Genomic DNA, 288,358 nt, shown 5'->3' on the forward strand with positions numbered 1-288,358 from the left:
GTGACCTGAGTTACAACAAACTAGAGCTAAGCATAGCGGAGTTATGCCCCCTTTTCTTTGTACGGGTGTAACCTCTCTGTCGCCCTTTGACGTCATAGAGAAAAAGCAGTTTTCGTCATTTACGGCATACTATTTTTGGCATTGAATGTATGTCGTTATACATACGCATCTAACTCCATTTGATATATAGTTATGTCGTTCAGATATTAGGCAGTATTGTGTTGGCTCACAGTTTCCGTAAAGCTTCTAAATGAAAAAAATCGTCGCACAGCTGTAGTGTGTACGTATACCGCTGTAGTGTGTATGTATACAGCTGTAGTGTGTACATATACCGCTGTAGTGTGTATGTATACAACTGTAGTGTGTATGTATACAGCTGTAGTGTGTATGTATACAGCTGTGGTGTGTATGTATACAGCTGCAGTGTGTATGTATACCGCTGTAGTGTGCATGTATACAGCTGTAGTGTGTATGTATACAGCTGTAGTGTGCATGTATACAGCTGTAGTGTGTATGTATACCGCTGTAGTGTGCATGTATACAGCTGTAGTGTGCACGTATACCGCTGTAGTGTGTATGTATACCGCTGTAGTGTGTACGTATACCGCTGTAGTGTGCATGTATACCGCTGTAGTGTGTACGTATACCGCTGTAGTGTGCATGTAAACCGCTGTAGTGTGTATGTATACCGCTGTAGTGTGCATGTATACCGCTGTAGTGTGTATGTATACCGCTGTAGTGTGCATGTAAACCGCTGTAGTGTGCATGTATACAGCTGTAGTGTGCATGTATACAGCTGTGGTGTGTATGTATACAGCTGCAGTGTGTATGTATACAGCTGCAGTGTGTATGTATACAGCTGCAGTGTGTATGTATACAGCTGTAGTGTGTATGTATACAGCTGTAGTGTGTATGTATACAGCTGCAGTGTGTATGTATACAGCTGTAGTGTGCATGTATACAGCTGCAGTGTGTATGTATACAGCTGTAGTGTGCATGTATACAGCTGCAGTGTGCATGTATACAGCTGCAGTGTGTATGTATACAGCTGTAGTGTGCATGTATACAGCTGCAGTGTGCATATATACAGCTGTAGTGTGCATGTATACAGCTGTAGTATGCATGTATACAGCTGTAGTATGTATGTATACAGTTGTAGTATGTATGTATGTATACAGCTGTAGTGTGTATGTTTACCGCTGCAAGGTGTATGTATACAGCTGTAGTGTGTATGTATACAGCTGTAGTGTGTTTCATATCTACTGACATTCACATCGTTTCTCTGCGTGACGAGCGTTGGGTCGTTTCCAGAATATCCCATCACGTGATCTACAAAAGGTAAACAAACATCTCGCTCTTATTGCACCAGCTGATGCAAACCTATGAACATAGATATGGATCAGTTTGCAAGTCGCTTTCTCACAATCCGAGATACATGGGAAAGACATGGGATGTTTCTAGGGGCAGATTTGTTTACCCGTTCATCTCTCGCGTTGCTTCCTAAACATCATTATCATGTTTGATACATAAGACCCCGGGACACAAGCGAACGAAACATGTCAATGCCAAGCTGTTCGTCTTGTGTTGTTCGACGAGATCCCATCTGAGAAACCACTCGGAATGTGTTTTCACAAGGTATAAACATCTACAGGAGCCAACTATGTATTAAGACTCTTCGGAATCAGTCGCCCCTAAAACACTGCAGTCGGATCCACTCGGTTCTCTTCCTGTAAGTCTGTTGTATACCTTGTCGTCCTCGGTACAGCGGGTGACAAGCGGATCCCAAGACGTATATTAACCCCACAATCACGTGGTTTACTGTGTACACGATTAACAGCGTCTGACAGGTTGAATGTATTTCCAATATTGCCAAATATGATGACGGTAAAAAGTATTATATCAAATACCGTCATGTTGTGAGTGGATGACGTCGCTCGCACACGTCACGTGGAACACGGCGACATCACACACACACACGTCACGCATAGTGTCCTGCAACGACACACATCAAGAACATCTACTAAACGTCTGCCTTGCACAGTCGCCTGATCCAACCATAGATGGAACTGAAAGTCCATATCCAGATGCTTCTCTGGACAAACGGGGCGGTGGGTAGCCTTCTGGTTAAGCGTTCGCTCGTCACGCCGAAGACCCGGGTTCGATTCCCAACGTTGGTACAATGTGTGAAGCCCATTTCTGGTGTCCCACGTCTTGATATTGCTGGAATATTGCTAAAAGCGGCTTAAAACCATACTTACTCACTCTGGACAAACAAAAAACGTCTGCCCGGACTTTACGCAGTGTCAAATGATCTTCCGAAATGAATAGTTACAGGTTCTGCGCTTATTCAGAGAGTTATTGTACAACACAGAGAGTTATTGTACAACACAGAGAGTTATTGTACAACACAGAGAGTTATTGTACAACACAGAGTTATTGTACAACCCAGAGAGTTATTGTACAACCCAGAGAGTAATTGTACAACACAGAGAGTTATTGTACAACACAGAGAGTTATTGTACAACACAGAGAGTTATTGTACAACACAGAGAGTTATTGTACAACACATAGAGTTATTGTACAACACAGAGAGTTATTGTACAACCCAGAGAGTAATTGTACAACACAGAGAGTTATTGTACAACACAGAGAGTTATTGTACAACACAGAGAGTTATTGTACAACACAGAGAGTTATTGTACAACACAGAGAGTTATTGTACAACCCAGAGAGCTATTGTACAACCCAGAGAGTTATTGTACAACACAGAGAGTTATTGTACAACACAGAGAGTTATTGTACAACACAGAGAGTTATTGTACAACACAGAGTTATTGTACAACACAGAGAGTTATTATACAACCCAGAGAGTTATTGTACAACACAGAGAGTTATTGTACAACACAGAGAGTTATTGTACAACACAGAGAGTTATTGTACAACACAGAGAGTTACTGTACAACACAGAGAGTTGGTTTAATTCTCGGATGTGCTCCGTTAATACTCCGCGGCTAGTGTGACCAACACATTCCACATGAAGCCGTCTGTGTATATAGCGTCCATACCGCCACGAATCTATAGCACGGAGCTGTGGCAAGGTTCGTGATTTTAAATCTTCCATAAATAGGTATGTGCTGGAAACATCGATGGGGAGCGTTTATAAATTGAAGCATTCATAAAATATACAATACTAGTTCTACCTTATAAGGCAACAGACGGAAAGGTTACAACACGTATCGTTATGAACGTGCGTGGATATTTTCGTCAGTTGGTTTACGGAGGCCCACTGCATTCACTATTGTAGGTTTACTATAGTTCGACTGACCATAAAAAAAACCCAAATGACGACAAAAAGTATGTGTTTACGCTCATCTATATAGCACTATAAATATAGCAGACACTACACAGTGAATTGGCCCATCTATAGTACTATAAATATAGCAGACACTACACAGTGAATTGGCCCATCTATAGTTCTATAAATATAGCAGACACTACACAGTGAATTGGCCCATCTATAGTACTATAAATATAGCAGACACTACACAGTGAATTGGCCCATCTATAGTACTATAAATATAGCAGACACTACACAGTGAATTGGCCCATCTATAGTACTATAAATATAGCAGACACTACACAGTGAATTGGCCCATCTATAGTACTATAAATATAGCAGACACTACACAGTGAATTGGCCCATCTATAGTACTATAAATATAGCAGACACTACACAGTGAATTGGCCCATCTATAGTTCTATAAATATAGCAGACACTACACAGTGAATTGGCCCATCTATAGTACTATAAATATAGCAGACACTACACAGTGAATTGGCCCATCTATAGTACTATAAATATAGCAGACACTACACAGTGAATTGGCCCATCTATAGTACTATAAATATAGCAGACACTACACAGTGAATTGGCCCATCTATAGTACTATAAATATAGCAGACACTACACAGTGAATTGGCCCATCTATAGTTCTATAAATATAGCAGACACTACACAGTGAATTGGCCCATCTATAGTTCTATAAATATAGCAGACACTACACAGTGAATTGGCCCATCTATAGTACTATAAATATAGCAGACACTACACAGTGAATTGGCCCATCTATAGTACTATAAATATAGCAGACACTACACAGTGAATTGGCCCATCTATAGTACTATAAATATAGCAGACACTACACAGTGAATTGGCCCATCTATAGTACTATAAATATAGCAGACACTACACAGTGAATTGGCCCATCTATAGTTCTATAAATATAGCAGACACTACACAGTGAATTGGCCCATCTATAGTACTATAAATATAGCAGACACTACACAGTGAATTGGCCCATCTATAGTACTATAAATATAGCAGACACTACACAGTGAATTGGCCCATCTATAGTACTATAAATATAGCAGACACTACACAGTGAATTGGCCCATCTATAGTTCTATAAATATAGCAGACACTACACAGTGAATTGGCCCATCTATACTACTATAAATATAGCAGACACTACACAGTGAATTGGCCCATCTATAGTACTATAAATATAGCAGACACTACACAGTGAATTGGCCCATCTATAGTTCTATAAATATAGCAGACACTACACAGTGAATTGGCCCATCTATAGTACTATAAATATAGCAGACACTACACAGTGAATTGGCCCATCTATAGTACTATAAATATAGCAGACACTACACAGTGAATTGGCCCATCTATAGTACTATAAATATAGCAGACACTACACAGTGAATTGGCCCATCTATAGTACTATAAATATAGCAGACACTACACAGTGAATTGGCCCGCGTACCCGTCCCTGCCAGTGTGCGTACTTAGTTTAAACTCCACAAACACAGTGTGACCATCACATTTCAGCGAAAAAACTTCTGATTTATTTAAATATTTAAACATATATTCACATTCAGAGCTTTGTAGGAACTATTTCATGGAATTGTAAATGTTTGTATGGAAACATAGAGTCTTGTTGTATTTATTCAACTATAAATCGCGTGACATTAAAACACATTTTTTCTTTCTACGTTTTAGTACATACCCGTTGAGATAGATCCAGTAAGGACTAGTGTAGGTTTTACACAAATGAGCAACCCACAAATCTTTAATAGGTATTTGTTTCGAAGTCCATAAAGACACAGGATATATGTATTCCCATTTATGTACTCTTGAAATGCAACGTGGCGTGTAATATAATACAGTTAAAATCCATATTTATCTTCTGCGTCTCTGTGCATATCCTTTGAGCCCACATTCAACTGTTATGACAGGGAATAGCTGTTGTACATAAAACGTTTGGTCTCTGGCTTTACATGATAACATTAAAACTTTGGGATAAGACTACATGTTTTGCATTGTCATAAGTCTTGCGTAAGCGTATCACGTGTTTGTTAGATTGTTTTGTTTACCAGATACATAATAATGGCGTTGTCCGCATAGACAAACCTTCACCTTCAAATGAAATTGACCTTCACCTTTCAAAATTATTCCGATCGAGGCTGCATTTCTCAGCACAGTGTTCGAGGATTTCCCCTTTACGCATTATAATTTGGCAGTTTCTGCATTTACAATGATTATATGAAAGCAGTTGTTATCCTCTTTCGGGATAAGTGTACTGGGTGGTGGCCACAACCTACGGTTCGCCGTAGGAGTCACCAGACTCGAATATCAATGCAGGAAGTGTGATCGAACGGTGTCAGACGAGTCATCGATAGTACGGAAAGACAAAAGTATCGTCTGGGGAAAGATCGTACTACGCATATTATGGACGTATCTGACGAACTGGTTTGACAGTAGCCTATTCTCATAGGCTTCTGTGTACATTGTGTTTATTCTTTGGGATATAACCGTCCAAAACAGCCTCAAACCTCGCCTCATTACTTTTGTTTTGGTGGGTTTTTCTCGAGCAGAGGAAACAAAATGGCGGATGTAGATCCAGAAACCTTGTTAGAATGGCTACAGATGGGCCAAGGAGACGAGAGAGATATGCAGCTGATCGCACTCGAACAACTTTGTATGCTGCTTCTGATGTCGGATAATGTGGATAGATGTTTTGAAAGGTAAGAAGTATTTCTTTTTGTTTGGCACACAGATGTGCTTCCTTTCAGGGAGAGATCAGCTGGTATAGTTCACATCAGGTGAAAACATACGTGTACTCTAAAATTAGTTTTGCGTCATACTCCCAATCCTGCGAATATTATACATATGGCTCATAACATTATGATAAAACAAATAATACTTCTTTTATTTGAATAATTGTTTTGATTTCCATTACTTAGTATGCAAAGTATTTGTATGTAATAATCCATACACCTCCCTGTACCTGCTGTATGATGTCAACAACGTTGGTTCCTTGCAGTCTGTAAACATGGCAACTTTGGTCTGACAATTAATTAATATGTTGGATATTTAACTCAATAAGTAGTTTTATGTTTACTTACAACAAATAAGATAAGAAATTAGGGAGTTTACTTGAGGATTTCTGTCATGTTTAGTCTAGGGCTCTCACAGTCCTTGAATGTTGATAAACATCACGGAGATGGCCAAGGGAATCCTTGAATTCATTCTTAATGTTAAAAAATGGTTTACATATATCCCTTGTGTCTTATGTGAAAACTCTGGGCCTTCACTATATGCATTAGTGATATTGTGATTCACCAGTACATCATGTACATCGGTGCATTGTCGGCGAACTTTGCACGATATGATACCCGATACACTTACCGGTAATTTGGCATTCATTCACATTTAACCCCATATCAATTGTCCTTGTATATCTCGAATCAATGTCAATAAGCATGATAAGTAAGAACAAATGATTTTTTAAGACCTCATAGTTTCTTAGTCGCCTTTCGGATAAGAAACCGGCTCGATAACAAGATCGATCAGCTTTTCCTTGCTGCCCGTCAAAATGCAGTACATAAACTTGTTTGTTTCTTATTTCTTCTCATACAAAATAGTTGACTTGACTTTGTGTCATGTCATTGTGTATTAGTCAGTTGTCCTTCTTTACCTTTATGCGAGTCTACGGACTCTATTCTCAGTCTTATGATTGGATTTTCTGCACAAAATGTATATGCAGTGTCGAGATTTATTAGATACATATATTGTGGCTTCTGTATCAGGATTTGTGTCGTATTGTGCATGCAGATATGATTAGATATAACATTGTTCTGTCTGACAGACACTTACTCCCTTAGAGTTGTTTCCTCATTTGTATGTTATAGATTCATTAGAGTTGAAATCATATTATTAATTATGTAATATGATTATGTCATATAATTCTACCACTTTCAACTAATCTCAAGAAACTGTGAGGTTAGGCTTCGATAAATTGCCAAAGGCCCCGATTTTTATTACCTCACATGGGTACACCCATTTCTTGTATCCCCTGCCATGATATTGCTGGTTAATTGCATAAGAACACGCTCACATATTCACTCAAGATCAAGTGTGTTTAATGCTAAATAGTGATGGTATTGGCCCGAATTTCGTATCTCAATTTATTGCGATAATGTTTTATGTATTGCAATACATAGCACACTACATGGCATGCAGTCTTTCATGTGTTATTGGTTATGAACCTGAATTAAAAAAACTTTCCCTGCATATTTTTTACATCTTAGTATTTTGTTGGATGTAGCTATGGTAACAATGGATGAGGTAATAGACACATTATGTACAGGAAACTGGTTGCTTTTTTGATCAGAGGAAACAGTTGCTAAGTTCAAAATTTCAATTGACTTGTCTTAGTTGTCACTTACGTAAACTTTTCCAACAAGATGAAGATAGGCATGATTTTGAAAAACTCAACATACAAGCATTTTCCAAACATAATGTAATAAATGTTCATTATTATTTCATATACCGGTAACACCGAGTACCTCTATTGTTTAATCAATGTTATATCATGTAGATATATATATTACAGGTTACCCGCCGGGTAGAATCAGTCAAATGTCCAGTGATAAGTCTGTACCATGTGCACAAGGGAGGACCTATTTATGTCCTTATCGAGATTGTAGCACTTCGTTTACTGAACAGTTGTCATGAATATTGTGTTGTTAAAACTTTGTTTGCTTGGTGATAGATTGGTGTCTTCCTTTCCTGTACCAAAGTGCAAATTGCTGTGCTGTTTGTACATGTCACAGTTTTTTTGCAAGTCAATCATTCCATAGGTGCATTTGGTGGCTGGTGCTTGGTGAAAGTGTTGGAGAGTTTACACCCCCCCCCCCCCCCCCCCCAGCCTGCACCTCTGCTGTCCTAAGCCTGAGACTCCCAGTTGTTGCCCTCAGCATGCCCAACTCCCCGAGTATCTTTTTACACTATGTGTTCACTACGAGCCAATTGCTGCATCTAGCATGTATCAAAGAGCCAACAGACATTCCAGGTAGCTAGCCAGCCAGCATCCTCTGAAAATACAAAGAAACAAAAAAAGTGATCAAACAGTTGACACAGACAGACTTTTGTGGCTTTCATTCTAGACTGTTGTGACTGTACTCTGCATGGATACTTACAATACATGATTTGGGCAAAGTCTTTCTGTGAAGTATGTGCTTGCATTGTTGGTTGTCAATCTGTTTTTAATTCATTTTATCTGTGAAACTATTCATATGAATATCTGATGATAACACATCAACAGTGTATTGCCAGGGAATCATGTTCATGGGAGACACGATGCATCAGTCTGTTGTCATGACACTTACACCCCAAACAATTCCTAGTGCAATGTGAGGGATGCAGTCTATATCATGATTATGTGTACCCTGGTATCGTTTAGGCCACGAGGACTGTCAAGGACCCTAGATGTGATCTTTGTAATGGTTATGTAGACTCTGAGATGCAAGGACTTATTCCTTCCTTCAGTCAGTGCAGCATGTTGTATACCCTGTAGCATGCCTACAGCCTGCGTGTATTGAGTAGAATTGGACAGGTGTTGAACAAATGATCATGAAGTATCTGATGGTCACTTTGTTTGCCATCTCAGGTAAACATGAGGCTGTAGAGCAACACCTGACCCCAGCCTATCCCGCTCATAGTGGTACTCGTAGGTAGACCTGGCCAGTCCATAGCAAATACCATGGTTACGGTTTCTACCATAAACATGGTTCAGGTACTAAGGTTACGTTTCTACCATAAACATACTTCAGGTACCATGGTTACGGGTTCTACCATAAACACGCTTCACGTACCATGGTTACTACAGGTTCCACCATAAACATACTTCAGGTACCATGGTTACGGGTTCTACCATAAACACGCTTCACGTACCATGGTTACTACAGGTTCCACCATAAACATGCTTCAGGTACCATGGTTATGTTTTCTACCATAAACATGGTTCAGGTACTAAGGTTACGGGTTCTACCATAAACATGGTTCAGGTACCATGGTTACTACAGGTTCTATCATAAACATGCTTCAGGTACCATGGTTACTACAGGTTCCACCATAAACATGCTTCAGGTACCATGGTTACGGGCTCTACCATAAACACACTTCAGGTACCATGGTTACTACAGGTGCTATCATAAACATGCTTCAGGTACCATGGTTACTACAGGTTCTATCATAAACATGCTTCAGGTACCATGGTTACTACAGGTTCTACCATAAACACGCTTCAGGTACAATGGTTACTACAGGTGCTTTCATAAACATGCTTCAGGTACCATGGTTACTACAGGTTCTATCATAAACATGCTTCAGGTTCCATGGTTACTACAGGTTCTACCATAAACACGCTTCAGGTACCATGGTTACTACAGGTGCTATCATAAACATGCTTCAGGTACCATGGTTACTACAGGTTCTATCATAAACACGCTTCTGGTACCATGGTTACTACAGGTGCTATCATAAACATGCTTCAGGTACCATGGTTACTACAGGTTCTATCATAAACATGCTTCAGGTACCATGGTTACTACAGCTTCTATCATAAACATGCTTCAGGTACCATGGTTACTACAGGTTCTATCATAAACATGCTTCAGGTACCATGGTTACTACAGGTTCAACTATAAAATTCGGCTACCAGTGGAGTTTGTACAGACTCACAGAGTCATATCGTTTTTTATTTTGTATATAAGGGTCCAGAAAGGTGTAGAAATGGTGTAGTGAACTGTACTGTAAGCAGCGACTGAAACCAACAGTTTTAGTCCAGTAGTCCTCATAATAATCATGATAATAGCATATAGCAAAACCTTTGGAAGGGGCAGATTTCTACTACTAGTCCTTATGATACCTTAACTATCGGGCAGTTTGGCAAGGACTATAGGACAAGTGCCAATTTCTAATGCTGTGTAAGATTTGATAATTATTTGAATTATACAACCTTTATTTTTCTTGTCAAGAATTATTGTGCGTACCTTTGGAGGCGATATTGTTTCTGTCTGCATCCATTCCATATATTTGTGAAGCTTGTTTATTTGTGCGCATTGGACACTTGTGAGACGAGTAAAACCCTGAAACAATAAATTGTCTTGCTAATAACAGACCATGCAGGGAACATTATGAACACCTTGAATGTTTCTTTATTGTGGTACTTTGCAGTAACCATGGTGATGGTACCTGTGTATGTCAGATAGGTACAATTAACATCCAAAGGCTGTGGTATTCTTAGCTATGAATGTCAAGGGTTTTCATATTAACAAATAGTTAACAGTTAACAAATCTATTGCTGGTGATGAATAAATCTTGAGGGTATGCTCTTGTGGGGAGGTAGGGGGATGAAGGAAATTATTGTCATCACAGTTCTGGAACATTTTATTCACAAATAAACAATAAAACAACAAATACAGAATGAGCTGAATACCTGCTAGACACTACATAGAGTGGAGTCACCGGCTCAGACACCCCGGAGGTGAGTGTGGTCCCAGATCAGTTCCAGTCACATCATGTTCACGGTCGCTCCAATGTGTATACAAGCCGTTGTTTCAGTATAGAAGCAGTCTAAATACCAGACTGCCTGAATATCTATGTGAAGTACCGTATATCTATATCTAATATTGCAATTGCTAATTTAACATGTGTAGGTTAATGGATGGTGTTTAAGTACAACACGAGGAGGGGCCTCCTGTCTTGTAGCTGTTAACCAAATCATGATGCGCAGCCATGCTGATTCCGCATGTATACATGGTATGGTGTGGCTATGTACAATGTTCAGTTAATATTCAATAATGTTTCTATTGTCATCTTTTGCATATCTTTAATAAAAATGTTTCCATTGATTGAATAAGGTAATAGATGTCTTTTGGCTTAGATGGCATTCCTGGAATGCTAACAGTGTTCATCACTATCACTATCATGCATGTGGTGTCACCTCTGCAGCAGTGAGCCCCGACCGTCATCTAGCAGTGGGGCTGGCAGACCTTGATACAACCTCGAGTTGACCTTTGACAGTCCTGGTTATGTCATAGTGTCACAGGTGCTGGGAAATGGTGAGCTAGACAAGAATGTCATTAGTGGCCTTTAAAGGTTGAAGTCCGATCTATCCATCATCCTAGTCATGTCCACCTTGCCTAAGGTTTACATGGCTTTCTTCTAAGTTGGTAATTAATCACTTTGATCCCATCATGAAATAAATATTAGGTAATTACCATGATTACCTACTGCAGAGGACGAGCATATTGGCATGACTAGCAATACACCACCACTACTTTTACACCTGGGAGGGTCGGCGTCAGCAGCAATACACCACCACTACTGTTACACCTTAGATGGTCGGCATCATCAGTAATACACCACCGCCACTATTACACCTGGTAGGGTCGGCATCTTCAGTAATATACCACCGCCACTATTACACCTTAGATGGTCGGCATCATCAGGAATATACCACCGCCACTATTACACCTGGGAGAGTCAGCGTCATCAGTAATACACCACCGCCACCATTACACCTGGGAGGGTCGGCGTCAGCAGCAATACACCACCACTACTGTTACTCCTTAGATGGTCGGCATCATCAGTAATACACCACCGCCACTATTACACCTGGTAGGGTCTGCGTCATCAGTAATACACCACCGCCACTATTACACCTGGGAGGGTCGGCGTCATCAGTAATACACCACCGCCACTATTACACCTGGGAGGGTCAGCGGTAGCCTAGTGGTTAAAGCGTTCGCTCGTCACGCTGAAGACCCGGGTTCGATTCATGACATGGGTACAATGTGTGAAGCCCATTTCTGGTGTCCCCCCGCCGTGATATTTCTGGAATATTGCTAAAAGCGGGGTAAAACCATACTCACTCACTCACTCACTACACCTGGGAGTGTCGGCGTCATTAGCAATACACCAGGAGTTGACTTGTTCCAGGAGTTGACTAGTTCCAGTAGTTGACTTGTTCCAGTAGTTGACTTGTTCCAGTAGTTGACTTGTTGCAGTAGTTGACTTGTTCCAGTAGTTGACTTGTTGCAGTAGTTGACTTGTTCCAGTAGTTGACTTGTTCCAGGAGTTGACTTGTTCCAGTAGTTGACTTGTTGCAGTAGTTGACTTGTTCCAGGAGTTGACTTGTTGCAGTAGTTGACTTGTTCCAGTAGTTGACTTGTTCCAGTAGTTGACTTGTTGCAGTAGTTGACTTGTTGCAGTAGTTGACTTGTTCCAGGAGTTGACTTGTTCCAGGAGTTGACTTGTTCCAGTAGTTGACTTGTTCCAGGAGTTGACTATCAAGAAATCTGTTTTGATGTAGCCATCTTGACATTCCACCTGTTTATAACATCAACCGTTAGCCTGCCTGTCCGAGACTTGACTATTTACAAGCTGAAAAGGCTGTGGTGGTAAAACTGGAATATCGGTGATGGTGGCAATTCAATGTTTGCCAATTTATGTTACCATGGTTACAGTGCATTAATATATGTACATGATGTAACTACCGGGTAACAGCTCATTTAGAAGAAATCTGTATTCACTTTAAACAAGACCGATAAATAGGAACAGCTTTTAATGTTGTGTTTTATATTATTGCATTAAATGCTATCTCAAAATACCTCTGACTTTATCATGTTTATGAAAATATAAAACTAATGAAAAATTCAAATTTAGACAAGATAAGAAGTTTTCCCAATTTGCCTGTGAGGGGGACTCAGTTAAATCATCCTACATAAATCCCTAATGGCATTAAACAATAAGCTCACTCACACCCTCGGTCTATCTCTCAGATATTTTTTCAAAGAAGAAAACATTACGTTTCTTATCCTAAAGTTAAGCATGGTAAGGCACTATAGGTAGTTGCTTGTGTGTCTCCGTGGAAGTCTGTATGTACACTGCATTATAGCCGAGCCTTTGTGACAGGAGACATCTGTCGTTGAATGGCCATAAACTACAGTACTGGTCATAGCTCAATGCAAGTTCCAGAATAACAGAATGAACACATCTGTGTTGCACGTAATGGCAGCAGTTGCTTGAAAGTGCGTCATTGGTTGTTAATGTTGTGATGTGTTTGTTCAAGTAGGATACTACAATACATCTATACCTGTTTCGATATAGTATAATTGTTCATTATACTTGGAGATTTGCATCACGACAAAAATATCCTACCATTTGTGTCCTGAGCACCAAGTGAGTGAGTGAGTGAATGAGTGCATATTTGTGTATGCCACTATCACCAATATTCCAGTTTTACCCCCACAATTATTTCAGCTTGTAAATAATCAAGTCTCTGACAGGCAAGCCAGTGGTTGATATTATCAGCCCCATCCCATGGCATCTGGTCCTTATGTTATCAGCTCCAAAAACATGAACGACAGACCTGGATACAAGTTTAGATTTTATTTCTTTTTGGATATGCACAAACAATAAGTTTACAGAATATAGTTCACATGCAATCTTAAATATATACAAGTTTCAAAGTATATCTAGAAGATAACAAACAAAAACTATTCCTGTGTCATATTGTTGGATTGTGCAAGTTCGTGGGTTTACATTGAATAGGTTGTGACAGAGTTACCAAAATTTCATGAACTGTGTGTATTTACATTGTGAATATGATATATTTCTGTCGATGTAATATCAATTGGTTATTTCTTGTTTGATGTGTGGGAAATTTGGTATGAAATGTTTGATTTGAAAATGTTTTGCTTTGTTACAGTTATGATATGATTTGATGCATCATTTTGTTTTTGTTGATATCCTAATAAAATTAATATTTTGGTATTCAGAAATGAAAAAAGGATATTATTACAACTACTTATTATCTAGCCTCAGTGAAATATCATTAGTTATTCTTCTAGCAGACATACTTTAATACCAAAGGCCCGTAAACATCTGTATGCCTGACCTGTGGCACACTTGAAAGAAAGGACATTTCTGTCCCTGAGGCCGGCCGTGAAGTGGAGGTCAGTAACCTGGCTGCGGTCAGTGTTGGGTGACCACCAGGCCCGCACCTACTTTAAACACATATCTGCCACGCCTACATTCAACACATATCTGCCACGCCTACATTCAACACATATCTGCCACGCCTACATTCAACACATATCTGCCACGCCTACATTCAACAGTGTGGTCCCAGTGTGAGTTTGTTGTCATAGTTGAGGAGTGAGTTTGTTGTCATAGTTGAGGAGTGAGTTTGTTGTCATAGTTGAGGAGTGAGTTTGTTGTCATAGTTGAGGAGTGAGTTTGTTGTCATAGTTGAGGAGTGAGTTTGTTGTCATAGTTGAGGAGTGAGTTTGTTGTCATAGTTGAGGAGTGAGTTTGTTGTCATAGTTGAGTGAGTTTGTTGTCATAGTTGAGGTACCACTTACCCCTCAGGGTTGCATTTTGTCAACAGTCCTTGGCCTGTTGGTTTGTCTGATTCACTAACTTGCTGAACTATATGGGCAAGTGGTTTGCATGTCATGATTGGTGCTGGTCTGTTTGTTTGTTGTTTAATGCCACACTCAGCAATATTCCAGCTATGTGGCCGAGGTCTGTAAATAATCCACAATCCACAGCAGTAGAACATGTTAGAATGGCACTAGTCCTATAGTCCTTGCCAAACTGCCTAATAGTTAAGGTATCCCAAGGATTAGTAGAAATTGGCCATTATTAAGGGTTTTGCTATATGTTATCATCATAAGGACTAGTGGACTAGTTAGTCTCCTCTTACAACAAGCATGGTCGCCTGCTATGGCAAGTAAGGGTTGCTGAAGACCTATTCTACCCCGGATCTTCACTCACAGACAGACACCAACGTCCCGCACAACGGGTGGCCACATACACCTATGCTGTGTTCACATTAAGCATGAACGTCTACATGGTCTAGGGGTGCTTGTTATAACCCTAACATTGGATATTCGAGTTTAATGGAGTCCCTAGATTCAAAGAGAAGCACTAAGACTCAAGGACTGCAGCACACCCCTCAATGATATGATATTGGTACTGATGATATATTGACTTGATAGTTCTAGAGGAACATTGCTGAAGACTGTGATATTGGTACTGATAATATATTGACTTGATAGTTCTAGAGGAACATTGCTGAACACTATGATATTGGTACTGATGATATATATATACATCGCTACAGACACAAAGTCAAAGTGTTGTAGGAAACCTAGAAAAACAGTTAATTTTATTTTACTGTTCTATTATTGTTGACAGCCTGCAACCCAGCAGTGTTACCATGGTTACAGTTGCTGATTGTAGGACTGAAACCATCGGGTTCTTATACCCAGACCACAATTACTGTTTGTAGACCTGAAACCATCGGGTTCTTATACCCAGACCACAATTACAGTTTGTAGACCTGAAAAACCATGGGATTCTTATACCCAGACTGACCCTAACTCTTGTCAGTTGTATCCAACGGACATGGAAAAATGTACCAGACATTTTCAATTGTTCTCCAACATAGATGCAGTTATAAAAATAACTAACACATCCAACAAACTGTACCTAATACCTACTACCTTGTTTTAACAATAAATGTATTTAGCATCACAACAATATTTTCATAAGGCTTTAGAATAAAACAGTTCCAGCTTGACTGTATTTCACTGTCCTTGGTAGAGTTGACTGCTGGCTGTGATGAAAACCTCATATAGCTGCAACTTCGTGGGCATCAGCAGGTAACACCGTAAGGAAATCAATTTTTGTCAAACACGAGAAATTGAAATTGATTTTGGTTGTGTTGTTGTTATGTGAACTGGGTGAAGCCTGTCTGTTGTGGTGTGATGTGTGGGCAGGGAGCTGGCACCCTCTCTACCAGGTGTCCGTGCAGACCAACAGCCTCACACCACCCAGTGCCATAGTGCCTCCACAACACTGAGTCCAGGCTGCCATTGTTATTACCACTGATAACCTGTGGAGCAGTTACAATTATACAGACTTAATAATACTGCAAAGAAAACATTTTGTTGTTTGTCTGTTCAGTGGTTTGGTTTTCTCATTCAGGAATTGTAGGTTGTGTAGGAATTTTGTTTTGGTCTGACACATTTTTCTAAATTCTGAGGTATTGACAACAAAGGCATGGTGGTCAGTAGGACAGTAGCAGTACCATATTTTGAAGCAAAAGAATGTTATAAATGTCGTCAGATTGTGCTCATTAATATAAAGCAGACTAACTTACCTACCTCAAACTCCCAATGCCAGGCACCAGAAAAGAGAGAGAATTTAGAAATTGAGGTTACATTTCAACAAAGAACATGCAGTGTCCAGTCACTGGATCATGTTGATGCTTGATGATGCCTTGGTGTCCCTATGTTTGTGGAGCAACACGTAATCTGGTTGCCAGTCACCTGGAAGATTTAACTGATGGCTTCCAGAAATCTACAAGGAGTAAATCTGCATTGTGAGTTACCATGGTTATATATTTTGGGATTCGATTCCAGCGAGAGGGCATGATAATCGACTACAACATCTTCTGTGCAACTGTAGCTACTAGTCCGAAGATCAAGTCTTGTAAAAGTTTGGTAGACTCAGATGTTTTTGGCAAAGACAGTATTGACTCCCTAGCACTCCCTAGTACACCTTAGTACTCCCTAGAACACCTTAGTACTCCCTAGTACACCTAGTACTCCCTAGTACACCTAGTACACCTAGTACACCTTGTACTCCTTAGTACACCTAGTACACCTTAGTACTCCCTAGAACACCTTAGTACTCCCTAGTACACCTTAGTACTCCATAGCACTTCCTAAGTACACCTAGTACACATAGTACCCCCTAGTATACCTAGTACTCCCTAGTACACCTTGTACTCCCTAGTACACCTTGTACTCCCTAGTACACCTTGTACTCCTAAGTACACCTAGTACACCTAGTACACCTAGTACACCTTAGTATTCCCTAGTATTCCCTAGTACACCTAGTACACCTGGTACTCCCTAGTACTCCTTTGTACTCCCTAGTTCTCCCCAATACTCCTAGTACTCCCTAGTACCCCCTAGTACACCTAGTACTCCCTAGTACCCCCTAGTATACCTAGTACACCTAGTACACCTAGTACTCCCTAGTACACATATTACCCCCTAGTATACCTAGAATACCTAGTACACCTAGTACTCCCTAGTACACCTAGTACTCCCTAGTACCCCCTAGTACACCTAGTACCCCCTAGTACACCTAGTACACCTAGTACTCCCTAGTATACGTAGTACACCTAGTACTCCCTAGTACACCTAGTATACCTAGTACTCCCTAGTACCCCCTAGTACACTTAGTACTCCTTAGTACTCCTTAGTACCCCCTAGTACCCCCTAGTACCCCCTAATATATCTAGTACACCTAGTACACCCTAGTACACCTAGTACCCCCTAGTATACCTAGTACTAAGTACTCCCTAGTACACCTAGTACACCTAGTATACCCTAGTACACCTAGTACTCCTTAGTACTCCTTAGTACCTCCTAGTACCTCCTAGTATACCTAGTATACCTAGTACTCCCTAGTACTCCCTAGTACACCTAGTACTCCCTAGTACCCCCTAGTACACCTAGTACCCCCTAGTACACCTAGTACTCGTAGTACACCTAGTACCCCCTAGTACACCTAGTATCCCTAGTACTCCCTAGTACACCTAGTACCCCCTAGTACCCCCTAGTACACCTAGTACACCTAGTACTCCCTAGTACACCTAGTATACCTAGTACTCCCTAGTACCCCCTAGTACACTTAGTACTCCTTAGTACTCCTTAGTACCCCCTAGTACCCCCTAATATATCTAGTACACCTAGTACACCCTAGTACACCCTAGTACACCCTAGTACTCCCTAGTACTCCTAAGTACACCTAGTACTCCTTAGTACCCCCTAGTATACCTGGTACACCTAGTACTCCCTAGTACCCCCTAGTATACCTAGTACACATAGTACCCTCTCGTACCCCCTAGTATACATGGTATACCTAGTATACTTAGTATACTTAGTACACCTAGTGCTCCTTAGTACTCCCTAGTTCTCCCTCCTGAAGATATGGGTGGGAATTTGGCTTAGCCGACTGAGCTAATTGTAAGAGGCGACTAACAGGATTGGTTGGTCAGACTGGCTGACTTTGTTGATGCATGTTATCCTATCCTATTTGCATAGATCAATGCTCATGATGTCGATCACAGGGTTGTCTGGTCCAGACTCAATTATTTACAGATCATGGTCGTACAGCAGAAATATTGTTGAGTTCAGTGTTAAACAAGAAACAGACAAGACAAAGAAACAGACAGACAAAAGCACTAGTTCTCCTCTGCAGTATTCTGTGTTGTAGTTGCATGTCTCTGAGGATGTGAAATATACTTGCTGACAAAGCATGAACCCTTGAGAGATAGCACTGATCCTCCAAATAGCAGCACTGACAGCAACTGTCCTCAGGTCAGAGGACAAAAGAAGCATCTCTTTGTCTCCATTACCACGTGTGATAACTCCGCTGATGGCCAGATGGCTATTGACAGCTGGGGACAAATGTAAACAGGTCTCTCACCCCTTGAAATGTGTCACTGGCATCATGACTGTATCCAGCAAACACCTACCTCCTGTAGTGTAGTGTAGAGGATAAGCACATAAAACAGGGTTTATTGTGTGTGACCAGCAAAACAGTGAACATGGTGAAGCAGTAAACTTGTGACCCCTCCCCCCAGCTGTTTGTGACTTGTGGCCTAGATGTTTGTGTTCCTGACACTTGCTTATGATGGGAATGATTGTTGGCTCAGAAAGAAATACTTTTGTGAACAAAAAACATGGCCCAAAAAGTGATGGAGGATAGGTGGGTTGTTTTTTTAGGGGGGGGGGGGGGGGGCAGGAGACCATTAATTAGGGGGTGACCATAAATTAGGGTGTGGCCTCTCTAGAGCAGGGTTGTTGTGTCCTCTCGGGGCCTCTCTACATTGCAGCAGGGTTGTTGTGGCCTCTCTACATTGCAGCAGGGTTGTTGTGGCCTCGCTACGTTAGAGCGGGGTTGTTGTGGCCTCACTACGTTAGAGCGGGTTGTTGTGGCCTCTCTACATTAGAGCGGGGTTGTTGTGGCCTCTCTACATTAGAGCGGGGGTTGTAGGGACCTCTCCACAATAGAGCGGGGTTGTTGTGGCCTCTCTACATTAGAGCGGGGGTTGTAGGGGCCTCTCCACAATAGAGTGGGGTTGTTGTGGCCTCTCTACATTAGAGCGGGGTTGTTGTGGCCTCTCCACAATAGAGCGGGGTTGTTGTGGCCTCTCTACAGTAGAGCGGGATTGTTGTGGCCTCTCTACGTTAGAGCGGGGTTGTTGTGGCCTCTCTACATTAGAGCGGGGTTGTCGTGGCCTCTCCACAATAGAGCGGGGTTGTTGTGGCCTCTCTACATTAGAGCGGGGGTTGTAGGGGCCTCTCCACAATAGAGCGGGGTTGTCGGGGCCTCTCTACATTAGAGCGGGGGTTGTTGTGGCCTCTCTACATTAGAGCGGGGTTGTTGTGGCCTCTCTACATTAGAGCGGGGTTGTTGTGGCCTCTCTACGTTAGAGCGGGGTTGTTGTGGCCTCTCTACGTTAGAGCGGGGTTGTTGTGGCCTCGCTACGTTAGAGCGAGGTTGTTGTGGCCTCTCTACGTTAGAGCCGGGTTGTTGTGGCCTCTCTACATTGCAGCAGGGTTGTAGGGGCCTCTCTACGTTAGAGCGGGGGTTGTTGTGGCCTCTCCACATTAGAGCGGGGTTGTTGTGGCCTCTCGGGGCCTCTCTACATTGCAGCAGGGTTGTTGTGGCCTCTCTACATTGCAGCAGGGTTGTTGTGGCCTCGCTACGTTAGAGCGGGGTTGTTGTGGCCTCACTACGTTAGAGCGGGTTGTTGTGGCCTCTCTACATTAGAGCGGGGTTGTTGTGGCCTCTCTACATTAGAGCGGGGGTTGTAGGGGCCTCTCCACAATAGAGCGGGGTTGTTGTGGCCTCTCTACATTAGAGCGGGGGTTGTAGGGGCCTCTCCACAATAGAGTGGGGTTGTTGTGGCCTCTCTACATTAGAGCGGGGTTGTTGTGGCCTCTCCACAATAGAGCGGGGTTGTTGTGGCCTCTCTACAGTAGAGCGGGATTGTTGTGGCCTCTCTACGTTAGAGCGGGGTTGTTGTGGCCTCTCTACATTAGAGCGGGGTTGTCGTGGCCTCTCCACAATAGAGCGGGGTTGTTGTGGCCTCTCTACATTAGAGCGGGGGTTGTAGGGGCCTCTCCACAATAGAGCGGGGTTGTCGGGGCCTCTCTACATTAGAGCGGGGGTTGTTGTGGCCTCTCTACATTAGAGCGGGGTTGTTGTGGCCTCTCTACATTAGAGCGGGGTTGTTGTGGCCTCTCTACGTTAGAGCGGGGTTGTTGTGGCCTCTCTACGTTAGAGCGGGGTTGTTGTGGCCTCGCTACGTTAGAGCGAGGTTGTTGTGGCCTCTCTACGTTAGAGCCGGGTTGTTGTGGCCTCTCTACATTGCAGCAGGGTTGTAGGGGCCTCTCTACGTTAGAGCGGGGGTTGTTGTGGCCTCTCCACATTAGAGCGGGGTTGTTGTGGCCTCTCGGGGCCTCTCTACATTGCAGCAGGGTTGTTGTGGCCTCTCTACATTGCAGCAGGGTTGTTGTGGCCTCGCTACGTTAGAGCGGGGTTGTTGTGGCCTCACTACGTTAGAGCGGGTTGTTGTGGCCTCTCTACATTAGAGCGGGGTTGTTGTGGCCTCTCTACATTAGAGCGGGGGTTGTAGGGGCCTCTCCACAATAGAGCGGGGTTGTTGTGGCCTCTCTACATTAGAGCGGGGGTTGTAGGGGCCTCTCCACAATAGAGTGGGGTTGTTGTGGCCTCTCTACATTAGAGCGGGGTTGTTGTGGCCTCTCCACAATAGAGCGGATTGTTGTGGCCTCACTACAGTAGAGCGGGATTGTTGTGGCCTCTCTACGTTAGAGCGGGGTTGTTGTGGCCTCTCTACATTAGAGCGGGGTTGTCGTGGCCTCTCCACAATAGAGCGGGGTTGTTGTGGCCTCTCTACATTAGAGCGGGGGTTGTAGGGGCCTCTCCACAATAGAGCGGGGTTGTCGGGGCCTCTCTACATTAGAGCGGGGGTTGTTGTGGCCTCTCCACAATAGAGCGGATTGTTGTGGCCTCTCCACATTAGAGCGGGGTTGTTGTGGCCTCTCTACATTAGGGCAGGGTTGTTATGGCCTCTCTACATTGAAGCAGGGTTGTTGTGGCCTCTCTACGTTAGAGCGGGGACGTTGTGGCCTCGCTACATTAGAGGGGGGTTGTTGTGGCCTCTCTACATTAGAGCCGGGTTGTTGTGGCCTCTCTACATTAGAGCGGGGTTGTCGGGGCCTCTCTACATTAGAGCGGGGTTGTCGTGGCCTCTCCACATTAGAGCGGGGTTGTCGGGGCCTCTCTACATTAGAGCGGGGTTGTTGTGGCCTCTCTACATTAGAGCGGGGTTGTTGTGGCCTCTCTACATTAGAGCGGGGTTGTTGTGGCCTCTCTACATTAGAGCAGGGTTGTAGGGGCTTCTCTACATTAGAGCGGGGTTGTAGGGGCCTCTCCACATTAGAGCGGGGTTGTAGGGGCCTCTCTACATTAGAGCGGGGCTGTCGTAGCCTCTCCACATTGGAGCAGGGCTGTCGGGGCCTCTCTACAGTAGAGCGGGATTGTTGTGGCCTCTCTATGTTAGAGCGGGGTTGTTGTGGCCTCTCTACATTAGAACAGGGTTGTAGGGGCTTCTCTACATTAGAGCGGGGTTGTAGGGGCCTCTCCACATTAGAGCGAGGTTGTTGTGGCCTCTCTACGTTAGAGCGGGGTTGTTGTGGCCTCTCTACATTGCAGCAGGGTTGTAGGGGCCTCTCTACGTTAGAGCGGGGGTTGTTGTGGCCTCTCAACATTAGAGCGGGGTTGTTGTGGCCTCTCTACATTAGAGCGGGGGTTGTAGGGGCCTCTCCACAATAGAGTGGGGTTGTCGGGGCCTCTCTACATTAGAGCGGGGTTGTTGTGGCCTCTCCACAATAGAGCGGGGTTGTTGTGGCCTCTCTTCAGTAGAGCGGGATTGTTGTGGACTCTCTACGTTAGAGCGGGGTTGTTGTGGCCTCTCTACATTAGAGCGGGGTTGTCGTGGCCTCTCCACAATAGAGCGGGGTTGTTGTGGCCTCTCTACATTAGAGCGGGGGTTGTAGGGGCCTCTCCACAATAGAGCGGGGTTGTCGGGGCCTCTCTACATTAGAGCGGGGGTTGTTGTGGCCTCTCTACATTGCAGCAGGGTTGTAGGGGCCTCTCTACGTTAGAGCGGGGTTGTTGTGGCCTCTCCACATTAGAGCGGGGTTGTTGTGGCCTCTCTACATTAGAGCAGGGTTGTTATGGCCTCTCTACATTGAAGCAGGGTTGTTGTGGCCTCTCTACATTAGAGCGGGGTTGTTGTGGCCTCTCTACATCAGAGCCGGGTTGTTGTGGCCTCTCTACATTAGAGCAGGGTTGTCTGGGCCTCTCTACGTCAGAGCGGGGTTGTCGTGGCCTCTCCACATAAGAGCGGGGTTGTCGGGGCCTCTCTACATTAGAGCGGGGTTGTAGGGGCCTCTCTACATTAGAGCGGGGCTGTCGTAGCCTCTCCACATTGGAGCAGGGCTGTTGGGGCCTCTCTATAGTAGAGCGGGATTGTTGTGGCCTCTCTACGTTAGAGCGGGGTTGTTGTGGCCTCTCTACATTAGAGCAGGGTTGTAGGGGCTTCTCTACAGTAGAGCGGGGTAGTAGGAGCCTCTCCACATTAGAGCGGGGTTGTTGTGGCCTCTCTACATTAGAGCAGGGTTGTTATGGCCTCTCTACATTGCAGCAGGGTTGTTGTGGCCTCTCTACATTAGAGCGGGGTTGTTGTGGCCTCTCTACATTAGAGCCGGGTTGTTGTGGCCTCTCTACATTAGAGCAGGGTTGTCGGGGCCTCTCTACATTAGAGCGGGGTTGTCGTGGCCTCTCCACATTAGAGTGGGGTTTTCGGGGCCTCTCTACATTAGAGCGGGGTTGTTGTGGCCTCTCTACATTAGAGGGGGGTTGTTGTGGCCTCTCTACATTAGAGCGGGGTTGTTGTGGCCTCTCTACATTAGAGCAGGGTTGTAGGGGCTTCTCTACATTAGAGCGGGGTTGTAGGGGCCTCTCCACATTAGAGCCGGGTTGTAGGGGCCTCTCTACATTAGAGCGGGGCTGTCGTAGCCTCTCCACATTGGAGCAGGGCTGTCGGGGCCTCTCTACAGTAGAGCGGGATTGTTGTGGCCTCTCTACGTTAGAGCCGGGTTGTTGTGGCCTCTCTACATTAGAGCAGGGTTGTCGGGGCCTCTCTACATTAGAGCGGGGTTGTCGTGGCCTCTCCACATTAGAGCGGGGTTTTCGGGGCATCTCTACATTAGAGCGGGGTTGTTGTGGCCTCTCTACATTAGAGGGGGGTTGTTGTGGCCTCTCTACATTTGAGGGGGGTTGTTGTGGCCTCTCTACATTAGAGGGGGGTTGTTGTGGCCTCTCTACATTAGAGCGGGGTTGTTGTGGCCTCTCTACATTAGAGCAGGGTTGTAGGGGCTTCTCTACATTAGAGCGGGGTTGTAGGGGCCTCTCCACATTAGAGCGGGGTTGTAGGGGCCTCTCTACATTAGAGCGGGGCTGTCGTAGCCTCTCCACATTGGAGCAGGGCTGTCGGGGCCTCTCTACAGTAGAGCGGGGTTGTTGTGGCCTCTCTACATTAGAGCCGGGTTGTTGTGGCCTCTCTACATTAGAGCAGGGTTGTCGGGGCCTCTCTACATTAGAGCGGGGTTGTCGTGGCCTCTCCACATTAGAGCGGGGTTTTCGGGGCCTCTCTACATTAGAGCGGGGTTGTTGTGGCCTCTCTACATTAGAAGGGGGTTGTTGTGGCCTCTCTACATTAGAGCAGGGTTGTAGGGGCTTCTCTACATTAGAGCGGGGTTGTAGGGGCCTCTCTACATTAGAGCAGGGTTGTAGGGGCTTCTCTACATTAGAGCGGGGTTGTAGGGGCCTCTCCACATTAGAGCGGGGTTGTTGTGGCCTCTCTACATTAGAGCAGGGTTGTAGGGGCTTCTCTACATTAGAGCAGGGTTGTAGGGGCCTCTCCACATTAGAGCGGGGTTGTAGGGGCCTCTCTACATTAGAGTGGGGCTGTCGTAGCCTCTCCACATTGGAGCAGGGCTGTCGGGGCCTCTCTACAGTAGAGCGGGATTGTTGTGGCCTCTCTACGTTAGAGCGGGGTTGTTGTGGCCTCTCTACATTAGAGCAAGGTTGTAGGGGCTTCTCTACATTAGAGCGGGGTTGTAGGGGCCTCTCCACATTAGAGTGGGGTTGTTGTGGCCTCTCTTCATTAGAGCAGGGTTGTAGGGGCCTCTCCACATTAGAGCGGGATTGTTGTGGCCTCTCTACGTTAGAGCGGGGTTGTTGTGGCCTCTCTACATTAGAGCGGGGTTGTAGGGGCCTCTCCACATTAGAGCGGGGTTGTTGTGGCCTCGCTACATTAGAGGGGGGTTGTTGTGGCCTCTCTACATTAGAGCGGGGTTGTTGTGGCCTCTCTACATTGGAGCGGGGTTGTCGTGGCCTCTCTACGTTAGGGTGGTTGAGGCAGTGTGGCCTAGCTGTACACCATATATCAGGGCTATTATTAGAATCAGCCACTTGGCTGGTGTGACTTTCATGCTGTTGTTGCATGTAACTGGCTTGGGGTAATTGTTGATGAAATATACTCAGTGGTGTACCACATAAGTCCACCTGGATGGCTAGGTCATGATGACCTGGGCTGGGTCAATGACCATGTTAGTCTGATGTTTGTGACCTATTGTGGGATATGTAGTTGCTGATTTGAACAGTGATATTAGTTCTATTTGCTAAGTACTCATGTTGGTCTGTGTGTGTGGGAGGAAGGGGTTGTTATGATTGCGTCGTAGGTTGTGTCTCATTAAGGACACTGGTGCTGGAGTGGTTAAGGCCTGTACATACATTTGTTGGACTGTTGGAAACACAGTTGAGCATGCAGGTAGTTATATGAGACACCAGGTCAATCATTATCATCATGACATAAAGGTTGGTGTTTAGCTCAGGTGAGGCTCAGGCCAAACCATCACAATCATTTCACAGCCCATCTAAGGCATGCCACCAGTGATCTGTCTGTTGGCATTTGAGGGAGTTTGTCCTACAGTGTTCTCTGACTTTGTGAAGCTTCCCTGCTGATAATGACCTGGGCCAGTACAGTGGACCCAGCGTGACCAAGTGGTGTGTGTGCGCGTGGCGCTGTGAAGGTAATTAGCAGTGATGGGATGCCTGACTCAGACACATGTTTCCTGATCACTGCTCTCAGCAGTAGAGACAGCTGTACAGGCTTCTACTGGATCATCCCTGTCTCCTGGTACTCTGCTCCAGCAAAACTGATTTTGTTGAAAGAGTGACTCCAGGATTTCCAGTCTCCGTTTCATGTAGGCCGCAGTTTTCGTTGTCGTGGCTTGAAGGTTTCTTGTCAGGGATAGTACGGATTTTAGAAGGTGGGATCCTGTTGGGGATAGTTATCTTGAAGATACAAATGGAAACACTATTAATTTGTAAATAAAAGAAAATAGTATAACAATAATTCTTGCAATTACCCGATGTAGACTTTTCAACATGCATATCAATATTATCAATAGTATCTGTATAACTGATGTTTCCATGCTGAGGTTTCACATACATGAACACTGAAGTGAGTAAAGGGCAGAAGCACTAACTTTCGCTTACTAAAACTGCTGGTGCCATACCTGCTGGTGTCGTATCTACTTGTGTCATATCTACTGGTGTCATATCTACTGGTGTCGTATCTACTGGTGCCATATCAACTGGTGTCATATCTACTGGTGCCGTATCTACTGTTGTCATATCTACCGGTGCCGTATCTACTGGTGCTGTATCTTCTGGTGTCGTATCTACTGGTGCCGTATCTACTGGTGTCGTATCAACTGGTGTCGTATCTACTCGTGTCGTATCTACTTGTGTTGTATAATCTTCTGCTGTTATAACCCTCGTGGTGCCGTATCTACATGTGTCGTATCTACTGTTGTCGTATCTACTGGTGCCGTATCTACTGGTGCGGTATCTTCTGGTGTCATATCTACTGGTGCCGTATCTACTGTTGTCATATCTACCGGTGCCGTATCTACTGGTGCTGTATCTTCTGGTGTCGTATCTACTGGTGCCGTATCTACTGGTGTCGTATCAACTGGTGTCGTATCTACTCGTGTCGTATCTACTTGTGTTGTATAATCTTCTGCTGTTATAACCCTCGTGGTGCCGTATCTACATGTGTCGTATCTACTGTTGTCGTATCTACTGGTGCGGTATCTACTGGTGCGGTATCTTCTGGTGTCGTATCTACTGGTGCCGTATCTACTGATGTCGTATCTACTGGTGCCGTATCTACTGGTGCCGTATCAACTGGTGCCGTATCAACTGGTGTTGTATCTACTGATGTCGTATCTACTGGTGCCGTATCAACTGGTGCCGTATCTACTGGTGTCGTATCTATTTGTGTTGTATCTACTGGTGCCGTATCTACTGGTGCCGTATCAACTGGTGCCGTATCAACTGGTGCCGTATCTACTTGTGTTGTATAATCTACTGCTGTCATAACCCTCATGGTGTCGTATCTACAGGTGCCGTATCTACTGGTGCCGTATCTACTGGTGTCGTATCTATTTGTGTTGTATCTATTTGTGTTGTATCTACTTGTGTAGTTTAATCTACTGCTGTCATAACCCTCATGGTGTCGTATCTACTGGTGCCGTATCTACTGGTGCCGTATCTACTTGTGTTGTATAATCTACTGCTGTCATAACCCTCATGATGTCGTATCTACAGGTGCCGTATCTACTGGTGCCGTATCTACTGGTGTCGTATCTATTTGTGTTGTATCTATTTGTGTTGTATAATCTACTGCTGTCATAACCCTCATGGTGTCGTATCTACAGGTGCGGTATCTACTGGTGCCGTATCTACTGGTGTCGTATCTATTTGTGTTGTATCTATTTGTGTTGTATCTACTTGTGTAGTTTAATCTACTGCTGTCATAACCCTCATGGTGTTGTATCTACTGGTGCCGTATCTACTGGTGCCGTATCTACTTGTGTAGTATAATCTACTGCTGTCATAATCCTCATGGTGTCGTATCTACAGGTGCCGTATCTACTGGTGCCGTATCTACTGGTGTCGTATCTATTTGTGTTGTATCTATTTGTGTTGTATAATCTACTGCTGTCATAACCCTCATAGTGTCGTATCTACAGGTGCGGTATCTACTGGTGCCGTATCTACTTGTGTTGTATAATCTACTGCTGTCATAACCCTCATGGTGTCGTATCTACTGGTGCCGTATCTACTGGTGCCGTATCTACTTGTGTTGTATAATCTACTGCTGTCATAACCCTCATGGTGTCGTATCTACAGGTGCCGTATCTACTGGTGTCGTATCTATTTGTGTTGTATCTATTTGTGTTGTATAATCTACTGCTGTCATAACCCTCATGGTGTCGTATCTACTGGTGCCGTATCTACTGGTGTCGTATCTATTTGTGTTGTATCTACTGGTGCCGTATCTACTTGTGTAGTATAATCTACTGCTGTCATAACCCTCGTGGTGTCGTATCTACTGGTGCCGTATCTACTGGTGCCGTATCTACTTGTGTAGTATAATCTACTGCTGTCATAACCCTCATGGTGTCGTATCTACTGGTGCCGTATCTACTGGTGCCGTATCTACTTGTGTTGTATAATCTACTGCTGTCATAACCCTCATGGTGTCGTATCTACTGGTGCCGTATCTACTGGTGCCGTATCTACTTGTGTAGTATAATCTACTGCTGTCATAACCCTCATGGTGTCGTATCTACTGGTGCCGTATCTACTGGTGCCGTATCTACAGGTGCGGTATCTACTTGTGTAGTATAATCTACTGCTGTCATAACCCTCATGGTGTCGTATCTACAGGTGCGGTATCTACTGGTGCCGTATCTACTTGTGTAGTATAATCTACTGCTGTCATAACCCTCGTGGTGTTGTATCTACTGGTGCCGTATCTACTGGTGCCGTATCTACTTGTGTTGTATAATCTACTGCTGTCATAACCCTCATGGTGTCGTATCTACTGGTGCCGTATCTACTTGTGTTGTATAATCTACTGCTGTCATAACCCTCATGGTGCCGTATCTACTGGTGCCGTATCTACTGGTGCCGTTTCTACTTGTGTAGTATAATCTACTGCTGTCATAACCCTCATGGTGTCGTATCTACTGGTGCCGTATCTACTGGTGCCGTATCTACTTGTGTTGTATAATCTACTGCTGTCATAACCCTCATGGTGTCGTATCTACTGGTGCCGTATCTACTGGTGCCGTATCTACTTGTGTAGTATAATCTACTGCTGTCATAACCCTCGTGGTGTCGTATCTACTGGTGCCGTATCTACTGGTGCCGTATCTACTTGTGTAGTATAATCTACTGCTGTCATAACCCTCATGGTGTCGTATCTACTGGTGCCGTATCTACTGGTGCCGTATCTACTTGTGTAGTATAATCTACTGCTGTCATAACCCTCATGGTGTCGTATCTACTGGTGCCGTATCTACTGGTGCCGTATCTACTTGTGTTGTATAATCTACTGCTGTCATAACCCTTGTGGTGTCGTATCTACTGGTGCCGTATCTACTGGTGCCGTATCTACTTGTGTAGTATAATCTACTGCTGTCATAACCCTCATGGTGTCGTATCTACTGGTGCCGTATCTACTGGTGCCGTATCTACTGGTGCCGTATCTACTGGTGTCGTATCTATTTGTGTTGTATCTATTTGTGTTGTATCTATTTGTGTTGTATCTACTTGTGTTGTATAATCTACTGCTGTCATAACCCTCGTGGTGTCGTATCTACTGGTGCCGTATCAACTGGTGCCGTATCAACTGGTGCCGTATCTACTGGTGCCGTATCTACTGTTGCCATATCTACTGGTGCCGTATCTACTGGTGCCATATCTACTAGTGCCTTATCTACTGGTGCCGTATGTACTGGTGCCATATCTACTGGTGCTATATCTACTGGTGTCTATCTACTAGTGCCATATTTACTGGTACCGTATGCACTACTCTGTATCTGCAGAGCCCAAGACTGCTGGTTCTCAGCCACCTGCTATTGATTGCATTGATTCCCTCCTGTATGTACTGGTGTTAGTTGACACAAATAGATATACATGATTAACATCATCCATTATGTACAGTCTGACGTGGTGGACTTGGCATCCAGTATCATCAGCTGAAGGTGCAAGGATGGAGCTGTTTATTGGCCCGGTATTCCAACCGGAATCAGATCTCTTGCTAAGAATACTGATTTCACACTTTCTTCCTGCATGCTCCTCAACAAAAGCTTCTTCAGGTGCCCTGTGTTCCATGCCAACTCCTTGGTGCCCTGTGTTCCATGCCAACTCCTTGGTGCCCTGTGTTCCATGCCAACTCCTTGGTGCCCTGTGCTCCATGCCAGTTTCTTGGTGCCCTGTGCTCCATTCCAGTTTCTTCAGGTACCCTGTGTTCCATGCCAACTCCTTGGTGCCCTGTGTTCCATGCCAATTTCTTGGTGCCCTGTGCCCCATGCCAGTTTCTTGGTGCCCTGTGCTCCATGCAAGTTTCTTGGTGCCCTGTGCTCCTTGCCAGTTTCTTGGTGCCCTGTGCTCCTTGCCAGTTTCTTGGTGCCCTGTTCTCCATGCCAGTTTCTTGGTGCCCTGTGCTCTATGCCAATTTCTTGGTGCCCTGTGCTCCATGCAAGTTTCTTGGTGCCCTGTGCTCCATGCCAGTTTCTTGGTGCCCTGTGCTCCATGCCAATTTCTTGGTGCCCTGTGCTCCATGCCAGTTTCTTGGTGCGCTGTGCTCCTTGCCAGTTTCTTGGTGCCCTGTGCTCCATGCCAGTTTCTTGGTGCCCTGTGCTCCTTGCCAGTTTCTTGGTGCCATGTGTTCCATGCCAACTCCTTGGTGCCCTGTGCTCCATGCCAATTTCTTGGTGCCCTGTGCTCCATGCCAATTTCTTGGTGCCCTGTGCTCCATGCCAATTTTTTGGTGCCCTGTGCTCCATGCCAGTTTCTTGGTGCCCTGTGCTCCATGCCAGTTTCTTGGTGCCCTGTGCTCCATGCCCACACGCAAACTGTACATAACAAAGCCAGTGTGGGATATTATAGCAGTAAATACTAACATACAATCTATACTTAACAAGCTCCGGAGTGTGGAACATTCCAACAGTATTTTCACCCCGTTGATCAGAATGTACTTGTATGAACTGTAGGTGGCCAGCACAGGACAATGGCTGTAGTCGGACACACTGTATGAACTGTAGGTGGCCGGCACAGGACAATGGCTGTAGTCGGACACTCTGTATGAACTGTTGGTGTTCCACTGACACAGTTACTGATACAAATCACCTGCGAGGGATCTCGTGTCCCAGCAGTACTTCCTCATTGTGTGTTGGAACCAGGTCTGTCTTTGTCTCACCCCACCAGGTGGTCACCCGACCCCCACATGGACTGCTGAATGATGTGTGCGGAGTAAACTGTTCCCATTTACGTAGCCCGTGTCAAAGGTCAATGTGCTGTGTCAATGTGCTGTGTCAATGTGTTATGGAATATTAAGATGTTGTACTGTGTGTACCTGGTGATGCTTAGATGCTGTGTCTTTGAAATAAAAGATGAACATACCCTTACCATGTCTCATGTCATAGCCATACCACACGTCATGTCATACCTATACCAAACGTCATGTCATACCCATACCACGTCATGTCATACCTATACCACATGTCATGTCATACCTATACCACATGTCATGTCACACCTATACCACATGTCATGTCATATCCATACCACACATCATGTCATACCTATACCACATGTCATGTCATACCTATACCACACGTCATGTCATATCCATACCACATGTCATGTCATACCTATACCACATGTCATGTCATACCTATACCACATGTCATGTCATACCTATACCACATGTCATGTCACACCTATACCACATGTCATGTCATATCTAAACCACACATCAAGTCATACCTATACCACACGTCATGTCATACCCATACCACATGTCATGTCATACCTATACCTCATGTCATGTCATACGTATACCACACATCATGTCATACCTATACCACATATCATGTCATACCTATACCACATGTCATATCATACCTATACCACACGTCATGTCATATCCATACCACATGTCATGTCATACCTATACCACATGTCATGTCATACCTATACCACATGTCATGTCACACCTATACCACATGGCATGTCATACCTATACCACATGTCATACCTATACCACACTTCATGTCATGTTTAATTCCCATACCAAACATCATGTCATACCTATACCACATGTCATATCCATACCACACGTCATGTCATACCTATACCACATGTCATACCCATACCACACGTCATGTCATACCCGTACCACACGTCATGTCATACCCATACCACACGTCATGTCATGTCATATCCATACCACACGTCATGTCATACCTATACCACACGTCATGTCATACCCATACCACAGGTTATGTCATACCCATACCACACGTCATGTCATACCCATACCACAGGTCATGTCATACCTATACCACATGTCATGTCATACCCATACCACAGGTCATGTCATACCTATACCACATGTCATGTCATATCCATACCACACATCATGTCATACCCAAACCACACACCATGTCATATCCATACCATACGTCATCTCATACCCATACCACATGTCATGTCATGTCATGTCATGTTATTCCCATACCACACGTCATGTCATACCTATACCACACGTCATGTCATACCCAGGCCATATGTCATGCTCAAATTTAAAGATGAACATGTGGTTTTAGATTTGCAGGTTTGTTTTGAGTTCAATTCAATTCCTGGAAAATCTCTATCGAACCGATGATCTTAGCCCAGTTATAAGATTTTTTTATTGAAGTTGTTCTGATAAATATTGATATTTATCTTGATATTTTTTAAATGTGTCATCCATTCATGACATCAGATGTTTATGTATTTTTTAATTAAAAAAAATGTTTTCAAGAAAGCTATTCTTTCGCAGTGAAAAATAAAAAAAAATGTCTTTGATCCAAACTCATTTAACATGATGATGTTCAACAAGTCAGATTGCCGTCATGTTACCGAGGCAAGGGAGTTAACTGACTCTAAACGTCCAGTTTCCACCTTTGCTGAACTAGGCTGGAATTATTATAACGAGTCCATGCATATTCCAATCAAAATTTGTCGATTGCAGGATTTGCAAAGCATGTCTACCGTCAACTAAACATCAACATATATTTTCCAAATATTTTCATGTTTTTAATCAAGTCACTCGCGTAATTTGATGCACTTTGTGAAGTAAGATCTGTGTTTTTACAATATAGATCTTGATTATTGTTCAGACCGTCTTCACTGGGCGCCACCAATTTGTTTGAAGCAAATGCAAGTCATATGAGAGGTGAAATCTGATTGGTCAATAGGAGGGACATAGAAGGGGCATAACTTGTAATAGCCACTGGTGGCGTTACAATAGAACCCAGGAATTCCAGCCTAGTTCGGCAAGGGTGGAAACTGGATTTTTACCTGTTTACAGTCAGTAAGCTCCCTTGCATAGGGAAGATGGATTGCAGCACACACACACACACATTCATTTTACAATGCCAATTGGAGAACAATATCATGAGCATGGATGCTGTTGATGAGACGAGACTGTCAACTTGCTGTATATTGTCATTCCTCAAGATATCCTCAGACACTATTAGGTTAATATCTATCTTTTATTCCTCCACTGGACGTCGCATCAGGGTCTGTTCATTATACAAAGGGGATCATTCATAAACGTTTTTTCCTTGCCCCATTGTGCACTGGAATCTAATTGTGTCTCTCTGACCCAGCCTCTAGTGTTCCAGATTGTGTTGACCCAGTGCCTGTGGGAAGTCCAGGTATATTAGAGAAGATAGATAGGGTAATATGATGTATATTGTCGGACTATACTGTACCTTCAGCTTGGAAGTCCAGGTTTGTTAGAGAAGATAGATAGGGTAATATGATGTATATTGTCGGACTATACTGTACCTTCAGCTCGGTAGTCCAGGTTTATTAGAGAAGATAGATAGGGTAATTATGATGTATATTGTTGGACTATACTGTACCTTCAGCTCGGTAGTCTAGGTTTGTTAGAGAAGATAGATAGGGTAATATGATGTATATTGTCAGACAATACTGTACCTTCAGCTTGGAAGTCCAGGTTTATTAGAGAAGATAGATTGGGTAATATGATGTATATTGTCAGACAATACTGTACCTTCAGCTTGGAAGTCCAGGTTTATTAGAGAAGATAGATAGGGTAATATAATGTATTTTGTCGGACTATACTGTACCTTCAGCTCGGAAGTCCAGGTTTGTTAGAGAAGATAGATAGGGTAATATGATGTATATTGTCGGACAATACTGTACCTTCAGCTTGGAAGTCCAGGTTTGTTAGAGAAGACAGATAGGGTAATGTGATGTATATTGTTGGACAATACTGTACCTTCAGCAAGGAAGTCCAGGTATATTAGAGAAGACAGATAGGGTAATATGATGTATATTGTCGGACTATACTGTACCTTCAGCTCGGAAGTCCAGGTTTATTGGAGAAGACAGATAGGGTAATATAATGTATATTGTCGGACTATACTGTACCTTCAGCTCGGAAGTCCAGGTTTGTTAGAGAAGATAGATAGGGTAATATGATGTATATTGTCAGACAATACTGTACCTTCAGCTTGGAAGTCCAGGTTTATTAGAGAAGATAGATAGGGTAATATGATGTATATTGTCAGACAATACTGTACCTTCAGCTTGGAAGTCCAGGTTTGTTAGAGAAGATAGATAGGGTAATATGATGTATATTGTCGGACTATAGTGTACCTTCAGCTCGGTAGTCCAGGTTTGTTAGAGAAGACAGATAGGGTAATGTGATGTATATTGTTGGACTATACTGTACCTTCAGCAAGGAAGTCCAGGTATATTAGAGAAGATAGATAGGGTAATATGATGTATATTGTCAGACTATACTGTACCTTCAGCTCGGAAGTCCAGGTTTGTTAGAGAAGATAGATAGGGTAATATGATGTATATTGTCGGACTATACTGTACCTTCAGCTTGGAAGTCCAGGTTTGTTAGAGAAGATAGATAGGGTAATATGATGTATATTGTCGGACTATACTGTACCTTCAGCTTGGAAGTCCAGGTTTGTTAGAGAAGATAGATAGGGTAATATGATGTATATTGTCAGACAATACTGTACCTTCAGCTCGGAAATCTAGGTTTATTAGAGAAGATAGATAGGGTAATATGATATATATTGTCGGACAATACTGTACCTTCAGCTCGTACCAGGTTTTCACTGGAAATTATACAGATTATAGTTGTAACATTTCTTGACGAGGAAGTTTCCCATTAAATTTTTACATTCATCTTGATTGAGTTTCCTGGTGATGAATCATCTTCCGTGTCATGGCAGACATGGAGGAACTTTGTGTGAAGTGTTTGTTTGCTCAGCATAAGCTTTACTCAGACAAGCACTTTTGAAATATATTTTACTTTTCTTCAGATAATCATGATAATATTGTTGTTGCACTTCCTTATGTTTTTGTTACATGTTTGTTTCAAATCCTTATCAGCCAGCATTTATAAACAATGTTAATAATAAACAGTGTTCTAAATAAATACAAAGTTAATGGGTCCTTATCACAGCCACCATGTTAAACGTTCCAAATGGTTTGTTAAACGCCGCACTCAGCAATATTCTAGCTATATGACGGCGGCCTGTAAATAATTGAGTCTGGACCAGACAATCCAGTGATTGACAGGTGGTCATTATTACAGAAGGGGCAGAGTAATTACCAGCACGTTGAGGTGGAGCTGGAGAGACTGCTTGTATCACGGGATTAGTGCCACAGTTCTGTACACAGTTCACTCGCCAGAGGGATTTCAACACATACGTTCCTTTAGTAAGGATTCTGCCCACATGTTTCCAATTGTTGATTGCCTGAATGTGTGTTATGATGGGTATCTCCGGATGTGGTGTGTTATGATGGGTATCCCCTGATGTGTGGTGTGTTATGATGGGTATCCCCTGATGTGGTGTGTTATGATGGGTATCAGTGGATGTGATGTGTTATGATGGGTATCCCCTGATGTGGTGTGTTATGATGGGTATCAGTGGATGTGGTGTGTTATGATGGGTATCCCCTGATGTGATGTGTTAAGATGGGTATCAGTGGATGTGATGTGTTATGATGGGTATCCCCTGATGTGATGTGTTATGATGGGTATCCCCTGATGTGGTGTGTTATGATGGGTATCAGTGGATGTGGTGTGTTATGATGGGTATCAGTGGATGTGGTGTGTTATGATGGGTATCAGTGGATGTAGTGTAATGATGGGTATCCCCGGATGTGATGTGTTATGATGGGTATCTCCGGATGTGGTGTGTTATGATGGGTATCCCCTGATGTGGTGTGTTATGATGGGTATCAGTGGATGTGATGTGTTATGATGGGTATCCCCGGATGTGGTGTGTTATGATGGGTATCTCCTGATGTGGTGTGTTATGATGGGTATCCCCTGATGTGATGTGTTTTGATGGGTATCAGTGGATGTGATGTGTTATGATGGGTTTCCCCTGATGTGGTGTGTTATGATGGGTATCAGTGGATGTGGTGTGTTATGATGGGTATCAGTGGATGTGATGTGTTATGATGGGTATCTCCGGATGTGGTGTGTTATGATGGGTATCCCCTGATGTGATGTGTTATGATGGGTATCAGTGGATGTGGTGTGTTATGATGGGTATCCCCTGATGTGGTGTGTTATGATGGGTATCAGTGGATGTGGTGTGTTATGATGGGTATCAGTGGATGTGGTGTGTTATGATGGGTATCTCCGGATGTGGTGTGTTATGATGGGTATCTCCGGATGTGGTGTGTTATGATGGGTATCCCCTGATGTGGTGTGTTATGATGGGTATCAGTGGATGTGGTGTGTTATGATGGGTATCAGTGGATGTGGTGTGTTATGATGGGTATCAGTGGATGTGGTGTGTTATGATGGGTATCAGTGGATGTGGTGTGTTATGATGGGTATCCCCTGATGTGATGTGTTATGATGGGTATCAGTGGATGTGATGTGTTATGATGGGTATCTCCGGATGTGGTGTGTTATGATGGGTATCAGTGGATGTGGTGTGTTATGATGGGTATCAGTGGATGTGGTGTGTTATGATGGGTATCCCCTGATGTGATGTGTTATGATGGGTATCAGTGGATGTGATGTGTTATGATGGGTATCTCCGGATGTGGTGTGTTATGATGGGTATCAGTGGATGTGGTGTGTTATGATGGGTATCAGTGGATGTGGTGTGTTATGATGGGTATCAGTGGATGTGGTGTGTTATGATGGGTATCCCCTGATGTGATGTGTTATGATGGGTATCAGTGGATGTGGTGTGTTATGATGGGTATCCCCTGATGTGGTGTGTTATGATGGGTATCCCCTGATGTGGTGTGTTATGATGGGTATCAGTGGATGTGGTGTGTTATGATGGGTATCAGTGGATGTGGTGTGTTATGATGGGTATCAGCGGATGTGGTGTGTTATGATGGGTATCCCCTGATGTGGTGTCTTATGATGGGTATCAGTGGATGTGGTGTGTTATGATGGGTATCTCCAGATGTGGTGTGTTATGATGGGTATCTCCGGATGTGGTGTGTTATGATGGGTATCAGTGGATGTGGTGTGTTATGATGGGTATCAGCGGATGTGGTGTGTTATGATGGGTATCAGTGGAAGTGGTGTGTTATGATGGGTATCAGTGGATGTGGTGTGTTATGATGGGTATCAGCGGATGTGGTGTGTTATGATGGGTTTCCCCTGATGTGGTGTGTTATGATGGGTATCCCCTGATGTGATGTGTTATGATGGGTATCTCCTGATGTGGTGTGTTATGATGGGTATCAGTGGATGTGGTGTGTTATGATGGGTATCAGTGGATGTGGATTGTTATGATGGGTATCTCCTGATGTGGTGTGTTATGATGGGTATCAGTGGATGTGGTGTGTTATGATGGGTATCAGTGGATGTGGTGTGTTATGATGGGTATCAGTGGATGTGGTGTGTTATGATGGGTATCCCCTGATGTGGTGTGTTATGATGGGTATCAGCGGATGTGGTGTGTTATGATGGGTATCAGTGGATGTGGTGTGTTATGATGGGTATCCCCTGATGTGGTGTGTTATGATGGGTATCAGTGGATGTGGTGTGTTATGATGGGTATCAGTGGATGTGATGTGTTATGATGGGTATCCCCTGATGTGGTGTGTTATGATGGGTATCTCCGGATGTGGTGTGTTATGATGGGTATCAGTGGATGTGGTGTGTTATGATGGGTATCAGTGGATGTGGTGTGTTATAATGGGTATCAGTGGATGTGGTGTGTTATGATGGGTATCAGCGGATGTGGTGTGTTATGATGGGTATCAGTGGATGTGGTGTGTTATGATGGGTATCTCCAGATGTGGTGTTTTATGATGGGTATCTCCGGATGTGGTGTGTTATGATGGGTATCAGTGGATGTGGTGTGTTATGATGGGTATCTCCGGATGTGGTGTGTTATGATGGGTATCAGTGGAAGTGGTGTGTTATGATGGGTATCAGTGGATGTGGTGTGTTATGATGGGTATCAGCGGATGTGGTGTGTTATGATGGGTATCCCCTGATGTGGTGTGTTATGATGGGTATCCCCTGATGTGATGTGTTATGATGGGTATCTCCTGATGTGTGTTATGATGGGTATCAGTGGATGTGATGTGTTATGATGGGTATCTCCTGATGTGGTATGTTATGATGGGTATCAGTGGATGTGGTGTGTTATGATGGGTATCAGTGGATGTGGTGTGTTATGATGGGTATCAGTGGATGTGGTGTGTTATGATGGGTATCCCCTGATGTGGTGTGTTATGATGGGTATCAGTGGATGTGGTGTGTTATGATGGGTATCAGTGGATGTGGTGTGTTATGATGGGTATCCCCTGATGTGGTGTGTTATGATGGGTATCAGTGGATGTGGTGTGTAATGATGGGTATCAGTGGATGTGGTGTGTTATGATGGGTATCAGTGGATGTGGTGTGTTATGATGGGTATCTCTGGATGTGGTGTGTTATGATGGGTATCTCCGGATGTGGTGTGTTATGATGGGTATCCCCTGATGTGGTGTGTTATGATGGGTATCAGTGGATGTGGTGTGTTATGATGGGTATCAGTGGATGTTGTGTGTTATGATGGGTATCTCCGGATGTGGTGTGTTATGATGGGTATCAGTGGATGTGGTGTGTTATGATGGGTATCAGTGGATGTGGTGTGTTATGATGGGTATCAGTGGATGTGATGTGTTATGATGGGTATCAGTGGATGTGGTGTGTTATGATGGGTATCAGTGGATGTGGTGTGTTATGATGGGTATCTCCGGATGTGGTGTGTTATGATGGGTATCTCCGGATGTGGTGTGTTATGATGGGTATCCCCTGATGTGATGTGTTATGATGGGTATCAGTTGATGTGGTGTGTTATGATGGGTATCTCAGGATGTGGTGTGTTATGATGGGTATCAGTGGATGTGGTGTGTTATGATGGGTATCCCCCGATGTGGTGTGTTATGATGGGTATCAGCGGATGTGGTGTGTTATGATGGGTATCAGTGGATGTGGTGTGTTATGATGGGTATCCCCTGATGTGGTGTGTTATGATGGGTATCAGTGGATGTGGTGTGTTATGATGGGTATCAGTGGATGTGGTGTGTTATGATGGGTATCTCTGGATGTGGTGTGTTATGATGGGTATCAGTGGATGTGGTGTGTTATGATGGGTATCAGTGGATGTGGTGTGTTATGATGGGTATCAGTGGATGTGGTGTGTTATGATGGGTATCAGTGGAAATGGTGTGTTATGATGGGTATCAGTGGATGTGGTGTGTTATGATGGGTATCAGTGGATGTGGTGTGTTATGATGGGTATCAGTGGATGTGGTGTGTTATGATGGGTATCAGTGGATATGGTGTGTTATGATGGGTATCAGTGGATATGGTGTGTTATGATGGGTATCTCCGGATGTGGTGTAGGAACATGGCGTATCCCTCACGGTGCTGCTGCTGCAGTCCTACTGACAGAGGAGTTTGTCAGCTTTGGTCAATCCAGTCCTTGTGAAGTCAATTGTCAAGTATACTGTAGCGTATATGAGCTCTGATTTCACTGAAGTGTCCCGTACACATCTACAGGTGTAGTAGACACCTTTGGTCATATCCAACTAGTCCGCAACTCATTGGTGGTTTATAAAAAGTTGACTAGATTTTCTGAGAAACCAGCAGACTATTAGCCTCGACTCTCCCTAGTCTATGACCTTCCAGCGATAGAAAGTAACAGTTTTAGTCCACTAGTCCTTATAATGATAACATATGGCAAACCCCTTAAAAAAGGTAAATTTCTTCTAGTCCTTATGATACCTTGACTATTGGGCACACATGCTATAGGACTATTGCCAATTTTCTAACACTGCCTACATGTATTGGACTCGCCTCTTTCACTGTGAGAAGTATTGCCCCCATAGAACAAGCAGTGGCTCATTCAAATTTTGAGCTACACTTGAAGTGTGTCCTTACTGACATGATCTGACCTACACTTGAAATGTGTCCTTACTGACATGATCTGACCTACACTTGAAATGTGTCCTTACTGACATGATCTGACCTACACTTGAAATGTGTCCTTACTGACATGATCTGACCTACACTTGAAGTGTGTCCTTACTGACATGATCTGACCTACACTTGAAATGTGTCCTTACTGACATGATCTGACCTACACTTGAAGTGTGTCCTTACTGACATGATCTGAGCTACACTTGAAGTGTGTCCTTACTGACATGATCTGACCTACACTTGAAGGGTGTCCTTACTGACATGATCTGACCTACACTTGAAATGTGTCCTTACTGACATGATCTGACCTACACTTGAAATGTGTCCTTACTGACATGATCTGACCTACACTTGAAGTGTGTCCTTACTGACATGATCTGAGCTACACTTGAAGTGTGTCCTTACTGACATGATCTGACCTACACTTGAAATGTGTCCTTACTGACATGATCTGACCTACACTTGAAATGTGTCCTTACTGACATGATCTGAGCTACACTTGAAGTGTGTCCTTACTGACATGATCTGAGCTACACTTGAAATGTGTCCTTACTGACATGATCTGACCTACACTTGAAATGTGTCCTTACTGACATGATCTGAGCTACACTTGAAGTGTGTCCTTACTGACATGATCTGAGCTACACTTGAAGTGTGTCCTTACTGACATGATCTGACCTACACTTGAAATGTGTCCTTACTGACATGATCTGACCTACACTTGAAGTGTGTCCTTACTGACATGATCTGAGCTACACCTGAAGTATGTCTATACTGACATGATTAGTGGTGTAACGATACGGCGATACAGTATTGTATCCCGATGCACAGCCCACGATACGATGCATCGATTTGGAAAGCATGTATCGCGATACATACGATATTTTCATAACACAGTTATACCTACCGTATTTTCTTGAGTATAGTGCGCACTTTTTAAAAAAAAAACAACACAGCTGTGTAGAAGGGGTTGCGCATTATACACGAATTAATGAGTGTGTGAAGCGATCGGAAGATCGCACAACTCACCGTTATTAACAGCAACCACGGTCAGATTACCGCTATTGACGCCTTGAAAGGAATTTTAGTTGACAGAGAATGGATACATATATCATAAATGCCATACTTTGATTCGTTAAAAGCGAGATTTGTTTTTGTTGGACGATTCTATGTCAACACGTAATTCTCGCGATCACGCGATCACGTGCACGGGAGCCTTGACGGTGACTGGTCAGACTGGTTCCATGTAAAAAATAATACCCGGCAATAGCGATCAGCTGCTTCACTTAGGGTTATTATTATTTTAAATATGTTTAGTAAAAGCTGCATCTAAATTAACAATATATTGGAATATATTATTCCTGATCAAAAAATAGTTTCAGATACAACATGTACAGCTGATCCTTGCATTAAAATACTGTAAAGTTATATCATTGGGTGTCTACCGAATCACTGGTAGATTCCAAGAAAACGTGTGTACAGCTGATTGCTGTGTCCGGCTAATTTTACGAGAAAATACACAAGGTAATCTTAATCCCTGGATATAAAACAATGCCTAGCTGAACAAAAAATACAATTTAAACGGTAAATCAACATGTCTGGTGATTTTTTATCTCAAACTTCGAATTTGTACTGACGAAGTTTCTCATCACCCGTTCGTTTGCCGGACTTCGCTGAAGGGGTACGGTGTAATTTTTTTTTTGCGCATAATATTCAAATTTCTTTTTTTTCAAAATATTGAACCCGCTAGAGGGGCGTGCGCATTATACATCGGTGCGCACTATACTCAAGAAAATGGATGAAATACATGGGGGGATACAGCTTTTTTGAAAAGGGGGGTGCACAATTAAGATCTATTTATTGTCTTTGGTGGTAATTTATACAGAAATAAAGATTTTTTTCGAAATAAAAAAAGGGTGGGGGGGGGGGGGGGGGGGTGCGCCCATGAAATACTTTAACAGTTTCAAAGCCATTTTGTTGTTTCAGTAAAACATACTGTATTGCTAACGATTTGCTATAACAGTAAATAAACACCTTATATCTTCTTCAACTGTATTTGTCACATCTTTTAGATAGCAGAAAGACATCAACTTGGCTTAGCTTGTACCAGTAAACACTGTATCGCGATACGTATTGTATCGCGACCCCTGTATCGGGATACGTATCGTATCGCGACCCTCCCGTATCGTTACACCTCTAGACATGATCTGTGCTTTTCTTTGCCTCTGTTTCCCAATCTTGCCGTACGTCTGACCCGTGTGTTGTCTTCCAGCTGCCCTCCACGCACCTTCCTACCAGCTCTGTGCCGCATCTTCCTGGACGAGTGTGCCCCAGACAACGTGCTGGAAGTGACGGCCCGTGCCATCACCTACTACCTGGACGTCTCCGCTGAGTGCACTCGCAGAATCGTGGCTGTAGATGGCGCCATCAAGGCTCTGTGCAACCGGCTGGTTGTCGCCGAGATGTCCTCCCGCACCAGCAAAGACCTGGCCGAGCAGTGTATCAAAGTACGTAGACTCTGCCTTCCTTCCACATGTGACAGATCACAACCATAATCATATAGCAGTGTATCAAAGTACGTAGACTCTGCCTTCCTTCCACATGTGACAGATCTCAACCATATTCATATAGCAGTGTATCAAAGTACGTAGACTCTGCCTTCCTTCCACGTGTGACAGATGACAACCATATTCATATAGCAGTGTATCAAAGTACGTAGACTCTGCCTTCCTTCCACATGTGACAGATCACAACCATAATCATATAGCAGTGTATCAAAGTACGTAGACTCTGCCTTCCTTCCACATGTGACAGATCTCAACCATATTCATATAGCAGTGTATCAAAGTACGTAGACTCTGCCTTCCTTCCACATGTGACAGATCACAACCATAATCATATAGCAGTGTATCAAAGTACGTAGACTCTGCCTTCCTTCCACATGTGACAGATCTCAACCATATTCATATAGCAGTGTATCAAAGTACGTAGACTCTGCCTTCCTTCCACGTGTGACAGATGACAACCATATTCATATAGCAGTGTATCAAAGTACGTAGACTCTGCCTTCCTTCCACATGTGACAGATCACAACCATAATCATATAGCAGTGTATCAAAGTACGTAGACTCTGCCTTCCTTCCACGTGTGACAGATCACAACCATATTCATATAGCAGTGTATCAAAGTACGTAGACTCTGCCTTCCTTCCACATGTGACAGATCTCAACCATATTCATATAGCAGTGTATCAAAGTACGTAGACTCTGCCTTCCTTCCACATGTGACAGATCACAACCATATTCATATAGCAGTGTATCAAAGTACGTAGACTCTGCCTTCCTTCCACGTGTGACAGATCACAACCATATTCACATAGCAGTGTATCAAAGTACGTAGACTCTGCCTTCCTTCCACATGTGACAGATCACAACCATATTCATATAGCAGTGTATCAAAGTACGTAGACTCTGCCTTCCTTCCACGTGTGACAGATCACAACCATATTCACATAGCAGTGTATCAAAGTACGTAGACTCTGCCTTCCTTCCACATGTGACAGATCACAACCATATTCATATAGCAGTGTATCAAAGTACGTAGACTCTGCCTTCCTTCCACATGTGACAGATCACAACCATATTCATATAGCAGTGTATCAAAGTACGTAGACTCTGCCTTCCTTCCACATGTGACAGATCACAACCATATTCATATAGCAGTGTATCAAAGTACGTAGACTCTGCCTTCCTTCCACATGTGACAGATCACAACCATATTCATATAGCAGTGTATCAAAGTACGTAGACTCTGCCTTCCTTCCACGCGTGACAGATCTCAACCAATATTCCTCACAACATGACCGTGTCTAAATTCATCTAGTTTTAGAATTACAGTCCTTGACAGTAATGCCTACATTTGAACCAGATGTTGTTTAGATATAGTAAGGATGTTGTTTGGTGATAGTAAGGATGTTGTTTGGTGATAGTAAGGATGTTGTTTGGTGATAGTAAGGATGTTGTTTGGAGCCAGTAAGGATGTTGTTTAGATATAGTAAGGATGTTGTTTAGATATAGTAAGGATGTTGTTTGGAGACAGTAAGGATGTTGTTTGGTGATAGTAAGGATGTTGTTTAGAGACAGTAAGGATGTTGTTTGGTGAAAGTAAGGGTGTTGTTTGGAGATAGTAAGGATGTTGTTTGGAGACAGTAAGGGTGTTGTTTGGAGATAGTAAGGATGTTGTTTGGAGACAGTAAGGATGTTGTTTGGTGATAGTAAGGATGTTGTTTAGAGATAGTAAGGGTGTTGTTTGGAGATAGTAAGGATGCTGTTTGGAGACAGTAAGGATGTTGTTTGGAGCCAGTAAGGATGTTGTTTAGAGACAGTAAGGATGTTGTTTAGAGGCAGTAAGGATGTTGTTTGGAGCCAGTAAGGATGTTGTTTAAAGACAGTAAGGATGTTGTTTGGAGACAGTAAGGATGTTGTTTGGAGCCAGTAAGGATGTTGTTTGGTGAAAGTAAGGGTGTTGTTTGGAGCCGTAAGGATGTTGTTTAGAGACAGTAAGGATGTTTTTTAGAGACAGTAAGGATGTTGTTTGGAGCCAGTAAGGATGTTTTTTAGAGACCGTAAGGATGTTGTTCTTCAGGTCAAGGGGATCATAATAAGGTCAGAGTGACCCCCAAAGACTATATATATTTTCAAATATTTTTACAAATTCCAGTGCAAATTTGCCTAAGATTTAACAGCAGGGTTTAATTTCATGTGGGTCTTGTGAACTTTTGTTCACATTTTATTTAACGATATGGTAACAGTGATTTTACTGGGAATATATGGCAAGGACATTCTCTTCATGATTTTATCACTTCTTTTGGGAGGAAATTGTTCCACATCATTGCAAATTTTGATTGAACTTTTAGGAATTTTTTGTGACTGAGTCCAAGAATTTGATCCAATCTGAAACCTAGGATGATGACATTTAACTTTTATACTTAATTAATGAGATGTTGTTTACTTGTGTGTGCAGGTCCTGGAGTTGATCTGTACTCGAGAGTCGGGTGCGGTGTTCGAGTCTGGCGGGCTGAACTGTGTCCTGACCTTCATCCGTGAGCATGGCTCCCAGGTACACAAGGACACCCTCCACTCCGCCATGTCCGTCGTGTCCCGGCTGTGTGGCAAGATGGAGCCGCAGGACACCTCGCAGGAGACGTGTGTGGAGTCTCTGTCTACCCTGCTGGAGCACGACGACCAATACGTGAGTAGCCTCCCCTTACATCTGTACATCCAAGCTCCTCAGAGATATTCCATTTGCGGAGCTCTCTATATACGATCGCTGCCACCAGTCAAAACTCCAAATTGTGACAGGTGACCACTGTACATCACACAGTGAGTAGTCTCCCCTTACATCTGTACGTTACAAAGTGAACGATACATGAGTAGTCTCCCCTTACACCTGTATGTCTCAAAGTGACCAATACGTGAATAATCTCCCCTTACATGTGTACATCATATGGTGAACAATACATGAGTATTCTCCTCTTCCAGTTATATATCATACATGATGAACCATACGTGAGTAGTCTCCCCTTACATGTGTACATCATATGGTGAACAATACATGAGTATTCTCCTCTTCCAGTTATATATCATACATGATGAACCATGCGTGAGTAGTCTCCCCTTACATGTGTACATCATATGGTGAACAATATATGAGTATTCTCCTCTTCCAGTTATATATCATACATGATGAACCATACGTGAGTAGTCTCCCCATCATCATGTGTGTTTATCAAGTGATGTGAGATTGTCACTCTTGCTTGACAACGGTAAAAGGATCTATACTGAAACATCACATCATAATAGAATAAAGAAGTTGTCATCCATAAAATATATTGTCTTAACTGACGTGAGGTTGTGTTTTACAGGTTGCTGATGGAGCGCTTCGCTGCTTTGCCTCACTGGCTGACAGATTCACCCGACGTGGAATTGACCCTGCCCCCCTGGCCAAGCATGGTCTGATCCAGGAGCTCCTGCAACGCCTGCACCGCGTGGGGGAGGCGGGGCACAACGTCTCCCTCACCAGTACCCCGGGGACGGCTAACATGGCCGCCGAGTCCAAGTCCAGTCCCAGCATGTCAACTGTCATCAGTCTCCTGTCTACACTGTGTCGAGGATCTCCTGTCATCACCCACGACCTGCTGCGCTCAGAGTTGCCGGAAGCAGTGGAGAGTGGACTAAGAGGGGATGAGAGGTGAGCAGGGTGTCGACAGAGGGAGTAGAACAGAGATCAGGATGTCGGGGAGGGACTAGCGAGGGTGTGAAGGTGTCAGGAGGAGTAGAGAGGAGATCAGGGTGTCGGAGGGAATAGGGAGAAGAGGAGGTGTCGGGGAGGGACTATCAAGGGTGTGAAGGTGTCAGGAGGAGTAGAGAGGCGATCAGGGTGTCGGAGGGAATAGGGAGAAGAGGAGGTGTGAGGGAGGGACCAGCGTGGGTGTGAAGGTGTCAGGAGGAGTAGAGAGGAGATCAGGGTGTCGGAGGGAATAGGGAGAAGAGGAGGTGTCGGGGAGGGACTATCAAGGGTGTGAAGGTGTCAGGAGGAGTAGAGAGGCGATCAGGGTGTCGGAGGGAATAGGGAGAAGAGGAGGTGTCGGGGAGGGACTATCAAGGGTGTGAAGGTGTCAGGAGGAGTAGAGAGGCGATCAGGGTGTCGGAGGGAATAGGGAGAAGAGGAGGTGTCGGGGAGGGACTATCAAGGGTGTGAAGGTGTCAGGAGGAGTAGAGAGGCGATCAGGGTGTCGGAGGGAATAGGGAGAAGAGGAGGTGTTGGGGAGGGACTATCAAGGGTGTGAAGGTGTCAGGAGGAGTAGAGAGGCGATCAGGGTGTCGGAGGGAATAGGGAGAAGAGGAGGTGTCGGGGAGGGACTACCAAGGGTGTGAAGGTGTCAGGAGGAGTAAGGAGGAGATCAGGGCGTCGGTGGTGGAATTCGGGGTGCTGCCTTGGAGTACTTCACCTGGACAATTTAACATGTAGATGGGGCGTTGTGTAGACTGACTGTGGTTTGCCTCTCAAACGTCATCAGATGCATGTCGCGGTACCTGAACCCTGAACAACCTGGCAACTACAGGACGCATGGTGGGGTGGTCCTGGAGACATTAATCTTCTAATTATGTCCCCTGCTGACAGCCATTAGTCTGGTGTAGGCCGGACACTGGCTCATTAATTGCACAAAGTTATTTATAGCTTACAGTGGAAAGGAATTTGGAAACAAAATCATGACAAGGAAACCTTTTGGTGGATCAGTGAATGGTAATAATAATAATAATAATAATAATAATAATAATAATAATAATAATAATAATATTGCGCCTTAATTCCACACAACTCAGGGGCAATCTCAAAGTGCTACATTATCCTTATCCCGGTCAGTGTATCAGTGCCCTTGATATTCTTGCTGAGCACCCAAACTGCCCGCGAGGCACTGGAAGGTTAGAAGTCACATGACCATCTCATCCTACTGGGTACCCTTTCACTGCTGGGTAAACGGAGGCCTATTTCCAACAAACTCACTTACCCAAGGCGACAACACATTTACTACATGCGTGGGGCTACCAATATGTTAATGTAGTCGGTGGCTTCAGTCCAAGTTCAAGCCTGAAGCTGAGGTGATAACTAGGTGGACTAATTCAAGCCTGTTTTCGGAGTAAAGGCCGGCAGTGCAGGTGTATCGGGCCGGCAGTGCAGGTGTATCGGGCCGGCAGTGCAGGTGTATCGGGTTGGCAGTTCAGGTGTATCTGGCCGGCAGTGCAGGTGTATCAAGACTGCAGGCGACCTTCCACCGACCCCAAGGAAACCATAGCTTGTGTGTCACTGGGCGTGCCATCTTATGAATGATTAATGTTCCTAATCTGCCCTTACTTTCTCTGCTATTGATTTAATTACATGCTGTCAGTGATCAATAACATTAGTCTCAGTGTTTGTATACATTTACTACATCGGGGGTGGATTGGAGGCAACTCTGGTGAACCAAATGATGAGAACTTCGTGAAACTCTTTAAGTCTAACATAAGAAAAGGTTAAGCAGGTATTACAGGAGGATCAACTTGGTATCTGTTTCATGTAGAGAGAGATGTCCTATTGTCTTGGTAACCATGGTAACAGAACTTTGGGTACACCTTATTTATGTGAAACTGCATTTATATACATTGCAGGGTCTGACGCTTTCCCCTTAGCCCAAAGCTTGTAGATCTTAGACGAGTAAAAGCAAATGAAATGGTAGGGGTTGGGTAGGGTGACATGGGGTCACGGGGGGCCACGGGGGGCCACGGGCACTCACAGGTTTGCCATAATTATGATCTGCAGTAACTTGACATGTATTAACCCTGGGCGGATCCAGAGGGGGAGGGGGGGGTCCAGGGAGTCGGGAACTGACCGGAAAACCAAATATAGAATGTTGTAGGCAGTAACATTATCTGAGAGAGGATTTTCATATTTTGGACCCCTCCCTTTTAAAAATGCTGGATCTGCCCTTGCTAACTCAGGTCATTCAATGGATGTGTTACCAGTGAAGTAAGTTAATATTTTGTTGCTATGCAGCAAATATAAATAATACTAGGTATCTAAAATTTGAAAGTACTTCTCTGTTCCATGTTGGATGCGTTGTGTTGCAGATGCTGCCTGGACACGATGAGGCTGGTGGACCTGCTGCTGGTGCTGCTGTTCGAGGGGAGGAAGGCGCTGCCCAAGACGGGCGTGTGTAGCATCACAAGTCGCCTGCCGGGGCTGAGGCGCACAGACAGTGCCGGAGAGAGGTCACACCGCCAGCTCATTGACTGTATACGAAGCAAGGACACTGACGCTCTCATAGACGCGATAGATAATGGTAAGATGTACCGAGAGCTCTGTCACTGGTAAATCAAGTCTCAGCTGTAAACCCTTTTTGAAATGTTCAGACTCTTGAACCAGGAACATGATCAGTTTGTGTCAAATGATTGCTGGTTGGTAAGTGTGTCCAAAGGAAACCAAGATCCAGTTTTGGTGGCTGTTCATCATCATCATCATCATCATCATCATCATCATCATCATAGAAATTAGATACCACAAATAAAAGTTGCATGTACATGATGAAGTAGCATTCACTCACTCACTGTGGAAGATTTCTCCTTGACAGGATTAAACTATCAGATATTCACTGCCAGAAGGTACTAAGGGAGGTAATAAGTGTTCACTTTGGTAATAGGATTGGTTCAAGAAGCATGGCAGTGATCCAGTGGAGGTATGATTCCGTGTCACTGACCTCTGTGTTTCCATCTCCAGGTTTTGAAGTCAACTTCATGGATGACGTGGGACAGACTCTCCTCAACTGGGCCTCTGCATTCGGAACCCAAGAAATGGTGGGTGTCTTGTAGGGCTGCAACGAATACACTGAGGCGAATATGATTCATATCACGGATATAGGGTTACAAATACGAATATTAATTCACGAAATACAATAACAAAACAGTAGCTGAAGTATTACTTGTTATATTCAGTGAAACATTAACCACATAATTATTTGACATCATTTATTATACATTTATATACCGCACTTACCCAGGTAGTATCTGCTCAAATGTGACAATGACCAATGACCACCATACTGTCAAGTTAAATATTATAAGAGTTGTCTTTGAAGAAATCTATGCATATAACATGTTCTTATGGATATTTTTAGGTACAGGGTATGTAAATTGCATATTCATAAATAGACCCGTGAAGATACGGGGTAGAATAGGTCTTCAGCAACCCATGCTTGCCGTAAATCGTGACTATGCTTGTCGTAAGAGGCAACTAACGGGATTGGTTGATCAGGCTCGCTGACTTGGTTGATGCATGTCATCGATCTGAATTGCGTGGATCGATGCTCATGATGTCAATCACTGGATTGTCTGGTCCAGACTTGATTATTTACAGACCGCCGTCATATAGCTGGAATATTGCTGAGTCCGGCGTTAAACAACAAACCAACCAACCAATCAAATATTCATAAATATTCGATTTCAGTTACCCCAAATAACGAATTCAATTCATGAAGGGATACGGTTTGATTCACCGAATACACGAGTGAATTGTAACAGCCCTAGTGTCTTGCACAATGTGTTACTGACATAGGCCATGCATCGTACTGCAATATCCCTTATACATCTAGACCTAGCTCCCCTTTCTCTGTGTTGACTGCTTGTGTTTCTGTTCAGGTGGAGTTCCTGTGTGAACGAGGAGCCGATGTCAACCGAGGCCTACGCTCCTCCTCTCTCCATTATGCAGCCTGTTTTGGCAGACCACAGATTGTCAAAGTAAGATCACCATTTGATTACTTCAGGCTGGGTTGGGTGTCCCAGTGTTGGTTGTCAGTGGCAACTAGGTAGATCGTCCACCAGTCGATAGCATGCTGAGGTGTGTTCAATGGGGACCTGGGGTAGACTGTGTCTCCAGCACCCCATTGCTAGTTTCAGTAGTAGCACATAATACAAATCACTGGATTGTCTGGTCCAGACTTCATTATTTACAGGCCACCGTCATGTAGCTGATATGTTTCTGAGTGAGGCGTTAAACAACAACAAACTCTCATGCATACAATGTCCCACTTGTCCTGTAGACGCTGTTGCGGTATGGAGCCAATCCCGACCTGCGTGATGAAGACAGCAAGACCCCGCTGGACAAGGCTCGTGAGAGGGGGGACGAGGGTCACAGGGAGGTCATCCAGATCCTGCAGTCGCCAGGTGAGTCGGTCAGCAGCCACATCTTGGTTGTACTTCTGGGTGTACTCCCGGCTGTACTCCCGGCTGTACTCCCGGCTGTACTCCCGGCTGTGGTCTGGGATGTACTTCTGGGTGTACTCCGGGCTGTGGTCTAGGTTGTACTTCTGGGTGTACTCCTGGCTGTGGTCTGGGATGTACTTCTGGGTGTACTCCGGGCTGTGGTCTAGGTTGTACTTCTGGGTGTACTCCCGGCTGTGGTCTGGGGTGTACTTCTGGGTGTACTCCCGGTAGTGGTCTGGAGTGTACTTCTGGGTGTAATCCCGGCTGTGGTCTAGGATGTACTTCTGGGTGTACTCCCGGCTGTGGTCTAGGATGTACTTCTGGGTGTACTCCTGGCTGTGGTCTGGGATGTTCTTCTGGGTGTACTCCCGGCTGTGGTCTAGGATGTACTTCTGGGTGTACTCCGGGCTGTGGTCTAGGTTGTACTTCTGGGTGTACTCCTGGCTGTGGTCTGGGATGTACTTCTGGGTGTACTCCCGGCTGTGGTCTAGGTTGTACTTCTGGGTGTACTCCCGGCTGTGGTCTGGGGTGTACTTCTGGGTGTACTCCCGGTAGTGGTCTGGAGTGTACTTCTGGGTGTAATCCCGGCTGTGGTCTAGGATGTACTTCTGGGTGTACTCCCGGCTGTGGTCTAGGATGTTCTTCTGGGTGTACTCCTGGCTGTGGTCTGGGATGTTCTTCTGGTTGTACTCCCGGCTGTGGTCTAGGATGTACTTCTGGTTGTACTCCTGGCTGTAGTCTGGGATGTTCTTCTGGGTGTAATCCCGGCTGTGGTCTGGGGTGTACTTCTGGGTGTACTCCCGGTAGTGGTCTGGAGTGTACTTCTGGTTGTACTCCTGGCTGTGGTCTGGGATGTACTTCTGGGTGTACTCCTGGCTGTGGTCTGGGATGTTCTTCTGGGTGTACTCCCGGCTGTGGTCTAGGATGTACTTCTGGTTGTACTCCTGGCTGTAGTCTGGGATGTTCTTCTGGGTGTAATCCCGGCTGTGGTCTGGGGTGTACTTCTGGGTGTACTCCCGGTAGTGGTCTGGAGTGTACTTCTGGGTGTACTCCCGGCTGTGGTCTAGGATGTACTTCTGGGTGTACTCCTGGCTGTGGTCTGGGATGTTCTTCTGGGTGTACTCCCGGCTGTGGTCTGGGGTGTACTCCCGGCTGTGGTCTAGGATGTACTTCTGGTTGTACTCCTGGCTGTAGTCTGGGATGTTCTTCTGGGTGTAATCCCGGCTGTGGTCTGGGGTGTACTTCTGGGTGTACTCCCGGTAGGTGTCTGGAGTGTACTTCTGGGTGTACTCCCGGCTGTGGTCTAGGATGTACTTCTGGGTGTACTCCTGGCTGTGGTCTGGGATGTTCTTCTGGGTGTACTCCCGGCTGTGGTCTGGGATGTACTTCTGGTTGTACTCCTGGCTGTAGTCTGGGATGTTCTTCTGGGTGTAATCCCGGCTGTGGTCTGGGGTGTACTCCCGGCTGTGGTCTGGGATGTACTTCTGGTTGTACTCCTGGTTGTACTCCTGGCTGTGGTCTGGGATGTACTTCTGGTTGTACTCCTGGCTGTAGTCTGGGATGTTCTTCTGGGTGTAATCCCGGCTGTGGTCTGGGGTGTACTTCTGGGTGTACTCCCGGTAGTGGTGTGGAGTGTACTTCTGGATGTAATCCCGGCTGTGGTCTAGGATGTACTTCTGGGTGTACTCCCGGCTGTGGTCTAGGATGTACTTCTGGGTGTACTCCTGGCTGTGGTCTGGGATGTTCTTCTGGGTGTACTCCCGGCTGTGGTCTAGGATGTACTTCTGGGTGTACTCCCGGCTGTGGTCTAGGATGTACTTCTGGGTGTACTCCCGGCTGTGGTCTGGGATGTTCTTCTGGGTGTACTCCCGGCTGTGGTCTAGGATGTACTTCTGGTTGTACTCCTGGCTGTAGTCTGGGATGTTCTTCTGGGTGTAATCCCGGCTGTGGTCTGGGGTGTACTTCTGGGTGTACTCCCGGTAGTGGTCTGGAGTGTACTTCTGGTTGTACTCCCGGCTGTGGTCTAGGATGTACTTCTGGGTGTACTCCTGGCTGTGGTCTGGGATGTTCTTCTGGGTGTACTCCCGGCTGTGGTCTGGGATGTACTTCTGGGTGTACATCCGGCTGTGGTCTAGAATGTACTTCTGGGTGTACTCCCGGCTGTGGTCTGGGGTGTACTTCTGGTCGTGGTCTGGGGTGTACTTCTTGGTGTACTCCCGGCTGTGGTCTGGGATGTACTTCTGGTTGTGGTCTGGGGTGTACTTCTGGGTGTACTCCCGGCTGTGGTCTGGGATGTACTTCTGGGTGTGGTCTGGGGTGTACTTCTGGGTGTACTCCCGGCTGTGGTCTGGGGTGTACTGCTGGGTGTACTCCCAGCTGTGGTCTGGGGTGTACTTCTGGGTGTACTCCCGGCTGTGGTCTAGAATGTACTTCTGGGTGTACTCCCGGCTTTGGTCTGGGGTGTACTCCACGGTCGTGGTCTGGGGTGTACTTCTGGGTGTACTCCCGGCTGTGGTCTTGGATGTACTTCTGGGTGTATTCCAGGGTGTACTTCTGGGTGTAGTGAATAAGGTAAACCTGATAATCAGTGAGCTCAGTGTCTGCCATCATGACATCCTGTGTTGTGCTGTGTCTGACAGGTGAGTGGATGGTGCCCGTGAACCGAGAAGGCGCGCAGGCCACAACAGAAGGAGAGAAGGAGAAGAAGGAAGAGAACAGTGAATCGGAGCGAGTCGACTCGGCCGAGCCCAAGGGCGATCCTGAGGTGGCGCCACTATATGTGCAACGACTGCTACCTGTCTTCACACAAGTGTTCCACAGCTCCATGCTAGCCTCAGTCAGGTACGTGGGGGACACTCGTCTATAGCTATATGTGGGGGACACTCGTCCACAGCTTTGTGTCAGGTAGGGGGGACACTCGTCTATAGCTATATGTCAGGTAGGGGGGACACTCTTCCATAGCTATATGTCAGGTACGTCGGGGACACTCGTCCACAGCTATATGTCAGGTACGTGGGGGACACTCTTCCATAGCTATATGTCAGGTACGTGGGGGACACTCATCCACAGCTATATGTCAGGTAGGGGGGGACACTCATCCATAGCTATATGTCAGGTAGGGGGACACTCATCCACAGCTATATGTCAGGTACGTAGGGGACACTCGTCCACAGCTATATGTCAGGTAGGGGGGGACACTCATCCATAGCTATATGTCAGGTAGGGGGGACACTCGCCACAGCTATATGTCAGGTAGGGGGGACACTCGTCCACAGCTATATGTCAGGTAGGGGGGACACTCGCCACAGCTATGTGTCATGTAGGGGGGACACTCGCCACAGCTATATGTCAGGTAGGGGGGACACTCGTCCACAGCTATGTGTCAGGTACGTGGGGGACACTCTTCCACAGCTATATGTCAGGTAGGGGGACACTTGCCATAGCTATATGTCAGGTACGTGGGGGACACTCTTCCATAGCTATATGTCAGGTAGGGGGGACACTTGCCACAGCTATATGTCAGGTACGTGGGGGACACTCTTCCATAGCTATATGTCAGGTAGGGGGGACACTTGCCACAGCTATGTGTCAGGTAAGTGGGGGACACTCTTCCACAGCTATGTGTCAGGTAGGGGGACACTCATCCACAGCTATATGTCAGGTAGGGGGGACACTCGTCCACAGCTATATGTCAGGTAGGGGGGACACTCGTCCACAGCTATATGTCAGGTACGTGGGGGACACTCGTCCACAGCTATATGTCAGGTAGGGGGGGACACTCTTCCACAGCTATATGTCAGGTACGTGGGGGACACTCGTCCACAGCTATATGTCAGGTAGGGGGGGACACTCTTCCACAGCTATATGTCAGGTAGGGGGGACACCATTCCACAGCTATATGTCAGGTACGTGGGAAACACTCGTCCACAGCTATATGTCAGGTACGTGGGAAACACTCGTCCACAGGTATATGTCAGGTACGTGGGGGACACTCTTCCATAGCTATATGTCAGGTAGGGGGGACACTCTTCCACAGCTATATGTCAGGTAGGGGGGACACTATTCCACAGCTATATGTCAGGTAGGGGGGACACTCTTCCACAGCTATATGTCAGGTAGGGGGAACACTCGTCCATAGCTATGTGTCAGGTAGGGGGGACACTCTTCCACAGCTATATGTCAGGTAGGGGGAGATATTATTTAACAGTTACATACTGGTCTCAGGCAGGTGGGGGACTTCAATTCTCTGATCATGTCAGGTAGCGCACATGCCATTTGTTCAGGTAGTAATGAAGTGTAACAATGTGTTTGTTGCAGGAAAGCCAGCTTGTCTCTGATCCGCAAGATGCTGCACTATATGGGGGCCCCCTTGCTGGACGAGATGTGTGGGCCGGAGTTCACCTCCCCCAACTTTGCTTCATCGCTCACTGAAGTCCTGGCCACCGTCCTCGACACAGAGGTAAGTCCTGACCCCATCAGCAAGAGAGAAACTGTTTCTAGTTGACAGTAAATATGGTTGACAGGGAGATAAAATGACTGCAAATATGTATTCTCATGATCTAAAATGGTTAAATTCATTGAGGATTATTTGTAACTCTGCCCCAGACTGAACCCCTGCCCCCAGACGTATCTCTGCCACCACACTGTAACTGCACCCAAGACTGTCTCCCCCCCCACTCCCGTCTGTATCAACCCAGAGTGTAAACCCCACTCCCCAAACACTGTGTCCCCTCCCCCAGACTCTAAAACCCCCTCGCCTCCCCAAGACTGTTTCCCTCCAAACTGTATCCTCGCCCCCAGACTATATACCTACACCCAGACTTTTTCCTCTCTCCAAAACTGTGTCCCCTCCCCCTCCCCCAGATTGTATCCCCACCCAAGACTGTATTCCTGCCCCCAGACTTTATCCTCTCCTCCAAACTGTGTATCCTCCCCCTCCCCCAGATTGTATCCCATCCCCCAGACTGTATCCCCACCCAAGACTGTATTCCTGCCCCCAGACTTTATCCTCTCCTCCAAACTGTGTATCCTCCCCCTCCCCCAGATTGTATCCCATCCCCCAGACTGTATCCCCACCCAAGACTGTATTCCTGCCCCCAGACTTTATCCTCTCCTCCAAACTGTGTATCCTCCCCCTCCCCCAGATTGTATCCCATCCCCCAGACTGTATCCCCACCCAAGACTGTATTCCTGCCCCCAGACTTTATCCTCTCCCCCAAACTGTGTATCCTCCCCCTCCCCGAGATTGTATTCCCTCTCCCAGATTGTATTCCCACCCCCAGATTGTATCCCTACCCCCAGATTGTATCCCTACCCCCAGCCAGTATCCCTGCACCGTTTCACTCCCTCTACATCTGTGTCCAGGACGATGACGATGGTCACTACACAGTGCTGCAGATCACACAAGACCTCATGCAGAAGGGACAGAGCACCTTCCTGGAACACTTCGCTCGCCTCGGACTGTTTGGCCGTGTCCTGGGACTGGCCGGTCCAGCGCCGGAGGAAGATGAGACTGTAGTGAAAGCCAAGGATGAGAAGGTAGGGTACATGCAGTGAATCATCAGGTTTTGAAGATAAAGATAATGATTTTAGAAGGTTTTGTAATTCACAGGATTTAGCCGCTAAAAGTTCCAAAGATTACGGTACTGTAAGTCGCCTGCATGAACATTGTTCCCCGATGTGTGTTTCACAACCACAGTGTACATTCAAATTGACCAAAGTGACTTTGAAGTGGGCTCATTTTGATATATTAGGGGAGAGACAGTGTTGATGTTGATGTGGATGTGTTGTGTGTCTATGTGTCTGTGATGTATTGTGTTGATGTGTTGTGTGTCTGAGTGTTGATGTGTTGTGCATGTTGTGTATCTGTGTTGATGCTGTGTGTTTTTGCCTTCAGTTCTGCATCAAAGAGGAGGAAGAGGCCGTGGTGGAGGATGCCCGGGAGATCGTGCAGGGGAAGCCCTACCATTGGCGGGACTGGTGCATTGTGCGCGGCCGCGACTGCCTCTACCTGTGGAGTGACGCTGCCGCCCTGGAACTCTCCAACGGCAGTAACGGCTGGTTCCGCTTCATCCTGGACAGCAAACTGGCCACCATGTACTCCAGTGGCAGCCCAGAGGGGGGCTCCGATAGCTCAGGTGAGGGTGGGGCACGGTGGTGTCCATTTGTCCTTCTTTCGTTAAATGTTATCAGATTTTAATAACTGCAGTGTTCGAGTTAGGCATCTTTAAAACAGGTCTTGTTGTGCCCTAGGTGGAGTATATTGTTACTATGGTAACTGATGGAATATGAATTGAAGTGTCTAAAATACATCGTTCATGTGTACAGAGAACCGCGGGGAGTTCCTAGAGAAGCTGCAGCGAGCTCGCAGTCAGATCAAGGCGGGCACCCCCAGCCAGCCTATCATGACCCACCAGTGCGCCACCCGGCTGGTGGTCGGGAACTGGGCACTCACATGCAAGAAGGAGGGCGAGGTCCAGATCCACAACTCAGACGGCCAACAGGTAGGTGGCCACAAGGGGGCGCTGTGTGCTGTGGAGACAGTAGATAGTACCACTAGGGGAAGGGAGCTTTCAATGTGCTGTGGAGACAGTGGGTAGGGGACGATGGTCAGAATTACTAAATGTACCACTAGGGGAAGGGAGCTTTCAATGTGCTGTGGAGACAGTAGATAGGGGACAATGGTCAGAATTACTAAATGTACCACTAGGGGAAGGGAGCTTTCAATGTGCTGTGGAGACAGTAGGTAGGGGACGATGATCAGAAGTACTAAATGTACCACTAGGGTAAGGGAGCTATCAATGTGCAGTGGAGACAGTAGATAGGGGACAATGGTCAGAATTACTAAATGTACCTCTAGGGGAAGGGAGCTTTCAATGTGCTGTGGAGACAGTAGATAGGGGACAATGGTCAGAATTACTAAATGTACCACTAGGGTAAGGGAGCTATCAATGTGCAGTGGAGACAGTAGATAGGGGACAATGGTCAGAATTACTAAATGTACATCTAGGGGAAGGGAGCTTTCAATGTGCTGTGGAGACAGTAGGTAGGGGACGATGGTCAGAATTACTAAATGTACCACTAGGGGAAGGGAGCTTTCAATGTGCTGTGGAGACAGTAGGTAGGGGACGATGGTCAGAATTACTAAATGTACCACTAGGGGAAGGGAGCTTTCAATGTGCTGTGGAGACAGTAGGTAGGGATGATGGTCAGAATTACTAAATGTACCACTAGGGGAAGGGAGCTATCAATGTGCTGTGGAGACAGTAGGTAGGGGACGATGGTCAGAATTACTAAATGTACCACTAGGGGAAGGGAGCTATCAATGTGCTGTGGAGACAGTAGGTAGGGATGATGGTCAGAATTACTAAATGTACCACTAGGGGAAGGGAGCTATCAATGTGCTGTGGAGACGGTGGGTAGGGGACGATGGTCAGAATTACTAAATGTACCACTAGGGTAAGGGAGCTATCAATGTGCTGTGGAGACAGTAGGTGAGCTGAGTTGAACCATTCGTTGTGGCATGTACGGATTGAGCTGCTGACAATGAAGGTTGATTTCCAAATATTGTTCATTATGTACTGATGTTGGTTAGTTTCTGTTGTGTTTGTGTAACAATTTTGATTCAATTTGTTGAAATCAGTTTGACATACATTTAATTATGAACAATCTGTTTGGAAATTGTCATGTATGTATATACCGCTGTCTTGGTCCGATTCTTGTTTCTGGAATGTGCTCGTATCAAAAATCTTTTTTTTTTTCAGGCCACAATATTACGAGAAGATCTTCCTGGGTTCATCTTTGAGTCAAATCGCGGCACCAAACATTCATTCACTGCGGAGACGTCACTCGGACCCGAGTTTGCCGTGGGCTGGGGAGGCAAGAAGAGCAAGAAACTAAGATCAAAAGTAGACGCCATTAGGTCGAAGGTGGGCGACATTTGAAGAAGTCTTGTAACATCCTATATCACCTCCTTGAAGTCAAAGCCTCTTTGCATGTTGAGAAAATATTATCACATTAAGATGTTTACAACAATTTGTTTCTTTAACCCTTCTTGCATCATGGGAGGAGTTCAGATGCACTACTTTGCCCCACCTATCGAGGTGGGGTGTTTAACCCCTGGGGTCAATTTTAAAGAACATGTTTATATGACAAATTGACCCCTCAGGGTACATTTTGCCCCGGAGGTATATGTGTGCTTGTAAACCAGGCTTACTGATTTCAATGAAAACAATGATAATCCCTTAGAATGTGTCTTCCTCTGCCCACTAGGTGAAGAGTTTAGCTCGAGAGTTGTATGAAGATTACTTCAAGGCTGCGGAGGCCACACCGAGGGGCGTTGTTGCCAAGCTGTGCGGGATCGTTCAACAGTTGGAATCTTCCTGTGCAAAACAGATCAGTCAGATCAAGGTAAGGGAGATAACCCACTCACATTCTGGAGTCCATAGATGCCATCATTATAGGTTATATGTATTACAAGTATACAGTTTAATTACATTAAGTAATACGTTACCACTGTTATACCGAGGCTGTTGTCTCCCACAACTGCTGCTATAGCGAAATCTACCACAGAGATCTCAATTACCTCATGCAGCACGTGCGTAGCCACCTAGCTGCCATGTGACACCCTTCACTCTTGTCTCCTTCGTCTGCTTAGCAAGACGTGTTTTCTCCTGCTGAAGCGTTCCTTGAAGATTTGGTGATATTTATTATCGTTTATTCTCTAATAAACTGTGCTTTTATGGGGCGTTGCGGTAGCTACGCTTGGTTATAATTTTCCCGCCAAACGGAAAATTTTTCCCGCCCTTTTTTCTATATACTTGCGGGGTTCGCGTATGCACGTTGTGTTTTACGTTTCCCCTGTTCTTGTATGTTTTGGGGGTTAACATAACTTATTTCTTTAGTAAAAGTTATATGTGTATGTTATATGTTCACATTGCTCGTTTATTTTCTTGTGAAAATGTTCGTTTGTGAATCATTGCGGTGCGTGCGTTGTAACCATGTTTTGTTCTTTGTTTCTAGAAAACAATCAATGTCTGACATGGATATGTCCCCTGTCTCCACCCCCTCTACCCCTGCTCCTCGGAGTTGTGGGGTGTGCAGAAAGTTTTTGTCGTCCCGGGATCCCCACGATCGTTGCCCGCGGTGCAGGGTTCCTTGCGAGGAAACCCGGTGCACCCTGTGCGAAGGTCTGGGACCTGCGGAGTTTGAGCGGTACCGGCTGTGCGCGCAGTCCGTTTCCACCCCTGTGGTGGCCGGTTCGTCCGGTCGGGGCCCCCGTGCGGGCACCTCCTTGTCGGCTGCGGCGGATCCCCTTGCGGCCCTCGGGCTGTCTGGGGCTTCCGTCGCCGCATTGTTGTCGCAAATTGTGGACTCCAAGCTGACGGCCTTATCGCAAGATAGGCCGCTGGCTGTTCCGTCCCCGGCCTCTTCGGTGGCCGCGGGTTCGGACGCGGGGTCCACCGGTACGGCGCCGGCTGCCGTGGTTACCGGTCCTTCCCCCGAACCGTTGCTTCCGCTATCGGTTAAGGACCGCGTGGCCATGGTGTATGACCTTTTCGAGGACATGCCAAAGCCCCTGCCGATACCGCGGGGTATCCACGGTTCCGTGGGTTCCTCCGAGGTATACGACGAGTCGTCCGACAAGGCTTTCCCGGCATCAACCTTGCTGCGCGGGATTAAGCCGTCTTTGGAGAAAGCCTTCACGGCTGCCTCCGGTCGGGGTCTCCCGTTACCTCCCCCGTCGTGGAGAAAAGGGTCTTTCCCAGTTCATGACCTTGCCTTTCCCGAGGCTGGTCCTTCTGCGGAAGCCCATGTGGAGCGTTTGGGGGTCCGTGCCCCACCGGTTGCCACGGTACCGCAAGGTACCCTGCAACAGCTGGACACCCTCGCTCGACACTCCATGCTGGCTATGTCTCACGGAGACACATATCTGGCTGCGGCGGCCAGTCTGGTCGAAGGTTCTCCCACGGACCGTGACCAGCGCATTTACAACTGCTTGCTCGGTTTGAATGCTTCCCTGGAGTACGTTGCCGGGGCTTCGGCCTTTGTTTCCGGCACGTGCCATTTTCTTCGGCGCCAGTCGTATCTGGTTGCTTCAGGGTTGGACGCTGCCAATCAGGAGGTGCTCCTTTCGCAGCCTTGGTCTGCTCGGACCCTGTTTAATAACAAGATCCCTGGGGTTCTGAAGGAACAACAGGCCGCTGTGTCTGCCGAGGCCTCTCGGCACACACTGGATCTTGTGGGGTCCTTGCATAGGCGCCTGGGTGCCGCTCCGAAGCGGAGCGCGCCCCAGGTTGCTGCGTCCGGCAGGCCTAAGGGGTCGGGTCCTTCTTCCTCCGGGAAGAAGCCCCGCTCTGAGGGCTCCGGTAAGGGTTCTCAGCAGCCCTTTCGCGGGAAGAAGGGGAACTGGGGGAAGCCCAAGTCGTCTAAGGACGGCAAGGGCCCCTCCAGGTGACTCTCAGTGGAGGGGTTCGTATGCCGACAGCGCCAACTTCGGTTGGCCCGTAGGCGAACCCGAGTCACACGGCCCTGGACAGTTGCGCCTGCCGCAGCCCGTCCGGCCCCCCTCTCTTTCCCCAGTGGGAGCCAGACTCCAGACTTACTGGGAGAATTGGGAACAAGTGTTCGACGACCCGTGGGTGGTCAACACGATTCGGTACGGCTATCGGCTCGATCTCAAAGCGAATCCGCCGCTCACCGTTGCCCCGTCGGCAGGTTTCTATTCGGAAACCGATCTTCCCTTCCTCGCCGATGCCATCGGCAGGTTGGTGGAGAAGAGGGCAGCTCTACCAGAAATAACACCGGGGTTTTACTCCAGGATATTTCTCGTTCCCAAGAAGGACAGTGCCGAACTCAGAATGATTCACAACTTGAAATCGTTCAACGAGTTCTACCTGCGCAAGCCGCCCAAGTTCAGAATGTTGAGCTTGACGGACCTGAAAGCACTGATCATGCCGGCCGACTGGCTAGCTTCGATCGACCTGAAGGATGCTTATCTGCATGTTCCGATTCACTCGGATCATCACAGGTATCTCAGGTTTGTCTTTCAAGGCAGGCACTACGAGTGGGTTGTACTCCCATTCGGTCTTTCGTCCGCTCCCTGGCTGTTCACCCGGTTAACCACCCCCATAGTGGGGTTCCTCCACCGGAGGGGTGTCCGGTACTTCGCGTACCTGGACGACTCGCTAGTAGCAAATCGAATGTCGGACACCCTGTCACGCCATCTCGTTTTCGCACGTCGGCTCTTGGAGCAATTGGGGTGGATTGTCAATCTCCCCAAGAGCGAGTTAACCCCTTCTCAGAACTTGCAGTTCATCGGAGGTCGGTTCAACACGGTGTCCCATCGCCTATTTGTCCCCCCAGACCGGTGGCACAAAATTCAGGCGATGATTGCCAAAGTCTTAGCGGTGCAACAGACTGTTCACTTTTGGGAACAGCTGTTAGGGCTACTTGTATCAGCCCAGGACTGCACCGTACGGGGTCGTCTCCAACTCCGCCCGCTGCAACGGTTTTTAATCCAGTTGTTAGCAACGGAGGTGAACAGTGCGACCGTCGCCCTCCCGGATCGGCTCCGACCGCATCTGGAGTGGTGGACGGTCCCTTACAATGTCTTATCAGGAGTCTCTATGCGGCCCTACCGGGCCACGTTGAACCTGTATACAGACGCCTCTCTAGTGGGCTGGGGCGCCCATCTAGAGGGGGAGGTGAGCTCGGGGCTGTGGTGCGTAGACGAACTAGGTCTTCACATCAATTGTCTCGAGTTCAAGGCAGTGATCAACGCAGTCAATCACTGGAAGCATCGTCTCGTCGACGCCCGGCTCATGCTGGCGACCGACAACACGACGGTAGTGTCCTATGTGAACAAACTGGGGGGAACCCACAGTCACTCGCTGCTCGATCTCACGTTCGAGTTTTACGCTCTGGTGGACAGTGTCCCGTGCCAGATACGCGCCCGTCACATCCCAGGTGTGCGGAACGTACTGGCCGATGCTCTATCGAGGCCTCGGGATCCGAGCCCCACAGAGTGGATGCTGAACCCAGTAGTGTTTCAGTGGCTGTGCGAACGTTTGGGTCGTCCGATGGTCGACCTGTTCGCAACGCGGTTCAACAATCAACTCCCGTTGTTTGTATCACCAGTCCCGGACCCGAGGGCCATCGATCACGATGCTCTCGCGTTAGACTGGACGGGCTTGGACGCTTATGCTTACCTGCCGACAGCGTTGATACCACACATTCTAAGCCGGCTTCGAGGAGTTCGCTGTCGAATGTTACTGATCGCGCCCATGTGGCCGAACAGATCGTGGTACCCCGACTTGCTGGCCCAGGTCACGCAGTCGCCACTCCCACTGCCTGTGAGACCGGATCTCTTGATCCACCCTCACACCCGTCAGCTTCATCCAAACGCAGGGCAGTTCAATCTGCACGCGTGGATGTTGTCACCGAGCGTCTGAGGAGTAAAGGTTTTTCTCGCCGGGGCGTCTCGGGCATACGTTAGTATGCATCGTGATTCTACCCAGAAGGTGTATAATGCACGTTGGGTTATTTTCACGAAGTGGTGTTGTAAACATCACATTCATTCGCCAGATAAGGTATCTGTGCAGGATATTGCTCGTTTCATGTCTCACTTGCGAGAGACCCGGAAACTCTCCGGGGGTTCCATTGCCAACTATGTCTCGTCCGTTGCTACGGTACGGGATGTTGCTATGGGTACCAGTCTCTCCAAAGAGCCGGTGATACGGGGTATTATCAAGGGTTTCAAACAGCACGATCTTAAGAAGGGCCGCCTTCGGGCACCGGCCTGGGATCTTTCCCTAGTGTTGCAATCACTTACGGAAGCTCCGTATGAACCCTTGCATAGTGCTTCGTTCCGGCATGTGACTTGGAAAACAGCATTTCTCCTCTCCTTTGCCACGGTGGCACGTGTATCCGAAATTCATGCACTCGATGTCGCCAAGGTACGATTCGATAGGGGTGACGAAGGAGCGGTCCGCCTGGGCCTGCTCATGGGCTTCGTCGCCAAGAATCAGAGAGTCGGGCAAGCGGAGAGAGAATTCACTGTAAGATCACTCAAAGAAATCTTACATCCTGCTGATACTGAGGACAGAGCGCTGTGTCCGGTTAGGGCCCTTAAGTATTATCTTAAGGCTTCGAATGAACGCAGACAAGGGCGTGACCGTCTGTTCATATCGTGTAACCCTAATCGCACGGTTGACATAACTCGCAACTCGATTGCGTTGTGGCTTCGTTCTGTCATCAATCTGGCGTACCGGTCTCGGGGGTTACCGGTAGCGGGGTCAAACCCGCACGAGATCAGGGCGCTAGCGGCAACATTTGCCCTACACTCGAATATCTCTGTTCACAGAATATTACGAGGTTGTTACTGGCGTTCTGACTCGGTTTTTGCCAATCATTACCTCAGAAAGGTTTCTGATGAAGACGTGGAGGGGGTGCACCGTCTTGGGCCGCTGATCGCGGCACAAGCGGTCATCTAGGGGGTGTGTCCAGCGCAATTGCAAACTCCGCAGTCGTCAGTCCTTGCACGGTGGTCAATCTGGGTCGTCTCCAATGTTCCCACGCCGTGGGTACAGGAGTGGGGGTCCTGCAAACCAGCGCACTCACACCACAGGTGAGGCGGCTTTTTGTGTGTTTTGTCCTTATTTGTATTTTGACAATTATGCATTTAATTGTCTGTCGTGTATTCCAACCTTGTGATACATGCTTACGAATACTGGAATTAGGTCACGCGCCTAATGCATACTTTCAGTAGGCTTGCTCTGGGATATACGGTCTGAAGGAAATTAATTTCCCTCTTTTCGACTGTTTAACCTGATCTAAGATTTAGCTCACGCGGATACAGTGTTCTCATCCGCTGCGGCGATGAAATACCTATCCAGTGGGGCCGTTTGGAGTCACCAATCGTTTTGGCAATGACGATTGAGCCTTACGGTATGCGCATGACAGTGCTTTGGTATTCCTATAGGGTAACGCCTAGCTAGGTGCATGCGCATCGAGTGCTTCCGCCTTGGTGTTTACTTCCGCTGGTCGGAAGGAACGCTAGCAGTCAGGATTCGGGTTGTAGGTGCTCCCCACTGCCTACTGTGGTAGTCAGCCTCGGTATAACAGTGGTAACGTATTACTTAATGTAATTTGTAGAATTTTCCTATTCGGAATATTCTATAAGTAATACGTTACCACTGGGCTGCTGCCCGCCCGTCCGTCCCCCGAGCACTTGCTCTCGCAGGAGACAAGAGTGAAGGGTGTCACATGGCAGCTAGGTGGCTACGCACGTGCTGCATGAGGTAATTGAGATCTCTGTGGTAGATTTCGCTATAGCAGCAGTTGTGGGAGACAACAGCCTCGGTATAACAGTGGTAACGTATTACTTATAGAATATTCCGAATAGGAAAATTCTACAAAATGTTAAGTATGCAAATCCACATCTCATGAATATGGATTACTCAGTAACCTTCGGTCAAGAAAACCCTTTGGGTAGGCTTAAGTTTGTTTGAACTTCAATAAAACTACAAATTATTTTTACAATTTTGATCACAAAGATGTTGCAAGACATAGCCAGAACCAAGAAGGAGGTTTTCCGTTTCACGTCGGCATATTGTGCCAGCTTCTACATGCCAGCTTCTACATGCCAGCTTCTACATGCCAGCTTCTACATGCCAGTCACAAACGTAACTATGTGGGTTCCCATCCCAGATTCGGCAGCCTTCTGATCGCTGTATGTCATCCCATCCGGGGGATGCACCATGGTGATGACATCTAGGGTCTGCAGCACTTCCGACTCCGCCCTGTTTTAAGTGGAACTGAATCACTGTTGTTACCTAACTCTGTTCATTATGATTGTTGTGTTTGTGCAGTGTACAAATGGAGACGTGACGTGGCGGCAGGAGATGCGCAGTGCGCTGGAGGAGTTGGTGTCGCTGCTGAAGGATGAGCACACCATCTCCTCCTTCGAACTTTACAGTAGCGGCCTCGTCCAGACCATGCTCAACGTCCTCAACAACGTAAGTACTGACATCTGTAGACCTCATTGTGGCATGTAGCATGACTTGGAGTTGTGTACAGGCGACACGTCCACTCTACAACCTGAACCACTATTCTGACAGCCCATATTAAATGGGTAAACATACTAGACCAGATGTTGATGTGAAGTGCTAGCTGTACCTCCCTCCCTCCTTCTCTTCCTTCGTTACACGGCCGCCTCCATGGTCTTGTGGTAGAGCGTCTGCCTGGAGAGCGGAAGGTCCGGGGTTTGATCCCCGGCCGCGTCATACCAAAAGAGGTTAAAAGATGGTACTTGTTGTTACCCTGTCTGGCGCTCGGCATAAAGGGGCTAAAACAAGGACTGGTCGGCTCGGAGTCAGTATACTGTGTCTGAGTGGGGTATTCATGTTAAACTGCGGCATGGTATCTCAGTGAGCTAGCACTATAAATCAGCATCAGTCCGGACTAGTACAAGCAGCCACGCAAACACGTGCATGCACGTCGCTATATAAGTGCAATAATCTTGGACGCGACGTTAAACCCAATTTCACCTTACCTCACCTCACCTCACCTCCTTCCTTACACTAACACAGTCATCAGTAAACAGATGTACAATCTGTGCACCTGGTTACTGTGTGTTTGTTTTCTACTTCTCAGAACATAGAAGATATTCAAACCAAGGAGAGCAAGAAGAGGACTAAAGATAGAATAAACATCTTCAAGACCGTCTTTCACGAAAAGGAGAGGTAGGCAACCCTGAAGTTTTTTCTGAGTCAAATTAATTGTACTTGTACAAGTTGTTTTTTTGAAGAGAACTGTGTAATGAGTGTGCTTCACCATGCCTGTGAATGTTAATACATGTGATTGATGGGGAATTTCTTTGTTTCAAGACTGACTGAGGACGGGTAAGACTTGTCTCACTCTCTCCCTGCTGTCTTCTCCTTGTATGGCAGTAGGACATTTCAGTATTGATACTTCCTGTACTGTTCCGTTATTTCATCTCCTTTAGTTTGATGCTTGCATTCCAGTATTCAGTACTGCGCATGTTGTCAGATTCTGTACCATTTCTCCACATCTTCTGTCGTGTCTGGAATATCTTATGTTTGTGTCAATACATCTTCTCTCTTGCTTGCTTCTATATAAAGAAAACATTTATGACTGATACATTACACAACTAGTATAGAAGTTAGTTATAGTTATAAGTAGACCATTGCCCATATAGTTCATCCAGATCGGATCGGACATTTTAGTTCAACTGCAAGATGTAGACTTCAGAATGGTCAAACATGTGATCAGGGTCCTTGTTGACTGGAGCTCTCTGCGGAGTAGTGATACAACTGTGGCAGGAGAACTGTCATTCTACTCACTGACTGCATGTTGCCAGTGTATTGATATCACACACACACACACACACACACACACACACACACACACACACACACACACACACACACACACACACACACACACACACACACACACACACACACACACAGCATATAATGTGTGGGGATAGAGTCATCATGTTGTCTGTCTGTCAAACATCCGTCTGTATTTTGTTTCCACAGCGTAATTTAAACATTTTTAATCAAAACTTAGTACATGTATTAACCAGGGGCTGAAGTGGTGCCTTTTGTGGGAGATGGGGGGATTTGTCATCTTCTGATGACTCTTGTTGGCAATAGTTCCCTTTTTGTTGTGTCCAAGAGTCCATGACGAGGTGACGTCACAAATCTGTTGTTTATGTGTTTATCCAGTGTCGCTCCAGCAATCCAGTTGACGAGGAAACTCATCTCAGCACTGGAGTCCATCGAGAAGCTGCCGGTGTTTACATACGACCTGCCAGGGTCTGGGTACGGACTGCAGGTAAGACAAGGTGCCCACCCACTGTGGGAGCTTGTTAGTGTAGAGTGAGAGAGCCTAGAGACGGTGCTTGGTAGAGTGAGGGAGCCTAGAGACAGTGCTTGGTAGAGTGAGGGAGCCTAGAGACAGTGCTTGGTAGAGTGAGAGAGCCTAGAGACGGTGCTTGGTAGAGTGAGGGAGCCTAGAGACAGTGCTTGGTAGAGTAAGGGAGCCTAGCCTAAAGACAGTGCTTGGTAGAGTGAGGGAGCCTAGAGACAGTGCTTGGTAGAGTGAGGGAGCCTAGAGACAGTGCTTGGTAGAGTAAGGGAGCCTAGCCTAAAGACAGTGCTTGGTAGAGTGAGGGAGCCTAGAGACAGTGCTTGGTAGAGTAGTGGAGCCTAGAGACAGTGCTTGGTAGAGTGATGGAACCTAAAGACAGTGCTTGGTAGAGTGATGGAGCCTAGAGACAGTGCTTGGTAGAGTGAGGGAGCCTAGAGACAGTGCTGGGTAGAGTGAGGGAGCCTAGCCTAAAGACAGTGCTTGGTAGAGTGATGGAGCTTAAAGACAGTGCTTGGTAGAGTGAGGGAGCCTAAAGACAGTGCTTGGTAGAGTGATGGAGCTTAAAGACAGTGCTTGGTAGAGTGAGGGAGCCTAGAGACAGTGCTTGGTAGAGTGAGGGAGCCTAGAGATAGTGCTTGGTAGAGTGAGGGAACCTAGAGACAGTGCTTGGTAGAGTGAGGGAGCCTAGAGACAGTGCTTGGTAGAGTGAGGGAGCCTAGAGACAGTGCTTGGTAGAGTGAGGGAGCCTAGAGACAGTGCTTGGTAGAGTGAGGGAGCCTAGAGACAGTGCTTGGTAGAGTGAGGGAGCCTAGAGACGGTGCTTGGTAGAGTGAGGGAGCCTAGAGACAGTGCTTGGTAGAGTGAGGGAGCCTAGAGACAGTGCTTGGTAGAGTGAGGGAGCCTAGAGACAGTGCTTGGTAGAGTGAGGGAGCCTAGAGACAGTGCTTGGTAGAGTGAGGGAGCCTAGAGACGGTGCTTGGTAGAGTGAGGGAGCCTAAAGACAGTGCTTGGTAGAGTGAGGGAGCCTAGAGACAGTGCTTGGTAGAGTGAGGGAGCCTAAAGACAGTGCTTGGTAGAGTGAGGGAGCCTAAAGACAGTGCTTGGTAGAGTGAGGGAGCCTAAAGACAGTGCTTGGTAGAGTGAGGGAGCCTAGAGACGGTGCTTGGTAGAGTGAGGGAGCCTAAAGACAGTGCTTGGTAGAGTGAGGGAGCCTAAAGACAGTGCTTGGTAGAGTGAGGGAGCCTAGAGACAGTGCTTGGTAGAGTGAGGGAGCCTAGAGACAGTGCTTGGTAGAGTGAGGGAGCCTAGAGACGGTGCTTGGTAGAGTGAGGGAGCCTAAAGACAGTGCTTGGTAGAGTGAGGGAGCCTAAAGACAGTGCTTGGTAGAGTGAGGGAGCCTAAAGACAGTGCTTGGTAGAGTGAGGGAGCCTAAAGACAGTGCTTGGTAGAGTGAGGGAGCCTAAAGACAGTGCTTGGTAGAGTGAGGGAGCCTAAAGACAGTGCTTGGTAGAGTGAGGGAGCCTAGAGACAGTGCTTGGTAGAGTGAGGGAGCCTAAAGACAGTGCTTGGTAGAGTGAGGGAGCCTAAAGACAGTGCTTGGTAGAGTGAGGGAGCCTAAAGACAGTGCTTGGTAGAGTGAGGGAGCCTAAAGACAGTGCTTGGTAGAGTGAGGGAGCCTAAAGACAGTGCTTGGTAGAGTGAGGGAGCCTAGCCTAAAGACAGTGCTTGGTTGATACTGGAGTATACACATGACTACCATATATTGATGTGTGGTCGGTGCTTTGTGTTGCTCTTGCTATCAAATGATTGGAAATAATGTACACGCTGACAGACCTCAGTCTGGATTTTCGTTCCTTTGAAATACTGTTTGTATCCTTGAATAATCTCAAAAGTGTTGACCACTGGTCCAGACAGATAGGATTTGTGAAACAGTTGTAAGATGTCGTGGTTGCAGGTGTCTTACACTGCTGTTTTCTGTAGATATTAACAAGGAGGCTGAGGTTCAGGCTGGAGAGGTCAACAGGGGAGACTACTCTGATAGACAGAACCGGCCGCAGTCTGAAGATGGAGCCACTGACCACGGTGTCAGACCTGGAGAGATACCTGCTGAAAATGGTGAGCATCAGTCTGTCCAGGTGACAAAGAAATTTAAATATAAATTGTCTGTGATTTTATATCAAACACAAAATGCTCTATGTATCACCCTGAAAGAAATAATGATGTGTTAGCTAGCTGTCTGTTGTATTGTGTACAGGTTGCTAAGCAATGGAATGACTGTTGTATTGTGTACAGGTTGCTAAGCAATGGAATGCCCGACTGTTGTACTGTATACAGGTTGCTAAGCAATGGAATGACTGACTGTTGTACTGTGTACAGGTAGCTAAGCAATGGAATGACTGTTGAATTGTGTACAGGTTGCTAAGCAATGGAATGCCTGACTGTTGTATTGTGTACAGGTTGCTAAGCAATGGAATGACTGACTGTTGTACTGTGTACAGGTTGCTAAGCAAAGGAATGACTGACCGGTGTATTGTGAACAGGTTGCTAAGCAATGGAATGACTGACTTGTATTGTGTACAGGTTGCTAAGCAATGGAATGACTGACTTGTATTGTGTACAGGTTGCTAAGCAATGGTACGACTACGAGCGGGTGACCTTCAACTTTGTGAAGAAGTTGAAGGAGAATGACTGCCCCATTACGTTCGTCCACCAGCATGACTTTGATGAACACGGCCTCCTCTACTGGGTCGGCACCAACGCAAGGTAGGGAACACATGGTATCTTCAGACTAACAGTAAACACGTCATTAAACAGCCAGGTGTAAGGCACCAACGCAAGGTAGGGAACACATGGTATCTTCAGACTAACAGTAAACACGTCATTATACAGCCAGGTGTAAGGCACCAACGCAAGGTAGGGAACACATGGTATCTTCAGACTAACAGTAAACACGTCATTATACAGCCAGGTGTAAGACACCAACGCAAGGTAGGGAACACATGGTATCTTCAGACTAACAGTAAACGCATCATTATACAGCCAGGTGTAAGGCACCAACGCAAGGTAGGGAACACATGGTATCTTCAGACTAACAGTAAACACGTCATTATACAGCCAGGTGTAAGGCACCAACGCAAGGTAGGGAACACATGGTATCTTCAGACTAACAGTAAACACGTCATTATACAGCCAGGTGTAAGGCACCAACGCAAGGTAGGGAACACATGGTATCTTCAGACTAACAGTAAACACGTCATTATACAGCCAGGTGTAAGACACCAACGCAAGGTAGGGAACACATGGTATCTTCAGACTAACAGTAAACACGTCATTATACAGCCAGGTGTAAGGCACCAACGCAAGGTAGGGAACACATGGTATCTTCAGACTAACAGTAAACACGTCATTAAACAGCCAGGTGTAAGGCACCAACGCAAGGTAGGGAACACATGGTATCTTCAGACTAACAGTAAACGCATCATTATACAGCCAGGTGTAAGGCACCAACGCAAGGTAGGGAACACATGGTATCTTCAGACTAACAGTAAACACGTCATTATACAGCCAGGTGTAAGGCACCAACGCAAGGTAGGGAACACATGGTATCTTCAGACTAACAGTAAACACGTCATTATACAGCCAGGTGTAAGGCACCAACGCAAGGTAGGGAACACATGGTATCTTCAGACTAACAGTAAACACGTCATTAAACAGCCAGGTGTAAGGCACCAACGCAAGGTAGGGAACATATGGTATCTTCAGACAAACAGTAAACACGTCATTATACAGCCAGGTGTAAGACACCAACGCAAGGTAGGGAACACATGGTATCTTCAGACTAACAGTAAACACGTCATTAAACAGCCAGGTGTAAGGCACCAACGCAAGGTAGGGAACACATGGTATCTTCAGACTAACAGTAAACGCATCATTATACAGCCAGGTGTAAGGCACCAACGCAAGGTAGGGAACACATGGTATCTTCAGACTAACAGTAAACACGTCATTATACAGCCAGGTGTAAGGCACCAACGCAAGGTAGGGAACACATGGTATCTTCAGACTAACAGTAAACACGTCATTATACAGCCAGGTGTAAGGCACCAACGCAAGGTAGGGAACATATGGTATCTTCAGACTAACAGTAAACACGTCATTATACAGCCAGGTGTAAGGCACCAACGCAAGGTAGGGAACACATGGTATCTTCAGACTAACAGTAAACACATCATTATACAGCCAGGTGTAAGGCACCAACGCAAGGTAGGGAACACATGGTATCTTCAGACTAACAGTAAACACGTCATTAAACAGCCAGGTGTAAGGCACCAACGCAAGGTAGGGAACACATGGTTTCTTCAGACTAACAGTAAACACATCATTATACAGCCAGGTGTAAGGCACCAACGCAAGGTAGGGAACACATGGTATCTTCAGACTAACAGTAAACACGTCATTATACAGCCAGGTGTAAGGCACCAACGCAAGGTAGGGAACACATGGTATCTTCAGACAAACAGTAAACACGTCATTATACAGCCAGGTGTAAGGCACCAACGCAAGGTAGGGAACATATGGTATCTTCAGACTAACAGTAAACACGTCATTATACAGCCAGGTGTAAGGCACCAACGCAAGGTAGGGAACACATGGTATCTTCAGACTAACAGTAAACACGTCATTATACAGCCAGGTGTAAGGCACCAACGCAAGGTAGGGAACACATGGTATCTTCAGACTAACAGTAAACACGTCATTATACAGCCAGGTGTAAGGCACCAACGCAAGGTAGGGAACATATGGTATCTTCAGACTAACAGTAAACACGTCATTATACAGCCAGGTGTAAGGCACCAACGCAAGGTAGGGAACACATGGTATCTTCAGATTAACAGTAAACACGTCATTATACAGCCAGGTGTAAGGCACCAACGCAAGGTAGGGAACACATGGTATCTTCAGACAAACAGTAAACACGTCATTATACAGCCAGGTGTAAGGCACCAACGCAAGGTAGGGAACACATGGTATCTTCAGACTAACAGTAAACACGTCGTTATACAGCCAGGTGTAAGGCACGAACGCAAGGTAGGGAACATATGGTATCTTCAGACTAACAGTAAACACGTCATTATACAGCCAGGTGTAAGGCACCAACGCAAGGTAGGGAACACATGGTATCTTCAGACAAACAGTAAACACGTTGTTATACAGCCAGGTGTAAGGCACCAACGCAAGGTAGGGAACACATGGTATCTTCAGACTAACAGTAAACACGTCATTATACAGCCAGGTGTAAGACACCAACGCAAGGTAGGGAACACATGGTATCTTCAGACTAACAGTAAACACGTCATTATACAGCCAGGTGTAAGGCACCAACGCAAGGTAGGGAACACATGGTATCTTCAGACTAACAGTAAACACGTCATTATACAGCCAGGTGTAAGGCACCAACGCAAGGTAGGGAACACATGGTATCTTCAGACTAACAGTAAACACGTCATTATACAGCCAGGTGTAAGGCACCAACGCAAGGTTGGGAACACATGGTATCTTCAGACTAACAGTAAACACGTCATTAAACAGCCAGGTGTAAGGCACCAACGCAAGGTAGGGAACACATGGTTTCTTCAGACTAACAGTAAACACATCATTATACAGCCAGGTGTAAGGCACCAACGCAAGGTAGGGAACACATGGTATCTTCAGACTAACAGTAAACACGTCATTATACAGCCAGGTGTAAGGCACCAACGCAAGGTAGGGAACACATGGTATCTTCAGACAAACAGTAAACACGTCATTATACAGCCAGGTGTAAGGCACCAACGCAAGGTAGGGAACACATGGTATCTTCAGACAAACAGTAAACACGTCATTATACAGCCAGGTGTAAATATATTCACAGAGGCTTAGCTTCCATGTTTACTTGAGGCAGACGGTTCCCAGAAATGTATCAACATTTAACATTTAATGTTCTCTGAGGATGAGAACTGTCCCCTGAATATAAAAAGTAGGTACATGAATGTTTTTTCCCATGAGACCATCATACCAAGGATGTATTTTAGGATAGATGGTTACTGAAGACATGCATTTATCACCTTACAAGTAGAATTGATGACCCAAAGTTGAGCATTAATCTCTGCTGCCAGGTAAAGTGGCCAATCTCAAACTAAAGTAACTCTGAAAGTTGATTTACAATTAGCAGATGCAAATGTTTTGTATTGGTGGAACATTTAGTAGTAACACTTTTGTGATAAATGTTGACACTTGTATCAGCCAGAACACTCTCTATGATAAAACTATAAGATCGTCAGTCCTGTACTTTCAACACGATGCCCGTAGCTCTAAGGTCACTATGTGGAACAGGGCCTAGCTCTGCTTGTTTAATAATTGGACCAATCGGAATCTTTGTTTGTTCCAGAACTGCCTACGAGTGGGTGAACCCTGCTCAGTATGGCCTGGTGGTCGTCACGTCGTCCGAGGGCCGCAATCTGCCGTACGGCAAACTGGAGGACATACTGTGTAGGGACAGTGCTGCCCTAAACTGCCACACCAATGATGACAAGTATGTATATACACACCCCACCAACGATGACACTGATCATACATAGAGTACTGGGTGATCATACGTAAAGTACTGGGTGATCATACATAAAGTACTGGGTGATCACACATAGAGTACTGGGTGATCATACATAAAGTACTGGGTGATCATACATAGAGTACTGGGTGATCATACATAAAGTACTGGGTGATCACACATAGAGTACTGGTCGATCATACATAAAGTACTGGGTGATCATACATAAAGTACTGGGTGATCATACATAGAGTGCTTGGTGATCATACATAAAGTACTGGGTGATCATACATAAAGTATTGGGTGATCATACATAAAGTACTGGGTGATCATACATAAAGTACTGGGTGATCACACATAAAGTACTGGGTGATCATACATAAAGTACTGGGTGATCATACATAAAGTACTGGGTGATCATACATAAAGTATTGGGTGATCATACATAAAGTACTGGGTGATCATACATAAAGTACTGGGTGATCACACATAAAGTACTGGGTGATCATACATAAAGTACTGGGTGATCATACATAAAGTACTGGGTGATCATACATAAAGTACTGGGTGATCATACATAGAGTACTGGGTGATCATACATAAAGTACTGGGTGATCATACATAAAGTACTGGGTGATCATACATAAAGTACTGGGTGATCATACGTAGAGTACTGGGTGATCATACATAGAGTACTGGGTGATCGTACATAAAGTACTGGGTGATCATGCATTAAGTTCTGGGTGATCATACATAAAGTACTGGGTGATCATACATTTAGTTCTGGGTGATCATACATAAAGTACTGTGTGTTCACAAGGACATCTATGATCCATGGTTTTGTCAGCCCTCACACTCATGGGTTTCACCACAGTGCTGTACACATCTTTGACCTGCATCACTCCAGGCTCTCCCCCCAACATTAGGCTGACACATTGATGTAACTGAAGTACTGTAGTGGCGTGATGCCCAGTTTTCACCCACCCACACATTACACGTCTACATTGCTGCTGAATGGTACTTGCAGGAAAGCGTGGTTCGCCATCGACCTGGGCGTGTGGATCATCCCAACATGCTACACGCTCCGCCACGCCAGGGGATACGGAAAGTAAGTATTCTCGCACTGACGTTTGTTGTTCTTTCTGTAACACTCTTACATTTTCTATTGTTAATTTACAATCCTCCCCAAACCTGAACTTGTACTCTGACATCATAGTCAATGAATGTTACTTTCAGTGTATGGGCTGTCATAAGCTGAGCATAGCAGACTAAAAAGAAATGACCCAGATTGTGTCCAGATTGTTGCTAGTGTGAGGGTGATATTCAGGTGGTGCTGCTGTCTGCTGTGTCTTCGTCTTTAGTGGAGACGATGCTCTGGTTCAGTGAGAATGTGAACAGTTAAATAAAGTCAAATGGCAAGCATTTGTTGTCATTGAATATTCTTGCCAAGTAACAGTGTTGAAGGGAGTTGGTCTGACCATGATATCATTAACTTTACAGATCGGCACTGCGCAACTGGAACTACCAGATGTCGAAGGATGGAATCACCTGGCAGACACTCTACCACCACACCGACGACTGCTCGCTCAACGAACCAGGGTCAGTACACAAGTTGAAGATAATCATTGTGGAATGAAGGCATTGTATCAGAGAAGCATGTCTAGAGCTTTAGACCGATGTTAAAACCATGGGGACCCGTGTAACCTCTAACCCTCTTTCAGATAACAGCCCAGTATTACTCAGAAATGAAGTTGTTCAAGGCCCCTTGTAACGTTGACATTGTTCACTTGTCGATCTTGCCCCCTGGTGATTCTGTGAGTGAAAGGTGAAAAGTTCCACAGTGATGAAAAAGCATTGCAGTGTTATACACAAGCAACCATTTTGATGTTTTGGCCATTATGTATGGAGGGCTGTATGTGGCCTATATGATGTATGGAGGGCTGTATGTGGCCTGTATGATGTATGGAGGGCTGTATGTGGCCTGTATGATGTATGGAGGGCTGTATGTGGCCTGTATGATGTATGGAGGGCTGTATGTGGCCTGTATGATGTATGGAGGGCTGTATGTGGCCTGTATGATGTATGGAGGGATGTATGTGGCCTGTATGATGTATGGAGGGCTGTATGTGGCCTGTATGATGTATGGAGGGCTGTATGTGGCCTGTATGATGTATGGAGGGCTGTATGTGGCCTGTATGATGTATGGAGGACTGTATGTGGCCTGTATGATGTATGGAGGGCTGTATGTGGCCTGTATGATGTATGGAGGGATGTATGTGGCCTGTATGATGTATGGAGGGTTGTATGTGGCCTGTATGATGTATGGAGGGCTGTATGATGTATGGAGGACTGTATGTGGCCTGTATGATGTATGGAGGGCTGTATGTGGCCTGTATGATGTATGGAGGGCTGTATGATGTATGGAGGGCTGTATGTGGCCTGTATGATGTATGGAGGACTGTATGTGGCCTGTATGATGTATGGAGGGCTGTATGTGGCCTGTATGATGTATGGAGGGCTGTATGATGTATGGAGGGCTGTATGTGGCCTGTATGATGTATGGAGGACTGTATGTGGCCTGTATGATGTATGGAGGACTGTATGTGGCCTGTATGATGTATGGAGGGGTGTATGTAGCCTGTATGATGAATGGAGGGCTGTATGTGGCCTGTATGATGTTTGGAGGGCTGTATGATGTATGGAGGGATGTATGTGGCCTGTGTCAACCTCTTGGTGGTGTCATTCAGACGATGGTGTTTCAGCCTGACGGTGGTGTCAATCTGACGGTGAAGTTGGCGAGTTTGTTTCTATAGAAATGTTCCCCATCTGTGCAGGTCGACAGCGTCGTGGCCGGTGGAGGCTCCCAAGGATGAGAAGCAGGGCTGGCGTCACGTGCGTCTACACCAGACCGGGAAGAACGCTAGTGGCCAGACTCACTACCTCTCCCTGTCAGGCTTTGAGATCTACGGGACTGTCACCGGTGTCTGTGATGATATAGGTAGGTGTCTGTGATGATATAGGTAGGTGTCTGTGATGATATAGGTAGGTGTCTGTGATGATATAGGTAGGTGTCTACACAGCTCTATCAAAATAGTATTGGTTCATAACCTCCCAGTTTTGACAAGATCCTTAAGGTTGTGTTAGTAGAAAAGTACAGACTTGCACACATTAACTCATATTTGGTTGTGAGGGATAAGATTTCATAAAATGTTTCCTTTTCTCCCAGAGAATTCCTGGTTGTACTTGTTTGGTGTAAGGTGCTGTCAGTACCCCGAACACCATATTCTGAGGCAAGGGAGTTAACTGATTTTAAAAGTCCAGTTTCCACCCTTGCCGAACTAGGCTGGAATTCCTGGGCTCGATCTCCTATGGACAAATTAGATTCCACCTCTTGTATCACTTTCATTTGTTTCAAACAAAATGGTGGCGCCTAGTCAAGATGATCTGATCGATAATCAAGATCTGTATTGTGATAAAACTCTTAAGTCCGGCCAAACTGTAACTCCATAATACCAGCCTAGTTTGGCATGGGTGGAAACTGGACTTTTATAGTCAGTTAAGTCTCTTGCTTTGGGAAGATGCCCGGACTGGAATACCAGTGTTCCACTGGGGGTCCTTGTCACAACACTTCTTTGTCTAAATGCCCAACTCCTCAATATTCCAGCTGTTCGATGGCGGTAATAAGATCATGAGCATCGATCTACACCAACAAGGTCGGAGAGTCAGTCACCTCTTATGACAAAGATGACCATTTCTAACCAAGATTTTCCAAAGGGAGATAACCCTTTTGTATAAGGTTATACATTCAGGGGATCCCTAGACACAAATACTAGTGGAACAAACTTCAAGCATTCCAGGACCCAGCTTGATGCCGGACACTGAAGAATATTCACCTGTCACAGTACTATACATGTTTCAGGTACATCCGTGAAGATCCGGGGTAGAATAGGTCTTCAGCAACCCTTGCTTGCCATAAAAGGTGACTATGCGTGTCGTAAGAGGTGACTAACGGTAATGAATGGTCAGGCTCGCTGACTTGGTTGATACATGTGATCATATCCCAATTGCATGGATCAATGCTCATGTCAGTCACTGGATTGTCTGGTCCAGACTCGATTATTTACAGCCCACCTTCATATAGTTGGTATATTGCTGAGTGTGGTGTTAAACAACAAACAAATTAAACAAACAAAACATGTTTCAGGCAAGGCAGCCCGCGAAGCCGAGGCAAACCTGCGACGGCAGCGGCGGATCCTGCGGACCCACGTGCTGAAGCAGATGATGCCGGGTGCGAGGGTGGTGCGAGGGATGGACTGGAAGTGGCGGGACCAGGACGGCAGTCCCCCGGGGGAGGGGCTCGTCACGGGGGAGCTACATAATGGTGAGGAGCCTGACAGTCGGTTCACCCCACTGCCTGTCTGTCTCACTGTCAGACCCTGGTCTCATCTACGGAACAATGCTTGGGTGGTTGTCATGGTGTTGTTCATCTTAAGTGATGGACCAGGGTGGGGGTGCTACTGCTGATGGCTTGTAGTCTCACTGTCGGACCCTGGTCTCATCTACTGAACAATGCCTGGGTGGTCGTCGTGGTGTTGTTCATCTTAAGTGATGGACCAGGGTGGGGGTGCTACTGCTGATGGCTTGTAGTTTGAGGCGTCCCAGTTGGCTGCACCAGGACATTCCTGAGACTGGTGTCACTGTTGACATTCCTCCCACACCAAGCAGTCATTCTGGGAGTTGACATAAACACTGTTGAAAGCTACCTTAATCCAACTCACTCACTCCTCTGAACATCTGCTCAGGCAGACATTGTGTGTAGGGGGTGTCCCTATGTGGAAGTAGGTGGTGATGTGTGTGTAGGCGGTGTCACCGGCGTGGAAGTTGGTGGTGATTGAGGTGTAGGACGTGTCACTGGTATGGAAATTGGTGGTGATGTAGAACGTGTCCCTGTTGTTGAAGTTGGTGCTGATGTAGATGGTGATGTCACTGGTATGGAAGTTGGTGTAGATGTAGGAGGTGTCACCGTTGTAGAAGTTGGTGTAGATGTAGGAGGTGTCACCGTTGTAGAAGTTGGTGTATATGTAGGAGGTGTCACTGTTGTAGAAGTTGGTGTAGATGTAGGAGGTGTCACCGTTGTGGAAGATGGTGGTGATGTAGGAGGTGTCACCGTTGTGGAAGATGGGGGAGATGTAGGAGGTGTCACCGTTGTAGAAGTTGGTGTAGATGTAGGAGGTGTCACTGTTGTGGAAGTTGGTGTAGATGTAGGAGGTGTCACCGTTGTAGAAGTTGGTGTATATGTAGGAGGTGTCACTGTTATAGAAGTTGGTGTAGATGTAGGAGGTGTCACTGTTGTGGAAGTTGGTGTAGATGTAGGAGGTGTCACCGTTGTGGAAGATGGTGGTGATGTAGGAGGTGTCACCGTTGTGGAAGATGGGGGAGATGTAGGAGGTGTCACCGTTGTAGAAGTTGGTGTAGATGTAGGAGGTGTCACCGTTGTGGAAGTTGGTGTATATGTAGGAGGTGTCACCGTTGTAGAAGTTGGTGTAGATGTAGGAGGTGTCACTGTTGTGGAAGTTGGTGTAGATGTAGGAGGTGTCACCGTTGTAGAAGTTGGTGTATATGTAGGAGGTGTCACTGTTGTGGAAGTTGGTGTAGATGTAGGAGGTGTCACCGTTGTGGAAGATGGTGGTTATGTAGGAGGTGTCACGGTTGTGGAAGATGGTGGTTATGTAGGAGGTGTCACTGTTGTAGAAGTTGGTGTAGATGTAGGAGGTGTCACTGTTGTGGAAGTTGGTGTAGATGTAGGAGGTGTCACTGTTATAGAAGTTGGTGTAGATGTAGGAGGTGTCACTGGTATGGAAGTTGGTGTAGATGTAGGAGGTGTCACCGTTGTAGAAGTTGGGGGAGATGTAGGAGGTGTCACCGTTGTAGAAGTTGGTGTAGATGTAGGAGGTGTCACTGTTGTGGAAGTTGGTGTAGATGTAGGAGGTGTCACCGTTGTGGAAGATGGTGGTTATGTAGGAGGTGTCACGGTTGTGGAAGATGGTGGTGATGTAGGAGGTGTCACTGTTGTAGAAGTTGGTGTAGATGTAGGAGGTGTCACTGTTGTGGAAGTTGGTGTAGATGTAGGAGGTGTCACCGTTGTAGAAGTTGGTGTAGATGTAGGAGGTGTCACCGTTGTAGAAGTTGGTGTAGATGTAGGAGGTGTCACCGTTGTAGAAGTTGGTGTAGATGTAGGAGGTGTCACTGTTGTGGAAGATGGTGGTGATGTAGGAGGTGTCACTGTTGTAGAAGTTGGTATAGATGTAGGAGGTGTCACCGTTGTAGAAGTTGGTGTAGATGTAGGAGGTGTCACTGTTGTGGAAGTTGGTGTAGATGTAGGAGGTGTCACCGTTGTAGAAGTTGGTGTAGATGTAGGAGGTGTCACCGTTGTAGAAGTTGGTGTAGATGTAGGAGGTGTCACCGTTGTAGAAGTTGGTGTAGATGTAGGAGGTGTCACCGTTGTGGAAGATGGTGGTTATGTAGGAGGTGTCACGGTTGTGGAAGATGGTGGTTATGTAGGAGGTGTCACTGTTGTGGAAGTTGGTGTAGATGTAGGAGGTGTCACCGTTGTGGAAGATTGTGGTGATGTAGGAGGTGTCACTGTTGTAGAAGTTGGTGTAGATGTAGGAGGTGTCACTGTTGTGGAAGTTGGTGTAGATGTAGGAGGTGTCACCGTTGTAGAAGTTGGTGTAGATGTAGGAGGTGTCACCGTTGTGGAAGATGGTGGTGATGTAGGAGGTGTCACGGTTGTGGAAGTTGGTGGTGATGTAGATGATGTTGTCTGCTGCAGGCTGGGTGGATGTTACATGGGATGCTGGTGGCTCCAACTCCTACAGGATGGGAGCCGAGGGGAAATTTGACCTTGCCCTTGCTCCATCACATGACCCCGACAAGTTGCGGTTCACCAAGACAGAGCAGACTGCGACAGGCATGGCCAAGAACAGAACAGTTGGATCATCCGTGTCTGACAAGGTGAAGGTGAGGTCAACACTTCATGGCTACAGGTTCACCGGTTATGTCCTAGGCTTGATCTGCTTCTATCAAGGAGATCTGCATCTAATAATCTGTTACACTTGCTTGAAAGAACTGGTAGAAATATCTGAGGACCTTCAATATAGTCTATCTGACCATCAATATTGACCTAGGATAACAATCTGAAGCTGATCTTAAGGGTTCTTTCAACACCCACTTTTTGTCAAAATATGATAAATATTATTAGTAAACAATTATGTTCTGACAGGCAGTATTTTTGTGACATATGATGTAAAGGTGAGTGTGTTGTTTTGTGATAATGTCCTATTGTAGCCCCGCTGGTCTTATTCCCAGGTGAGTGTGCTGACCAGCAGGAAGAGTAGCTCGACCCCGAGTCTGAGCGAGGTGTCAGAGGCGAAGGCGTCCGTGGCCAGCACAGAGCAGGCGTCCTCTGCGGAGAATCTGACGGCCAGTATGAAGGCTGTGAGGGAGGTGAGGGCCCTTCACTACATCCAATAGAGAAGTTGCCATTGTGTAGCTAAGACATTCACTACTTGTTAGGCATTGTTAAGTTGTGAGATAGTAATGATTTATATTTTCCTAGTATTGCTAGTATTAAGAATGGGCAATAGTGTGACATTCGAAGGTAGGAGATATTTGAGTGTTGCAGGGATACAACTTGAACTAAAACATTTACCAGCTCTTATTGTGATAACATGTACCAACCCGCATTATGATTCTACTATTCCCTTGGATCCTTTAGTACAAGACACTCAGGGTTGTTGTCCTTGTTGTCCTTGCAGGCCGCTGAGAATGTTGCTGAGAGTATGGTGAATCGAGCCAGCTCGGATGCTATCGTCATGGTGACAGTGGACCAGGCCGATGAGTCCTCTGATAGAACTCTGACAAATGACCCCGTGGTGGTGGTGCACCGAGGCAGCGAGGACATGGCGGGCAGCAGCGAGTGTGGTTTGATGGACACGGCGTGCGAGATGGACGTGGCCCAGGAGCCGGTGCGGGGCGCCGTGGGTGGAGTGAAGGAGGTCCACCACCTTTCCAACGCCAACCGGGAAAAGCAGGCGAAGAACGAGGCGGCCAAGAAGGCGGACTCCCAGACACGCAGCTCCCCGACCAACCTGATGAGCGTCAGCGTCCCCAATCTCCCCACCAGCATGGAGCAGACTGCCAGCCTCCTCGACACTTTTGCTGCCGCAGCGCGCCGCAATCTCTCTGGAGGCAGCGGCAGCAACATCGTCCGCAATGCCAACGCTAGTAGTCTGGTCCGACTTGCACTGTCCAACTCTCCCAGTAAGTGAAGCTCTTATGTTGTAGGTGCTGCTGCACTAAATGAGAAAATCATTATCTCTTCTGTTTCATCTGGAATTCCCTGGATGTTCCAAAGAGTGCATTAGCTCAAGTCCATTAGCACATAGTTTACAAGCATTCTGTTTGATAACTATAGGGGTAATCTTAGTTTTGAAACGTAATGCTTTTATACTGTTTTTTTTCAAGTCATGAAACATAACATATATAGTTTTTCTATCACAATGTGAAAATAACACAATTAAAGAGGTAACATGATTTAAGCAAACAGGAAGTGCAATTTGTTTAGGTGGGAGCAAAAGTTTATGCTTTGGCTCCTAGATTCTTGTTGAATTCCTAATTACACTTTGTTTGTCCATTCTGTGACCAGCTGGGACTTATTGCTGGAAACAGTGTAAAACCTCACTCACTCACTCACTCACTCACTCTACCTTCTGCTGTTGTACGCTGTGAGATCAGGAGAATGTATCTGTCCTATCACTCTGCTGTTGACCTAGGCAATCTCCTCAGTGCGGCCCAGAGCTACCCCAGCCTCACGTCCTCTGCGGGTCAGACGTCCAACACACTGACCACCACCCAGACCATGGCCAATGTGACGTCACTGAGCCAGGCCCTCACACGCAGCCTCACGTCCACCTCCAGCGAGAGTGACAACGAGTTCCTGGACAGTTGCCGGGCAACCACGCTCCTGGCAGAACTGGAGGACGATGAAGAGCTGCCGGAACCGGACGATGACGACGATGAGAATGAGGACGAGAATGAAGATGACGAGGACTATGATGATGTCCTGGTATGTCCAGCGAACCGCTCCACTTCTGCTCCTCCTCCTCCTCCTCATAATAAGGTCACACTAAATTGAGTACTTGTTTATTGGAATAATGAATAATTTGAATGATATTGGGCAGACTGATTATGTCAACATTATTTCTTGAGGAGGAAATCTGAAATCTGAACTCCAGTACCTCAATATGCCTTTGAAGATTTTGAGACTTTAATGTCCCCAGTGAGGTGAAATGAGGTTGAATGTTGTGTTTAAAATTATTGCACTTATATTGTGACGTGCTTATGGGTGTGGCTGTGGCTGTGGCTGTGGCTGTATTTCGATGCTTGTACTAATCTGGCCTAATGTTGGTTTTATTGTGTTTACCCACTGAGATACCATGCCGCAGTTTAATGTGTATATCCACTTAGAAACCACAGTCATATAGCTGGAATATTGCTTAGTACAGTGTTAAACAACAAAAATGTGTGATGTGGGTCACTGAGTCACACATGTGAGGTGTGTCACTGAGTCACACATGTGAGGTGTGTCACTGGGCTACACGTGTGAGGTGTGTCACTGGGCTACACGTGTGAGGTGTGTCATTGGGTCACACGTGTGAGGTGTGTAACTGGGTCACACGTGTGAGGTGTGTCACTGGGCCACATGTGAGGTGTGTCACTGGGCCACACGTGTGAGGTGTGTCCCTGAGTCACATGTGTGAGGTGTGTCACATGTGAGGTGTGTCACGGGGTCACACGTGTGAGGTGTGTCACATGTGAGGTGTCACTGGGTCACACGTGTGAGGTGTGTCACATGTGAGGTGTGTCAGTGGGTCACACGTGTGAGGTGTGTCACATGTGAGGTGTCACTGGGTCACACGTGTGAGGTGTGTCACATGTGAGGTGTCACTGGGTCACACGTGTGAGGTGTGTCACTGGGCCTCACGTGTGAGGTGTGTCAGTTGGGCCACACATGTGAGGTGTGTCAGTTGGGCCATACTTGTGAGGTGTGTCACTGGGTCACACATGTGAGGTGTGTCACTGGGTAACACGTGTGAGGTGTGTCACTGGGTTACACGTGTGAGGTGTGTCACTGAGTCACGTGTGAGGTGTGTCACTGGGCCACACGTGTGAGGTGTGTCACTAGGCCACACGTGTGAGGTGTCACTGAGTCACGTGTGAGGTGTGTCACTGGGTCACACGTGTGAGGTGTGTCACTGGGTTACACGTGTGAGGTGTGTCACTGGGTAACACGTGTGAGGTGTGTCACTGGGTAACACGTGTGAGGTGTGTTGTTTCAGGAGGAAGATGAGCTGGACACCCGTGATAGACGGACTTGGGATGATGAGTTTGTTCTCAAGCGTCAGTTCTCCGCTCTGATTCCGGCATTTGATCCCCGCCCAGGGCGGACCAACGTCAACCAAACTCAGGACTTTGAGATCCCTGCTCCAGGTGAGTTGCATCATGGGATACCCTGTGTTTCCGCTGAGTGCAGTCGCCCTCCAGCCCACAGTCCAGTATCAGGGGAAAACAGCACAGGCCCTCTTGTCCTCAATATCAGGGGTAGACTACAAAGGCCCTATAATCCTCAATATCAGGGGTAGACTACAAAGGCCCTATAGCCCTCAGTCAGTTACAATAGATAGACAACACAGACCCTGTATATAACACTGAGGTCTGTTGTTCTTGCTACAAGACTTTTCAGGCTATTCAACTTGCCAAGTAAATTATGCATCCGTATCAGGTCCATGCATGTCAGGTAATGATTTGACAATGACCTGTAATAGCATGGGACATGCTCTTGTATGTGCAGGTGTAGCTGATGATGTTGTTGTGCCTGCAGGTGTATCTGATGATGTTGTTGTGCCTGCAGGTGCTGCAGATAACGGAGCTGGGGAACAGAGGGAGATGGTGGCTCAGCCCCGACTAGTGCTGGCTCTCCGAGCGCCGTGTCTGCCTGGGGTAAGTGTGGAAAGGAGGACTGTAGGACTGTAGGACCTGTCACCTGGCACCGCTCATGTTACTCCCATGACGCGGCTGTTTGGTCCCTTAAACCTTTGTATTATAAACATTTCCTTCAGACTCTCACTTGTCTTCAGTTCTGCATGTCCTCCCAGTTCTATCTGCATCTCTGTCAAGCTGCTAGTGGTGTCCTCCCAGTTCTATCTGCATCTCTGTCAAGCTGCTAGTGGTGTCCTCCCAGTTCTATCTGCATCTCTGTCAAGCTGCTAGTGGTGTCCTCCCAGTTCTATCTCCATCTCTGTCAAGCTGCTAGTGGTGTCCTGAGTTCTATCAGCATCTCTGTTAAGCTGCTAGTCGTGTCCTGAGTTCTACTCCCATCCTTGTCAAGCTGCTAGTGGTGCCCTGAGTTCTATTCCCATCTCTGTCAAGCTGCTAATGGTGTCCTGAGTTCTATCCCCATCTCTGTCAAGCTGCCAGTCGTGTCCTGAGTTCTATTCCCATCTCTGTCAAGCTGCTAATGGTGTCCTGAGTTCTATCAGCATCTATGTCAAGCTGCAAGTGGTGTCCTGAGTTCTATCCCCATCTCTGCCAAGCTGCTAATGGTGTCCTGAATTCTGTCCCCATCTCTGCCAAGCTGCTAATGGTGTCCTGAATTCTGTCGGCATCTCTGTCAAGCTGCTAGTCGTGTCCTGATTTCTATCCCCATCTCTGTCAAGCTGCTAGTCGTGTCCTGAGTTCTATTCCCATCTCTGTCAAGCTGCTAGTCGTGTCCTGAGTTCTATTCCCATCTCTGTCAAGCTGCTTATGGTGTCCTGAGTTCTATCCCCATCTCTGTCAAGCTGCTTATGGTGTCCTGAGTTCTATCCCCATCTCTGTCAAGCTGCTAATGGTGTCCTGAGTTCTATCCCCATCTCTGTCAAGCTGCTTATGGTGTCCTGAGTTCTATCCCCATCTCTGTCAAGCTGCAAGTGGTGTCCTGAGTTCTATTCCCATCTCTGTCAAGCTGCTTATGGTGTCCTGAATTCTGTCGGCATCTCTGTCAAGCTGCTAGTTGTGTCCTGAGTTCTATCCCCATCTCTGCCAAGCTGCTAATGGTGTCCTGAATTCTGTCGGCATCTCTGTCAAGCTGCTAGTCGTGTCCTGAGTTCTATCCCCATCTCTGTCAAGCTGCTTATGGTGTCCTGAATTCTGTCGGCATCTCTGTCAAGCTGCTAGTCGTGTCCTGAGTTCTATCCCCATCTCTGTCAAGCTGCTTATGGTGTCCTGAGTTCTATCCCCATCTCTGTCAAGCTGTAAGTGGTGTCCTGAGTTCTACTCCCATCCTTGTCAAGCTGCTAGTTGTGTCCTGAGTTCTATTCCCATCTCTGTCAAGCTGTAAGTGGTGTCCTGAGTTCTACTCCCATCCTTGTCAAGCTGCTAGTTGTGTCCTGAGTTCTATTCCCATCTCTGTCAAGCTGTAAGTGGTGTCCTGAGTTTTACTCCCATCCTTGTCAAGCTGCTAGTTGTGTCCTGAGTTCTATTCCCATCTCTGTCAAGCTGTAAGTGGTGTCCTGAGTTCTACTCCCATCCTTGTCAAGCTGCTAGTTGTGTCCTGAGTTCTATTCCCATCTCTGTCAAGCTGTAAGTGGTGTCCTGAGTTCTACTCCCATCCTTGTCAAGCTGCTAGTTGTGTCCTGAGTTCTATCCCCATCTCTGTCAAGCTGTAAGTGGTGTCCTGAGTTCTACTCCCATCCTTGTCAAGCTGCTAGTTGGGTCCTGAGTTCTATTCCCATCTCTGTCAAGCTGCTAGTGCTGTCCTGATTTCTATCCCCATCTCTGTCAAGCTGCTAGTGCTGTCCTGAGTTCTAGTCCCATCCTTGTCAAGCTGCAAGTGGTGTCCTGAGTTCTATCCCCATCTCTGTCAAGCTCCGAGTGGTGTCCTGGGTTAACCCATGTTTTCAAGACATCGAACTTAAGGGTAAAGTTAAATGTCAACAGTTGTGGGAGAGATAATGATTATTCTACCATGAATGTGGAATTTACTCGATTCTGATTGGTCAATCAGAGGCTATTAAATCACAATAAACCCTCTCTGATTGAAACAGCTGGTTTGACAACCGCATCACTGCGGAAGCTAATATTGATAGAATAGTACTATTTTCAGTCACTGTTGGTAGGCATATTTAAATAATTATAGCTACAGTTACAGATTACAAAATGCACAGATGCGGTTACTACAATATTCAAAGGATGTGTGGCAATACATTTCATGCAGAAAACACGATAGAAATCTTCAAAGGGAATGTATTTACGTTTTGGAGACAACGGAGGGCTTGGAATTTTGGCGCTTTTCTATTTAGGACTGTGACGTCATATCTTTTGCATCACAATGAGCAATATGATGGTGACGTGTGATGTAGACCAAAAGCCTTGCAAAGCTTGCTTTGTTTTCTTTAGGGATGCCCACCTCATGGTAGCTAACCAAGTTGATGTGCTTCTATGCTTTCAGTGCCTGTCATATGTTCGAGTAAAGTATTACGGTGTAAACAAACTGCTTGAGTATATACAGCACCATATTTTGTTCGGTTATTCCGTAATTCAGATAGATAACCCACTCAAAACACTGGACTCAACCCATGCCGCTTCACTCAGTATATTTGCTAAGACCAAAGAGTTCAGTTTTATTTAGTCATGGTAGAATGGAGATAAACATACTGTGTTTTCAATGTAGAGCTAGGGTTACCTGTAGATTTAACCGCGCTAAATTTAACATTTGAAACCTCATGCTGCACTGTTTATCTCCTAATTATTGTAATCTTCAGTGATTTATTTAAGTTGGATATAGGAATGGGTGCCGTCCGTCCGTCCTTCCGTCCGTCACATTTCGTTTCCGGAGCAGATCTTGAAAACCGTACCATATTTCTTCACCAAACTTGGCACATAGATAGGTCTAGTGGTGAACTGGTGCCTTTTGATAGTTTGGGATTTTAAAAAAAAATCATTTTTCGAGTTTCCATGGCAACGACTTTGACTTTCCATGGCAACGACTTAGACCGAAAATGGCGGTAGTCCTCCTTTCCGGAGCAGATCTTGAAAACCGTACAATATTTCTTCACCAAACTTGGCACATAATGTCATCTCGCAGTATTGAATACATTTCCTTTCTTGTTGGTAAGTTCTGCATTGCTTTCGTGTATGTTCCTCCAAAAGTGTCATAGACACAGTTGTTGCATTCACTGACTAACTTCATGCAGAAACACAACTCATTACAAATACAACAGTGTAACTGCATCTTTAACCTACTCAACTGTATAAACACTGCCTCCTATCCTGTATATATTCTTGTCAGCCATACTCTGTACTTCACTTGCTTGATGACGGTGTTAGAACCTACACCGAAACCATCGATCCTAATTGTAATAAAGAAGTTGTTCGTCCATATGTCTCATCCTTACTCATTACAAATACAGTTACATATTCTATCATAAACTGCAGATGGCAAAACAACACCAGTAATAATTTTTTTTAGTGCTGCAATTAGGCCATTTACAAAAAGGCCCAGTGAACATAGTTTACAGGAGCAAATGCATTGCACACAACCGGACATGTCATATTGGCGGGGGATATGAGTATTTCTTGCTTGTTGTATCAATGTTGACGTTGGCTTCCTAAATGAATGTATCAATGTTGACGTTGGCTTCCTAAATGAATGTATCAATGTTGACGTTGGCTTCCTAAATGAATGTATCAATGTTGACGTTGGCTTCCTAAATGAATGTATCAATGTTGACGTTGGCTTCCCAGATGAATGACGAGGAGTTCCTGCTGGCGGATGCTGGATCGTGCGTCTTCAAGTACGTACAACACCTCCTGACACTCGGCTCCCACGCCGGACGCAACGAGCGGCTGAAGAGGATCTGGGAACCCACATACACGTACGTCACCACCCTGCATGATAGAAGCACATACACGTACGTCACCACCCTGCATGATAGAAGCACATACACGTACGTCACCACCCTGCATGATAGAAGCACATACACGTACGTCACCACCCTGCATGATAGAACCACATACACGTACGTCACCACACTGCATGATAGAAGCACATACACGTACGTCACCACCCTGCATGATAGAAGCACATACACGTACGTCACCACCCTGCATGATAGAAGCACATACACGTACGTCACCACACTGCATGATAGAAGCACATACACGTACGTCACCACACTGCATGATAGAAGCACATACACGTACGTCACCACCCTGCATGATAGAAGCACATACACGTACGTCACCACCCTGCAAGATAGAAGCACATACACGTACGTCACCACCCTGCATGATAGAAGCACATACACGTACGTCACCACCCTGCATGATAGAAGCACATACACGTACGTCACCACCCTGCAAGATAGAAGCACATACACGTACGTCACCACCCTGCATGATAGAAGCACATACACGTACGTCACCACCCTGCATGATAGAAGCACAAACACGTACGTCACCACACTGCATGATAGAAGCACATACACGTACGTCACCACACTGCATGATAGAAGCACAAACACGTACGTCACCACACTGCATGATAGAAGCACATACACGTACGTCACCACACTGCATGATAGAAGCACATACACGTACGTCACCACACTGCATGATAGAAGCACATACACGTACGTCACCACCCTGCATGATAGAAGCACATACACGTACGTCACCACCCTGCATGATAGAAGCACATACACGTACGTCACCACCCTGCATGATAGAAGCACATACACGTACGTCACCACCCTGCATGATAGAAGCACATACACGTACGTCACCACCCTGCATGATAGAAGCACATACACGTACGTCACCACCCTGCATGATAGAAGCACATACACGTACGTCACCACCCTGCATGATAGAAGCACATACACGTACGTCACCACACTGCATGATAGAAGCACATACACGTACGTCACCACACTGCATGATAGAAGCTTCTTACAGGGTTAGAACTGTCCCCAGCAACCTAGGCTTGGCGTAACTGGAGCATGTGCTGTGACTTGCTTAATACCATGTCAGTAGGCTCAGACAGCCTGGATTTATAACAGCTTGTCTGCAGACTTAGAGCTGTCAAATAGGTACATTATTGCTGAAGGTGGTGATTAACAACAAACAAACAACCCAAAGCATCTGTCAGGGTATACACCTAACTTTCTGCACAGCATGTGAGAAACTTGATTCCGTGCAGGGATTAGTACCATTGTAAATAGGGTGATCTGCATCATTGTAAACTGATTTGGTTCCTGCCCCCTCTGACCCTGCAACACTTTGTCCCTACAGGATCATCTACAAGGAGTTGAAGGAGGAGGAGGAGAAGGACTCGGACAAGGGCAGCAAGGTGAGCAGGTGCTGGTGTGTCCCTGTCTTGTTACATAGGCTACACATCCTGGAAAGTAACACCACCAACATGTCACACACAGACTGCTGATATCTTGCTGGGTTTTTGTCCGACCTACTTTGTACAATTTTTTAACTTATCCTGCATTACAACCTTAGTGCAAGTTAGACGTAGTAATGTAGGATACTGATTTTGCAGATACTGCCGATTTTACTAAATGTTTTTACTTATCGTGCATAACTACGTCTAAAGTGCATTAAGGTAGTAATGCAAGGTAAGTATTCAAATGTGAAAATATTTAGATTTTACTAATTTTTTCAACAAGGGCCTTTATTTGAGTCAGAAGATTTGATTATTATAAAAAAATGTTTTATTACATCCAACACAAAGTTATTAATGTGAAGAAACACTAAAAACAATTACTTGTTTGTTGTGCCCTGCTTTTTCCCACTCCTAACATGCAGGCCGGCCGGCCCTTGTTTCAGACGTCCTCCCCGGTGGACAAGTTCGGGGTTCTGCGGCAGAGTCTGCTTGACTGGGACCTGCCTCGCGCCGGCGACATCACCAGCTGCACCGTCGACCACGTCCTCAACCTGCTGCAGCGGATGTTTGCCATCACCATGGAGCAGGCCACGCCCAGTAAGAGGAATGGTAAGTCCACGTAGTCTGTATCACCATGGAGCAGGCCACGCCCAGTAAGAGGAATGGTAAGTCCACGTAGTCTGTATCACCATGGAGTGGGCCACGCCCAGTAAGAGGAATGGTAAGTCCACGTAGTCTGTATCACCATGGAGCCAGCCACGCCCATGAAACAGAATCCGATGTTGTATCTGACATATATGTTGGAAACAGAATGGTGTATATACTGAGTGTTACTTTTGTTCTCACAGACAACAGCGAGGTTCAGTTAAACATTCCAGCTGATGAGTTCATCAGCAAGAAGATCACTAACAAGGTTGTGCAACAAATTCAGGTGAGTGTTGGTATCTTTTAAATCCCCAGAAGTCAAGTGTAATGATTAAATTGCATAGATCAATGATCATGATGTCGATCAATGGATTGTCTGGTCCAGACTCGATTATTTACAGACTGCCGTCATTTAGCTGGAATATTGCTAAATGTGGCATTAAACTAGAAACAAACAAACAAACAAAATTTGATAGATTACAAGTAAAGTGTCTGTGTGACCACCCAGCATTCAGCTGCATTTGTCTGTGTACAGGATCCCCTGGTGCTAGCAAGTCATGCGTTGCCGGAGTGGTGTGAGCATCTCACACGCTGGTGCCCCATGCTGTTCCCCTTCGAGACGCGGCAGCTGTACTTCACCTGTACAGCATTCGGCACCTCCAGGTAACTTCACTTAGTGTGTTCAGTAGATCTCCACTACACATAGTTCAAGAAGGGTTCATGTGTGGAGAGACTAGGCTGTGTCTGGCACTCATCCTGCTCATCATCTGCTCCAGCGTTTACTCAGTAAGTTCATGATGTCCACGTGACCCAGGGGGCTGAGATAGAACACATCCTCAGCACCCAATGCTGTCATTAGAGCTGACTCAGGTGGAGGGGGTCAGACTCCATGACTTGGCTGCTTCCACGTCATCAGGCCCTGATCTTTTCTTATGTTCTAAGTCACTGGTTGAGATGTAATTATTGACAGATCAGCACGATGACGCCGTAATAAAACTGACTCACCTACTCCTTGTCAACTTGTTGTTTTCCAGAGCCATCGTGTGGCTGCAGAACAAGCGTGACGCCAGTATAGAGCGGAACCGTGGCCCTCTGCCCCGCCGAGACGACGGCCATGAGTTCCGTGTGGGGAGGTTGAAGCATGAGAGGATCAAGGTTCCGCGTGGGGCGCAGCTCCTGGAGTGGGCGATGCAGGTCATGAAACACCACGGCCAGAGGAAGGCCGTGCTCGAGGTAGGAAAACACCACTCCATACATTCATCTACTGTGTAAGGATCCCAGACAATCAATGACTAAACGATAAATCACTTTCAATTTTTTAATCTGGCTCTCAATCGCTGAAGCAACACATAAGAACACTTCTTTTGGTAGAACAGGTCTCCATTTGCTGGTTTAACAGCATACACGACACGACACGACACGACACGACACGACACGACACGACATGGGGTGGTCTGGCTCAGTTATCTGGTTCATGACATGCGATTGTTTCGGCGTAGACCACTGCTCATACTTTCACTTATGGGTTTACATGCTCCGGCGATTCAGACTGTGGAATGTAACAATTCCCTCACTGGTTGACATGCTCCGGTGACCGGCTCTCACTGGTTCATATGCTCCGGTGACTGGCTCTCACTGGTTGATATACTCCGGTAAAAGATGGTACTTGTTGTAACCCTCTCTGGTGCTCGGCATTAAGGGACTAAAACAAGGACTGGTCGGCTCTGAGTCAGTATACTGTGTCTGAATGGGGTATTCATGTTAAGTGTGGCATGGTATCTCGGTGACCTAGCACTATAAATTGGCATCAGTCCGGATGAGTACAGCCAGCCACACACACACACGTGTGCAATAAGTGCAATAATCCCAATTTCACCTCACCTCACTGGTTGACATGCTCCTGTGATCGGCTCTCACTGGCTGACATGCTCCGGTGACCGGCTCTCACTGGCTGACATGCTCCGGTGACCGGCTCTCACTGGCTGACATGCTCCGGTGACCGGCTGACATGCTCCGGTGACCGGCTCTCACTGGCTGACTTGCTCCGGTGACCGGCTCTCACTGGCTGACATGTTCCGGTGACCGGCTCTCACTGGTTGACATGCTCCGGTGATCGGCTCTCACTGGCTGACATGCTCCGGTGATCGGCTCTCACTGGCTGACATGCTCCGGTGACCGGCTCTCACTGGCTGACATGCTCCGGTGACCGGCTCTCACTGGCTGACATGCTCTCACCATTGAATGCTGCAACCCTGCCGGCTGTCTTGTGTACATAGCCTTTGATGACGAGCACCTTGTCTTTGATTGCCATGACCACACATAGCCGGTCTTGCCTTTTAGGACACCCTGATGTGTTAGATTTCTGTCTTGTGTTACTATGTTTGCATTATGGAGCAGGACAGATCTGAGGATGACACTGACTGTTTCAGATTGAGTTTGAGGGAGAAGAAGGCACTGGTCTTGGACCGACGCTAGAGTTCTATGCTCTAGTTGCCGCGGAGATGCAGAGGAAGTCCCTGGGCCTGTGGCTGAGTGATGATGATATCGTGGATACTTCAGAACGAGAGGTAGGACTCGCTCATCTGGGTTATCTTGATGATGATATTGTGGATACTTCAGAACGAGAGGTAGGACTCGCTCATCTGGGTTATCTTGATGATGATATTGTGGATACTTCAGAACGAGAGGTAGGACTCGCTCATCTGGGTTATCTTGATGATGATATTGTGGATACTTCAGAACGAGAGGTAGGACTCCCTCATCTGGGTTGTCTTGATGATGATATCGTGGATACTTCAGTACGATTGGTAGGACTCCCTCACCTGGGTTGTCTTGATGATGATATTGTTGATACTTCAGAATGAGAGGTAGGACTCCCTCATCTGGGTTGGTTGTCTTGATGATGATATTGTGGATACTTCAGAATGAGAGATAGGACTCCCTCATCTGGGTTGTCTTGATGATGACATTGTGGATACTTCAGAACGAGAGATAGGACTCCCTCATCTGGGTTGTCTTGATGATGATATTGTGGATACTTCAGAACGAGAGGTAGGACTCCCTCATCTGGGTTGTTTTGATGATGATATTGTGGATACTTCAGAACGAGAGGTAGGACTCCCTCATCTGGGTTGTCTTGATGATGATATTGTGGATACTTCAGAACGAGAGATAGGACTCCCTCATCTGGGTTGTCTTGATGATGATATTGTGGATACTTCAGAACGAGAGATAGGACTCCCTCATCTGGGTTGTCTTGATGATGATATTGTGGATACTTCAGAACGAGAGGTAGGACTCCCTCATCTGGGTTGTCTTGATGATGATATTGTGGATACTTCAGAACGAGAGGTAGGACTCCCTCATCTGGGTTGTCTTGATGATGATATTGTGGATACTTCAGAATGAGAAGTAGGACTCCCTCATCTGGATTGTTGTCTGAAAGTTGGGTTAACGTGTGGGGGCATTTCTCTGTCTCATCACATTCCATCAATAAGAAATCTCTATAAGAACTATGGAAAAGATACAGTCTCCATTGACTGACTGTTTCATTGGATTCATAAATGTGTGACATGTTGTAGCCTCCCCGATAATAATGCTGGCAGGTGTTTTGATTTACTGCTAAATTAGAAAATGTCATCATTGCATCCCAGTTATTTTACACTGAACATATATGTACAGTGAAATAATCTTATGGATAAAACAATGACTAATGAGGTTCCTGTTCTCTGAAGCTGATTTGTGACATTGCTGGTTTGGGGTTTAGATTCATGTTGTTAAATCTCGTAATATTTCTTCTCCTGTCAGGTTGATATTGGTCATGGCGTACGTCCTCCTGGGTATTACGTGCAGAGAATCGGGGGACTGTTCCCTGCGGCACTGCCTCAAGACAGTGCAGACATGGATCGAGTGGAGAGAATCTTCTTCTTCCTGGGCACCCTCCTAGCCAAGTGTCTGCAGGACAACCGCCTCATCGACCTGCCCCTTTCCCGCCCCTTCCTCAAGCTGATGTGTATGGGTGAGGTGGGCCACAACATTGCCCAGCAGTACCACGACCTCTCCCAGAAGGGCTACGGCAATATGCTGGAGTCCTGGCACAGCGAGAGCAGCGACATGATCACCAGCATCGAGGAGATCGAGAAGGAGATGAAGATGGACCAGCCCAAGTCTCGCCACAATCTCCTCACGCCCTGGTTTGCTGGCATCCTGACGGAGGAGGACTTCGAGATCGTCAACCCACACAGGGCGGCCTTCCTGAGGCAGCTGCGTGACCTGTCGGCCAAGAAGCAGAGGATCCTGAAAGACAAGTCGCTGTCGGAGGACCAGAAGAACATCCTCTTGGAGGAACTGGCCCTGCCGAACCCCGCCGACCCTTGCATGGCAGTCAGACTGGAGGATCTAGGGTAGGTGGATCACTGGGGTCGGTGGGCCGAGGGCTGGTGGGTCTGATATAGGTGGATCCCAAGAGTAAGTGGACCACAAGAGTAGGCTGGTGGGTCTGATATAGGTGGATCCCAAGAGTAAGTGGACCACGAGAGTAGGCTGGTGGGTCTGATATAGGTGGATCCCAAGAGTAAGTGGACCACGAGAGTAGTGGATCCCAAGAGTAAGTGGACCACGAGAGTAGGCTGGTGGGTCTGATATAGGTGGATCCCAAGAGTAAGTGGACCACAAGAGTAGGCTGGTGGGTCTGATATAGGTGGATCCCAAGAGTAAGTGGACCACGAGAGTAGGCTGGTGGGTCTGATATAGGTGGATCCCAAGAGTAAGTGGACCACAAGAGTAGGCTGGTGGGTCTGATATAGGTGGATCCCAAGAGTAAGTGGACCACAAGAGTAGGTTGGTGCGGCTGATTTTGGTGGATCCCAAGAGTAAGTGGACCACAAGAGTAGGTTGGTGCGGCTGATTTTGGTGGATCCCAAGAGTAAGTGGACCACAAGAGAAGGCTGGGTGGTCTAGGTGGTGAATCTGTGATGGTAGATGGGATGTTTGGTGAAGATAGCGGTGAATCAGTCAGTCGTTTTGTTTCTAAATTGAGTCTCACCTTCAGTCAACCACAATCTTCATGTCTGTTGCAGCTTGACCTTCCAGTTCAACCCGTCCTCTAAAGTCTATGGCTACACCTCGTACGATCTCAAGCACAATGGAGAAAATGAGGTAAGTTTGTTATGCGTACACAGAATAGCTCCTGACTCCACAGCAATAGTTTGAGAAGAAACAGTTGGCATTCAGATGATGTGCATCATATGTTGACTTGTGACGTCTGAACTTGCACTCTTCCCACAGGACGTGTCACTGGACAACATTGAGGAGTATATCGAGCTGGTCACAGACTTCTGCTTCAACAACGGCATCAGGAGGCAGATGGATGCATTCAGAGGTAGGGCCATTGATAGGGAACAGTCATCTCTCACACAAGTCAAGTGATGCTTTCATCACATTTCTTCATATATAAGTGGGTGGACTAGACATTTCTATGCTGCAATTTGCAGTACAGAGTTGCGTCCCCTGGCATGCCAGCAGCCAAAGGTTGTGGGTTTGACTCACGGTTCAACTCATGCTTTCTTGTGATTGGGATTCTAGGTTTGTCAGCGCCATGCCTGCGCTTGTGTCTTTCACCAAAGTGGTAAATGTCAAAGACCTGCATCAGTTCAGGCTATCCTCCCCACATAAGCTGATTCCCCATTACTGACGCACTGTAGGAAGCAGTATACCAAACTCACTCACTCACTCATTAACTGAATCTGGAGATAGGGAAGGAGTATTATTCTAGACTGCAAGCAGGCTGTGTGAGGTCTGCTCAGAGAAGCCTTGTGAAAGCCCCACTGTGTGTGTGTGTGTGTGTGTTTCAGCTGGGTTTAACCTGGTGTTCCCCATGTAGAAGCCTTTGTGACAGCCCCACTGTGTGTGTGTTTCAGCTGGGTTTAACCTGGTGTTCCCCATGTAGAAGCTGTGTGACAGCCCCACTGTGTGTGTGTTTCAGCTGGGTTTAACCTGGTGTTCCCCATGTAGAAGCCGTGTGACAGCCCCACTGTGTGTGTGTGTTTCAGCTGGGTTTAACCGGGTGTTCCCCATGTAGAAGCCGTGTGACAGCCCTACTGTGTGTGTGTTTCAGCTGGGTTTAACCGGGTGTTCCCCATGTAGAAGCCGTGTGACAGCCCTACTGTGTGTGTGTTTCAGCTGGGTTTAACCTGGTGTTCCCCATGTAGAAGCCGTGTGACAGCCCTACTGTGTGTGTGTTTCAGCTGGGTTTAACCGGGTGTTCCCCATGTAGAAGCCGTGTGACAGCCCCACTGTGTGTGTGTTTCAGCTGGGTTTAACCTGGTGTTTCCCATGTAGAAGCTGTCTGACAGCCCCACTGTGTGTGTGTTTCAGCTGGGTTTAACCTGGTGTTTCCCATGTAGAAGCCGTGTGACAGCCCCACTGTGTGTGTGTGTTTCAGCTGGGTTTAACCGGGTGTTCCCCATGTAGAAGCCGTGTGACAGCCCCGCTGCGTGTGTGTTTCAGCTGGGTTTAACCGGGTTTAACCGGGTTTAACCGGGTGTTCCCCATGAAGAAGCTGTCTGACAGCCCCACTGTGTGTGTGTGTGTTTCAGCTGGGTTTAACCTGGTGTTCCCCATGTAGAAGCCGTGTGACAGCCCTACTGTGTGTGTGTTTCAGCTGGGTTTAACCGGGTTTAACCGGGTTTAACCGGGTGTTCCCCATGAAGAAGCTGTCTGACAGCCCCACTGTGTGTGTGTGTGTTTCAGCTGGGTTTAACCTGGTGTTCCCCATGTAGAAGCCGTGTGACAGCCCCACTGTGTGTGTGTTTCAGCTGGGTTTAACCTGGTGTTCCCCATGGAGAAGCTGCACTCCTTCAGCCCCACGGAGCTCGGAAGTCTGCTGTGTGGCGACCAGGCCCCCTGCTGGACCAGGGAGGACATCATCACATACACAGAGCCCAAGCTGGGCTACACCCGGGAGAGGTGAGTCATATACACCGAGCCCAAGCTGGGCTACACCCGGGAGAGGTGAGTCATATACACCCGGTAGTCACATACACCCGGGAGAGGTGAGTCATATACACGCGGTAGTCACATACACCCGGGAGAGGTGAGTCTCTTACACCCGGGAGTCACATACACCTGGGAGAGGTGAGTCACATACACAGAGCCCAAGCTGGGCTACACCCGGGAGAGGTGAGTCATATACACGCGGTAGTCACATACACCCGGGAGAGGTGAGTCTCATACACCCGGGAGTCACATACACCTGGGAGAGGTTAGTCTCATACACCCGGGAGTCACATACACCCGGGAGAGGTGAGTCTCATACACCTGGGAGAGGTGAGTCACATATTCCGAGCCCAAGCTGGACTACACCCGGGAAAGGTGAGTCTCATACACCCGGGAGTCACATACACCCGGGAGAGGTGAGTCTCATACACCCGGGAGTCAAATACACCCGGGAGAGGTGAGTCTCATACACCCGAGAGTCACATACACCCGGGAGAGGTGAGTCTCATACACCTTGGAGAGGTGAGTCACATACACCGAGCCCAAGCTGGACTACACCCGGGAAAGGTGAGTCTCATACACCCGGGAGTCACATACACCCGGGAGAGGTGAGTCTCATACACCCGGGAGTCACATACACCCGGGAGAGGTGAGTCTCATACACCTGGGAGAGGTGAGTCACATACACCGAGCCCAAGCTGGACTAAACCCGGGAAAGGTGAGTCTCATACACCCGGGAGTCACATACACCCGGGAGAGGTGAGTCACATACACCCGGGAGTCACATACCCCCGGGAGAGGTGAGTCACATACCCCCGGGAGAGGTGAGTCACATACACCCGGGAGTCACAGACACCCGGAAGAGGTGAGTCACATACACCCGGGAGAGGTGAGTCTCATACACCCGGGAGTCACATACACCCGGGAGAGGTGAGTCTCATATACCCGGGAGTCACATACACCCGGGAGAGGTGAGTCTCATACACCTTGGAGAGGTGAGTCACATACACCGAGCCCAAGCTGGACTACACCCGGGAAAGGTGAGTCTCATACACCCGGGAGTCACATACACCCGGGAGAGGTGAGTCTCATACACCCGGGAGTCAAATACACCCGGGAGAGGTGAGTCTCATACACCCGAGAGTCACATACACCCGGGAGAGGTGAGTCTCATACACCTTGGAGAGGTGAGTCACATACACAGAGCCCAAGCTGGACTACACCCGGGAAAGGTGAGTCTCATACACCCGGGAGAGGTGAGTCTCATACACCCGGGAGTCACATACACCCGGGAGAGGTGAGTCTCATACACCTGGGAGAGGTGAGTCACATACACCGAGCCCAAGCTGGACTACACCTGGGAAAGGTGAGTCTCATACACCCGGGAGTCACATACACCTGGGAGAGGTGAGTCACATACACCCGGGAGTCACATACCCCCGGGAGAGGTGAGTCACATACCCCCGGGAGAGGTGAGTCACATACACCCGAGAGTCACAGACACCCGGGAGAGGTGAGTCACATACACCCGGGAGAGGTGAGTCTCATACACCCGGGAGTCACATACACCCGGGAGAGGTGAGTCTCATACACCCGGGAGTCACATACACCCGGGAGAGGTGAGTCTCATACACCTTGGAGAGGTGAGTCACATACACCGAGCCCAAGCTGGACTACACCCGGGAAAGGTGAGTCTCATACACCCGGGAGTCACATACACCCGGGAGAGGTGAGTCTCATACACCCGGGAGTCACATACACCCGGGAGAGGTGAGTCTCATACACCTGGGAGAGGTGAGTCACATACACCGAGCCCAAGCTGGACTACACCCGGGAAAGGTGAGTCTCATACACCCGGGAGTCACATACACCCGGGAGAGGTGAGTCACATACACCCGGGAGTCACATACACCCGGGAGAGGTGAGTCACATACACCCGGGAGTCACAGACACCCGGGAGAGGTGAGTCACATACACCGAGCCCAAGCTTGGCTACACACGGGAGAGGTGAATCACATCTACCTGGGTAAATGAATCTTTTGGTTTAATAGATTTTCCAGCTCCAAAACACTTGGCTTGATGACAGTAAAAGATTTCAAATGACATTTCTCTCTCATGCTCTCCCATCCTCTCCTATGCTCTCCCATCCTCTTCTATGCTCTCCTATCCTGCTGTATGCTCTTCCATCCTCTCCTATGCTCTCCCATCCTCTTCTATGCTCTCCCATCCTCTTCTATGCTCTCCCATCCTCTTCTATGCTCTCCCATCCTCTCCTATGCTCTTCAATCCTCTCCTATGCTCTCCCATCCTCTTCTATGCTCTCCGATCTTCTTCTTTGCTCACACATGTTCTCCTATGCTCTCCCATGTTCTCCTATGCTCTCACATGTTCTCCTATGCTCTCACATGTTCTCCTATGCTCTTCCATCCTCTCCTATGCTCTCCCATCCTCTCCTATGCTCTCACATGTTCTCCTATGCTCTCCCATGTTCTCCTATGCTCTCCTATGCTCTCCCATGTTCTCCTATGCTCTCACATGTTCTCCTATGCTCTTCCATCCTCTCCTATGCTCTCCCATCCTCTCCTTTGCTCTCACATGTTCTCCTATGCTCTCACATGTTCTTCTATGCTCTCCCATGTTCTCCTATGCTCTCCCATCCTCTCCTATGCTCTCCCATGTTCTCCCATGTTCTCCTATGCTCTCCCATCCTCTCCTTTGCTCTCCCTTCCTCTTCTATGCTCTCCCATCCTGCTGATGCTCTTCCATCCTCTCCTATGCTCTCCCATCCTCTTCTATGCTCTCCCATCCTCTTCTATGCTCTCCCATCTTCTTCTTTGCTCTCCCACCCTCTCCTATGCTCTCACATGTTCTCCTATGCTCTCCCATCCTCTTCTATGCTCTCCCATCTTCTTCTTTGCTCTCCCATCCTCTCCTATGCTCTCACATGTTCTCCAATGCTCTCACATGTTCTCTATGCTCTCCCATCCTCTCCTATGCTCTCACATGTTCTCCTATGCTCTCCCATGTTCTCCTATGCTCTCACATGTTCTCCCATCCTCTCCCATGTTCTCCTATGCTCTCCCATCCTCTCCTATGCTCTCCCATCCTGCTGTATGCTCTTCCATCCTCTCCTATGCTCTCCCATCCTCTTCTATGCTCTCCTGTGCTCTCACATGTTCTCCTATGCTCTCACATGTTCTCCTATGCTCTCACATGTTCTCCTATGCTCTTCCATCCTCTCCTATGCTCTCCCATCCTCTCCTATGCTCTCACATGTTCTCCTATGCTATCATATGTTCTCCTATGCTCTCCCATGTTCTCCTATGCTCTCCCATCCTCTCCTTTGCTCTCCCATGTTCTCCTATGCTCTCCCATGTTCTCCTATGCTCTCCCATCCTCTCCTTTGCTCTCCCATCCTCTTCTATGCTCTCCCATCCTGCTGTATGTTCTTCTATCCTCTCCTATGCTCTCCCATCCTCTTCTATGCTCTCCCATCCTCTTCTATGCTCTCCCATCTTCTTCTTTGCTCTCCCATCCTCTCCTATGCTCTCACATGTTCTCCTATGCTCTCCCATCCTCTTCTATGCTCTCCCATCTTCTTCTTTGCTCTCCCATCCTCTCCTATGCTCTCACATGTTCTCCAATGCTCTCACATGTTCTCCTATGCTCTCCCATCCTCTCCTATGCTCTCACATGTTCTCCTATGCTCTCCCATCTTCTCCCATCCTCTCCTATGCTCTCCCATCCTCTCCTATGCTCTCTCATCCTCTTCTATACTTCTTGCTACATCCTCAAGTCAGTACCAGTTATTCACTCGCAACTGGACAGAATTCATCAATATTTTCACAAAGCTTCTGAAAAGTAACGCTGCCTTGTTTTTGCTTCCAGTCCGGGCTTCCAGAGGTTGGTCATCGTCCTGCTTGGCCTAACAGCGGATGAACGTAAAGCGTTCCTTCAGTTCACCACCGGTTGCTCCTCACTGCCACCAGGTGGCCTCGCTAACCTCCATCCTCGACTGACGGTTGTGCGCAAGGTGGACGGCAATGACAGCAGCTACCCCTCTGTGAACACCTGTGTCCACTACCTGAAGCTCCCCGAGTACTCCTCGGAGTGCATCCTACGAGAAAGACTGTTGGATGCCACCAAGGAGAAAGGCTTCCACTTAAACTAGACATGGATCTCATGGTACTCCTGCACCAGGTTCACAGCAAGATGGCTCCCATCTACACACCTGCCAACTCAGACGTGGATTCAGTGACCATAATATCGGACACATGGAATGTTGAAAAATGTTCTCACCTTTGTGCCGAGAAGGACGAGTCACAATTAAATGGAAATCATGTTATATATTTGCCCCTGCATTTATGAAGAGTTGATCCACGGGGCATTACTGTGTTCAGCCATGATGTGGGCTTTCATGCCAGTCACCATGGACCGGAACCATCTGTCGTCGTACGGTTCCTTCAGGCTGTCAGAGAACCAACAGTTTATTTAAGTCATGTTTCTTCAAGCAAAGCTGTGTCTGGAGTCAGTTGACCTTAGTCATGTTCTCACAGCTGCTGGTATTCTGGCCAACTGAAACAGCTCCACACATGGCTTCTAGTACTTTGTGCAATGACAAGTGTTACATATTCTGCAAGGATTGATATAAATGTACAAACTAGGGTGGGACTACCTCCTCACACAGCATGTAAGACAGTGCTGTGCCAGCTCCCCCTGGCTGTCGTGAGTCAGGGGGATACGCTGTAGCAGGTTTGAGAAGGTATGGCCTCCGTAAATAAACCTACACACCTAACTACATCAGGTGAGTCCTCTTGGCTGTGATGGGGACACATGTATGACACATGTATGTATGACACTGTGTGCCACATGGACCCTGTATATAGTGTACATTTAGAAAGCCTCCCTCCCAGGGTGGAGGGAGGTGTAGACGTCCTAGACAAGTGATGCTTCCATCACTCCCGTGTCAACATAATGTGCCCCTATTTAATTTAATCATATCAGTGCCGTCGATGATTGTGTTTGAAGTTTTCTATGTTTTTTACCAGCTGTTGCAGCTGTCTATTTATTTCTGTGTGTTTCTCCTGCTTGGAACCTACTCTCTGGGGACTGGGGCAATACTGTGGTGACCGATGTCAGCTACACCCACAACACAACAGCAGCGATTCTACACGGGACGAGTGCAGAGCAATGCTTACACCACACTATCATTGCGCTTCTGTTCAGAAATAATCAATAGTTTGGCCAATCAGAGTATATCCATTTCACATGATCTTTTTAGGAAAGGCATTTTTATTCCATATCCTTTTTATCATCCAATGATATTGATGATTCTCATTATAGGGATTTATTTTGTTTGTCAGATTATCAAATTTGATGAGTAAGAGTGTGTGTGGTGTGTGAGTGTGTGTAGTTTGGACCACTGCTGTTTATCTTCTGTTCATTTTCTTGTTTTTCTGTAGTTTCTCATCAGTATTTATATTCCTAGCTAGCTGCAAGTAGCATGGTTTGGGAGAGATGTAGTGAGAAATAGTCATAAGAAAAAGATGTGCCAAATAATCCAACTGGAAACTTGTACTACTATCGTAACATTACTGCATATATAAAACAGCATCTTGCATGGAGACGATATGTTAAATACTGCTTTAAACATGGTAGGCAAATTAAGCACAAAAATAACCATGTAAAAAGTTTGTTTTTAGAGCAAGATCTGAGCCTTTTCCTCCTGTTATTATTCTACATTGAGATCCGAGCTTGTGTGTACGAGTAGTGTCTACAGTATGTTGTTGATTCACTATCATTCAAGCCTTTCAAAGCATTTAATGATCTCCCCAACATGGCTACATTAACCTAGCAGATAAGAGTGTTATGCTGGGACAGTATTAGAGGGAAAGTAATTCACTCCACTGGTCATGCAGAACTACCTGGGACCCACTGAGGTGCTTGCTACCACCTGTGTTGTGGAGCAGTAGAAGACGGAGTTGTGTGTGACATGAGGCAGGACCAACCCCCTGTGTTGTGGAGCAGTAGAAGACAGAGTTCTGTGTGACATGAGGCAGGACCAACCCCCTGTGTTTTGGAGCAGTAGAAGACAGAGTTCTGTGTGACATGAGGCAGGACCAACCCCCTGTGTTGTGGAGCAGTAGAAGACGGAGTTCTGTGTGACATGAGGCAGGACCAACCCCCTGTGTTGTGGAGCAGTAGAAGACGGAGTTCTGTGTGACATGAGGCAGGACCAACCCCCTGTCTGTGTGTGAGCATTGCACAGCCTCCACACAATTGTCATGCTGGTCCGTACTTACCTGTAGAAACACCTGGATACCACATCCTCATCTCCTGTTGTACCTCAACAGACATGGCAGAACACGTCTTCACCCCCTAGCGGTGCGTTACCTCGGCATCTCTCACCCTGGCTCGACCGCCCACGGTGTAATGTGCGATGCCAGTTGTGTTAAACTGAAAGGGTTGGAATTTTTGTGTGTCTTCTACACAAGATCCAGATCTATTGCAAGTTGTCACATTCTGTGTCATTCCTATGTTATTTATGGCAGTATTAGCTTTGAGTTCTGTCCTGTAGATGGAGCAGTTACTCCCTCCCGGGATGAGTGATGTGGTCACCACAGACTTGGTTACCACTGCCCTGTTCAAGAGCAGTCAGACAAACGTGAGGTGCTTTAATGCTCTATGCATTGTCTGTGTGATACTAGATACTAATATTTATCTTGGATGTGGACTGTGGTTGTCCCGGTCATCAAAGGCCTCTGACTCGGTGTAGTGTGTCCGACTGACTCGCTGCCAGTTGTGAGTCATACTGACTAGCTGTCAGTTGTGTGTCCTACTGACTCGCTGCCAGTTGTGTGTCCGACTGACTCGCTGCCAGTTGTGTGTCATACTGACTCGCTGTCAGTTGTGTGTCATACTGACTCGCTGCCAGTTGTGTGTCATACTGACTAGCTGCCAGTTGTGTGTCATACTGACTCACTGCCAGTTGTGTGTCCTACTGACTCGCTGCCAGTTGTGTGTCCTACTGACTCGCTGCCAGTTGTGTGTCCTACTGACTCACTGCCAGTTGTGTGTCCTACTGACTCGCTGCCAGTTGTGTGTCATACTGACTCGCTGCCAGTTGTGTGTCATACTGACTTGCTGCCAGTTGTGTGTCATGCTGACTCGCTGCCAGTTGTGTGTCATACTGACTCGCTGTCAGTTGTGTGTCATACTGACCAGGGTGGAACCTAATGATGCCGACCTCAACCTGGCTTTCTGATATTCAGTTTTATCTCAAGCAGAGAGAATCACACTTGGGTGTTTTCTTGTATGCTAGAATGACCCCAGGGTGTTGGCTCCTTCCTGCACAGAGTTGAGACAGATATTTAAGTAGGACATGCCTAGGTCACAGATATTTGTGTAGAGCGTGAGTGAATCACCAATATATGTGTCAAGTGTCTGTGGATCACAGATATTTGTGTAGAGTGTCTGTGAATCACAGATATATATGTATAGAGAACATCTGATGATCACAGATATTTATGTAGAGGATCCGTGGATCATGGTTATTTATGTAGAGCGTCTGTGGGTCACGGATATGTTTGTACAAACTCCACCATATGTAAATGAGCATCTGTATACTGTGAGTGATTCTGAGAGAATATGTGATGTCTGCTTGGGTATTAAAGGATTAAAATACAAATTTAAATCCAACTTTGGTGTTTTGTTCTTATTGTCCTGCTTATTGCTTTTGAGAGGAGAGCACGTCATGATGGCAGTATGTAGCACAACCTGCAGACCAGCCTCCCTCGTTTAACTGGAATCACCCAACATGGACCTGATGAACCAGGATGTCCCTTGTATTCTGTAGCAGACCTGATGAACCAGGATGTCCCTTGTATTCTGTAGCAGACCTGATGGACCAGGATGTCCCTTGTATTCTGTAGCAGACCTGATGGACCAGGATGTCCCTTGTATTCTGTAGCAGACCTGATGGACCAGGATGTCCCTTGTATTCTGTAGCAGACCTGATGAACCAGGATGTCCCTTGTATTCTGCAGCAGACTTGATGGAAGAGGTGGAGTAGAATGTCTCTGTACGGATAATATCCTTGTTAAACTATGGCATGGTGGGGAAGAGCACTACAAAACCAGCATTAATCTGGACTCACTCACTCACTCACGCATGCACAGTTAATAGCCTAGTCATAACCTACAAAATCAGACTGGTTTGATGGTTTACACATTGTTTTTATTTCATGATGTTACATACAAACAAGACTCCATAATAAATAACTCTGTATATATACAGTCATTCACAGAGACACTGACACTTAGGAGGGGGATAACATCAATACACATAGTCAATAAAAACAGTTCATAATACTGAAACGGTAAACATAAACAGAGTGGAGACAAACTGATCCTCGAGATCCTTATGGCAGTCATGTTGGCGCTGCTCTTACAGTGGTAACTTCAGTAGAATGTATGGTGCAATGACAGAAATTCTATAAACGTAATACAGTTACGAGTTGAGTTTGTGTGGTCAAGAGAAGAGAAGGCTGCTCAGCCGAAGGCTGGGTTCCCTCCATGAGGCGGAGAGATACAGTACCAAGGTCTCGCACACACGGATCCTGTCTACAGACATGGATCTTGTCTTGACCTGGTCCTGTACCAAGGTCTCGCACACACGGATCCTGTCTACAGACATGGATCTTGTCTTGACCTGGTCCTGTACCAAGGTGTCGCACACACGGATGCTGTGTACAGACATGGATCTTGTCTTGACCTGGTCCTGTACCAAGGTCTCGCACACACGGATCCTGTGTACAGACATGGATCTTGTCTTCACCTGGTACTGTACCAAGGTCTCGCACACACGGATCCTGTCTACAGACATAGATCTTGTCTTGACCTGATCCTGTACCAAGGTCTCGCACACACGGATCCTGTCTACAGACATAGATCTTGTCTTGACCTGATCCTGTACCCAGATCTCACACACAGATCCTGTGTACATGGATCCTGTCAGGATCAACTTGGAAGACTTTATAAACAGTTAAGAATAAGTTTCATAATTTCTGGAAGAATGGTGAATATGTAAATTGTACAAAACAAATGTGGAAGACTTTCATATTAAAAAATATTGTAAATTTAGATGCAATGACACAAGATTGTACAACAGACACCTGTGCTGACTAGACATGAAAAAGTCTGAAAGATACAGAGTCTGAATCAGCTTCAGGAATGGCTGAATCGACGGTGAGGATGTGTACAGGCTTCGGATACTGCATCAACCGAAAAAAACTTTCTTACCCACTTCAAATCTGGGAACCAAATATTTCAGGATTTCTTGCTTACAACGCTGTACAGTGGCAATATATAATATATGTAATTATAGACCTGCAGATATATAGGTTATGATTAGCCTCTCCCTGTACACCTGTATACACAGGTACATCGTTAGCCTCTCCCTGTACACCTGTATACACAGGTACATCGTTAGCCTCTCCCTGTATACATAGGTACATCGTTAGCCTCTCCCTGTACACCTGTATACACAGGTACATCGTTAGCCTCTCCCTGTATACATAGGTACATCGTTAGCCTCTCCCTGTAAACCTGTATACACAGGTACATCGTTAGCCTCTCCCTGTACACCTGTATACATAGGTACATCGTTAGCCTCTCTGTACACCTGTATACACAGGTACATCGTTAGCCTCTCCCTGTATACATAGGTACATCGTTAGCCTCTCCCTGTACACCTGTATACACAGGTACATCGTTAGCCTCTCCCTGTATACATAGGTACATCGTTAGCCTCTCCCTGTACACCTGTATACACAGGTACATCGTTAGCCTCTCCCTGTACACCTGTATACACAGGTACATCGTTAGCCTCTTCCTGTATACATAGGTACATCGTTAGCCTCTCCCTGTACACCTGTATACACAGGTACATCGTTAGCCTCTCCCTGTATACATAGGTACATCGTTAGCCTCTCCCTGTAAACCTGTATACACAGGTACATCGTTAGCCTCTCCCTGTACACCTGTATACATAGGTACATCGTTAGCCTCTCTGTACACCTGTATACACAGGTACATCGTTAGCCTCTCCCTGTATACATAGGTACATTGTTAGCCTCTCCCTGTACACCTGTATACACAGGTACATCGTTAGCCTCTCCCTGTACACCTGTATACATAGGTACATCGTTAGCCTCTCTATACACCTGTATACACAGGTACATCGTTAGCCTCTCCCTGTATACATAGGTACATCGTTAGCCTCTCCCTGTACACCTGTATACACAGGTACATCGTTAGCCTCTCCCTGTATACATAGGTACATCGTTAGCCTCTCCCTGTAAACCTGTATACACAGGTACATCGTTAGCCTCTCCCTGTACACCTGTATACATAGGTACATCGTTAGCCTCTCTGTACACCTGTATACACAGGTACATCGTTAGCCTCTCCCTGTATACATAGGTACATCGTTAGCCTCTCCCTGTACACCTGTATACATAGGTACATCGTTGGCCTCTCCCTGTAAACCTCCATACACAGGTACATCGTTAGCCTCTCCCTGTATACCTCCATACACAGGTACATCGTTAGCCTCTCCCTGTACACCTGTATACACAGGTACATCGTTAGCCTCTCCCTGTATACATAGGTACATCGTTAGCCTCTCCCTGTAAACCTGTATACATAGGTACATCGTTAGCCTCTCCCTGTACACCTGTATACATAGGTACATCGTTAGCCTCTCCCTGTAAACCTGTATACATAGGTACATCGTTAGCCTCTCCCTGTAAACCTGTATACACAGGTACATCGTTAGCCTCTCCCTGTACACCTGTATACATAGGTACATCGTTAGCCTCTCCCTGTAAACCTGTATACACAGGTACATCGTTAGCCTCTCCCTGTACACCTGTATACATAGGTACATCGTTAGCCTCTCCCTGTACACCTGTATACATAGGTACATCGTTAGCCTCTCCCTGTACACCTGTATACATAGGTACATCGTTAGCCTCTCCCTGTACACCTGTATACATAGGTACATCGTTAGCCTCTCCCTGTATACCTCCATACATAGGCACATCGTTAGCCTCTCCCTGTACACCTGTATACACAGGTACATCATTAGCCTCTCTGTACACCTGAATACACAGGTACATCGTTAGCCTGTACACCTGTGTAATGCCGCACAAGATCTCCACACAGCTCAATATCAAACCGCTCAGTTCAGTGTTTGCATCAAGTTCTCCTAATACTTCATTTGTTTGTTGGATGCCTTCCTATCACTGAAAAACATCCGAGGTTTCTTTTTTTTCTTCTTTGGTGAGCGTCCTTCCTTTAGACTGTCATTACCATCATACGCTGGGTTAACATACCCGACCTCATACACCCGTCCAGTGGGACGGATGGGCTCGCTACTCTCACTCCTGCCAACTCCCTTACCGTCTTTGAGAGGGTCACGTGACCCCCCCTGCGGGCTGAGGTCACCATAAGGGAACATGTCTTGGTATGGCACAACATTTGGCAGCACGAAGCTGGAGTAGTCCTGGTCCGGAGACAGATCGGGGCTGGAAGTCACATCCAACTTGTCGTGCTCTGATGTAATATCTGGTTCACTAATCACATCCACCTTCATGCCTTCGTCTGAGTCTAGATGTGTCTCATGTTCACCGCACTCGACGATATCAACCACCTTCCCGGTGCTGATGACTGTCACAGAGTAGCTCTCCACCTTGTGGGCGTGGTCAGGGGGCGTGGTGGTGCCTTGGCCGTTCTTGTAGCTGTGGTATCGCAGACTGTCCACGGTGTACTTGTTCCTACAGACAAACACACACAGTGGGATTAGATTACAATAATTGACATATCAGATCAGGCCAGCACAGGGTTTTCTTCATTAACATAATGTTGTGGTTTAAAGGTAAAAATGTAAAACTTAAATAAAACAAGGTTGATTTCCTGAAAAAAGAACACTTGAAAAAAATACGTAAAAAAAAACATGCTCAAAATAAACATATTCTCAATCAAATTTTTTCAGTTAAAGAAGGCTGCAGACGGTGGAGGAGGAGGCGTGGGCCATAGAACGAAAGAAATTGTTCTTGACCGACTTGACTATTTTAATCATTCAAGGCGACCATACATCATCCTTCATTACTAACTGTCCGGGGCGGTCGGGTAGCCTAGTGGTTAAAGCGTTCACTCACTCACTCACTCACTCACTCAATAACTGTCAAAGAACAGAAGGTGGAGGGAGAGATGGCACAAGTACGTCGTTGTAACTGGTTGTAACTGGATGTAACTGTCACCCGTTGCCTGGCACTGGTGCTACCTCTCTCCCTTGAGCGTCCAGGCCCACCCCGATCTGGAACGTCCGGCTGAGTGCTTCTTCTAGGACAGGTTCATTACCTTACGATGGTGGAAGTACAAGACTGCACTAAACACCTGGTGCTTGAGGGAGGAGGCCCCGTGGGGATTCCAGGCAAGAATACTGATCCCAGCTACCTGACTGTCATAAGAGGAGGCTAAACAGATTGGGTGGTCAGGCTTGGTGATTTTGTTGATAGCATGTCATTGTATCCCAATCGCGTGGATTGATGTTCATGATGTCAATCACTCGGTTGTCTGGTCCAGACTTGATTATTTACAAACCACCATCATACAGCTGTAATATTTAGAGTGCGGCTTTAAACAACAAACAAACAAATCTTACACAGTATTCAGATATAGTATTGCATTCTGTTAGAATACGACCTCTGTCGATTCTGGGGTAGAATAGTACTCCAGCAATCAATGCTTGTCGTAAGAGTCGACTAACAGGATCAGGTGGTCAGGCTCGCTGACTTGGTTGATGCTTCTCACTGTATGCCATTTGCATGGATCGATGCTCATGATGTCAATCACTGGATTGTCTGGTCCAGACCCGATTATTTACAAGCCACCATCATATAGCTGGAATATTGCTGAGTGCTGTGTTAAACAACAAACACATGAGGGAGAAGACCATGGAGGCATGTAGCAAGAAGTGGGCGGGGCTCACTGATAACCCCGACTTCATATTTTTTCAGAAACTACACAAATCAAAATCAAACTTTGCACTTCACCTCTCCTACTAGTATAGAAAGTGTTCCTTACATTTGAAAAGAAGAAATGAATTGGTTCTCAAGTTATCATGGTTATAGGTCACACAAATGTTTACGCATGGAAGGAAGGGCGGCTGGACAAATGGACAGAAGTCCTTGGTATTCCTATATACCCCTACCCTTTCAGATCACAGGTATCATACCTCCTGGACTACACTGAAGCATGTACTACCTGTATCACCCTGACTGAAGGATGTACTACCTGTATCACCCTGACTAAAGCATGTACTATCTGTATCACCCTGACTAAAGCATGTACTACCTGTATCACCCTGACTGAAGGATGTACTACCTGTATCACCCTGACTAAAGCATGTACTATCTGTATCACCCTGACTGAAGGATGTACTACCTGTATCACCCTGACTAAAGCATGTACTATCTGTATCACCCTGACTAAAGCATGTACTACCTGTATCACCCTGACTAAAGCATGTACTATCTGTATCACCCTGACTAAAGCATGTACTACCTGTATCACCCTGACTAAAGCATGAACTACCTGTATCACCCTGACTGAAGGATGTACTACCTGTATCACCCTGACTAAAGCATGTACTATCTGTATCACCCTGACTAAAGCATGTACTACCTGTATCACCCTGACTAAAGGATGTACTACCTGTATCACCCTGACTAAAGGATGTACTACCTGTATCACCCTGACTAAAGGATGTTGTACGTGTATCACCCTGACTAAAGCATGTACTACCTGTATCACCCTGACTAAAGCATGTTGTACCTGTATCACCCTGACTAAAGGATGTACTACCTGTATCACCCTGACTAAAGCATGTACTATCTGTATCACCCTGACTAAAGCATGTACTACCTGTATCACCCTGACTAAAGGATGTACTACCTGTATCACCCTGACTAAAGGATGTACTACCTGTATCACCCTGACTAAAGGATGTTGTACGTGTATCACCCTGACTAAAGCATGTACTACCTGTATCACCCTGACTAAAGCATGTTGTACCTGTATCACCCTGACTAAAGGATGTACTACCTGTATCACCCTGACTAAAGCATGTTGTACCTGTATCACCCTGACTAAAGGATGTACTACCTGTATCACCCTGACTAAAGCATGTAGTACCTGTATCACCCTGACTAAAGCATGTTGTACCTGTATCACCCTGACTAAAGGATGTACTACCTGTATCACCCTGACTGAAGTATGTAGTACCCGTATCACCCTGACTAAAGCATGTTGTACCCGTATCACCCTGACTAAAGCATGTACTACCTGTATCACCCTGACTAAAGCATGTACTACCCGTATCACCCTGACTAAAGCATGTACTACCTGTATCTCCCTGACTAAAGGATGTAGTACCTGTATCACCCTGACTAAAGGATGTACTACCTGTATCACCCTGACTAAAGCATGTTGTACCTGTATCACCCTGACTAAAGGATGTACTACCTGTATCACCCTGACTGAAGCATGTAGTACCTGTATCACCCTGACTAAAGCATGTACTACCTGTATCACCCTGACTAAAGCATGTTGTACCTGTATCACCCTGACTAAAGGATGTACTACCTGTATCACCCTGACTAAAGCATGTTGTACCTGTATCACCCTGACTAAAGCATGTTGTACCTGTATCACCCTGACTAAAGGATGTACTACCTGTATCACCCTGACTGAAGTATGTAGTACCCGTATCACCCTGACTAAAGCATGTACTACCTGTATCACCCTGACTAAAGCATGTACTACCCGTATCACCCTGACTAAAGCATGTACTACCCGTATCACCCTGACTAAAGGATGTACTACCCGTATCACCCTGACTAAAGCATGTACTACCTGTATCACCCTGACTAAAGCATGTTGTACCTGTATCACCCTGACTAAAGCATGTTGTACCTGTATCACCCTGACTAAAGCATGTTGTACCTGTATCACCCTGACCAAAGCATGTTGTACCTGTATCACCCTGACTAAAGCATGTACTACCTGTATCACCCTGACTAAAGCATGTAGTACCTGTATCACCCTGACTAAAGCATGTAGTACCTGTATCACCCTGACTAAAGCATGTAGTACCTGTATCACCCTGACTAAAGGATGTACTACCTGTATCACCCTGACTAAAGGATGTACTACCTGTATCACCCTGAGTAAAGCATGTTGTACCTGTATCACCCTGACTAAAGGATGTACTACCTGTATCACCCTGACTAAAGGATGTACTACCTGTATCACCCTGAGTAAAGCATGTAGTACCTGTATCACCCTGACTGAAGTATGTAGTACCTGTATCACCCTGACTGAAGCATGTACTACCTGTATCACCCTGACTAAAGGATGTACTACCTGTATCACCCTGACTAAAGCATGTTGTACCTGTATCACCCTGACTAAAGCATGTTGTACCTGTATCACCCTGACTAAAGGATGTACTACCTGTATCACCCTGACTAAAGGATGTTGTACCTGTATCACCCTGACTAAAGCATGTTGTACCTGTATCACCCTGACTAAAGCATGTTGTACCTGTATCACCCTGACTAAAGCATGTTGTACCTGTATCACCCTGACTAAAGGATGTACTACCTGTATCACCCTGACTAAAGGATGTAGTACCTGTATCACCCTGACTAAAGGATGTACTACCTGTATCACCCTGACTAAAGCATGTACTACCTGTATCACCCTGACTAAAGCATGTACTACCCGTATCACCCTGACTAAAGCATGTACTACCCGTATCACCCTGACTAAAGGATGTACTACCCGTATCACCCTGACTAAAGCATGTACTACCTGTATCACCCTGACTAAAGCATGTTGTACCTGTATCACCCTGACTAAAGCATGTTGTACCTGTATCACCCTGACTAAAGCATGTTGTACCTGTATCACCCTGACTAAAGCATGTACTACCTGTATCACCCTGACTAAAGGATGTAGTACCTGTATCACCCTGACTAAAGGATGTAGTACCTGTATCACCCTGACTAAAGCATGTACTACCTGTATCACCCTGACTAAAGGATGTACTACCTGTATCACCCTGACTAAAGCATGTAGTACCTGTATCACCCTGACTAAAGGATGTACTACCTGTATCACCCTGACTAAAGGATGTACTACCTGTATCACCCTGACTAAAGCATGTACTACCTGTATCACCCTGACTAAAGGATGTACTACCTGTATCACCCTGACTAAAGCATGTACTACCTGTATCACCCTGACTAAAGGATGTACTACCTGTATCACCCTGACTAAAGCATGTAGTACCTGTATCACCCTGACTAAAGCATGTTGTACCTGTATCACCCTGACTAAAGCATGTAGTACCTGTATCTCCCTGACTAAAGCATGTACTACCTGTATCTCCCTGACTAAAGCATGTACTACCTGTATCACCCTGACTAAAGGATGTACTACTTGTATCACCCTGACTAAAGCATGTAGTACCTGTATCACCCTGACTAAAGGATGTACTACCTGTATCACCCTGACTAAAGCATGTAGTACCTGTATCTCCCTGACTAAAGCATGTACTACCTGTATCACCCTGACTAAAGGATGTACTACCTGTATCACCCTGACTAAAGCATGTTGTACCTGTATCACCCTGACTAAAGCATGTACTACCTGTATCACCCTGACTAAAGGATGTACTACCTGTATCACCCTGACTAAAGGTACTACCATGTACTACCATGTACTACCATGTACTACCTGTATTTCCGGTGCCAGAGGTAGGCGATGATGGTCCCAATGATCAAGATGGCAGATGCTGAGAATGCGATGCCGGGGGCGATCCAGGTGGTGGGAGACATTGGCGGAGATTCTGGGAACAAGATGGGTGGTTTGTTAATCCTGGTTTAGTTAAGAACTTTCTTCCTTCATGTAACTCAATCTCAAGCCGCAGGTTCTATCTTATCTTTTAACAAACCTGCAGGTTGTATCTAATGTTTCAACAAACCTGCGGCTTGTATCTAATGTTTCAACAAACCTGCAGGTTGTATCTAATGTTTCAACAAACCTGCGGCTGGTATCTAATGTTTCAAAAAATCCTGCAGGTTGTATCTAATGTTTCAACAAACCTGCAGGTTGTATCTAATGTTTCAACAAACCTGTGGCTTGTATCTTATCTTTTAACAAACCTGCGGCTTGTATCTAATGTTTCAACAAACCTGTAGGTTGTATCTAATGTTTCAACAAATCTGTGGCTTGTATCTTATCTTTTAACAAACCTGCGGCTTGTATCTAATGTTTCAACAAACCTGCGGCTTGTATCTAATGTTACAACAAACCTTGCACATTATATCTAATTTTTCATCACAAGTTTCTTTTTATTCTGATATTTAGCTTTGTGCCAAAAACAAACCTGCGGCTTGTATCTAATGTTTCAACAAACCTGCGGCTGGTATCTAATGTTATAACAAACCAGCAGGTTGTATCTAATGTTTCAACAAACCTGCGGCTTGTATCTAATGTTTCAACAAACCTGCAGGTTGTATCTAATGTTTCAACAAACCTGCGGCTTGTATCTAATGTTTCAACAAACCTGCGGCTTGTATCTAATGTTTCAACAAACCTGCGGCTTGTATCTAATGTTTCAACAAACCTGCAGGTTGTATCTAATGTTTCAACAAACCTGCGGCTTGTATCTAATGTTTCAACAAACCTGCAGGTTGTATCTAATGTTTCAACAAACCTGCAGGTTGTATCTAATGTTTCAACAAACCTGTAGGTTGTATCTAATGTTTCAACAAACCTGCAGATTGTATCTAATGTTTCAACAAACCTGCGGCTTGTATCTAATGTTTCAACAAACCTGCAGGTTGTATCTAATGTTTCAACAAACCTGTGGGTTATATCTAATGTTTCAACAAACCTGCAGGTTGTATCTAATGTTTCAACAAACCTGCGGCTTGTATCTAATGTTTCAACAAACCTGCGGCTTGTATCTAATGTTTCAACAAACCTGCAGATTGTATCTAATGTTTCAACAAACCTGCGGCTTGTATCTAATGTTTCAACAAACCTGCAGGTTGTATCTAATGTTTCAACAAACCTGTAGGTTGTATCTAATGTTTCAACAAACCTGCAGATTGTATCTAATGTTTCAACAAACCTGCGGGTTGTATCTAATGTTTCAACAAACCTGCAGGTTGTATCTAATGTTTCAACAAACCTGTAGGTGGTATCTAATGTTTCAACAAACCTGCGGCTTGTATCTAATGTTTCAACAAACCTGTGGGTTGTATCTAATGTTTCAACAAACCTGTGGGTTGTATCTAATGTTTCAACAAACCTGCAGGTTGTATCTAATGTTTCAACAAACCTGCAGGTTGTATCTAATGTTTCAACAAACCTGCGGCTTGTATCTAATGTTTCAACAAACCTGCAGGTTGTATCTAATGTTTCAACAAACCTGCGGCTGGTATCTAATGTTTCAAAAAAACCTGCAGGTTGTATCTAATGTTTCAACAAACCTGCAGGTTGTATCTAATGTTTCAACAAACCTGTGGCTTGTATCTTATCTTTTAACAAACCTGCGGCTTGTATCTAATGTTTCAACAAACCTGTAGGTTGTATCTAATGTTTCAACAAATCTGTGGCTTGTATCTTATCTTTTAACAAACCTGCGGCTTGTATTTAATGTTTCAACAAACCTGCGGCTTGTATCTAATGTTACAACAAACCTTGCACATTATATCTAATTTTTCATCACAAGTTTCTTTTTATTCTGATATTTAGCTTTGTGCCATCATGTGCCCAGACCTGTGGATTCATCTGGTGGGAGAGACATCAGAGTGGGGCACATCATGCTGTGGATATTATCACCACCACAGGTGCCAAGCAGGCATGGAGACAATTTCCTATCTTCAGGGAGAATTTCCACCGCTGCCCCTATCAGCAGCTTCAGCCTGTGAAGATGAAAGACCAGGAACATTCACCAGGAACATTCACCAGGAACATTCACCAGCATCACAGCTGCAAACTCCTGGGAATAACGTGCACCTGTCAGGAGGACAGTCTGGGTCAGAACAACGACAGCACATGTTGTCTGATGATGATACCGTGTGGGTTAGACTTGGTCTCTGGTGGTCAGGCTCCCGATGTGCTTCCCGACCCCAATAGCGGTATACTGAACAACATTCACTAGCGAACTCACTCTCTCTGATAGAAAGAAATACTTTCTTTGTTTCCTTGTTGTTTAACGCCACACTCAGGAATGTTCCAGCTAATGACAGTGGTCTGTAAAGAATTAAGTCTGGAGCAGCCAATCCAGTGATTGACGTCATGAGCATCGATCTAAGCATTTTGGTTACTTGCATCAAACAAGTTACCGAGCTTGATCACCCGACCTCGTTAGTCGCCTTTTACAACAAGCATAGTCACCTCTTATGACAAGCATAGTCACCTCTTATGACAAGCATAGTCACCTCTCATGACAAGCATGGTCACCTCTTATGACAAGCATGGGTTGCTGAAGACCAATTCTAACCCAAATATTCAGATGTCAACAGGAATACTGGAAAATGTTGTCTTTCTTTGGTATGTTGTCATTTTTGTATTAAATGTTCATTCACAGGAATTGTAGTTCATTCAGTTCAATGTTGGGGTAAAATCCTCAACAAAATCAGAGCAGGAACAAAAACATGTAAAAAGTGAAAGATACAAGAAAATAAATGAAGTCTGTTTTGGCCTTGGTGATGAGGGCACCACATGCAGTATCAGCTGCTCCCAGCAGGCAGCGGCTGCAACAGCACTCAACATCAACACGGGGAGACGCTGAAGACCAAACCAACTTCAGGCAAATCATCATAAAATAAATCTTGGGTAATAGCATCCTCTTTACAGCAGAAACAAGAACCTAGTCTTTATTACCCCATGGCTCATCAACAAGTGTAGGTTCCGCCTTCAATCCAACTTTTACATAAACCATTTACGCACTTACTTTGTAAAACTGGAAAACTGACACTTTATGATAATCATGCAGATTACAAACACAAACTTTCTCTGTTTTTCATTAAAAATAATGTAGCTGCCTTATCAAACACATATTTTATTCTAAAACTAATTACATCTTCAGTATCGGGTGGTACCAGTGTAAATGCTGAATTTAACTCTTATTTTATGACATGATTCTTTATCTCCAAACTGCACAGTTGTCAAAAAAGCATCCTATGCGATCCCTACGGCAGTGACACAATATATGAAGCTAAATCACCCATCAGACATATTTGACATCCCGAGCAGCAGAGTTGTTATGTGTTTCCTGCATTCCTCAATTATCTTGTCCAACTACCATCATAAACACATTGCTATCAAATTCTGAACAGATGGGACTTATGTGTCTGTGTATATTCCCCTGACAATCAAGATATTCTAACCAGCTTCACAAGTGATGTGACGACTCCAGCAAAGGGACACCGAGCCCAGCGCCGGGAGATAACGACAATATCATCCTGTGTGATTCTGTCACGGGGCCTTTAATCACATCAGCTGGATGAGAGATACCACCTTTATATTCCATTAGAGAATATTTGAATAATTCGGAGGTCTGCTACAGATCCTCGAGGATGTTACCTTCAATTTTAGTGTTGCCTTCTGATCACAAGACATGGATTCCCCCGAGTGCCACCGATTACACGGAGAACAGGGCCATGGCTAGAGTAGCATTCACTTAAGGTTTTCGTTATTCTTATAGTGTCTTTGGATATTTAAAAGTAAGGAGCCCTGAGCATCTCTTGAATTTTGGAGACAAAACAAATCCCAAACCAGACACAATTTATGGATAACAACTTCTTTATTTACTGTAAAGGCACCATTTCGGTATAGATCCTACCATTGTCAATCTAGCTTGACAATGGTATAATTAGGATCTATACCAAAACGTTGCCTCTACAGTAAATAAAGACGTTGTTGTCCATAAATTGTGTCTACTTTGTCATCCGTCAACTTTTAAGTAATGTCTATCAAACAATTTAAACAAATCCCCCCTGAATCTCCATCTTCAGTAAATACAAGACAATTCATCTTGATATCTTAACAAGGACACAATTCATGCATACTGACCCAGTGCCGAGCCTTGCACCAGGGACACTTCCTCCCAATGAATACTACATGTAAAGTTACACCTCTCTGATACACAGAAGAAAGACTGGATATTTCTCAAACATTTATAGTCAATACTTGTATCTATATGTTTTCATAATGGCAATGATTTTAATAAAATTAACATGAAAAACATGTGCCAATGTTGTACTTAGTGACGGGTTCAGTCAATGTTGTACTTAGTGACACGTTCAGCCAATGTTGTACTTAGTGACAGGTTCAGTCAATGTTGTACTTTGTGACACGTTCAGTCAATGTTGTACTTAGTGACAGGTTCAGCCAATGTTGTACTTAGTGACAGGTTCAGTCAATGTTGTACTTAGTGACACGTTCAGCCAATGTTGTACTTAGTGACAGGTTCAGCCAATGTTGTACTTTGTGACACGTTCAGTCAATGTTGTACTTAGTGACAGGTTCAGTCAATGTTGTACTTAGTGACAGGTTCAGCCAATGTTGTACTGGTACATAGTTACCTTGACACATCCACACATTAGTGTTGTGTACATAGTTGCCATGACACATCCATACAGTAGTGTTGTGTACATAGTTACCTTGACACATCCACACATTAGTGTTGTGTACATAGTTGCCATGACACATCCATACAGTAGTGTTGTGTACATAGTTGCCATGACACATTAGTGTTGTGTACATTGTTGCCATGACACATCCATACAGTAGTGTTGTGTACATAGTTGCCATGACACATCCATACAGTAGTGTTGTGTACATAGTTGCCATGACACATCCATACAGTAGTGTTGTGTACATTGTTGCCATGACACATCCATACAGTAGTGTTGTGTACATAGTTGCCATGACACATCCATACAGTAGTGTTGTGTACATTGTTGCCATGACACATCCATACAGTAGTGTTGTGTACATTGTTGCCATGACACATCCATACAGTAGTGTTGTGTACATAGTTGCCATGACACATCCATACAGTAGTGTTGTGTACATAGTTGCCATGACACATCCATACAGTAGTGTTGTGTACATAGTTGCCATGACACATTAGTGTTGTGTACATTGTTGCCATGACACATCCATACAGTAGTGTTGTGTACATTGTTGCCATGACACAGGAGTGTTGTGTACATAGTTGCCATGACACATCCATACAGTAGTGTTGTGTACATTGTTGCCATGACACAGGAGTGTTGTGTACATTGTTGCCATGACACATCCATACAGTAGTGTTGTGTACATAGTTGCCATGACACATCCATACAGTAGTGTTGTGTACATTGTTGCCATGACACATTAGCGTTGTGTACATAGTTGCCATGACACATCCACACATGTAGAAAGTGTATAACGTGATTATTGTAGTGCCGCAACTCCCCATGTACAAAGTGTATAACGTGATTATTGTAGTGCCGCAACTTCCCATGTACAAAGTGTATAACGTGATTATTGTAGTGCCACAACTCCCCATGTACAAAGTGTATAACGTGATTATTGTAGTGCCACAACTCCCCATGTACAAAGTGTAGAACGTGATTATTGTAGTGCCACAACTCCCCATGTACAAAGTGTATAACGTGATTATTGTAGTGCCACAACTCCCCATGTACAAAGTGTATAACGTGATTATTGTAGTGCCGCAACTCTCCATGTACAAAGTGTATAATGTGATTATTGTAGTGCCGCAACTCCCCATGTACAAAGTGTATAACGTGATTATTGTAGTGCCGCAACTCCCCTTGTACAAAGTGTATAACGTGATTATTGTAGTGCCACAACCCTCCATGTACAAAGTGTATAACGTGATTATTGTAGTGCCACAACCCTCCATGTACAAAGTGTATAACGTGATTATTGTAGTGCCACAACCCTCCATGTACAAAGTGTATAACGTGATTATTGTAGTGCCACAACCTTCATGTACAAAGTGTATAACGTGGTTATTGTAGTGCCACAACCCTCCATGTACAAAGTGTATAACGTGATTATTGTAGTGCCACAACCCTCCATGTACAAAGTGTATAACGTGATTATTGTAGTGCCACAACCCTCCATGTACAAAGTGTATAACGTGATTATTGTAGTGCCGCAACTCCCCATGTACAAAGTGTATAACGTGATTATTGTAGTGCCGCAACTCCCCATGTAGAAAGTGTATAACGTGATTATTGTAGTGCTGCAACTCCCCATGTACAAAGTGTATAATGTGATTATTGTAGTGCTGCAATCCCCATGTACAAAGTGTATAATGTGATTATTGAAGTGCCACAACTCCCCATCTAAAAAGCGTATAAAATGATTATTGTAGTGCCACAACTCCCCATCTAAAAAGCGTATAACATGATTATTGTAGTGCCACAACTCCCCATCTAAAAAGCGTATAACATGATTATTGTAGTGCCTCAACTCCCCATCTAAAAAGCGTATAACATGATTATTGTAGTGCCACAACTCCCCATCTAAAAAGCGTATAACATGATTATTGTAGTGCTACAACTCCCCATCTAAAAAGCGTATAACATGATTATTGTAGTGCCTCAACTCCCCATCTAAAAAGTGTATAACATGATTATTGTAGTGCCACAACTCCCCATCTAAAAAGCGTATAACATGATTATTGTAGTGCCACAACTCCCCATCTAAAAAGCGTATAACATGATTATTGTAGTGCCACAACTCCCCATCTAAAAAGCGTATAACATGATTATTGTAGTGCCTCAACTCCCCATCTAAAAAGTGTATAACATGATTATTGTAGTGCCACAACTCCCAATCTAAAAAGCGTATAACATGATTATTGTAGTGCCTCAACTCCCCATCTAAAAAGTGTATAACATGATTATTGTAGTGCCTCAACTCCCCATCTAAAAAGTGTATAACATGATTATTGTAGTGCCTCAACTCCCCATCTAAAAAGCGTATAACATGATTATTGTAGTGCCACAACTCCCCATCTAAAAAGCGTATAACATGATTATTGTAGTGCCTCAACTCCCCATCTAAAAAGTGTGTAACGTGATTATTGTAGTGCCACAACTCCCCATCTAAAAAGTGTGTAACGTGATTATTGTAGTGCCACAACTCCCCATCTAAAAAGCGTATAACATGATTATTGTAGTGCCTCAACTCCCCATCTAAAAAGTGTATAACATGATTATTGTAGTGCCTCAACTCCCCATCTAAAAAGTGTATAACATGATTATTGTAGTGCCTCAACTCCCCATCTAAAAAGTGTATAACGTGATTATTGTAGTGCTGCAACTCCCCATCTAAAAAGTGTATAACATGATTATTGTAGTGCCTCAACTCCCCATCTAAAAAGCGTATAACATGATTATTGTAGTGCCACAACTCCCCATCTAAAAAGTGTATAACATGATTATTGTAGTGCCACAACTCCCCATCTAAAAAGCGTATAACATGATTATTGTAGTGCCACAACTCCCCATCTAAAAAGTGTATAACGTGATTATTGTAGTGCCACAACTCCCCATCTAAAAAGCGTATAACATGATTATTGTAGTGCCACAACTCCCCATCTAAAAAGCGTATAACATGATTATTGTAGTGCTGCAACTCCCCATCTAAAAAGCGTATAACATGATTATTGTAGTGCCTCAACTCCCCATCTAAAAAGCGTATAACGTGATTATTGTAGTGCCACAACTCCCCATCTAAAAAGCGTATAACATGATTATTGTAGTGCTGCAACTCCCCATCTAAAAAGCGTATAACATGATTATTGTAGTGCCTCAACTCCCCATCTAAAAAGTGTATAACATGATTATTGTAGTGCCTCAACTCCCCATCTAAAAAGTGTATAACATGATTATTGTAGTGCCTCAACTCCCCATCTAAAAAGTGTATAACATGATTATTGTAGTGCCACAACTCCCCATCTAAAAAGTGTGTAACGTGATTATTGTAGTGCCACAACTCCCCATCTAAAAAGCGTATAACATGATTATTGTAGTGCCTCAACTCCCCATCTAAAAAGCGTATAACATGATTATTGTAGTGCCTCAACTCCCCATCTAAAAAGCGTATAACATGATTATTGTAGTGCCTCAACTCCCCATCTAAAAAGCGTATAACATGATTATTGTAGTGCCTCAACTCCCCATCTAAAAAGTGTATAACGTGATTATTGTAGTGCTGCAACTCCCCATCTAAAAAGCGTATAACATGATTATTGTAGTGCCTCAACTCCCCATCTAAAAAGCGTATAACATGATTATTGTAGTGCCTCAACTCCCCATCTAAAAAGCGTATAACATGATTATTGTAGTGCCTCAACTCCCCATCTAAAAAGCGTATAACATGATTATTGTAGTGCCTCAACTCCCCATCTAAAAAGCGTATAACATGATTATTGTAGTGCCTCAACTCCCCATCTAAAAAGCGTATAACATGATTATTGTAGTGCCTCAACTCCCCATCTAAAAAGTGTATAACGTGATTATTGTAGTGCTGCAACTCCCCATCTAAAAAGCGTATAACATGATTATTGTAGTGCCTCAACTCCCCATCTAAAAAGCGTATAACATGATTATTGTAGTGCCTCAACTCCCCATCTAAAAAGCGTATAACATGATTATTGTAGTGCCTCAACTCCCCATCTAAAAAGCGTATAACATGATTATTGTAGTGCCTCAACTCCCCATCTAAAAAGTGTATAACGTGATTATTGTAGTGCTGCAACTCCCCATCTAAAAAGCGTATAACATGATTATTGTAGTGCCTCAACTCCCCATCTAAAAAGCGTATAACATGATTATTGTAGTGCCACAACTCCCCATCTAAAAAGCGTATAACATGATTATTGTAGTGCCACAACTCCCCATCTAAAAAGTGTATAACGTGATTATTGTAGTGCTGCAACTCCCCATCTAAAAAGCGTATAACATGATTATTGTAGTGCCTCAACTCCCCATCTAAAAAGCGTATAACATGATTATTGTAGTGCCTCAACTCCCCATCTAAAAAGCATATAACATGATTATTGTAGTGCCACAACTCCCCATCTAAAAAAACTCCCCATCTAAAAAGCGTATAACGTGATTATTGTAGTGCTGCAAGTCCCCATCTAAAAAGCGTATAACATGATTATTGTAGTGCCTCAACTCCCCATCTAAAAAGCGTATAACATGATTATTGTAGTGCCTCAACTCCCCATCTAAAAAGCGTATAACATGATTATTGTAGTGCCTCAACTCCCCATCTAAAAAGCGTATAACGTGATTATTGTAGTGCTGCAAGTCCCCATCTAAAAAGCGTATAACATGATTATTGTAGTGCCTCAACTCCCCATCTAAAAAGCGTATAACATGATTATTGTAGTGCCTCAACTCCCCATCTAAAAAGCGTATAACATGATTATTGTAGTGCCTCAACTCCCCATCTAAAAAGTGTATAACGTGATTATTGTAGTGCTGCAACTCCCCATCTAAAAAGCGTATAACGTGATTATTGTAGCGGATGAAGCCACGGCCAGGTCTGCTGCTTCCAGCCATCTCAGATCCTGTCCATGAGGCAGCATAAAGCACCTGCTACACACAATCAGACTGCCCTCCCCAGAGCTGCTACATCGGAATCTATTTTATTCTGTAATTACCATAGAAACGTAATTCTGTGATCATGCTGAAAAAACAGTTGTGCTATTAGGGAACTTCAATTAAATCATTCCAGTTTGCTAATTGAAATTCATTTCCAAATTTGAGCCTTTGGGAAATCAAGATTAGGATTCAACTTAATTCCAATTTGAGCCAGTGGGTCGGGTCGCACATTATTCGCCGACATCAAAAGTCATTGGGTTCAATCCCGCAGGTTCAGGGAGGCAATTAGCTTGTGGCGATTATTTCTCAATAACTATCGTGGGCCTGCATTCAGAGGGATTGACTAGGAAATTAAAGGCTGCCCACTTCAAGTGACTCAACGGGGGCCCCATGAAGAAATGGTCATTGTGGTCAAGACGATGTTGTCGATGTTGTCTCTTCTGCAGTGACAATCTTCTCCATGACAGGCCTGATGCTTAAAAATGTCACATCATGAAATTCCAGATAAAACTGTCCTCAAGAGGCCTCCAGGGGGCGCTTTTCACATTTTCCTGAATTCTTGTGTAAATATCTGTGAATACTGATTCTACAAATAGAAAATATGTAAATATTATCCCCCTGTGATTCCTGGCCAATGGATTATTCAATGTTTTATTATATCGGAATCATCTCACGGGGGAAGCTGCCGGAAGGTTGAAGAGGAATTCAAATAATCTCGTCACAGAAACTTTTCATTCAACATCAATAGAATTGCAATGATGGAGTTAAAAGAAGCAGATAGAGTTGGGTTCAGTTTGGTTTCCTACTGATACCGTCGTCCAGTTGAACGTTGAAACCATAATCAAAGTAGACTCAGTTTGTGGACAAGAACCATAAATAGTGTCTACATTGTCATCCGTCTACTTCTGAGCCAATCAAACAACTGAAGCCATAAAGCTGACATACCGTATGTGACCTGATAAGCACCCTGCTGTAATAAGCCCCAACGGTGATATTTGCTAATATATTGGCTAGTGAACAAATCCAATTAGCACCCCTTCCGATTGATCAATGTACACAAGACTTATTTATTCGTGTATAATAAACACTCCTGTGTTATATGCACCCTTAACAATGGGCAATTAGATTCTGGAAAAATATATCTGTCGTATATAAAAACTTCAGGCTGTCAGCGTCTTTCAACTGTTTTTTCACCAAAATAATAATCTAATAAGAGCCCCCTAGTTCTAATTTTGAGAATGCCCTGGGCGCTTATTACGTCAAATACGGTAATTCTTTTAGTTCAGTCTGAACAATTACTTGGCTGTATTCTTGGGGACCTAATTTTTTCATTGTGAACATTAACTTGAATCAATTACAACGAAGCGTTATGTTCAGGTCCCTAACTACAGTGACACTTGCCACATGGGAACATGGTGTGACTACGTACACAAGAGGTGAGCATCTAGAGTTGTTATATGTTGACACTTGCCACATGGGAACATGGTGTGACTACGTACACAAGAGGTGAGCATCTAGAGTTGTTATATGTTGACACTTGCCACATGGGAACATGGTGTGACTACGTACACAAGAGGTGAGCATCTAGAGTTAAAACTAATGTTATCACATATGACATAAGCACTTAGCTGTAGCATTGGTGCTCAACTGTAGCAACAGCACTTAAGGTTAGCACTGGTGCTTAATGCACAAGCATTGGGTACTGGGGACCTGTCTGTCCTGTACTCCACATGGAGAGACAAGCATAGTGTCCTGGACTCCACATGGAGAGACAAGCATAGTGTCCTGGACTCCACATGGAGAGACAAGCATAGGGTCCTGGACTCCACATGGAGAGACAAGCATAGTGTCCTGGACTCCACATGGAGAGACAAGCATAGTGTCCTGGACTCCACATGGAGAGACAAGCATAGGGTCCTGGACTCCACATGGAGAGACAATCATAGGGACCTGGACTCCACATGGAGAGACAAGCATAGTGTCCTGGACTCCACATGGAGAGACAAGCATAGTGTCCTGGACTCCACATGGAGAGACAAGCATAGTGTCCTGGACTCCACATGGAGAGACAAGCATAGGGTCCTGGACTCCACATGGAGAGACAAGCATAGTGTCCTGGACTCCACATGGAGAGACAAGCATAGGGTCCTGGACTCCACATGGAGAGACAAGCATAGGGTCCTGGACTCCACATGGAGAGACAAGCATAGGGTCCTGGACTCCACATGGAGAGACAAGCATAGTGTCCTGGACTCCACATGGAGAGACAAGCATAGTGTCCTGGACTCCACATGGAGAGACAAGCATAGGGTCCTGGACTCCACATGGAGAGACAAGCATAGGGTCCTGGACTCCACATGGAAGACAAGCATTGGGTCCTGGACTCCACATGGAGAAACAAGCATAGGGTTCTGGACTCCACATGGAGAGACAAGCATAGGGTCCTGGACTCCACATGGAGAGACAAGCATAGGGTCCTGGACTCCACATGGAGAGACAAGCATAGGGACCTGGACTCCACATGGAGAGACAAGCATAGGGTCCTGGACTCCACATGGAGAGACAAGCACTGGGTCCTGGACTCCACATTGAGAGACAAGCATTGGGTCCTGGACTCCACATGGAGAGACAAGCATAGCGACCTGGACTCCACATGGAGAGACAAGCATAGGGTCCTGGACTCCACATGGAGAGACAAGCATTGGGTCCTGGACTCCACATGGAGAGACAAGCAAAGGGTCCTGGATTCCACATGTAGAGACAAGCATAGGGTCCTGGACTCCACATTGAGAGACAAGCATAGGGTCCTGGACTCAACATGGAGAGACAAGCATAGGGTCCTGGACTCCACATGGAGAGACAAGCATTGGGTCCTGGACTCCACATGGAGAGACAAGCATAGGGTCCTGGACTCCACATGGAGAGACAAGCATAGGGTCCTGGACTCCACACGGAGAGACAAGCATTGGGTCCTGGACTCCACATGGAGAGACAAGCATAGGGTCCTGGACTCCACATGGAGAGACAAGCATAGGGTCCTGGACTCCACATGGAGAGACAATCATAGGGACCTGGACTCCACACTGAGAGACAAGCATAGGGTCCTGGACTCCACATGGAGAGACAAGCATAGGGTCCTGGACTCCACATGGAGAGACAAGCATAGGGACCTGGACTCCACATTGAGAGACAAGCATAGTGTCCTGGACTCCACATGGAGAGACTGGCATAGGGTCCTGGACTCCACATGGAGAGACTGGCATAGGGACCTGGACTCCACATGGAGAGACAAGCATAGGGTCCTGGACTCCACATGGATAGACAAGCATAGGGACCTGGACTCCACATTGAGAGACAAGCATTGGGTCCTGGACTCCACACGGAGAAATTGGAATCGGGTACTGGGGATCAATAGTGTCTTGGAATCCTCTAAGGGAATTCTGGGTGGATTTAATAGAAAGAATGGTGAGAAATGAGATTTGTTGGTGGGTGGGTGTGCTGGGGGGATGTGAGTATATGTGGTCAGAAGTGGTGGTGGTGGTGGGGGGGGGGGGGGGGGGGCTGGCTGATTTTGTTACCCTAGTGATCTATTACCTCAGCACACATTAGTACATTAGTAGAACACATGATGGCATCAGAAGAGCCCTGTGCAGTGGAGTGGAGTGGAAGAAACATGTGTCCGAATCTTTTAACCTAAAAGCTGGAACAGCAGCAACCCGAACAAGACAACACGACGGCTGAATGACTCAGCTCCAGCTCTGTCGTATACAAGAAGAACGCTATTGACCAGCTCCAGCACTGTCGTATACAAGCAGAAGGCTATTGACCAGCTCCAGCACTGTCGTATACAAGCAGAACGCTATGGACCAGCTCCAGCTCTGTCGTATACAAGCAGATCGCTATTGACCAGCTCCAGCTCTGTCGTATACAAGCAGAACGCTATTGACCAGCTCCACCTCTGTCGTATACAAGCAGAACGCTATTGACCAGCTCCACCTCTGTCGTATACAAGCAGAACGCTATTGACCAGCTCCAGCACTGTCGTATACAAGCAGAACGCTATTGACCAGCTCCAGCACTGTCGTTTACAAGCAGAATGCTATTGACCAGCTCCAGCACTGTCGTGTACAAGCAGAACGCTATTGACCAGCTCCAGCACTGTCGTATACAAGCAGAACGCTATGGACCAGCTCCAGCACTGTCGTGTACAAGCAGAACGCTATTGACCAGCTCCAGCACTGTCGTATACAAGCAGAACGCTATTGACCAGCTCCAGCTCTGTCGTATACAAGCAGAACGCTATGGACCAGCTCCAGCACTGTCGTATACAAGCAGAACGCTATGGACCAGCTCCAGCACTGTCGTGTACAAGCAGAACGCTATTGACCAGCTCCAGCTCTGTTGTATACAAGCAGAATGCTATGGACCAGCTCCAGCACTGTCTTGTACAAGCAGAACGCTATTGACCAGCTCCAGCTCTGTCGTATACAAGCAGAACGCTATTGACCAGCTCAAGCACTGTCGTGTACAAGCAGAACGCTATGGACCAGCTCCAGCACTGTCCTATACAAGCAGAACGCTATTGACCAGCTCAAGCACTGTCGTGTACAAGCAGAACGCTATGGACCAGCTCCAGCTCTGTCGTATACAAGCAGAAAGCTATGGACCAGCTCCAGCTCTGTCGTATACAAGCAGAACGCTATTGACCAGGCCTGGCTGGCACGTGGATCACCGCCCCATCTCAAACACCAGCAGTGATCAAAGCTCAAATTGCCCCTAAAGCAATGGGTTTCTCCTGCTCACAAACACATTAAAGGGGCCGGTGCAACGTCAACAGTTGTTAGCATTAGCGTCCACTATTACCCCCGGAACACACAAACAGCGACATTGTTGACAGTACACACTGGCAGTGTGGGTGCAGAATCCAACACTGTGTGTGCTATGATAACGCTGTGTGCTATGATAACGCTCTAGGAAGCAGTGTTGAAATAGCACTGCCCTTATCTCCTCTATGCACAAACCTTCCTCCGATACGCTGAGCTAATCCTTGGGATGACTGTGTACCTCAAGAATGTGAAAAAATGCTTAAGATAAGCTTTTTATGTTGTTTGCATGAAAAGCTAAAATTTCACAGATTTGCTATTAGATGAAGTAATTTATCTGGCAAAGTTTGTAACTATGTAAACTATTCAGATTTGAAAACTATCATATCTTTAACCATTACATTTTTGGTCTCAATTTGTATATGACACATCAGGAATAATTAGAACAAATCTAGGATCTCCCAGCCAGGCTGAACTCAGTATAGACGCCTGCTGCAGATTGAGGGAGAGGGGGAAGGGGGGGGGGGGGGAGGAGGGTTGTGTCAGGATAGTTGGAGTAGTAAGACAGGAGTCATCAGAAGATGACAAATCCCCCGGACCCTACAAATTAGAAAGAACAAATTATCTGCCTGTTAGGTCCACTTGATGAGGAATTTCTATCTGATCTGTCTGTCAGTATACTAGAGTCACAGTTATTGACTTTGTATTTCTATGTCAGGTACACACCAACATGAACAGTCAAAGTCAAACTTGTTGCCAGGGAAACGGAAAAATATAAATTCTGACAATCCCTAAATAGCAAAAGTCACCAGATGACAAACTGGTCATATGTGTGCATAGTTTCAAGGAAGAATACCTATTTGTTTTAAAGATGTGGTCAAAGTCAAACTTCTTGCCATGGAAACAGGAATTTTTTTTATCTAAATTCCTAAATAGCAAAAGGCATCACTTCAACCCCTGAATAATACATGTTCCAAGTTTGATTCAAAACTTCTGAACAGTTTTTTAGTGCTGCTCCAGAAACGACACCTACCTCCATTTCAGCAAAGTCTAACTTGTGTCCATGGATACATGGAAAAATGAAATTTTGAAACATTCCTATTCCTTTATAAAAAAATTACAAAATAGCAAAAGGCACCACTTCAGCATGTGACTGATAGATTTGCCAAGTTTTGATCAAATACACAGAATGGTTCAAATACACACCACATTGTCTGAGCTGCATCAATTACTTTAGGTCAGGGTAAATGTGTTATCTGTTGTTCAGCATCTTCTCATCACATGTACATTGTCAAGTTGCTTTCTTGTAACAGTCACATGTCAACGGTCTCCCAATCAACACATGTCAAACAACGGTCTCCCAATCAACACTTGTCAAACAACAGTCTCCCAAACAACACATGTCAAACAACGGTCTCCCAATCAACACGTCAAACAACAGTCTACCCATCAACACATGTCAAACAACGGTCTCCAAATCAACACATGTCAAACAACGGTCTACCCATCAACACTTGTCAACCAACGGTCTCCCAATCAACACTTGTCAAACAACAGTCTCCCAAACAACACATGTCAAGCAATGGTCTCCCAATCAACACTTGTCAAACAACAGTCTCCCAATCAACACATGTCACACAACGGTCTCCCAATCAACACTTGTCAAACAACAGTCTCCCAAACAACACATGTCAAACAACGGTCTCCCAAACAACACATGTCAAACAAAGGTCTCTCAAACAACACTTGTCAAACAACAGTCTCCCAAACAACACATGTCAAACAAAGGTCTCCCAAACAACACATGTCAAACAACGGTCTCCCAATCAACACTTGTCAAACAACAGTCTCCAAAACAACACATGTCAAACAAAGGTCTCCCAAACAACACATGTCAAACAACGGTCTCCAAATCAACACATGTCAAACAACGGTCTCCAAATCAACACTTGTCAACCAACGGTCTCCCAATCAACACTTGTCAAACAACAGTCTCCCAAACAACACATGTCAAGCAATGGTCTCCCAATCAACACATGTCACACAACGGTCTCCCAATCAACACTTGTCAAACAACAGTCTCCCAATCAACACATGTCAAACAACGGTCTCCCAATCAACACAACACATGTCAAACAACGGTCTGCCAAACAACACATGTTAAACAACAGTTTCCCAAACAACACCGGGGATACCAATATTTTACACACGTCTTGCAGGTGGATGCACATAACTACGGTTATAATGAACTACAATCAGTGAGTGGTCCCTTATAGTTAACTGTATGTTGTATGTTTCTTTGGACCTTGACCTTGCCACCATCATTAAACCGTGAAGCTCCAGTGTCTGTCTCATTGTCATGAAGAACACAGAAGGTCTCAGTGTCTGTTTCATTGTCATGAAGAACACAGAAGGTCCCAGTGTCTGTCTCATCGTCATGAAGAACACAGAAGGTCTCAGTGTCTGTCTCATTGTCATGAAGAACACAGAAGGTCCCAGTGTCTGTTTCATCGTCATGAAGAACACAGAAGGTCTCAGTGTCTGTCTCATTGTCATGAAGAACACAGAAGGTCCAAGTGTCTGTTTTATCGTCATAAAGAGCACAGAAGGTCCAAGTGTCTGTTTCATCGTCATGAAGAACAAAGAAGGTCTCAGTGTCTGTCTCATTGTCATGAAGAACACAGAATGTCCCAGTGTCTGTTTCATTGTCATGAAGAACACAGAAGGTCCCAGTGTCTGTCTCATTGTCATGAAGAACACAGAATGTCCCAGTGTCTGTTTCATTGTCATGAAGAGCACAGAAGGTCCAAGTGTCTGTTTCATCGTCATGAAGAACACAGAAGGTCTCAGTGTCTGTCTCATTGTCATGAAGAACACAGAAGGTCTCAGTGTCTGTCTCATTGTCATGAAGAACACAGAAGGTCCAAGTGTCTGTTTCATCGTCAAGAAGAACACAGAAGGTCTCAGTGTCTGTCTCATTGTCATGAAGAGCACAGAAGGTCCAAGTGTCTGTTTCATCGTCATGAAGAACACAGAATGTCCCAGTGTCTGTTTCATTGTCATGAAGAACACAGAAGGTCCCAGTGTCCGTCTCATTGTCATGAAGAACACAGAAGGTCCCAGTGTCTGTTTCATCGTCATGCAGAACACAGAAAGTCCCAGTGTCTGTCTCATTGTCATGAAGAACACAGAAGGTCCCAGTGTGTCTTATTGTCATGAAGAACACAGAAGGTCCCAGTGTCTGTCTCATTGTCATGAAGAACACAGAAGGTCCCAGTGTTTCTTGTAATGGTACAGCTGATGTCACAGAGAGAACAGAAATATGCGGCAATGTTTAACCGTGTAAGATTAATTCATTAGGAGGTCTGTAACCATCTGGTTGTAACTGCAGCAGGGACAGCCCCACAGGACTGCCTCCTCACAACCACAAGCCCACTTAGCAACAAATCAAATAAACAACATAGAGGCCCACGGCCCACAAATACAATCCACAGCATCAAAGTTGATAAATTGAGGAAATCAAATTTCTGTAATTGCCGCTGCCTGTGGATGACAGCTTTACAAGACTGGGAGACGTGACCTCTGGGACGGAGACTTGACCTCTGGGGCGCCTCTGATTCAAGTAGCAGGGTTGAGGTCAGCAGGGGGCCAGTAGCTGTAATCATGGGGGATCGGACCCATGCTGTCATTACACATCCATGTTCATCTGTCTGCCTGCCTGTCTGTCTGTCTGTCTGTCTGTTCGAATCCTCACATGGGTGTGTGTAGTCCATCCTTGGTGTCCTCCGATGCAACGTCTGATGCAGCACACCACGCATCCACCTTCACATCCTCCTGGTGCCGTTCTATACAACAATGCGCATCCACCGTGTAATCTCAGTCTTGTTTAGAATATTATATCTTGCTGAAAGTTCATAAGATGAAAACTAATCTATATACATTCTGACCAATCAAAACATATTCTGACCAATCTAAACATATTCTGAATAATCGAAACAGATCCTTACTAATCTAAACATTTTCTGGCCAATGTAAACATATCTTGACTACACATGACCCATCCTTCAGTCGACTGCCCTCTTCTTCAAACTCACAAAGGCGAATGTGAGAATGTGCAACTAGCCATCTCACAACGATTGAATTGCTGTGGTAGTCATATGCTTAATGAAATAATTCATGAAATATGACTAATATTTAGCAATCCTTAGACAATGTGATTTCATTCTAGCCTCTACAATTTCTTCTCCAAATAACACAATTATTGTTCCATTCAACAAGATAACAGAATAACATCAACTATTTAACCCAATTATCTCGTTACTGTCCACTGGAGAATCTGACCTCATCTTGAAGGCTGCACTTTGAATGAGGTCCTAATTAGTAAACCAATACGAGTCCCGAACTAGGGCTGTGTTCAAACACCGACTGAGTCGTGACGAGGAGGCGAATCTGTGGATCTATGTGAAGAGTCCGGTAATAACATTGTCCGATGGAACCAATGAGGCAGGAATCTGGAGTGGCAGTCATTCCTCGGTGTCCAGGGCTGACCAGGTCACAGCCACGTCACCCTCACCAACACTGACCCCCAGGAAATTGAAGTGACATGAGATGTGGATACGCACAAGTTGTGCTCAATTAACAAAAGACAGAGATTTCCGGCAATGTCTTGTGGTGCTGCTGAGAAACACCCTAGTTGAACTTCTTAGGAAAAGACAATCCTGTTGTCAAAGATGTTTGGTTGAATCAGATGCTGTTACTTGATGAATGTAAAGATCAGATTCTAAACATCCTTCTTAAAGAGTGATATGGTATCTCTTTTGATTGAGGAGATGTCAAGATGTTAATTAATTACAGTTTAAAATTTCTTTACTTCATTAAATCTTAATGACGTGTGATGATCAGCTTCCTCTACAACAGACGCTGGGATCAAAGGACAAATCTCCCCTTGATCGCCATCAGCAAATAATTTAAACCAGCAGAGAAACCATCCTTCATCCATGGCAAGAACCTTAAAGAAGAAAATCCAGTCAACTTTCCATAATCAATTTAACAAATGAAAACTAACAACTGGAATAGAAATGGCAGTTTTCTGTTGTCTCTCCTACATCATATTTTTGTTATAATAATAATAACAATAACAATAATAATAATAATAACAACAACAACAACAACAATTTTACTACCGTCTTCACCCTGCTTGTGGTTTTGACACAGAGGTCCATCAATGGTACGCCCCGTAATATGTAGAGGGCGTCATGGAAAATGATAAATACAAAATCCTTTGGAATAGGTCCATATACAGCCTCAGACGTATCCAGGCCAACAAACCTGATCTTGTCCTTTTTGATAAATCCAATGAAATCAATTATATCATTGAATTTTCTGTCTCTTTTGACAGTAATGTGACTGACAAGATTGAGGAAAAACATGGCAAATATGCAGACCTCGCTTTCGAAATGGTACGCTTACATCCCAAGTACCAAGTTGTCTGACTCCCCATTGTTCTCGGTGCCTTAGGTTTGGTACCTCCCAATCTGTAGACTGACATTGGGAGAGTACCCAGGTTTGCTACCAGTACTACCAGGAATACAGCCCTTCTGACAATCTGGGTAATGCAGAAGGTTGCAATGTTGAGGAGTCTTCACATTCTCTGAGAAGTTCTGGGTGGGTTTGACTAGACAGCCCTTCGTGGGAGAAGTCCCATTCGTTTTCAGGACTGCGTGTAGAGAGGGCAAGGGTCCTGAGCTGATGATGAGCCTAACCAGCCTGACTGTGCCAGGATCACCCAAACCCTCTTTGCTGCATTTTTTAATTTTAATCTGTTAATAATAATAATAACAACAACAACAACAACACAAACAACAACAACAACAACAACAACACTTTGTGTCAGTGCGCTTAGCTTTGATAGTATTTGTTAAGAAGGTGGGTTTTGAGGTTGACTTTAAGAGCAGGGACTGCAGGAGATAATGTGAAATTATCTGGAAGAGAGTTCCACAGAATCGCTGCAGAATGGGAGAACATTCTTTCACCAAATGTGGATGTTCTGATTTTCGGAAAAGATCTGTTGTTGAGATCAGAGAGTTCTCTGTGGTAGACGAGGAGTTCAGAGAGGTATTTCGGGGCAATGTTGCAAATTGCAGAACAAAGCATCAATTTCTTAACCCTCACTTGAATACTAGTATTAATAACATCTGAAAACTACACTGGGGCCATGAGAACATTTCTGATTGCTTTGGGGTGAGCGTCTTGTAATTCCCTGTACCGATCGATTGAAAGTTGTACGAAACAATTACACACGCAGAGATCTGCACTCTTTCATAGAACACAATTCCCTTTGCTCAAAAGAAACAGGGAAATTTCATATCAATCTTGATCCACTGAAACAAGTGTGGGATTGTGACATCATTGATCCCGCCCCCAGCCCCCAACCCACGCAGTCCCCCATGAGCCTGACACTTCTCAAGTCACATCATGTGACTTCCTGCTCCCCCCTCAATCACACACAGAAACCACATCAATCTGAGCCGGAGGACATCAAGTCAGGGTCTTACGAGGACACCTAATCATGTCCAAGACACAGGTGATTTAGATGGGCTTATACATCTTCTTCAAATTTCAGATTGTGGTCTGCAATCGAGATCTGCAATCGTGGCGAGAGGGAAACTAGTCCTCCTGTTTTTTCTCAAGGAGTCCCTCCTGCACTGTAATGAATACTTATCAAGTCTACAGATGCAACATGGGAATGTCTTTGGGTCAAGAGATGTTGTGCAGACATTCTACAAGCCCTCATGCCCCCCCCCCCCCCCCACACACACACACAGTCTATCTCAACATGAGCGGCACAAGAGGCTGCTACTGATGGAGTAATATCAGGATGACATGATGACAGGCAGATGTCCGCTAAGTCAGCATATTGGAATTTATCCAGGTCCTACTGAGGTTTGTTTGTTGTTTAACGTCACATTCTGCCACCAAGTCAGCATACTGGAGTGAGTGAGTGAGGTTTTACGCCACTTTTAGCAATATTCCAGCAATATCACGGTAAAGAAATTGTCTTCACACATTGTTCACCCATGTGGGTGATCGAACCCGTGTCTTCGGCGTGACAAGCAAACGCTTTAACCACGAGGCTACCCCTGGCCGCCCCTTCCAGCGTACTGGAAAACCATCCAGGTTATAGTGAGGCAGCAACATAGACTGCCTTGTGTGAGCACTGGCTCCCAACAGATGTTCTCCAGGTCAGTCTGTAGGTTGACTGAAGTATTTTCACAGTCAGTCTTACGACGTACGATGCAACAAGCTGTAAGTGCTCAGGTCAGTGACAATTACTTCAATTTCCCATCAACACAAAATCATTAACTTTTCGTCAAAGGAAAGATCGATTGCAGTATGATCGACACTCGTCTACAGAATGAATACTTTCATGAAACATGATATAAATCCAGTGTCTTTAGATTCCTTCAAATGCAGAGGGGTGCTTCATGCCAGTTCTAAATTTTGACACCATATTAACTTATTTTCCCACTTGTTGCGATGTCCTCTGTTCAAAATGAGCTGTATCAATTTGTGGAAGAGGATGAGGAAACAACACGGCAGAAAGTAACACAGACCTCAGTCCTGCTATCATCACACCAGGGCATTTAACTCTGGAACGCTACATCTCTATAGGCCTCTAAAGGCAGCGGTGTCCATGTAGTCATATATATGCCTACATATTGTGATCTACAGTTCACACTTCATCTCTATAGGCCTGAAGACATGCCAGCATGGGGTGTCTAGACCTGTTACATGTTCCAAGACCAGGTGAGCTAGGCCTGAAGACATGCAAGCATGGGGTGTCTAGACCTGTGTACATGCTACCAGACCAGGTGAGCTACAATTCACACTTCATCTCTATAGGCCTGAAGACATGCAAGCATGGGGTGTCTAGACCTGTGTACATGCTACCAGACCAGGTGAGCTACAATTCACACTTCATCTCTATAGGCCTGAAGACATGCAAGCATGGGGTGTCTAGACCTGTGTACATGCTCCCAGACCAGGTGAGCTACAGTTCACACTTCATCTCTATAGGCCTCTAGAGGTAGCGGTGTCCGTGTAGACATATATATGGCTACATATTGTACTCCACATTCACTGATGAGAGAACCATAGTCACTTGATTGGATTGAATGGAATGGAAAATAGATTTTCAGGCAAGAGCTTCCATCTTCCAAGGGAAAAGAAACTTATCTATCGACTGTGTGCCACTCAGCAACTCAATTGTAACTTAAACAAGAAAAATGTTACATACTATCGACTTGTGAACTTGAGTTAATATTGCCATCATCTATCTAACTTGAGACCAACTGGCGCTGCACGGCCAATACTTAGTTGCTCCCCTCCACTGAGCAGACCTGGCAGCTTTCTGTGTAATCAATACACAAGGAAGTTGTGTAGTAAGTTAAGCCAGCACAAACATTGCCGAACAATTAAAGCGGTGGAATATCAAGGCACAGTTGTCACATCTGTAGGTAGACAGTGTCAGGTCTGTAGGTAGACAGTGTCAGGTCTGTAGGTGGACAGTGTCAGGTCTGTAGGTAGACAGTGTCAGGTCTGTAGGTAGACAGTGTCAGGTCTGTAGGTAGACAGTGCCAGGTCTGTAGGTAGACAGTGTCAGGTCTGTAGGTAGACAGTGTCAGGTCTGTAGGTGGACAGTGTCAGGTCTGTAGGTAGACAGTGTCAGGTCTGTAGGTGGACAGTGTCAGGTCTGTAGGTAGACAGTGTCAGGTCTGTAGGTAGACAGTGTCAGGTCAGTAGGTAGACAGTGTCAGGTCTGTAGGTAGACAGTGTCAGGTCAGTTTGTAGACAGTGTCAGGTCTGTAGGTAGACAGTGTCAGGTCTGTAGGTAGACAGTGTCAGGTCTGTAGGTGGACAGTGTCAGGTCTGTAGGTAGACAGTGTCAGGTCAGTAGGTAGACAGTGTCAGGTCTGTAGGTAGACAGTGTCAGGTCTGTAGGTAGACAGTGTCAGGTCTGTAGGTAGACAGTGTCAGGTCAGTTTGTAGACAGTGTCAGGTCTGTAGGTAGACAGTGTCAGGTCTGTAGGTGGACAGTGTCAGGTCTGTAGGTAGACAGTGTCAGGTCTGTAGGTAGACAGTGTCAGGTCTGTAGGTAGACAGTGTCAGGTCTGTAGGTAGACAGTGTCAGGTCAGTTTGTAGACAGTGTCAGGTCTGTAGGTAGACAGTGACAGGTCAGTAGGTAGACAGTATCAGGGCAGTAGGTAGACAGTGTCAGGTCTGTAGGTAGACAGTGTCAGGTCTGTAGGTAGACAGTGTCAGGTCAGTAGGTTGACAGTGTCAGGTCAGTAGGTAGACAGTGTCAGGTCTGTAGGTTGACAGTGTCAGGTCTGTAGGTAGACAGTGCCAGGTCTGTAGGTAGACAGTGTCAGGTCGGTAGGTAGACAGTGTCAGGTCAGTAGGTAGACAGTGTCAGGTCTGTAGGTTGACAGTGTCAGGTCTGTAGGTAGACAGTGTCAGGTCTGTAGGTAGACATCGTGATGACATCTTCTGTAGCTAAGGACAAGTTCGTGCTGAGGTGGAGGCACAGGACATTTGTCCTTCATGAACTGACAAAAAAACAGTTTCATAATTTCTAAAATATTTATAACATAAATTATAAATTATAACATAATAAGAAAAAGTAATTAAAAAACCATTTTATAAGAGGACATTTGGGTACAAGTGGCAAGATGAATGCAACCCGGAATCCAACAGGACACAGTGATGCTGAATGAAGATCATCGTAATCAGCAGTCGCGAGCTGATGGACCGTCACGGTTCAACTCGAGACATGCTTGGATGCTGACAACCCCTATTACAACAAACAACAAAACCTGGTTCCTCCTGCATGTGAATAACCACTGAGGACTGGCCCACCAGCTGCAGCCCACAAAGAAGGGAATCAGCTCGGAATCAGACAGCAAGACTATCCCATCTATTTAGTACACCTCCTTTGTTGTCAGTGGTATTAGTCGCCTAAATCACAAAAGTGTTTTCATTAAATGTTTCTCTAAATGAAGGCTTGATCCCAGCTGAGTGAGACTTTACCCCTCCTGCCTGCCCCTGTACCCCTCCTGCTTGCCCCTGTACCCCTACTGCCTGCCCCTGTACCCCTACTGCCTGCCCCTGTACCCCTCCTGCCTGCCCCTGTACCCCTACTGCCTGCCCCTGTACCCCTCCTGCCTGCCCCTGTACCCCTCCTGCTTGCCCCTGTACCCCTACTGCCTGCCCCTGTACCCCTACTGCCTGCCCCTGTACCCCTCCTGCCTGCCCCTGTACCCCTACTGCCTGCCCCTGTACCCCTCCTGCCTGCCCCTGTACCCCTCCTGCCTGCCCCTGTACCCCTCTTGCCTGCCCCTGTACCCCTCCTGCCTGCCCCTGTACCCCTCTTGCCTGCCCCTGTACCCCTCCTGCCTGCCCCTGTACCCCTCTTGCCTGCCCCTGTACCCCTACTGCCTGCCCCTGTACCCCTCCTGCCTGCCCCTGTACCCCTCCTGCCTGCCCCTGTACGGAGAATTAAGCATGGTGGACAGGAAATGATCACTCATAAAACAGTTCTTCACACACAACTTCCCTCCCGGCACAATAGGAAATTATTATTTGTTTTGGAATTGAATTTATTGATTTGTACGAATCCAAGAAAAACTCACTTTACCATGAGAAGATCTGAGAATGGGGTCACGATATCAAAGGTGTTTGAAGCAGATCAGGTTATTTTTTACTAATAAGCCACAGGCTTTGAAGTTTTTAATAAGCAGACTTTGTGACTTTTAGAAAGGCTTTTTTTAAATTAGCTGTAATGAACAAATACAGGCATCCAGCAAGTGTTGAGCCAGAAAACATGGTGCAGCTAGTTTGTTGTCAGGGAACCTGGAAACTCCTTTAATCTTGAGAAGGACCAGACAAGAAATATCCCAGTAACAAGACGATGATAAATAGTCAAGTCGAGGCCTCCTCACACCATGGTGGATTCTGGGATACATGCATTCTGTGTTACTGAGTCGACCATCCATCCATCTGACACAGCTCACTCTTTATCTGCAGCTCGTGGTGTGTCTTCAGTCACATGTTGGTGTAACCAGGGGGAAGAAGGTACCGTATTCACTGTAATAAGCACCCAGGCTTAGACAACTATTAAAGTGGACTGCTGAGTAAACCTCGCGTAAGAGGCGACTAACGGGATTGGGTGGTCAGGCTCACTGACTCGGTTGGTGCATGTCATCGATCCAAATTGCGTGGATCGATGCTCATGATATCAATCACTGGATTGTCTGGTCCAGACTCGATTATTCACAGACCGCCGTCATATAGTTGGAATATTGCTGAGTGTGGCGTGAAACAGCAAACCAACCAACCAACCATCATGACCATGCTGATGAACACCCTAAACACAAACTATAAACACAGCATTAGCGCACATTGATAAATCTGAACACTTCTGATAATAGCTACTGACTACAGGCAGTTATATATTCCTTCTATTTCAGTAAATCAAATTTATTACTCGCCTGTGAAGAGATCACCCATTTAATAACATCCAGCTGTACTACATGTTGTGTAATAAACATCCAGCTGTACTACATGTTGTGTAATAAACATCCAGCTGTACTACATGTTGTGTAATAAACATACTGCTGTACTACATGTTGTGTAATAAACATCCAGCTGTACTACATGGTGTGTAATAAACATACTGCTGTACCACATGTTGTGTAATAAACATACAGCTGTACTACATGTTGTGTAATAAACATACTGCTGTACCACATGTTGTGTAATAAACATCCAGCTGTACTACATGTTGTGTAATAAACATCCAGCTGTACTACATGTTGTGTAATAAACATACAGCTGTACTACATGTTGTGTAATAAACATACTGCTGTACCACATGTTGTGTAATAAACATCCAGCTGTACTACATGTTGTGTAATAAACATCCAGCTGTACTACATGTTGTGAAATAAACATACAGCTATACCACATGTTGTGTAATAAACATACATCTGTACTACATGTTGTGTAATAAACATACTGCTGTACTACATGTTGTGTAATAAACATCCAGCTGTACTACATGTTGTGTAATAAACATACTGCTGTACTACATGTTGTGTAATAAACATCCAGCTGTACTACATGTTGTGTAATAAAAATCCAGCTGTACTACATGTTGTGTAATAAACATCCAGCTGTACTACATGTTGTGTAATAAACATCCAGCTGTACTACATGTTGTGTAATAAACATCCAGCTGTACTACATGTTGTGTAATAAACATACTGCTGTACCACATGTTGTGTAATAAACATCCAGCTGTACTACATGCTGTGTAATAAACATCCAGCTGTACTACATGGTGTGTAATAAACATACAGCTGTACTACATGTTGTGTAATAAACATACTGCTGTACCACATGTTGTGTAATAAACATCCAGCTGTACTACATGTTGTGTAATAAACATCCAGCTGTACTACATGTTGTGTAATAAACATCCAGCTGTACTACATGTTGTGTAATAAACATCCAGCTGTACTACATGTTGTGTAATAAACATACAGCTGTACTACAAGTTGTGTAATAAACATACAGCTGTACTACATGTTGTGTAATAAACATACTGCTGTACTACATGTTGTGTAATAAACATCCAGCTGTACTACATGTTGTGTAATAAACATCCAGCTGTACTACATGGTGTGTAATAAACATCCAGCTGTACTACATGTTGTGTAATAAACATACAGCTGTACTACAAGTTGTGTAATAAACATACAGCTGTACTACATGTTGTGTAATAAACATACTGCTGTACTACATGTTGTGTAATAAACATACAGCTATACTACATGTTGTGTGATACCAAAATGCATGCTTATGTACTGCAGGAACAAGTTTCCCTAACAAATATTGAAAACTCCCAACATCCCTGGGCTTTTTTAATGACATTGTGTGTAGAGATGATAGATCACTGAGAGGAGCTTAAGCACACTTGATGACCCCTGAGGAACCCTGTTGCTTTGCTGACGTCACAGGGTGGATCTTGCAAACAGTCCACAAATCATGTGACGTGATTGTAAACTTTGTGGTGCAGGGCCCCGTTCTACAAGGCAACTGTAGCCCAACGACAGTCGTCAGTCTATGTTAAAGTATGGGAGTTCTGATTAGTGCTGTCACAGCTTTGTCGAACAGACCCCTGAATTCTCAAGGTGGGCTGTTGTATGGTATTTAATTATCAAGTATCAACTTTGGACGTGTTTGAAGTATTATTCTGTTAAACCAAAGACTTGAATATATAGGTCTGTTGTTACACTCAATTGGAGTAAGCTGTTGATCGCGTAGATGTCTGTCTATTCACACATGACAGTAAAATTATAAGCGACAAGTAAGTAATATATACTCACTCCCGTGTAATACCAATTTTATGTACCTCGTGAACAGTTCTGGTATATGACGAGCGAGTATACAAGGACAGCCTCAGTCTGCCAATTTTCAGGAAAAGATGTTTTCAGAGCCAAATATGTATTTTGAAACCATGTTTGAAACAAAGTCAAGATGTGAAATTTTACAAAAAAAGGAATATGTGTTGAATACCACAACAAACATCAAACTTGACATTTTGTACAAAGAGTTTAGTCAGAGTAGGTGGGAATGAGATACTTTTTATTCCCCGTTAAGTAAACAACAAGTCAAAAATATCATGTCGGACATTTTAATTAAACTAAAGACAGAAACACAAACCTTCCTTGCCACACTGACCAAATCGCCCCAAAATGAAATGTTTCTATATATTCATCGAAAGTAAATAATTGACCACTTTCTGTTATAAAGTGGATAATGGAAGTTAATTCTAATATTAGCAAATGCAATCTCCTGACTGGAGCTCTGAGGACGTCTTCGTCCCACAACGAATAAATGTCAACTTCCACATGTTACCCCGTTCAACGTAGTGGTCCGTCACATCAGCATGACAAGCACGAGATTTACCAAAAAAAAGAACATGCGCAACGGGTGTGTTTGGGCGAGCACTTCCATATCAATCGAGTGTATTTGGACGAGCTATACCAACCCAACCAAGAACAACTGTTTCCTTCTGTTCAGTAGGTGTTAATGTCCCGTTAAATCTCACACTATAAATTTATTCCAGGAATAAATGCATATCCTAATTGTGCCATCCACTGAAGGAGTCACGTACATGTTACAGGAGGTATATTAAAGACTGTACATAACAGGTCAAAGTGGACCATTATTCAAAGACTTACATTTTCTAGTGGATCTTTCTTTACATTTTTACAGTGTATTCAAAAGGAGGCACTTATCCAGCTCAAAGTGTATTTCATGTTAATGATTCTTCAATATTCATAATAAAAAAAATTACAGGCAATTTTTAGTTTCTGAATACCTGTTCTCTTCTAATATAAAAACCTTCATAAATACACACTGCGGAAACCACCAGTCAGAACAAATAGGAAGATGGATGTGACATAAGCTAATCTAAAGAAACAGCGCCAACTTCATCTTCCTACCATTATGTAAGCGTGTCTCAAAGTGAATTTCTTCAAGCAAGTGTCAAGACAGATTTCTCTACACACAATGCATGCATTTGGAGCTGTTTGAAGAAAGAGCATCAAATCAATTTTTGCAACATTTAAGATGGTGAATCTGTGATGGGAAGAGAGAAGTATCAGCACATTCCTCTCCGACGACCCCGAGATGCTAATCTGTGTTAATCAGGGAGACGGAAGGTGGGCAAAGCGCTTATTAAGGACTTCACTCCCGAGACAGAATAGATGCAATGCAATTTGTTTTGGGGTTTATAAATCTCCTGAGAACATGTGTAAGTCTTCAACAGACAAGTAAGACACATCAAGTGTGAAGACAAAATGGCCTGGAGATGAGGAACTGGAGTAGCGAGTGTCCACAACAAGCAGGATGGAGCCCCTGGCAGTCCGTGTCTGCTTGTCTGGTCGCTCTAGGTGATCACAGACTGACTCACACCTCACTCACACCACACTCACAGACTGACTCATGCCTCACTCACAGACAGACTCACACCTCACTCACAGACAGACTCACACCTCACTCACAGACTGACTCACACCATACTCACAGACTGAATCACACCTCACTGAGTGATCACAGACTGACTCACGCCTCACTCACAGACTGACTCACACCTCACTGAGTGATCACAGACTGACTCACGCCTCACTCACAGACTGACTCACATCTCACTCACAGACTGACTCACACCTCACTGAGTGATCACAGACTGACTCACGCCTTACTCACGGACTGACTCACACCTCACTCACAGACTGAATCACACCTCACTCACAGACTGAATCACACCTCACTGGGTGGTCACAGACTGACTCACACCTCACTCACAGGCTGACTCACACCTCACTCACAGACTGACTCATGCCTCACTCACAGACTGACTCACACCTCACTCGGTGGTCAAAGATTGACTCACACCTCACTGGGCGGTCACAAACTGACTCACACCTCACTCACAGCTCACCGGGTGATCAAAGACTGACTCACACCTCACTGGGTGGTCATGGACTGACTCACACCTCACTCACAGGCTGACTCACACCTCACTCACAGACTGACTCACACCTCACTCACAGACTGACTCACGCCTCACTCACAGACCGACTCACACCTCACTGGGTGATCAAAGACTGACTCACACCTCACTGGGTGGCCACCGACTGACTCACATCTCACTCACAGACTGACTCACACCTCACTGAGTGATCACAGACTGACTCACGCCTCACTCACGGACTGACTCACATCTCACTCACAGACTGACTCACACCTCACTGAGTGATCACAGACTGACTCACACCTCACTCACAGACTGACTCACACCTCACTCACGCCTCACTGGGTGGCCACCGACTGACTCACATCTCACTCACAGACTGACTCACACCTCACTGAGTGATCACAGACTGACTCACGCCTCACTCACGGACTGACTCACATCTCACTCACAGACTGACTCACACCTCACTGAGTGATCACAGACTGACTCACGCCTTACTCACAGACTGACTCACACCTCACTCACAGGCTGACTCACACCTCACTCACAGACTGACTCATGCCTCACTCATAGACCGACTCACACCTCACTGGGTGATCAAAGACTGACTCACACCTCACTGGGTGGCCACCGACTGACTCACATCTCACTCACAGACTGACTCACACCTCACTGAGTGATCACAGACTGACTCACGCCTCACTCACGGACTGACTCACATCTCACTCACAGACTGACTCACACCTCACTGAGTGATCACAGACTGACTCACACCTCACTCACAGACTGACTCACACCTCACTCACGCCTCACTGGGTGGCCACCGACTGACTCACATCTCACTCACAGACTGACTCACACCTCACTGAGTGATCACAGACTGACTCACGCCTCACTCACGGACTGACTCACATCTCACTCACAGACTGACTCACACCTCACTGAGTGATCACAGACTGACTCACGCCTTACTCACAGACTGACTCACACCTCACTCACAGGCTGACTCACACCTCACTCACAGACTGACTCATGCCTCACTCACAGACTGACTCACACCTCACTGGTTGGTCAAAGATTGACTCACACCTCACTGGGCGGTCACAGACTGACTCACACCTCACTCACAGACTGACTCACACCTCACTGGGTGGTCAAAGACTGACTCACACCTCACTGGGTGGTCATAGACTGACTCACACCTCACTCACAGGCTGACTCACACCTCACTCACAGACTGACTCACACCTCACTCAGAGACTGACTCACGCCTCACTCACAGACAGACTCACACCTCACTGGGTGGTCATAGACTGACTCACACCTCACTCACAGGCTGACTCACACCTCACTCACAGACTGACTCACACCTCACTCACAGACTGACTCATGCCTCACTCACAGACAGACTCACACCTCACTGGGTGGTCATAGACTGACTCACACCTCACTCACAGGCTGACTCACACCTCACTCAGAGACTGACTCACACCTCACTCACAGGCTGACTCACACCTCACTGGGTAGCCACAGACTGACTCACACCTCACTCACAGGCTGACTCACACCTCGATGGGAGGCCACAGACTGACTCACACCTCACTCACAGACTGACTCACACCTCACTCACAGACAGACTCACGCCTCACTGGGTGGCCACAGACTGACTCACATCTCACTCACAGACTGACTAACACCTCACTGAGTGATCACAGACTGACTCACGCCTCACTCACGGACTGACTCACATCTCACTCACAGACTGACTCACACCTCACTGAGTGATCACAGACTGACTCACGCCTTACTCACGGACTGACTCACACCTCACTCACAGACTGAATCACACCTCACTCACAGACTGACTCACACCTCACTGGGTGGTCACAGACTGACTCACACCTCACTCATGGACTGACTCACACCTCACTCACAGACTGACTCACACCTCACTGGGTGGTCACAGACTGACTCACACCTCTCTCACGGACTGACTCACACCCCACTCACAGACTGACTCACACCTCACTGGGTGGTCACAGGCTGACTCACACCTCACTGGGTGGTCACAGACTGACTCACACCTCACTCACAGACTGGGGCGGTCGGGTAGCCTAGTGGTTAAAGCGTTCGCTCGTCACGCCGAAGACCCGGGTTCGAATCCCGACATGGGTACAATGTGTGAAGCCCATTTCTGGTGTCCCCCGCCGTGATATTGCTGGAATATTGCTAAAAGCGGCGTAAAACCATACTCACTCACTCACTCACTCACTCACAGACTGACTCACACCTCACTGGGTGGTCACAGGCTGACTCACACCTCACTGGGTGGTCACAGACTGACTCACACCTTACTGGGTCAGCTACTAGTGGGTTTCAAGTCAAAGAGTTCACAATTCTTCCAATATCGATCTACTCAAGAGTTTTTCATGTCTGACATTTGTTCTCCGACTGAGCAGGAAGAAAGAAGCATGGTACTTCAAATCTTAATTTCATTCCATCTCTGTGAACTTTGGACGGGCAGATCCATGAACCATGTGATAACACATTCAGCCGCCAGGTTTCTTCACTTCAAGAGGAACATCAACGTTATCATGATACATCTCCAATAGGAGGATTCAAATGTAATGGACTGTTTGCCTGGTCGAGATATTGATGGCAGGAGTCTATCATTGGAACTCAAATCCACTTAAGGAAGCATTCTGTCCTCTCTACATACAGGAAGCAGTCTGTCCTCTCTACATACAGGAAGCATTCTGTCCTCTCTACATACAGGAAGCGTTCTGTCCTCTCTACATACAGGAAACAATCTGTCCCCTCTACATACAGGAAGCATTCTGTCCTCTCTACATACAGGAAGCGTTCTGTCCTCTCTACATACAGGAAGCAATCTGTCCCCTCTACATACAGGAAGCAGTCTGTCCTCTCTACATACAGGAAGCATTCTGTCCTCTCTACAAAAAGGAAGCATTCTGTCCTCTCTACATACAGGAAGCGTTCTGTCCTCTCTACATACAGGAAGCAATCTGTCCTCTCTACATACAGGAAGCGTTCTGTCCTCTCTACATACAGGAAGCGTTCTGTCCTCTCTACATACAGGAAGCAATCTGTCCCCTCTACATACAGGAAGCAGTCTGTCCTCTCTACATACAGGAAGCATTCTGTCCTCTCTACAAAAAGGAAGCATTCTGTCCTCTCTACATACAGGAAGCGTTCTGTCCTCTCTACATACAGGAAGCAATCTGTCCTCTCTACATACAGGAAGCGTTCTGTCCTCTCTACATACAGGAAGCAGTCTGTCTTCTCTACATACAGGAAGCAGTCTGTCCTCTCTACATACAGGAAGCATTCTGTCCTCTCTACATACAGGAAGCATTCTGTCCTCTCTACATACAGGAAGCAGTCTGTCCTCTCTACATACAGGAAGCAATCTGTCCCCTCTACATACAGGAAGCATTCTGTCCTCTCTACATACAGGAAGCAGTCTGTCCTCTCTACATACAGGAAGCGTTCTGTCCTCTCTACATACAGGAAGCAATCTGTCCTCTCTACATACAGGAAGCAGTCTTTCCTCTCTACATACAGGAAGCAGTCTGTCCTCTCTACATACAGGAAGCAGTCTGTCCTCTCTACATACAGGAAGCGTTCTGTCCTCTCTACATACAGGAAGCGTTCTGTCCTCTCTACATACAGGAAGCAGTCTGTCCTCTCTACATACAGGAAACTTTCTGTCCTCTCTACATACAGGAAGTGTTCTGTCCTCTCTACATACAGGAAGAGTTCTGTCCTCTCTACATACAAGAAGCAGTCTGTCCTCTCACATACAGGAAGCAGTCTGTCCTCTCTACATACAGGAAGCAGTCTATGCTCTCTATATCCTCTCTACATACAGGAAGCGTTCTGTCCCCTCTACATACAGGAAGCAGTCTGTCCTCTCTATATACAGGAAGCGTTCTGTCCTCTCTACATACAGGAAGCAGTCTGTCCTCTCTACATACAGGAAGCATTCTGTCCTCTCTACATACAGGAAGCGTTCTGTCCTCTCTACATACAGGAAGCGTTCTGTCTTCTCTCCATACAGGAAGCAGTCTGTCCTCTCTAGATACAGGAAGCGTTCTGTCCTCTCTACATACAGGAAGCAGTCTGTCTTCTCTACATACAGGAAGCCTTCTGTCCTCTCTACATATTGGGGGTCACCTGAACCCATGGATGGAAGGTTGGCTGTGTGTATTGGGGGTCACCTGAACTCCTGGATGGAAGGTTGGCTGTGTGTATTGGGGGTCACCTGAACCCCTGGATGGAAGGTTGGCTGTGTGTATTGGGGGTCCCTGGAACCCCTGGATGGAAGGTTGGCTGTGTGTATTGGGGGTCACCTGAACCCCTGGATGGAAGGTTGGCTGTGTGTATTGGGGGTCCCTGGAACCCATGGATGGAAGGTTGGCTGTGTGTATTGGGGGTCCCCTGATCCCATGGATGGAAGGTTGGCTGTGTGTATTGGGGGTCCCCTGAACCCCTGGATGGAAGGTTGGCTGTGTCTATATAAGAGTGACAAGAGGGCAGTTTGCGGCCTGTGTCTTATCTACTTGTCAAGTGCTGATGTGGCACTCAGTTGTAAACACAAAATCCGTGAAAGCTTCCTACACTACTCTGGATTAAAAAAACGGAGACATACCTGTTTGACAACAATCGACCGTGACAATATTCCTGACATTCAAGAGAGCACTGACATTAATTCTAGGAACAGTTACTTATTGGTGAGGCCACTTATTTGACCTTTGACCTTTGTATTGCCCAAGTTTATTGTAAATCTAAAACTGTGTTTCAATACGATTGATTAGTAGGTTGGTTGGTTGGCTGGTTGGTTGGTTGGCTGGCTGGTTGGCTGACTGGTTGGTTGGCTGGTTGGCTGGTTGGTTGGCTGGTTGGTTGATTGATCTTGTCTGCTCCTTCACTGATTTCATAATTTATTTCTGTGCAGACCAATATTCTGAATTAACCTCTGTGTTCAGAAATCATTTTGTGACAGTCATCACACCAGAAGCAGTGGAGTTATGGATGTATGGGCACAGGAAGTATGACTTCGTGTGTGTGTTGTGTGTGTGTGTGTGTGTTGTGTGTGTGTGTGTGTGTGTGTGTGTGTGTTGTGTGTGTGTGTGTGTGTTAGGTTGTGTTGTGTTGTGTGTGTGTTAGGTTGTGTTGTGTTGTGTGTGTGTGTGTGTTAGGTTGTGTTGTGTGTGTGTGTGTGTGTTAGGTTGTGTTGTGTGTGTGTGTTAGGTTGTGTTGTGTGTGTGTGTGTGTGTTAGGTTGTGTTGTGTGTGTGTGTGTGTGTGTGTGTTAGGTTGTGTGTGTGTGTGTGTGTGTGTGTGTGTGTGTGTGTGTGTGTGTTAGGTTGTGTGTGTGTGTGTGTGTGTTAGGTTGTGTTGTGTTGTGTTGTGTGTGTGTGTGTTAGGTTGTGTTGTGTGTGTGTGTGTGTGTGTTAGGTTGTGTTGTGTGTGTGTGTTAGGTTGTGTGTGTGTGTTAGGTTGTGTGTGTGTGTGTTAGGTTGTGTGTGTGTGTGTGTGTGTGTGTGTGTGTGTGTTAGGTTGTGTTGTGTTGTGTGTGTGTGTGTGTGTGTGTGTGTGTTAGGTTGTGTTGTGTTGTGTGTTGTATGTTGTGTGTGTGTGTGTGTGTGTGTGTGTGTTAGGTTGTGTGTGTGTGTGAGGTTGTGTTGTGTGTGTGTGTGTTGTGTGTTGTATGTGTGTGTGTGTGTGTGTGTGTGTGTGTGTGTGTGTGTGTGTGTGTGTGTGTGTGTGTGTGTGTGTGTGTGTGTGTGTGTGTGTGCACTAGTCCGGATCGATGCCGATTTATAGTGCTAGCCCACTGAGATACCATGCCGCAGTTTAACATGAATACCCCACTCAGACACAGTATACTGACTCCGAGGTGATCAGTCCTCCAGGCAGGGTAACAACAAGTACCATCCTGTTCTCTGGGCGGATGCTCTACCACTAGACGAATGGAGGCGGTCAGTCGTGTGTTATATAATCCTGGGTCGAAGTCTCCTGTCACCAGTGGACACTGCCCCCATGTTGGCAGCCTCTCTCTAACTACCAACACAAGGGTCATCGGGGGATCTGTCCCTGGCGCTGTTCAAACTTACAGGAAGTAGCTTTGTGTTCAGGAAACAGATTGAATGACCGATGTAATGTCATTTGTTTTCAAGAAAAATGAAAATTGACTATTGTTATCACATACCAGCAAACTACTTCTATACCTCAGTAAATAGGGAAAGAATATAAAACTCACCGAAGCCAAATCGGAGTGATCCTCTCCCATGAATACAAATATCTGGAAAAAATAAACAAACATCAGTTTGTACACATTCAATGCTTCGATGATTCAATGATTCAATGAAAACATTGGAATAACCATATGAACATACATCACTAAAGGGACCAGCCCCACCCTCCAAACCTCCCCCCACCCTCCAAACCTCCCCCCACCCTCCAAAACTCCCCCTCTACCCTCCAAAACTCACCCCACCCTCCAAAACTCCCCCTCTACCCTCCAAAACTCACCCCACCCTCCAAAACTCCCCCTACCCTCCAAAACTCCCCCTCTACCCTCCAAAACCCCCCCTACCCTCCAAAACTAACCCCACCCTCCAAAACTCCCCCCACCCATCCAAAACTCCCCCTCTACCCTCCAAAACTCACCCCACCCTCCAAAACTCACCCCACACTCCAAAATTCACCAGACTGCCTCATGGACCATCAATACATCCCCCCTCTACTCCCCCCCTCCAGTGAGTCCAGTCATGGGGAGGAAGCAGCTAGAGTAATCACCAGACTGCCTCATGGACCATCAATACATCCCCCTCTACTGCCCCCCTCCAGTGAGTCCAGTCATGGGGAGAAAGCAGCTAGAGTAATCACCAGACTGCCTCATGGGCCATCAATACATCCACCTCTAGCATTCTCAGCACTATCTCATTTACAAAATACTCATCATGCAAATATATCACCAAGAAGTAATTCACTAAATGACATTACCAGACAACTGATCACTAAATTATTCAAATAGAATCACTTGCAGTTAATAACAACTCCTTGTATAAAACACAGTGAACTAAACGAATACAACAACATACAAAGACCTACACACACAAACCATCTGGGAAAGATTAACATACTCACACCATAAACCCACCCTAAACTCTCTATGACAATCTACCCACACCATAAACCCTCAATGACAATCTACCCACACCCTAAACCCACCATAAACTCTCTATGACAATCTACCCACACCCTAAACTCTCTATAACAATCTACCCACACCCTAAACCCACCATAAACTCTCTATGACAATCTACTCACACCCTAAACCCACCATAAACTCTCTATGACAATCTACCCACACCCTAAACTCTCTATAACAATCTACCCACACCCTAAACCCACCATAAACCCTCCATGACAATCTACCCACACCATAAACTCTCTATGACAATCTACCCATACCATTAACCCTCCATGACAATCTACCCACACCATAAACCCTCCATGACAATCTACCCACACCATAAACCCTCCATGACAATCTACCCACACCCTAAACCCACCATAAACTCTCCATGACAATCTACCCACACCATAAACCCTCCATAAACTCTCTATGACAATCTACCCACACCCTAAACCCACCATAAACTCTCTATGACAATCTACCCACACCCTAAACCCACCATAAACTCTCTATGACAATCTACCCATACCATTAACCCTCCATGACAATCTACCCACACCATAAACCCTCCATGACAATCTACCCACACCATAAACCCTCCATGACAATCTACCCACACCCTAAACCCACCATAAACTCTCTATGACAATCTACCCACACCATAAACCCTCCATAAACTCTCTACGACAATCTACCTACACCCTAAACCCACCATAAACTCTCTATGACAATCTACCCACACCCTAAACCCACCATAAACTCTCTATGACAATCTACCCACACCCTAAACCCACCATAAACTCTCTATGACAATCTACCCATACCATTAACCCTCCATGACAATCTACCCACACCATAAACCCTCCATGACAATCTACCCACACCCTAAACCCACCATAAACTCTCTATGACAATCTACCCACACCATAAACCCTCCATGACAATCTACCCACACCATAAACCCTCCATGACAATCTACCCACACCATAAACCCTCCATGACAATCTACCCACACCATAAACCCTCCATGACAATCTACCCACACCATAAACCCTCCATGACAATCTACCCACACCATAACCCTCCATGACAATCTACCCACACCATAAACCCTCCATGACAATCTACCCACACCATAAACCCTCCATGACAATCTACTCACACCATAAACCCTCCATGACAATCTACCCATACCATAAACTCTCTATGACAATCTACCCACACCATAAACCCTCCATGACAATCTACTCACACCATAACCCTCCATGACAATCTACCCACACCATAAACCCTCCATGACAATCTACCCACACCATAAACCCTCCATGACAATCTACCCACACCATAAACCCTCCATGACAATCTACCCACACCATAAACCCTCCATGACAATCTACCCACACCATAAACCCTCCATGACAATCTACCCACACCATAAACCCTCCATGACAATCTACCCAAACCATAAACTCTCTATAACAATCTACCCACACCATAAACCCTCCATGACAATCTACCCACACCATAAACTCTCTATAACAATCTACCCACACCGTAAACCCTCCATGACAATCTACCCACACCATAAACTCTCTATGACAATCTACCCACACCATAAACCCTCCATGACAATCTACTCACACCATAAACCCTCCATGATAATCTACCCACACCATAAACCCTCCATGACAATCTACCCACACCATAAACCCTCCATGACAATCTACTCACACCATAACCCTCCATGACAATCTACCCACACCATAAACCCTCCATGACAATCTACCCACACCATAAACCCTCCATGACAATCTACCCACACCATAAACCCTCCATGACAATCTACCCACACCATAAACCCTCCATGACAATCTACCCACACCATAAACCCTCCATGACAATCTACCCAAACCATAAACTCTCTATAACAATCTACCCACACCATAAACCCTCCATGACAATCTACCCAAACCATAAACTCTCTATAACAATCTACCCACACCGTAAACCCTCCATGACAATCTACCCACACCATAAACTCTCTATGACAATCTACCCACACCATAAACCCTCCATGACAATCTACCCACACCATAAACTCACCATGACAATCTACACACACCATAAACCCTCCATGACAATCTACCCACACCATAAACCCTCTATGACAATCTACCCATACCATAAACCCTCCATGATAATCTACACACACCATAAACCCTCCATGACAATCTACCCACACCATAAACCCTCTATGACAATCTACCCATACCATAAACTCACCATGACAATCTACACACACCATAAACTCACCATGACAATCTACACACACCATAAACCCTCCATGACAATCTACCCACACCATAAACCCTCCATGATAATCTACACACACCATAAACCCTCCATGACAATCTACCCACACCATAAACTCACCATGACAATCTACACACACCATAAACCCTCTATAACAATCTACCCACACCATAAACCCTCCATGACAATCTACACACACCATAAACCCTCCATGACAATCTACACACACCATAAACCCTCCATGACAATCTACCCACACCATAAACTCTCCATGACAATCTACCCACACCATAAACTCACAATGACAATCTACCCACACCATAAACTCACCATGACAATCTACCCACACCATAAACCCTCCATGACAATCTACACACACCATAAACCCTCCATGACAATCTACACACACCATAAACCCTCCATGACAATCTACACACACCATAAACCCTCCATGACAATCTACACACACCATAAACCCTCCATGACAATCTACACACACCATAAACTCACCATGACAATCTACACACACCATAAACTCACCATGACAATCTACTCACACCATAAACCCTCCATGACAATCTACCCATACCATAAACTCTCTATGACAATCTACCCACACCATAAACCCTCCATGACAATCTACCCACACCATAAACTCTCTATGACAATCTACCCACACCATAAACCCTCCATGACAATCTACCCACACCATAAACTCTCTATGACAATCTACTCACACCATAAACCCTCCATGACAATCTACCCACACCATAAACTCTCTATGACAATCTACCCACACCATAAACCCTCCATGATAATCTACCCACACCATAAACCCTCCATGACAATCTACCCACACCATAAACCCTCCATGACAATCTACACACACCATAAACCCTCCATGACAATCTACTCACACCATAAACCCTCCATGACAATCTACCCATACCATAAACTCTCCATGACAATCTACCCACACCATAACCCTCCATGACAATCTACCCACACCATAAACTCTCCATGACAATCTACCCACACCATAAACCCTCTATGACAATTGACCTATGTTCATGCTGGTATTTCTGAGACCTAGGGTGATACTTGCACACATCAACAGCAGTGTGAGGTTACTGCTGATCTTCCCACATCATTGCTTGATGCTCTCTGAAGAGATACCTCTCCCTATCTTCGCTGACTTAATCACTTTTAGATGTGGGCATCTGTCTACACTAGAGTGTTTGTGCATCTGTAGCATTCATCACTGTCTTGGGGAGGGGTATTTCTTGTATTGAAGTGTGTAGGTGGTGGAGATGGTGGTGGTGGCAGGGGGTGTGTGTCACTAGACAGTGTTGTCGTGTGTAGGTGGTGGTGGTGGTGGTGGCAGGGGGTGTGTGTCACTAGACAGTGTTGTAGTGTGTAGGTGGTGGCGATGGTGGGGGTGGCAGGGGGTGTGTGTCACTAGACAGTGTTGTAGTGTGTAGGTGGTGGTGGTGGCAGGGGGTGTGTGTCACTAGACAGTGTTGTAGTGTGTAGGTGGTGGCGATGGTGGTGGTGGTGGCAGGGGGTGTGTGTCACTAGACAGTCTTGTAGTGTGTAGGTGGTGGAGATGGTGGTGGTGGCAGGGGGTGTGTGTCACTAGACAGTGTTGTAGTGTGAAGGTGGTGGAGATGGTGGTGGTGGCAGGGGGTGTGTGTCACTAGACAGTGTTGTAGTGTGTAGGTGGTGGAGATGGTGGTGGTGGCAGGGGGTGTGTGTCACTAGACAGTGTTGTAGTGTGTAGGTGGTGGCGATGGTGGTGGTGGCAGGGGGTGTGTGTCACTAGACAGTGTTGTAGTGTGTAGGTGGTGGAGATGGTGGTGGTGGTGGCAGGGGGTGTGTGTCACTAGACAGTGTTGTAGTGTGTAGGTGGTGGAGATGGTGGTGGTGGCAGGGGGTGTGTGTCACTAGACAGTGTTGTAGTTAGTAGGTGGTGGAGATGGTGGTGGTGGCAGGGGGTGTGTGTCACTAGACAGTGTTGTAGTGTGTAGGTGGTGGCGATGGTGGTGGTGGCAGGGGGTGTGTGTCACTAGACAGTGTTGTAGTGTGTAGGTGGTGGCGATGGTGGGGGTGGCAGGGGGTGTGTGTCACTAGACAGTGTTGTAGTGTGTAGGTGGTGGCGATGGTGGGGGTGGCAGGGGGTGTGTGTCACTAGACAGTGTTGTAGTGTGTAGGTGGTGGCGATGGTGGTGGTGGCAGGGGGTGTGTGTCACTAGACAGTGTTGTAGTGTGTAGGTGGTGGCGATGGTGGGGGTGGCAGGGGGTGTGTGTCACTAGACAGTGTTGTAGTGTGTAGGTGGTGGCGATGGTGGGGGTGGCAGGGGGTGTGTGTCACTAGACAGTGTTGTAGTGTGTAGGTGGTGGCGATGGTGGTGGTGGCAGGGGGTGTGTGTCACTAGACAGTGTTGTAGTGTGTAGGTGGTGGCGATGGTGGGGGTGGCAGGGGGTGTGTGTCACTAGACAGTGTTGTAGTGTGTAGGTGGTGGCGATGGTGGGGGTGGCAGGGGGTGTGTGTCACTAGACAGTGTTGTAGTGTGTAGGTGGTGGCGATGGTGGTGGTGGCAGGGGGTGTGTGTCACTAGACAGTGTTGTAGTGTGTAGGTGGTGGAGATGGTGGTGGTGGTGGCAGGGGGTGTGTGTCACTAGACAGTGTTGTAGTGTGTAGGTGGTGGAGATGGTGGTGGTGGCAGGGGGTGTGTGTCACTAGACAGTGTTGTAGTGTGTAGGTGGTGGAGATGGTGGTGGTGGCAGGGGGTGTGTGTCACTAGACAGTGTTGTAGTGTGTAGGTGGTGGCGATGGTGGTGGTGGCAGGGGGTGTGTGTCACTAGACAGTGTTGTAGTGTGTAGGTGGTGGCGATGGTGGGGGTGGCAGGGGGTGTGTGTCACTAGACAGTGTTGTAGTGTGTAGGTGGTGGCGATGGTGGGGGTGGCAGGGGGTGTGTGTCACTAGACAGTGTTGTAGTGTGTAGGTGGTGGAGATGGTGGTGGTGGCAGGGGGTGTGTGTCACTAGACAGTGTTGTAGTGTGTAGGTGGTGGAGATGGTGGTGGTGGCAGGGGGTGTGTGTCACTAGACAGTGTTGTAGTGTGTAGGTGGTGGCGATGGTGGTGGTGGCAGGGGGTGTGTGTCACTAGACAGTGTTGTAGTGTGTAGGTGGTGGAGATGGTGGTGGTGGTGGCAGGGGGTGTGTGTCACTAGACAGTGTTGTAGTGTGTAGGTGGTGGAGATGGTGGTGGTGGTGGCAGGGGGTGTGTGTCACTAGACAGTGTTGTAGTGTGTAGGTGGTGGCGATGGTGGGGGTGGCAGGGGGTGTGTGTCACTAGACAGTGTTGTAGTGTGTAGGTGGTGGCGATGGTGGTGGTGGCAGGGGGTGTGTGTCACTAGACAGTGTTGTAGTGTGTAGGTGGTGGAGATGGTGGTGGTGGTGGCAGGGGGTGTGTGTCACTAGACAGTGTTGTAGTGTGTAGGTGGTGGAGATGGTGGTGGTGGCAGGGGGTGTGTGTCACTAGACAGTGTTGTAGTGTGTAGGTGGTGGAGATGGTGGTGGTGGCAGGGGGTGTGTGTCACTAGACAGTGTTGTAGTGTGTAGGTGGTGGCGATGGTGGTGGTGGCAGGGGGTGTGTGTCACTAGACAGTGTTGTAGTGTGTAGGTGGTGGCGATGGTGGGGGTGGCAGGGGGTGTGTGTCACTAGACAGTGTTGTAGTGTGTAGGTGGTGGCGATGGTGGGGGTGGCAGGGGGTGTGTGTCACTAGACAGTGTTGTAGTGTGTAGGTGGTGGAGATGGTGGTGGTGGCAGGGGGTGTGTGTCACTAGACAGTGTTGTAGTGTGTAGGTGGTGGAGATGGTGGTGGTGGCAGGGGGTGTGTGTCACTAGACAGTGTTGTAGTGTGTAGGTGGTGGCGATGGTGGTGGTGGCAGGGGGTGTGTGTCACTAGACAGTGTTGTAGTGTGTAGGTGGTGGAGATGGTGGTGGTGGTGGCAGGGGGTGTGTGTCACTAGACAGTGTTGTAGTGTGTAGGTGGTGGAGATGGTGGTGGTGGTGGCAGGGGGTGTGTGTCACTAGACAGTGTTGTCGTGTGTAGAACATTGCCTGGGGGAGGGGTATTTCTTGTATTGAAGTGTGTAGGTGGTGGTGGTGGTGGTGGTGGTGGTGTGTGTCACTAGACAGTGTTGTCGTGTGTAGAACATTGCCTGGGGGAGGGGTATGTCTTGTATTGAAGTGTGTAGGTGGTGGTGGTGGTGTCACTAGACAGTGTTGTCGTGTGTAGAACATTGCCTTGGGGAGGGGTATTTCTTGTATTGAAGTGTGTAGGTGGTGGTGGTGGTGGTGGTGGTGGTGTCACTAGACAGTGTTGTAGTGTGTAGAACATTGCCTGGGGGAGGGGTATTTCTTGTATTGAAGTGTGTAGGTGTGTGTGTGTGTGTGTGTCACTAGACAGTGTTGTAGTGTGTAGAACATTGCCTGGGGGAGGGGGAACCAACAATATATTGGTGTCTGATCCCAGACTACGTAGGTGTCTGATCCCAGACTTGTCATCATGATGCTGGTGTGATTTCAGAGGTTTTCAGGAATCCTATTTTAACACGAGTCTTTGACCCTTGGTGATTTCCTTAGATGTAGATAAAGAGACAGTGGAAGGATATTGTGACATATTCCTGTTGGGTCAGAGACTTGCTCATACTGTTCTCTTGAAGTTGGACAACTTACATTTATGAAAACCAGATATCACCATCCCCCGCCATAGGCACATTAGAACTGGGTTTGTTCATTTATATATCATGGATGTTTATGATATCTACATAAAAAAGAGTCCTATAAAGCCTCAAGAAGAGACAGGCACTCGGGTCACATTATGTCATCAGAAAAAAATGATTAAATGTGAAATTAAAACACACAAAAGGCTCCTTCTCTGGAAAAATCATTTTCAAACTCAGTCTTGATACAAGCTCATCTACAAGCTTGCTAAGTTTCTGGCATGTAACTTGAGTAGTTTCTGAGAAAACTTGTCCCCATTGAAGACACTATGCAGTGAGTAAAATAACATACATCAAAGCCGTAACTGTGTGAAAAAATAATTTACAGCACCAATTTTCTAACTCAGTCTTCACAAGTATCTCTTAGATGAACACACCAACTTTCAATCATATAACTTCAGTAGTTTCTGAGAAAACTTGTGCCCATCTCACCTATCCACCTACCCAATCTCACCTACCCAATCTCACCTACCGAAATGCCTACCCAATCTCACCTACCCAATCTCACCTACACATCTCACCTACCAAACTGCCTACCCAATGTCACCTACCCAATCTCACCTACACATCTCACCTACCCAATCTCACCTACCCATCTCACCTACCCAATGTCACCTACCCAATCTCACCTACACATCTCACCTACCCAATCTCACCTACACAATCTCACCTACCCAACTGCCTACCCAATCTCACCTACCCAACTGCCTACCCAATCTCACCTACACAATCTCACCTACCCAATCTCACCTACACATCTCACCTACCCAATCTCACCTACCCAACTGCCTACCCAATCTCACCTACCCAATCTCACCTGCCCAATCTCACCTACCCAATCTCACCTACACATCTCACCTACACAATCTCACCTACACAATTTCACCTACCCAATCTCACCTACACAATCTCACCTACACAATCTCACCTACCCAACTGCCTACCCAATCTCAACTACACATCTCACCTACACAATCTCACCTACACATCTCACCTACACAATCTCACCTACACAATCTCATCTACCCAACTGCCTACCCAATCTCACCTACACATCTCACCTACACAATCTCACCTACACAATCTCACCTACCCAACTGCCTACACAATCTCACCTACACATCTCACCTACACAATCTCACCTACACATCTCACCTACACAATCTCACCTACACAATCTCACCTACACAATCTCACCTACCCAACTGCCTACCCAATCTCACCTACACATCTCACCTACACAATCTCACTTACACAATCTCACCTACACATCTCACCTACACAATCTCACCTACCCAACTGCCTACACAATCTCACCTACACATCTCACCTACACAATCTCACCTACACATCTCACCTACACAATCTCACCTACACAATCTCACCTACCCAACTGCCTACCTACTTCCCAATTTCATACAAACAGCTGGCATTGCCAAACTTTTAAGGGTGTGCGGTATTACCTGTACACCGGTACATTGTGGTGCAAATCTTCAGTAATACGTACTGCGATATGTTTGTAAATGAAGCAATATATTGGGGCAAATATAGATAAGTATATTTATGTGTTCCTAATTGCTATGGAGATGGAAAATAGTATCTTTCTAAGACAACTTGCCTCTGACGATCTTTTTATCAATTCAGATTTATTTCTTGTTTTGTTTCTATTCTTTAATCTCTTTATTGTACATTCATTCGAAAGGACAAATAGTGAGGGACACTGACAGATGGTATCTGACATTAATAAAGGGTATAACGCTGATTAACTCATGAATGAATGAGTGAGTGAGTTGGGTTTAACGCCGCTTTTAACATTATTCTCAGGTTAGAGTATGGCAATATATTGCAATACATATCGCAATACAGGTTAGAGTATGGCAATATATTACAATACATATCGCAATACAGGTTAGAGTATGGCAATATATTACAATATAAAATCCGGGACAATACATGGCCCTACCAACTTTCCCCCAGGTGCTGAAGCTCACCTTCATATGTTCGCCAGCTGGAGCAGTCTCGCTTGTACGTCTCCACCTCCGTCTGGTTCAGCCACCCCGGGAAGGGCGGCGGCTTCAGCGTCACACACAGACGCTCCACGGGGTGGAGCTGAGGGCGACATGAGGCGGAGCTGGTGCCGGGGCCACACACCCCTCCCGCTACATCCCCCATGTCGACACGGCGCCGTCGCTACCCAGATCTAGGGGACATCCACCACCTGAAGATGAGGAAGAACTGTCAGAGAACTCGCGATCGAGGTCAAACACTGAGTGAGTGGGTGGGTTGGTGGGTGGGTGAGTGAGTGGGTTGGTAAGTGAGTGAGTTGGTGAGTGAGTGGGTTGGTGAGAGAGTGAGTGAGTGAGTGAGTGATAGAGTGAGTGAGTGAGAGTGATAGAGTGGGTGAGTGAGTGAGTGAGTGAGAGTGATAGAGTGAGTGAATGAGTGATAGAGTAAATGAGTGATAGAGTGAGTGTGGGAGTAAGTGAGTGTGCAAGTGAGTGAGTGATTGAGTGATTTGTTGGATCATTTCACTTAATAATTCACTGAAAAATATCAGCAAAGCACCAATATTTCCACACAACAAAATTATCCTTAACAAGTTACAATGGAGCAATTGGTACACCCCTTCATTTTAACATCAGAGTTTTCAAACCAATCCTGGATTCATGATAACATTCGTTGTAAATGTGACATTCATGTTAAACCGAGAGCACATGAAGCTATCTGTTGTCGACATTAATGTAAGCCGTATCACCTAACACTTTATTGTTGACATTTATTACTCACAATTCTACTGATTCAGTGTTAGAAAAAAAGATTTACCAGTAATTTTCAATGTCACTATGATAATAAAATACACACCCCAAGACCAAGCACAACCATCTTTAATACATTCATCTATAAAATCAATAGCTGAGAATTCATGAGAGTTTAGGTCCTTTCTTCCTTCACCCCCTGCTTCGACCAACCCTCCCTCACAGTCTACACCACCCCCTGCTTCCACCAACCCTCCCTCACAGTCTACACCACCCCCTGCTTCCACCAACCCTCCCTCACAGTCTACACCACCCCCTGCTTCCACCAACCCTCCCTCACAGTCTACACCACCCCCTGCTTCCACCAACCCTCCCTCAGTCTACACCACCCCCTGCTTCCACCAACCCTCCCTCACAGTCTACACCACCCCCTGCTTCCACCAACCCTCCCTCCCAGTCTACACCACCCACGCTACACCAATGTTGTGGTCACACAGATTACAACGCTCAGATGCAAACCCAACACACTGCCAGGAGTTTTTGTGTTGGAGTGTTCCTAAATCCCTTCCTCACAGTCTACACCACGCCCGCTACACCACTGCCAGGAGTTTGTGTGTTGATGTGTTCCTACACTAAACTGGTTCCACTGTTGGTATGCGACGCAATCTTAGTGTTTTTAGTCACCCGCCGACAGCCCAACTGTCAGCTGTACCTGTGTACCATCCGGGCTTTATTAATTATGAATGACAAAAAAACAAGGAGACATGCAACCACCTTGAGTCTGCTTAAGGAACTGGCAACATGCATAGACTTGCACAAGTCTCTTAGGCAATGATTATTTGTTTAAATAATACTTTCTAGATTATATAAATAATAAGAACAAGTGGTCCCCACAACAGACTTGTGTCCTTGTACTGTCCACTTATCTAGACTTGCCCACTGTAAGGGTAGAAATACTATACGCCCAGGGACTTATCATTCAATACAGCCTTGGAGCAAGGCTAGAATAGGCAGCCGGCAGTGGTTAATGCTGGACATGGCAGCCCTAACCCCTGCTGTGAGCCGACAGATGGGAGCAGCCAGTGTTGGGGTGGGTGGGCGGTGGGGGGGAGAGAGACAAGCTGGCCGGCTATCTTTGTCTTCTTCATGGTATTTTTATCTTTAGTGGATAGGCTATCAAACACACCTGTCACACAAATATTTCTATGTGAAATTAGCAAATTTTGCCGGAATTTATTTAGTGTCATATTTGTTACTATACATAATTAAAATATCTCTATACATGTATATAATATATATCATATCCCAGTCAAGTTACCAATAAAATTGTTCTCAACCCCTCCTAGAACCAATAATGTTATACAATTGTGAAGTTTTGGGTGTAAGTTTGGCAATGTTAAAACATTGAAACACTTCTCCAGAGAGACTACAGCTTCAGTTTTGGTAAATCATTACTAGGAGTAGGCAAGAAAACAGAGACCTGGGGCTGTCTGGCAGAACGTGGTATACAATCCTACATAGATAACTCAACAAATGTCAGTCTTAAACATACTTTGGAAGCAAATATCAATATTTCAAGTCAAAATGTTGCCTTGGTTAATAAATTCTATAAAATACAACAAACTTTTGAAACTGTGAAACTTGCGGTGTCGTAGAAGACGAGCAACACTATGCAATGTCCTGAATAAAATATAGTCAAGAAAGAGAATGACTTCTACAAATAATGCTCAATCATAAACAAGAATTTGGTACACTGCCCATAAAAGAACAATTCTTGATAATTTTTACCATCAGTCATCCAGAAACAATTGCTAAGATCTTATTTTCAATTTCAAATACATCCCTTGTATTTCCAACATTACCCTAGTTTTGATCAACCCTCACATCATGTCCTCATATCATACTATTATACTTGCTTCAAAAGGAAATTGTTTTATCATATCTCATGTATATGCAGAATGTACCTGTTTGCTTTGTACTTCCTGTCCATATATTTGTAGTTTGTAGAATATTGCCACTGTTTCTGATGGAATGGTAGGCAATAAATATCTTATCTTATCTCAGTGCATAATGACACCAAGAAAGTATGAGAATACTTGAATATTAAGAAGAGAAGGCATGCTTTCACGCTTATTTCTACAAACCTCCTTCAAATCATACCATGTTTTATTATGGAAAGCACAAATCGAAAAAATATGTACAGAAAATAAATCTGCACTGCTGCTTAATAGCCATGCCCTTCTTCTGAACAAACAAATGGAACATCTTCACAGACGGGAGTCCCCGATGAAATCCATGTGTGGTGAAGGAATCACTGCAACGTGCACGTCTTTACCCCCCACACCAAGGGGCGCCACCATAACCACAGCCTGCCAACAACACAGCCAGGGACACAGCTACAGGAAGAATGACACTGTTGTCCCACTGACCAGACCTGACACTCCCCACCAACTCAACTCCACTGCCACAATCTGGGTGGTAGACAGAGAGCTCTTCTCCCAGCCTGTCCCACATAGAGAGCTTTTCTCCCAGCCTCTCCAAGACAGAGCTCTTCTCAGTCTTTCCTGGATAGAGAGCTCTTCTCACAGCCTGTCCCAGATAAAGAGCTCTTCTCACAGACTTGCGAGAGAGAGAGAGAGAGCTCTTGCCCCAGCCTGTCCAAGGCAGAGAGCTCTTCTCACACCAGATAGAGAGCTCTTCTCCCAGCCTGTTCACGACAGAGCTCTTCTCCCAGCCTGTCCCAGACAGAGAGCTCTTCTCACAGTCTCTCCCAGACAGAGCTCATCTCACAGCCTGTTCAAGATACTGTCAGCTTGGGATGAGAGGAGAGGGGAATGTAAGGAGAGACACTGTCAGCTTGGGATGAGAGAGGAGAGGGGAATGTAAGGAGAGACACTGTCAGCTTGGGATGAGAGAGGAGAGGGGTAATATAAGGAGAGACACTGTCAGCTTGGGATGAGAGGAGAGAGGAGAAATATAAGGAGAGACACTGTCAGCTTGGGATGAGAGAGGAGAGGGGGAATATAAGGATAGACACTGTCAGCTTGGGATGAGAGAGGAGAGGGGAATATAAGGAGAGACACTGTCAGCTTGGGATGAGAGAGGAGAGGGGAATATAGGGAGAGACACTGTCAGCTTGGGATGAGAGAGGAGAGGGGAATGTAAGGAGAGACACTGTCAGCTTGGGATGAGAGAGGAGAGGGGTAATATAAGGAGAGACACTGTCAGCTTGGGATGAGAGGAGAGGAGAAATATAAGGAGAGACACTGTCAGCTTGGGATGAGAGAAGAGAGGAGAAATATAAGGAGAGACACTGTCAGCTTGGGATGAGAGAGGAGAGGGGAATATAAGGAGAGACACTGTCAGCTTGGGATGAGAGAGGAGAGGGGAATATAAGGAGAGACACTGTCAGCTTGGGATGAGAGAGGAGAGGAGAAATATAAGGAGAGACACTGTCAGCTTGGGATGAGAGGAGAGAGGAGAAATATAAGGAGAGACACTGTCAGCTTGGGATGAGAGAGGAGACGGGAATATAAGGAGAGACACTGTCAGCTTGGGATGAGAGAGGAGAGGAGAAATATAAGGAGAGACACTGTCAGCTTGGGATGAGGGAGGAGACAGGAAATATAAGGAGAGACACTGTCAGCTTGGGATGAGAGAGGAGAGGGGAATATAAGGAGAGACACTGTCAGCTTGGGATGAGAGAGGAGAGGACAAATATAAGGAGAGACACTGTCAGCTTGGGATGAGAGAGGAGACGGGAATATAAGGAGAGACACTGTCAGCTTGGGATGAGAGAGGAGAGGAGAAATATAAGGAGAGACACTGTCAGCTTGGGATGAGAGAGGAGACAGGAAATATAAGGAGAGACACTGTCAGCTTGGGATGAGAGAGGAGACGGGAATATAAGGAGAGACACTGTCAGCTTGGGATGAGAGAGGAGAGGAGAAATATAAGGAGAGACATTGTCAGCTTGGGATGAGAGAGGAGACAGGAAATATAAGGAGAGACACTGTCAGCTTGGGATGAGAGAGGAGACGGGAATATAAGGAGAGACACTGTCAGCTTGGGATGAGAGAGGAGAGGAGAAATATAAGGAGAGACATTGTCAGCTTGGGATGAGAGAGGAGACAGGAAATATAAGGAGAGGCACTGTCAGCTTGGGATGAGAGAGGAGAGGAGAAAGATGAGAGAGTATGGGGGGTATTTGGGAACACAAGGAGAGTATCAGTCTGAGGGCGGCGGCATCCACAGCATACCGCTCCATGTGATGGATGAGATTCACTGTCAATAAACCGCAATTCCCTGCGGAAACTCTTTTCATAGAAGACATAAAAAGAAGCTGTTTATTTCTTTTTTTCCTGTAGTTGGAATTGGCCAAATTACTGTGATAATATCGGAACACGCAGTTATCTTCTTGTAGCAAAAGAAAGATTTGCTTCTGTTGCAGCAGAAACCAGCAGCAAGTGCCGCTCCTGCTTCTGGGAGCTGGTGAAGGAGACCTGACACTGTACTGCACTTGTAAAACAGTATCCACAGGAAATCAATGGTTTGACAAAATTGATATTTTGAAAGTTATCTGTACAGATTTTAATTCTGGCTACACAAGCTTCACATAGCTCACACAGACATCTCAGCCCTCATCAGTGTCAACCTTATAAGTCAAAAAAATATATACAACATTAAAATATCAGTGATATAGTTGGACTAGCATCTTAAAGTAATTACAGTTTCGTGATTCAAAACATACATATGTCATGGCTACAGGGTAATTAGACTTCAGAATTAACTGTTCCTTCAGACAATGAGTTGTCTCAAATCAGTCGCTACAACAGGGTCATACGTATACTGTCATGTAGACTAGTAGGAGTAAATAACTTTGATGAAATGTCACAACTTCCTTTGTCAAAGCCTGTGTCACTAGAACGCCAGCCACAGGGATCCCAGATCAATCTGTTCCCTGAATCCGACAGTGAGATCTCATCACATCCACTTTGAAGGAATTCAAATGAATCACAGTTTTGTTCCCAAATAAATTTGGAAGTTCGTCTTCCTGAGTAGCATACTCCATCTTTGTTTCTTCTGCATCTGTGATTCTCATTAAACCCACATAGGCATGTTTTACTTGATAAAACAGATTTGGTTACAAAATAATCTCCCCTCATGATGGAGTTGTGCCATTATTGATTCCATTTGAATTATTTTTTACTTAGTTTTATCTTAAATCCTGCTTTTGCTCAACATAGACTACAACTTTTTGACAGTTTCATTTCACCTAACTGTTCTTATATGATAAACATTTTTAAATTCCAGCTGTTTCAAAGGGAGCGAGTTTAACAAATCTAATCAACATGATTAAGTAAGTCTGTGAAGGAATAAAATACAAAATTTACAGATCACATCAAGTACTCTGTACAAGAATATACGATGCAATTCTGATAACATTTTTGTCTTAAACAAGAGTACTGTTCCCCGACCTATGGGACCGGCCTGGGCGGACAGAGAGCCACTTCAGCAGCAACCTTTGTCTACCCTGTGTCTCATACCGACCGTTTGTTTTCCTTTCTTAATAAAACTCCCTACATGCATTGTTCATTGTATTTATCTAAACACAGCAATGACTTATTGGGTTCATCTGATGAATCTTTGTACAAATACATATCATAAAATAAACATTTGTCTAATTTTACAACCTCACAAAGTTGATAAAGTCAAAACCATGTTGACATGTCCTGGGGGACCTCGCTGCAATGCAAGGCAGGTCAACACTGGGGTGTGGGGTACAGAAAGAGGGGTATCATTGTGTCCTGGGGGACCTCACTGCAATGCAAGGCAGGGCAACACTGGGGTGTGGGGTACAGAAAGAGGGGTTTGATTGTGTCCTGGGGGACCTCGCTTCAATGCAAGGCAGGGCAACACTGGGGTGTGGGGTACAGAAAGAGGGGTTTGATTGTGTCCTGGGGGACCTCGCTGCAATGCAAGGCAGGGCAACACTGGGGTGTGGGGTACAGAAAGAGGGGTTTGATTGTGTCCTGGGGACACAATGTACCACAGACCAGGGAAGAATGCTCACAGAGAAGCTCAAGTAGATGTTCCAGACTTTTGTTGAGACCATGAGCCTCCGTGTGCTGACAGACCATGAGTCACCGCGTGCTGACGGACCATGAGTCTCCGCGTGCTGACAGACCATGAGTCACCGTGTGCTGACAGACCATGAGTCTCCGTGTGCTGACAGACCATGAGTCTCCGTGTGCTGACAGACCATGAGTCTCCGTGTGCTGACGGACCATGAGTCACGGCGTACTGACAGACCATGAGTCTCCAAGTGCTGACAGACCATGAGTCACCGTGTGCTATCAGACCATGAGTCACCACGTGCTGACAGACCATGAGTCTCCGTGTGCTGACGGACCATGAGTCACCACGTGCTGACGGACCATGAGTCACCGTGTGCTGACAGACCATGAGTCACCACGTGCTGACAGACCATGAGTCTCCGTGTGCTGACGGACCATGAGTCTCCGTGTGCTGACAGACCATGAGTCTCCGTGTGCTGATGGACCGTGAGTCTCCGCGTGTTGACAGACCATGAGTCTCTGTGTGCTGACGGACCATGAGTCTCCGTGTGCTGACAGACCATGAGTCTCCGTGTGCTGACGGACCATGAGTCTCCGTGTGCTGACAGACCATGAGTCTCCGTGTGCTGACAGACCAAGTTAGCGGATCCTGCACGGTCGAGTGTTTCCGATTGACGAAGCCAGTCACAGGTAAGGGCAGCAAGAAAATACTGGACATTAATCAATTTTGTTCCCTTTCATACTGGTCTGTTTATTACCAGTCATCATGCTGCTGACAAGTCACGAAGCCTGGGCGGACGTTCTTCCATATTGAGATAAAGTGCCTAGACAACAAGATCAGTAAAATTACCAATATTGGTTACCATGACGTCAAAATCAAATGATATCACTAATGGCTCTGCTACTGAAGCTGTTAGCAGTACTTTTTACACTTAGACACTGCTTATTACTGTCTACAAACTGCAAAAGTTGGAAGATTGATGTTGGATGATAAATAAAATCTCACCCTCGTGTCTTTTGATATCAAATATATCCATATTCGTTGATAAAAGTGGAAAAAATCCTCAGCAAGCCTAGGTGTCTTTCCACTTTTATCAACTCTTGTTGTTATATTTGATATCAGAAGACACGAGGCTGAGATTCTCTACATACGACACTATTTGAAGGTCAATTTATCAAACAAAGAAAATCAGGAAAAAAGCTATGTCCTAATCAGTATACATTCATTCTGCATCTTGGCATAATCATAACATTACAGAGTGTGCCTGAGAGAGTTCTTCATCAGCAACACTGTCACACAATCCTCTTCTGTTAACACCCATCTCACTTCCCCTATCTAGGGGTCACGGGTCGCCAGGCCCAGGCGTCTGAGATGCCGCGATTCGTTGTGCAGAGTTGCATCCCTTGGGCATGCCAGAAACCTATGATTGTGGGTTCGAATCAAAGTGGTAAACATCTAAGACCTGCATCACTTCGTGCTTTCCTCCCTGATTAAGCTGACAAAATATAACTGGAATGCTGTTAAAAGCTGGGTTAAACCCAACTCACTCACTCACTCACTCACTGAGTTCCCCTATCTATGACCTGTCTGCAATCTCTTATCCCCATTCGGTCCATCATCTGCCTATTGAGTGTTAATTAAATACAATAATTCTTTCCGTGCAACTAATGAGAGAGTTACTGTGTGTGAGTGTGAGGATGACACCCGCCTCCCAGCAGCCTCATCGCCCTGTGATGCTGTACAACATAATTGTGAGATACTAGTCCTCCTGGTCCTCCACAGCGTGATTCATCAGCCAAATTAACAGATTCTGTCATTAAATACCAAACCTCTCAGAAACCTGGCAGCCCGTGAAACTGTACTGCCACGTCCATCTGACCATGATGGAAATGCCATAAAAATCAAGAAAAACCAATAAACAGGGACCAGAAACTGGCAAGTCCCATAAACTCTAATTTGTATTCATTGAAAATCATAAAATGTTCAACTGGTTATTTTGGTTGAGCAATCTGGGATGGCAAGCCACACTGGAGAGATGGGATGCTGTTTCTCGGTCTGATGCAGAGTAACCGACCTTTCATGCTTCACAATGGGGAAAGTAAAGTTTTATCAATATTATAGGCAATTTTGTTTTTGACATGTGACATAATTCTCGTTGAAGCATCTCCGAAAATGAATTCATCGGAGCCAGACTGGACATCAGCTGCTCTGTCTAGAGGTCCCAGGGCTTAGCAGAACACTGGGCACGAGGTCCCAGGGCTTAGCGAGATCACTGGGCACGAGGTCCCAGGGCTTAGCAAGATCACTGGGCACGAGGTCACTGGGCACAAGGTCACTGGGCAGGAGATCACTTGGCACGAGGTCACTTGGCACAAGGTCACTGGGCAGGAGATCACTGGGCACGAGGTCACTGGGCACGAGATCACTGGGTACGAGATCACTGGGCACGAGGTCACTGGGCACAAGGTCACTGGGCACAAGGTCACTGGGCACGAGATCACAAGGCACGAGGTCACTGGGCACGAGATCACTGGGCACAAGGTCACTGGGCAGGAGATCACTGGGGACGAGGTCACTTGGCACGAGGTCACTGGGGACGAGATCACAAGGCACGAGGTCACTGGGCACAAGGTCACTGGGCAGGAGATCACTGGGCACGAGGTCACTTGGCACGAGGTCACTGGGCAGGAGATCACTAGGCACGAGGTCACTGGGCACGAGGTCAATGGGCAGGAGATCACTGGGCACGAGGTCATTGGACACGAGGTCACTGGGCAGGAGATCACAAGGCATGAGGTCACTGGGCACCTCCAGAACCCTGAGGGGGCAGGTTCCAAATATTCGCAAGCGAATAAAAGCGACAAAACTCTTTCCATGCCCAACAGCAAAGTCGACTGTATGATTCGACTACAGCATGAGCATGTGTTTATTTGGAAACGTCCTCAACTTGAGTGTCATAAAAGTTTTTGAAAGCTTTACTGAGGCTTTGAATGCCATAGTGCCATCAGGTCATGAGATCACCGAGCATGTACCAGGAGACAGGGTTTGGTTACAGTCTACAGTACCGATATAGAGCCATCTAGTCATGAGATCACCCAGTTACAGTCTACAGAACCGATATAGAGCCATCTAGTCATGAGATCACCCAGCATGTACCAGGAGACAGAGTTTAGTTACAGACTACAGTACAGATATAGAACCATCTGGTCATGAGATCACCGAGCATGTACCAGGAGACAGAGTTTAGTTACAGTCTACAGTACCGATATAGAGCCATCTAGTCATGAGATCACCGAGCATGTACCAGGAGACAGAGTTTAGTTACAGTCTACAGTACCGATATAGAGCCATCTAGTCATGAGATCACCCAGCATGTACCAGGAGACAGGGTTTAGTTACAGTCTACAGTACCGATATAGAGCCATCTAGTCATGAGATCCCCGAGCATGTACCAGGAGAGAACGTTTAGTTACAGTCTACAGTACCTCCAATATATATTCTCACCATCCATCAGCCCCAGCATGCTGTGCACAAAATAATACAACTGGCCATCCCTGACTCCACCCAAGCTGATGTAGTTTTCTCTCATTGTTAGACAGCCATAAGAGTAAGACAGAATTGTTGTGGACACTTCCACACAGACAGCAGGTGCCCCCTTAGATGACTGGCGCTGTGATTGTCACGTCACAGGAGGCCGATCTCCCTCATGCAGCAATTACAGGCTATTATTGATCTGGCTGAAGTAGCCGTGTGTTGAAATTAGGACACATTCTGCCCCTAGTGATTAATCTGCTATTAGTATCAGACACTTTCCCAACGCAAATCTTCATGCAACCATCCAGAAGTGTCACATTTATTCCAATTATGACACGGACACTTTGTTGAGATTTGGATCAAATCTGTGACATTCTTTCTCCTAACCCAATGCCTAAGGGTTGACATAATCGTGCAGGATAGAGCCAATTACTACCTGGATGCAATGGTGGCAGAATGTTACAGAAGTTCTTTGACCCAGGACACATAGGAGCCCAACAAACAGTTTTAGGATTTCTGGCATTTTCTTTTAAACGAAAACCAATCAAATATGTTGGTAAGATTAGTCTATATAAGGTCAACATTTTGTCATGTTTCTCATCTGGCAGAAGAAATATAGGATTTAAACTGTCGCAGTCAGTGTCAAGTAAACAATTAAGTCTATTTGCCCGACAAAAACATCAGCTTGCAGATGGAAGGATGGCCACCATCAATGTCCTGATACATTCACACATTGTACACACCCAAGTACAATGACACACAAACATTGTACACAGACTCACACATTGTACACACACACATTGTACACACACACACACATTGCACACACACACACACACACACACACTGAACACACAAACATTGTACACACACACACACATTGCACACACACACACACACACACACTGAACACACAAACATTGTACACAGACTCACACATTGTACACACACACACACACATTGCACACACACACACACACACATTGCACACACACACACACACACACTGAACACACACAGTGTACACACACACATTGCACACACACATTGCACACACACACACATTATACACACACACACACACACTGAACACACACACAGTGTACACACACACACACTGAACACACACAGTGTACACACCCAAGAACAATGACACACACACACATTGTACACAGACTCACACATTGTACACACTCACACATTGTACACACACACACACACACACACACACTTGCACACACACAGTGTACACACCCAAGAACAATGACACACACACATTGTACAGACTCAAACATTGTACACACAGACTCACACATTGTACACACTCACACATTGTACACCCCCCAAAAATGACACACACATTGTACACAGACTCACACATTGTAAACACACACATTGTACACACTCACACATTGTACTCACACATTGTACACACACTCACACATTGTAAACACATACATTGTACACAGCCAAGTACAATGACACACAAACATTGTACAGACTCACACATTGTACACACTCACTCATTGTACACACACACACACACTGTACACAAACACTGAACACACACACAGTGTACACACCCAAGAACAATGACACACACACACATTGTACACAGACTCAAACATTGTACACACTCACACATTGTACACACTCACACATTGTACACACACACACATTATACACACTCACATTGTACACACTCACACATTATACACTCATACATTGTACACACTCACACATTGTACACACTCACACATTATACACACTCACACATTGTACACACTCATACATTGTACACACACTCACACATTGTACACACTCACACATTGTACACACCCAGGTACCCAGTGTCTGCAGGACTAAAGCAGATATATGATGCTATGTCACAGACGGATGCCCAGCCCAAGCAAGCTAATAATAGTGTTGTCATGAATTGTTGTCATTTCAAAATTTCATTTTCCTCTTTCTTTAAATAGGAAAACCTTTTCACACACCATCGTTACTCATCGGTACTCATTAGCTAAATATGATAATGAGGCTAAGCTTTGCTTGAAGGAACGTCCCGGAATGTTGTTTTTGTAATATGTCAATATTTAGAAAGTTTGAGGTGCAATAGACACATGATAGAGGGAGCACATGACTGTATGACTGTATCCTCTGGCAAATGTCTGTTCAAACACCAGCTACAAACATGGCCACGACCGGCTTGAGAGGAGGATCACGGAGGATGGCACAGAGTAGAATCAATAACAGAAAAGAAACAACACTTTAAATATATTCTGACGTTGTTTTAAATATTTCCACACAAGGACCTGGACTGCAGCATGTCGGAGGCCATCAGAGGAACATGACCAGTGCCTGTGTAGAGTGGTGGCCTGTGTAGAGTGGTGGACTGTGTAGAGTGGTGGACTGTGTAGAGTGGTGGTGGTGGACTGTGTAGAGTGGTGGACTGTGAAGAGTGGTGGACTGTGTAGAGTGGTGGTGGTGGACTGTGTAGAGTGGTGGATTGTGTAGAGTGGTGGCCTGTGTAGAGCGGTGGACTGTGTAGAGTGGTGGACTGTGAAGAGTGGTGGACTGTGTAGAGTGGTGGACTGTGTAGAGTGGTGGACTGTGTAGAGTGGTGGTGGTGGACTGTGTAGAGTGGTGGACTGTGTAGAGTGGTGGTGGACTGTGTAGAGTGGTGGACTGTGTAGAGTGGTGGACTGTGTAGAGTGGTGGCCTGTGTAGAGTGGTGGACTGTGTAGAGTGGTGGACTGTGTAGAGCGGTGGACTGTGTAGAGTGGTGGCCTGTGTAGAGTGGTGGACTGTGTAGAGTGGTGGCCTGTGTAGATTGGTGGACTGTGTAGAGTGGTGGACTGTGTAGAGTGGTGGACTGTGTAGAGTAGTGGACTGTGTAGATTGGTGGTGGTGGACTGTGTAGAGTGGTGGACTGTGTAGATTGGTGGTGGTGGACTGTGTAGAGTGGTGGACTGTGTAGATTGGTGGACTGTGTAGAGTGGTGGTGGTGGACTGTGTAGAGTGGTGGACTGTGTAGATTGGTGGTGGTGGACTGAGTAGAGTGGTGGACTGTGTAGAGTGGTGGACTGTGTAGAGTGGTGGTGGTGGACTGTGTAGAGTGGTGGCCTGTGTAGAGTGGTGGACTGTGTAGAGTGGTGGACTGTGTAGAGCGGTGGACTGTGTAGATTGGTGGTGGTGGACTGTGTAGAGTGGTGGACTGTGTAGAGTGGTGGTGGACTGTGTAGAGTGGTGGACTGTGTAGAGTGGTGGACTGTGTAGAGTGGTGGTGGTGGACTGTGTAGAGTGGTGGACTGTGTAGAGTGGTGGACTGTGTAGAGTGGTGGACTGTGTTTAGTGGTGGACTGTGTAGAGTGGTGGCCTGTGTAGAGTGGTGGACTGTGTAGAGTGGTGGACTGTGTAGAGTGGTGGACTGTGTAGAGTGGTGTAGAGTGGTGGACTGTGTAGAGTGGTGGACTGTGTAGAGTGGTGGACTGTGTAGAGTGGTGGTGGTGGACTGTGTAGAGTGGTGGACTGTGTAGAGTGGTGGACTGTGTAGAGTGGTGGCCTGTGTAGAGTGGTGGACTGTGTAGAGTGGTGGCCTGTGTAGATTGGTGGACTGTGTAGAGTGGTGGACTGTGGGGAGTGGTTGACTGTGTAGAGTGGTGGACTGTGTAGATTGGTGGTGGTGGTCTGTGTAGAGTGGTGGACTGTGTAGATTGGTGGACTGTGTAGAGTGGTGGACTGTGTAGATTGGTGGTGGTGGACTGAGTAGAGCGGTGGACTGTGTAGAGTGGTGGACTGTGTAGAGTTGTGGACTGTGTAGAGTGGTGGACTGTGTAGAGTGGTGGACTGTGTAGAGTGGTGTAGAGTGGTGGACTGTGTAGAGTGGTGGCCTGTGTAGAGGGGTGCACTGTGTAGAGTGGTGGACTGTGTAGAGTGGTGGACTGTGTAGAGTGGTGTAGAGTGGTGGACTGTGTAGATTGGTGGTGGTGGACTGAGTAGAGTGGTGGACTGTGTAGAGTGGTGGACTGTGTAGAGTGGTGGTGGTGGACTGTGTAGAGTGGTGGCCTGTGTAGAGTGGTGGACTGTGTAGAGTGGTGGACTGTGTAGAGTGGTGGACTGTGTAGATTGGTGGACTGTGTAGAGCGGTGGACTGTGTAGATTGGTGGTGGTGGACTGTGTAGAGTGGTGGACTGTGTAGAGTGGTGGTGGACTGTGTAGAGTGGTGGACTGTGTAGAGTGGTGGACTGTGTAGATTGGTGGTGGTGGTCTGTGTAGAGTGGTGGCCTGTGTAGAGTGGTGGACTGTGTAGAGTGGTGGACTGTGTAGAGTGGTGGACTGTGTAGAGTGGTGTAGAGTGGTGGACTGTGTAGAGTGGTGGACTGTGTAGAGTGATGGACTGTGTAGAGTGGTGGTGGTGGACTGTGTAGAGTGGTGGACTGTGTAGAGTGGTGGACTGTGTAGAGTGGTGGCCTGTGTAGAGTGGTGGACTGTGTAGAGTGGTGGCCTGTGTAGATTGGTGGACTGTGTAGAGTGGTGGACTGTGGGGAGTGGTTGACTGTGTAGAGTGGTGGACTGTGTAGATTGGTGGTGGTGGTCTGTGTAGAGTGGTGGACTGTGTAGATTGGTGGACTGTGTAGAGTGGTGGCCTGTGTAGAGTGGTGTAGAGTTGTGGACTGTGTAGAGTGGTGGACTGTGTAGATTGGTGGTGGTGGACTGAGTAGAGCGGTGGACTGTGTAGAGTGGTGGACTGTGTAGAGTGGTGGACTGTGTAGAGTGGTGGACTGTGTAGAGTGGTGGACTGTGTAGAGTGGTGTAGAGTGGTGGACTGTGTAGAGTGGTGGCCTGTGTAGAGTGGTGCACTGTGTAGAGTGGTGGACTGTGTAGAGTGGTGGACTGTGTAGAGTGGTGGAGAGTGGTGGACTGTGTAGAGTGGTGGACTGTGTAGAGTGGTGGACTGTGTAGATTGGTGGTGGTGGACTGTGTAGAGTGGTGGACTGTGTAGATTGGTGGTGGTGGACTGAGTAGAGTGGTGAACTGTGTAGAGCGGTGGACTGTGTAGAGTGGTGGACTGTGTAGAGTGGTGGACTGTGTAGAGTGGTGGACTGTGTAGAGTGGTGGACTATGTAGAGTGGTGGTCTGTGTAGAGTGGTGTAGAGTGGTGGCCTGTGTAGAGTGGTGGACTGTGTAGAGTGGTGGACTGTGTAGAGTGGTGGACTGTGTAGAGCGGTGTAGAGTGGTGGACTGTGTAGAGTGGTGGACTGTGTAGAGTGGTGGCCTGTGTAGATTGGTGGACTGTGTAGAGTGGTGGACTGTGTAGAGTGGTGGCCTGTGTAGAGTGGTGGACTGTGTAGAGTGGTGGACTGTGTAGAGCGGTGGACTGTGTAGAGTGGTGGCCTGTGTAGAGTGGTGGACTGTGTAGAGTGGTGGCCTGTGTAGATTGGTGGACTGTGTAGAGTGGTGGACTGTGTAGAGTGGTGGACTGTGTAGAGTGGTGGACTGTGTAGATTGGTGGTGGTGGACTGTGTAGAGTGGTGGACTGTGTAGATTGGTGGTGGTGGACTGTGTAGAGTGGTGGACTGTGTAGATTGGTGGACTGTGTAGAGTGGTGGTGGTGGACTGTGTAGAGTGGTGGACTGTGTAGATTGGTGGTGGTGAACTGAGTAGAGTGGTGGACTGTGTAGAGTGGTGGACTGTGTAGAGTGGTGGCCTGTGTAGAGTGGTGGACTGTGTAGAGTGGTGGACTGTGTAGAGTGGTGGACTGTGTAGATTGGTGGACTGTGTAGAGCGGTGGACTGTGTAGATTGGTGGTGGTGGACTGTGTAGAGTGGTGGACTGTGTAGAGTGGTGGTGGACTGTGTAGAGTGGTGGACTGTGTAGAGTGGTGGACTGTGTAGAGTGGTGGTGGTGGACTGTGTAGAGCGGTGGACTGTGTAGAGTGGTGGACTGTGTAGAGTGGTGGACTGTGTTTAGTGGTGGACTGTGTAGAGTGGTGGCCTGTGTAGAGTGGTGGACTGTGTAGAGTGGTGGACTGTGTAGAGTGGTGGACTGTGTAGAGTGGTGTAGAGTGGTGGACTGTGTAGAGTGGTGGACTGTGTAGAGTGGTGGACTGTGTAGAGTGGTGGTGGTGGACTGTGTAGAGTGGTGGACTGTGTAGAGTGGTGGACTGTGTAGAGTGGTGGCCTGTGTAGAGTGGTGGACTGTGTAGAGTGGTGGCCTGTGTAGATTGGTGGACTGTGTAGAGTGGTGGACTGTGGGGAGTGGTTGACTGTGTAGAGTGGTGGACTGTGTAGATTGGTGGTGGTTGTCTGTGTAGAGTGGTGGACTGTGTAGATTGGTGGACTGTGTAGAGTGGTGGACTGTGTAGATTGGTGGTGGTGGACTGAGTAGAGCGGTGGACTGTGTAGAGTGGTGGACTGTGTAGAGTTGTGGACTGTGTAGAGTGGTGGACTGTGTAGAGTGGTGGACTGTGTAGAGTGGTGTAGAGTGGTGGACTGTGTAGAGTGGTGGCCTGTGTAGAGGGGTGCACTGTGTAGAGTGGTGGACTGTGTAGAGTGGTGGACTGTGTAGAGTGGTGTAGAGTGGTGGACTGTGTAGATTGGTGGTGGTGGACTGAGTAGAGTGGTGGACTGTGTAGAGTGGTGGACTGTGTAGAGTGGTGGTGGTGGACTGTGTAGAGTGGTGGCCTGTGTAGAGTGGTGGACTGTGTAGAGTGGTGGACTGTGTAGATTGGTGGACTGTGTAGAGCGGTGGACTGTGTAGATTGGTGGTGGTGGACTGTGTAGAGTGGTGGACTGTGTAGAGTGGTGGTGGACTGTGTAGAGTGGTGGACTGTGTAGAGTGGTGGACTGTGTAGATTGGTGGTGGTGGTCTGTGTAGAGTGGTGGCCTGTGTAGAGTGGTGGACTGTGTAGAGTGGTGGACTGTGTAGAGTGGTGGACTGTGTAGAGTGGTGTAGAGTGGTGGACTGTGTAGAGTGGTGGACTGTGTAGAGTGATGGACTGTGTAGAGTGGTGGTGGTGGACTGTGTAGAGTGGTGGACTGTGTAGAGTGGTGGACTGTGTAGAGTGGTGGCCTGTGTAGAGTGGTGGACTGTGTAGAGTGGTGGCCTGTGTAGATTGGTGGACTGTGTAGAGTGGTGGACTGTGGGGAGTGGTTGACTGTGTAGAGTGGTGGACTGTGTAGATTGGTGGTGGTGGTCTGTGTAGAGTGGTGGACTGTGTAGATTGGTGGACTGTGTAGAGTGGTGGCCTGTGTAGAGTGGTGTAGAGTTGTGGACTGTGTAGAGTGGTGGACTGTGTAGATTGGTGGTGGTGGACTGAGTAGAGCGGTGGACTGTGTAGAGTGGTGGACTGTGTAGAGTGGTGGACTGTGTAGAGTGGTGGACTGTGTAGAGTGGTGGACTGTGTAGAGTGGTGTAGAGTGGTGGACTGTGTAGAGTGGTGGCCTGTGTAGAGTGGTGCACTGTGTAGAGTGGTGGACTGTGTAGAGTGGTGGACTGTGTAGAGTGGTGGAGAGTGGTGGACTGTGTAGAGTGGTGGACTGTGTAGAGTGGTGGACTGTGTAGATTGGTGGTGGTGGACTGTGTAGAGTGGTGGACTGTGTAGATTGGTGGTGGTGGACTGAGTAGAGTGGTGAACTGTGTAGAGCGGTGGACTGTGTAGAGTGGTGGACTGTGTAGAGTGGTGGACTGTGTAGAGTGGTGGACTGTGTAGAGTGGTGGACTATGTAGAGTGGTGGTCTGTGTAGAGTGGTGTAGAGTGGTGGCCTGTGTAGAGTGGTGGACTGTGTAGAGTGGTGGACTGTGTAGAGTGGTGGACTGTGTAGAGCGGTGTAGAGTGGTGGACTGTGTAGAGTGGTGGACTGTGTAGAGTGGTGGCCTGTGTAGATTGGTGGACTGTGTAGAGTGGTGGACTGTGTAGAGTGGTGGCCTGTGTAGAGTGGTGGACTGTGTAGAGTGGTGGACTGTGTAGAGCGGTGGACTGTGTAGAGTGGTGGCCTGTGTAGAGTGGTGGACTGTGTAGAGTGGTGGCCTGTGTAGATTGGTGGACTGTGTAGAGTGGTGGACTGTGTAGAGTGGTGGACTGTGTAGAGTGGTGGACTGTGTAGATTGGTGGTGGTGGACTGTGTAGAGTGGTGGACTGTGTAGATTGGTGGTGGTGGACTGTGTAGAGTGGTGGACTGTGTAGATTGGTGGACTGTGTAGAGTGGTGGTGGTGGACTGTGTAGAGTGGTGGACTGTGTAGATTGGTGGTGGTGAACTGAGTAGAGTGGTGGACTGTGTAGAGTGGTGGACTGTGTAGAGTGGTGGTGGTGGACTGTGTAGAGTGGTGGCCTGTGTAGAGTGGTGGACTGTGTAGAGTGGTGGACTGTGTAGAGTGGTGGACTGTGTAGATTGGTGGACTGTGTAGAGCGGTGGACTGTGTAGATTGGTGGTGGTGGACTGTGTAGAGTGGTGGACTGTGTAGAGTGGTGGTGGACTGTGTAGAGTGGTGGACTGTGTAGAGTGGTGGACTGTGTAGAGTGGTGGTGGTGGACTGTGTAGAGTGGTGGACTGTGTAGAGTGGTGGACTGTGTAGAGTGGTGGACTGTGTTTAGTGGTGGACTGTGTAGAGTGGTGGCCTGTGTAGAGTGGTGGACTGTGTAGAGTGGTGGACTGTGTAGAGTGGTGGACTGTGTAGAGTGGTGTAGAGTGGTGGACTGTGTAGAGTGGTGGACTGTGTAGAGTGGTGGACTGTGTAGAGTGGTGGTGGTGGACTGTGTAGAGTGGTGGACTGTGTAGAGTGGTGGACTGTGTAGAGTGGTGGCCTGTGTAGAGTGGTGGACTGTGTAGAGTGGTGGCCTGTGTAGATTGGTGGACTGTGTAGAGTGGTGGACTGTGGGGAGTGGTTGACTGTGTAGAGTGGTGGACTGTGTAGATTGGTGGTGGTGGTCTGTGTAGAGTGGTGGACTGTGTAGATTGGTGGACTGTGTAGAGTGGTGGACTGTGTAGATTGGTGGTGGTGGACTGAGTAGAGCGGTGGACTGTGTAGAGTGGTGGACTGTGTAGAGTTGTGGACTGTGTAGAGTGGTGGACTGTGTAGAGTGGTGGACTGTGTAGAGTGGTGTAGAGTGGTGGACTGTGTAGAGTGGTGGCCTGTGTAGAGTGGTGCACTGTGTAGAGTGGTGGACTGTGTAGAGTGGTGGACTGTGTAGAGTGGTGTAGAGTGGTGGACTGTGTAGATTGGTGGTGGTGGACTGAGTAGAGTGGTGGACTGTGTAGAGTGGTGGACTGTGTAGAGTGGTGGTGGTGGACTGTGTAGAGTGGTGGCCTGTGTAGAGTGGTGGACTGTGTAGAGTGGTGGACTGTGTAGAGTGGTGGACTGTGTAGATTGGTGGACTGTGTAGAGCGGTGGACTGTGTAGATTGGTGGTGGTGGACTGTGTAGAGTGGTGGACTGTGTAGAGTGGTGGTGGACTGTGTAGAGTGGTGGACTGTGTAGAGTGGTGGTGGTGGACTGTGTAGAGTGGTGGACTGTGTAGAGTGGTGGACTGTGTTTAGTGGTGGACTGTGTAGAGTGGTGGCCTGTGTAGAGTGGTGGACTGTGTAGAGTGGTGGACTGTGTAGAGTGGTGGACTGTGTAGAGTGGTGTAGAGTGGTGGACTGTGTAGAGTGGTGGACTGTGTAGAGTGATGGACTGTGTAGAGTGGTGGTGGTGGACTGTGTAGAGTGGTGGACTGTGTAGAGTGGTGGACTGTGTAGAGTGGTGGCCTGTGTAGAGTGGTGGACTGTGTAGAGTGGTGGCCTGTGTAGATTGGTGGACTGTGTAGAGTGGTGGACTGTGGGGAGTGGTTGACTGTGTAGAGTGGTGGACTGTGTAGATTGGTGGTGGTGGTCTGTGTAGAGTGGTGGACTGTGTAGATTGGTTGACTGTGTAGAGTGGTGGCCTGTGTAGAGTGGTGTAGAGTAGTGGACTGTGTAGAGTGGTGTAGAGTGGTGGACTGTGTAGAGTGGTGGACTGTGTAGATTGGTGGTGGTGGACTGAGTAGAGCGGTGGACTGTGTAGAGTGGTGGACTGTGTAGAGTGGTGGACTGTGTAGAGTGGTGGACTGTGTAGAGTGGTGGACTGTGTAGAGTGGTGTAGAGTGGTGGACTGTGTAGAGTGGTGGCCTGTGTAGAGTGGTGCACTGTGTAGAGTGGTGGACTGTGTAGAGTGGTGGACTGTGTAGAGTGGTGGAGAGTGGTGGACTGTGTAGAGTGGTGGACTGTGTAGAGTGGTGGACTGTGTAGATTGGTGGTGGTGGACTGTGTAGAGTGGTGGACTGTGTAGATTGGTGGTGGTGGACTGAGTAGAGTGGTGAACTGTGTAGAGCGGTGGACTGTGTAGAGTGGTGGACTGTGTAGAGTGGTGGACTGTGTAGAGTGGTGGACTGTGTAGAGTGGTGGACTATGTAGAGTGGTGGTCTGTGTAGAGTGGTGTAGAGTGGTGGACTGTGTAGAGTGGTGGACTGTGTAGAGTGGTGGACTGTGTAGAGTGGTGGACTGTGTAGAGTGGTGGACTGTGTAGAGCGGTGTAGAGTGGTGGACTGTGTAGAGTGGTGGACTGTGTAGATTGGTGGTGGTGGACTGTGTAGAGTGGTGGACTGTGTAGAGCGGTGGTGGTGGACTGTGTAGAGTGGTGGACTGTGTAGAGTGGTGGACTGTGTAGAGTGGTGGACTGTGTAGAGCGGTGGACTGTGTAGAGCGGTGGACTGTGTAGAGTGGTGGACTGTGTAGAGTGGTGGTGGTGGACTGTGTAGAGTGGTGGACTGTGAAGAGTGGTGGACTGTGTAGAGTGGTGGTGGACTGTGTAGAGTGGTGGACTGTGTAGAGTGGTGGACTGTGTAGAGTGGTGGCCTGTGTAGAGTGGTGGACTGTGTAGAGTGGCTGACTGTGTAGAGTGGTGGACTCTGTAGAGTGGTGGACTGTGTAGAGCGGTGGACTGTGTAGAGTGGTGGCCTGTGTAGAGTGGTGGACTGTGTAGAGTGGTGGCCTGTGTAGAGCGGTGGTGGTGGACTGTGTAGAGTGGTGGACTGTGTAGAGCGGTGGACTGTGTAGAGTGGTGGACTGTGGTGGACTGTGTAGAGTGGTGGACTGTATTAGTGGTGGCCTGTGTAGAGTGTTGGAATGTGTAGAGTGTTGGACTGTGTAGAGTGGTGGACTGTGTAGAGGGGTGGACTGTGTAGAGTGGTGGACTGTGTAGAGTGGTGGACTGTGTAGAGCGGTGGACTGTGTAGAGTGGTGGACTGTGTAGAGTGGTGGACTGTGTAGAGTAGTGGACTGTGTAGAGTGGTGGACTGTGTAGAGCGGTGGTGGTGGACTGTGTAGAGTGGTGGACTGTGTAGAGTGGTGGTGGTGGACTGTGTAGAGTGGTGGACTGTGTAGAGTGGTGGACTGTGTAGAGTGGTGGTGGTGGACTGTGTAGAGTGGTGGACTGTGTAGAGTGGTGGAGGTGGACTGTGTAGAGTGGTGGTGGTGGACTGTGTAGAGTGGTGGCCTGTGTAGAGTGGTGGCCTGTGTAGAGTGGTGGCCTGTGTAGAGTGGTGGTGGTGGACTGTGTAGAGTGGTGGACTGTGTAGAGTGGTGGACTGTGTAGAGTGGTGGACTGTGTAGAGTGGTGGTGGTGGACTGTGTAGAGTGGTGGACTGTGTAGAGTGGTGGCCAGTGTAGAGTGGTGGCCTGTGTAGAGTGGTGGACTGTGTAGAGTGGTGGACTGTGTAGAGTGGTGGCCTGTGTAGAGTGGTGGCCTGTGTAGAGTGGTGGCCTGTGTAGAGTGGTGGACTGTGTAGAGTGGTGGCCTGTGTAGAGTGGTGGTGGTGGACTGTGTAGAGTGGTGGCCTGTGTAGAGTGGTGGCCTGTGTAGAGTGGTGGCCTGTGTAGAGTGGTGGACTGTGTAGAGTGGTGGCCTGTGTAGAGTGGTGGTGGTGGACTGTGTAGAGTGGTGGCCTGTGTAGAGTGGTGGCCTGTGTAGAGTGGTGGCCTGTGTAGAGTGGTGGACTGTGTAGAGTGGTGGACTGTGTAGAGTGGTGGACTGTGCTGGGTCTTGGTGTTCAGGAAGGATCTTATTCAACAAGAAATATTTCTCCCACCATATAACCTATACATAACCTATACATAACCTATATATAATCAAACATATCAAATAACAATGACAATTATCACTCAAGTCAGGGGAGTATGGACTAAAATGTGCAACATCTGAATCCACTGACCACACAAACCCTGTAACCCCTGAAAGCAACTTGTTGGGGAGCTTGAGAACAAGTTTAGCTTCTTCCTACTTTGGAAAAGGTGTTATCATCTGAAGGGAGTGCTATGTCAGCGGGTGTGACCCTTGAAGACCTGTGCCATAAAAGGCGACTATGGAGTCGTAGGAGTTGACAAACAGGATCAGGTGGCCAGGCTCGCTGACTTGGTTGATGTATGTCATCGAATTCCAATAATGTGGATCGATGTTCATGATGTGAATCACTGGATTGTCTGGTCCAGACTCGATTATTTACAGACTGCTGTCATATAGCTGTAATATTGCTATTACTGTGTTAAACAACAAACAAACATATCAAAGTGTGTACTATACCAAAGGGTGTATTATGTCAAAGAGTGTTCAATCTCATTAAAATCAAATCTTAGTTCTCCCTATCGCTAAACAAAGTTGGGGTCACGTCAGAACGACCTTCCATCTGACCAATCAGAGCGTCGCTTACCAGATCATGAAAGTGACTGTCGGAATGTGATTTCTAATCATGCATCCTTGAAAACATTAACATGGGGTATTCAGAACGATAGTTACAGGTTTAAAGACTGAATCGATACAATCTAGGCCATCTATTAGCAATTCCAGAATGTTCTTTTGTACAGGTTTCAAATTTGTAATCGAGAATTTGTCCAAATATGTTGCGTGTTGAAATTAGTGCCGTTAAGCACGAGAAAGCTGCCTTCTGATTGGTCATTCCATTGGTCGGTCTGTTGTGACCCTTAATGGGATGTCCTCAGATCTTTGTTTAGCGGCAGCGAGAGCTTAGATCTGATTTTAATGAGATTGTTGTACAAAAGGCCACCGGCTCATATACAAGAAAGTTATGCATGTAGATACAATCACATGGGATATAAGAGTGTTTGAAATGAAAGAAATTGCCAGGTTATCATCAGGACCCACTGAAGCTGCCGTCCCTGACTAAACGCCCTCATTTAAAAAACTGCACAAATGACAACTGTGACAAATACGTAGACACATAAATTTACTGCAGGCCATAAAGACCCCTACAAATTTGAAACTACGGTCTCAACACGAGATTATACTGGGACAGGCCTACAATTTGCATAAATTTAAAGAAAGTCAACGCCCTGGCCTGTTTGTAAACCCCACTTGACCATACTTTCTTTATAAAAAGTAATAATACAAAAACAGATAAATTTACATACTCACTTCTTACAGTACAGAGTATAGTATAGACAATGTACATACTCACTTCTAACAGTACAGAGTATAGTATAGACAATGTACATACTCACTTCTTACAGTACGGAGAACGTGGTATAGACAATGTACATACAGAGAACGTGGTATAGACAATGTACATACGGAGAACGTGGTATAGACAATGTACATACTCACTTCTAACAGTACAGAGAACGTGGTATAGACAATGTACATACAGAGAACGTGGTATAGACAATGTACATACGGAGCACGTGGTATAGACAATGTACATACGGAGAACGTGGTATAGACAATGTACATACTCACTTCTAACAGTACGGAGAACGTGGTATAGACAATGTACATACTAACTTCTAACAGTACGGAGAACGTGGTATAGACAATGTACATACGGAGAACGTGGTATAGACAATGTACATACTCACTTCTAACAGTACGGAGAACGTGGTATAGACAATGTACATACGGAGAACGTGGTATAGACAATGTACATACGGAGAACGTGGTATAGACAATGTACATACAGAGAACGTGGTATAGACAATGTACATACGGAGCACGTGGTATAGACAATGTACATACGGAGAACGTGGTATAGACAATGTACATACTCACTTCTAACAGTACGGAGAACGTGGTATAGACAATGTACATACGGAGAACGTGGTATAGACAATGTACATACTCACTTCTAACAGTACAGAGAACGTGGTATAGACAATGTACATACAGAGAACGTGGTATAGACAATGTACATACGGAGCACGTGGTATAGACAATGTACATACGGAGAACGTGGTATAGACAATGTACATACAGAGAACGTGGTATAGACAATGTACATACAGAGAACGTGGTATAGACAATGTACATACGGAGCACGTGGTATAGACAATGTACATACAGAGAACGTGGTATAGACAATGTACATACGGAGCACGTGGTATAGACAATGTACATACGGAGAACGTGGTATAGACAATGTACATACTCACTTCTAACAGTACGGAGAACGTGGTATAGACAATGTACATACAGAGAACGTGGTATAGACAATGTACATACTCACTTCTAACAGTACGGAGAACGTGGTATAGACAATGTACATACTAACTTCTAACAGTACGGAGAACGTGGTATAGACAATGTACATACGGAGAACGTGGTATAGACAATGTACATACTCACTTCTAACAGTACGGAGAACGTGGTATAGACAATGTACATACGGAGAACGTGGTATAGACAATGTACATACGGAGAACGTGGTATAGACAATGTACATACAGAGAACGTGGTATAGACAATGTACATACGGAGCACGTGGTATAGACAATGTACATACGGAGAACGTGGTATAGACAATGTACATACTCACTTCTAACAGTACGGAGAACGTGGTATAGACAATGTACATACGGAGAACGTGGTATAGACAATGTACATACTCACTTCTAACAGTACAGAGAACGTGGTATAGACAATGTACATACAGAGAACGTGGTATAGACAATGTACATACGGAGCACGTGGTATAGACAATGTACATACGGAGAACGTGGTATAGACAATGTACATACTCACTTCTAACAGTACGGAGAACGTGGTATAGACAATGTACATACTAACTTCTAACAGTACGGAGAACGTGGTATAGACAATGTACATACGGAGAACGTGGTATAGACAATGTACATACTAACTTCTAACAGTACGGAGAATGTGGTATATACAATGTACATACGGAGAACGTGGTATAGACAATGTACATACTCACTTCTAACAGTACGGAGAACGTGGTATAGACAATGTACATACTAACTTCTAACAGTACGGAGAACGTGGTATAGACAATGTACATACGGAGAACGTGGTATAGACAATGTACATACTCACTTCTAACAGTACAGAGAACGTGGTATAGACAATGTACATACAGAGAACGTGGTATAGACAATGTAGATACTCACTTCTAACAGTACGGAGAACGTGGTATAGACAATGTACATACGGAGAACGTGGTATAGACAATGTACATACTCACTTCTAACAGTACGGAGAACGTGGTATAGACAATGTACATACAGAGAACGTGGTATAGACAATGTACATACGGAGAACGTGGTATAGTCAATGTACATACGGAGAACGTGGTATAGACAATGTACATACAGAGAACGTAGTATGGACAATGTACATACGGAGAACGTGGTATAGACAATGTACATACGGAGAACGTGGTATAGACAATGTACATACGGAGCACGTGGTATAGACAATGTACATACTCACTTCTAACAGTACGGAGAACGTGGTATAGACAATGTACATACGGAGAACGTGGTATAGACAATGTACATACTCACTTCTAACAGTATAGAGAACGTGGTATAGACAATGTACATACAGAGAACGTGGTATAGACAATGTACATACGGAGCACGTGGTATAGACAATGTACATACGGAGAACGTGGTATAGACAATGTACATACTCACTTCTAACAGTACGGAGAACGTGCTATAGACAATGTACATACTCACTTCTAACAGTACAGAGAACGTGGTATAGACAATGTACATACAGAGAACGTGGTATAGACAATGTACATACTCACTTCTAACAGTACGGAGAACGTGGTATAGACAATGTACATACGGAGAACGTGGTATAGACAATGTACATACTCACTTCTAACAGTATAGAGAACGTGGTATAGACAATGTACATACAGAGAACGTGGTATAGACAATGTACATACGGAGCACGTGGTATAGACAATGTACATACGGAGAACGTGGTATAGACAATGTACATACTCACTTCTAACAGTACGGAGAACGTGCTATAGACAATGTACATACTAACTTCTAACAGTACAGAGAACGTGGTATAGACAATGTACATACGGAGAACGTGGTATAGTCAATGTACATACGGAGAACGTGGTATAGACAATGTACATACGGAGAACGTGGTATAGACAATGTACATACTCACTTCTAACAGTACGGAGAACGTGGTATAGACAATGTACATACTCACTTCTAACAGTACGGAGAACGTGGTATAGACAATGTACATACGGAGAACGTGGTATAGACAATGTACATACTCACTTCTAACAGTACAGAGAACGTGGTATAGACAATGTACATACAGAGAACGTGGTATAGACAATGTACATACGGAGCACGTGGTATAGACAATGTACATACGGAGAACGTGGTATAGACAATGTACATACGGAGCACGTGGTATAGTCAATGTACATACGGAGAACGTGGTATAGACAATGTACATACTCACTTCTAACAGTACGGAGAACGTGGTATAGACAATGTACATACTCACTTCTAACAGTACGGAGAACGTGGTATAGACAATGTACATACGGAGAACGTGGTATAGACAATGTACATACTAACTTCTAACAGTACGGAGAACGTGGTATAGACAATGTACATACGGAGAACGTGGTATAGACAATGTACATACTCACTTCTAACAGTACAGAGAACGTGGTATAGACAATGTACATACGGAGAACGTGGTATAGACAATGTACATACTCACTTCTAACAGTACAGAGAACGTGGTATAGAGAATGTACATACAGAGAACGTGGTATAGACAATGTACATACTCACTTCTAACAGTACGGAGAACGTGGTATAGACAATGTACATACAGAGAACGTGGTATAGACAATGTACATACAGAGAACGTGGTATAGACAATGTACATACTCACTTCTAACAGTACAGAGAACGTGGTATAGACAATGTACATACAGAGAACGTGGTATAGACAATGTACATACGGAGAACGTGGTATAGACAATGTACATACTCACATCTAACAGTACAGAGAACGTGGTATAGACAATGTACATACAGAGAACGTGGTATAGACAATGTACATACTCACTTCTAACAGTACAGAGAACGTGGTATAGACAATGTACATACGGAGAACGTGGTATAGACAATGTACATACTCACTTCTAACAGTATAGAGAACGTGGTATAGACAATGTACATACGGAGAACGTGGTATAGACAATGTACATACAGAGAACGTGGTATAGACAATGTACATACGGAGAACGTGGTATAGACAATGTACATACTCACATCTAACAGTACAGAGAACGTGGTATAGACAATGTACATACAGAGAACGTGGTATAGACAATGTACATACTCACTTCTAACAGTACGGAGAACGTGGTATAGACAATGTACATACTCACTTCTAATTGTACGGAGAACATGGTATAGACAATGTACATACGGAGAACGTGGTATATCGAAGCCAAGACTCCCAAACCAGAGCAACAACATAACCATATGCAATCCGAGGTAATTATTCTAAATGTTGGGTACAATTAGCAAACACTGCCACATAATTGGCCTAATGAGACTAAATACTCGTCCATTAGAAACATGAAGAGCTCTGTTATTGTTGAACAGCTGACTGATGAGACAATGCATGTTTTCATCGACTAAAATGTATATCAATCAATCTTCAATTAAATCAATCTTCAATTTTTCATGTCAACTATTATGTAGGATTCCGCCAAGACGCTATCTCATACAACAATGATAACGTTAGCAGATGCCAAGTCACTTTACCATGTTTACAATCATTGCAGATAGGATTTTTTGGAAACACATGTCAGTGAATTATTAGAACAAACACTAAAGTTACAATATCATTGTTTCAGAAACAAGGTTTATCACAATGTTCCCACTCACTTTTGTCAAGTCCCAAGCAGGAATTCAACTCAAGTTACTTAGCCAGGAGCGAGGCCGTGTGTACACCTGACGCAGGAACGAGGAAGCAGCTTTACTTTCTGTTTGCCATGTGACAGCCCTACTGGGCCACAATACCAGCCGTTAATGCAAACATACGCTAAAAACAATTCCACCAACTTGCAGAACATGGAAATATTTAGAATCCTTTTAAAGCAAGCTTGACTCAATGCGGGCCAAATCTGGGACACATTTAACTTGGCCTGGGCTTTGATTGTGGCCAATATCTAAAAGTCATGTGCTAGGTAGAAATGTTATGCATTATGAGGAAATGGGAAAGAGGTTGAGAGGTTGGTGAAGTTCATGACACAGCTTGTCGTGTGGTGAGGATTGATGTCTGGGCCATGTGTAGAGTGGAACTAGTACTGTGGCCCACCTGGTCGTCCCAGGGTCTGAGTCGTGCCTGTCTGCATCTACCACAGGCAGGAATTGACCAGGAATGTCTGCCAGTCAGGAACCGTTCCTTGTGCTGGCATCGGTCGACATACACTTCTAACAGAGTATCCCAATGCATCTACCATGGATCAAGATGTAGGAATAGTCCGGTCCCAAAATACAAAATAGTTCTGACCTGAAATGTGGTTTTCAGTGTGAGGGGTTGAGTATTGAGCAAGAACAGCCGACAACTATATTTGATTTCCAATCAAAATGTCTTGAACAAATTTGGTCTCTTCAGAGCTTTTGGCCAACTAGTCCTAATAATGATAACATATAGCAAAACCCTTAAAATGGGCAAATGTCTACTCGTCAGTATGATTCGTTAACTTTAAGTAAGTTGGGCAAGGACTTTTGGACTAGTGCTGATTTCCAACTTTGCTCTGGTGGACGAAGTTTTGAAAAGACTTGATGTTAATAATTATAAAATAAAAGATGGCTACCTGGTGGCCTGATTGAAATTCTAATTTTGATTCCTTGAACTAACCTGACACCCTCAAAGTAAATTAAATCCACACAAAATTTCAGCTGAATCTACCATACGATTTTGGCGAAGAAGCTGAATGATTGCAAAGTTGCAAAAGAAAAATTTACATGGCCTTCTCACGTGTCCAGCAGGTGAGCTAAATATAATTCTGAGGCTTCAGAAATGGACTGATCAATGAAAAGGACGGAGCGACCTTTCTAAGTAGTGAGTGAGTGAGTGAGTGAGCATGGTTTTACGCCACTTTGGGCAATATTCCAGCAATATCACGGCTGCCTCTCTAAGTGACTGTTATGTACGCTAGAGCTGAGTATCTTCATACATTTATTTATTGTTGTCTCAAAACCTTTAACAAGAAAACCACAAGAAAAAAACAGTTTTAAATCAAGGGAAGATTATTAAATGTAACAGTTTGTCCGTACCTGCTCAGCTACTACATCGTGTGTTCTGCCTAGCTTATAGATTGCACTATGCTACTTCTGCTATTATGGTGAGTTCCTATCCTATACATAGAGTATTGCCATCTCACAAACTGACGACTTAAGTACTGTGCGTAGATATCGTAGGTATCCGTGAATCGTGACAGCCCTAAGGTACACCCAGTCTGAAGCCGAATTGTCTTGGCACACCTACATTTCCCTATTTGAGCTGTATTTCCCAAAATGCATAACCTGTATATATCACGAAATCCATAGAACATAGTATAATTATGTTATTCATGTTACTTGTCAGTATTTACATAAAGTTTATAAACACGGAACTGCACTCTTAAATGATGAGTGATATTTATAGTTCAATGAAACATAATGTCTCAATGTTAAACAACTGTTGGCAACATTTGAAACATGTACCACACTTTCTTGCATATGATTGTACATCTGCCTTTATATTAGCGTAAGTGCAGTACATGTTAATAAAATCAAGCATGTATTATGGGCCTTTGGCCTTTATACTGTAATAAAGAATCTGAATCTGAGTATTAGGGATAAGCATGTGTAGATCGAATTTGGGGAATATTGGTTTTTGTCACTTTGCAGACGACAAATTGATAATAGCATTTCTTATTCATTTTGATTAATAAAAAATTTGAGTGTGATACCCGAGATACAAAAAAACTGTAATTTGCATAACTACAGTGATGCCCGTGATCACGTGCTATTAACACGATGGCGATAACTGTTACAGTAAGTCCACAGGATAGTTCTATTTCCACTGTTTTTATTCCCTATCGTAGCGTTATAACAGAAATCAATTGAATCTTATTCCACAGACAGAAATAAGACCACAGATCAAAGTTTCACTAAAATTAAAGTTATTGGTACATTCAACTTGAATATGTCAGAAAAAACATGACAAAAATGGCAATAACTGGTCAGTGACCAGTACATGATGTTGGTAAGAATTGTTGGACTAAAATGTCAGGAATAAACACAACCAATAAACACTACCAATAAACACAACCAGTGAAGTGTCAGGAAATCCATGCTTGGTGGATCAGATAACTTCCATGAACGTGAAACTAATATTTTATAATAACAAATTGGTACAAGAAGCTCGTCTGCAAGATATTATAGAATATTAGTTATATATCCTGTGGAAAACTATATTAGTAACTTTGTGTCTATCATATTCAATCAATCAAACATTCATGGTCATTGTATAAAACATTTCTACGGCTCTCGTCACCATACAACACATCAGATATACTTGTCGTAACTACCAAGAACACAATCACTGTGACTGCCAAGAAAACATTGTTTCAATGTTTACCCTAAACACCATTGTTAGCTGTTCTGTCATGTTTGGCGACGATTCTATCACGTCAAAAGAACCACACACAAGAAAAAGTCACATGTAACTGTGGGTGTTGGATGTAGACTTATGGTGTATTGTATTAAACCACGGATCTCGATGGGACCGTGATTATACTGATCACAATAGCACAGCTTCCCTCACGAGGCAACACTCCGCGGGGAGAGTCTTACTGACTGACAGCGCGTGCCATGTCTCTTTCTCATCGCTTTCCAGGGGATGCTAAATCAGAAAATTATCCAGAGCATTCAAGTAGTCGCTATTACGAAGACCAACACGGAATCCAACTCACCTTTCATTGAATCCCTCAGTCATAACACTTTGTTCAGTAACTCGCGTTTCCTTCTAATGTTCGTGAACCTCTCCCACTGTCAACACCATCCACGCGCTGACCCCGGTGAAGGTCAAGGTCGCGTTAGGAATCGACCGGTGCGGCTGTATCTTTGAGACGAATACTTTGGTTTTTATCGCACTGAGCCCGAAACATTGAGAAGCGGGAGTGTGTAGTTTTTGATCATATTCATATAACTTGTTAAATCATCACAATAATCATACTTTTACACTTAAGACACTGGCTATAACTATTTACAAACTGAACAATTTGGAAGAATTATTTTTGCATGGCAAATGGAATTTCACGCTCGTGTCTTCTAATATCAATTATGTCAACACTAGTCGATAAAAGTTTGAACGAGTCAGCAAATGTCGGAGTTACTCACTCGTGTTTTTATTTGATATTTTAAGACACTAAGGTGAGAGACTATGTCTGGAGCGACAGATTTTATTGCTGTTTCAATGCAATGTGAAGATAAAATTGACAGATAAATAGTTTTTTTTAAGTTAACAACTCCAGATCACATTGGATTGGTGTTTTTCATGAATGTACTTGCAGCAGGCTGGGGATGTTTTCTCCAGCAACCCATGCTTGTCGTACAGGAGGCGACTAACTGGTTCGGGTGGTCAGGCTCGCTGACTTGGTTTATTCATGTCATCGTATCCCAGTTGCGTGGATCTTTGCTCATGTCAATCACTGGATTGTCTGGTCCTGACTATATTATTTACTGACCGCCGTCATATAGCTGTAATATTGTTGAGTGCGGCGTTAAAAAACAAACAAACAAATATTGCACAGTATTCAGATATGGTATTGCATTCTGTTAGAATAGAAATAATCTTCGCAGAAATGTGGTGAGGTATTTGCGATAATGAATGAATTAGTTAGGCCACGTGTTTCTATATTTTACGGATCCACCGACTGTCATTTTTTAAATGTTTGTTTTCTTCAGAATTTGCTCTTTTCACATATCAAGCTGATAGCATATTGCACCCCAAAATTATTTTCTAAACAAGGACCCGCTAAAGTGGGCAAATATTAAACATGGGGGTCAACATTAAGTTTGTTGTTGTTGACATTGATAGGATGCATAGATGCACAACAGTGTTCCCGCGTGATTCGTCAGGTCAGCATTGCTTAAATCAACAGTTGTGCTGCAGGCTCTCCTCCTAATTTAAACCATTTTAATTTTTTTTATACCAGCCGACCTGTAATGGAGAAAATATAGAAAAAAACGGAATTGCTTTCCCCCACCTACCGACAGGTATTTTCCTGTAAAAAAATCCGTAAGGCAAATAAAAAAGTGTGGCCTTAAATGTCCCGCTACATTTACAGTCAGAATACCCAACACAAACTTGAAAGGTTTCGTAAAAAGTTAGGGTGCGTCCTGCATGGATGACAGCTGCCCCACACAATGTGTGGAGTCATCGGGCTGTCGATTCCTACCTGGATTGAAACCATGTGACCAAAACTCAATAATGATGTTTATCGCTAAGAAAATTGATATTTCTTGAAAAGCGCACTTTGCAATTTTGTCATTACTGCAAGGAACACTCCTTATCGGCGGAATGGCTTGTTTCGCTATATATAGGAATTAGGACACATACAACTATCTTCGTTCATGAAAAATCGCGACATGTCGTGATTCTCTTTCAAGTGTCATGGACTATAACGCGTGTCATACGTCAATAGACTTTCAATATATTTTTATATTTTAGTTTGTTTCCAAATGGAATAAAAAGAAAAATGTGAAGTTTCCAAATATAGTTTTATGCGACTCGCCGTCGACTCGGAGTTTATGTCACGCCGATATTTCCCTTGAGGGGATTGGTACTGGGAAAGATTTTACTGCTGCTTCTGCAGATAATTGCAGATCGTGAATGAGTGAAGTAGGTAGGCGCCATCGTGTCAACATCTCGTAAATACACTCAAAAGACAACAGACAACGCGTATCTTACACAGTGTGTAACGACGTGGATGTCTTGTAAATACACTCAAAAGACAACAGACAACGCGTATCTTACACAGTGTGTAACGACGTGGATGTCTTGTAAATACACTCAAAAGACAACAGACAACGCGTATCTTACACAGTGTGTAACGACGTGGATGTCTTGTAAATACACTCAAAAGACAACAGACAACGCGTATCTTACACAGTGTGTAACGACGTGGATGTCTTGTAAATACACTCAAAAGACAACAGACAACGCGTATCTCACACAGTGTGTAACGACGTGGATGTCTTGTAAATACACTCAAAAGACAACAGACAACGCGTATCTCACACAGTGTGTAACGACGTGGATGTCTTGTAAATACACTCAAAAGACAACAGACAACGCGTATCTCACACAGTGTGTAACGACGTGGATGTCTTGTAAATACACTCAAAAGACAGCAGACAACGCGTATCTTACACAGTGTGTAACGACGTGGATGTCTTGTAAATACACTCAAAAGACAACACAGTGTGTAACGACGTGGATGTCTTGTAAATACACTCAAAAGACAACAGACAACGCGTATCTTACACAGTGTGTAACGACGTGGATGTCTTGTGAATACACTCAAAAGACAACAGACAACGCGTATCTCACACAGTGTGTAACGACGTGGATGTCTTGTAAATACACTCAAAAGACAGCAGACAACGCGTATCTTACACAGTGTGTAACGACGTGGATGTCTTGTAAATACACTCAAAAGACAACAGACAACGCGTATCTCACACAGTGTGTAACGACGTGGATGTCTTGTAAATACACTCAAAAGACAGCAGACAACGCGTATCTCACACAGTGTGTAACGACGTGGATGTCTTGTAAATACACTCAAAAGACAACAGACAACGCGTATCTCACACAGTGTGTAACGACGTGGATGTCTTGTAAATACACTCAAAAGACAACAGACAACGCGTATCTCACACAGTGTGTAACGACGTGGATGTCTTGTAAATACACTCAAAAGACAACAGACAACGCGTATCTCACACTGTGTGTAACGACGTGGATGTCTTGTAAATACACTCAAAAGACAACAGACAACGCGTATCTGACACAGTGTGTAACGACGTGGATGTCTTGTAAATACACTCAAAAGACAGCAGACAACGCGTATCTTACACAGTGTGTAACGACGTGGATGTCTTGTAAATACACTCAAAAGACAACACAGTGTGTAACGACGTGGATGTCTTGTAAATACACTCAAAAGACAACAGACAACGCGTATCTTACACAGTGTGTAACGACGTGGATGTCTTGTGAATACACTCAAAAGACAACAGACAACGCGTATCTCACACAGTGTGTAACGACGTGGATGTCTTGTAAATACACTCAAAAGACAGCAGACAACGCGTATCTTACACAGTGTGTAACGACGTGGATGTCTTGTAAATACACTCAAAAGACAACAGACAACGCGTATCTCACACAGTGTGTAACGACGTGGATGTCTTGTAAATACACTCAAAAGACAGCAGACAACGCGTATCTCACACAGTGTGTAACGACGTGGATGTCTTGTAAATACACTCAAAAGACAACAGACAACGCGTATCTCACACAGTGTGTAACGACGTGGATGTCTTGTAAATACACTCAAAAGACAACAGACAACGCGTATCTCACACAGTGTGTAACGACGTGGATGTCTTGTAAATACACTCAAAAGACAACAGACAACGCGTATCTCACACTGTGTGTAACGACGTGGATGTCTTGTAAATACACTCAAAAGACAACAGACAACGCGTATCTCACACAGTGTGTAACGACGTGGATGTCTTGTAAATACACTCAAAAGACAACAGACAACGCGTATCTCACACAGTGTGTAACGACGTGGATGTCTTGTAAATACACTCAAAAGACAACAGACAACGCGTATCTCACACAGTGTGTAACGACGTGGATGTCTTGTAAATACACTCAAAAGACAACAGACAACGCGTATCTCACACAGTGTGTAACGACGTGGATGTCTTGTAAATACACTCAAAAGACAACAGACAACGCGTATCTGACACAGTGTGTAACGACGTGGATGTCTTGTAAATACACTCAAAAGACAACAGACAACGCGTATCTCACACAGTGTGTAACGACGTGGATGTCTTGTAAATACACTCAAAAGACAACAGACAACGCGTATCTCACACAGTGTGTAACGACGTGGATGTCTTGTAAATACACTCAAAAGACAACAGACAACGCGTATCTGACACAGTGTGTAACGACGTGGATGTCTTGTAAATACACTCAAAAGACAACAGACAACGCGTATCTCACACAGTGTGTAACGACGTGGATGTCTTGTAAATACACTCAAAAGACAACAGACAACGCGTATCTCACACAGTGTGTAACGACGTGGATGTCTTGTAAATACACTCAAAAGACAACAGACAACGCGTATCTCACACAGTGTGTAACGACGTGGATGTCTTGTAAATACACTCAAAAGACAACAGACAACGCGTATCTCACACAGTGTGTAACGCCGCGGATGTCTTGTAAATACACTGAGTCTCAAAAGACAACAGACAACGCGTATCTCACACAGTGTGTAACGACGTGGATGTCTTGTAAATACACTCAAAAGACAACAGACAACGCGTATCTGACACAGTGTGTAACGACGTGGATGTCTTGTAAATACACTCAAAAGACAACAGACAACGCGTATCTCACACAGTGTGTAACGACGTGGATGTCTTGTAAATACACTCAAAAGACAACAGACAACGCGTATCTGACACAGTGTGTAACGACGTGGATGTCTTGTAAATACACTCAAAAGACAACAGACAACGCGTATCTCACACAGTGTGTAACGACGTGGATGTCTTGTAAATACACTCAAAAGACAACAGACAACGCGTATCTCACACAGTGTGTAACGCCGCGGATGTCTTGTAAATACACTGAGTCTCAAAAGACAACAGACAACGCGTATCTCACACAGTGTGTAACGACGTGGATGTCTTGTAAATACACTCAAAAGACAACAGACAACGCGTATCTGACACAGTGTGTAACGACGTGGATGTCTTGTAAATACACTCAAAAGACAACAGACAACGCGTATCTCACACAGTGTGTAACGACGTGGATGTCTTGTAAATACACTCAAAAGACAACAGACAACGCGTATCTCACACAGTGTGTAACGACGTGGATGTCTTGTAAATACACTCAAAAGACAACAGACAACGCGTATCTCACACAGTGTGTAACGACGTGGATGTCTTGTAAATACACTCAAAAGACAACAGACAACGCGTATCTCACACAGTGTGTAACGACGTGGATGTCTTGTAAATACACTCAAAAGACAACAGACAACGCGTATCTCACACAGTGTGTAACGACGTGGATGTCTTGTAAATACACTCAAAAGACAACAGACAACGCGTATCTGACACAGTGTGTAACGACGTGGATGTCTTGTAAATACACTCAAAAGACAACAGACAACGCGTATCTCACACAGTGTGTAACGACGTGGATGTCTTGTAAATACACTCAAAAGACAACAGACAACGCGTATCTCACACAGTGTGTAACGACGTGGATGTCTTGTAAATACACTCAAAAGACAACAGACAACGCGTATCTCACACAGTGTGTAACGACGTGGATGTCTTGTAAATACACTCAAAAGACAACAGACAACGCGTATCTCACACAGTGTGTAACGACGTGGATGTCTTGTAAATACACTCAAAAGACAACAGACAACGCGTATCTGACACAGTGTGTAACGACGTGGATGTCTTGTAAATACACTCAAAAGACAACAGACAACGCGTATCTGACACAGTGTGTAACGACGTGGATGTCTTGTAAATACACTCAAAAGACAACAGACAACGCGTATCTCACACAGTGTGTAACGACGTGGATGTCTTGTAAATACACTCAAAAGACAACAGACAACGCGTATCTGACACAGTGTGTAACGACGTGGATGTCTTGTAAATACACTCAAAAGACAACAGACAACGCGTATCTCACACAGTGTGTAACGACGTGGATGTCTTGTAAATACACTCAAAAGACAACAGACAACGCGTATCTGACACAGTGTGTAACGACGTGGATGTCTTGTAAATACACTCAAAAGACAACAGACAACGCGTATCTCACACAGTGTGTAACGACGTGGATGTCTTGTAAATACACTCAAAAGACAACAGACAACGCGTATCTGACACAGTGTGTAACGACGTGGATGTCTTGTAAATACACTCAAAAGACAACAGACAACGCGTATCTCACACAGTGTGTAACGACGTGGATGTCTTGTAAATACACTCAAAAGACAACAGACAACGCGTATCTCACACAGTGTGTAACGACGTGGATGTCTTGTAAATACACTCAAAAGACAACAGACAACGCGTATCTCACACAGTGTGTAACGCCGCGGATGTCTTGTAAATACACTGAGTCTCAAAAGACAACAGACAACGCGTATCTGACACAGTGTGTAACGACGTGGATGTCTTGTAAATACACTCAAAAGACAACAGACAACGCGTATCTCACACAGTGTGTAACGACGTGGATGTCTTGTAAATACACTCAAAAGACAACAGACAACGCGTATCTGACACAGTGTGTAACGACGTGGATGTCTTGTAAATACACTCAAAAGACAACAGACAACGCGTATCTCACACAGTGTGTAACGACGTGGATGTCTTGTAAATACACTCAAAAGACAACAGACAACGCGTATCTGACACAGTGTGTAACGACGTGGATGTCTTGTAAATACACTCAAAAGACAACAGACAACGCGTATCTCACACAGTGTGTAACGACGTGGATGTCTTGTAAATACACTCAAAAGACAACAGACAACGCGTATCTGACACAGTGTGTAACGACGTGGATGTCTTGTAAATACACTCAAAAGACAACAGACAACGCGTATCTCACACAGTGTGTAACGACGTGGATGTCTTGTAAATACACTCAAAAGACAACAGACAACGCGTATCTGACACAGTGTGTAACGACGTGGATGTCTTGTAAATACACTCAAAAGACAACAGACAACGCGTATCTGACACAGTGTGTAACGACGTGGATGTCTTGTAAATACACTCAAAAGACAACAGACAACGCGTATCTGACACAGTGTGTAACGACGTGGATGTCTTGTAAATACACTCAAAAGACAACAGACAACGCGTATCTCACACAGTGTGTAACGACGTGGATGTCTTGTAAATACACTCAAAAGACAACAGACAACGCGTATCTCACACAGTGTGTAACGACGTGGATGTCTTGTAAATACACTCAAAAGACAACAGACAACGCGTATCTCACACAGTGTGTAACGCCGCGGATGTCTTGTAAATACACTGAGTCTCAAAAGACAACAGACAACGCGTATCTCACACAGTGTGTAACGACGTGGATGTCTTGTAAATACACTCAAAAGACAACAGACAACGCGTATCTCACACAGTGTGTAACGACGTGGATGTCTTGTAAATACACTCAAAAGACAACAGACAACGCGTATCTGACACAGTGTGTAACGACGTGGATGTCTTGTAAATACACTCAAAAGACAACAGACAACGCGTATCTCACACAGTGTGTAACGACGTGGATGTCTTGTAAATACACTCAAAAGACAACAGACAACGCGTATCTCACACAGTGTGTAACGACGTGGATGTCTTGTAAATACACTCAAAAGACAACAGACAACGCGTATCTCACACAGTGTGTAACGACGTGGATGTCTTGTAAATACACTCAAAAGACAACAGACAACGCGTATCTCACACAGTGTGTAACGACGTGGATGTCTTGTAAATACACTCAAAAGACAACAGACAACGCGTATCTCACACAGTGTGTAACGACGTGGATGTCTTGTAAATACACTCAAAAGACAACAGACAACGCGTATCTGACACAGTGTGTAACGACGTGGATGTCTGGAACACTACATGTTTAACGATTACAAACTCTTAAAAACTAAAACAGGCGTCAACGCTGTAAGTTTTGTACTAGCGAGTCAAACATCACTCGTGGAAGGCCCTGCCTAGAATCTTGCTCCTGAAGCTCACATTGTCTCTGGACGAATTACTTGTGATAATTTCACTGTACGGGTAGTTGTATTATTTCTGTACTTAGGATACACGTGGAAGACCCTGCCTGGAATACTGCTCCTGTAGGTCACACTGTCTGTGAGGGTTAGTTGTGATAAAAGTTGTACTTGTATTTGTGTGTGGGTAGAGTAGTTTTATTTCCGTACTAAGGAGGCCACGGGCCTGCAGTACCATCAGTAGACTGCCATGTGTTATGTTTGACATATGTTATGTAGAGATATGTTTCTGTACAGTTTTGCATGATAAACATGCATAGACATGTCTCTTAATATTGGAGTGTGTGGACATTTTAGCAAAGATTAATATTATTTGCGGAAATAAACGTTCTCATCTCGTAAACAGTTTTCCTGGATACTTTGTTCGTAGCCCGGTTACATTAAGTACACACCTGTGTGTGTGTGTGTGTGTGTGTGTGTGTGTGTGTGTGTGTGTGTGTGTGTGTGTGTGTGTGTGTGTGTGTGTGTGTGTGTGTGTGTGTGGTGGTGGTGTGTGTGTGTGTGTGTGTGTGTGTGTGTGTGTGTGTGTGTGTGTGTGTGTGTGTGGCCAAAGAAATTAGATGGTATACACTTAATGTAAGCGAGTTAGTGCAGGGCTACGAACAAAGTATCCAGGGAAACTGTTTACGGGAAGACAATGTTTATTTCCGCAAATGGTTTGACACACTCTGAAACACTAAATCCTACACTATACACAGTGCTTTAAATCAGTGCGAATGACAGCACATGAAACACTAACTCCTACACTATACACAGTGCTTTACATCAGTGCGAATGACAGCACATGAAACACTAAATCCTACACTATACACAGTGCTTTACATCAGTGCGAATGATAGCACATGAAACACTAAATCCTACACTATACACAGTGCTTTACATCAGTGCGAATGACAGCACATGAAACACTAACTCCTACACTATACACAGTGCGTTACATCAGTGCGAATGATAGCACATGAAACACTCACAGACCGTTGTCGGCTGTTGTGGCCAGGGTTTTATTTAGCGGTAACCCTACGGTGTGGCAGATGTAACATTTGTACCATCTTCCCGAGTCAAGGGAGTTAACTGACAGTAAAAATTCAGTTTCCACCTTTGCCGAACTAGGCCGAAATTTCCAGGCTCGATTGTAGCGCCACTAGTGGTTATGTATTGGAGAAAACACGCTCACGAGGTTTTGGTAGACAGAGCATGCCCTGGGGAGAGGGAAAAACCAAGGGGGTGAAGCCCCCGCGGTTTTTCCCGACCCCCAGGGCATGCTCTGTCTACCAGAACCGAGGGAAAGTGTTTTTCCATGCTTATAAACCGAAAAAAGAAACTTTAAACAACATTTATCAATTTTTATGTTTCGAACATACTTTCCATGAACCTTAGGAAACGCGCGTAAAATATCTATTGCTGGCGTACGGATCTTGAAAAGGACATTCTAAAAACCAGTGAGGCTTATCAACACTTCTGTAGCCTCGTGGTACACTCACTGGGCTACAGATATGAAGGTTGCGAGTTCGATCCTTGGGAATATAAAGAAAACATTTGTCATTTGATTTTACATTTCATTACATGTTACAATCTGAACGGAAGTTATATTAATAAAATACCCAGGACATTTTATAAAATCCCAGGGACGTTACAACGTCCCTGTTTATGAGATTTAACCCGACTGGAAAGTAAATCCTCACAACAGGTTTTAATGCCTATAGAAAGAAGTCTCTTACTTAATAGCAATCCCAATGAATAGCTTTATAATACGAGTTATGTCCCTTCTATGTCCCTCCTATTGACCAATCAGATTTCATCTCTCATACCACTGGCATTTGCTTCAAACCTAATGGCGGCGCCCACTCAATACGATCTGATCGATAATCAAAATCTATATTGTAATAAAACGGGTCTTACCCCACAAAGTGCATCAATTCACTTGAACTTGATTATAAACATGAAAACATTTGCAAAGTAACTGTCGACGACCAGTTGGTGGTACACATGCTTTGCAAATCCTGCAGTGGACCGAATATCTGCACGTTGAAGAGCGTTGTTTACGAACCTGATGTGTAGTTCGTTCCGGAATTCCACCCTCGTTCGGCAAGGGTTAAAACTGGACTTTTATGGTCAGTTAACGCCCTTGTGTCGGGAAGATGTCTTTGTACATGTATTATATTTAAAAAAAAATTATATTATTCTCAAGTGTCTGCTGTTCAGTGTCCTTCATGAGTCGAAAGTTTACCCACGTCATGACGTGAAATACGTAGTTTTACAACAAATAAAGTATGAAAACAATACTGACTCAAGTATCATAGTAAAGCTTCTCATTCCTGTGGCTCAACCTTTTGGCCAAGCTAACCCTCTAAATTAACCCCATGTCTCACATGCCCAAAGTCTGCAAACATCCTCTGCATTGACAAGTTGACCCAGAAATCTGCACGCAAAGAATTCAGTGTGAAATCAACAAAAAACAAAGAAATGTTATACAATTAACAATTGTATTATAAAATTAACTAGGTTTACGTGTCAATGCAAATTACTTCAAGTAATTACAAATGCAGTACACAATAGAGTGGCAGTAAAATTCCAATGGCGGTATACGATACAATAGCAATGGTGATAGCAACAGAGTCTGTGATTATAATTCACTAGCAGCAACAGTAGTCAAGCTTCCAAAATATCCCTGGATACCCAGGGTGAAGAGATGATCTTCACCCCACCGCTGGTCTTGATGTAATGTGAGATGATATATGGTCTAAATACCGTGTAGAAAGTTCCATGCTGGATTAGTTTATACTGCTCCAGGAGATTCCCGATTACACTTGACTCCAAAAAAGCACAAAAATATCGTAACTTCCACACCACTGCTTACATAAGAGAGTACTACATTCCGGACAACTAACCAATGTCAAAACACAATGCTATGAACCTCTACTGAATCTCAACAGAAACAATGTGATACAATTACAACATTGCTTAACAATAAATTACATGGTCATAAAACAAAGCTGATAGCAAACCATACAAATCATGTTAGTTTAATTTGTTTAAATATATTTGTATTGAATCTAAATCTTTCAGTATATTAAATTATATTAAACCTGTTATATTAAAGTAAACTAAACGAGTTTATATTAGCCAAATCCCACCTAAAGTCTGTTTAAGTAAATGTGGTAAACTAGGCTCAAAAATTGGAATCTTGTGCAAGTTCTCATATTTAGCCCTTCTATAATTCATGAAATGCTACACATTATATTTTATTTGAAATGTGAATAAAGATTTTAAAATAAATAAATATATATTTAGCCCTTCTATCTCTTTTTTCTGGTATGAATAGGAAAAGAGTGTAAGTGTTGTTTCACGGGTTAGGGTTTATGTGTCTAGTGATTAGTTCTGTGCAATATACTGTATATAGTATAGGGAGTAATAATATAAAGAGTCAGTAGTACAGCTGTATTACTGGCTGATATAGGAGTGTAGGATGTATTCAGATGTTGTTCTGGGCAGTGTGGTCGGGAAGACACCCCAGTCTCACTCACAGGGTACTTTGTGTGCTCCATGTAGGATCTGTGTCATATTTGTGTCCCGCCACAATAATCATGTAAACTATTTGTTATTATTAGATAAGTATGTATGTATCATATAAGGCTTACAACTTAAAAGAACGGCTCCCAGACTTCAACACCTGGGTGATGTACTCTATGTATTGTTGATACATCTGCATGTCTATTTCCCCTGACTTTATCCGCCCCCTCACTTGTCCAGACTGCTTCTCTGTCATCTCCTTCAGCTCCTCCAGCAGCTGTTTCTTCTTCTGTTTAATCACGTTCATGGCTTTCTGTGAGGCCTGTCGGATCTGTGACTTTATTTTGTCTTTGTTGTGGCTGACCGCATCAATTTGTGATTTGTGTTGTTGAAGTGATCTGCCCGTGTCCTCAAAGCTCTGTGTAATCAATCCCTTATTGTGTGTAAGAACACTTCTTATCTCAGACATTATGGAGTGAGTGAGTGAGTGAGTGAGGATGGTTTTATGCCGCTTTAAGCAATATTCCAGCAATATCACGGCGGGGGACACCAGAAATGGGCTTCACACATTGTACCCATGTCGGGAATCGAACCCGGGTCTTCGGCGTGACGAGCGAACGCTTTAACCACTAGGCTACCCGACCGCACATTATGGACTGAATAGTGACCACAGAGTCGCATTTCCTGTGGTATATGACACAGCACTTGTGGCATATTGCTTTATTACAGTCTTTGCAGCAGAAATCCATGACTTCGTTGTGTTCCGTGCACCTCTGTCGTCTAGTGACCTTCACTGTTCCACCAAGGCCAGCAATCACGTGGTTTGACGTTGCAGGAGGAGTGAGTGAGTTTTGATTTTACACCGCTTTTAGCAATACTCCAGCAATATCACACCAGAACGCAGGAAGAGACGGATGCATCTTCACACATCTCTCACAGAGCGGCACTTCACAGTCTCGACAGTAGGTTGGTTTGTTGTTTAACGCCGCACTCAGCAATATTCCAGCTATATGACGGCGGTCTGTAAATAATCGAGTCTGGACCAGACAATCCAGTGATTAATATCATAAGCATCGATCTACGCAATTGGGATCGATAACATGCATCAACCAAGTCAGCGAGTCTGACCACCCGAGTAGGAGATGGCCGGATGACTGTCGCCAAGAACCTGCCAGGGATGGCAGCAGTTGTCTTTATCTAAAGAAGACAAAAATACATACGTTATTAGATAAGTGAACACTATTTAACACTATGTAAATGTGGCAGATGGTGATTTAGTGCACCATAACCTGCATTTAACAGAGATTATGGAAATATTTTGTCCCTGTAATTTATGATTATAGAAAGGGGTTTGCTGCTTTCCTTTATGATTTTGGAAAGAATATTATTTTCACTTTTTTCTTGAAACATGAACACAAACATTTCTGCTTGGAATAGTTGGTGCCGCATAAATAAAAACAATATATGGTTGTCATGTTTGTGTACAACTGGTCATATATCAAGGTCCTACTAACTTATGGACCCGTGAAGATCCGGGTTTAAAATGTCTTCATTCTGTTGGTTGGTAGAGTGTACCTATAGTTAGTTAGTTAGTTCGGGTCATTCTGCTGCGCCCCCTTTTCATCGTCAGAGCCTTTCTGCTGTGGTCACGTGTTTGGTATTGTTACGGAAAAAGTAACTGTGCTTCATTTAAAGTGGTGTAAATGATATGTTATTGAAAATTACAACATATACTCTGTAAAAATTGAAATGCAAAAGAAGTAAAATCGTAAATATCTGACAGAGTGTTGCCGACTTCTATTCAAAATTAATACCAAAACTGGGGTTGGGACTGATTTGTGCGGAAAGGATGAGCAACTGCAGAAATTTGGCGAAAAGATCTAAAAAACACAAGCACGTGAGAGCCTGGAGCCAAAACACACCAACATGACATGCACGTGCAACATCACATGTTGGGCTATATCAACGTTGAGTTTTGCATGCCATCACAATCTTACAGCAAGTGAACAACGAAAACATGCCACGATTGACGGAAGCCCAATACAACAACGCCATCGGCCGACTGCAAACAGGAGAATCATGTTCAACTGTAGCCAAGATTTTCCGCGTGGCACAAGCACCCTTACAAGACTGTGGAACCGTTATCAGAGACACGGGACATCACGTGACCTTCCAAGGTCCGGTCGACCATGTATCAGTATTAGAGAACAGGGCAGATTCATTCGGTCACGTCAGTCACGTGAAAGAACCACCACGGCCACCTCTACGACTTCGGCAATATCAGGATTTCGTAGGATATCAGCCCAGACAGTGAGGAACCGTATACGCGCTGAAGGTATACGCGGAAGACGACCAGTTCGAGGTGTCATGTTGATGGACCTGCATCGTCGGCTGCGATGTCAATGGTGTCAAGGTCACAGAGTATGGCCCCCATCGACCGACTGATGGGGACAAGTTTGGTTTAGTGACGAGTCGCGATGTATGCTTCGCCCTGCGTATGGTGTTTACAGGTGTCGCGGGGAGCGTTGCATACAGGAAGTGGACAGATTTGGTGGTGGTGTGATGTGGGGAATCTAACGACACAACGTTACACGGATGAGATTCTTCGGCCACACGTCCTTCTCATTATGCAGCAAGCGAACGTCATTTTCCAATAAAGACAACGCCCGACGCGACACGGCAAGACTGACAACAGCCACCTGGAGACGGGATGTGTTAACATTGTGAAGATACCATCAAGACGTATACAGTTGTATCAACCATCAAACACATGCCTGGTTGGGGCTAGTCAACTTGGAAGAGTGGCCCCCATCAGTGAGTGGCTATTGATGTACTTGTGGCAGGTGATGTTCATCAATGCCTGAAGCAAGGCTCTATGAAGAACTTGTTTTAGCTCTTGGCGTTCCTTGATACGATCGTAAAAGTCTGAGTTGAAGATGAAAGAATACTTTCCGGGGTTTGAAGAAAGACACCAGCCACACACTGCCCAGTAGACACCAGCCACACACTGCCCAGTAGACACCAGCCACACACTGCCCAGTAGACACCAGCCACATACTGCCCAGTAGACACCAGCCACACACTGACACGTACACACCAGCCACACACTGCCCAGTAGACACTAGCCACACACTGACACGTACACACCAGCCACACACTGCCTAGTAGACACCAGCCACACACTGCCTAGTAGACACCAGCCACACACTGCCCAGTAGACACCAGCCACTCACTGCCCAGTAGACACCAGCCACACACTGCCCAGTAGACACTAGCCACACACTGCCCAGTAGACACCAGCTACACACTGCCAAATAGACACTAGCCACACACTGCCCGGTAGACATTACCCACACACTGCCCAGTAGACACCAGCCACACACTGCCCAGTAGACACTAGCAACACACTGCCCAGTAGACACCAGCCACACACTGCCCAGTAGACACTAGCCACACACTGCCCAGTAGACACCAGCCACACACTGCCCAGTAGACACTAGCCACACACTGCCCAGTAGACACCAGCCACACACTGACACGTACACACCAGCCACACACTGCCCAGTAGACAAAGCAACACACTGCCCAGTAGACACCAGCCACACACTGCCCAGTAGACACAAGCCACACACTGCCCAGTAGACACCAGCCACACACTGCCCAGTAGACACCAGCCACAAGCCACACACTGCCCAGTAGACACTAGCCACACACTGCCCAGTAGACACTAGCCACACACTGCCCAGTAGACACCAGCCACCCACTGCCCAGTAGACACTAGCCACACACTGCCCAGTAGACACCAGCCACACACTGCCCAGTAGACACCAGCCACACACTGCCCAGTAGACACCAGCCACACACTGCCCAGTAGACACCAGCTACATACTGCCCAGTAGACACCAGCCACACACTGTACTGCTGCAAACCTACGGAAGCGTAGTGGGGCCAAGGTGAAATTGTTTTTTTTGTCTAAGTATCTTCTACGTAGGACTTGGTATCTTCTACGTAGGACTTAGCATGGCCTAGAATTACTATCTCCTACGTAGGAGATAGTAAGTCCTACGTAGGAGATACTTAGACAAAAAAAATTCACCGTGGCCCTACTACGCTTCCGTACAAACCTGTATTTTCCTTGTATGCAATCCCAGTATCACACTTACCTCAGTTGGTCTGTCACACTTACCTCAGTTGGTGTGTGACACGTTCTTCAGTTGGTGTGTCACACTTACGTCAGTTGGTGTGTCACACGTTCTTCAGTTGGTGTGTCACACTTACCTCAGTTGGTGTGTGACACGATCTTCAGTTGGTGTGTCACACTTACCTCAGTTGGTGTGTGACACGTTCTTCAGTTGGTGTGTCACACTTACGTCAGTTGGTGTGTCACACTTACCTCAGTTGGTGTGTGACACGTTCTTCAGTTGGTGTGTATAAGTGCCCTTGCCTCTCTAAGAACACGAATTGCTCAAAACGTCGTATTTTGCAATTAAAAAACAACATATTTGTCATTCCTTGAATACTCTTTGGTTAAGTGCTTGAAATTTTCAGCGTCATGAATGATTTTTTAATTTTTTTCGTTCATTGATAGACCAACGACAAACCATCTGACAAGTTAGATAGATTTATAACTATAAAATCCCTCATTTCAGAGGTTTTTCCACTTTGAGGACAAAACATAAGTCGTCTACCTGTTTGATTGTGTGAACAAATACTCGTTTTAAATTGTGAAAAAGAATTATACTGACGAGAATCTTTATATCCCAATCGTTCTACGAAATCCAGATGAAATGTGATTTTTATACCTTAAAATTCTTGTGAGCTGGTACCCAAACCGGTAAGTGATTTTGTTCCACGAATAATTTTGTATTAGTTTCAAAGATACACATTACTTTTAGTATCAAGAAGTTAATTAATTATCACTTTCCTATCAAACAATACAATTAACTTAAGGTTTACCAATTTCACTGGCCTCTTCTTAAGTGATATCATATAGTGATATACTTTCATATCCAAACCAAACAATAAATTTGAATCTTGCCAATGTCGACTTTAAGGGCCAGGTACAGGTAGCCATATTATGAATTTGAAATGTTTTATCATAATGTTCTGCTCATTGTTTGCAATAAACATGAAAAAATAAATGTAATTATATAGATTTTAATTTAGTTTTCTTGGGTACAAAATCACCATGTATTTGGGGTACAATTTTGTTTGGGGTACAAAATCACATAGGCCGTACACTCTTCCGGTCGCCGTGTGCCTAGCTTCATCCGTTCTGAAGATTGAATCTATTCCAGTATTTTCTTGATAATAGCTCACCAAATTGAGTGTATTTTGCCTTTATGTGTGACGTCATTCAGTGCCTGTTTCCGGCATCAGCAAGGACAGATACAGATAAAATTGCCAGTGATTGGATTCTGTTTAGTAATCTGCATTATTTTGCAATTGAATGATTTACCTAGAATGTATATCAGTTCTGATTTTGCGTATCATCCAATATTTTTTCATTATTCTCTGTATTTGCTGACTTTGTCAACAGCATGTCCGAAAAGTTTATCACACGAAATCATTTGCCAACTCGATAAAAATGAGATATTTTTTTATAAAGATTCATACATACGTGTAATTGATTCTAGAAAATTAATTTAAATATATAAAATGGATTGTAAAAGTATAACGGGATCACGATGCACGTGGAGTTGTTTGTTTTACCCCGTTGCCATGACGGTACATCTTTCATCCAATCGATGATGTTACGATTCAGATTGTTTTGGTTTATAATTAATTATACCGAAAGTTGCTAATTTTTCAAAATTAAAGACCTGGGGTGTTTTCTTTTCATCATGTAACAAAAAATTATGATCGAATGTGAAACATGATAAAATTATAAAGAAAATATCGGTCTGCTTGCCGCTCAACGTGAGGTGGTAAAAGTCAACAATGGCCGCCGTTTCTGGCAGTTGTCTGCCGAGACATTTGGCCGACCCTTTCTTAACTCAACGTGTTTTCTTTTTGAGGTAAATAAACTCCTGAAAGTTTTGATATTTTGCAAGCTGAGCATTAATGCATTTCACACGTAATTTAAATGATACGCAAAGCCTACTCGTTAAACAGTTATTGCGAATTTCATTTGGTGACGTCTGTCCGTCTGTCGCATGGGTTCGACAGTAACTTTGAGAACATTAAGGACAAAGGTTCAAAATCTGGAGTTCACCATGTCAAAGATGGTAATACACTATCAACAACTAAATATGAATTTGGCAACAAGATTGGTAAAACTTTGGCAAACCATTCCTCATCTTCCAACTATAATCCTCACTTTCAGATGTTACAAAAACAGCAGGAAAAGTAAAACGTCAATTTTAAATCTGATATTGGCGAGGACTGTCATGACACGTTTTTACTCCATGAATATACATACTGCCCTAGGGTAAGCTCCTGACACTGCAGCAGGAGCTGGCAACATTCAGAGCTCCACCCTGTCAGATCATTTCGATCAAGATCAGACCGTCCCTCAAGGCAACATCCTATCTGTTTAGCGCACCAACGTATTAAACAACAGTGTTGATGGTTCATTGTTTGTGGATGATTTCAACATTTTTGGAGTGGTATGAATATGCATACAACAGAAAACAGTTTATACAACCAGGTCTTAACAACATTCAAAAATGGACCAACGAAAATGACTTCAAGGTTTCTTACTCCAAAACAAACTGTATTCACTTTTATCGAAAATATAAACATCACAAGGATCCAGATTTATTTTAGATGGTACTCCTATCAAGGGAGTAGACACATCTCTACAGCTAAAATAGATCTAAATATTACATCATCTTACCGACCTCTATCTTCTTCCCGGCAGATGGTACAGGCAGAGGTAGAACTCGCTCTAACCCAGTTAAGAAAGTCTAAAACAAATCGATCGCTATATCAACAAGCATACGACCAATTACGAACAAAATATCCCAAAAATCCATTCTACAGACGGGTCCAAGGATGGTGGCAAAGGTGCAAGTGCCACTATCAATACATCTAGAACTGTCTCCTCAAGAATCCCAAAGTAATAGTTCAATCTTCACTGCTGAGGCCAAGGCTTTTTAAACAACTTTGACCTATATCAATCAACAAAATCAATCTAAAAATGTCATCATTTTCTCAGATTCTTATCTTGCCGTCAGGCACTTAAAATGTCTCATCCAATCATCCTATAACCCTCGACATTTTTGCACTTTTTACTGGCCAATGTGATGTCGTCTTGAGCTGGATACTCAAAAACCCATGCTGCAGTTGAAGCAGCGCGTGGTAAACCGTTATCTCCTCCCCTTATCCCGGACAGTTATACTCGGGGTCTCATCAAAAACAGGTGGGGAAGACAGGGAGGAATCAATACATTTCATGAATTTAAAAAAAAATCGGTCGTACCTACAGTCACAGTCGGTTTACCCACGAATATCTCCTTAAAACAAATGAGTGAGTGAGTATGGTTTAACACCGCTTTTAGCAATATTCCAGCAATATCACGGCGGGGACACCAGAAATGTGCTTCACACATTGTACCCATGTCGGGAATCGAACCCGGGTCTTCGGTCTTCTAGGCTGACCGACCACCTCTACAACATATGAGGACGAACGTCGTAAGTGTATCCCTTGTGCATATATTGCTTGACTGTGTAGACTTTGCAGTCGCAAGGGAATCGCATTGTCAAACAGTAAATCTGAAAGATCTCTTTTCCCGTATAAGCAGGCATCTAAACTTAAGCTGCTTGGAAGAAATTGGTCTGTATAATAAAATTTAAATATATATGTTAAGAACTAATTGCTTGCTTTTAAGTGTGGTGTGATGCTTCTATCAACAAAGAATATTGAAGGCTCTGCCCAGGAGGTTATAGTACCGTAAAGTTATTGTCCCCCGGTGTGACGCGTAATCCTACCATAATCGATGTAACTGTCGTCAACCAGTGTATTTCAAGTATTGGGTAGTATTGTGCATACCACCAGTAGCTAAAGTGATGACGTAACACCCCCCCCCCCCCCCCCCCACCCCCCCACCCCCAACCCCCCCCGGGGTATGGTGCAGAAAGCTGAGGCACCGTAAGTCCCCATAGCCCCCAGCGAGGTGGCCTAGCTTTGATTGCTGGTGGCTTATAGCCCTTGTTTTAAACTATATAAATAACATTGTTGTTATGCCCAAATATGATTCACAAACTTGCTTTTAAATATAACTGTGTATTCATTTCTGTGTGTATATCAACTTGTTCTCGTCGCTATATGGCTGAAATAATACCAATGCGACGTTAAACTTTAACTCACTCACTCACCATTGGTCAGTTGTTCGATCCCGGGATTCGTGTTATGATTTCCCTTGGTTCCCGAGCGCCACATCCGGGGCGTGGTGTCCCCAGAGCAGGAATTGTCCTGACAAGGCTGAGACCAGCTCATTCATTTTTATTATCTGGAACTAATATCAAATATATTCTTTTCTAAATTCAATAATTTTGTAAGATCTCCACGTACGTGTGTGATCTCGAGAACAAATATGATCTGGAATGTTGGTGTGATATATATGAACGGGGTGGTATAGCTGGATTGTTGGTGTGATATATATGGGCGGGGTGGTATAGCAGGATTGTTGGTGTGATATATATGGGCGGGGTTGTATAGCTGGAATGTTGGTGTGATATATATGGGCGGGGTTGTATAGCTGGATTGTTGGTGTGATATATATGGGCGGGGTTGTATAGCTGGATTGTTGGTGTGATATATATGGACGGGGTTGTATAGCTTGATTGTTGGTGTGATATATATGGGCGGGGTTGTATAGCTGGATTGTTGGTGTGATATATATGGGCGGGGTTGTATAGCTGGATTGTTGGTGTGATATATATGGGCGGGGTTGTATAGCTGGATTGTTGGTGTGATATATATGGGCGGGGTTGTATAGCTGGATTGTTGGTGTGATATATATGGGCGGGGTTGTATAGCTGGATTGTTGGTGTGATATATATGGACGGGGTTGTATAGCTGGAATGTTGGTGTGATATATATGGGCGGGGTTGTATAGCTGGAATGTTGGTGTGATATATATGGACGGGGTTGTATAGCTGGATTGTTGGTGTGATATATATGGACGGGGTTGTATAGCTGGATTGTTGGTGTGATATATATGGACGGGGTAGTATAGCTGGATTGTTGGTGTGATATATATGGGCGGGGTTGTATAGCTGGAATGTTGGTGTGATATATATGGGCGGGGTTGAATAGCTGGAAAGTTGGTGTGATATATATGGACGGGGTTGTATAGCTGGAATGTTGGTGTGATATATATGGACGGGGTTGTATAGCTGGAATGTTGGTGTGATATATATGGACGGGGTTGAATAGCTGGAATGTTTGTGTGATATATATGGACGGGGTTGTATAGCTGGAATGTTGGTGTGATATATATGGGCGGGGTTGTATAGCTGGATTGTTGGTGTGATATATATGGACGGGGTTGTATAGCTGGATTGTTGGTGTGATATATATGGACGGGGTTGAATAGCCGGAATGTTGGTGTGATATATATGGACGGGGTTGTATAGCTGGATTGTTGGTGTGATATATATGGACGGGGTTGTATAGCTGGAATGTTGGTGTGATATATATGGACGGGGTTGTATAGTTGAAATGTTGGTGTGATATATATGGACGGGGTTGTATAGCTGGAATGTTGGTGTGATATATATGGACGGGGTTGTATAGCCGGAATGTTGGTGTGATATATATGAACGGGGTTGAATAGCCGGAATGTTGGTGTGATATATATGTAGGTGTGCGAGTGTGCGTGTGTCTCTGTGTGTGTGGCGTGAATATGTGTGTGTCTGTGTGTGTGGCGTGAGTATGTGTGCGTGGTTGTACTGGTTCGGACTGAGATACCATGTGACCACCGAAAAGCTCACTGAAACACAAGCATATGACGCCACTAACGTACTGTCGTGTGATAAGGATACACCTTTCTTCTGCTATGGCCTCGCCCTTGTTGCCACTCCGTCATGGTTAGGGACGGGGATACTTGGCCTCGGTTCCTTGTCAGGCAGCTTAGTGTGACCGTGCTCTAGCCCTTTCTTCGCCATTTCTTTTGGTAAAAGGACTCAAGGGTAAAGCTTGTGAGTTGAAGGATGTAAAGAAATTGCGATCTGGAGCTCTTTTGATTTTTAACAAGGGCCTACACCTAGGACCGTGACCGCAGTCTAGCTGGTGAAATTTGATGAAATTGTATCGGAACTTCACAGTCAAGGTTTGACTGAAGCCAAACCATTCACATATCGTGAAGATGGTCGTGTGTTTCCACCCAACAGATATCTTCTGACTTTTGATACTACAGTACTACAGTACTACAGTACTACAGTACTAAGTTCAATTTAAGTTGGTTGTTCCCTATGCCTGCTGACCTCAGCATCCCACGACCTACTCGCTGTTTCAAATGCCTGAACTTTGGACATGGGCACAATTCCTGTGCAGGTAAGTAAGGCTACTTGCTTCAGATGTGGTGAAATTCTTCATGACGGAAGTACATGTACAAAACCTATGAAATGCTCCAACTGTCAAGGCGATCATATGTTATCTTAAGCTGATTGCAGTGACTATAAGTTTTAATCCATTGAACAAAAAAATAAATATGAGCAAAAGTTCAGCTGCACCGGAAACAAGGAAAACTAGTCGCATCTATAAACATAACAGGACATTCTTACGCTTCTGCCGTTAGGACAGCTTAGCCGATTTATACAGCATCAGTTCACTGTCAGACAGCATCAGTTCACTGTCAGACAGCATCAGTTCACTCACAGACAGCATCAGTTCACTGTCAGACAGCATCAGTTCACTCACAGACAGCATCAGTTCACTGTCAGACAGCATCAGTTCACTGTCAGACAGCAGTTCACTGTCAGACAGCATCAGTTCACTCACAGACAGCATCAGTTCACTGTCAGAGAGCATCAGTTCACTGTCAGACAGCATCAGTTCACTGTCAGACAGCATCAGTTCACTCACAGACAGCATCAGTTCATTGTCAGACAGCATCAGTTCACTGTCAGACAGCATCAGTTCACTCACAGACAGCATCAGTTCATTGTCAGACAGCATCAGTTCACTGTCAGACAGCATCAGTTCACTTACAGACAGCATCAGTTCACTGTCAGACAGCATCAGTTCACTTACAGACAGCATCAGTTCACTGTCAGACAGCATCAGTTCACTGTCAGACAGCATCAGTTCACTGTCAGACAGCATCAGTTCACTGTCAGACAGCATCAGTTCACTGTCAGACAGCATCAGTTCACTGTCAGACAGCATCAGATCACTCACAGACAGCATCAGTTCACTGTCAGACAGATATGTCATGAGAAATAGGAGACACACCAAATGAGGTTTCTGTTATTGAAAACAAAGTTACCTTAACTGAAACAGAAACTACCCAAAAGTTAAGCATCGATTTTTGAAATTCCCAAAAATAATAATCAAAGGATATCGATACGGAAGCATCCCTTCGTATGAGCTCCAGTTGTGGTACAAGTGGCCACTCTCCCCAAAAGTCGATTCCCTCTTACTCCATCCTAATGAGTACCACAAATCATTAAATTCAGGAGCTCTCAGGACAAATTTGAATCAGTTATTAATACATCTTTATAAGCCACCAGCAATCTGTCTCCAAGAGACGTATCTTAAACATACGGACACATTTGACCTTAGACAGTACAACTATCATCATTCATTTTCTCCCCCGGGTGATAAAGCGGCTGGAGGCTCTACCATTTTAGTCAGGCAGGACGTCATTCATAGTGCTGTTCCTCAAAATACTAATCTTCAAGCTGCTGCTATCCGCCTTTCATTGAACACTGCATGTACTGTGTTCTCTCTGTATATCTCACCTCCATCTGCTCTTCAACAATCTGATCTTCAGAACGTATATGATCAACTCCCGAAGCCCTGTATCATCATGGGCGATTTAAATGGGCATAACCCTCTACAGGGAAGTGCAAGTACCGACAATAAGGGGGAAGTCTTTGAAGATTGTAGTTCTGATAATAATATATGTGTATTTTATGACGATTCAAGCACATATTTGCATCTTGACACCGGAGCGTATTCTTGACTTGTGTCTCACAAATTCAGATGTTTACAATGACCCTACTGTCCTAAAAACTGTAACACCGGATGAGGACCCCCCTTCATCACGGTGGAATTTTACTAAGGCCAAATGCTCTTTGTATAAAAAAATATTATTTGCTAAAAAAATAAAAACTGACATTTTCAGAAATGTTAATGATTTAAATATAATTTATTAACATAACGGTGAAGATTACAATGAAGCATTTTCATTACATGAGTTACATACCATTCTTGAGCAAGCTCTTGATACTGCAGCAGGCGATGACAGTATCCATCCTCAGTTATTAAAACATTTTCCTGAATCGTGTCTTGAGACACTTTCAGATTTATTTGACAAAATGTGGGCGTCAGGGAATGTTCCTCCTTCGTTGCATGCTGCCATTGTAGTCCCCATACCAAACAATGGCTGAGATCATGCAGATTCCTCAAATTATCGCCCTTATTTTGTAACACGTGGTGTTTGTAAAGCTAGAGAACGAATTGTAAATGTTATATTAGAATGATATTTGAAACTCAGCAATCTTATAACTTATATTCAATGTCGTTTCAGGAAAATAGAAGTACTATAAACAATTTAGTACGATTTGAATCACTTGTACAAAATGCTATAGTAAACAATCAACGGCATTTCACAGGATTTACATGATTTTGGTTTAGGAGTTCGTTTACCTCATATCACTGTTTTAACATACAACTTCAAGTCCGAGTAGGTTCAACCTAGTCTAACCAGTACAATCAGGATCAGGGTGTCCTACAAGGCAGTATTTTGCCTGTCACTCTATTTAGTATAAAAATTAATAGTCTTTCAAAGGCTTCACGTGATTCGATAGCTGGATCACTTTTCGTGGATGATTTTAAGGATTTATGTCGCCGTTAAAAGTGCAGTTAAAATTTGTTTCAATAAATTTCATAAATGGTTTCTTGAAAACGGGGTTAAATTTTCTAAATAAAAAACAACTTTATACATTTCTACACAGGAAATATAAGCCGCATAAGGACTCCCGTCTTGCGATCTACTTTCAGTTTTTATATCGATTCGTTGATTGATAATCAATTCCTTTAAATGTTCTCAACTAGTCTTAAATGGAATCCGTAATAATCTAGTTACTTAATTTACTGTCCATCAATTTATTTTTAATGTAGTGACAGTACTTTGTAATTCATCTCAAGCATTGAGTTTCTATTTATCAATCCAATCAATTAGAATCATCACCGACTGAATGTATTCCATCACATATTCTGCAGACATAATGGGCACTGTTACGTGTTACGTTTCAGATATCGCAAAAAACATAAAGTTTCTACAAAATGTCCCCAGGTTTAACAGTGATGTTTGGGATGCGGTGATGCCCCTGAGACAGACTCCTCTGTACCCCGACCCCGGGCCTGGCAGTATTTCATTGTTACATCCCACTGGTCAAGCACCGAAAAAACCCCTAAAAAAAACTGATATAACTCTAAGATAATGTTATCGCCCATGTGTAACAAGGCTTTAACAGCCCGAACACGGCATTCGCTCTTGGCTACTCCACCGCCGTGACGAGCAACAAGGCGACTATACTCCTTGGGTTCGATCGTCGACCGAGACTGGAATTAATGTTAACAGTGGAAAGTCACTACTTTGGTGTTAAACTTCCATGTCTGCTACTTATTCTCGCCTCTGTCCCAGAGGTCAGAGGTCACGGCTATCTGATGCCCCCCCCCCCCCCCCCCCCCCCCCCCCGGACGGTCCAGCTTGTGGAGGGCGGGGTTCTCCGCCCCGATCAATAAGAAGGATAACGAACTAAACTGTGGCGGTTTGGGGGTATGTTACGATTATAGCCTGATTTGTTTTCAGTTTCATGAATGATTTAATCGTTCAATATAATTTCTACTCTTTAACATTAGTTATATTAATTCATGTTTTTCTGTTTGATTTTTTATGCATGTATTTGTAAGGAGAAGAAAAAACAAGTCAATATATAAGATACTGAGTTAAAAGTTAACGTCGCCTCGGCATTATTTCAGCCATGTAGCGACGATGTCAGTATATTAGTGGGTTCTAATACTTCATATATTAGTTTAAAAGTTTTTGGTTCATACGTTTTAGTTGAGCTGACGAGTTCTTTGTTTGAAACTTCAAAAATATTTTTACAATCATTTTAGATGCAAACTTTGTATATTTCGATGTTTGTGGGTGAGAAGAACATTAATTTATTTGACTTATATGGTATATTAGGCGTTGTAAAGAGGGTGGACGATTTCAAACAGTCGGTGCTTCATTCAACAAGGACCAATAAAGAGACATGTTGCACATATATTCCTAGCAGAAAACTACACATAACTAAAGGAAGCATACACTTTTAGATTGATTTTTTCCCAAAATATTATTAAAGTGAGCAAACTGTTATAAGTCTTAAAACAGTTGCCGAGGAACTGCAAATATAATCTCCAAAACGCAACGCGTCGGCCGTAAAGATGCACGTGCAGTGGCCAAAAGTCACCCAAAAGCTTTTCCAAGTATTCGTAAAATTGCACGTGCTGAGTTTGTATAAAAAGGCGATGAACCGTTGCTAGGACATCACATGTAATAAAATACCCACAAAAGACAGGCCACGGTTAACTGCCGAACATTGAGAGAGCCATAGGTATGGGGCAGATGGGAGCCGACCACACCCAGATTACAAGAAACCGAAACTGTACTGTCAGACTGTTTCAACGCTTCAGACAGAGTGGCAGGACGCAAGACAGGCCAAGATCGTGCAGACCACGAGTGACAACGCAACATGAACATCGGCACTTGCGCACATACCGTCTGAGCCACAGGTTCGTCACGGCGACGGTAACGTCAGCAACGACGTCGAGGCGAAGCACGTATTAGAGCTCGCCGTTCCTTCCGTGGAATAGCATTGACCCAGGAACATCGACGTCGAAGACTGCAATTATTTCCCAGGAATCTGTGGCAACCAACGGACGAGACTTGTCAGCATCCTTGGCAACCTCAATGGCCATCAATACAGAGATGATGCTCTTCAACGCATGGTGCTTCCATTCCGTCGCCAACAGCAACAGGGAACACTCCCGCAACATTGCAACGCTAGACCACACACTGCAAGGCTCGTCCAGGACTTCTTGAAAACGAACATGGTCAACGTTCTTCCGTGACCAGCACTCGCACCTGACTTGAGCCCAGTTGAACACGTGTGGCATCACCTAAAGCGTCAGATCCGTGACCAGCACTCGCACCTGACTTGAGCCCAGTTGAACACGTGTGGCATCACCTAAAGCGTCAGATCCGTGACCAGCACTCGCACCTGACTTGAGCCCAGTTGAACACGTGTGGGATCATCTGGAGCGTCAGATCCGTGACCAGCACTCGCACCTGACTTCAGCCCAGTTGAACACGTGCGGCATCACCTAAAGCGTCAGATCCGTGACCAGCACTCGCACCTGACTTGAGCCCAGTTGAACACGTGTGGGATCATCTGGAGCGTCAGATCCGTGACCAGCACTCGCACCTGACTTGACCCCAGTTGAACACGTGTGGGATCATCTGGAGCGTCAGATCCGTGACCAGCACTCGCACCTGACTTCAGCCCAGTTGAACACGTGTGGGATCATCTGAAGCGTCAGATCCGTGACCAGCACTCGCACCTGACTTCAGCCCAGTTGAACACGTGTGGGATCATCTGGAGCGTCAGATCCGTGACCAGCACTCGCACCTGACTTCAGCCCAGTTGAACACGTGTGGGATCATCTGGAGCGTCAGATCCGTGACCAGCACTCGCACCTGACTTGAGCCCAGTTGAACACGTGTGGGATCATCTGGAGCGTCAGATCCGTGACCAGCACTCGCACCTGACTTGAGCCCAGTTGAACACGTATGGGATCATCTGGAGCGTCAGATCCGTGACCAGCACTCGCACCTGACTTGAGCCCAGTTGAACACGTGTGGGATCATCTGGAGCGTCAGATCCGTGACCAGCACTCGCACCTGACTTGAGCCCAGTTGAACACGTGTGGGATCATCTGGAGCGTCAGATCCGTGACCAGCACTCGCACCTGACTTCAGCCCAGTTGAACACGTGTGGGATCATCTGGAGCGTCAGATCCGTGACCAGCACTCGCACCTGACTTGAGCCCAGTTGAACACGTGTGGGATCATCTGGAGCGTCAGATCCGTGACCATCACTCGCACCTGACTTGAGCCCAGTTGAACACGTGTGGGATCATCTGGAGCGTCAGATCCGTGACCAGCACTCGCACCTGACTTCAGCCCAGTTGAACACGTGTGGGATCATCTAAAGCGTCAGATCCGTGACCAGCACTCGCACCTGACTTGAGCCCAGTTGAACACGTGTGGGATCATCTGGAGCGTCAGATCCGTGACCAGCACTCGCACCTGACTTGAGCCCAGTTGAACACGTGTGGGATCATCTGGAGCGTCAGATCCGTGACCATCACTCGCACCTGACTTGAGCCCAGTTGAACACGTGTGGGATCACCTGAAGCGTCAGATCCGTGACCAGCACTCGCACCTGACTTGACCCCAGTTCAACACGTGTGGGATCATCTGGAGCGTCAGATCCGTGACCATCACTCGCACCTGACTTCAGCCCAGTTGAACACGTGTGGGATCACCTGAAGCGTCAGATCCGTGACCAGCACTCGCACCTGACTTGAGCCCAGTTGAACACGTGTGAGATCACCTGAAGCGTCAGATCCGTAACCAGCACTCGCACCTGACTTGAGCCCAGTTGAACACGTGTGGGATCATCTGGAGCGTCAGATCCGTGACCAGCACTCGCACCTGACTTCAACCCAGTTCAACACGTGCGGCATCACCTGAAGCGTCAGATCCGTGACCAGCAAACCCGAAACAACTTGCCGACGCTTTAAGAATTGAATGGAATCGGATTCCCGATTACGTCATCAGGCGGCTGACAACATCAATGAGTCGGCGAGTCTGGACGTGCATTGATGCTCACAGTGGTCATACTTGTTACTGAGCGTACCAGGTATCCGTTTAAGAACATTATTTTTGTAAACATTCAGAAGGTTTTCTCTTTGACAGACTCACATCAATCCTCCTGACAAGTTAGAATTATAACTTTAAAAGCCCTCATTTCTGAGGTGTCAATATTTTTGTATCTACATTTAGAAGAAAATATGCGCCGTCTACCTGCTCGGTTACGTAAACAAATACTCGTTTTGAAATTTGAAAAAGAATTCCTCTGACGATAAATCTCGTTTTATTCCATTGTTCCACGAAATCAAGTTGAAATGTAGTGATTTTTCTGCCTAAAATGTCTTGTGAGTTTGAACCCAAACCGGTATGTGATTTAGTACCAAGAATTTTTTTATATTAGTTCCAAAGATACACATTACTTTTAGTATCAAACAGTAACTTAATTATCACTTTCTTATAAAAACAGTAAAATGTACAAAGGTTTAACACATTTAACTGGCCTCTTTTTTAGTGACAAGATGTCATTTTCCCATCAAAACCAAACAATCAATTTGAGTTGTGCCAATGTGGACTGACTTCACTCAAGGACCACGTACAGTTAGCCATATTATGAACTTTATGAAAAGTTTATCATGTTTTGCTTATTGTTTGCAATAAACATGAAAAATAAATATAATCATAGAAATATAATTTTAATTTCTTGGGTACAAAATCACCAACTATTTTTGGTACAAGTTTGTATTAGATACAAAATCACATAGGCCCTACATCTATCCAGTCGTGTACCGTTCTGAAGACTGGGGAGAGGGGTTAAAAGTTTTAAAAACATCTTTAGTATTCTAAATTGTCCTTCGTGCAATGATAGACTAATAACAGGATGCTGTTATTTTTGTGTGATATCGCTCCACGTTGCCGTCGTTTTCAGAAAAAAATTGGAAAATCATCGAACGTCGAATCTATTACGATTTCGGATTTAGAAACACACACACTTGCACACACACACACGCACCCACTCGCACACACACACTCGCATACACACGCACATACTCGCACACACACGCAGACACACAGGCACACACGCACACGCTCGAACACACACAAACTTGCACACACACACACACGCTAACACTCACACACACTCACACACACATACACACACTCGCACTATCACACACGTGCGCGCACAGACACACACTCACACACATATACACACATTCGCACTAACACACACATGCGCGCACAGAAACACACTCGCACACGCACACACACACACACACACTCTCGCACACACACATACATGCATATATGATCTCCACATCATGTTGAACATACACAGACACACTTTCGCACACACAAACACAAAGGCAAACACTCGCACCCCCCAACCCCCCCCACCCCGCGCACACTCGCACTCACTCGCACAAACACATAAACACGCGCGCACACTCGCACACACACACACACACACACACACACACACACACACACACACACACACACACACACACACACACACACACACACACACACACACACACACACACACACACACACACACACACACACACACACACACACACACACACACACACACAAGGTGTGTACTTAATGTATGTTATACAGGCTCTATCTTGTACGTAACGTCCGTCTCTATCTTATACAGGCTCTATCTAGTACGTAACGGCCGGCTCTATCTTATACAGGCTCTATCCAGCACGTAACGGCCGGCTCTATCTTATACAGGCTCTATCCAGCACGTAACGGCCGGCTCTATGTTATACAGGCTCTATCTAGTACGTAACGGCCGGCTCTATGTTATACAGGTTCTATCCAACACGTAACGGCCGGCTCTATCTTAAACAGGCTCTATCTAGTACGAAACGGCCGTCTCTATCTTATACAGGCTCTATCTAGTACGTAACCGCCGGCTCTATCTTATACAGGTTCTATCCAGCACGTAACGGCCGGCTCTATCTTATACAGGCTCTATCTAGTACGTAACGGCCGGCTCTATCTTATACAGGTTCTATCTAGTACGTAACGTCCGACTCTATCTTATACAGGCTCTATCTAGTACGTAACGGCCGTCTCTATCTTATACAGGCTCTATCTAGTACGAAACGGCCGGCTCTATCTTATACAGGCTCTATCTAGTACGTAACGGCCGGCTCTATCTTATACAGGCTCTATCTAGTACGTAACCGCCGGCTCTATCTTATACAGGTTCTATCCAGCACGTAACGGCCGGCTCTATCTTATACAGGCTCTATCTAGTACGTAACGGCAGACTCTATCTTATACAGGCTCTATCTAGTACGTAACGGCAGACTCTATCTTATACAGGCTCTATCTAGTACGTAATACCAGGCTCTATGTTATACAGGTTATATCCAGTACGTAACGACAGGCTCTATCTTATACAGGCTCCATCTAGTACGTAACCGTAGGCTCTATCTTATACAGGCTCTATCTAGTACGTAACCGCAGGCTCTATCTTATACAGGTTATATCCAGCACGTAACAGCCGGCTCTATCTTATACAGGCTCTATCTAGTACGTAATAGCAGGCTCTATCTTATACAGGCTCTATCTAGTACGTAACGACAGGCTCTATCTTATACAGGCTCTATCTAGTACGTAATAGCAGGCTCTATCTTATACAGGTTATATCCAGTACGTAACCGCCGACTCTATCTTATACAGGCTCTATCTTATACAGGCTCTATCTTATACAGGCTCTATCTAGTACGTAATAGCAGGCTCTATCTTATACAGGCTCTATCTAGTACGTAACGACAGGCTCTATCTTATACAGGCTCTATCTAGTACGTAATAGCAGGCTCTATCTTATACAGGTTATATCCAGTACGTAACGGCAGGCTCTGTCGTATACAGGATGTATCTTCCCCGGCTGAATCCTCCGTTATTCATCACTGTGTGTCGCTGCAGAGACCTGAAGCCGTCGAGGTTTTACTCGTGTTTCAGAATCTATGGAGCAACAATGGCGGGCGATGTGGGACGTGTGGCGACCCCTATCAGGGGCCCCTGGCAAACGATGACGGCGGCCGGTACGACAATGGAGTCATCGGCCGAGTTTACAGACAAGGTAACGTCATCGACATCGACGTGGTGATAACGGCCAATCACCTTGGCTATTTTGTACTGCGGCTATGTGAAGACAGCAGCTTGTCTAAGGAGCCTCTACAGACCTGTCTTAACAAGCATGTGCTGACGCTCGGGACGCCATCTGGCGCTGCATTGCGGTACTACATCGGTGATGAAAGTAAGACGTACCGGTTCAAAGCCACCTTACCGCCAGATGTCACGTGTCGCCGGTGTGTGCTGCAGTGGGACTACAGAACAGGTACGTGTAACCATGGTTACTTTTAGCGGAAAAGTCAATAATGGTAAATATTGTGTCCAGCTTGAGAAAACAACATGTATTAACATATGTGAATCTAATAAACTTAAGATAAGTTAATAAACATGGGTACGGACTATATAAGTTAGCACACATGACAATACACCATCTTAGTACTCATGACACTACACCATCTTAGTACACATGACAATACACCAGGTAAGTGAGTACACATGACAATACACCAGGTAAGTGAGTACACATGACAATACACCAGGTAATTGAGTACACATGACAATACACCAGGTAAGTTAGTACACATGACAATACACCAGGTAATTGAGTACACATGACAATACACCAGGTACGTTAGTACACATGACAATACACCAGGTAAGTTAGTACACATTGCAATACACCACGTACCATGGCGGCTGTAAACTTAACAGGGGTAACGGCAATAACAAACTTTTCAAACAATTCGAATTCTACCAAGACCACGCGAGACTAAGGTTATACTTTCTAAAGACTTAAATCTAAACTTCTTCACTTAAATCTAAACTTCTTCACTTAAATCTAAACTTTTTCACTTAAATCTAAACTTCACTTAAATCTAAACTTCACTTAAATTTAAACTTCACTCAAATGACGGGAAAACACATAAGTTAAAACACATGCGAATACACCACGTTTGTTAGTACACATGACAATACACCACAGAAGTTAATACACATGACAATACACCACAGAAGTTAATACACATGACAGTACACCACAGAAGTTAATACACATGACAATACACAACGTAAGTTAATACATATGACAATACACCACGTATGTAAGTACAAATGAGAATACACAACATAAGTTAATACACATGACAATACACAACATAAGTTAATACACATGACAATACACCACGTAAGTTAATACATATGACAATACACCACGTAAGCTAATACACATGACAATACCCCAAGTAGTTAATACACATGACAATACACCACAGAAGTTAATACACATGACAGTACACCACGTAAGTTAATACATATGACAATACACAACGTAAGTTAATACATATGACAATACACCACGTATGTAAGTACAAATGAGAATACACCACGTATGTAAGTACACATGACAATACACAACATAAGTTAATACACATGACAATACACCACGTAAGTTAATACATATGACAATACACCACGTAAGCTAATACACATGACAATACCCCAAGAAGTTAATACACATGACAATACACCACAGAAGTTAATACACATGACAGTACACCACGTAAGTTAATACATATGACAATACACAACGTAAGTTAATACATATGACAATACACCACGTATGTAAGTACAAATGAGAATACACCACGTATGTAAGTACACATGACAATACACAACATAAGTTAATACACATGACAATACACCACGTAAGTTAATACATATGACAATACACAACGTAAGCTAATACACATGACAATACCCCAAGTAGTTAATACACATGACAATACACCACAGAAGTTAATACACATGACAGTACACCACGTAAGTTAATACACATGACAATACACAACGTAAGTTAATACATATGACAATACACCACGTATGTAAGTACAAATGAGAATACACCACGTATGTAAGTACACATGACAATACACAACATAAGTTAATACACATGACAATACACCACGTAAGTTAATACATATGACAATACACCACGTAAGTTAATGCATATGACAATACACCACGTATGTTAGTACACATGACAATACACCACGTAAGTTAATGCATATGACAATACACCATGTAAGTTAATGCATATGACAATACACCACGTAAATTAATACATATGGCAATACACCACATAAGTTAATACACACGACAATACACCACGTAAGTTTATTCATATGACAATACACCACGTAAGGTAATACACATGACAATACACCATGTAGGTTAATACACATGAGAATACACCACGTAAGTTAATACATATGACAATACACCACGTAAGTTAATACATATGACAATACACTACGTAAGTTAATACATATGACAATACACTACGTAAGTTAATACATATGACAATACACTACGTAAGTTAATACATTTGACAATACACTACGTAAGTTAATACATTTGACAATACACTACGTAAGTTAATACACATGACATGTCACAACGTAAGTTAATACACATGAAAGTTGTGTGTCACAGGAAAAGACTGGGGGTCGGACGAGGAGGCACTGGGAAGGGATTCGGGCGACAGGAGCATTTCATCAACTGTGCCGACATCCGGATTGACTCAGCTGACGGCGCACCACCGACTGAAAGTACCACAACACCAGGCACACTACACCAAGTCTTCTGTCAAACACACTACACACACTGTTCTTTCACACACTACACACATTCTTCTGTCACATACACACACATTACACACACTGCTCTGTCAGTAGGCCTACATCAGCCATAGTGATGACAGTTGATACTACAGTGAGTAGGTCTACATTGGCCAGGGAGATGACAGTTGATACTACAGTGAGTAGGCCTACATTAGCCGCGGTGCTGACAGTTGATACTAGAGTGAGAAGGTCTACATTAGCCAGGGTGATGACAGTTGATACTACAGTAAGTAGGCCTACATTAGCCATAGTGATGACAGTTGATACTACAGTGAGTAGGTCTACATTGGCCATGGTGATGACAGTTGATACTACAGTGAGTAGGTCTACATTGGCCATGGTGATGACAGTTGATACTACAGTGAGTAGGTCTACATTGGCCATGGTGATGACAGTTGATACTACAGTGAGTAGGCCTAGATTAGCCGTGGTGATGGCAGTTGATACTACAATGAGTAGGCCTACATTAGCCATAGTTATGACAATTGATACTACAGTGAGTAGGTCTACATTGACCATGGTTATGACAATTGATACTACAGTGAGTAGGCCTACATTAGCCGTGGTGATGGCAGTTGATACTACAATGAGTAGGCCTACATTAGCCATAGTGATGACTGTTGATACTACAGTAATTAGGCCTACATTAGCCATAGTGATGACAGTTGATACTACAGTGAGTAGGTCTACATTGGCCATGGTGATGACAGTTGATACTACAGTGAGTAGGTCTACATTGGCCATGGTGATGACAGTTGATACTACTGGGAGTAGGCCTACATTAGCCGTAGTGATGACAGTTTATACTACTGGGAGTAGGGTTACATTAGCCGTGGTGATGACAGTTTATACTACTGGTAGTAGGGTTACATTAGCCGTAGTGATGACAGTTTATACTACTGGGAGTAGGGTTACATTAGCCGTGGTGATGACAGTTTATACTACTGGGAGTAGGCCTACATTAGCCGTAGTGATGACAGTTTATACTACTAGTAGTAGGGTTACATTAGCCGTAGTGATGACAGTTGATACTACAATGAGTAGGCCTACATTAGCCATAGTGATGACAATTGATACTACAGTGAGTAGGTCTACATTGACCATGGTTATGACAGTTGATACTACAGTGAGTAGGTGTACATTAGCCGTGGTGATGACAGTTGATACTACAGTGAGTAGGTCTACATTAGCCAGGGTGATGACAGTTGATACTACAGTAAGTAGGCCTACATTAGCCATAGTGATGACAATTGATACTACAGTGAGTAGGTCTACATTGGCCATGGTGATGACAGTTGATACTACAGTGAATAGGTCTACATTAGCCGTGGTGATGACAGTTTATACTACTGGGAGTAGGCCTACATTAGCCGTAGTGATAACAGTTTATAGTACTGGGAGTAGGGTTACATTAGCCGTAGTGATGACAGTTGATACTACAGTGGGTAGGTCTACATTAGCCGTAGTGATGACAGTTTATACTACTGGGAGTAGGGTTACATTAGCCGTGGTGATGACAGTTTATACTACTGGGAGTAGGCCTACATTAGCCAGGGTGATGACAGTTTATACTACTGGGAGTAGGGTTACATTAGCCGTGGTGATGACAGTTTATACTACTGGGAGTAGGCCTACATTTGCCGTAGTGATGACAGTTTATACTACTGGGAGTAGGGTTACATTAGCCGTGGTGATGACAGTTTATACTACTGGGAGTAGGTCTACATTAGCCAGGGTGATGACAGTTGATACTACTGGGAGTAGGGTTACATTAGCCGTGGTGATGACAGTTTATACTACTGGGAGTAGGCCTACATTAGCCAGGGTGATGACAGTTTATACTACTGGGAGTAGGGTTACATTAGCCGTGGTGATGACAGTTTATACTACTGGGAGTAGGCCTACATTAGCCGTAGTGATGACAGTTTATACTACTGGGAGTAGGGTTACATTAGCCGTAGTGATGACAGTTGATACTACAGTGGGTAGGTCTACATTAGCCATAGTGATGACTGTTGATACTACAGTAAGTAGGCCTACATTAGCCATAGTGATGACAGATGATACTACAGTGAGTAGGTCTACATTGGCCATGGTGATGACAGTTGATACTACAGTGAGTAGATCTACATTGGCCATGGTGATGACAGTTGATACTACAGTGGGTAGGTCTACATTGGCCATGGTGATGACAGTTGATACTAAAGTGAGTAGGCCTACATTAGCCGTGGTGATGGCAGTTGATACTACAATGAGTAGGCCTACATTAGCCATAGTGATGACAATTGATACTACAGTGAGTAGGTCTACATTGACCATGGTTATGACAGTTGATACTACAGTGAGTAGGTCTACATTGGCCATGGTGATGACAGTTGATACTACAGTGAGTAGGTGTACATTAGCCGTGGTGATGACAGTTGATACTACAATGAGTAGGTCTACATTAGCCAGGGTGATGACAGTTGATACTACTGGGAGTAGGGTTACATTAGCCGTGGTGATGACAGTTTATACTACTGGGAGTAGGCCTACATTAGCCAGGGTGATGACAGTTTATACTACTGGGAGTAGGGTTACATTAGCCGTGGTGATGACAGTTTATACTACTGGGAGTAGGCCTACATTAGCCGTAGTGATGACAGTTTATACTACTGGGAGTAGGGTTACATTAGCCGTAGTGATGACAGTCGATACTACAGTGGGTAGGTCTACATTAGCCATAGTGATGACTGTTGATACTACAGTAAGTAGGCCTACATTAGCCATAGTGATGACAGATGATACTACAGTGAGTAGGTCTACATTGGCCATGGTGATGACAGTTGATACTACAGTGAGTAGATCTACATTGGCCATGGTGATGACAGTTGATACTACAGTGGGTAGGTCTACATTGGCCATGGTGATGACAGTTGATACTAAAGTGAGTAGGACTACATTAGCCGTGGTGATGGCAGTTGATACTACAATGAGTAGGCCTACATTAGCCATAGTGATGACAGTTGATACTACAGTGAGTAGGTCTACATTGGCCATGGTGATGACAGTTGATACTACAGTGAGTAGGTGTACATTAGCCGTGGTGATGACAGTTGATACTACAGTGAGTAGGTCTACATTAGCCAGGGTGATGACAGTTGATACTACTGGGAGTAGGGTTACATTAGCCGTGGTGATGACAGTTTATACTACTGGGAGTAGGCCTACATTAGCCAGGGTGATGACAGTTTATGCTACTGGGAGTAGGGTTACATTAGCCGTGGTGATGACAGTTTATACTACTGGGATTAGGCCTACATTAGCCGTAGTGATGACAGTTTATACTACTGGGAGTAGGGTTACATTAGCCGTGGTGATGACAGTTTATACTACTGGTAGTAGGCCTACATTAGCCGTAGTGATGACAGTTGATACTACTGGGAGTAGGGTTACATTAGCCGTGGTGATGACAGTTTATACTACTGGGAGTAGGGTTACATTAGCCGTAGTGATGACAGTTGATACTACAGTGGGTAGGTCTACATTAGCCATGGTGATGACAGTTTATACTACTGGTAGTAGGCCTACATTAGCCGTAGTGATGACAGTTTATACTACTGGGAGTAGGCCTACATTAGCCGTGGTGATGACAGTTTATACTACTGGGAGTAGGGTTACATTAGCCGTAGTGATAACAGTTTATAGTACTGGGAGTAGGGTTACATTAGCCGTAGTGATGACAGTTGATACTACAGTGGGTAGGTCTACATTAGCCGTAGTGATGACAGTTTATACTACTGGGAGTAGGGTTACATTAGCCGTGGTGATGACAGTTTATACTACTGGGAGTAGGCCTACATTAGCCGTAGTGATGACAGTTTATACTACTGGGAGTAGGGTTACATTAGCCGTAGTGATGACAGTTGATACTACAGTGGGTAGGTCTACATTAGCCATAGTGATGACTGTTGATACTACAGTAAGTAGGCCTACATTAGCCATAGTGATGACAGATGATACTACAGTGAGTAGGTCTACATTGGCCATGGTGATGACAGTTGATACTACAGTGGGTAGGTCTACATTGGCCATGGTGATGACAGTTGATACTAAAGTGAGTAGGCCTACATTAGCCGTGGTGATGGCAGTTGATACTACAATGAGTAGGCCTACATTAGCCATAGTGATGACAATTGATACTACAGTGAGTAGGTCTACATTGACCATGGTTATGACAGTTGATACTACAGTGAGTAGGTCTACATTGGCCATGGTGATGACAGTTGATACTACAGTGAGTAGGTGTACATTAGCCGTGGTGATGACAGTTGATACTACAGTGAGTAGGTCTACATTAGCCAGGGTGATGACAGTTGATACTACAGTAAGTAGGCCTACATTAGCCATAGTGATGACAGTTGATACTACAGTGAGTAGGTCTACATTGGCCATGGTGATGACAGTTGATACTACAGTGAATAGGTCTACATTAGCCGTGGTGATGACAGTTTATACTACTGGGAGTAGGCCTACATTAGCCGTAGTGATGACAGTTTATACTACTGGGAGTAGGGTTACATTAGCCGTGGTGATGACAGTTTATACTACTGGGAGTAGGCCTACATTAGCCGTAGTGATGACAGTTGATACTACAGTGGGTAGGTCTACATTAGCCGTAGTGATGACAGTTTATACTACTGGGAGTAGGGTTACATTAGCCATGGTGATGACAGTTGATACTACAGTGAATAGGTCTACATTAGCCGTGGTGATGACAGTTGATACTACTGGGAGTAGGCCTACATTAGCCGTAGTGATGACAGTTTATACTACTGGGAGTAGGGTTACATTAGCCGTGGTGATGACAGTTGATAGTACTGGGAGTAGGGTTACATTAGCCGTGGTGATGACAGTTTATACTACTGGGAGTAGGCCTACATTAGCCGTAGTGATGACAGTTTATACTACTGGGAGTAGGGTTACATTAGCCGTGGTGATGACAGTTGATAGTACTGGGAGTAGGGTTACATTAGCCGTGGTGATGACAGTTGATACTACAGTGGGTAGGTCTACATTAGCCGTAGTGATGACAGTTTATACTACTGGGAGTAGGGTTACATTAGCCGTGGTGATGACAGTTTATACTACTGGGAGTAGGCCTACATTAGCCGTAGTGATGACAGTTTATACTACTGGGAGTAGGGTTACATTAGCCGTAGTGATGACAGTTTATACTACTGGTAGTAGGGTTACATTAGCCGTGGTGATGACAGTTTATACTACTGGGAGTAGGGTTACATTAGCCGTAGTGATGACAGTTTATACTACTGGGAGTAGGGTTACATTAGCCGTAGTGATGACAGTTGATACTACAGTGGGTAGGCCTACATTAGCCGTAGTGATGACAGTTTATACGACTGGGAGTAGGCATGTTTCTTAAAATAAGAATATTAGAACATTTTTCCAAAGACTGAAATTCTATGTATATAACACCCAACTGACGTCATGACATTATTTACAGCACAGTGTATATTGTATTATGATCTTATAAGTTAACTACAAGGTGCGATAAGTCCTTGATTGACTCACAAACCACACAAACCAAATAGAATGGTATATATGAAGTGTATCTCCCAATCATTTTACTAGTATCTTTATTCACCACACACATGTCGGAATTCTTTCTCACACACATGGGATCATTCAATAAAACATTCAAACAATTCACAGAAATTCATTAAAACATAAAGCATGTACATATATACAAACTTTAGAACCACTATAACAGATAATCTAGCCTGTAAAGTGAGTGAGTGAGTGAGTGAGTGAGTGAGTGAGTGAGTGAGTTGGGTTTAACGCCGCTTTTGACAGTACATGTATTCCAGTTATATCACGGCGTGTCAGCTTAATGTGGGAGGAAAGCCCGAAGTGATGCAGGTGTTAGACGTTTACCACTTCGGTGAAACCCTCGAGCACGGGTATGGTGCTGACAAACCTAGAAACATAATCGGAGCAACCTGGGATTCGAACCAAGAATCAAAGGTTTCTGGCGTGCCCGCCTGTAAGGTAATAAGTCTCCTGTCGGCTGATGCAAGGTGAACGGGAAATGCAGGTATGAGTTTTAAAAATGGTCAAGTCGATTAGCTCCTGAAAAAATTATGGTTAATCGAGATTGGATGTCTGAAAATATCAACATAACTTGATGGGAAAGACAAAGTTACCTAATGAAGAAAAACTTTTAATGGATAAGACAAAAATATAGTCCACTGTAGAAACCTGTTATATCTATCTATAAGTATGAAACTAAGGGAAATACATAGAGTTCTAAAGATTGATCAAAGCCCTTGGGTGGAACCCTAAATAAAGCTGAACTCAGATTTAGTAAAGATAAGCTATTAGTGATTTCGAAAAGAACCTGTAAGAGCTCATAAATAACTCAGTGTTTGGAAAAACTATGGAGAATCTAAGGAAGCGTATTGATGTTAACTTGATGAGATCTCATGAGGTAGAAAGACTTAGGAAACTACCTTGTAAAAGCCTGTCCAGTTTTTAACAGAAGTAAGATATTTGAAAATGACACAGTGTCTGACAAAATTGTATAAGGTGAGGGGAAATGAGTCAGCATGGCTGAGAGTGAGAAGCGGAGTACTTCGAACTTCTGTTTTATACATGAGTCATGGTGATGACAGTTGACACTACAGTGAGTAGGGTTACATTAGCCATGGTGATGACAACTGATACTACAGTGAGTAGGGTTACATTAGCCGTGGTGATGACAGGTGACACTACAGGGAGTAGTGTTACATTAGCTGTGGTGATGACAGTTGATACTACAGTGAGTAGGGTTACATTAGCCATGGTGATGACAGGTGACACTACAGGGAGTAGTGTTACATTAGCTGTGGTGATGACAGTTGATACTACAGTGAGTAGGGTTACATTAGCCATGGTGATGACAGGTGACACTACAGGGAGTAGTGTTACATTAGCCATGGTGATGACAGGTGACACTACAGGGAGTAGTGTTACATTAGCTGTGGTGATGACAGTTGATACTACAGTGAGTAGGGTTACATTAGCCATGGTGATGACAGGTGACACTACAGGGAGTAGTGTTACATTAGCCATGGTGATGACAGTTGACACTGCAGTGAGGAAATGAGGCAACTGCCCGATGTAATGGAATATCTGCCAAGGAAGAAGTCAGCATGGCTGAGAGTGAGAAGCGGAGTACTTCGAACTTCTGTTTTATACGTCCTATCGTAATTTTGTGGAAACCGTAAACGCAAGCACAAGCAAGTTGAGAATCATGAGGATATCTATCAATCCATTGTCCACAGTGACAGCATTGCCTGCGTTCTATCTAGTGCTCGAAGGTTAAACCAATAACCTGAAGGGCATAGAGTTAGCGTTGAATAGTTTAATAGTTAGTAAAACGAAAGAAGTGAATCAAGTTCCTCTCGTTGTTACTTTGGTCGTTTTTTGAATAATTAACAAAGCATAACATATGTTATTATATTTTATTTTGGCATCTGGAACATGGGACTGGGCGTGTGACGCGGGATAAATGTCGACCTGATCACAAGCTCAGCCCCACATCTACACTTATTATCAGAAATAAGTTCCCTCTTCAAAAGTTTTAACATCCTATTGTATGCCATCCTAGAATAACTCCGAATTTAAGTTGGGGTGACATTGGGTTTAACGTCGCGTTCAAGATTATTGCACTTATATAGCGACGTGCATGCACGTGTGTGCGTGTGTGTGTGTGGCTGCTTGTACTAGCCCATTGAGATACCATGTCGCAGTTTAACATTACTACTCCAGCCAACCAGTCCTTGTTTTTGTCCCTTATGCTGAGCCCCAGGCAGGGTAAAAGCATGTACCATCTTATAACGTCTTTTGGAATTACGCGGCCGGGTATCGAACACCGGACCTACACGCTCTCACGGCAGACTCTCTACTACTAGACGACGGAGGCGGTCCAGAATTAATAGGAAATGATAAGTTACAAAATTCCGAATTATGAACAAATAATTCTTTTCCAATTAATTTAGATTCCTAAATATAGATACAAATCTGTGGTCGCACTGCCAGTATTTAAGTGTATCTATGTGACATCGTTTGTTACCATTGAGAGGATCCATGCAAATTAGGTACAAAGAAATTCTCCTAAGTTCAAAGCTTTTATCACTAAAATTTCATGTTAACATACTTATTGCTTCTTAATCAACAACAGTCGTTGTTCCATTGCACAAGAGAGTACATGCCAAAAAGTACTGTCGGAAATGCGAGAAAAATGCATCATAAGGCTCAGAAATTAGCATATATCCAAATAACGCAAATTAACACAATTAAGCATATCCCAACTGTCACTGTGATAGGGCTTAAAGGTACTTTTACAGTAAAATGATGAAAAACACAGAAAATATTCGTGTCTTGCCATGCGTGGATGAAACGGCCTTCGTCTGAGGTAATTACCTAACACCTGTCAATGATGACCTCACACCGGCCGTGCATTCTCGCAGGTGCCCATGTCTCCTGAGTTGGGGGTGGTCTCAAGTTACTGCCGTTACCGTACTTTCAGATATGCGTTGACGATGGTAGCAAATGAGAGATGTACTGCATTATATTTTCTTGGAGAAATGATAGATTAGTAAACAGCTATGAAACGGGATGAGTGTTGGACGGGTATGAATACACAATGCCATTAAGTGAGTGCGTGAGTGAGTTGGGTTTAACGCCGCTTTTAACATTATTCCAGTTATATCACGGCGTGTCAGCTTAATGTGGGAGGAAAGCCCGAAGTGATGCAGGTCTCAGACGTTTACCACTTCGGTGAAACCCACGAGCACGGGTATGGTGCTGACAAACCTAGAAACATAATAGGGGCGAACCGGGATTCGAACCCACAATCATAGGTTTCTGGCGTGCCCAAGGGACGCAACTCTGCACAGCGAATCGCGGCGCCTTAGACGACAGGGCCACCCGTGCCCCCCAATGCCATTAAGAAGGTTGTTACTTTTAATCAAGAAGTAATTCCTGTTCTACAGTTTATTTCTTTAGCCAGCCTCTGACTCGACCGATGAGGTACCATCGCCCAAAGGTATGATAACGGGGGCAATAAGGCTGTAGATATCACATTGGCCACGCAGTCACGTTGGCGGTACTGACGTTCTATATCTTCAACCTTTTGCCATACCTCTGTGTGATTCTAGGCTTGACATGAGTGAGTTTGAATGCTGTGCTGTGTCTTACCAATAACCCTTTACAGTTAGTCCAGTCAGGCTCAATAGAGTTGGGCTCACAATGTCTGACTGACGTATGTAAGACAACGTGACCATGCTGTGCCGGCAGGGCATCTGTCTTGTACTTTACTGGTTTCTCATTGAGGCGAAAATATATTCCTTGAGTTAAACTTTCGTTTCAGATGGTCTGAAGTCGACATTGCAAGATGTCAGATATCTCTGCATGATCGCCTTCAAACTACTCCTGGTTGGCGCGACAGTATCTGGTTTCCGGATGTTATAATGACTGGCGTTATTCATGACAATGACGCTGGGGATGTTTAGACTGGGCTGTAGACTGGATGTCCAAACCAGTTTATGAACACGTCACCATTCATTTCCTTATGATAATCACCAGTTTTCTTTTTCGCCTCGAAAGCTAGTTCAAAACTATCAATAAGCCCCAGATCACGGGTTCCGGCGTGCAAAACAATGACACGATTACCTTTATCTGATGGTGCCAAGGGTGCTTTTCGTCCCTCTGACGGAAGCCACATGTAGTTAGTGGAATGGGAATATATAACATCATAGACAGGGTGGAGTGTTTTCCACTAAAGATGAGTGAGTGAGTGAGTTGGGTTTAACGCCGCTTTTAACAGTATTCCAGTTATATCACGGCATGTCAGCTTAATGTGGGAGGAAAGCCCGAAGTGAGGCAGGTCTCAGACGTTTACCACAAGCAAGGGTATGGTGCTGACAACCGGGATTCGAACCCACAATCATAGGTTTCTGGCGTGCCCAAGGGACGCAACTCTGGACAGCGAATCGCGGCGCCTTAGACGATTGGGCCACCCTTGCCCCCTCCCACTGAAGAGTGCTCGGTCATCGCCACGTGAAGTGTATCGAAATCCTTTCTCGCCGAGAGCAATAATTAATGCTGTCCGGGAAACATTAAGTTTGTCTTTAATTTCCTTCCGAATTTTATTCATAAAGCTTGTACACTGTACGCCTAACCTGCCTGTAGCAAAGCTGTGGGCGCTTGGAATTTACCGAAAAGCATTAACTAACCCAGAAAATTCTGGAAAAAGACATTCTTATTCAGACTGTGGGAAAATACAGAATTTGTCTGCCACAGAAATTACATTGTTGCAAGGTGTTTTTCTCAAAGGATATTCACAGGACTCACAGTTTTAGTATAAACACTATTTGGCTTTGCAGCTGCAGCTGAAACATACCTGATTTCCTGACAAAATCCCACTGAGAATTAACTGAGAAACAAATAATTTATTCGGTTACAGAAATAATCAGGAGCCCTGGTAATACTGGAAACTATCTTTTTAATAATTATATTACAAGAGCGAACAAGCTAAATTCTATACTCAGTGCATGTACGTTGTACCATGAATCATTCAGTGCCTGTTTGCCTAGTCCCGCATTTAAATCCTATTAATTTGGCTTTGGTATCGCATCAATTATATTGATTGGAAAAATTATTACACATTCCATTATTATTTATATCAATGTAAGTATAAATAATTACCGTTTGACTAATGTTGCTCAAGAATATATGTTTTGCACGTGTAAAAGGTGTAGCATGTCACATGTAGCATGTAGACAGTCAAACAGTATATGTATATAGTTACAGGTAGCTTTATTCAGTCAAACAGTATATGTATATAGTTTCAAGTAGCTATATTTAGTCAAACAGTATATGTATATAGTTACTGGTAGCTATATTCAGTCAAACAGTATATGTATAGTTACAGGTAGCTTTATTCAGTCAAACAGTGTATGTATATAGTTACAGGTAGCTATATTCAGTCAAACAGTATATGTATATAGTTACAGTAGCTATATTCAGTCAAACAGTATATGTATATAGTTACAGGTAGCTATATTCAGTCAAACAGTATATGTATATAGTAACAGGTATATTCAGTCAAACAGTATATGTATATAGCTCAGGTAGCTATATTCAGTCAAACAGTATATGTATATAGTAACAGGTATATTCAGTCAAACAGTTTATGTATTTAGTAACAGGTTGCTATATTCAGTCAAACAGTATATGTATATAGTTTCAGGTTGCTATATTCAGTCAAACAGTATATGTATATAGTTTCAGGTAGCTATATTCAGTCAAACAGTATATGTATATAGTTACAGGTAGCTATATTCAGTCAAACAGTATATGTATATAGTAACAGGTATATTCAGTCAAACAGTATATGTATATAGTTACAGGTTGATATATTCAGTCAAACAGTATATGTATATAGTTTCAGGTAGCTATATTCAGTCAAACAGTATATGTATGTAGTTACAGGTAGATATATTCATTTAAACAGTATATGTATATAGTTTCAGGTAGCTATATTCAGTCAAACAGTACATGTATATAGTAACAGGTATATTCAGTCAAACAGTATATGTATATAGTTACAGGTTGATATATTCAGTCAAACAGTATATGTATATAGTTTCAGGTAGCTATATTCAGTCAAACAGTATATGTATATAGCTCAGGTAGCTATATTCAGTCAAACAGTATAAGTATATAGTTACAGGTAGCTATATTCAGTCAAACAGTATATGTATATAGTAACAGGTATATTGAGTCAAACAGTATATATATATAGTAACAGGTAGCTATATTCCGTCAAACAGTATATGTATAGTTTCAGGTAGCTATATTCAGTCAAACAGTATATGTATATAGTTACAGGTAGCTATATTCAGTCAAACAGTATATGTATATAGTTACAGTAGCTATATTCAGTCAAACAGTATATGTATATAGTTACAGGTAGCTATATTCAGTCAAACAGTATATGTATATAGTAACAGGTATATTCAGTCAAACAGTATATGTATATAGCTCAGGTAGCTATATTCAGTCAAACAGTATATGTATATAGTAACAGGTATATTCAGTCAAACAGTTTATGTATTTAGTAACAGGTTGCTATATTCAGTCAAACAGTATATGTATATAGTTTCAGGTTGCTATATTCAGTCAAACAGTATATGTATATAGTTTCAGGTAGCTATATTCAGTCAAACAGTATATGTATATAGTTACAGGTAGCTATATTCAGTCAAACAGTATATGTATATAGTAACAGGTATATTCAGTCAAACAGTATATGTATATAGTTACAGGTTGATATATTCAGTCAAACAGTATATGTATATAGTTTCAGGTAGCTATATTCAGTCAAACAGTATATGTATGTAGTTACAGGTAGATATATTCATTTAAACAGTATATGTATATAGTTTCAGGTAGCTATATTCAGTCAAACAGTACATGTATATAGTAACAGATATATTCAGTCAAAAAGTATATGTATATAGTTACAGGTTGATATATTCAGTCAAACAGTATATGTATATAGTTTCAGGTAGCTATATTCAGTCAAACAGTATAAGTATATAGTTACAGGTAGCTATATTCAGTCAAACAGTATATGTATATAGTAACAGGTATATTCAGTCAAACAGTATATATATATAGTAACAGGTAGCTATATTCAGTCAAACAGTATATGTATAGTTTCAGGTAGCTATATTCAGTCAAACAGTATATGTATATAGTTACAGGTAGCTATATTCAGTCAAACAGTATATGTATATAGTTACAGGTTGATATATTCAGTCAAACAGTATATGTATATAGTTTCAGGTAGCTATATTCAGTCAAACAGTATATGTATATAGCTCAGGTAGCTATATTCAGTCAAACAGTATAAGTATATAGTTACAGGTAGCTATATTCAGTCAAACAGTATATGTATATAGTAACAGGTATATTGAGTCAAACAGTATATTTATATAGTAACAGGTAGCTATATTCAGTGAAACAGTATATGTATATAGTTACAGGTAGCTATATTCAGTCAAACAGTATATGTATAGTTTCAGGTAGCTATATTCAGTCAAACAGTGTTTGTATATAGTTTCAGGTAGCTATATTCAGTCAAACAGTATATGTATATGGTTACAGTAGCTATATTCAGTCAAACAGTATATATATATATATATATAGTTACAGTAGCTATATTCAGTCAAACAGTATATGTATATAGTTACAGGTAGCTTTACACGCCCATTACTCCATATGTATATCGTTACTTGTGGCGTTAAACAGTCATTCAGACATATGCATTTAGTTTTACCTGGCAGCTATATCTGGTTTACCTGCTGTGAATGCGACCATTGTATAATCTACATTAACGACACGTAATGAGATCTAGTTACCTGCTTCTGCAGGCACAGGTAGATCGTCGCTGCGTGGCTGTAGTTATCACCCGACACACCCCGGGTGCTTTAATCCCCGTGACGGTGTGGGAATAAGATGTCATCACGCGACAACACGACGCCCGGAGCCACGCCGCTCTCAGCGGCCAGATAGTGATGTCACACCCCAGATAGCCAGGGTGTTATCACTGTCCAGCGTGGACGTCGCCCTTGGCGGCGCAACTCTCTAGAAATACCCGTGCAGGCGACCGGGTGTCGGACACCAGGACACTGCGGACTCCGGAACGCACGGTTACACTTATAAATAGTCAAAGAGATCTTGGTTTGCCAAAAAAGGTGGGTTATTAATAATCTTTGGTCTGTTGGTACCCGTGCACGTGTTTTTTACCAATAATGATAAACGGCTACTTGTACTACGCCGTGATATAATTACAATATCCATGTCGCGTTATTCTCCCAATTACCACAATGACTGTTTCGTTACTTCGTGTTTTACGCCGCACTCAGCTATATTCCAGCTATATATGGCGGTGGCCGGTAAGTAATCAAGTGATCAATATTATGAGCAACGACCTATGTCGTCACCGAGCCCGTTCTTAAGTTTCGTCTTGCAGCCATCACATATTGATGGGGATCAGTTCTATAGGTCGTGTTTATATTTGTCCAGTGATGACGTCCCTGCTGTCCACGATTGCTATGTTCGCACTTTCCGTCCCTGGGGTCACAGGTCACGGGCGGTTGATGGACCCCCCGCAGCGTTCCAGTATGTGGAGGCTTGGCTACAACACTCCCGCCAACTACAACGACGCCGAACTTAACTGTGGCGGGTTGAATGTAAGTACCGTTATTCCTTCTTGAGTCTCAGACCGCCGGTAGCCAAACAACTCAGGTGATCGCTCGTCACGTCGTAGATCTCAGTTCAAGTTTGGTCATTAGGGGTCGTCCACTCTCACACATACCATTCTGTCCGGAGCACATGCGTTTAGACTGAGATATATTTTAAGTGATACAATATGAATAATTTCTTCAATTAAGTATGTTCAAGCATTAAACCGTCTATTGTTAAAAGTATGTTTGTTTGTTTGTTTTGTTTACGCTGCACTCAACGCTCCTTTCATGGAGCATGTTTCAACAATCGCTCCAGATCCGGGCCATAATTGATCTCCAGCAACCCATGCTTGTCGTAAAAGGCGACTTTGCTTGTCGTGAGAGGCGACTAACGGGATCGGGTGAAGGCCCGCTGATTTGATTGATGCATGTCATCATATCCCAATTGCGTGAATTGATGCTCATGATATTAATCACTGGCTTGTTTGGTTGAGACCCAGTTATTTACAGAACACCTTCATAAAGCAGGACTATTATTGTTTGCGGCGTTAAACTATAAACAACACTTATAAACAACCACTCCCTGTCAACCCCCATAGCAACACCGTCACTTGGACACGCCAGAAACCTGTGATCGACTTCGTTGTTTCAGCACCAGTGGTCAAACACAATTGGTGGCAAGTGCGGCGCCTGTGGGGACCCTTACGACGCACATCAACGCAACAACGAACCTGGCGGCCTGTACTACGCCGACACCATCGGCCGCATCTTCCACTCAGGGGACACCATCACCATGAACGTGCTCATCTTAGCCAATCACAGAGGCTACTTCGAATTCAGGTTATGTGACAATGGCCTGTTGGCCGGGGATGCTCTTCTGGAGTGCTTCAACAAAACATTGTTGACCCTTGACCCGACTGACCACAAGGTACAACCAGCGACCACTGGTGGCCCGCTGGTGAGGTACTATATTGGAAGTCAAACAAGGATGTATTACGTGAAAGCCAGTCTACCGTCGGATATGACATGTGACTTTTGTGTATTACAGTGGACATACGTCACAGGTATGTAAATTAATAATACGTCCCTGGCGGTGTTCCATACTCAATGTTCATTGTGAGGGTCATTGAAGTGCTTCAGAAATATAAGTTTACTTGTGCAATATTTAATGTCGGCTAACACCCGGTTGAGTTATAAACTTAAACAATTGAGAATAAAATTTTATCGATTCAGGGTCAACTGTATGATTGTCATGATACTTGCAATAATGTTTTTTGTGTTGTTGCCAGCCAACGCCTGGGGTACGGACGCTGGCGGCACGGGAGTCAACCACGGTCCCCAGGAGCACTTCATCAACTGCGCCAACATCCAGATCACGGCCACCAACACTCCCTCCACAACATCCACCCCAACATCTACATCTACGACAACAAGAGCAAGTACCTCTACAACAACAACAACAACAACAACAACAACCACAACCACAACAACAACAACAACAACGGTGGTTCCCTCAGTTCCGGTGTCATCATCTGCTATCAAGGCACAAGCTGGGAGTGGCTGTCGAGCTGTCGGTGTCTGGAGGACCGTGAAGGGCATGGACACCTGGTGTTCCCGGCTCTGCCCTAGAGGAATGTGTCCACAGACACTGTGTCGCTGTAGCTGAACCTGAACACCTCTCTCGGTTCAATCTGAACACCTCTCTCGGTTCAATCTGAACACCTCTCTCGGTTCAATCTGAACACCTCTCTCGGTTCAATCTGAACACAGATCTCGGTTGAATCTGAACACACTCGGTCAGCCGAACCTGAAACACTCCCTCCGTCCCACATTGCTGGGTCAATGTCTATACCTGAAACACTCCCTCCGTCCCACATTGCTGGGTCAATGTCTATACCTGAAACACTCCCTCCGTCCCACATTGCTGGGTCAATGTCTATACCTGAAACACTCCCTCCGTCCCACATTGCTGGGTCAATGTCTATACCTGAAACACTCCCTCCGTCCCACATTGCTGGGTCAATGTCTATACCTGAAACACTCCCTCCGTCCCACATTGCTGGGTCAATGTCTATACCTGAATGTGCCTGACCGTAACAAGTTCCTGGTGGTGGGGGTAGTGGTTATAAGGGTTTGCACAAATCACTCGCTCAATTTGTCAGGTTCACTTGATATTTCTTATACCAAGAACTGACAACATATGTAAAACATGTCATGGTGTAAATAAAGTCATTGTTAGTATTTACCTGTCTGTGTTCCATCCTTCACGGACACCGACCTTGTAGGTCGCCATTCTACTGCTTGCTAGACAGGACACCGACCTTGTAGGTCGCCATTCTACTGCTTGCTAGACAGGACACCGACCTTGTAGGTCACCCTTCCACTGCTTGCTAGACAGGACACCGACCTTGTAGGTCACCCTTCCACTGCTTGCTAGACAGGACACCGACCTTGTAGGTCACCCTTCCACTGCTTGCTAGACAGGACACCGACCTTGTAGGTCACCCTTCCACTGCTTGCATGACAGGTCACCGACCTTGTAGGTCGCCATTCCACAGCTTGCAAGACAGGACACCGACCTTGTAGGTCACCCTTCCACTGCTTGCTAGACAGGACACCGACCTTGTAGGTCACCCTTCCACTGCTTGCAAGACAGGTCACCGACCTTGTAGGTCGCCATTCCACTGCTTGCAAGACAGGACACCGACCTTGTAGGTCACCCTTCCACTGCTTGCTAGACAGGTCACCGACCTTGTAGGTCACCCTTCCACTGCTTGCTAGACAGGACACCGACCTTGTAGGTCACCCTTCCACTGCTTGCAAGACAGGACACCGACCTTGTAGGTCGCCATTCCACTGCTTGCTAGACAGGACACCGACTTTGTAGGTCGCCATTCCACTCCTTGCAAGACAGGACACCGACCTTGTAGGTCGCCATTCCACTCCTTGTACGACATCCTGAAGTTACCCCAAGCCAACCCGGGCATCCACAGACTTGAAATCCTGATATTTCCAAGAGATAATCAAGCTCATCTTACCTAATATCTTTTGTCCTCGAGAAATCAAACAGTCGAATAAAGTCTTCTCTCCATCCTGGTTCAGGCTTCGGGCAACATGTTCGTGCTGTACACCATAGAGCCATTAGATTTTATTTGGGACTCGGCAAATACGCCCCTAACGTCGCTATAAATGGGGACATGGGATGGATACCGCCTGTTGTCAGACAGTGGAAAAGTGTAGCAAGACAATGGTGTCGCCCTAAGAATATGTCTAGTAGGTTAAACAAACACGTGTTTAACTGGGCTGATAGATACGCTGTAAATGGTTGTAAAAATTGGAATGGTAGGGTAAGAAAGAAGTTTACTAATATGGATTTAGGACATCTATTTAACGCTACAGGTTTTATTGATAAATTTTCTGTTTGTACACAGGTGGAACAATGGTGTAAAAATAAATATGTTACCCGTTGGAGTGATATGTTAAGAAAGGAAGAGGGGCGAAATGGGCTTAATAAATTGAGAATGTATCGATGTTACAAACACGTATATGGGACAGAATACTATGTTTCAAAGAAGATGCCCAGAAACTATAGATCGGCACTAGCCAAGTTTAGATGTGGAGTGGCTCCTATTCGAGTGGAAACCGGTCGATACGAAGGTGTACCTGTCAATAATAGAAAATGTTTTCACTGTAATGACAGCGTAGAAGACGAGGTCCATGTTTTGTTTCACTGCGCATTATATGATGATATCAGGGCAACTCTTTTTAAAGAATGTATTGCTAAATCTTATAATTTTTTAGATATACCTGATATCGACAAACTTTGTTTTATTTTCAGTGACTCCAGTGTGTGTTTTATACTTGCCAAAGTCTGCTTTTTAATTCTTAATCGTAGAAAACATCTTTTATATGGATAACTTTTTACTATATCATCTTTATATCATTTATGTATAAATTCTGTGATAATTCGTCCCTCATAATTCTATTGAATGGTTCTGTACATTTTATCTATGTCAGGTTGTATGAAGCTGTTTTATGTATGTACAGGAGTGAGACGTTAATAAACTATTGTCTGTCTGTCTGTCTGTCTGTCGTATATGCGACACACGCATTGTCTGATCGGGAGAGTTGGCTGATTTGTCCCAGACTGGGTTAGTGCTCAATGTGACGTTGAACTACAAACACACAAATGACACCTTCAGGAAATTTGAATGAAATCATAGTGTTCATTTACCACCAGGAGTTTAAAACAATTTAAAAAGACCATCAAATCAATGGATTCTTTTAATGAACCGTGAGACATTATGAAGAAGAAGAAGAAGAAGAATTTTGTCACCCGCTGTACATATAAAATGACAAGACAAGAATGTAAAAACTCAGCAGCCGGCCAAACTGGCCTACTCATAAAAACAATATTTTATACATATACACACCACATGTTATGATAATTATGAACATAGATGTCACGTGTGCTATCCTAGCTGACCAATGTGACGTGACACCTGTACAACACCAGAAACAAACCTACCTTATCAGCTGATAGACGAATACGGGATATAACAAACGCTATATATATTTCGACATATTACATTGTTACAAAGACACGTAACATCGAACAAATTTTTCTGTACAGCTTCAGATGTGTGGGATGTTGGTCCTTTGTGTGGATATTAAAGGAAACATTCCCAAAACAATATAACAGCCTGATGTTATACATATATATATAACTTTTGTCGGTTGTAATTACGATATAACTATTCTTAGAGGTTATATTACTGGGTACTTTTTAACTGATTGGTAGAAAACGTATAGCTGACTGACATATCCGGCTTAGTTTACGATAAAAAAAATACACTCGGTAATCTTTATTTCTGCACATAATAAATTGCCGAGCAGAACAGAAAATACAATTTGAATTGGTTAATCATAATATCTAGTGATAATTTATCTTAAAGTTTACACTTTTATTGAATAAGTGTGTTATCGCCAGTTCGTTTACCCGAATTCTCTTTTGTTTATTGTACATTATATGACGTTGACTGATAGCTTCACCTTTCAAGTCCTGTATGTATTAATCAACAACAAAACATGTCACTTTGGCAGCAGCTCTTTATTGCATATCCTTTGTAATGATATACGGTTTCTCATTCTTCGACCCTCGATAGGTGTCGCTTTGCGCAGCGCGGCGAGAATAGCGCCGAACACAGGTCAAACCAGTCCGGATACCTCCTGGAAACCTTCCAAAAATTGTCAACATTTGGGGAGTGCATATTGTTCAATTAAGTGGGAAACACATACAAAATATTTGAAACTTACCAAGAAAAATTGAAGATTTTCTGAAGGTTTCCGGAACATATCCGGATGCAAATTTTCTTCATGTTTTGTTTTTAGTAGAAATGTCGGTCTGGGCATATCAGATATGTTGTAATATTCTGTGTCATTTTAGTTCTAAATGGCCTCTGCAAGCTGAGATCTCTGAGGAAGTCCTTTTGGAGAAGACATTTTTACAGCGATATTTTTTTAAAGATGTTGACAGCATTTAATAAACAAATATCACTTCTAGTATGATGCTAACCTTAAATTTCACGTTTTTACTCCAGTTTGTTCTGAGAAAAAGGGGCGGTGGAGAAGCCTAGTGGTTGAAACATTCACTCGTCAAGCCAAAGATCCGGGTTTGATTCCCCACATGGGTACAATGTTTAAAGCCCATTGCTGGTCACCTAGCGTGATAGTGTTGGAATATTGCTAAAGGCGGCGTAAAACCATACTCACTCTAAGAAACAAATAAAAGTCATCAGCGGTTACATCCCATTAGTGAGACACCCATTGTAAGACAGTGGAGTAGGTGGGATTAATTAAACAAACACAGACACTTAACAATGGTCACAGCCCATGATTAGCGGACTAATTAATAAGAGTAGGCCATTAATTCTGTTTGAATATTCTCAGGAAATAAATGAGTTAGGAGCTTGTAGGAGCTTACTCAAAAAGTTGAGATGCAAGTTTTGTTAAAACTTACTTATTACACATATAAATTCCCCCTAGTCTGTGAACAATTCATGCACAATCATGGCAGGTTTGCCGCAGGTTGAGTTCATGACCAGTCAAAGAGGTACTCTCCAGGTCCTCTTTCAGGGATATCTCCACTACAAGAACAAAGTAAGACAAACTGGTACTTATTGGCGATGTACCGTTAAGACCTGCATTGGCAAATGTACAACAGTTGGAAATTTTGTTAGAAATTTCACTGTAAACAACCACCCACCAAAAGACACCAGCAGAATCCAGTTCCTTGGCAGCTTAAGGAAGAGAGCAAGAGAAGAACCAACCACTCCTATGCCAGCCCTCTACAACGACGAGGTCTTGAGACATGATCCGGAGGCTGCAGCTATATTTCCCTCCTTCAGCTCAGTCGGCGTGTTTCGGGGTGTTTCTTCCAGTGGACCCGACGAGCTGCTGCCTTGCCTCTGCTGCCTCTTCAACAGGTTCAGGATGCATGGATTGACTCCATGAACCAGTCTCCCGATGTACCGAATGCTGACGAATTCAACGACTACATAGTCACAACCTGGGTGGATTATGAAGCCAGATTCCCTCGATGTGAACTGTGATGTGAACTGTGATATTAACTTTAACTGAAGTGGCGAATATGTTAAAACAATGGATTTAAGGGATGGATGAATTAAAATGTTGAATGAAATAATGTAAAAGAGGGTATCAAGTATCTTAATAAAAACGGAACTAATAAAACGCATCTAAAAACACTATAATCTACCAAATCAAAATCACATAAACAAACAAACATCCACCATACCCAGCTCCCTTAGTTGTACTCCCCAACCCCATCGGCATCTATTCCGAATCTCAAAATTCTCAAACTCTATATGAGCAACCCCTAAAGCCCCCTCTTGGGTTGCACACACCACTTTCGCCCCTTTCACATTAAATGGCCTGGCCGGGCCCGTGTGCGAAATACGCATCAGTCGGAAAAGTTGTTAGGTTTTGGATGTGAGAATCCCAGGTGAGATGTTCATCGAAAATAAGTCCTAAGAATTTGGTTTGTTTTTGAAATTTGATTGTTTGATTGTTTAGCTGGAGGATTGGGGAGGCGGGTTTCATGTTTTTATGTTTATAGGCCCTCGAATAGATCGTTTCCTCCTGCGGATCTTCTTGTTTTCGGTTTAGCTCTGTCAGTTCTAACTGAGTTGTAGTTAGGTAGTGTGAATTTGGATTTTTTTGAGAATTTGGTTTCCTGTATACAAGCAAATACATGTGAGTGCCTTTATTTAGTTTAAATTTAGTTTTTAGTTCATGGCCGTGGGAGGTGAGTCCGTTGGCGTTCCACTGAAAAATATTTAGTCCTTCCATTATTGGGTTCGGGTGATTGGTGATTTAGTTTTTATTTTTTATTTTATTCGGTGAGTTCTTTTTGATGGAGGTTAAAGAGGAAGAAGGGAAGAGCGACTTTAATATTAAAGTGTCTATTTAAAGCTGCTTTGCTTTGTTTGTCAGATCTTATCTGGACTATTCCATTTTAAAGTCTGAGGTAACAAGCATAAGGATTAGTGTGCACCCAACCGTTTAAAGTGTTGTTATAAGCTGTCTAACTAATGGGAGGACACCATGGGAGGAGACCAGTTAAATAATAATTATACAGACAGTTGCAAGTGCTGGTACTCATCCGGCACTAATTGCCCTGCTAATCCCTAATCCACAACGAGATGAGATTGCGTTCATCTTGCTAATGATCTGCTGTGAGCGTAGAGAGATAATAAACATTACAGGTGGGGCAGGCTTTGATCATGCGCTCTGTAGGAGCGATCATGTGACTTATCTAACGTTTATTTAGGATTAGCTGTATCCCTTGATGCTACCAAGGCCGCCATTGAGATTACCCAACAGTTTATCTTGACACAATCTGATGTCTCAACTGTACTTATTAGATTCTCCCTTGTAGCAAACTACGTGTGAGACTAGCACTTTGACCACTTTGGGCTGGGGAGGGTCCCCCCAAAATATGACATGCATTGAGGGAGGGTCATTATTTTCATTACCTAAGTGTATCAAAAACCTATGCAAACCCTGTAACACCTGACCAGTCCCTTCTATGTAATATACATAGTGTTTTGTTGTTCTATGTAACATACATAGTGTTTTGTTGTTCTATGTAATATACATAGTGTTTTGTTGTTCTATGTAACATACATAGTGTTTTGTTGTTCTATGTAATATACATAGTGTTTTGTTGTTCTATGTAACATACATAGTGTTTTGTTGTTCTATGTAATATACATAGTGTTTTGTTGTTCTATGTAATATACATAGTGTTTTGTTGTTCTATGTAACATACATAGTGTTTTGTTGTTCTATGTAATATACATAGTGTTTTGTTGTTCTATGTAACATACATAGTGTTTTGTTGTTCTATGTAACATACATAGTGTTTTGCTGCTCTATGTAATATACATAGTGTTTTGTTGTTCTATGTAACATACATAGTGTTTTGTTGTTCTATGTAACATACATAGTGTTTTGTTGTTCTATGTAACATACATAGTGTTTTGTTGTTCTATGTAATATACATAGTGTTTTGTTGTTCTATGTAACATACATAGTGTTTTGTTGTTCTATGTAATATACATAGTGTTTTGCTGTTCTATGTAACATACATAGTGTTTTGTTGTTCTATGTAACATACATAGTGTTTTGTTGTTCTATGTAATATACATAGTGTTTTGTTGTTCTATGTAACAAACATAGTGTTTTGTTGTTCTATGTAATATACATAGTGTTTTGCTGTTCTATGTAACATACATAGTGTTTTGTTGTTCTATGTAACATACATAGTGTTTTGTTGTTCTATGTAATATACATAGTGTTTTGTTGTTCTATGTAACATACATAGTGTTTTGTTGTTCTATGTAATATACATAGTGTTTTGTTGTTCTATGTAATATACATAGTGTTTTGCTGTTCTATGTAACATACATAGTGTTTTGTTGTTCTATGTAACATACATAGTGTTTTGTTGTTCTATGTAACATACATAGTGTTTTGTTGTTCTATGTAATATACATAGTGTTTTGTTGTTCTATGTAATATACATAGTGTTTTGTTGTTCTATGTAATATACATAGTGTTTTGTTGTTCTATGTAATATACATAGTGTTTTGTTGTTCTATGTAATATACATAGTGTTTTGTTGTTCTATGTAATATACATAGTGTTTTGTTGTTCTATGTAATATACATAGTGTTTTGTTGTTCTATGTAATATACATAGTGTTTTGTTGTTCTATGTAATATACATAGTGTTTTGCTGTTCTATGTAACATACATAGTGTTTTGTTGTTCTATGTAATATACATAGTGTTTTGTTGTTCTATGTAACATACATAGTGTTTTGTTGGTGTTCCCGGGTTCCATTCTGAACACGGGTACAATGTGTGAAGCCCAGATCTGGTGTCCCCTGCCTTGATATTGCTGGAATATTGCTGAAAGCGGCGTGACACTCTACTCATTATAATGAAGAGTAATAAATGACAGATTTTGAATCACAGCTAATTTATACATAAATAGCATTTTGGGAGACTTGTTGATAAGAACAAAGGGTTCCAGAATATTTTGTGATAAACTCCTAGCTGCAACTTACTTTCCACTGCTGTGTGATAAATGGGAAATGAACTTAATAAAAGCATATTATGGAATAATGTTTTTACATTCAGTGCTTTATGGGAATGGAAATGAAACAAAATCTGTCAATTTAGATATTTTGAATTCGGTCCATATGTACATCCTGCGTTCTGGTAGAGTTGCACTGATGTTTTAACTCAAGACTTAATTCATATTTTAATATAAGTACGAAGTCAGATGACTTGTTTACCAATCCAGATTCATTTAATGAACAAAAATATGCTACAATCATAGTGTTTTTACTAACTGTAAAATGTGTACCGATGATTTTAAACTAATACATTTCCAGTACAGATTCATAAATAAAGCTCTATATACCAAAAAAGGAATCAATGAAAATGAAGTTAACTGATGATACATGATCTGTTTGTATCTCTGAATCTAAAAACGTATACCATGAATATGTAGAATGTGTTTTTGTAAAGGAATTTTGGTTAGATATTGAAGTGTACGTAAACTCGAAACTTGCATATGATATTCATATTACCAGTCAAGATAAACTATTTTGTTTCAACAAAAAAGAACTGTCTTTTCAACCATATAATTCCACTTGCGAAAAGATACATTCCCCAGTCAAGCATTAAGAAAGCTCCATTATACTTTCGCTTTCATAAAATTGTGGAAAACGTATGTAAAATAGATTTTTTTTATTGCAATGTAAATAGAAGTATCAACAGATTTGACAGAAAATAGAATGAATTATCAGCCAACTTATTATAATATATTAGTCAATCCAATATATGTATATTACCCACATCTTGATCTTGTTTTATGATCCTATGAATTGCTACACTTATGTTTACATATATATATATATATATATATATATATATCACTGAATTGAAATATAAATATTTTAACATCCTACATCATCAACTGTCACCTGCATTTATGTCAAAGACCAAGGTCACATTTGATGTTATTATGGAATATGGTGCAAAGAACATTGACATTCGAAGACATCAACAACCGACTTGTTCCACATTGGTCTGGGGAATTTTGGGGCACATGCAACATGTAATGCACTTTATTTAGGTGTTTACTATGTATGTCATTAGTCTTATACACCTATTTGGGGCAATCATATTCTGTTTCGAACGTCAGTGAAACTAGATATACTGATATAAGTACCGTTCTAAAATAATCTTATAATAATCTCATCAGGACCAAAGGCTCAGGTGAGCACATAGCCTATTTCTTTCAATTTATTTCCAGAGAGAGTATGGTCTTACGCTGCTTTTAGCAATATTCCAACAACATCGCGGTGTGTGACCAGCAATGGGCTTCAAACCAATGTGAGGATTCGATCCCGGGCCTTTGGCTTGACGAGTGAATGCTTCAACTACTAGGCTACTCCACCGCCCCTTTTTCTCAGAACAAACTGGAGTAAAAACATGAAATTTAGGGATAGCATCATACTAGAAGTGATATTTGTTTATTATATACTGTCATGATCAACATCTAAAAACAATATATATCGTTGAAAATGTCTTCTCCAAAAGTACTTCTCCAGAGACCTCAGCTTGCAGAGGATAAAATGACAAAATTACAACAGCTATCTGATACCCAGGCCGACATTATTTACTAGAAACAAAACATCAAGAAAATGTGCATCCGGATATCTTCTAGAAACCTTCCGGATACCTTCAGCAATCTTCAGTGTTCTTGCCAGTAACTTTCAAATATGTTTATGTGTTTCACACTTAATTGAACAAAATGCACCCCCCCCCCCCCCCCCCCCACCCCCCACCCCACACACACACCCCAAACTTTGAAAATTTGTTTTGAAGGTTTCCAGAAGGTATCCGGGACACTAGATACCAGATACGGATGCTGCTATGCTCAGTTCTTTTCTATTTGCTGATCTGGAGTGTCCAGAGTTTAGGTTTCGGCAAAGCTGAGGTGCATGCCTATTCATTCTGTCGCTCAAGAAGTGGGACAGTGCGTACTATCACTGCATGCACCACTGACTTCGCTACAGAACAGTGACGTTCACCAAACTAGGTTAAGCTTTTTAACAACCCATGCTTGTCGTAAGAGGCGACTAACGGGATCGGATGGTCAGGCTCGCTGACTTGGTTGATGCATATCATCCATCACAATTGCGTGGATCGATGCTCATGATATCAATCACTGGATTGTCTGGTCCAGACACGATTATTTACAGAGCGCCGTCATATAGCTGGAATATTACCAAGTGCGGCGTTAAACAACCAACCAACCAACCAACCAACCAATCAAACCAGGTTAACATACTTTTGGTGTATCCGTTTATAGATAGATGAAGCAAGGCTATGTGAGGGATTTATTTCCGGACTCCACACTGCTGATGACAGGGCTGGCAAGAAGGCAGACAATGTCAGATATTGGCTGTTCTGTAAGAAGCGGGGGCACGGGTGACCCAGTCGTCTAAGGCGCCGCAATTCGCTGTGCAGAGTTGCGTCCCTTGGGCACGCCAGAAACCTATGACTGTGGGTTCGAATCCCGGCTCGCTCCGATTATGTTTCTTGGTGTGTCAGCACCATACCCGTGCTTGTTGGTTTCGCCGAAGTGGTAAACGTCTGAGACCTGCATCACTTCGGGCTTTCCTCCCACATTAAGCTGACACGCCGTGATGTAACTGGAATACTGTTAAAAGCGGCGTTAAACAACTCACTGTAAGAAGCGGCTCAACAACGAAAGGTTACACCGGCCTCAAACTGCCTTATTCAGCACTTGCAGCGAGCAAACTACCAATCCTATGTTTGGTGAGGGGCACTGCAAGCCATGCACGATCGTCCAACTGTTGATGGTGATTGTTTAACTTGGAAGACCAAAGACGATGTTATTCAGACTGAGTTGATGTCAAAGCACCCAGCACCCAAAAGGTCTGTTAGATTTGACATCTTGCAAACGTTTAGCCTGCCGTACAAACCGCCGTATTGCGTTGTGCAATTTATGTCATGAGACGATCTTGTCCAGGTGTCGCTTTTAGGCCTGCCACGCCCTGGTCTCATTGCAGCACTTCCGTTTGATGGTACTTGTCCCACTGTCGATAAATTACATCTTAAAGATCTTAAAGATATACTTTATCTGTTCAATGAGCTCATTCTTCGGAGGCAGTTTATCCCCTGGATGCCAGAGGGACATATAAGTCCCTCCTCTTCAACCCTCACTATGAAGTCGGATAAAAATGCATGTGGGTAATCCAACTCTCGTCTTCGACATGACGAGCGAACGCTTTAACCATAAGGCTACCCCAAGGCGTTAGAACGATTAGAGCAATGGATGTATGACAAACCAGCTTTGTTGCAGACTGTCATATTCAGTTATACGGGGACTTAAACGCCCGAGTCGGCTATGGAAATCAGCCTCCCGTTTCTGTACATATGAAACAATACAAATATTTTTTCCCCAGATGAACCCGTGCCTTTTTTATCAATAGCCGATATTCAAGCGATAGACTCACCATGTGTTGGTATGGGGTTTGACTCACCAAGTGTTGGTATGGGGTTTGACTCACCAAGTGATGGTATGGGGTTTGACTCACCAAGTGATGGTACGGGCTTTGACTCACCAAGTGATGGTATGGGGTTTGACTCACCAAGTGATGGTATGGGGTTTGACTCTCCAAGTGATGGTACGGGCTTTGACTCACCAAGTGATGGTATGGGGTTTGACTCACCAAGTGTTGGTACGGGGTTTGACTCACCAAGTGTTGGTATGGGGTTTGACTCACCAAGTGATGGTACGGGCTTTGACTCACCAAGTGTTGGTACGGGGTTTGACTCACCAAGTGTTGGTACGGGCTTTGACTCACCAAGTGATGGTATGGGGTTTGACTCACCAAGTGTTGGCAATGGGTTTGACTCACCAAGTGTTGGTATGGGGTTTGACTCACCAAGTGATGGTATGGGCTTTGACTCACCAAGTGATGGTATGGGCTTTGACTCACCAAGTGTTGGTACGGGGTTTGACTCACCAAGTGTTGGTATTGGGTTTGACTCACCATGTGTTTGCAAGGTTACCCATAGGAAGCCTCCTTGTAATATCATTGATTATATTCAACAACTAGGACGAGGTGGTAGACAGGGGCAGAGTGCAGTACTGGGTGTACATTATAAAGATATTGCCAAGATGTACCTCACATTGAAGAAAACATAATACATTACTGTCCTTCGAAAAACTGCTTAAGGCTTGAAACGTTGAAGGTGTTTGGACTTGAGAGGCTGTGGCTTCTCTTGATAAATGTAGATGTTGTTCCAACTGTGCAATACAATGTCAGTGTGAGCTGTGCACAGAGGAATAAATGAAGCCAAGAACTTTTTTTTACCTATTACTCAACCATGAAGATATTTTATGACATACACCCATTAATCAATGTGCAATGTAGACAATAAAAATCTCATTAATCAGTTTAACTTGTTATGTGTATTTATTTGGTACAATTACAGTACTTATTAACATATTGAGAGTACTCATTATTGAGAGTACTTACTATATTGAGAGTACTTATTAGAGAGTACTCATTAACATTAACCTATTCATAATCTGATGCTTGATATTCAACTTAAGTAGTTCAGGTTGTCCAAAAAAAATAAAAATAAATAAAAAATAAAATAAAATATCAATCAATCAAAAAGGCGCTGTGAATAAGTGCTCATAAGTTCTACAAGGACTTCTCAAATAAAGGTGAAAAAAGAGAAGTAAGATTTGGAAACATTCAATCACTTTATTTACCAGCTTGGTCAGTCATTGTTTTGTATCTCTGGATTCCTTGCCACATTTACAATTCACATATGCATCACATGTGTACATTCACAAGTGCGAAAATATCATATAATTTATAATATGAATCAGTATAATGTATTATTGATGGACAGCAACAATTCATCTGAAAAAAGACATTCTTGCTATTGTAGATAAACTTGAGTATTATGTGCTGTTGTATTTATACCAGTTTGGTTGATTAAAACTCACATTGTATTTATTTCAACCTTAATTTCGATTAATAGGTAAATATAGTTCAAATAAAGTTTGAAAATACCAGTCGCTCATGGCACACATGCAATTTCACTGTCAGCTGTATCTATATCCTCCATTTACCCTTCAAAGTGTGTATTATCAACTGACCAACCATTTCTCACTGAAACAATACTCACACCTAAACTAAGTAATTGTTCCACTGACTTATGTAAATGCACCATTTGGTTCAGTTGATGAAATTGAGACAGTGATCATAAGAAAAGTGGCCCATAGGGCCTGTATCGCTCACCTGGTTATGAACGCAATGACAAAATATACACTTGCATTGTACATGTATACAAGAGGCTGACAGTGCCTGTATCGCTCACCTGGATATTAACACAATCATGACAAAATATACACTTGCATTGTACATGTATACAAGAGGCCCATAGGGCCTGTATCGACCACCCGGATATTAAAGCAATCATGGCAAAATAGACACTTGCATTGTACATGTATACAAGAGGCCCATGGGGCCTGTATCGCTCACCTGGATATTAAAGCAATCTTTGCAAAATATACACTTGCATTGTACATGTATACAAGAAGCTCAAAGGGCCTGTATCGCTCACCTGGATATGAAAGATATCATGGCAAAATATACACTTGCATTGTTCATGTATACAAGAGGCTCAAAGGAGCCTGTTTCGCTCGCCTGAATATGAACGCAATCATGACAAATATACGCTTGGATTGTATATGTATACAAGAGGCTCACAGGGCCTGTATCGGTCACCTGGATATGAACGCAATCATGGGGAAAAAATGCGCTTGCGTTGTACATGTATACAAGAGGCCCATAGGGCCTGTATCGATCACCTGGATATTAACACAATCATGACAGAATAAACACTAGCATTATACATGTATACTAGAGGCCCACAGGGCCTGTATCGATCACACGGATATTAAAGCAATCATGGCAAAATATACACTTGCATTGTACATGTATACAAGAGGCTCACAGGGCCTGTATAGCACACCTGGATATTAACGCAAACATAGCAAAATATACACTCGCATTGTACATGTATACAAATGGCTCACAGGGCCTGTATCGCTCACCCGGATATTAAAGCAATGATAAAATATACACTCGCATTGTACATGTATACAAGAGGCCCATAGAGCGTATATCGCTCACCTGGATATAAAAGCAATCATGGCCAAATGTACACTTCCATTGTACATGTATACAAGAGACCCAGAGGGCCTGTATCGCTCACCTGGATATTAAAGCAATCTTTGCAAAATATACACTTGCATTGTACATGTATACAAGAGGCCAGTAGGGACTGTAACGCTCGCCTCGATATGAACGCAATGAACAATGAACACCTGCATTGTATATGTATACAAGAAGCTCAAAGGGCCTGTATCGCTCACCTGGATATTAACGCAAACATAGCAAAATATACACTCGCATTGTACATGTATACAAAAGGCCCATATGGCTTGTATCGATAACCCGGATATTAATGCAATCATGGCAAAATATACACTTGCATTGTACATCTATACAAGAGGCCCATAGGGCCTGTATCTCTCACCTGAATATTAAAGAAATCATGGCAAAATGTACACTTGCATTCTACATGTATACAAGAGGCTCAAAGGAGCCCGTTTCACTCGCCTGAATATGAACGCAATCATGTGAAAAAATACGCTTGCGTTGTACATGTATACAAGAGGCCAAAGGGGCCTGTATCGCTCGCCTGGATAATTACGCAATGACAAAATACACTTGCATTGTACATGTATACAAGAGGCCCATAGGGCCTGTATCGATCACCTGGATATTAACACAATCATGACAAAATAAACACTAGCATTAAACATGTATACAAGAGGCCCACAGGGCCTGTATCGATCACCTGGATATTAAAGCAATCATGACAAAATATACACTTGCATTGTACATGTATACAAGAGGCTCACAGGGCCTGTTTCGCACACCTGGATATTAACGCAAACATAGCAAAATATACACTCGCATTGTACATGTATACAAGAGGCTCATAGGGCCTGTATCGATCACCTGGATATTAAAGCAATCATGACAAAATATACACTTGCATTGTACATGTATACAAGAGGCTCACAGGGCCTGTTTCGCACACCTGGATATTAACGCAAACATAGCAAAATATACACTCGCATTGTACATGTATACAAGAGGCTCACAGGGCCTGTATCGCTCACCCGGATATTAACGCAATCATGGCAAAATATACGCTTGCATTGTACATGTATACAAGCGGCACACAGGGCCTGTATCGATCACCTGGATATTAAAGCAATGATAAAATATACACTTGCATTGTACATGTATACAAGAGGCCCATATAGCCTATATCGCTTACCTGGATATAAACCCAATCATGACAAAATAAACACTAGCATTGTACATGTATACAAGAGGCTCACAGGGCCTGTATCGCTCACCTGGATATGAACGAAATGATAAAATATACACTTGCATTGTACATGTATACAACAGGCTCACAGGGCCTGTATCGCTCACCTGGATATTAACACAATCATGACAAAATATACACTTGCATTGTACATGTATACAAGAGGCCCATACGGCCTGTATCGCTCACCTGGATATTAACACAATCATGACAAAATATACACTTGCATTGTACATGTATACAAGAGGCCCATACGGCCTGTATCGCTCACCTGGATATTAACACAATCATGACAAAATATACACTTGCATTGTACATGTATACAAGAGGCCCATAGGGCTTGTATCGCTCACCTGGATATTAACACAATCATGGCAAATTATACACTTGCATTGTACATGTATACAAGAGGCCAAAGGGCCTGTATCGCTCGCCTGGATAATTACGCAATGACAAAATATACACTTGCATTGAACATGTATACAAGAGGCCCATAGGGCCTGTATCGATCACCTAGATATTAACGCAATCATGGCAAAATATACCCTTGCATTGTACATCTATACAAGAGGCCCATAGGGCCTGTATCTCTCACCTGAATATTAAAGAAATCATGGCAAAATGTAGACTTGCATTCTACATGTATACAAGAGGCTCAAAGGGCCTGTATCGATCACCTAGATATTAACGCAATCATGGCAAAATATACACTTGCATTGTACATGTATACAAGAGGCCCATACGGCCTGTATCGCTCACCTGGATATTAACACAATCATCACAAAATATACACTTGCATTGTACATGTATACAAGAGGCCCATAGGGCTTGTATCGCTCACCTGGATATTAACACAATCATGGCAAATTATACACTTGCATTGTACATGTATACTAGAGGCCCATAGGGCCTGTATCGATCTACTGGATCTGAACGCGATCATGGAAAATATACACTTGCATTGTACATCTATACAAGAGGCCCTGTATCGCTCACCTGGATGTAAAAGCAATCATGGCACAATACACACTTGCATTGTACATGTATACAAGAGGCTCAGAGGGCCTGTATCGCTCACCTGGATATTTAAGAAATCATGGCAAAATATACACTTGCATTGTACATGTATACAAGAGGCTCATAGGGCCTGTAACGCTCGTCTGAATATGAACGGATTAATGACAAATATCCGCTTGCATTGTATATGTATACAAGAGGCTCACAGGGCCTGTATCGCTCGCCTGGATAATTACGCAATGATTAAAAATATACACTTGCATTGTACATGTATACAAGAGGCCCATAGGGCCTGTATCGATCACCTGGATATTAACACAATCATGGCAAAATATACACTTGCATTGTACATGTATACAAGAGGCCAAAGGGCCTGTATCGCTCGCCTGGATAATTACGCAATGACAAAATATACACTTGCATTGAACATGTATACAAGAGGCCCATATCGATCACCTAGATATTAACGCAATCATGGCAAAATATACCCTTGCATTGTACATCTATATAAGAGGCCCATAGGGCCTGTATCTCTCACCTGAATATTAAAGAAATCATGGCAAAATGTACACTTGCATTCTACATGTATACAAGAGGCTCAAAGGAGCCTGTTTCACTCGCCTGAATATGAACGCAATCATGTGAAAAAATACGCTTGCGTTGTACATGTATACAAGAGGCCAAAGGGGCCTGTATCGCTCGCCTGGATAATTACGCAATGACAAAATACACTTGCATTGTACATGTATACAAGAGGCCCATAGGGCCTGTATCGATCACCTGGATATTAACACAATCATGACAAAATAAACACTAGCATTAAACATGTATACAAGAGGCCCATAGGGCCTGTATCGATCACCTGGATATTAAAGCAATCATGACAAAATATACACTTGCATTGTACATGTATACAAGAGGCTCACAGGGCCTGTATCGCACACCTGGATATGAACGCAAACATAGCAAAATATACACTCGCATTGTACATGTATACAAGAGGCTCACAGGGCCTGTATCGCTCACCCGGATATTAACGCAATCATGGCAAAATATACGCTTGCATTGTACATGTATACAAGAGGCTCACAGGGCCTGTATCGCTCACCTGGATATTAACGCAATCATGGCAAAATATACACTAGCATTGTACATGTATACAAGAGGCTCACAGGGCCTGTATCGCTCACCCGGATATTAACGCAATCATGGCAAAATATACACTAGCATTGTACATGTATACAAGAGGCTCACAGGGCCTGTATCGCTCACCTGGATATTAACGCAATCATGGCAAAATATACGCTTGCATTGTACATGTATACAAGCGGCACACAGGGCCTGTATCGATCACCTGGATATTAAAGCAATGATAAAATATACACTTGCATTGTACATGTATACAAGAGGCCCATATAGCCTATATCGCTTACCTGGATATAAACACAATCATGACAAAATAAACACTAGCATTGTACATGTATACAAGAGGCTCACAGGGCCTGTATCGCTCACCTGGATATGAACGAAATGATAAAATATACACTTTCATTGTACATGTATACAACAGGCTCACAGGGCCTGTATCGCTCACCTGGATATTAACACAATCATGACAAAATATACACTTGCATTGTACATGTATACAAGAGGCCCATACGGCCTGTATCGCTCACCTGGATATTAACACAATCATGGCAAATTATACACTTGCATTGTACATGTATACTAGAGGCCCATAGGGCCTGTATCGATCTACTGGATCTGAACGCGATCATGGAAAATATACACTTGCATTGTACATCTATACAAGAGGCCCTGTATCGCTCACCTGGATGTAAAAGCAATCATGGCACAATACACACTTGCATTGTACATGTATACAAGAGGCTCAGAGGGCCTGTATCGCTCACCTGGATATTTAAGAAATCATGGCAAAATATACACTTGCATTGTACATGTATACAAGAGGCTCAGAGGGCCTGTATCGCTCACCTGGATATTTAAGAAATCATGGCAAAATATACACTTGCATTGTACATGTATACAAGAGGCCCATAGTGCCTGTATCGCTCATACGGATATTAAAGCAATCATGGCAAAATATACACTTGCATTGTACATGTATACAAGAGGCTCATAGGGCCTGTAACGCTCGCCTGAATATGAACGGATTAATGACAAATATCCGCTTGCATTGTATATCTATACAAGAGGCTCACAGGGCCTGTATCGCTCGCCTGGATAATTACGCAATGATTAAAAATATACACTTGCATTGAACATGTATACAAGAGGCCCATAGGGCCTGTATCGATCACCTAGATATTAACGCAATCATGGCAAAATATACCCTTGCATTGTACATCTATACAAGAGGCCCATAGGGCCTGTATCTCTCACCTGAATATTAAAGAAATCATGGCAAAATGTACACTTGGATTGTACATGTATACAAGAGGCTCAAAGGAGCCTGTTTCACTCGCCTGAATATGAACGCAATCATGTGAAAAAATACGCTTGCGTTGTACATGTATACAAGAGGCCAAAAGGGCCTGTATCGCTCGCCTGGATAATTACGCAATGACAAAATACACTTGCATTGTACATGTATACAAGAGGCCCATAGGGCCTGTATCGATCACCTGGATATTAACACAATCATGACAAAATAAACACTAGCATTAAACATGTATACAAGAGGCCCACAGGGCCTGTATCGATCACACGGATATTAAAGCAATCATGACAAAATATACACTTGCATTGTACATGTATAGAAGAGGCTCACAGGGCCTGTATCGCACACCTGGATATTAACGCAAACATAGCAAAATATACACTCGCATTGTACATGTATACAAGAGGCTCACAGGGCCTGTATCGCTCACCCGGATATTAAAGCAATGATAAAATATACACTTGCATTGTACATGTATACAAGAGGCCCATATAGCCTATATCGCTTACCTGGATATAAATACAATCATGACAAAATAAACACTAGCATTGTACATGTATACAAGAGGCTCACAGGGCCTGTATCGCTCACCTGGATATGAACGAAATGATAAAATATACACTTGCATTGTACATGTATACAACAGGCTCACAGGGCCTGTATCGCTCACCTGGATATTAACACAATCATGACAAAATATACACCTGCATTGTACATGTATACAAGAGGCCCATACGGCCTGTATCGCTCATCTGGATATTAACACAATCATCACAAAATATACACTCGCATTGTACATGTATACAAGAGGCTGACAGTGCCTGTATCGCTCACCTGGATATTAACACAATCATGACAAAATATACACTTGCATTGTACATGTATACAAGAGGCCCATAGGGCTTGTATCGCTCACCTGGATATTAACACAATCATGGCAAATTATACACTTGCATTGTACATGTATACTAGAGGCCCATAGGGCCTGTATCGATCTACTGGATCTGAACGCGATCATGGAAAATATACACTTGCATTGTACATCTATACAAGAGGCCCTGTATCGCTCACCTGGATGTAAAAGCAATCATGGCACAATACACACTTGCATTGTACATGTATACAAGAGGCTCAGAGGGCCTGTATCGCTCACCTGGATATTTAAGAAATCATGGCAAAATATACACTTGCATTGTACATGTATACAAGAGGCCCATAGGGCCTGTATCGATCACCTGGATCTGAACGCGATCATGGCAAAATATACGCTTGCATTGTACATGTATACAAGAGGCTCACAGGGCCTGTATCGATCGCCTGGTTCTAAAAGCAATCATGGCAGAATATACACTTGCATTGTACATGTATACAGGAGGACTACAGGGACTGTATCGCTCAGCTGGATATTAAAGCAATCATGGCAAAATATACACTTGCATTCTACATGAATACAAAAGGCCCATACGGACTGTATCGCTCAGCTGGATATTAAAGCAATCATGTCAAAATATACACTTGCATTCTAAATGTATACAAGAGGCTCACAGGGCCTGTATCGGTCACCTGGATATTAATGCAAACATGGCAAAATATACACTTGCATTGTACATGTATATAAGAGGCCTTAGGGCCTGTACCGCTCACCTGGACAAAAACGCAATCATGGCAAAATATACCCTTGCATTGTATATGTACACAAGAGGCCCATAGGTCTTGTATTGCTCACCTGGATATTAACACAATTATGACAACATATGCACTTGCATTGTACATGTATACAAGAGGCCCATAGGGCCTGTATCTCTCACCTGGATATTAACGTAATCATTGCAAAATACACCCTTGCTTTGTACGTGTATACAAGAGGCCAATAGGTCCTGTATCGCTCACCTGGATATTAACGCAATCGTGGGAAAATATACCCTTGTATTGTACATGTATACAAGAGACCCACAGGGTCTGTGTCGCTCACCTGTATATGAACGCAATCATGTCAAAATATACACTTGCATTGTAGATGTATACAAGGTTTCTTACCTGGATATGAAAGCAATCATGGGAAAATATACAGTTGCATTGTACATGTATACAAGAGGCTCATAGGGCCTGTATGGGTCACCTGGATCTGAACGGAATCATGGCAAAATATACCCTTGCATTGTACATGTATTCAAGAGGCTCATAGGGCCTGTATCGCTCACCCGGATATGAACACAATCATGACAAAATATGCACTTGCATTGTACATGTATACAAGAGGCCCATAAGTCCTGTATCGGTCACCTGGATATTAAAGCAATCATGGCAAAATATACACTTGCATTGTATATGTACACAAGAGGCCTCTAGGTCCTGTTTGCTCACCTGGTTTACTAACGCAATTACGACAAAATATACACTTGCAGTGTACATGTATACAAGAGGCCCATATGGCCTGTATCTCTCACCTGGATATTAACGCAATCATTGCAAAATATACCCTTGCTTTGTAGATGTATAGAAAAGGCCCATTGGGCCTGTATCGCTCACCTCGATATGAACGCAATCATGGGAAAATAAACACTTGCATTGTACATGTATACATGAACCCGATATGCCTGTGTTGCTCACCTGGATATTGACGCAATTATGACAAAATATACACTTGCATTGTATATGTACACAAGAGGCCCATAGGTCCCGTATCGCTCACCTGGATATAAACACAATCATGGCAAAATATGCACTTGCATTGTAAAAGTATACAAAAGGCCGATAGGGCCTGTATCGCTCACCTGGATATGAAAGCAATAATGGGAAAATATACACTTGCATTGTACATGTATACATGATCCCGATATGCCTGTGTCGCTCACCTGGATATGAAAGGAATCATGGCAAAATATACACTTGCATTGTACATGTATAGAAGATGCTGACAGGACCTTTTTCGCTCACCTGGATATGAACACAATCATGGCAAAATATACACTTGCATTGTACATGTATACAAGAAGCCCATAGGTCCTGTATCGCTCGCCTGGATATGAACGAAATCATGGCAAAATACACCCTTGCTTGTACATGTATACAAGAGGCCCATTGGGCCTGTATTGCTCACCTGGATATGAACGGAATCATGTCGAAATATACACTTGCATTGTACATGTATACAAGAGACCCATAGGTCCTGTATTGCTCGCCTGGATATGAACACAATCATGTCAAAATATACATTTGCATTGTACATGTATACAAGAGGCTGACAGGACCTTTATCGCTCACCTGGATATGAGACAATCATGGTAAAGTATACACTTGCATTGTACATGTATACAAGAGGCCAAAAGGGACTGTATCGCTCGCCTGGATATTAACGCAATCATGTCAAAATATACCCTTGCATTGTACATGTATACAAGAGACCCATTTGGCCTGTATCGCTCACCTGGATATTAAAGCAATCATGGCAAAATACACCCTTGCTTTGTACATGTATACAAGAGGCCCATTTGGCCTGTATCGCTCACCTGGATATTAAAGCAATCATCGCAAAATATACACTTGCATTGTACATGTATACAAGAGGCCAAAAGGGACTGTATCGCTCGCCTGGATATGAACGAAATCATGGCAAAATATACCCTTGCTTTGTACAGGTATACCAGAGGTCCATACGCCCTGTATCGCTCACCTGGTCATTAAAGCAATCATGGCAAAATACACCCTTGCTTTGTACATGTATACAAGAAGCCCATTGGGCCTGTATCGCTCACCTGTATTTGAACGGAATCATGTCAAAATATACACTTGCATTGTACATGTAGACAAGAGGCCCATTGGGCCTGTATCGCTTACCTGCATATGAACGACATCATGGCAAAATATACACTTGCATTGTACATGTTTACAAGAGGCCAAAAGGGACTGTATCGCTCGCCTGGATATGAACGAAATCATGGCAAAATACACCCTTGCTTTGTACATGTATACAAGAGGCCCATAGGTCCTGTATCGCCCACCTGGATATGAACGAAATCATGTCAAAATACACCCTTGCAGTGTACATGTATACAAGAGGCCCACAGGGTCTGTGTCGCTCACCTGGACATTAACGCAATCATGGCAAAATATACACGTGCATTGTACATGTATACAAGAGGCCCATTGGGCCTGTATTGCTCACCTGGATATGAACGGAATCATGTCGAAATATACACTTGCATTGTACATGTATACAAGAGACCCATAGGTCCTGTATCGCTCACCTGGTCATTAAAGCAATCATGGCAAAATACACCCTTGCTTTGTACATGTATAGAAGAGTCCCATTGGGCCTGTGTCGCTCACCTGGACATTAACGCAATCATTGCAAAATATACCCTTGCATTGTATATGTATACAAGAGGCCCATAGGTCCTGTATTGCTCGCCTGGATGTTAACGTAATTATGACAAAATATACACTTGCAGTGTACATGTATACAAGAGGCCCACAGGGCCTGTGTCGCTCACCTGGATATGAACGCAATCATGGCAAAATATACACGTGCATTGTACATGTATACAAGAGCCCGATATGGCCTCTATCGTTCACCTGGATTTTAACGGAATCATGGCAAAATATACCCTTGCTTTGTACATGTATACCAGAGGTCCATACGCCCTGTATCGCTCATCTGGTCATTAAAGCAATCATGGCAAAATATACACTTGCATTGTACATGTAGACAAGAGGCCCATTGGGCCTGTATCGCTTACCTGCATATGAACGCAATCATGGCAAAATATACACTTGCATTGTACATGTATACAAGAGGCCAAAAGGGACTGTATCGCTCGCATGGATATGAACGAAATCATGTCAAAATATACCCTTGCTTTGTACATGTATACAAGAGGCCCATATGGCCTGTATCGCTCACCTGGACATTAACGCAATGATCGCAAAATATACCCTTGCATTGTATATGTATACAAGAGGCCCATAGGTCCTGTATTGCTCGCCTGGATATTAACGCAATTATGACAAAATATACACTTGCAGTGTACATGTATACAAGAGGCCCACAGGGCCTGTGTCGCTCACCTGGATATGAACGCAATCATGGCAAAATATACACTTGCATTGTACATGTATACAAGAGACCCATAGGTCCTGTATCGCTCACCTGGATATTAATGCAATCATCGCAAAATATACCCTTTCATTGTATATGTATACAAGAGGCCCATAGGTCCTGTATTGCTCGCCTGGATATTAACGCAATTATGACAAAATATACACTTGCAGTGTACATGTATACAACAGGCCCACAGGGCCTCTATCGCTCACCTGGATATGAACGCAATCATGGGCAAATATACCCTTGCATTGTACATGTATACAAGAGACCCATAGGTCCTGTATCGCTCACCTGGAAATAAACGGAATCATGGCAAAATATACACTTGCATTGTATATGTATACAAGAGGCCCATAGGTCCTGTGTTGCTCACCTGGATATTAACGCAATCATGTCAAAATATACACGTGCATTGTACATGTATACAAGAGACCCATACGCCCTGTATCGCTCACCTGGTCATTAAAGCAATCATGGCAAAATACACCCTTGCTTTGTACATGTATACATGAGGCCCACAGGGTCTGTGTCGCTCACCTGGATATTAACGCAATCATGGCAAAATATACACGTGCATTGTACATGTATACAAGAGGCCCATAGGGCCTGTATTGCTCACCTGGATATGAACGCAATGATTGCAAAATAGACCTTTGCTTCGTTGATGTATACAAGAGGCCCATAGGGCCTGTATTGCTCACCTGGATATGAACGCAATCATCGCAAAATATACCCTTGCATTGTAGATGTATACAAGAGGCCCATAGGTCCTGTATTTCTCGCCTGGATATTAACGCAATTATGACAAAATATACACTTGCAGTGTACATGTATACAAGAGGCCCACAGGGCCTGTGTCGCTCACCTGGATATGAACGCAATCATGGCAAAATATACACTTGCATTGTACATGTATACAAGAGACCCATATGGCCTCTATCGTTCACCTGGATTTTAACGGAATCATGGCAAAATATACCCTTGCTTTGTACATGTATACCAGAGGTCCATACGCCCTGTATCGCTCACCTGGTCATTAAAGCAATCATGACAAAATATACACTTGCATTGTACATGTATACAAGAGACCCATATGGCCTCTATCGTTCACCTGGATTTTAACGGAATCATGGCAAAATATACCCTTGCTTTGTACATGTATACCAGAGGTCCATACGCCCTGTATCGCTCACCTGGTCATTAAAGCAATCATGCCAAAATATACACTTGCATTGTACATGTATACAAGAGGCCAAAAGGGACTGTATCGCTCGCATGGATATGAACGAAATCATGTCAAAATATACCCTTGCTTTGTACATGTATACAAGAGGCCCACATGGCCTGTATCGCTCACCTGGACATTAACGCAATCATCGCAAAATATACCCTTGCATTGTATATGTATACAAGAGGCCCATAGGTCCTGTATTGCTCGCCTGGATATGAACGCAATCATGGCAAAATATACACTTGCATTGTACATGTATACAAGAGACCCATAGGTCCTGTATCGCTCACCTGGTCATTAAAGCAATCATGGCAAAATACACCCTTGCTTTGTACATGTATACAAGAGTCCCATTGGGCCTGTATCGCTCACCTGGACATTAACGCAATCATCGCAAAATATACCCTTGCATTGTATATGTAAACAAGAGGCCCACAGGGCCTGTATCGATCACCTGGACATTAACACAATCATGGCAAAATATACACTTGCAGTGTACAAGTACACAAGAGCCCGATATGGCCTGTGTCGTTCACCTGGATATTAACACAATCATGGCAAAATATACCCTTGCTTTGTACATGTATACCAGAGGTCCATACGCCCTGTATCGCTCACCTGGTCATTAAAGCAATCATGACAAAATATACACGTGCATTGTACATGTATACAAGAGACCCATATGGCCTCTATCGTTCACCTGGATTTTAACGGAATCATGGCAAAATATACCCTTGCTTTGTACATGTATACCAGAGGTCCATACGCCCTGTATCGCTCACCTGGTCATTAAAGCAATCATGCCAAAATATACACTTGCATTGTACATGTAGACAAGAGGCCCTTTGGGCCTGTATCGCTTACCTGCATATGAACGCAATCATGGCAAAATATACACTTGCATTGTACATGTATACAAGAGGCCAAAAGGGACTGTATCGCTCGCATGGATATGAACGAAATCATGTCAAAATATACCCTTGCTTTGTACATGTATACAAGAGGCCCACATGGCCTGTATCGCTCACCTGGACATTAACGCAATCATCGCAAAATATACCCTTGCATTGTATATGTATACAAGAGGCCCATAGGTCCTGTATTGCTCGCCTGGATATGAACGCAATCATGGCAAAATATACACTTGCATTGTACATGTATACAAGAGACCCATAGGTCCTGTATCGCTCACCTGGTCATTAAAGCAATCATGGCAAAATACACCCTTGCTTTGTACATGTATACAAGAATCCCATTGGGCCTGTATCGCTCACCTGGACATTAACGCAATCATCGCAAAATATACCCTTGCATTGTATATGTATACAAGAGGTCCACAGGGCCTGTATCGATCACCTGGACATTAACACAATCATGGCAAAATATACACTTGCAGTGTACAAGTACACAAGAGCCCGATATGGCCTGTGTCGTTCACCTGGATATTAACACAATCATGGCAAAATATACACTTGCATTGTACATGCATAGAAGAGGCTTATAGGGCCTGTATCGCTCACCTAGATATGGACGGAATCATGGCAAAATATACACTTGCATTGTACATGTATACATGAGGCCGATATGGCCTGTGTCGTTCACCTGGATATTAACACAATCATGGCAAAATATACACTTGCATTGTACATGCATAGAAGAGGCTTATAGGGCCTGTATCGCTCACCTAGATATGGACGGAATCATGGCAAAATATACACTTGCATTGTACATGTATACATGAGGCCGATATGGCCTGTGTCGTTCACCTGGATATTAACACAATCATGGCAAAATATACACTTGCATTGTACATGCATAGAAGAGGCTTATAGGTCCTGTATCGCTCACCTAGATATGGACGGAATCATGGCAAAATATACACTTGCATTGTACATGTATACATGAGGCCGATATGGCCTGTGTCGTTCACCTGGATATTAACACAATCATGGCAAAATATACACTTGCATTGTACATGCATAGAAGAGGCTTATAGGGCCTGTATCGCTCACCTAGATATGGACGGAATCATGGCAAAATATACACTTGCATTGTACATGTATACATGAGGCCGATATGGCCTGTGTCGTTCACCTGGATATTAACACAATCATGGCAAAATATACACTTGCATTGTACATGCATAGAAGAGGCTTATAGGGCCTGTATCGCTCACCTAGATATGGACGGAATCATGGCAAAATATACACTTGCATTGTACATGTATACATGAGGCCGATATGGCCTGTGTCGTTCACCTGGATATTAACACAATCATGGCAAAATATACACTTGCATTGTACATGCATAGAAGAGGCTTATAGGGCCTGTATCGCTCACCTAGATATGGACGGAATCATGGCAAAATATACACTTGCATTGTACATGTATACATGAGGCCGATATGGCCTGTGTCGTTCACCTGGATATTAACACAATCATGGCAAAATATACACTTGCATTGTACATGCATAGAAGAGGCTTATAGGGCCTGTATCGCTCACCTAGATATGGACGGAATCATGGCAAAATATACACTTGCATTGTACATGTATACATGAGGCCCATATGGGCTGTATCGCTCACCTGGATATTAACACAATCATGGCAAATGCAGGTTGATTTGTTTTTGACAGTTGTTTAATTCAGCAGAATTAAATGAACAGAGGCCCTGTGGAAATAAATACACAGAGTTAGAAATTTAACATGCACAATACCTGCATATACAAATAAAACATTACATTATAACTTATTTATAAATATTAGAATCTTATATGATCACATACATTGCTATGATCAGTCATTAGTTTTATCTTACATTGCCCTAAATATTAAAGAACATTTGTCATATAATAAATTGACAAACTTAGCTTATCAATAATAGGAGAGTGGTAATACATACTTTAATACATAACACACCACTTCAGTACATATCAACCTTAATACATATAAAATATAATTATCATCACCAAGTGTATGGCACTGTGCCCTATGATGTCACAACATCATATACATCATTAGATTTACCGGTATACACCTGAACATAAATATATATATATGTGTTTACATTCTTAGGTATATACAATAATTCTAAAATATGTATTCTAATCACTCACCTCATCATACAGACATACATTCATACATGTGCAGTTCGGTGTAGAACTTTAATTTAAAGGTAAATAGCTCACGTGTACCAATATATGTACTCATTATACTTAGTTACACAATAAGTTAAGTAATATCAACATGAAAATGCTACTTAAGATTAGCTATAATAAATATACTAACATACTTAAAGTATTTAAGCAAATTTAGCCTAACAACATTTACCTGAATACGATGACTGATATTATATATATTTATCACACCTAACAATATAAGTACTATTACAAGAAGTTAAGAAACCATACATATGCACCTTAGCAAACCCTTCAAAGCACTAGATAAGAACACATTAATATAAAATTCAAACAAACTAACCTGTGACAGTTGACTGAATCGTTTCAGCAATGAACTGAACCTGTTTCCATGCAGAGTCAAATACAAGTGTAAATTCAAACTGACCAGTCCCATAATGCACCCTGTCACTGAAAGTAAGGGGCTGGGGCTAGACAATAGAGACCAGAGAAACAATAGAGAAGGCAAGCGCAAGGGTGACTGTGCTATTGTAATAGTGAAGCAGGTTAGATTGGGTGGTTAAACTAGGGCTAAGACTTAGGTATTAAAATAACAGCTGACCTTAAAAAACACTTGATGATATATACAATATTACATACTACTACATAATCACCAAGTATATTTCTTCAGTTCATTATAATAACTGAATATTTGGTTATTTGATCTATGAACATGTTGAGACATTTTTCTCCCTATCTGAGTCAATGTTTGACCTTATCTGAGTCAATGTTTGACCCAATCTGAGTCAATGTTTGACCCTATCTGAGTCAATGTTTGACCTTATCTGAGTCAAGGTTTGACCTTATCTGAGTCAAGGTTTGACCTTATCTGAGTCAAGGTTTGACCTTATCTGAGTCAAGGTTTGACCTTATCTGAGTCAAGGTTTGACCCCATCTGAGTCAATGTTTGACCTTATCTGAGTCAAGGTTTGACCCCATCTGAGTCAAGGTTCGACCCCATCTGAGTCAAGGTTTGACTCCAACTGAGTCAATGTTTGAACCCAACTGAGTCAATGTTTGACCCCCAACTGAGTCAATGTTTGACTCCAACTGAGTCAATGTTTGACCCCAACTGAGTCAATGTTTGACCCCCAACTGAGTCAATGTTTGACCCCCCACTGAGTCAATGTTTGACTCCAACTGAGTCAATGTTTGACCCCAACTGAGTCAATATTTGACCCCATCTGAGTCAAGGTTTGACCTTATCTGAGTCAATGTTTGACCCCATCTGAGTCAAGGTTTGACCCCATCTGAGTCAAGGTTTGACCCCATCTGAGTCAATTACTAACAGAAGCAGACTAATATCATAATAGTGTCAATTATCCAATGATTGTTGATGATTCGCATTGCACTGAAACTACAATTGTCCATCTGCCTGATGTAATTACTTCTCCAATGTTAAATATACACCATGACTTTTATCTGTTGTTATGTAACTAATATATCAAGTCATAATGCATAAGAGTTCAGACACTTGATAACAATTGTTACTTATTAATTCAGTTGTCCTAATCCACAAGTAGACGTCGGTACTGACAACGATATGTTTTGTTTCTGTCATGTCGACACTGGCAGTTTTATGTGAGAGGAAAGTTGAACCAGTATTTATTCACATCAGCCAATTGAGATATATTTTCAGTTTGTTGCATATGACCAGTAATGTTTTCTAAATGAAATCATAACTTATTTCATGTACATCTCACGGGCGGTCCAGAGTTGCGTCCCTTGGGCACGACAGAAACCTATGATTGTGGGTTTGAATCCCGGTTCGCCCCGATTATGTTTCTATGTTTGTCAGCACCATACCCGTGCTTGTGGGTATCACCGAAGTGGTAAACGTCTGAGACCTGCATCACTTCGGGCTTTCCTCCCACATTGAGCTGACACGCCGTGATATAACTGGAATACTGTTAAAAGTGGCCTTAAACCAAACTCACTCACTCACCCACTCAATGTCTTAAGTACATGATCAATGCATACACAACTTTCATAACATCCCATATTGAACCAATGAACTTGTTGCATGTGTAAGTGCAACTGTAATTAGCACCAACTCTTTAAATGCACATATAAATTTGATGTACTGAAGCTATGCGGCGGAACTCCAAACACTGGTGCTGGTAGCGGAATTTGGATGTACTGAAGCCATGCGGCGGAACTCCAAACACTTGTGCTGGTAGCGGGAGTTTGATGTACTGAAGCCATGCGGCGGAACTCCAAACACTGGTGCTGGTAGCGGGGGTTTGATGTACTGAAGCCATGCGGTGGAACTCCAAACACTGGTGCTGGTAGCGGGAGTTGGATGTACTGAAGCCATGCGGCGGAACTCCAAACACTGGTGCTAGCAGCGGGAGTTGGATGTACTGAAGCCATGCGGCGGAACTCCAAACACTGGTGCTAGCAGCGGGAGTTGGATGTACTGAAGCCATGCGGCGGAACTCCAAACACTGGTGCTCGTAGCGGGAGTTGGATTCTGAGACATTGATGTGGTATGAAGAAACATGTACATACAAAGTTCCATGTAAGTAGGCAACAAATCATTCAAGCAGTTACAGATGAATGAATATATAGCATACAATTTGATTTTCCCTATAAACAGCATTAAGTTAATGGCAAGCCATCATTCTCTTCCCATTTATCACCAAGTTCTACTTCAGCTATTTGTCCTCTCCACAGTCTGGTGATGACACGTTCCATGTCCTTTCTCATGGCCTGCAGGTTAATGTCATGAAAAATCCATCAAACCTTCTTCCAGCCATGAATTGAAATGGATGCACCTGCCGAAAGACATCTTGAACGTTTTTCTTGTCTGCTTCCGATTCACGCTTTGTGTGTCGAGATGATTTGCACCTGGTACCAATGCTCCGGTTCTGTGATGCTGTAAGTTTTGTCACTGTGTCCACTGCCAAGGATGCTCGCTGTATGGCCTTTTCTGTGTTGTTAGCCCTTAGCTGACGGATAAGATCCTCCTTGTCCATTACAGCCTCCCCGTTGTTGCCTTCACCACCTCCTGGGCTGACAGCGCTGTTGTTTGTTTGTTTGTTTGTTGTTTAACGCCGCACTCAGCAATATTCTGGCTATACGACGGTGGTCTGTAAATAATCGAGTCTGGACCAGACAATCAAGTGATTGACATCATGAGCATTGATTCACGCAATTGGGATCGATGACATGCATCAACCAAGTCAGCGAGCCTGACCACCCGATCCCATTAATCGCCTCTTACTGCAAGCATAGTCGCCTTGTAGGGCAAGCGTAGGTTGTTGAAAACCTACAGTTTACTATGAGCATAGAAGAATGTTTGCGTTACAGCCAAGTGCCATTCTGTCAATGTCTCCTTCCTTGACGGTGTCATTCATGTGCATGAGATTCATTGCCCAATGAGGCAGATTATTACAGTAACTCATGACTGTCCTCTTGAACTGGGACATCCTGTTGGGTAACAATTATAGCACCATCTGGAGACAGGCCTGTGACTACTGGGACATCCTCCGGGGTAACAGTTATAGCACCATCTGGAGACAGGCCTGTGACTACTGGGACATCCTGTGGGGTAACAGTTATAGCATCATCTGGAGACAGGCCTGTGACTACTGGGACATCCTCCGGGGTAACAGTTATAGCATCATCTGGAGACAGGCCTGTGACTACTGGGACGTCCTGTGGGGTAACAATTATAGCACCATCTGGAGACAGGCCTGTGACTACTGGGACATCCTCCGGGGTAACAGTTATAGCACCATCTGGAGACAGGCCTGTGACTACTGGGACGTCCTGTGGGGTAACAGTTATAGCATCATCTGGAGACAGGCCTGTGACTACTGGGACATCCTCCGGGGTAACAGTTATAGCATCATCTGGAGACAGGCCTGTGACTACTGGGACGTCCTGTGGGGTAACAGTTATAGCATCATCTGGAGACAGGCCTGTGACTACTGGGACGTCCTCCGGGGTAACAGTTATAGCACCATCTGGAGACAGGCCTGTGACTACTGGGACGTCCTGTGGGGTAACAGTTATAGCATCATCTGGAGACAGGCCTGTGACTACTGGGACGTCCTGTGGGGTAACAGTTATAGCATCATCTGGAGACAGGCCTGTGACTACTGGGACGTCCTGTGGGGTAACAATTATAGCATCATCTGGAGACAGGCCTGTGACTACTGGGACGTCCTGTGGGGTAACAGTTATAGCATCATCTGGAGACAGGCCTGTGACTACTGGGACGTCCTGTGGGGTAACAGTTATAGCATCATCTGGAGACAGGCCTGTGACTACTGGGACGTCCTGTGGGGTAACAATTATAGCATCATCTGGAGACAGGCCTGTGACTACTGGGACGTCCTGTGGGGTAACAGTTATAGTACCATCTGGAGACAGGCCTGTGACAACATGTATAGTCTGTACTTCGTGATTAGCTGGGGGGTTGATCGAGCTCCTAATATGATTGGACAGTCTGAATCTCCCATACTCATATCTATGGAGTATTCCCAAGGTCGCCAAGAAGTCGCCAGGTTGCAACAAGTGGCGTAAAGCTTGAGAAAGCTGCTTTCTAATTGGCTGATGTCGACTTCTTGTAAGTCATTTCAGTGCACAGTATGTGGGAAGCACTGCCAAATAATCTCAGCCATATATTGGACATCACAGGTCAGTATCTCGTGTGTCCGCCATGTGCATTGATGACGTGCCGTGATGAGGCGGTTGATGAAGGCCATAGGCACTTGAGGCCACGCTCTAAGGAACGCCTGACGCAGTTCAGCTGCAGTTGTCGGCCTTGGTCGGACGTCATTCAGCCTTCGAATCTCGTCCCACTGGTGCTCAATGGGATTTAAATCGGGACTGAGGGCAGGCCACTGCATGGTTCTGATGCCATTCTGCTGGAGGAAGTCTCTTGTTGCTCTCTCAGTGTGGGCACGGGCGTTATCATGCTGAAACTCGTGGTTGCGGCGACGTGCCAAATGACGTTTGACGTGTGGTTTCAGGACTTGATCAATGTACCGAGCTGCTGTGACACCATTGTCTCTTCCTGGGCCGATGTCCTGGAAGATCACAGGGTGCAAGACCAATTCCACCCCACACCATGATGCTTGGACCACTCCACGAGTCTCTCCCTACAACAAAAGCATCCGAATAACGTTTCCCACGGCGTCGCCAGACTCTCTCTCTGCCATCTGTTGTTGAGATACAGTAACGGCTCTCTCCGAGAAGTGAACTCTTCTCCACTGCTGGTGGGGCCAATGCTGGTGCTGTGTTGCCCACTGAAGACGGTCTTGGTGATGACGTGGTGTCAGAATGGGTCCTCGGTGTGACCTGTGACAGTGGAGGTGTCTGCTCGTCAATCATTGACGTACGGTGTCCGCACTAATGTGTCGCTGGTGTGTCCCCATGGTCTGTTGAGCAGTTTCCACAGCAGTAACAAAGCGATCTTGAAGATGCTGTCGCACAATCTGACGATCCTGACGTTGGGTGTTGACCCCTGGTCTTCCACTACGTGGTCGGTCATGGTGGTCTGGTACCATTGCTGGAGCCTGTATATGGTCCTTACGTGGACTTGAAATGCATGGGCTACTTGCTGGGCGGTTTGTCCAGCTTGCAATCGTCCAAGGGCTAGGTGTCCATTGATTTCTTGTCAATCTTGGCATGTGGTAGCAATTCAAAAACGAATGAATGTTATCCGATCTGGGTGGATTTTTATAGGGCAATGGGGAACGCATGTGCATTTCAATTTGCACGGAACCATGGCTGTTGCCCTGATGCGTTTAGGCGATCGGTTTTATTGTTATCTGCTTTGTTTTTTATCATCAAATTTCATTTTCCTGGACAAGCTAGTGTTAAATCTTAGAAACTTTAACAAAAAATACCCAGATATTTAAATGCAACTCTTTATGCAATGTTACTAGGGTGATGTTTCTTTTGCGGTTCAGTATATATACGTCACCCATTGGTTGCTGTTTAACATTATATAAACATGCATGTATATATACATATGTGTGTGTGTGTATTTCAATGGTTGCTTATTTAATATATTATATATATGTCGCCCAAAGGTTGCTTATCTAATACATGTATATGATATATGTCACCCAATGGTTGCTGTGTAACATTATATATGTATATATACTCAACAACAAAAGTTCCTGTGACACCAATATTTTAGTGACTGTATTTTTCAAACAAGTAAAGTTTGGTTTTCAATATTGTAGTACATGTATGGAATCAAGTCACAAAAACGCAACTGCTACAGAAAAGCATGCATTCCATGCAAAAGTTGACTTTTATGCAAGCCCCATGCATTTCACTACCCAAGAATGGGTATAAAACCATGTGCGTTCACGGGATTCCATATATATTGTTTAGCATCGTACTGACAACAACCACTCAGAAAAAATCAAAATTACGCAGTTATTCAACACTACGAAATGCCAATCCTGTCCGAAAATGAGCGTCTGCGAGCCATTGGTATGCTTGAAGCAGGATCGAGTCAACGTGATGTTGCAAGACAATTTAACGTCAAAAGAAACACCATTTGGTGTTTATGGCAACGTTGGCAACAAACGAATGCAGTCACGTCGCTGCCACGTTGTGTTGCAAGACAATTTAACGTCAACCGAAACACAGACGAATGCAGTCCGAGACCATCCTCAGAGTGGCAGGCCACGCGTAACCAATAATCGACAAGATAACTGGATTCGAACAACACACCTACGAAATCGATTCCAGCCAACAACAGTGACCTCAAGAAGCATCCCTGGCCTTCGACGAATATCTTCACAAACCGTACGTCGTCGCCTCAGATGTGCAGGGATTGTCGCCAGAAAACCCGCCAGACGTCCCATTTTGACAGGAAACCACCCTCAAACACGTCTAAGTGGTGCAGACAGCGTCAACGCTCGACGGCCATGCAGTGGGGACAAGTTCTATTCACTGACGAGTCTCGTTTTCACCTCAGCCCCAGCGATGGACGGATTCGAGTGTACCGACGTCGAGGTGAACGTTACGTCATGGAAGAAGATCGGTTCGGAGAGGCAGCGTTATGGTATTGGGTGGGATTTCAGCAAGACAGAGGACACGTTTGATAGTGGTAGAGGGAAATCTCAATGGACAGCGATACCGCAACGAGATCATCGGCCCTGTTGTTCTACCGTGTTTGCGTCGTCATGGCCCAGGCATTACCTTTCAACATGACAACGCCCGGCCTCATATTGCTCAACTTGTTCAGAATTCTCTTCAACAAAACAACGTGAATGTCATCCCCTGGTCCGCTCGCTCCCCTGATCTCTTACCAATCGAGCACATGTGGGACGAGACGGATCGACGCCTTCGACGTCAAGTAGGTGTTCCACAGACACTCCAGGAACTTCGAAACATGCTCCTGCAGATATGGACAGATATCGCACAGGACTTTGTGCGACGCCTGGTCCATTCCATGAGACAAAGATGTGTTGCTTTCAGAGGTGGACACACACGCTATTGATTTGTAAATTGACATTTTGGCATGTTCATGTTTTTTATATGAAATCACGCATTTTCTAAAGTCAGTATGGCAAATTAAACCATTTGAACAATTACAGCGGTCTTTTATCTGTTGCAAACCGAAATTGTTTCAGATTTGGTTAAAAAAACATAACTTTGCATTAAATCTTATTCAACGTCACAGGAACTTTTGTTGTCCAGTATATGAGGTTACGTAATATTTGACCTCAGTTTTCCTTTGTGTGAATAATAGTATTTGTTTATGTCTTTGTATGCATTTAAATACTGTTCGAAGATTATACCATAGATGTTTTGAGGACACTCGGAGAGAGTTTTGTTGTCCTCGATTCCTTAAATGAAACCCTTTGTATCGTTTGTTAATATCCATGCTGCTGACATTTAGTGGGATAATACGTTTTTAGCTTCACTGAATTTTCGACAAGACTCCCATTTCAGTTTATTTATTTGACTAATGATCCCTTAGCTGAGAGCAGATACTACTAAATATATAGTTTGATGAAAAAATAGTTCAGGCGTTATAACCAGTTGGCATTATATCAAGGGAAATTTAAAGGCGGGAAATCTGTTCTTGCAACCTTTGCGTTATGATCAGTTTGGCGTTATGACTAGGGTAGACTATATTTAAATAAAACCAAATACCGGAAAAGAACAGACAACATACATTTTTCAATCTTTGCATCACATTTTCTTAACCAAAATAGGCCCAGAAATTAATTAATCAAGATAATATAGGTGTTCTTATTGAGTACAAACATCATGTCAAATGTTTCTAACTGATCATAAATAGAGATAATTATACGAGCAAGTGTGTCATACTGATTTTACGAAACGAGTGTCAGAACTTTTGTATTTCCCGAGCGAAATGTGTTAGGGGCGGTGTTCATTCGAGGTTTGAGATTCAAGTATCTCCCAGCCTTCCAGGATATCGTCAGGACCCCTCTATCTACCTCCACAGGACCCCTCTATCTACCTCCACAGGACCCTCTATCTACCTCCACAGGACCCCCTATCTACCTCCACAGGACCCTCTATCTACCTCCACAGGACCCCTCTATCTACCTCCACAGGACCCTCTAGCTACCTCCACAGGACCCCTCTAGCTACCTCCACAGGACCCTCTAGCTACCTCCACAGGACCCCTCTAGCTACCTCCACAGGACCCCTCTAGCTACCTCCACAGGACCCCCTATCTACCTCCAGAGGACCCTCTATCTACCTCCACAGGACCCCTCTATCTACCTCCACAGGACCCCTCTAGCTACCTCCACAGGACCCTCTATCTACCTCCACAGGACCCTCTATCTACCTCCACAGGACCCTCTATCTACCTCCACAGGACCCCTCTAGCTACCTCCTCTGGACCCTCTAGCTACCTCCACAGGACCCCTCTAGCTACCTCCTCTGGACCCTCTAGCTACCTCCACAGGACCCCTCTAGCTACCTCCTCTGGACCCTCTAGCTACCTCCACAGGACCCCTCTAGCTACCTCCTCTGGACCCTCTAGCTACCTCCACAGGACCCCTCTAGCTACCTCCACAGGACCCTCTAGCTACCTCCACAGGACCCTCTAGCTACCTCCACAGGACCCTCTAGCTACCTCCTCTGGACCCTCTAGCTACCTCCACATGACCCTCTAGCTACCTCCTCTGGACCCTCTAGCTACCTCCTCTGGACCCTCTAGCTACCTCCACAGGACCCTCTAGCTACCTCCTCTGGACCCTCTAGCTACCTCCACAGGACCCTCTAGCTACCTCCTCTGGACCCTCTAGCTACCTCCTCTGGACCCTCTAGCTACCTCCTCTGGACCCTCTAGCTACCTCCTCTGGACCCTCTAGCTACTCTAGCTACCTCCTCTGGACCCTCTAGCTACCTCCACGGGACCCTCTAGCTACCTCCACAGGACCCCTCTAGCTACCTCCACAGGACCCTCTAGCTACCTCCACAGGACCCTCTATCTACCTCCACAGGACCCCTCTAGCTACCTCCACAGGACCCTCTAGCTACCTCCACAGGACCCTCTAGCTACCTCCACAGGACCCTTCTAGCTACCTCCTCTGGACCCTCTAGCTACCTCCACAGGACCCTCTAGCTACCTCCACAGGACCCTCTAGCTACCTCCACAGGACCCTCTAGCTACCTCCACAGGACCCTCTAGCTACCTCCTCTGGACCCTCTAGCTACCTCCACATGACCCTCTAGCTACCTCCTCTGGACCCTCTAGCTACCTCCTCTGGACCCTCTAGCTACCTCCACAGGACCCTCTAGCTACCTCCTCTGGACCCTCTAGCTACCTCCACAGGACCCTCTAGCTACCTCCTCTGGACCCTCTAGCTACCTCCTCTGGACCCTCTAGCTACCTCCTCTGGACCCTCTAGCTACCTCCTCTGGACCCTCTAGCTACTCTAGCTACATCCTCTGGACCCTCTAGCTACCTCCACAGGACCCTCTAGCTACCTCCACAGGACCCCTCTAGCTACCTCCTCTGGACCCTCTAGCTACCTCCTCTGGACCCTCTAGCTACCTCCACAGGACCCTCTATCTACCTCCTCTGGACCCTCTAGCTACCTCCTCAGGACCCACTAGCTACCTCCACAGGACCCTCTAGCTACCTCCTCTGGACCCTCTAGCTACCTCCTCTGGACCCTCTAGCTACCTCCTCTGGACCCTCTAGCTACCTCCACAGGACCCTCTAGCTACCTCCACAGGACCCCTCTAGCTACCTCCTCTGGACCCTCTAGCTACCTCCTCAGGACCCACTAGCTACCTCCACAGGACCCTCTAGCTACCTCCTCTGGACCCTCTAGCTACCTCCTCTGGACCCTCTAGCTACCTCCTCTGGACCCTCTAGCTACCTCCACAGGACCCCTCTAGCTACCTCCACAGGACCCTCTAGCTACCTCCTCTGGACCCTCTAGCTACCTCCTCTGGACCCTCTAGCTACCTCCACAGGACCCCTCTAGCTACCTCCACAGGACCCTCTAGCTACCTCCACATTCCTACACATGTATGTCTTCTTCAACACTGACACTGATTCCCGTCACCTTGTTATTGTTTCTACTTTATCACCAAACTCGCTTAACAGTTAAATGGAGTGTGACATCGATAGCTTTTACTGCCGCTTCTTATCTTTGGCACATTCACTGTATTTGTTCACTGACGAAGTGAGTGATCCCGTTTGTCGGGTGTGTCAGGTAGATGTGAGGGGAAAAGCCTAACGTGAAGCGTGTCTATGATGCTTACCACTTTCGTGAAGATCTGGGTTAGCGTTTGTCTTCAGCAACCCATGCTTGTAAGAGGCGACAATCAGGCTGATGCAACCTCGATTATTTACAGCCCGCCGTCATATAGCTGGACCATTGCTGAGTGCAAGGTTTAACAACAAACAAGCAAACAAACTTCTGCACACAGTTTGTGCCGACAAACATCACAAAAATAATACCGCAAACCAGGATTCAAACCCACAATCATAGGTTTCTGGCGTGCCCAATGGACTCAACTTTGCATAGTGAATTGTGGCGCCACAGACAACGGTGCCATGCGTGCTGTGATTGAATCCTATTTGAATTTCAGCTCTGAGCGTCAGCTTGATGTGGGAGGACAACCAGACTGGCCCATTGGTACCTAACTCACCCACTCACGTTTCTCTGCACTCTGCACTCAGCTCCTTGTATCAATCTCATTAAAATCAGATCTTAGCTGTCGCTATCGCTAAATAAAGCTTTGTTTAGCGGCAGCGAGAACTTAGATCTGATTGTAATGAGATTGCTCCTTGTATAAGAGTTTATTCAGTAAACAACTTGTGATTCAAACATAGCAATTTGGCCAACATGTAATATTTCAAATCAGTACTGAAAAGTTTTACAAATGTACACTTAACCTCTTCAAATGTATTCAGCTATGAAGGTGAGGTGAGGTGAAATTGGGTTTAACGTCGCGTCCAAGATTATTGCACTTATATAGCGACGTGCATGCACGTGTATGTGTGTGTGTGGCTGCTTGTACTAGTCCGGACTGATGCCGATTTATAGTGCTAGCTCACTGAGATACCATGCCGCAGTTTAACATGAATACACCACTCAGACACAGTATACTGACTCCGAGCCGACCAGTCCTTGTTTTAGCCCCTTAATGCCGAGCGCCAGACAGGGTAACAACAAGTACAATCTTTTAACGTCTTTTTGTATGACGCGGCCCGGGATCGAACCCTGGACCTTCCGCTCTCCGGGCGGACGCTCTACCACAAGACCACGGAGGCGGTCTATTCAGCTATGAAGACTACATAAACACCCAGCATGCATGCCTTCTATTCTAGCCAAACACAAACACCTGGACCAACCAGCAACAGTGTTCAGTGACGACCATTGTGTCTCTTCCCCTCCTTACTGTCCCACAGTTTTACCTGCTGGACTCCTGTACCATTGTGTCTCTTCCCCTCCTTACTGTCCCACAGTTTTACCTGCTGGACTCCTGTACCATTGTGTCTCTTCCCCTCCTTACTGTCCCACACAGTTTACCTGCTGGACTCCTGTACCATTGGGTCTCTTCCCCTCCTTACTGTCCCACACAGTTTTACCTGCTGGACTCCTGTACCATTGTGTCTCTTCCCCTCCTTACTGTCCCACAGTTTTACCTGCTGGACTCCTGTACCATTGTGTCTCTTCCCCTCCTTACTGTCCCACACAGTTTTACCTGCTGGACTCCTGAATTAGACTCAGTGGGTACTGATCTGATCCTTGCTTGAAGAAAGTGGCATGTTTAAAAATAAGAACATACACACATTTAAGAAAAATAACATTATAGATACATATTCAAGAAAAAACACATTATATATACATATTCAAACAAACATCATTTATCTATACTGAGGAGCAAAAGAAACTATACCACTCAGTTGATTTATCATGTTTTTTTTTCAATTGAAAATATCTCAAGTTAGCGGTATTATATTTCATAAATTATATCCAATACACAACTGCTGCATTGTCAGCACTTAAAGAATACTTCTACATGGTTTGATTTCCTTAACTATAATTTGATTTAAAGCTCTCAATCATTATTTACAAAATGATGTCACAATTCAAACTTCTTATGGGTAACTTGGACACCCTATCTATGAAAACCAATAATTTTGCCCTTTTTCGGCACAAAATTACATTTCAAACATCATAGAGGTAAAGTGGATGCAAATTCATTTTTTACCCATGTCTTTATTGAACCAATATATTTTACACGAAATTACTTTTTAAAAACTGTTGCAGGAATGAGCTATGGTCAAACAGACAACATCAACGTTAACAGTTTTCTCAATTACATAAGGGGCGGTCGGGTAGCCTAGTGGTTTAAGCGTTCGCTCGTCACGCCGAAAACCCGGGTTCGATTCCCGACATGGGTACAATGTGTGAAGCCCATTCCTGGTGTCCCCCACCGTGATATTGCTGGAATATTCCTTAAAGCGGCGTAAAACCATACTCACTCACTCACCCAATTACATAAAAAACAAACTCGTTACAGTTTTTGTGTCCCTTCAGTTTATTTCCCTCAGGCCCCGCATTTTTTATTTTCCATTTGACGGGTCCACGGCCGTCCACGAGAAAAAGTAAACATAACAATATTTATTTTTATCATGTCTCCCACTAGTAATATAGACCCTCTTATACAATAAAAAATATGTTATATCTAATTCCATATCCACATCAGTATCAGTGATTCAAAGCAGCTGCAGTTTTAACTCCACAGCAGAATGACTTTCACATAAATAGATTAATAAATACATGTAATTCACATAGCTATTTATTTTTATTTCAGCTAACCTTGTGCGGAAAAGCTGGAATAAATCTGTGAACCAAAACATTGAAAAAATGTGGCCTCACAAATTAGCAATGTCTGATAACCTGCGTAATGACACACGTTGAATGAAATGCATGTCTACCTTCTGTATTGGAACAAATTCATCACTATATGCAACAGATAGCAATATAAATGGAATTTTTGGATAGTCTGACCAAAAGTTCACAAAAGTAGAAGACTTTATCATTTTAATTGATTAGTGATTGATTGAATATAAACTTTGTCTTAAAATATGGTAGATTGCATTTTTGTTTCAAAAGCGGTTTTCAGGGAATGAACTTCAAATGAACCTGGGCAACGTTGATGTTATAATTCCTGCATCATGGTCAGGCTGACGAGAGAACAAGGCTGGTACGGCCTGATTAAATAGTATGGCGGCATCATGACAGGCTGACGAGAGAACAAGGCTGGTACGGCCTGATTAAATAGTATGGCGGCATCATGACAGGCTGACGAGAGAACAAGGCTGGTACGGCCTGATTACATAGTATGGAGGCATCATGGCCGGCTGACGAGACCACAAGGCTGGTACGGCCTGATTACATAGAATGGAGGCATCATGGCTGACGAGACCACAAGGCTGGTACGGCCTGATTACATAGTATGGAGGCATCATGGCTGACGAGACCACAAGACTGGTACGGCCTGATTAAATAGTATGGCGGCATCATGACAGGCTGACGAGAGAACAAGGCTGGTACGGCCTGATTAAATAGTATGGCGGCATCATGACAGGCTGACGAGAGAACAAGGCTGGTACGGCCTGATTACATAGTATGGAGGCATCATGGCTGACGAGACCACAAGGCTGGTACGGCCTGATTACATAGTATGGAGGCATCATGGCCGGCTGACGAGACCACAAGGCTGGTACGGCCTGATTACATAGTATGGCGGCATCATGACAGGCTGACGAGACCACAAGGCTGTTACGGCCTGATTACATAGTATGGCGGCATCATGGCTGACGAGAGCACAAGGCTGGTACGGCCTGATTAAATAGTATGGCGGCATCATGACAGGCTGACGAGACCACAAGGCTGGTACGGCCTGATTACATAGTATGGAGGCATCATGGCCGGCTGACGAGACCACAAGGCTGGTACGGCCTGATTACATAGTATGGAGGCATCATGGCCGGCTGACGAGACCACAAGGCTGGTACGGCCTGATTACATAGTATGGGGGCATCATGGCTGACGAGAGAACAAGGCTGGTACGGCCTGATTACATAGTATGGGGGCATCATGGCTGACGAGACCACAAGGCTGGTACGGCCTGATTACATAGTATGGCGGCATTATGGTTGACTAGACCACAAGGCTGGTACGGCCTGATTACATAGTATGGAGGCATCATGGCTGACGAGACCACAAGGCTGGTACGGCCTGATTACATAGTATGGCGGCATCACGGCTGACGAGACCACAAGGCTGGTACGGCCTGATTACATAGTATGGAGGCATCATGGCCGGCTGACGAGACCACAAGGCTGGTACGGCCTGATTACATAGTATGGAGGCATCACTAATGTACGGTCGCCCATACCCGCCACTGGTGAGATCATTTTCCCCTGTATGCATCTATATTTTATCTGGCGGCCGCCAGATACTTCCACCGGTGGGATCTTTTTCACTGCACAAATGCACAATTGAATAGATGCTCTTCAGCTAACAACAGTAAATTGATTTCCACACATCATTAAAAACTGTACATGAAAACAACATACACATAACAAAAAACAAACAAACCCATCCTATACACACAACACAAGTCTCCTACAGTGCAAACATATATGCATACAAATATAAATTAAAACTTATTAACAATGACCACAAATGATATGAATTATTGCAACTAATTTAATACCAAAGCATGGTTCTTGGGGAAAATATTGTATTAAATGTTGTTTACATTTCTACTTTAATCTTTTACTGTTTTTTTTTATTGTAATAGGTAATCGTAGAGTCAAAAAGTTTTTTTTCATCTTCCAAAATTTATAATTCCAGTTATAACTCCTTTGAAATAATCGAATTAGAATATACTCTCGCTCAACTTGAAAACAAACACGCCAATAATACAGTCAACATAATCACAAACAATTAATTTAATAATGTCAACCCAAACCGGTATTGGGGTTGTCGGGTAGCCTAGTGGTTAATTAATAT

At 44.5% G+C, this 288,358-nt stretch overlaps 5 protein-coding genes and 1 long non-coding RNA gene across 20 annotated transcripts; 5 read left to right on the forward strand and 1 right to left on the reverse strand.

Moving 5' to 3' along the window:
* The first annotated feature begins 5,529 nt into the window (after window positions 1-5,529).
* On the forward strand, window positions 5,530-106,356 carry LOC124125385 (E3 ubiquitin-protein ligase HECTD1-like). Of its 8 annotated transcripts, none has more exons than XM_048388473.1 (44): window positions 5,530-6,096; window positions 42,520-42,754; window positions 45,270-45,497; window positions 46,171-46,496; window positions 48,914-49,125; window positions 49,560-49,636; window positions 50,477-50,575; window positions 50,878-51,001; window positions 53,680-53,881; window positions 55,358-55,499; window positions 56,405-56,578; window positions 56,937-57,177; window positions 57,368-57,543; window positions 58,804-58,968; window positions 59,312-59,449; window positions 65,911-66,057; window positions 66,695-66,783; window positions 66,928-66,942; window positions 67,795-67,903; window positions 69,920-70,054; window positions 70,560-70,702; window positions 74,367-74,510; window positions 75,553-75,633; window positions 76,026-76,124; window positions 77,360-77,523; window positions 78,730-78,906; window positions 81,358-81,545; window positions 81,894-82,031; window positions 82,343-82,847; window positions 83,351-83,706; window positions 84,926-85,076; window positions 85,498-85,586; window positions 89,370-89,500; window positions 90,918-90,975; window positions 91,461-91,626; window positions 91,866-91,948; window positions 92,198-92,325; window positions 92,697-92,895; window positions 94,092-94,229; window positions 95,470-96,065; window positions 96,741-96,819; window positions 96,949-97,042; window positions 98,478-98,628; window positions 102,547-106,356. In XM_048388473.1, the coding sequence occupies exons 1-44, from the start codon at window positions 5,957-5,959 to the stop codon at window positions 102,827-102,829; spliced, it is 7,515 nt and encodes a 2,504-aa protein (XP_048244430.1). In that variant the 5' UTR covers window positions 5,530-5,956; the 3' UTR covers window positions 102,830-106,356. The 8 variants fall into 8 exon arrangements, with proteins under 8 accessions (XP_048244430.1, XP_048244433.1, XP_048244431.1 ...); XM_048388476.1 differs by having other exon boundaries at window positions 83,351-83,652; XM_048388474.1 differs by having other exon boundaries at window positions 83,360-83,706.
* Window positions 106,357-107,805: 1,449 nt separating this feature from the next.
* Window positions 107,806-108,682, forward strand: LOC125376740. The gene is made up of 3 exons (XR_007219229.1): window positions 107,806-108,096; window positions 108,167-108,530; window positions 108,562-108,682. It is a non-coding gene; the product is annotated as an uncharacterized LOC125376740 (long non-coding RNA).
* On the reverse strand, window positions 108,222-193,990 carry LOC124125386. Of its 8 annotated transcripts, none has more exons than XR_007219228.1 (6): window positions 193,876-193,990; window positions 162,198-162,424; window positions 152,160-152,201; window positions 115,524-115,635; window positions 109,705-110,494; window positions 108,222-108,510 (listed from the first exon to the last, which is right to left on the reverse strand). XR_007219228.1 is itself a non-coding variant. In XM_048388492.1 (5 exons), the coding sequence occupies exons 2-5, from the start codon at window positions 162,376-162,378 to the stop codon at window positions 109,927-109,929; spliced, it is 903 nt and encodes a 300-aa protein (XP_048244449.1). In that variant the 5' UTR covers window positions 162,379-162,424; window positions 193,876-193,990; the 3' UTR covers window positions 108,979-109,926. The 8 variants fall into 8 exon arrangements, 4 of the variants coding, with proteins under 4 accessions (XP_048244449.1, XP_048244451.1, XP_048244452.1 ...); XR_007219227.1 differs by having other exon boundaries at window positions 109,167-110,494; XR_007219225.1 differs by lacking the exon at window positions 108,222-108,510 and adding an exon at window positions 108,979-109,127 and having other exon boundaries at window positions 109,167-110,494.
* Window positions 193,991-223,007: 29,017 nt separating this feature from the next.
* On the forward strand, window positions 223,008-226,060 carry LOC125376734. The gene is made up of 2 exons (XM_048388483.1): window positions 223,008-223,034; window positions 225,620-226,060. The coding sequence occupies exons 1-2, from the start codon at window positions 223,008-223,010 to the stop codon at window positions 226,058-226,060; spliced, it is 468 nt and encodes a 155-aa protein (XP_048244440.1).
* A 15,955-nt stretch (window positions 226,061-242,015) lies between these two features.
* LOC124126765 (cell wall integrity and stress response component 2-like) lies at window positions 242,016-244,985 on the forward strand. The gene is made up of 4 exons (XM_046490280.2): window positions 242,016-242,252; window positions 242,584-242,750; window positions 243,397-243,808; window positions 244,034-244,985. Exons 2-4 carry the CDS (start codon window positions 242,586-242,588, stop codon window positions 244,408-244,410), a joined length of 954 nt encoding a protein of 317 aa, XP_046346236.2. The 5' UTR covers window positions 242,016-242,252; window positions 242,584-242,585; the 3' UTR covers window positions 244,411-244,985.
* Window positions 244,986-255,895: 10,910 nt separating this feature from the next.
* LOC124126766 (circumsporozoite protein-like) lies at window positions 255,896-256,579 on the forward strand. Its single transcript, XM_046490281.2, has one exon. It carries the CDS (start codon window positions 255,896-255,898, stop codon window positions 256,577-256,579), a length of 684 nt encoding a protein of 227 aa, XP_046346237.2.
* Window positions 256,580-288,358: the final 31,779 nt, after the last annotated feature.

The sequence above is a fragment of the Haliotis rufescens genome, unplaced genomic scaffold (genome assembly GCF_023055435.1).
Source record: "Haliotis rufescens isolate VD_foot unplaced genomic scaffold, xgHalRufe1.0.p SCAF_72, whole genome shotgun sequence".
Classification (NCBI taxonomy): Eukaryota; Metazoa; Mollusca; class Gastropoda; order Lepetellida; family Haliotidae; genus Haliotis; species Haliotis rufescens.

Bases quoted from the DNA above. Each gene is read 5' to 3' on its own strand.
- LOC124125385 (XM_048388473.1), top strand. From the start codon at position 5,957: ATGGCGGATGTAGATCCAGAAACCTTGTTAGAATGGCTACAGATGGGC. The intron at 55,500-56,404 runs GTAAGTCCTGAC...ATCTGTGTCCAG, and splicing joins CCACCGTCCTCGACACAGAG to GACGATGACGATGGTCACTA. The intron at 91,627-91,865 runs GTAAGTCCACGT...TTGTTCTCACAG, and splicing joins CACGCCCAGTAAGAGGAATG to ACAACAGCGAGGTTCAGTTA.
- LOC124125386 (XM_048388492.1), bottom strand. From the start codon at position 162,378: ATGGGGGATGTAGCGGGAGGGGTGTGTGGCCCCGGCACCAGCTCCGCC. The intron at 152,202-162,197 runs GTGAGCTTCAGC...TATTTTTTCCAG, and splicing joins CAGCTGGCGAACATATGAAG to ATATTTGTATTCATGGGAGA. The intron at 115,636-152,159 runs GTGAGTTTTATA...TCTTGTTCCCAG, and splicing joins ATCACTCCGATTTGGCTTCG to AATCTCCGCCAATGTCTCCC.
- LOC125376734 (XM_048388483.1), top strand. From the start codon at position 223,008: ATGTCTTGTGAGTTTGAACCCAAACCG. The intron at 223,035-225,619 runs GTATGTGATTTA...GTGTCGCTGCAG, and splicing joins GTGAGTTTGAACCCAAACCG to AGACCTGAAGCCGTCGAGGT.
- LOC124126765 (XM_046490280.2), top strand. From the start codon at position 242,586: ATGACGTCCCTGCTGTCCACGATTGCTATGTTCGCACTTTCCGTCCCT. The intron at 242,751-243,396 runs GTAAGTACCGTT...TCGTTGTTTCAG, and splicing joins TTAACTGTGGCGGGTTGAAT to CACCAGTGGTCAAACACAAT. The intron at 243,809-244,033 runs GTATGTAAATTA...TGTTGTTGCCAG, and splicing joins ACAGTGGACATACGTCACAG to CCAACGCCTGGGGTACGGAC.
- LOC124126766 (XM_046490281.2), top strand. From the start codon at position 255,896: ATGGGGTTTGACTCACCAAGTGTTGGTATGGGGTTTGACTCACCAAGT.